The sequence below is a fragment of the Mirounga leonina genome, unplaced genomic scaffold (genome assembly GCF_011800145.1).
Source record: "Mirounga leonina isolate KUSES-001 unplaced genomic scaffold, KU_Mleo_1.0 Mir_174, whole genome shotgun sequence".
NCBI lineage: Eukaryota > Metazoa > Chordata > Mammalia > Carnivora > Phocidae > Mirounga > Mirounga leonina.
Genome location: NW_023270451.1, coordinates 25,426,482 through 25,714,839, shown reverse-complemented (window position 1 = coordinate 25,714,839; position 288,358 = coordinate 25,426,482). Strand labels below are relative to the sequence as shown.

The following is a 288,358-nucleotide window of genomic DNA, read 5'->3' as shown; positions in this document are numbered from 1 at the left end:
AGCCTGATGCGGGGCTTGATCCCAGGACCCTGGGATCATGACCTGAGCCGAAGGCAAATGCTTAACAACTGAGCCACCCAGGTGCCCCTGAATATATCATAATTTTTCATCCATTCTACTGTTGGTGACTATGTTGGGTATTTCCAGTTTTTGCTTTTACAAGTATGCTAGTATGAATATCTTTGTACCTATCTCTCAACACGGGTACTAGGGTTTCTATAGGCCAAACATCAGAAAGTAGAATTTCTGAGTCAAAGGCCATACACATTTCAACCTGATAGATGATGCTGAATTATCTTTCAGAATGGTTGGAATAAATTTACTCTCCCACCAGCAGTTGTATAAGAATTTATTGGTTCCACATCTCTAATTCTTGTTATTTCACATTTAAAAATTTTTGTCAAACTGCTGAGATTGAAATAACATACCACTGTGGTTTTAACTTGCATTTTCCTGGTTACAAATGAAGTTGAATATATTTTCATAAGTTCATTTACCATTTGTGTTCTCTCTTCATTAATGTGCCCATTCAAATCTTTTTCCCATTTAAAATAAATTAGGTTGTGTTTTTTAATGGCTTACAGTTTTTATGTAGTCTAGTTACTAACCTTTTGTCACATAGGTAAAGCAAATAGCCTCTCCCAGTTTAAGGATCATCTTTTTACTTGTTATGGTATCTCTTGATACACAGAAGTTCTTAATTTTAATGTGGCTGACTTTAATAATATTTTCCTTTACTCTTTGTGCTCTTCTATCTAGCTTCAGAAATTGTTCCCTTCCTTTAATTGTAAAGGGCATTCTCTTATTTTATCTTCAAGAGGTTTTAAAACTCTGCCTAATATTGAGTCTTTAATTTACCTAGAATTGATTTTTGGCATGTGGTGTGAGGTGGGGGTTCAGATTCATTTTCTTTTTTTCTGTATGAATAACCAGTTGTCTCAGCATCATGTACTTAAAACCCATACTTTCTCAGCTGATTTTCAATGTCAGCTCTAGTACACTTGAGAATCAACTCATCAAGTTCCATTATCTATTCCTCAATGCCCACCTGCCAAAATAAACACCTTATTGGGACTTTAAATGTAATAAAATAAACCTATGGGTCAATTTGAAAAGGAGTGACAACTTTATAATATTAAATCTTCCTATCCATGAACATAGTATCTTTTTCCATTTAGGTTCCCTTTAATTTCTCTCAACAGTTTTATGATTTTCTATATACAGGTCTTACTCATATTTTGTTAAACTTATTCTTAGGTATTTAATGTTTTGATAGTATTATAAATGACATCTTTTTTATTACATATTCTAACTGTTTGTTGCTGGTATATGAAAATGCCTTTTTTAAATACCTTGCAAGTCGCAATTTTACTAAAAGATTTGAATTCTGATTTATATATAGATTCTTTTTTTTTTAAGATTTATTTATTTATTTATTTGAAAGAGAGAGAATGAGAGAGAGAGAGAGCACTGAGAGGGGGGAGGGTCAGAGGGAGAAGCAGACTCCCCGCTGAGCAGGGAGCCCAATGCGGGACTCGATCCCGGGACTCCAGGATCATGACCTGAGCCGAAGGCAGTCGCTTAACCAACTGAGCCACCCAGGCGCCCCTATATATAGATTCTTTTGTTTTTTCTTGTAAAAAAAAAAAAAAAATCTTATCTCCTACAAATGACTCCCTAGTTTTTGCCTCTCTAATCATTACAAATTGTATGTAAATTTTGTACCATCTGATACTTCCAATACCTGATTACTGTGGGTGATAGTTGCTTGTTGTTTTTGTTGGGTCTCACTTATGTTGCTTTTCTTTTTAAATTGTGGATTCCTATTTCTACAGGTATTCTCTGAGGTGTAGATTGAAGGGAGTTAATTTAAAAAGGATTTGCATTTGTTTCACCAGGTGCCCATGGGTACTACCGAAGGAGGGCCCACTTTAAACTAAATTCTCAGCTTAACATTTTTCCAGACCACCTAAGTAGTGCAACTCAGGCATCAAAACTCACCTGTATAGGCTAGCTTTTACTAGTAAACTTTCAGGAAAGATTTTCCTTCCCCTTTACCCAGTGCCAAATTTTAAGATGAGCAAATGTCCTTGTTGTTTGGAATGGAGACAATTTTATTTCTAGTGTACCCTTTTGAGCTTTATGTAGGATGTTGTCTTTTAGATTGCCTTCTTTGGCCTGGACCTGGACTTTGTTACCTTGCATCCATATCTTGCAAGGCTGTGAATGCTGGAACTCAAGATCCCCTGATCTATCAAAAGCCGTCAATGCAAAAGCAAGCATCAGTGCCTGATCTTACTAGGCCCATCTTACTAGGGCCTTGCTTTGAATTCATGTTGGCCTTGCCTTATTACCATGTCATTAATGCATTTAAAAATATAGTTCTACATTTTATTAATCATTTTTAGTATTGTCAATAGGAAGGTTTTAAAGGGTATCTAGTTTGCCAGTAGTCTTCCATCCACTCCACTTCAGCTATATTTTCTCATACCATAGATCTTTTCACTTCTAATATCTTTTTTATGTCCCAAATCTCAGTTTTCAATATCTTCTTTATGGCCATCATCTCCTGTCTTTGAGTGATTCTAATTTATTACTCCCACTTGAACAACTATTCAACCCTATTAGGACTCCAATCCAGTCACTACCAAATGCTTACTGTCCATTTTCTCAGGTTCATCCTCATTCAGATTAGAATTTATGCAGGGTCCCTGTGTTGCAAAATACAGTGTAAATAGGGTCTTCCAGAGTTGTGCCATGTCATGGTCCATCACAATCATTCCCTTATCCACACCCTCTGTGTCCTTGATTCTTTCCCTTCTAACATCTGATCTGGCAATAGTTATTGATTAAACCCACATCTGTCTTCCTACTCTGTACCGAGTTCTGGAGGAAAACAAGAGACTGTGCCGACTGGTTTCCTTCTAAATTTGTGTGGTTTCAGTGTGTGCAGCAATCCTACTGTATTTCTCTAGTCTGTTCAACTCTACCATCCTTCAAAGCAACTTCTCTGCAAACCTCAGCCTTCCCTGATCCCACCTCCCTCTCTGTTGATGGCTTCCCTTTTTATTTCAAAGATTGATTGATTGATTGATTGATATGAGAGAGAGCTAATGAGCATGTGGGGTGGGCGGTGGGGAAGAGAGCAGAGGGAGAGGGAGAGGGGGAGAGAAACTCAAGCAGACTCTGAGCTGAGTGCAGAGCCAGAAGTGGGCTCAATTCCATGACCCTAAGACCATGACCTGAGCCAAAACTGAGAGTCAGACACTCAACTGACTGTGCCACCCAGACGCCCCCTTCTTATTTCATTGAGGCAATGGAACCTAACACTAGAGAGCTTCCTCATTCATGTACCACCCAACCCACCAAACTCCCTGCATTTGTAATATATTCTCAGCTTCCCCTCCTGTGATTGGATAAACTATCCATGTTCATATCTAAGGCCCTCTGTCCACATGTGTATAGGATCTCACTCCTTCTTCTTCTCTCCAGCCATCTTTATCAATGATTCTCTGTCATTTTGCTTTTCCTTCTGCTCTAAGAATGGGCACATGCCATCAATTTGGTTTTTCTTTCTTTCTTAATACAAAACGGGAGCTTTCCTCTTCTGGGAAGATGAAGTTGATATACTTTTCTATATTCCTCTAAGCTAAGTAAAACTAAAACCCTTGGATATTAACACACACACACACACACACACACAGAAAGGTGAGAAAGGAGAGGAAGGCAGACCAGCTAGGGATTTGGGGACACAGTGCTTAGTTTCCTACGTTTGTTTGTTTGCCTGCCTCATATATCCCAGACTTGCAGCTAAAGAAGCTGGCAGCCCACAAACACCAACAGGCAGACAGAAAAAGCCCCAACAAAAGCCTGCTCTGTTTAGCCAAAGGGCCAGGAAAGTGTCAGCCTAGCAAAATAGAAAACTTTTAAATTATCTAAAGTGCTCTACCCCAGCCAAAAACCACAGAAAAAACTGTGGCCCCACTCCCACTCATGCCAGCAAAGTCCTAGTGGGAAAGCCAGACTTCAGCCCTCAACAAAGCTGTACCAAGGCACCCCAACACCTGCCAAGGTGGCATCCGAGGAGGATAAGTAGGGAGCTGTGATTTTCATCCCCACCAGGCAGTAATAACACACACTTCCCCCTCTCCCTCCTCCCCCAGTGCCAGTGGGGACCACACAGGAAGCCTGGACTTCCATCCCTACCTGGCATTAGCAAAGCCTTCTTCCCCTCCCCGATGGGGTGCTGTCAGACAAGGCCTCATGAACTTCAGGGCTTTCACCCAGCAGTAATGGGGCACTTCTGCCCCTCTAGCCATGAAGGTATCAGTGGAGGCCCTGTGGGGAACCAGAACCCCCACTCCTGCCGAGCAGTATTGAGGACCTATAAGAGCGCATTGACTTTGCCTGTCTGCATCACTGTTGTAACTCCAATGCCTGGAACACTGCCTAGCATATGATAGGAACTGGTTGCATGATCTTGCTCAAATCACTGATCCCTTCTCTGCAAAACAATAGTACCTACCTATATGTTGTTGTGTGGATTAAATGGGTTGATACATGTAACACTCCTAGAACAGCGGCTCACAGGTGAAGGGCCAGCCATTGCTGCTGATGCCGGTGTTGTCATTATTCATTCCTTACAGGTTTAGATGCCTCTGAAACAGAACTGTAGCCTATCCCATGAGTTTTTATTCGTAATATTTTCATTATTCTTATTTTCTAAGTATTCTGTAATTGCAACCCCATTTCCCCCTTTTATGCCCAAGAGATCTATAGAAGAGTATTTTTAAATTTCCAAGTGGGTGGGAAATTTTTGTTTAAATGTTTGGTCCTAATTTGTAGTCTTATTGTTCTGTGGTCAGAGAATATGTCTGCACACGTTGTACTTTAGGAGATTTATTGATGTTTTCTTTATAGTCTAGCACATGATCTATTTTTAAAAAATAATTTCTTCAATTAAAACAATTTTTCCCCTTTTCCTCATTGTGAAGGCTTTTATGGTAGGGATACATCCTATAAACATACTTTCCAACACACCAAACTAGACAGTTAAATGAAATAAAAGCTTCAATCCTGTTGAGTTAAAATGCTTTATTCCTGTTCAATTTGCAGTAAGCACAGATTGCAAAGTTCCCCAGAGGGAGAGAAATGGGAACGGGCACACTCAGCCTTCAGGTGTGATTTGTTAGTTGTTCTTCTGCTGCCTCTTTTCTCCCTCCAGTTTTCTTCTGGTGAAAGAATGCTTTTAATTCTAATTGTAGCAGACTGTAATTTCCAAAAGTGGCCACAGCAATATTTCTGGCCCTACATGCTGTTCCAGGATTTTGCCACTTCCCATCAAGAGATAAAGTCTCTTTGTAGGACTTGCAAGCTGGGTTATAAAAGGCAATATGACCTCTATCTGGTTCTCTGTCTGTCTCTGTCTCTCTCTCTCCCTCTCTCTCCCTCTCTCTCTCTCAATGCCCACCCTTGGAGGCCAGTCACATGTCTTGAGGAAACTCAGGTTACATGGAGAGACTACTTGTTGGTGATCTGGCCCACAGCCCCAGTTAAGGGCCCAGGGATAGCCACCATCAATCAGCTAACATGTGAGTGAGTGAGTCTCCAGACGATCGCAGTCCCAAGCCATCCCCACAGTGCCCTGTCTGAATCTGTGATCCATAGACTCAATGAGAGCATCATAGATAGTTGTTCTACATCATTAAGTTATGGGGTAATTTGTTACTCAGCTATAGTAACCAGATCACTAAGGATGGAGTGACCTCAATTAATCAGAAAATTCCATTTAGAAGGAGGGTGTTATAATGAGAAAAACAATAGATTAGGACCTAGGAGACATGGGTTGTAGGCTGGATGAGCTCATAACTGGCCTTGGATCCTTGGACAAATCTTGTAACCTTTCTGAGTCTTAATATCCACATCTGTCATAAAGGCAGTTGGACCTTCTAGGCCTCTTCAAGTTCTATAATTAATTAATGTCTTGATATACAAAATTTAGCATTATAAAAGATTTCATGTTAGAGATAGTCTCTTTTCTTGAGATATTGCATATTTATATTTGATCAATGATATTCTTGATTTCACAGTTAACTCTCATTGGGCAATCTTATTTTCCTAATTTCTAAACTATTGGAAATACATTTCCAAAGTATTGATGGTAGAGAATAGGATCGTTTTTTCTCAGTCTAATTTTAGTATAAAATAAGTTATAAAGCTGGCTCAGCATTTGCTGCAGAACAGAGGGCTCCCCAATTTCCAATCACAGTAATATATTAAGCACTGCTTTGATTCCTTACTTTTATATTGTTCAGTGATCTCTGCCTACTATTTTGGGTGTTCTTTGTTAGTTACCAGGTGACATGCTGCCAGAATATGCTTACTGAGATTTTACCGTCTCTGTCTAGATTCAGCATATTGAGAATTTTAAATATGCCTTACAAAGCTCAATCTGCTGGGGGATATATAAGGCCCGTTTCTCATCAGTTGTAACTCTCTGGAAGCTGCCTTGTTGGGGAGGAGTCATCTATTATTCCACATACATTCCAGAAGAAGCTAAAGCAAGTGTTTAATGCGTGCTTTCCAACACACAATACTCCACGATCCCTAGAGTGTGATGACTTGGGACAGCTGCCCTGAGTCAATATTCAGGGGACCCAGCCATGCTGGCAGCGTGTCAGTGACTCAAGGAGCACCAGCTGGGGCCCCGTAACATGTTTGTAATACCCTCACAGAGAAACACTCTTAACTTTCCTCCCTTTCCTGGGCTCACCAGAATCCCTATTCCCTTTGTATCCCATCCCACACACAGAACAAAGCTAGTGGGTTACTCTGATATAAGTTGTATGTTTCCTACATCTGTTTATGACAGTTGCATTTTGTTATCATAATGATGTGATTTCATTAAATATTACATAAAGAGGTGAAATATGAAGACAAAAGAGCTGTTTCGATGAAAACAAGTTGAAAGCTTCATAAAGTGTAAGTGATAATGTATAGCTGCAAAAGATTGTGGAGAAAAAAATCGAGAAGGATTCTATACTCAGATTGCTTCTCATTGATCTATAAGTTTTCGCTCTCCTTTAGAGACACCCCGACTTTAAATCTCAGTGAATATGTATGTTCTAGGTGTGCTTTACTCAAGAATGATGTCCTGGGCTCAAAGTGAAGGCCTTTCCCCTCTGTCAAAAGATTGGTCAATTGAGAGATACTTATTTGTATTCAGTTGAACAAAATGTTTGTAGAAAATGCCATTTTTTGATTTGTTGCTTTGACCTATTTTTTTTTAACAGCCCAACTCCTGGTCCAACAGCCCGCTCCTGAGGGATAAGTTGGCTTGGACTGTACATAAATTCAGCTCATCGCCCCTGTTTCATCACAGGAAATAAGGAACTGTCAAGACTGCCCTTCCCTGCTGCCAAACTACAAACTGCCACTTTGTGATTTTGTTTTCACATCAAGGATACTCTTCAGCTTTAGCCCAGATCTCCCCAACCCGTACCCCCTCACTTCCCCAATTAATTCTAGAGGACTGTGATTTACCGCAGCCTCCAAGGACCTCACTAGGATGGTTCCATATAAGTGCATTTACCCAGGGACTCTTCTGCTAACTACCCAAATCTTTAAAAAAAAAAAAAAAAAAAAGGCCTCCACTTTTGCCCCAGGCGATCCTCCAGTACAGCACCTGGTTCCTTTCCTTCCTTGCTTCAATCAGTTATTTATTGAGTGCCCACCTCATATGGGCTCAGTACCAGGTACTAGGTATGTTGTAGTAAATTAAAATATGTGTATATAGTCAACAACAGATACATATTATCAGCAGAGGACAAAGCTAAGTCTCTTGGCTTTCTTGTTGATAAATTGGTAAACTAGGGAGAATTTTCATAGGACTTTTGTTTTTTTTAAATCCCATTATAATTAACATACAGTGTTAGATGAGTTTTGGGTGTCCAATACAGTGTTTCAACAATTCCATACATTACTCAGTTTCATAGCACTTTTGACTTGGGAATTTGTTGACTTATGTATTTATGTATGCAGTTATTTGGGTTCCTACAGAAATTAATTGGGCTAGAGCGTGTCATACTTAAACTGGGGGCTAGCAAACTTTTTCTATAAGGGGTCAGAGAATAAATATTTTGGGTTTTGTGGGCCATAGGGTCTCTGTTACAACTATTAAGCTGAGCTGTCATAGGAGAAAAACAGTCCTGGGCAATATATAAATGAATGGGAGCAGCTGTGTCCCAATACAATTTTATTTACAAACAGGCAGAAGTCCTAGTTTGATGACCCCTGGAATCTATCAAAATATCTTACTGGCTCGCCTACTAGCAATTAAATTTGCTCAAGTCAGGTGCCTGGGTGGCTCAGTTGGTTAAGCGACTGCCTTCGGCTCAGGTCATGATCCTGGAGTCCCGGGATTGAGTCCCGCATCGGGCTCCCTGCTCTGCAGGGAGTCTGCTTCTCCCTCTGACCCTCCCCCCTCTCATGTGCTCTCTCTCATTCTCTCTCTCTCTCAAATAAATAAATAAAATCTTTGAAAAAAAAAATAAACTTGCTCAAGTTTTTTTTTTTTTTGGGGGGGGGGGAAATAAAAGAATCTCCACATCACAGTAGGAAGTTGTCTTGTCCTCCACATATCCACTCCCCCACCTCTCATCTACCTTCAGTGCTAGGCAATCTGACCTCTGGGCTCACTACCCACTGAAATTGTCCTTATCAAGGTCACCAGCAGTCTCTGTGTTGCTAAATCCCATAGACACTCCAGTCTTGTCTTTCTTACTCAATCTCTCCATAGTTTTCAACACAGCCAACCACTCCCTCCTCTTGGAAACACTCTCAGCTCCTGAAACCGCACACAGTTATTTTGTTTGGGGTTTTGTTGTTGTTGTTGTTTCCCCTACAGCAGCAACTACTTCTCGGTAATCAAAGGCTCCTCCCCTCTTCACAAACTAAGTGCTGGAGTTGCTCAGGGCTCCATCCAGGCTTCTGTTGCCTCTCTCCCTACTCTTTCCTTGGATGGAGACCTCATCCATTCTGTAGGGTTAGATGACATCTTGATGCTGAATATCCCCAAATTTATTTCTTCAGCCCAAATCTTTCCCCCAGTTCCTTCCTCACATATCCAGTTGTTCACTTGACATTTCAAGTCTTCCAGGTGCTCTCAACGTACAGTGCTAAATAAGTACGATAGAATAAATAAATGAGTTTACCTGGTTGCCCAAGCAGAAACCAGAGCCTAATCCCTAACTCCTCCCTTTTGCTCACTTCATGCATTACCCAAATATAAGCCTTCTCTTTCCTAATCCTCTCCTGAATCTTTCCCTACCTCCCTATACCTAATTCTGTGGCGGCTACAGCTGCATTTGTTGCTAAAATATTGAAATCCTTCCATACTGGTTATAAAGGGCCGCCGGCCTTAACTCCAGTTGTGCTGGCCCCACCTCTGAGATCCACTTGCCCATCCAGCCTGGCCCTACAGAGATAGGCGCACAGACCCTGCTTAGTGCTGAGGCTAGCACCCATCCTGATGAGCAAATGCTCATGCGAAACTGATTGTTAAATATTTTAATATTATCCCTGCTTAATACCGCTGTTACTAAGATATTCTGGCAGTAGGAAATGATCTCTCCCCGAATTACTGGAAAAGCCACCCGACTGATCTCCCTACCTCCTGTCTCACTCATCTCCAGACTCTGTGTAGCAGCCAGAAGGATTTGTCTAAAATGCAAGTTGATTGCATCATCCCCCTTCTTAAAAATCTTTAAACATGGTAACTGTCAAGATAAAACCCCAACCCCCCTTCATGATCTGATCTCTTCTGTTTTTCTTCATTCTTCATATCTCACCTCCTCAGAGATGTTGCCCCAATTCCATCTAAAGTTGGTTCTTCCTGTTATGCTCTCATAGCACTCTTTGCTTCATTGTATTGCTCACAATTTGACATTCTTAGTTTCATTTAAAAAAATTTTTTTTAAAGATTTTATTTCTTTGAGAGAGAGAGAGAGTGCAAGCAGGGGGGTCGGCAGAGGGAGAGGGAGAAGCAGACTCTGCCAAGCAGGGAGCCCAACTCAGGGCTCGATCCCAGGACCTTGGGACCATAACCCAAGGCAAAGGCAGACACTTAACCGACTGAGCCACCCATGCTTAGTCATTATTATTTTTTATTAATCTGTTTTTTATTTTTTAAAAATCTGTTTCCTCCACTAAACTACATGCTCCCTGAAGGCAGATGCCATGACTATCTTGTGCACTGACAGATCCTTTACCCCTGAATGTTTGTTAAGTGAATAAATCTGTCCCTGAATCCCTTCTAGCTTCATCCTTTGGCACTTTCTCCCTTGTAATCTAGGGCTTAGCTGTATGCAGCCAACAAATAATCAATAATTCTTTGATAATGAACTATTCTCAGTTCCTTAAACATTCCCCATAAACAGCTCCCCTTTGCCTGGAATACTTTTGTCTGCACCCCTGTGTCCTTTCACCTGGTAAACTCTTGCTTCCAGCTGTGAACAGTCATTACACCCTCCAGGATGCCTTGCTATGAATTCCTCCATGAAACAACTCATGATACTATAATTTAGATGTCTGTTTCCTTTTCTGGTTTCCCCATCAGATGGTAAGCCCTATGGAGGCAAAGACTGTGTCATTTTTCATAGTTGTATTCAAAGCACCTTGCTCAGTGCCTGGCACTCAGTAGCTCATATTTAGCCGACCAATTCAGGCCTTAAAGCAGCCACCCCAAAGTACTGAGAAGGGAGTAAGTGGAATTTATATCCATTTATATTGCATGGTGATATACTACTTAGAAATGGGGTAGCTTCCCCAAAAGATGGGTTTATTTTTGTTTTTCCTAAGAATAAATTTCCCTTTGTACTGTGTGTCTGTGATGTGCAGTGACTTCACCTACAACTCATTGTCTGGCTTGATGGGCAGAAACTGGTTCGTAGTGGAAAGTACAAAGTGTGTATTACTAAAAAAGATCCACAGTGAGACTAGGTTTTGTAACATCCTAAGAGGACATAAGAGGATAGCCATTTCTCTTCCTTGAGAAATATATGTTTTTAATATATTCATCCAAATTCATGCAACTCAGTTAAAGAAAGAAACCTCTTCTCTCTACTCATTAATGGTGGTTTTATGGTTTCATTCTGCTGGGCACATAAATATGTTACAATATAAATAAGCCAATGGTGTAATGAATCATTGCAGTCTTATTGTGTGTAAGTTTTTACTACAAATCTTGCCGGGAGGGGGGAGCTATTCATGCTCTGCATTTTTAAATTATGGTAATGTGATTAGTCATTATGATCCTACTTACTTTTCATGATAGATGCAAGATATTTAAGCCTCCCATAGTATTGAGGGGCCTGATTAGGGCTCAAGACCCAATCAAGAAGCTGTTGATGAAGTTCAAATAGCACATTAAAAAGTTATGTATGACACAGGAGTTGATTGTTGCTCATATAAGATTGTATAAACTAATACAGTATAAAGGAAGTATAAATTGTATTAATTACATTTTTATTCTTCCATGAAAATTTTAGCTGCTACCATAATCTTTGAATGTATTTTGCCAAGATATGCACAGGCCACTGTTTCTGCAATGAAAGTGTAAAAATGACAGAGTAAGCTGCTATTATTGTTAAATATGAAAATTCACACACATCCACATCAGTAAACAGGTGTTTTCAAAACCCAGACTTCAACATAGCTCACCCATTCTTGCATTTTGATGTCGTAATCAAGCAAAATGAAAAACAGAAGAGACACATTTTGGTTGATTATTATCCTGCCAAATCAGATTGTTCCTGTCCTTGTCTTATATAAATACCAAACTCAGAGGGAGAAGTGGGGAGCAGGGAGAAAAATATGATGTGCGTCAAGAGAGTGAAAGGATGGTCTTAGAATTTTAAATGAGTCCAGTTAATTAAAGACTTCCTTAACAATCTCAGAAATAAAAATCAGTAGAAATATATGCAGTAGATACCCTGCTAAAGTACACTTGACATTGAGTTTTTAAAGAAACTTTCTTAGAGCTAGAACCCCTTTCCAAAACAAATCTTATGAAGAATCACAATATAGAATAGAATATAAGAAATAAGAATATTTTTAGTTGGTTAATGTTCATTGGTTGCAATTCATTGAAAAACAAGGCTCGGTGGGGAGTCTGCTTCTCCCTCTCACCCTGCTCCTTCTCTCACTCTCTCTCAAATAAATCAATAAAATCTTTAAAAAAAAGAAAAAGAAAAAGAAGGCTGTTTTGATGAATACCAGGAATTAAAATTAGGGGCTTAGATGACAATTATCATCCTAGATGAGCCTCGGCAGCCAATTTATTTTGGCAATTTCTTACTGGTTTCATAGTATTGAGATTTTCTTGATTACAAAGGTAAACTGTTGGAAATGATAAAAAATATAGCCTTTTTTTTTTTTTTAAGTTGCCTTGTAATCTCAGGATACAATTCCATTTACAAATAATGAGAACAAGCGTCATTCGTTCTGAGGGCCGAACCAAGAGTTTACCTGGTGAGACAAGTAAGCATTTTGTTGGCCTCTATTATAATAACATTTGGTATGTGACACACTTGAATGTGCCTGTTTTAAAAACTATAGTTTTGTAATAGTTAAAAATTAAGTAAAATTCCAGTGGAATGTTTTCTGCCCCCTTGAATCTGCTCAAGGACACAGTAGGGTGGGGGAGAGTGAGGATATTTTTCTGGCTGATAGTCTCTGAGTTGCAGTCTCCTCCACTACATATATTTGGATTTTAACAATAGATTTGCCAAACGCATCCCAGGCCCCCACCGTGTCACCCTGCTGCAGGCATAAATGGTGTATTCCTCTTGTAATATTTTCTCGATTAATAGCATCTAATCTTAGGAGCTCTTGTCCTCTTCAACTTTTCCCTCTTCTTCACCCCAACATTTAATAGCTTGTGAAGGTCTATTCCTACCATCTCCAAAATATCTATGGAATCCACCCTCTCCTCTCCCACCTGTCCACAGTGTAGTGGCCTCCTGACTCCTTCTTGCAGACTTGAGCCTTACCCTATCCAACCAGAGCTTCTACTCGGAGACACACATTTGATTAGGTCATCCTTCTGTTTTAAAAGCTGGTAATGTTCTCTTTCACTTACCTGGTTAAGGCCAAACCCCTCAGCACAGTACAGAAGACCCTTCACAGTTGGACCCCACCATCCTCCAACCTCTTTTGGCTCCTCCAACTCATGCACCCCAACCTGCCACACTGCATGGGCCTTATTCTTTCCGTTTTATTTGCTCCTGGAGACCTCTTACTCATCCTTCAAGATCCAATCCAAACATGACTCCTTTTCCAAAGCATTTCTTGATTTCTCCAGGCAGCTAACTCTCCAGCTTCCTCTGTACTACATATCATTGTTGTTATTGTTTGTTGTTCTGGGATCATCTGCTTGTGTGTCTGTCTTTTCTCCAAAGTACTATGAACTCTTAATGAGCAGGGATTGTATCTGTTTTTTGTTTGTTTGTTTGTTTGTTTTGTCCCAAGCACCTAGTCTCATACTTGATATGTGCCTGAAACATGGGAAACCCTTAGTGCATATTTTTGAACTTTTTATTACAGCTTTTCATGTGGAGTTTTTTCCTAATTCTTACGGTGATACACTAGCAGAAACCACAATGGTGTCCTGTAGACTTCCTGTTGCAATGATAGCACATAGCTAATTATCAGTTTCTTTTCTCCTCGCTTCAGTCTCTCCATGCCATTGGGCCCCTAGTTCCTTTATCTTCCTCCAAATGCATTAACATATGTTTCAGAATTGAATTTCAAAACAATTCTTCTCTATGGTGTTTTCTTCCCCAAATTTATTTATCCCATCCCCTCCCAGGTTATATGATACTTCCCTGATGTTTAGAATCTCAAACAGAACTGATTTCTCCTCTTGGTTTTAGGTCAGATTTTGGGGGGAAGTGTTCACTTATCCTGTTCCAAGTGCCCTCAGTGGAGAATCTCTTTCATTTTGTTTCCCCTCTATATTTTATAATCCTCCCCAAGAGAGCTCATATGCAAGCAAAGAGAAATTTGCAACTCTCAGATCCTCTGCCCCCCCCCATTCCTTGAGCCCCTGAAAATGCTGTAGTGAAGTTGGGATCTTAATTGTTTTTTGTGTATTCACATGTAAATGCTGTATCTATTGGATTCTTCTCCTTAACTCATCTTTATAATTCAATAAAAATCCATCCCATGATAATCATTACTTCTTACAAACTCAGCTGTTTATTCTTCTTGATCATTTGGATATTTTAGAGATTTTATCATCTTTTATTTGCTTCATGATTTTACTTGAAGAGAATTTAATAACACTTACCAGGATGGTTATTCTTCCTCATCCACTCAACTGCTCCCACCCCTTTTCAAGGCATAACATTTCCTATTTCCAATCCTCCCCGGGTTTGGAAAAAAAAAATAGCTTGGCAGTGGTTCACTGAGAATTGTAATTTAATCCTTTGGAATAACAGGCTTTTCATCTGTGCTCTCTGCAATGATCCTACGATCTGCCACACAATCAGTTCCTTAGAAAAGAACAATGCTACTAGAAAGAAAAGAAAGTACTGGCAACATGGTAAAGAATACGAGGCCTTTTATGAGATTTGTAAATATAAATTAATCTTGAGAATAAATGGCATCAAAATATGAATTATTGCTACTATTCAAAAGAAGAATCAGGACATTTTTGGCAGCAAATGCAAATGAACCTGCGTGTCTCTGCTTTTGATCTGGACTGTGTAAACACAGGCTCATAACTAGGTAGTTTTGTGTTTATGTTGGTGGAGTCTCTAAAGTTATGCTTACAGATCCAGGAACAATGCGACATTCAAGAAAGAGCAAACACAATCTTAATTCTTACCTCCTATGTCCCTTGACCCCAGGAGTATTTGTCCAAGTTGTTGGGTGTCCCTGGATTTTATGGAGCAGGTTATTGTAAAAATTGTACAGATGCAGTTCTATATGTCTATAATGCTACACATATATTTATTTAAAAGGGATTGGTCTGTTACGAAATGTCCTCCTTTTGAGACAATTATAGGCCATCAGCAATCTGCATAGTAATTTATCACCTCATTTTCAGTCATTATCACTGTTAGTCAACCATGTGTTCCACAGCCTTAACATCACAGAGAGTTCACCAGGATTAGTTAGGTGTTTTAAGATTCATTATCATCACCATTATTACTATAAATCACACCATTTATTTAGCACCAACAATCTGCTAAAGAAAGCAAGTTGGCACAGTCTAAAGTGGGTAAGAAACTGGCTCCAAGCATAAAAGGAGTATGGGACTTGAGCTCCAGGCAACCATCAGTAAGGGAAGATGACCAGCAGGCTCTTAGGAAAGGATATGGGAGTTACATATTTTCATACCCAGAACGCAGTCTCCTGAAAGGACAAATATTTTGCAAAACTCCTTTTATTTCTCCCAATGGCCTGACCAATAGAAAGTAAAGAGAGCTGACCAGAAGACACATTTAAGATGAAGGAACTTGGACAGAATGCCTATGTTTATGGCACAAAATTATTTTCTTTTTCTGGAAAGCCCTATAAGAGTAGAACCCTCTCAAGTCTGTCTGAGCCTGAAGTTGGTGTATGAGTTTACTTGTCTCAGGGTTCTTCACTCTATTAACACAGGCTACCTCTGTAACATACAGAGAAATGATCCATCCAGTTAGTGGAAGTGGGTAGCAAGAGGCTGGCTGTCTGGGTTTAGCCAACAGAGTACTATATGATATAAAAGGATGCATTTTCTTCTGATCTAATTATTGCAAGCAATTTAAGGCTCTACTATGACTTATTTGGAGTATAAAGGGCCCCCTACTATAATACTCTTTCTTTTTTTTTTTTTTTTAAGATTTTATTTATTTATTTGTCAGTGGGGGAGAGAGAGAGCATGTGCGCACAAGCAGGGGGAGTGGCAGGCAGAGGGAGAGGGAGAAGCAGACTCCCCACTGATCAAGGAGCCCCATGTGGGACTCGATCCCAGAACCCTGGGATCAGGACCTGAGCTGAAGGCAGATGCTTAACTGACTAAGCCACCCAGGCATCGCTCCTTATTTCTTTTTGTAAAATGTAAACATTTAAAAGTCCAGTGATTGTGATTATAAAATTTGAAATTTGACCTGGAAACTAAGTTAAACAAAAAGCAGAGAAAGGTTTTCTTTTTGTTTGTTGGGTTTTTGTTTTGTTTGTTTTTTGTCTTTCATAGTATTGGCCCAAGTTTTGAACAAAGCTTAAGAACTAAAGGAGTCGTTTGAGGGAAAATGTTTGTGTTCCTTCTCTGTATTTTTATTTAATGATTTTGGAAATTTGTAGTAAAGCAATATTTTATACTAATAAAAATTTAATTTATTTTATATTTATTGAGGAACAATAAGTTCAACATCATATTTAATAGTGAATAAAATCTGAGTTACTAGAGAAATTCTTAGTTGCATGAAAATAACACATTTTTCTTTATGTGGGATATACATTTTGACATTTTAAAAGAACTACAAGATAAAGTAGTATTATTGGGTTCTGATTTGCACATAGGATAAATATTTGATTTTTTATATATCCTTAGAACTTCTAGTTACAGTAATACTGAATTAAGGCTAAAGACACTCCATATTTTAATAAGCCCAGGTTTTCTATAATGATTAAACATTCATAGTCCCTTTATTTTACTCCAGTTAGCATCTGTGCACATAAATGTAATTGACGAAGAAGAAAACTTTTTTTTATTCTACCTGAGTATTTCAGTTTGGTGTTCTTGGTGTGAGATAAGTACATTATAAAGAACAAGACTGCAGAAGAAAAAAGTAGTGCTTAAGAAGATAGAGAGTCCACGAATTCTTAAGTATCTGGGAAGATGTTAGAAGTAAATATAAAAAAAAGAAATTTGGTGGGTTTTTTAGAAATCAGGTGAACAAATATATTTCATTACTTATTTACAGTCTAGGAAGAAAATTCTTTTTTACAAATCTACATAAGCTAAAAAAAAACCCTTCCTACAAGGATTGGTGCCATATGGGGGAGTTGCCGTGAACAGGAAGAAGACTCTCAGAGGACAAAAAAAAAATTAAGTACAAAATTGTGGTTTTTCATTGTCTTTATAAAAACTGAGTTTTTCAGACCTTGGACCTGGGGGCTAATTTACATGACCGAGTATGAGAGCTCTCACAGAATGATTGCACACCTGCATTTGGTGAAACAGAAAAACTCTCTTGTTGAGTAATGTACCATATGCAAATTGGGGGATCAAAGGAGCACTACAGCTGGCATACAGAGAATATTTTACAGATTCTTAGGGAGCATCAGTCTGGAGGCATTCAGAACCTCCACCAGGCTGGCAAAAGTGCACGGTGCAACTTGGGTGATCTTTAGTATGAATGAAAATGGCTTTTGGAGAAATAGATAAATGTCATGGCCAAAGTCCAGAACTCATTGGCGTTGATAGCTGGGCATCCAGCAAAGTGGAAAGAGTTATTAACAAATTAATTAAGTAGGATCCTCTTTATATTTCTACCATCAATTGAAAACCTGTTTAATCTGCACTCTCTTTATTTCAGTCTGTGTTGCTAGAAAGAGGTAGGCTACTTGAATTTCACAAAGACGTGTCAGTAGCACAGTTCTTGTTTCCAGAGCATGATGGACACATCTTCAGTCAACATTTATACTAAAGACAAGTTGTGCTTGAGGGCTCAGCCCTTAGGTGAGCAAAAAATTTGTTATTCATCACAAAGGGACTGCTAACAGGACCTCAGAGGCATTGTTGTCAATGGAAAGAGCTCTGGACCCTTTGCAGATTCAACTTGTTCATCTGTTTAATGGGGAAAGTAACATTTACCCTGACCATGTCACATTTGTCGTGAACATCAAACAAAATCGAATAGATGAAAGCAGTTTATGATGTGTAAGATGATACTGCAAGAGATTATTATTAATGAATTCACTAACAGTGATCTTAATTTATAGATATTAGAGAGGTCCCAAATCCCCAAAGAGATTAATATAATTATAATTATTTGACCTTGTATTTATTTTGATTAATAATCACATGTATTTCTTATTTGGCAAGAAAGCTGAATTTCCTTTATGAGCCACCCTTCTCCCTATATTCAAGTCTGCTTTTTCTGTGTTTGCAAAACTCCCTGAACTCAGCCAGTACATCAACAGGGAAGTGCTACTGTTGATTAAAATGGGCTATTTTGGCACTTATGTCCTCAATCTAATCACCAAAGATAAGACAAAATGAAACAAACAAAACTAGTGTCCTATTCTATGCATTCCCAGAACCCTGAGCTGCCCTTATTCTTGGTCTCCTGACCAAAAAAACTACCATTTTCCGCAAAAATTACACAGACCACTGCTATTCTATGTAAGCTTTATAATAGCCCATTCATAATATACTAGGAAGCATCATCAAAAAATAATCAAATTTTAATTGCCCTTTCACAAGTGGGCATGAAATTTCTAGAAGCCCTTGGCCATGCAAGTGAGCTTTGAGGTGTAGAGGTAGATACACCCTGGAATGGAACTTTCTTGACTCAAATTTTACATGCTTATCTTTTGTCCACTTTCTTGCTTTTCTATTTTCTACATACTTCATCATTTCCTTTAAAGAGGGAGAAGGCCTGGCAACTGAATGTACGTTTTGCAAAGAATTGGTGGCCTTTTTTATAATAAACCCAGGTTCTAATAATGACCATGTGCAATGCTCTCTTTCTCCACCACTCTTGAGCCACCCAGGTGCCCCTCTCCACCACTCTTGAAGTGGCCTCTGGACTTAAGTCCCGTGGCTTCCTTTCTCTGTTGCCTTCAGGTAACTGGGCTTTCTCACTTCAGAAGCTTGAGGCAAAAGGCTGGTTGGGCCACTTTGAGGCCATTTTTTTTTTCATTTGTAAAATAAGCACCCTTGACTTGAGGATTTCAAAGGCTCTTTCAGCTCTGACACACTTGTGACTCCTTGAGCAACACCTCCAAAAATAATCCGATTTATTCAATGCGTGAGCCTGATAAACAAACTCACAAAACTTGGGGGCAACTACCAATATCTATTATGAAAAACTTCCACCTCTTTTATTAGCTTGAGTTTTATAGCTGAGAACCATCTGGTGACAAAAAGCCATAACTAAAATGAACATTTTTGCAAAAGACCGTTCAACTCCATCTTATTGGAACCACTTGCCTACCCCATGGGGATAAATATGAAGTATTTCACTGTGAACAATTACATTTTGAATGACAAATATTTACTATGTTGATGGTCACTGGAATACCTATTGGTATCAGAGCAGTGTGCTAATTATTAGCTAACCACTTTAGCTGACTAATAGCTAATCTAAGCTCTGTCAGTAACTGGTCAAGTAGCCTAGAATAGAATTCAGTTTCCTTACCTGGGAATTGGGAATTGGGCCACTGACCCAGCTCTTGAAAAGCATTTGTAATTACTCCAAGTCTCAGAGGACAAATGACCACCTGGGACCATCTGAGACTCTTTGGGGGATGCATTTACTCTTTGGGGCCATTAGGGGAACCATTTAGGACTGTAGCAATGATTTACTAATGTTGCCCCAGTGGCCCCAAAGAGTTAATGCACTTTCCACATACCTCCTGCTTTCTCTGTGTAAATCAACTAATCTATCAGACGGTGCCTTTGACAAGTCAATTTGCTTGACACAGGTGGGCATTTTTCTTGCAGACTGTACTTGCCTCTTCTTGGCTCATAAAAGAACAAGAGCCAAACCCCCACAGACATCTACCCAGCACTCTACATCACGGTACTTTGGGATTATTTATGAAACACAGAGTTGTTAACCACTTTAAGCTTCCCACACCACTCCTATATTTGCTGATCTTTAGAAAAACAACACTGAATGGTAGTATTGGAGTTATTTGATAGTCTGGATTTATACATTTCATTATTAATAATAGCTATAGGCTGTGAATATCTATCCACCCTACTATCCTCCGTTCCTTCCATCTGGACTCAGAGAAAGAGGGATTTTTAAGAAAGTGAATCCTACTTATGTTCTGGATTGCTTCCTATCGGCCGTCTCTTGAAGTAGCATTTTGATCAGATATTCCTACTATCTCCTGCATTATTAACCTTTTTAAAAAAAATTTTTTGTTTTGTTACTTTTTTCTTCCAAACTGTGTAAAAAGCTCTAATCTTAAATAAATCATACTCTCCCTGGACTTTATGCTCTTCTTTGCTTCTTTCCCTCTCTTTCTTTTCTTTCCAGTTATTCTTGTGAAAGAGAAGTCCATACTTCTGGTCTTCGCTTCATCATTCACGCATCACCCACTATAGCCTACCCTGAATGGGATCATCATTGATAGGAGCCTAGGTCCTTTTGGTTTTCAAGAATCTGCAAAGTGCTTGAGATCTACAGGAAAAAATTGATTGGCTTAAATACAAAAAGAAAACTAGAAAATTTTAATCTGTGATAATTTTATAAGAAAAACACTGTATACCTAAATTTATTTATGATACATTTAATGTGGAATTTGGTACATTTTAATATTTGCCATAATATGGGGTAAGATCTCCAAAAATCAGCATATTCAGAGTTTAGGAGAGTTTGAGATGGTCCTGTTCAGAGATACCCTAATTGCCAAATCCAGTTGACCATTTTCAGTTCTTATTTAAAAAAAGGAAACATAATAATAAAATAAAATAAACTTAAAAAAATGAAGCAGCATTTGATAATGTTAACCATATCTGCCTTTTTCTTTTCTTCTTTTCTCTTAACTCAGTTTCCATGATATCAGTATCTCCTAGTTTTTACCAACCTCTTTGAGCACTCCTGCTCAGTCTCCTCTGGACTTTTCTCCCAGAGTTCCATCTTGATTGTCTTCTCACTTTATCTACTTTCCTACACAATCTCATCCATACCCAGATTCTTGTGCTCCCTTATATTCTGAGTTCCATCACCATCCATGCTAGCCCTCAACCTCAGCTGCTCTTCTCTTTGACCTTGAAAGTCTTCTCTTCCTCTCCTGTTCCTGTCTGAGATCTGGGGGACCTCTTACACCTTTCTTTCTTTTATATCTTATATCCAGTCGATCAGCAAATTAAGTCAATTCCCTTGTTCTTTTGAATATCTGTCCCTCTCCACCTTTTAAAAACAATTCTGGTTTTGTCACTCCCATGCTTAATCCCTTAACCCCCCTTAATACCCAAGTAGTTCCCACTAACTTGGGACAAAGCCCCAATCTTACTGTGATTCATAAAACCCTCCATAAACTGGCCTCTGCCTGCCTCTCCAGCATCAATTCCAGCCACTCTTCTCTCCCCACTCCTTCCAATCCATAAGCCGTAGCCAGACTGGCATTCTTCTTATTCCACTCTCACAGCAGTCTCTTCCCTTTTCACAAGGAGGTCCTCACCCCGGGACATCTTTCCATCCACTCTTTCCCTAGACAGGCCTTTCTTGAGTCTCCAGATCATGCCGGCTTCCCCCATACCCCATACCTCATACCATCCACCAGCATTACATTCTCATTGCACTGTGGGCCTCACCTACTGTAGCTCTCCAACACACTTTAAATTCGTTGTTCATTGTCTGGACAGTAATAAGAGTGCCTGATACTTACTGAGTAATTTCTGTGTGCCAGAAAGTTTTATATATATATATATATCCTTTTATTTATTTTTTTAAAGATTGTATTTATTTGAGAGAATGAGTGAGAGAGGGAAGAGGAGCAGGGGAGGAGCAGAGGGAGAGGGAGAAGTAGACTCCCCACTGAGCAGAAAGCCTGACCTGCGACTCCACCTCAGGACCCTGGGATCATGACCTGAGCAGAAGGCAGACATTTAACTCACTGAGCCACCCAGGTGTCCCTATATTATTTCATTTTAATTATCACAACAATTATGAAGTAGGTTCAATTATTACCCTAGTTTTACAGTGAAGGAAACTGAAGCACTGAGAAATTGAAGCCATAAATTAAAACTAGAACCGAGGTAGTCTGTATCCAGAGCCCATGGGTATCCATGATTAATACGGCTTCAATGAACCAGTAAGCTCCACAGGGGCAGGGACCGTATCTTGTGCCTCTAGAACCGAACAGAGTATTGGTACTTAATAGGTGCCAACAAGACACTGCTAAAATAATACAGTCCAAATTCCTAGGGTGGTATACAAGGTCTTCTGTTACCTTACCCTGACCTACCCCTCCAGCCTTTTTCCCAGTATGCTTGTCCCTTCTTCCCCAGGTCCTATGTTCTAGCACATAAGCAGTTCCATGAACAGCCCCGAGTGAGTCACACTTCTGCCTTTTGTATGTTCATTAACTCATTATTGATTTATTCACTCTTCTTCCATTCATTTACTAAATACCTAATGAAGGTCAGGCAGAGAGCAAAGTCCTAGGATAGATGTATACTATAAGAACACAGAAGAGGGATATATAAATAAGACCGAGGAGTTAGTCTCTCAAGAGAGGTAACAACACTAAAATTGAGTTTTCCGGGGCGTCTGGGTGGCTCAGATGGTTAAGCATCTGCCTTCAGCTCAGGTCATGATTCCAGGGTCCTGGGATCGAGTCCCACATCGGGCTACTGGCTTAGCAGGGAGCCTGCTTCTCCCTCTCCCTCTGCCTCTCCCCCTGATCATGCTCTCTCTTGCTCTGTATGTCTGTGTCTCAAATGAATAAATAAAATCGAGTTTTCATTTCCCTGGAATGTGCATTTCTTCATAACAAGCCCCTACTTATCCTTCAGGACTCTGCTCAAATGTCTCATGCAGTGGTCTCTCCATGTGGAACTTGCAGACACAGTGTGCTACGTGTCTCTAGATGATGACCTCCCCCATCAGACAGTCGGAGCCTCTACTCTGTGTATTAGACTCAGCACCCTGGGTTCCTGGCACAGAGGAGATACCTAGTAAAACACTGATGAATGAACAAATAAAAGAATCATCCTTTTGCTGAAAACACTTCAGTTCACGGTACAGCTCTGTGCACTTACCTGAAACCATAGAGTTTGGATTCATTTACAGAACAGATATATATATTTTCCTTAACATACAAATAAGAGAGATTGGAGAGCACAGACACCAAGCATCATCACATGATTTTATTTTAGACATAGATGTATAAATTATGTAAAAACACTTAAGAGGACACACACACACACACATCACATCACATACACTGACCCATATGCTTTTGCCAATTTGGTGAACCTAATTACTTGAGAAAATAATTCACATGATCAGGCACATTCTCCTGAAAGTTCTGGACACTGTGAAGAATATTACATGACAGAATGTTAGTGTATTTTCTGAAATGAAATGATTCTCCCATCAATGAAAAAGGACATTTCATTATTAGAAACAGGCCCCAAATGTTAGGCTGCTAATGTGTTTTGTACATGGGTGAAAAAAATCATGCCATTTATACATTTTGGACTAACATCAAAGCACACTTATGTCACACTGTTTTTTTTGGGTTTGTCATATGGAGGGCTCTTTGAAAGTTGTAATGAGATGCAAGCTTACCCCAGTGTCCCCTTCTCTACTCATCATGAAGGACATCTTTGACTCTTAGGGGAATCAAAGCTCTTACAGGAGCTGCTGAGGGTCATGCTTGGCATTCTGCAATCCTGTTTCTGTTTGAGTGTGTAACCCTGAGCTACTTTTCTCTCTCTCTCCTTCTCAGGATAAATTTTTTCTTTTTTTCTTTTTTTTTTAAGATTTTATTTATTTATTTGACAGAGAAAGACACAGTGAGAGAGGGAACACAAGCAGGGGGAGTGGGAGAAGCAGGCTTCCCGCGGAGCAGGGAGCCTGATGCGGGGCTCGATTCCAGGACCCTGGGATCATGACCTGAGCCGAAGGCAGATGCCTAACGACTGAGCCACCCAGGCGCCCCTCAGGATAAATTTTTCACCTGCCAAATGGGTAGGTTGGACTGGAGCAGGGTCAGCAAATGTTTTTGGTAAAGGGTGAGAAAGTAAATATTTTTGGTTTTGGACCACATGGTCTGTGTTGCAACTACTTAACTCTGTAATTGTAGTGTGAAAGCAGCCTTATAAAAGCATGTAGACAAACAGCCATGCCTATTCTCCAATAAATTTTTTATTTACAAAAACAGGCAGTGGGCCAGATTTGGCCAGTGGGTCATAGTTCCAGGCACCTGCGCTAGAGAATTCTAGCATCCCTTTTAGCTTTTTTTTTTTTTTTTTTTTTTTTTGCCATTTATTCAGTTTAAATCATCGTGTGAGAGTTCAGAATTGGGAGATAACCAGGGGAAAAAAGGAGCACACTTTAAAGAATCATTGGCTGGATGAGATTACTATATTTGACTTATCTTTTCACTTGGAATCTTTTAACTTTGTCGCATAATGCCCCTATTATATTTAGCAATTAGAGTGCCATCACAAAGTAAAATGTAAAACCATTATTCCTTGAAAAGAGAAAAGGCTTGCGGTATGAAATGATGCGTGCAAGGAGTGTGGGTGATAATTTACTCATATAATCATTTCTATTTCAGTTCTATGGCAAGTATTTCTGGAGATGGCTCATACGGCAAGGAGATCTTTAAGATGTGCACACCATAATTAACCTTTTTATATACCCTGATAGAAATATCAATAGTCTTCTCTCCATGTTAGCACTTTTAACTTTACTTATATAGTCTATGGAATGATTTGAATTAAAGGATGATGATTATAAGGAAAAAAAACACAAACCCTTTATACCTTGGGTTTAAAACAAAACATGCATATTCTTCCTGTTATTTTTATATCATGCTGAAGTTCTAGACAATGAATGCCTCTATCTCTTTTTTTCTCCCTGGCAGAGGGGATTAAACAACTAGCTAGTACTTCTGTCATATATAGACCAGTGATTCTCAAAATATGGTTTCTGGGCTAGCAGCAACAGTATCACCTAGGAACTTAGAAATGCAAATCCTCTAGTCCTACCCCAGATTTACTGAATGAGAACCTCTTGTCCTGCAGCCCTGCAGTCGTTTTAACAAGGCCTCCAAATGATTCTGATGTCTGATAAAGTTTGAAAACCACTGTATGGATTAATACTTTCTAGAAACATAAATTGAATGGAAGACATGGCCTCACACAAAGAGCAGATGACCTTAGAATTTGCATATGCAGAAGGTGTAGAATGAAGGCAATATGCCTCTAGCTATATTCCAAGAAGAAGGGAGCTGAGGAAGGAAAACAACAGGGAAGGAGAGAGACAGAATTTTGGTGAGTAGGTAGAGCCAGAAAACCTTAGAGCTTCCATTTGCTGAGGTGGCTACACTCATACAATTGCTACCACCTCCTGCCTCAAAGTCATTCTTTCAACAGCCCTCACCATGATCGATGAGTGAGGACGGTGCTTAGGTGATGCGGGCGTGGAAATGAGAATTCACGGTCTTGAAGTGAAAGAAGAAAAAGAAATGTCTCCCTTGAGAATCTACAGTGAGCACCTCATAGGCAAAATCAAAAGGGAGAGGCTGAATCACAGGAGAGAGACAGGATGAAGAGAACAAAAACAGGAGAAATAAGGGGATAGAGAGAGTAAGCATGAAAGTTTTATTTGTACGAGAACATTTAGAAATTTGCTTTTAATCCCTCCAATTACTCAATGGCAGCCTCTGCTTTGATTTGGAGATATGGCCCGATGGTTCTTTTTTTTTTTTTTTTAAGATTTTATTTATTCATTTGAGACACAGAGATACAGAGAGAGAGAGAGAGCATGAGCAGGGGGAGAGGGAGAAGCAGGCTCCTCAATGAGCCAGGAGCCCGATGTAGGGTCGATCCCAGAACCCTGGGATCACGACCTGAGCCGAAGGCAGATGCTTAACCATCTGAGCCACCCAGGCTCCCCACCCCAATGGTCTTTATTCTCACTGCTCCTTTGAACAGAACCACAGAACTGCAACCAAAAGTCCTTCCTTCCCTTAGGATGCTTAGAGTTGGCAAAAAGCAAAAGTAACTCAGAGACTTAACCATTAAGCAACGTATGGGTCAGAAACATATTCTTATATTAACATCCCCTGATCATCTTCCTAGTTCTGTGGCATAGTATTTCCTGGAACCTCATCTTAAAATTGTCTTTGCATCCACCAGGGGAGGGTTATAAATGAAACCATGTTATTAAAAACTAACACCAAATCAAATATTACAGTGCTTTTAGACATGGATGATTTCTAGAAGTCATCTTGTCAAACAGACTAAAACATTTTTAAAGAATGACTTTATCATTTTAGTCAAATAATATGTATGTCCATTATTGTTTTAAAAAAATTCAAGCAATTTACAGAAAGGTACAAAGAAAGAAGCAAAGAATTTCCCAAAGTACAGATGACTAACATTTGGTGAACAGAATGCATAAATACAAATAGAGGGTAGGTAATTAGAAATGGTTTCAGAAAGGGGGTTAATATGGTACATGCTATTTTTAGAAACAGTTTTATTTTGGAATAATTTTAGATTTATAGAAACATTGCAAAGACAGTACAGAGTATTCTCAAAAACCCCTCATCCAGTTTCCTCTACTGTTAAATCTTACATTATCATGGTACATTTAGCACAGCAAAGAAACCAACATTAGTATATTATTATTAACTAAATCCAAGACTTTATTTGAATTTCACCAATTTTTTCCACTAATGTCCTCTTCCTGTTCCAAGAGCCACACTGCATTTGGTTGTCAGGTATTAGTCAGGATTCTCCAGAGAGGCAGAACCAATAGGATGTGTGTATGTATATATATACTATGTATGTATAGAAAGAGAAAGAGACTTATTATAAGGAATTAACTCATGTGGTTATGGAAGCTGAGAATTCCCAAGATCTGCAGTCAACAAGCTAAGCCCCACGGGTGACAATGTAGAGTTTTAGTCTGAAAGCTGGCAGGCTGGAAACCCAAAAAGAGTTGATTCTTCAGTTCAAGTTTAAAGACTGGAAAAACTGAAGGCCCATCTCAACGCAGTCAGGCAAGAGGATTTTCCCTTTTCTCAGCTTTTTTGTTCTATTTACGTCTTCAATTGATTGGATGAGGCCCACCCACGTTAGGGAGGGCAATCTGCTTTATTCAGTCTACCCGTTCAAATACTAATTTCATCCAGAAATACCTTCACTTGGGACACACCCAGAAGAACTTGACCAAATATCTGGGCAGAACTGTGGCCCAGTCAAATTGACACACAAAATTAACCACCACAAGTATACATAATTCAAATTTAATATATCCAACTTGCCAGATCATTTCATAGGTGACACCCTTCATTTAAAGTGCTCACAGTAAGCAGCTTTCTAGAAGCCCCTACACTTCTGTCCCCATCAGTTTAGTTGAATACTTTCCACAAGTTTGTGTTTGAACTCGTAACTTTTAAAATCATGTAACTTCCAGCACCTGGCTGGCTCAGTCAGAGGAGCACGTAACTCTCAATCTCAGGGCGTGAGTTCAAGCCGCACGTTGGGTGTAAAGATTACTTAAATAAATAAAACTTTAAAAAATAACATTTAAAAAAACTGATACAATACCAATGCAAAAAAGAATGAATTGTTATTTCCATAAAGACTGGGTCAAGAGTGTTAGGAAGACTGAAGAGATGTAAAGTAATTCAAAATTTGCTTTTGGATTAGGTATGAGCATCACAATGGTAAAATATTGGGAGGCGGAGGGGAATCTAGGAGGATTCTGCACTCAGATTCTTTCCCAAGTGTCTTTCAGCTCTTGTTTCATTTTAAAGAAAATTGAGACCGGAAATCTTGGAGAGTACATTATTGGTATAGTTCATGCAAAAAAGATGGCCAGGGGGAATTCCAATCAGGGGACCACTTTCAAAGAAAAGATCTTGGCCCCAAATCAAAAGATTGGCAAATGACCGTATGTGGTTTATGTTAAAATATGCAGTTACTGAAGATGAAAAAGTTCTAGAGATGGAAAGTGGTGATAGCTGTACAACAATGTAAATATATTAATGTCACAAGACTGTACATTTAAAAATGTCTAAAATGGTAAATTTTGTTATCTGTATTTTACCACAGGACCAAAAATGAAATATGCAAAGTATGTATATTTTTTCAGATTCCTTGTTTTAACAAGTAATTTTTGTTAACTTACAAATGGTTGCATTGGATAAGAGGGCTTATTCTGTATTAAATTTATTTTTACTCTAATTTAGTAGAAGAAGGGGATACCAATATGAGATTGAATTATTAGGTAAACGATCCCTTTTCTAATTTTAAATCAAGAGATTTTAATTCTCTGACATAGCTCTAAATTTAAGAGAAAAAATTCTTTTGAAAAACTTTAAGAGGTTAGAATAGTGCTTCTTAATCCAAGGCATGGCCAAGTCCTAAGGTGCATTTAGAAATGCATGTTTTTAGTGATCATAATAGTTGAGGTGATTTAGGCATTCTGGTACCTGGGCTCCAGAGATGCCAAACATCTTACAATGCACAGGACAGTCCTGATATCAAAGACATGCTCACCCCAAATGTCCATAGTTCCCTCAGTGACAAAGATTGAGGTAGAGTCAATATAGAAACATGTTTCAATTTTGCATGGTATCTATTGACGTCCTTATGAAATTTGAGGAAACATATTTTACTTTCCTCTCCCCATCTAACTCCATTTTTTGGTTGTACTATTCTTTCTAATGCTTGGGTTTATAACATTTACATCCTGTTCTGAAACCATAATTCAAACAGTTGTTTAGTCTTGATTCTATTTTAAATGATTTAGTGCTCAACACCAGAACTTGTCATGCCATGGCTTCTCCATTTTGGTGCTCTTTACTTTGATTCATCTACTTGGTTGCCTGATTTTTGTCATATAGTAGTTTTTTTAAAAAAGATTTATTTATTTTAAAGAGGGGGTGGGGCAAAGGGAGAGGGAGAGAGTCTCAAGTAAACTCTGTGCTGGGCATGGAGCCTGATGTGCGGCTCAATCTCACAACCCTGAGATCGACCTGAGCAGAAACCAAGAGTCGATCGCTTAAGCGACTGCACCACCCAGGCACCCTGTCATACAATAGTTTTTAATTAACTTATTTTTGATTCCAAGAAAAGTTCGTGGATTTTGATTTCTTTACATTCTTTCATGCTTACTATCTATCTGTTGCATTTATCCTAGCAGCATAATTTAATCAGGTTTAAATTTTTCAAGTCACACGTTCTTTTCCTCAGAACTCTGTAGACATTGCTGCCCTGTCTTTGGTTTTGAGGGTGATGTGGGGAAGTCTGGGGTCAATCTAGTTTTCTCCTTTATAAGTGACTTACTTTTTGCTGGCATATGAATTTCTATTTTATTAGTTTTGTTTAGGAGAAATATTTTTAAACAAAAACAATTGGGTTAAAGTCCTAAAATTCATTTTAGATATTTTAAGGGTCAGGGGTAGAGAGAAACATTTCTTAAAGTTCCTTTGAGATGACTTGGCTATAAGAAAGAATTTAAAATACTTTTAAGGGCACTTTTCTATTATCTTGTAAATATAATATTTGGTACATTCAAAAGATCAAATATAAAATATGTACAACATAATCAAAATAAAAACTGTAAGATAATCACTCAACTCAAGAACTAAAAGGATCACCAATACTATTGCATCTACCATGGGCTCCTCCTCTGTTCTGTTTCCCTCACTTTCCCCCGACGGAGCGACTCTCGTGTATGTTTATCCTTCCTTTGCCATATTCCAAATAGTTTTATCATGTATGTATATATCCATAAGTAATATATCATTTTGCTCATTTTTGAGTTATATAAAAATGATATCATAGTATCTATAATCTTTTGAAATTCTCTTTCAGTCAAGCTAATCTTTTTAAAGATTCATCCCTGTGTTGTCTTACCATACTGCACTCACTTTTTAATAGCATTTTTGGTATATAATTTACATGCCATAAAGTTCACCTTTTAAAGTACATAGTTCAACAACTTTCAGTATATTTACAGAGTTGTGTGACCATCACTATCTTCTAATGTTAGATTATTCTTATCACCCCCCAAAAGAAACTTTATACCTATCAGCAGTTACTCCCAATCCCCTTCTCCCCTGACCTTTCATACCCTGTCTCACCACCAGGGATCTGTGATCCCACCTCTACTGTATATCAAGTGTCTGTAGACGTCTACGTCTATTCTCTGTCCCATTCTGTCGCTCTCCATTTGTCAATTTTTCTAGCAGTCTGCCAAAATTATAGTCTTAATTATTTTTTTAAGATTTTATTTATTTGAGAGAGAGAGAGGGAGAGGGAGAGACGGAGAGAGGCAGAGGGGAAAGGAGAGAATCCCAGGCAGATGCCCCACTGAGCCTGGAGGCAGAAATTAACATTGGATGCTAGGTAATTTTACCTATAAAATGACATGGGTGAAAAGACTATTGGTAGGGGGAGAAAGTGGGTATGACTAAATGGCCCTATGATCTATCCTTTCCTTGAAAGTTTCTGAAGAAAAAGTGGAAAGATCATTCTGTTGCGTTCCTCCATTCTTTTTTTTAAAAGAACAAGTCCCAAGCCCTACAAATGGCTTGTATTGAACTTTCACATTTGAATTAAAGATTGTTAAACATGAAAAAAAAAATTACATGAGCCTAGTCTTTCCTTATAGGGAGATTCTAAACTATGGATTCCATTGCTTTAGTAGCTTTAGGACTATTCAAGTTTTTTAATTCATCAGTCAGTCTTGGTAAGTTATATTTCCTAAGAATTATCTCATTTTATCTATGTTTTCAAATTTATTGACATAAAATTGCTCATGGTATTTTCTTCTTAATCTGTGCTGTATCTATATTTACATTCCCATTTTTAGTCTTTGTATTATTTCTACTCTCTTTTTTCCTCAGTCTTACCAAAAGATTGTTTTGTTTTGTTTTTTACGATTTTATTTATTATTTGAGAGAGAGAGAGCGAGACAGAGAGCATGAGTGGGGTGAAGGGCAGAGGGAGAAGCAGACTCCCACTGAGCAGAGAGCCCAACGTGGGGCTCGGTCCCAGGACCCCAGGATCATGACCTGAGCTGAAGGCAGATGCCCAACTGACTGAGCCACCTAGGTGCCCCAAGATTGTCTGTTTTTTAAGTCTTTTCAAAAAGCTGACTTTCATATATGTCTTTCTGTTGTAGTTTTCAATTTCATGGAATTCTCTTATTTTTATTGTTTCCTTTTTTTTTTTTACTTTGGGTTTCTTCTTTTGTTCTTTTCTAAATTCATAAGGTGGGGGCTTATTTCATTTTCAGACGTCTTTCTTTTCTAATTATGGCTGACAAATTTCCTTTAAAAATATTAGTTCTGACTGGTTATATTTTCATTATAATCTAGCTTTAAACATTTAAATTTCATTATGATTTCTTAATTGATAAATGAATAAGGAATCTCTTTTCAAAGATGTGAGAACTTTGAAGATACCTTTTTGCTATTGACTTCTGTATTAATTGAATTGTCATCAGAGAATACTATCTTTCTAAGGAGGTCAACTTTAGATTCAAAGTTCCTTTAGTATGAGTCTATTGATAAACTCTCAGTTTTTGTTTAATTGTGTCTTTATTTCAGTCTAAAACAGTGAATAGTTCATAATTCTTTCAGCAACAAATAATATTATTCCATTGCCTCCTGTTTTCTGTTATTACTGCTGAACATTCCACTGTCCATGAAATGATCCTCTTTTTGCCATGTCTTTCTTCTCTAGCTGCTTTAAGAACTTTTGTCCTTGTTGCTCTAGAGTCATTTCGTAAAATCTAGGCATTGATTTTCTTTTTATTTATCCCATTTGGGAATATTGTGCTTTTTATTTATCCTATTTGTTGTGTTAGGAGTTGGGAAGACTACCAATCTGGGGTCACATTAGCTCTCTTTGGGAGTCCTGGCTTAATGCAGAATCTCAGGTTCAGTTCCCCATCTTTGCTGTTGACTCTAGGTTCAGTATCTAAATTGCAATGTGAAATTGTAGATTAATAGTTTATAGCATTTCTGGAACTTTCTCACCCATTATTAGTCCTTGATTAGCTTTATTCTTGCCTTCTGCGGCTTTGATTTGACATATGTTAGACTTTCTCATTTCATCCTCAATAAATAAATTATTCTCATATTTCCCAGTCCTTTTTCTTTCTGGATTGTATTCTGGTTAATTTATTCATTTCTATGTTTGAGTTCATTAATGCTTTTTCAGCTGTGGCTAAGCTGCTTTTTAACATGTTTTGTTTTTTCTTTCAACATTTACATATTTTATATTTAGATGTTCCATTTAGTTATTTTTCAGAACTGCCTGATCACTCTTTTTTTTTTTTCTGCCTGATCACTCTTAAACGTTTTCTGTTGCTTGCTTATTCTTTTCTGTATTTCTTTAAGTACTTTGTAAGCAGCTAGTCTATATCTGACAGCTCTAATATAGATGGCTTACCTCCTTATGTGCCTAGTGGTCTTTGATTGTGAACTAATAGTTGCCTGATTATAAATTATGGGAATCTCGTGGGATATACTGTAGGATGATTTCCTATGGATATTTGGTTTGGTTTCTGTTAGGAGTTGGGAAGACTACCAATCTGGGGCCACATTAGCCCTCTTTGGGAGTCCTGGCTTACTGCAGAATCTCAGGTTCAGTTCCCCATCCTTGCTGTTGACTCTAGGTTCAGTATCTAAATTGCCATTTATAGTATCCTTCTGGCATTTTCCCTTAGTATAACACAGTTCTCTCCTCTGCTTCTTGTTCAGAACATTTGTCAGCTCACTGCTCCAAGCTCCAGTGTTGACTCAGCTTGTTCTTTTTATTTAGGGAGTGGGGGACAGGACGACTGGATTTGGAGATTATTTTACCCACTTCCAGGGAGTCTAGCAACAAACCAAAATGTTTTATTTAGGATCTAATTGGTTTCCAGCAGAGAGTGTCTTGTCTACCATTGCTGCTGGAAGTGCAAGTCCTATTCTTAATTTGTGAAGTTCAGTAAATAAAACACACATGCTAACCATTCTGCCTCCGTTTTCCCAGGACAAGGTGTCCTATTATGATTTAAAGGGTCAAGTATCTATAATTATTTTTGTATTTTCAGTTACAAATAAGGAAACTGGGGCTCAGAAACACTAAATGAATTAACCCAATTTGTGATAAGGTGGGGGTGGGGCACTAGAAATCATGTTTAATGTCTAATCCAGTAGTCTTTGTAATAAATTCTTCTAATATTCTTTAGGTCCAATTTTAAAAGACATATTACATTAAATTCTAGCTATAATTGTTTATATTATAACAAGATCTATAATTTTATTTTTATGTCTATGCATGCCCAAGTCTAGATACATATATCCATGTATAATCACATCTATACATCAGTAAATCCAAGCCTAATATAGAAACTATATAAATATACATAGTCATGACTATAAGGAAGATACTTTGGAGTTTTAAAGAGAACTATAGAATCTTAATCTTGTCTTTCTCCAATAAGCATGGTCTTCAAGATCAAAATAATTGTACACATAGAACATTTGTTTTTATTTATTCACAAGAGCCAATAATTTCTGGTAAAGATTATGATGATTTGGATTAGCTATGGTAATCCATATTACACTATGTCTCAAGTAGCCTTTTAAATAATCTCTCCATTGAGTTAACTCACAGGTTAAAATTATAAATAACATAAATACAGCAAGAGAAAAAAAATGTGGGATTCCTTTTTTTTTTTAAGATTTTATTTTTATTTATTTGACAGAGAGAGAGACAGTGAGAGAGGGAACACAAGCAGGGGGAGTGGGAGAGGGAGAAGCAGGCTTCCCGCTGAGCAGGGAGCCCGATGCGGGGCTGGATCCCAGGACCCTGGGATCATGACCTGAGCCGAAGGCAGATGCTTAACGACTGAGCCACCCAGGCGCCCCCAAAATGTGGGATTCCTTATGGGCAATGCTCGTAACAGTCCTCAGGAAATCTTTCAACATAAACAGTCCCTAGCATAGCATAGAATTAATAATATAGTCCAGGGAGAGCAAGGGGGAAAACTAGAGACAATCACTAAAGCAGTTAGTTCAATTCAAGGGAGCCTGTTACCAGAGAACCTGAGTGGAAAGGAGTAGAAGCACACTGTCTGATATACAGCACTCCAGCAAAGGTATGAATAGCTGCTAGAAGCTACCTTAGGATTTCTGCAATCCTATCTGATAGTTTCTATTTTATTAGTTTTGTTAGGAGAAGTATTTTTAAACAGAAAGCAATTAGGTTAATGTCCTAAAATTCATTTTAGATAATTTGAGGGGGTAAAGAGAGATGTTTCTTAAAGTTCTTTTGAGATGACTTGGCTATAAGAAATAATTATCTATCCCTTTTTTAAAGTTTTCATAGATCCCCCCCCCCAGGGGGGCATTTTAGTGTCTTTAATTTTTATTTCTATGTTAACACTGCAAGAGAAAATAATGTACTTAGAGGGGTTTTTCCCTCCTTTAACCTGCTCTCCCGTTTACATTTTGATTCTCCACCCTTAACTTGTGCCACCCCCAGAAAACCTCTGGCATGTAGCTCCACTTACCAATAGCAGGTATTATTATATTTTTTTAACTAGGCTCCACACCCAGAGCAGAGCCCAGCACGGGGCTTGAACTCACAACTATGAGATCAAGACCTGAGCTGAGATCAAGAGTCGGACGCTCAACCGACTCAGCCACCCAGGCGCCCCCAAAAGCAGGTATTATTTTAGTCAAATGGGACACTAGTTTGACTATGATTATGCGGAGGTATTTTTCTTTTGTGGGGGGACTGTGAGCCTTTTAAAAATCCGTATTATTAAGATTGTTCACAGCATGGTCCACATCTGCTACTACTCTTGAAAAACACGAACAGATGAAGATATCTGTGAATTTTGTGGGCAAGAGTTGAGGTGTGGAGCTTGGGGCGGCAGGGCCTGTATCTCCCCTTAAATGGTAGGAGCCACTAAGATAACTCAACTTGGAGGGAAAGGGCACACGGAAGTAGTTGGTTTCAACAAGCCAACTCTGTAACTGACTTTCCCAGAGCCAGTTTCTAATGTTTCACTAAATGATTATTCATCTGTGGATTGCTCAAGACCTTTGCTTCTCTTTTTCAACTTGTACCTTTTACATAATAGCATGAAATGTTATAGAAGATGACCTTAAATTATTTATGCTACACATACTTCATATCTGCTACAAAGCTTAAGAGGGAGATTACTGCCCTAAAATTTCCAACAAAGCCGTCCCCTAGGGGTTTGGTCTCTGCGTCTGGGTGTGCATGGGTACTCCGCCACATTTGCTGCTTCTAGAGAATGCCATCGATTCAAATCCCCTTTGCAGTCTGAATTGCCTGGTATTACTATCATTATTTTTCAATAGCAACGACAGTTTCACTTGTTAAAGAAACCAGCTAATTCTTAGAGACTTAACAATGGGAGAAGTTGGTATGTAATAACACAACCGAATGTTTCTAATTGCGGAAAGAGACGTCCTTCTTAAGTCTCCTGACACAGAGTCAGAAGTTCGGGCAGCGAGAGACGCTTGTTACACCCGGAGCCCAGTGGGAAGCCGCAGCCGTTGGCATCTTCTCAGGGGAGCCAGGCCACTCATTATTTTAGTGTTTGTGCTAGTGAACACCTTCGAAGCAAAAATTAATTTCCCTTTTGGATTACTTAGCATAGTATTTTGAATACTGAAGTTTTCCACATCAACCTTAGCCACAATTTTTTTTCCAGAATGATTGAGTTAAAAAAAAATGATTTCTAACAGCACATAAAAAGAGATTTTGAGGGATTTTGTTATTTCCCATGGTTTCCTTATAGACATTCCTTTTTTTTTTTTTTAAAGATTTTTTTATATTTATTTAACAGAGAGAGACACAGTGAGAGAGGGAACACAAGCAGGGGGAGTGGGAAAAGGAGAAGCAGGCCTCCCGCTGAGCAGGGAGCCCGATGTGGGGCTCAATCCCAGGACCCTGGGATCATGACCTGTGCCGAAGGCAGACACTTAACGACTGAGCCACCCAGGCGCCCATCCTTATAGACGTTCTTAATGATGATCTTTCCTTAAAAGAAAAAAATGAAATAAAAATGTTTAGTATTATATATTAAAATGAAAGTTAAGTGTTTTATTGTGAGGAGGGGATGAAGCTCTCCTCAAAACACCCATGGGATCAATGAAAAGCCACCTATTTCTTTCTTTAAAAATTGCAAACAATTAAAACCTCCAGTGTGCTAATCAAGAATAAGCTTCAGAATATTAAGATCCTTCCAAACCTGCCTGAAGTCCTGCCTATTTTGCGTCTGTCACCCCAAATCTGGTTGTTAGTGAATGGCAAGGACAAAGGCCTTTCTTAATCTATCCAGCTGCTCCCACTCCTACCAGAGCATCTCTGGAGACAAGAGGCAAGCCAGAGGAGCATGAAATCAACCAGTTTCCGCTTCCTCTTCTCACCGCTCCCCTACCCGTCAAGACCTCTAATTCTGAGTGGCTGGAGGAGCTTCTGATGCCTGTCCAGGTCCCCTTCTGCCAACTCTGCACATGGGCAGCCTCTCGACAGGAACACATTCCAAGCTGCCAAACACTCAGTGTCACTTCCTCAGCACTAAACTTTTAGATGGCTCTCCAAGCAGGCAACATTTGGGGGACTTTTGCTGTCATTTCCTTAGAAGGGGGCTACCAGGATAGGTTCTTAATGTCCTTATGAGGAGCTACATTTAGGATAAGTTTAATAAGTTATTAAATAACTCTGGTAGATGAAATGCACTACACACATGAGAGTAAAGGGTAGAAAACCATCTCCTATTTCTACTTTAATACTATATAATGTCGTGTATGAGCGAGTTCTTGTTGTTTTTGTTGTTTTTTAAGGGGTTCTGAGGAAAGAGATTCATCCTAAAAATAAGGCAGATGGAAGCCAGAGTAGATAGAGGGAAGCTATGGAGACTTGAGAAGTGGCAGTGAAATTTCTTTTTGATTAGGTTTAGTGGTATCATTTTTTTTTTTACTTTTTGTGTGAGGTTAGAGGAGAAAATAGACGTTTAGGAAAGCAAATAGACCTTTATTCTTGGAATGGCAAATAAAATTCTTCTCCCTTTTAAATTGAGAACCAGCAGGTGAGATCATTGTTTCCAGGGAGAGATGTAAGGCTTTCTAGAAACCTCCTCAAAGAACTTCAGATGGACAAGCCCTGGAAGACTTAAGTTGGGATCCACTGAAATCTAGGAAAATACTGAGTTTGTATCATAGTGACTGAACAGCTAATGTTCGTGAGGTACTTAACTGCACCAAGACGCATGTGCAATTGACTCTGGAACAACTGTGGGCATTAGGGGTGCCCAACCCCCACAGCTGAAAATCCATGTATAACTTCCGACTCCCCCAAAACTTAACGACTGATAGCCTGTTGACTGGAAGCCTTACTGATAAAATAAATGGTCAATTAACACATATTTTATATATTTTATATACTGTTATCCTTACAATAAGTAAGCTAAAGAAAATGTTACTAAGAAAATCATAAGGAAGAGAAAATACATTTATAGTACTGTACTGTATTTATAAAAAAAAAAAATCCATGTGTTAAGTGGATCTGTGCAGTTCAAATTTGTGCTGTTCAAGGGTCAACTGTGTTTCTTTAGCCTTAGCTCTACATGTGACATTTTTTCAAATGTGTGTTTAAAATGTAGAGTGTAGGTTTTATTATGTGATTTTTAATTAAATAGAATGTTCCTTTTTTTAAAGATTTATTTATTTATTTTAGAGAGAGAAAGTATGTGTGCATGTGTGAGGGGGGAGGGGCAGAGGGAGAGGGAGAGAGAACCTCAAGCAGACTCCCTGCTGAGCATGGAGCCCGACAAAGACCCTGGGATCATGACCTGAGCCAAAATCAAGAGTTGGCTGCTTAACTGACTGAGCCACCCAGGTGCCCCAATAAATAGAATGTTACTTTTAGGGGCACCAGGGTGGCTCAGTAGGTTAAGCATCTACCTTTGGATCAGGTCATGATCCTGGAGTCCCAGGATCGAGTCCCCGGATCGAGCCCCTCATTGGGCTGCCTGCTCAGTGGGGAGTCTGCTTCTGCCTCCCCTCCCCGCTGCTCTCTCTCTCTCAAGTAAATAAATAAAATCTTTTTTAAAAAAGAATGTTCCTTTTATATTTATACTTATGTGCTACAATGAAATTCTGTTTTATAGAAGAAAATAATAATTCCTCTTTGGCTAGGTTGATACCATGCCTATTGGAAGTCATAACCAGAATGATACAATGCCCAGGCACTGGCATTCACTTGATAGAACTCAAATTGTATGGTATGTCAAATGATGTAAAATATGGGGATAAAATACACACTTTAAGGAACATTTATTATTATATTCATTTAAGAGACATTTTCTGAGCGTCTGTGTTCATTCTACTGGATCACAATGGCCAGTAGCGGAGATATGGGAATTCCTTACCATATCCAAGAAATCAAAAGGGATGGATAAATTTAGATAAACAGCATCATCTTGGATCTAAAGAAACCTCAAATCCCATGGAATTTCAGTTTGGGGCTGTATATTTTTATTCTTCAGTATAAATTATCTCCAAACCCACCCTTCCTTAGAATAAAGGGGATAAAGTAGAAAGAAGAAAAATGAAGCAGAAATTCCAAAGTAAAAGAAATACTTGACCATAATCATGTATGTCAAAGCCAGGAAACCAAAAATTAATGTTTTCCTATAAAGGATGGAGGATGTCTAGTTGGGTTATTAAATGAGCACTGGAGTATGCAGAAAGGGCCATAAGGAGGATTTACTGGTGTTGGAAGAACTTTAGCCCTAGCATTTCATGACTTTTGTGCTTTCACCTTTATAGTTAGACAATTCCATTCCTATGGTTAAAAAAATAAAAGAGCTAATATATGATAAAATTAATACTATGAGGGGATGGGAAAAGAGGTGAATTAGGTTGATTTGAAGGAAAATGATGTTTCAGAAGATATATATATATATATATGTGTGTGTATATATATATATATTTAAAAGGTAGCAAGATTTCCAAACCAAATAGCTGGGACTAGCAACAATTTCAGGTCAAATGCCACTTCTACATGGGAAGGAATTGCTTAAGGAAGCTGGTAGTGTCAGAGAAGACAAAATCCAATGCTTAGCTGTGAACATTTTGTAAGATTATCCTGTGACTCTTCATATATTAGAATTAATAGCAGTTCCCTGGGCCAAAATTTAGTCTAGAATATGTGCCTTTCTGGCAAATAAAGTCATTGGTAGTACCTGTTATAGTGATTTTATTTTATTTTATTTTATTTTTTTAAAGATTTTATTTATTTATTTGACAGAGAGAGACACAGCGAGAGAGGGAACACCAGCAGGGGGAGGGGGAGAAGGAGAAGCAGGCTCCCCGCCGAGCAGGGAGCCCGATGTGGGACTCGATCCCAGGACCCTGGGATCATGACCTGAGCCGAAGGCAGTCGCTTAACTGACTGAGCCACTCAGGCACCCCTGTTATAGTGATTTTAAACCAGGACTCTCAGTATAAAAGTGACTGTTAAAATATTCTGTGAGCCATTTGCTTTACAGCCAGATAAAGTCATAAATATAAAATAAAGTTATGGAATATTTTCTTGTCTCTCCTTAATGTTAATATCTCACATATATTTTAACAGCTTGGAAAGGTGTCAAAAAAAAAAAGAGTTTGAAAAATAATTACACATCCCTTCTCCAAAATCCCATCTACAGCTTTAGTAACTCAAGGAAGAAGTTTCAACTAAATAGTAAAGTTATTTTCAGATAAGAGATTTAAAAAGTAGAAACAACTGTGACTTTCAAAAGTCATCTACTTTCTATCTCTACCTGATCCTTCATAAAAAGCAAGTATTTTCTGAACATGTTATTATCCCAAATCAATAGACAACTGAATTGTGTATCCGGGAGTATAGCTAGTTCATACAAACCACCCACTTCAGACACCCAAGCAACAATGAACACCCACTTCCCTAAGGTCAGAAGTCAGCATTACATTGTTATGGTGCATTTTTAAATTTATATATTTTGGAGAATAACAAAGCAATAAATTAACCATTGTTATTTTTTGAGTGTTTACTACGTATTAAGCACTAAGCAAAGGGTTTCAAATAAATGGCATTGGGTCAGATGTAAACTCTGTGTGGTAGGGACTGTACCTTCTTCTGCCTTGCATGGCATAGATATAAATGAAGGAATGGATTTGGTCTTCACAATCTCAGGAGGAGAGAGAGGCAGGTACCATCTTCCTAATTTGTTAAAGGAGGGTGTTGATAAATGGATGGTTACTAAGCATTGGACAGCATCAGCTCTAAGAAGGAATATCAGGGAAACAGAGCCCACAGTTGCCTTTCTCCTGGATGAACTTTAGGTATCTTGTCGTTATGCTAGACAAGAACCATGGTGCGGTTCAGAACATGTCCAGTCAATCCTGGCCTACTGTCCTGAGACAAACACTGACTGAAGAGGAACCTTTTAGATCACTTTGATTTGAGCCAGTCCTTTCTCGTACTGCTACCTTTTTTTTTTCTATCAGAAAAAACTGATTTATTAAGTATTATTTACAGATGTTATTCCAGTAGTTGCCACATACTGGCCACTTACTATATGCTGGGCACTCTGCCAAGCAGCTGATATGTAATACTTCTTTTAATTCTCATCTCAACACTATGAAGTAAACATTATGCCCATTTCACAGATAAGAAAATGAAGATTCAATGAGATTCTATAATTTGTCCAAAGTCAGGGGATCAAACCTAGATCTATTGAATTTTATGGCTTTTAAGCTTGTTTGCTTCCCTGTATTTACCTAATATTCTATGGTGTGAATAATTAGCTGATGATCCAAATAAATTTTGATACCATGAGTGTATTCCTAGACACTTTTATTCCTTAAAGAAAACATTAGAGAGATACCCCTTTGATTAATGAGGACATGAAGAAGAGGGGGGGAATTCACTTGTTGGAAAGGCACATCCCAATGAAACTAATGTGATGATAAAAAAGAGATAAATATAAAAGTTATTACATTCATGAATAGAGAGACATGAAAGTGAATTAACTGGGATGACTAGTGACTGGAACAATCGGTAAAGGGATGCATCTACTGAAAACACCCAACAGGATTCCTAAAATCCCCTCACCGTTCACATTCTAGATAACCCACACCATCTCATTTGAGGTAACAGCATTTCTCACCTTTTCTGAAATATACTCCTTGCTCCACCTCGTTCCTTATCCTAGAGCAGTGTTTCTCAACATGTTTTTCCATTATGCTCCCTCAAAGAGAAAAAAAAAATTAAATACTCCCTTATAGAGAAATTAAATACTGAGATAAGATCTGTTGGGTAGGGCAGAGTTTTAGAGGGCCACAAACCATTTAATTGCCTAAGACATTTTTGCTTTCCTAGGAACCAATTTGCTCTGTTGAGGATGTTTGGGATAGCTACTTGATCCCTGCTTCTCCATCATATACCCACTATTACCTTCTAAACTGTAAAGGGTTATGGCTAAATAACAAGTGCTCAGGAAAAGCATGTGGAGAGTCAGCACAGCAATTCATGGATGTCCCATTAACCTAGTCCGTGGCAAGTTAATTCATTTGATCCATTGCTCCTGTTAATTACAAGGCCATTTGCTCAACTGCATAGGCTGGTCAGAAGAATGGCCCAGAGGAAAGGTTCTAAATTCAGATGTCCCGGGTTCAAACCTCAGCCCCACCACCTCTCAGCAATGAGACTTTGGCCAGTCATCTAACCCGGAGGTTCTCAATTGGTTGCAATTTTGTGCTCTCTCCCCCAAGACATTTGACAATGTCTAGAGACATTTCTGATCATCACAACTGGGGGCGCCGGGGAGGTGGGGGGCGGAACTACTGGCATCTAGTAGATAGAAACCAGTGATGCGGCTAAATATCCTATAAGGCATAGGACAGCCCCTCACAACAAAGAATTATCCAGTCTAAAATGTCAACTGCCAGGCTGAGAAACTCTGATTTAACCTTTCTGCTCCTCATTTTTGTCATTGTGCCAGATAGCATTCATTCCTTAACAGATATTTCCAACCCATCCCCTTGCTGCCTCCCTGGTAGAGTCTGGAAAGCTAGATACTCATTTGGCAGCCTCCTGTGCCTTGTTGCTAGAGATAGCCCAAGGCACAGTTCTGCCCAGTAAGATATAGGTGGAAATTTACTGGGGGCATGAGAAAAGCTTTTGTTTTTTTTACTGATACAAGAAAAAGATGAGACTATTGACATCTCCTTCTTCATCTTTCTACCTTGAACATGAAAGCAATATGTAGAGTTCTAGAAGCCATGTTGCTATCATTAGGGAAAGTCAGGATTCAAAGGAAGGATGGCCTGGATATTGTTGAGACATGAATCAATGCCATATAACCCTCCTATACTTCTTATTATGTTAGAATATATAACTCCTATTTGTTTAAACATTCTTGATGTACTCAAATTTCAAATCAGGTTAATTTGAAATTTGAATTAATGAATAAAAAATTGTGGAATTTTTTTTGTGGAAAAATATATAAATAACATAAAATTTGCCATTTTAACCATTTTTAAGAATGCAATTCAGGGGTATCAATTAGATTCACAATGCTGTGCGACCATTACCATTATTTCCAAAGTTTTTTATCACCCCAAATGGAAATACTGTACTCATTAAGCAACTTCTCCTCCACCCCCAAAGTCCCTGGTAACTTCTAATCTACTTGCTGTCTCTATGAATTTGCCTGTTAGAGATATTTCATACAAGTAGAATAATACAGTATTTGTCCTTTTGTGTCTGGCTTATTTCACTTAGTATAATGTTTTCAAGGTTCATCTACATTGCAGCATGTATCAGAACTTGAGTCCTTTCTATGGTTGAATAATATTCCATTATATGTATATTTTGTTTATCCATTCCTCTGTTGATGGGCATTTGAATTGTTTCTACCTCTTGGCAATACTAGAGTTTTAAAAGGTAAAATAAATTAAAAAGTAAGGTACTCAGAACAGTACTTAGTATTTAGAAGAATTCAGCAAATGTAGGTTAAAATTATTACTGCTAACATTGAATAGCATCTCCTCACATTCACCCTGTCAACTGTCTTTCGTTCCGAGGAGGAATGTAGTAGTATGTGGGTGCACTGGCAAAAAACTATGATCAGGACCTACTGTACAATTCACAGCAAACAGTACTCTCATGTATGGTATGATGGACATTTTCACTTATCCATCCATCCTTCCATTATTCCATCCCTCTGTCTGTCCATTCAGAATGTATTAAGCACCTCAAGTAGGAGAAATACTATGCTTCAAATCTAAGCTGCAGTGACACATGATTAAATTGTTGCAAGTAACAAAGAAGAAAAGGAGGTGCTTAACACACATTTCTGATGATGATGAAACAGTTCTGCAATCAATCATGAGCTTCAAAAATTTCTCTAGGACTGGGGCGTGTCATTTGTCTAAATTATCAATGAACTGGACACATGCCTTACGAAGTCCCCCATCCTGCTAAGTACTTTTTTTTTTTAAGATTTTATTTATTTATTTGAGAGAGAGAGAATGAGAGAGAGCGAGTACATGAGAGGGGGGAGGGTCAGAGGGAGAAGCAGACTCCCTGCCGAGCAGGGAGCCCGATGCGGGACTCGATCCCGGGACTCCAGGATCATGACCTGAGCCGAAGGCAGTCGCTTAACCAACTGAGCCACCCAGGCGCCCCCTGCTAAGTACTTTTTAAACTGATTCATAAATATCGTTGACTTTCATCCTTTGTACCTAAGTTTTCATTCACAGAGGTACAAAACAAAAGCTCCATCTAGTAACTGTCATGGCTGGTACCAGGAAGAGTGCCATTTTCGAAGTAGGAAAAACAAATTTCTCCCTCCAAGGAACAGGGACAGGTAGAGTATAGAGCTAAACGGTCTGTCCACAGCAGAGGAGTACAGCAAGTCAACTTTTTAGCTGGTGGGAGATACATTTTGGGGAGAAGATCTGGTATGAGGAGGGTGTGTATCCTGAAGAACACATGAAAACAGCAAGTAGGAAAGAAGTGGAAGAAAGGGTAATAAATCTCTGATGACAGTGGTGACAGCATGTCTTAGTTTGGTGTTGAAGATCTTTGAGACAAGTGTGGATGGTCAATCATTTAAGATCAACAACTGGAATAATGTTTGGAAGTCAGGTATTTATGAAGCACCTGCTGTGGGAAATGTGTTTAATAATAAAAAATATAACTGGTAGCTTGCCCTGATGTATCTTACGATTTTAGAAAGTCAAGATTCACTCATCTACCCACAGTCCCTTCAGAAAACAAGTGGAAGTACCCATGAGAAAATCAGAATGCTACTGGGGCTCTGAGATGGTATGTGAACTCCCCATTTGGGGAACATTTGTGAGGGAGCCAGACATTGAGCTGTACTGAGCAGTGGATAGAATGTGTATAGGCAGAACAGAAGAGTGCAAGAAAGAGAAATAGCATCAGTAGAGGAGTGCCGTGGCGATAGAAAAGAGGCAGAGGGCTGAGTAGGCGGTAGAGACATTGGCCTGACTGGATACTCATGGGAAATGAGGTTTAATAGCGAGACTGGTGCAGGAGTGACTCAAGTACTAAGGACATTATCTCCAGGCTAGTCACAGGAGAATGTGGCTTCATTTCTAGGTGCTGTAGATTCTCTTTCTGATCCACCTCCCACCCCACCCAGTCTTTTAATATCATGTGTTTCATAGCACACACTCTAGGCAAGGTGAATACCTGTTAGTTTTTCAAAAAAATAAACCAGCTCTCAAAAAATGTTCTTGGTTTCCTCTGATGACCACCACCTGCCCTCCCAGTCCTCTCTGTACGTGATTTTCATTTAAATTGGCTCGCTTACCTGGCATTTCATGCTAATCAAACCTGCCTTTGGTGGTCAGCCTGATACTTTTACTGCTACCTGCTATTTTATATTCTGGAATGAAAGGTGGTAAGGATAGAGCTCTTGTCTTTTGTTATTTATGTTTTGTCAAGCTCTGGGTACATTTCTGGCATTTTGTACTTAACAAGCATCACAAAGCACACCCAGGCTGAAGGATATCTGCATCTGCTGTCCTCGGCACAACAAAAGCAGCAAGCCCAGTGGTCTCCGACCTGCAGGGTAGTGATAGATTGCACTGGGAAATGAGGCTCTTACCACAATCAACATGAAAAAAGGAATAAAGCTTCAAGTGTATCTCTACGAACACTAGAAAAGCCTGAATGGGAATAACCCACACCCAGGTGACAACTGCTTTGCTTACTGAGGGCTTTATTCCTACAGTCCCTTTCTGATAGGTGTACATTGCCAAGTGTAGAAACTTAGAGCCACTTAAAATTATAGGGTGGTAAACCTAAAGTGAGTAGAGAGCATTTCTGCAGATAGTTTTTCAGTTGGGGTGGGGAAAGAAACTATTGACCCTTAATACTCATTTAACAAGATGTTTCAACCAAGAATAGGAAGGTAATAAAGATTAAGAACTTCCTTTTGAGTTTAGTTCTGGAGACTGTTTTTGCTAAGAAGCTTATCTTGTGAAATATTTTATTACTTGATATTATAAAATATTTGTAAGTTGTTATTTAGACAACAGAAATGCAGAATTTTGTTAGCCAACATACCAGGGATTTATTTTTCTTTTTATAGACTGAATGAACATTTTAAGAGACTGGCTACTAATGCTTTCCTTGTTTTTTGAAAATGATGTAAATCTACATCTTTGTATCTATGGGGAAGTTTAGAGGTTGCAATTACTAATGTGACCACACTGGCTAGAAACTCAATTGACTAATATTGTACAAAATCATTATAATTCATAACAGTAATTAAAAAGTTGAAAACTGGCTACCAAACGAATGGACCAGTTAAAGAATATTTTAGAACCTGCTTTGGTTGCATGAAAAATCAACATGAGAGTCTTCTTTCCTCAGATAATTATTTGTTTTTCCTCAAAAGTAAAATGAGCTATTCTTCAAGAATGCAGACCACTATCAAAAGGGTTAATATTTCCACATCCTGCAGTAAGGTTAGGTTACGTGAAAACAAAATGCCACAGCCCATTAAAACATCAGGCATTCAATTTTTATGTTATATGTTTAATTCTACAAAAATCCATGATTTTAAAAAGAGCCATGTAATTTAATTAGGATTAATCAATGTCAATTTAATAGAAGGCAGAAGAAAGTTTCCTCTATGTGTACATTAAAGAAAACCAAAAAATAAAACCCAAGTTACAAGGGTTCGTAGTCACTTATATCTCCAAAATTTAAAGAGTTAATCAACACTGTCTAAAAGGTTATGATAAATACAAAATAGTTTTATTGTATGTTACTGATACAGCTAACCAAACAAAAGGTACATTTTTACTTTCAAAAAATTTAAGAAGCTAAATTATTTAGGATACAACTTTGGGAACAATAAGGAAATGGCATATTCCAGTATGAACATCTAAAAGGTTGCCTAAAGGCTTCCAACACAACACAAGGACAAATTCTAATGTAGATGGGATAAGAACCTTATACATTTCCTCAAATCAGTGGTAATTCAATGATTTGCCCATTCAACTGACTTATATCAAGCACAAACTATGTGTCAGGCATCATGTTAAGCATGGAAATATAGGTTAGGATTCATTCACAGAGTTACGACTTAGACAAACAATGCCAGTACCGTGGGTCAAGAACCTTGAAAGAGGAGAACAGGGGCACCTGGTGGCTCAGTTGGTTAACGGTCTGCCTTCGGCTCAGGTCATGATCCCGGAGTCCTGGGATTGAGTCCTACATCGGGTTCCCTGCTCAGTGGGGAGACTGCTTCTCCCTCTCCCTCTGCCCCTACCCCCCACTCATGTTCTCTCTCACTCACTCTGCTCTCTCTCGCTCTCTCTCAAATAAATAAATCTTTAAAAAAAGAGAGAAAGAACAAAGGATAGTAAAGGAATGTGGAAGGATATCCAATCCAGTTTAGGAGGAATAAGGAAAGGTTTCCCAGAGGAGGTGATGCTTGAATGAAACCTTGTAAAATAATTTAGCCATAGATTAGTTCACTGGAGATTGTTGGAATGCACACAACTGCTATAGTGTGCATAGTACTTTTTAAAAAATGTCTCTTCTTCCATTACAGTGTTTTGCAAGGACAGGTTCATTTTTAAGCATATTTTGTGAGCTCCATTGTGTGTTTTTTCTGGTGTTTTATGCGATTTGACTACTAATGACTAATGAGAACCATATGAAGGCATTGCTACTGCATAAGTGTAGTGTGGTTTTGCACTTAAAAGAGTTATTCAGATGCTCTAGTTGTAAATGTTCATGAAAAACCTCTTCTGGAGTTGTCAAACTGCTTTTAGTGAGTCTCACCAGTGGTTTTACATCTGCAGAGCATTGAGAGCTGGGTTGACTTTGAAAGGATTGAAATTAAATTACTGCATATCGTTATCCTGAATTTTATATTCACTATTATTCCCTAAAGTAAACCTTAATAAATATTTTATGACCAGGAAAACAAACAAACAACGATAAAAAAAATAGAAGGGAAGATCAGGGCATTCCAAGCACAAAGAACAGAATGTGAGGATGGTGAAGGAAGCATGGCATGTTCTGCTCGCTAGGGAAGAGCACACAAGACATGATTTGAGATGAGGCTAGAGAGGCAATTGAGGGCCCTTATTTGCCTTCAGGCACTTCAATTCTCTAGATACCAGAGAACTACTAAGGGTTTTAAATTTATTTTTTTAATAAGTTCTTTCTGGCTATAGTGTAGAGGATGCAGGGAGATCAGTTAGGAGAAATGATGAAGACAGAGACTGGAGTAGGAGCAGTAGGAATGGAGAAGACAGACACATTGGAGAGACAAGTCTTTACGATAGATAATTCCCAAAAGTTTATCAGCAGTTGAGTATGGAGCACAGTAAGAAGGAAGAATGGATAGACTCCTAGATTTCCTGCTTGGGTAATCCAGGGCGTCAGATGATACGTCAGGACTTGGAAACACAAAGGGAAAGATGGCTGTCAGTATCCAGCAAGAAGAGGTGCCACTTTCTGCTTACATTAGTATCAGTTGGTAAGAGGGATGCTGACTGAATCTGCCCCTTCGGGGTTCAGGATTGGGAACAAGTGTGCTATTTCCCATTAGGACCATATGGAGTGAAGAAGGAATTCCCCAAAGTAAATGGAAGCAGAAGAGGTGGGATATGAATGAGTGTAGAGCAGATGCAAACAACAGCTACCCCGGTCTTGCTCGAGAAGCTGAGAGGAAGTGTCAAGAGAGATGTCTTATAACAGACAGTGTATATAGATGCAGAACTTAAGAAGAGTTGTGGGCTAGAGATCAGTTTGGGTGTAAACAGTAGCAGACAGGCACGAATATGATTGTACAGAGAGAAGACAGGGAACAGAAGAGAGCCAACATTTTAGGGGTGGAATGGAGGAAAAGAAGTCCCCAATGGTATGAGGTGGAATGGTCACAGAGAGGGAAGGGAAACCAGAAAGGCAAGTGTCACAGCAATCAAGGGTGAAGACAATTTCAGGACACTGGAAGTAACCGATAGGGAGGACTGCCTCAAAGAACTAGACATAAGGCACTAGGCAGGTTGGAGGTGGTCCCATATAAAGCAGTTCAGTGGAGTTCTAACCAAGGATGGGAAATCAGGTTACAGGGGGTTAATGAATGAACAGAAAGTAAGGAAGTGCAGATACAAAAATAGACCACTCAAGAAACTTGACTCCAAATAGATGGAAAAAGAGTTTACAGCTGGACTTAGAGGGAAAGGATCTAAACGTGTTCATATGACGACGACGGAAGAGAACTGATTGGTAGGAAATGTAAGACAGAGATACAGAAGAGTTCTAAAGGAAAGTTGTACTACTGATCCTAGAAAAATGTCTTTATCTAAACCAAGTGCATTTGAAATATTCAAATGTGCTTAGGAAAGCATATGAAAGATGAAGACATTTTTCAAGGGTAGGTCATATAGGATTAATAAATTCCGGGGCAGAAATATATGCAAAAATAATCAAGAACACACAAGGGAAACTTGGCAGCTAGATAAAACCTCAAATGAGTTAATCCACAGCACCAAAATATACTGTATTGTCTAGAATCAGTTCTTACTCATCATGAGAACATACATAGTCATTATGGGCAGAGGAAAACACAACCTGAAAAACATGGAGAATACCCAAAACAGACAAAAGGCACAATTTGTAGAGGCTTGGTAAACTAAGCATTATTTTCAGCTGCATAAACACAGCATGATAATTTGGGGAACTTACTGGGGCCTGAAAAACTACAAAAGTTTCAAAATTCTATTCTTTTGCTTTTGGGAAGTCTCCTTTATAGATAATTTAATGATTTATTTCATTGGTTCACTCATTCATTCAACAAAGCCCAGTCGAGGATTTATGTCTCAAGCATAAGTCCGATGGAACATCAATCAGAGAGCATAGATTCTTAAGGGAAATGGGATTGTGGCTGTACTTTGAAAAAGTATATTCAATTTATCTATTGTCTTTGTAATAGAAAATATAAAGTAGAACCTGTCAAAAATGCTCCTAAACTGGTAAAATATGTAGGAGATACAGTGGAAAAAAAAATCATAGTGTACATTGGTTTTAACAGGTAGAGAAACACTGGTTTAAGGATTCAAGCATTTCTCCTTAGAAGAGATTCAGTGAGAAGATGAAATCTGAAGATTCCTTCTTCTTCCATTAAATTCAATTTCAGACTATGAAGTTAGGCAAAACAAGGAGGAAGTGTATATTTAATTGTGGAGGTATAGACAGATCTATATTTTTAAATGTTGACTATTGACTTACCAGTGTCATTCCCCTCTCCTCAATCATCTTCATTTCTACTACTGCCCATATCTTTAGGTTAGGAACCTCAAATACTTAACTGAGGTAGGAACTTCTAGATTTGCCCCCCAAATAGATAAGTCTCCTGTGTTACTTCTTTAAGCTGTGTTAACTGATGGTTACAGTATAGTGTGACATAGAAAAGTAGATACAGTGTGTCCCAGGCTGTATTTAATACGCATATTGGTAAACACAAATTCTCGTGAACATCCCAAACAAGGATGTTGCAGTGGGGGTGGCTACTGGGAGAGGATAAGTATTTAGGTTTTATCTTAGACCAACTGCCTGTTTGCTTTTTGGCATCCATTTCATTTCTTTTCAGTCCTGAGAAGGCCTGTTCAAATGACTAAGCTAACAATGCCACACATGGCATATTAGTGTATGGTGTACCCTGTAGGTCTAAGAACTTGGCTTTGTTTGGCCCTTGTTCTTGAACAAAAGCTGTTTCTTTGTTAGCCTCCCAAATGTTCCTTGCCATTATGCAGAAATACGTTAATTTTGAAACAAAATCAATGATGTACCTTTTGAAAAGCAAGATTAAAATTAAAACTGTACACAGACACACATACAGACAGTGAAACTGACATTGCCCTGTTCCTTCTTCCCCACGTGTCTCAGAATTATAGCCCAACACCTGTGGCCACACAAGGGGCAGACTTGGCAGCTGCAGAACCCAGATGTCAGACACTGGATTGTACGTCCCTGGCAGCAGTCCTACGTGGGAGGCTGTCTCCTTAACTGACCTCTGAAACAGTCTATTGTCTGAGTCTCTCTCTGGCCTGGGTAGTAACTAAAACGCTGTCTGTGGGGCTGGTTCAGAGTTAGCGTACTGATGGGTTGTTCTGGATGCAATTATCCTTTGCCTTACCTTTGATTGTAAGGAATTTATTTCCTTGGTAGGGGTTAAAATTGGGACTGGGCAAATTCTTGACAAAGAACTATATTCAGGTTTCTTCCAAGGACAAAATAAGATGCTTTTTGCTCTGATTGATTTTTTTCCCCCAAGTGAAATTGGAGGAGATCAACTTTATGTTTTAGCACACAGTTTGGGTTAATCAGAATTAAAAATTAGAGTTTCTTGAGCACCTCCCCCTCCGAAAGAAGACTGAGTTTCCTTATACAGCTTCTTAAAACTAATTCGTTGAGAATGAAACATTTCTTTCTTTAGAAACTTACGGAGCTACAACTTTGCTTTGTGATTACTAAAAAAGTCATCTATTGTAGAAAAGAGCTCTGTGTATCATGAGTTATCTTGGCTCTTTAGAGAGGAAAATGATTACACTATAATCTTGCCTCTACACCACTTGCTGAAGAATGACATTATGTGTAAGATGCAATCATTATGGGAATGAGAGGTAGGAAAAGGCCAAGTATGGAAGAAGGCTCCACTTACAATGCAGCGCTCGTAGCTCTCAGGGAAAGTCTATTGTGCATACAGTTCCAGTCATGGCAAGTTAAGGAGAAATATATCTAAAGGAAGATGACTTCTGAGGAAATTATAGACTATATTATAATATCCAGCAACAAATGATATTCATGTGCACCATGTAAAATGTGCCAAATTTTCCTTTATTAACTTTTATAAAGGTGTAAATATATTTCTTAGCTCCCACTGATTTAGATTTGGGGAAGAAAAGAGGGAATATTCATGAGTCCCAATATAAATAAGAAAATGATAAATAAATAAATTGGAGAGAAGGGGCATATCTCTTATGGGGAAGAATTCCAGATAATTGATGTAGCTACTTGCCTCTTAAGGAAGTGGAGCTTAATTTCCCACTGCTTGAGTGTGGGCTATGATTTATCACTTAATGCCAAAATTTTGAGTATAAAAGTGGGGGAAGGATTTACTTAACAGTGGAGAAATCTGGCAAACACTACCTTGGCGAGGTGATAAAGGTTAACATCAGTAGGAGTACCATGTTGATGCATGTACCCTTGGTATGATGTGATCTCACTGAAGGGCACCTCATCTTTGTAATTTACCTCTAAAAACCCATAATCTAACCATGTGAAAACATTAGATAAACCCCAATCGAAGGACATTCTACAAAATACCTGACCAGTACTCCACAAAAATGTTATGGTCATCAAAAACAAGAAACTATCATAGCCAAAAGTAGCCTAAGGAGACATGATGACTAAATGTAATGTGCTCTACTGGATGGGATGCTAGAAGCGAAGCAAGAACATGATGGATGGGAAAACCGTGAAATCAGAATAGTGTGTGGACTTGAGTTAATAGTAATGTACCAAAGTTGGTTCATTAGTTGTAGCAAATGCACTATAGTAATGTAAGATGTTCACAACAGTGGGAGGTATATCAGAATGCTGCACTATTTTTGTAACTTTTCTATAAATCTAAAGCTACGCTGACATAAAAAGTTGATTTAATGATGTTTAACATACTGCTGTATTGACTGTAACAGAGCTCCTACATATTAATCAACACATCTGTCTCTCACCCACACTGATGTACCAAACCATATGGCATAAAGGGTCATTTTCCTAACACATAATAAGACTACTTCATCTTTCAGGCCAATGTAATATCAGTGGACTCAGACTTATTTTGAGAATTTCAGATTTTTCAATAATATTTAGGTCATGCCCTTAGTAATATGACACAAATGCTCAAAAGATAATGTCCACAAACCCTTATTTCTCAATGGCTTTAAAAGATGTAACATCCTTCAGCCACCTATCCAATATACTTATATTTCATGTGAATGTTACTACTGACATATTAATAAGACAATGTATTATCTCTGAAAGTAACACTCTTTGCTAGATAACCGAGGGCAATGTTCATTTATTGATCATTTGTTAACATGATAGGTAAGGGAGTAAGGTCCGATGTACCACTGTTTTAGAACATGAATGAGATTATTTCCTTGCTACTCCATACCTGTCCTTTAGAATTATAAGACATCAGGATTCTGGGAAAATTAGAAAAGATTTCTTTCATACTGTTTCCAATTTATCATTTTATTTTGAAAAGGGGAAAAAAGTACTGGTGTCATCGAATGTTTACTTAACAAAACAAACTATTACAGATTTCCAAAACTGTTAAGAAATGTGCTTTTGTTAATACCTAATAGTACAATTTTAAAAGTTCAGTCAATCAAAAATTTAACCATAATAAGTTGGTCAAAATTACCTAATTCTGCTTTTAGGAAAAGATGCAAATGCCATTAAAGAAAGCTGGAAAAAGAAATACATGCAACTTCCTGAATATATTGCAGGGCTAAAAATAAGATTCAGTAAAAGCACTTGTACAATCTGTATCTACTGTACTTTTTCCAGTGATACCTTGTATTAAGGAAAATGGCCATGATGCTGGATAGTGAGAGAAAAGAAAGTGTTCTGTAGGGAATTCTTAACTAAGGAATTGCAGAGAGTCAACCAACATATTTTAGAAAATTTTTTTACAGTTAGGTATTTACTATGGAAAAATAAATAATGGGTCAGGAGAGACCGACAATAAACGCAGATTGCTGTTTTTTATATGCCTCTTTAATATGTTCAGTGAATATGTATTTTGCATTTTGTTAGACTAGTGTGCATGTGTGGTAAGTAATGAGAATTATAGCGTCTCCCTTTCTCAGAACACCTATGGTGTGTCAAGCTTTATGATGCCAAGCGTCTGACAAACACCATCTAAAACTTAACACAACTCTGCAAGGTGCATACTATTACTATTTAACAAGTGTGGGAACTAAGAACACTAGAAGTTAGGGAACTGAGCCAAGTCCCACAGCTTGAGAGTGAGCCTTTGCAAACTGTCTGGCTGCCTCAAATGCCCAAACTCTTTCCACCAGAGCAGACAGCTTTGTTATACTTTCTAATTCTGAACACTATTGAACTCAGTGGTTATCACTAACCAGGTGAGTTAGGTTATTGGACCTCTCTGGGCTTCAGGTTTCTCTTGGGTAATTGAAATTGGCTGGCTGATTTCTAAAAGAGTAACAATTGATTTATATACAGGATTAAGAAAACTAAAATGTTTTTGTTCAAAGAAGGTCATAAACACTAGTCCTTACTAAATTTTGTGATGATGGAGATCTATCTAGAACTAGATATTCATGTGATTTCTTTCAAATCTCTACAGTCCTGTTAAGCCAGGACTAGTGATCTTACCATTTTCAATGTTATTCCCTAAAGTTTACATATAAGTGGAAATTTCATATTTTTGTGGCACTGCATAAACTATATACTTAAATATGTGCCTCACAAAGAATTAATAACTTGCATTCAAATATGAAGGTAAAGAAAACTATTTTTTTCTGGATCTGAAAATAATCAAAATATCAGTTTATTTTAATTCACATTTATTTATATATAAGTTATTTTTGACAAATGAAAATACAAGCATATTTATAAGATGGTAGACATAAATATAAATGAAATGTATTTCAGACAAAATTTAACAAATATATTAGACAAACTGATGACATAACACTTAGCTTCAAGGTACATTAACATGGATGTTAAAAAGGATGTTTTCACAAAAACTGCTATAAAATGTTCACATTTGTGTTAGTAATAGGTCACATTTCCTAGACTGATGTTTTATGAAAACTGTAAAGATTTAATGTAATCATTCACCTCATGTGGTAACATTATTTGTAAATGAAGCATATTTTTGTCAATAGAAATATTCATTTAAATAATATGGCATTTTTATCAAGACAATGCTACCTTTATTAAACAAACATGCACAACACATTAAAACTCGAATGATTCACATACCTTTATGCACGGTGTTTAGTTTTGCTATGGCATGCTATCTTTGTGAAAAATATACTTACAATTTGGCACAGAATCAATAAATTGTATTGCTCCTAATCAAAACAAATGTGATCTAAATTTTCCATGCATGGAAAATACTCTATCACAATTTGCTTTTTCCCTTTACATTTTATTGACCAATGGCAGTTCTTTACTGCTTTAGTTGGCATAAATAATGGATAGCCAAGAACTAAAAGTCATGGTTAGGTGTTTTGCCTACACTCTAATTGGAAATGAGTCGATTTCAGCTTTTCTAGCAGCAAAACATTTCCATCTGTATTGTGGCCAACAAATTTCTAAATAAGGGTGTTATCAGCAATAATATGTATCATTATGAGATGCTTTTCTTTAGGAGGCAAAGAGGTTGAAAGGAAACGTGGATCTCTTCATAAACTGGGAACATATGTGGTAAGGGGAGCAAATGCCAACTGAAGCAGAAGCAGGGGAAGTTCTTTGGAAAGTGGTGACGGCCCACGCAAGCTCTGGAGTAGCAACGAGGCAGAAAACAAAGGCAGGCCCACGGGAACCATTCAGGGTGGAAAGGGCTGCCATGGCTTTGAGGAAACTGAAATGTGTCACGTGTATCCCTCAAAAGAAATAGCATCCAGAGCAGGGACAGCATTCCTGGAGCAGCAAACTACCACTGCTGTTTAGGAAAAGTTTTACATTTCCACCTCGGTGTCTAAATTGGGACTGAAGAAATTAAGCTAACTGGCAACATTTTTTTTTTTTTCTGAATTCATTCATAAACATTATGGAAGAAGAAAGGGAGTAACATTAATTCAAGCTTCCTCCAAACCAGAGAAGAGAAATCACACTCATTCTAAGCGTAGACTTCAGAGTTAGGTGACTAAGAAAAGTGCCATAGCTCTTTCTCACAGTTCTCCTAAGATACACTTGAGGGGTTGTATTTTGAGAGACTGGTTGAAGGAATCTGCTCCTTTCATAAAACCTTGACAGTCTAGTTTTTATATTTATTATCTGGGGGAAAGGAAGCAGAATTAAGTCCACCTTTTAAACAAATAGAGTAATGAACATAATGTCGTTTTCTTTGCTTTAAGATCCTTGCTTTTCTGAGGACCTTTAAGCAGTGAAATGGCAAAGAACATCAAACAGGTTAAATAAAATGGGCAAACTTTTGTTTAAAGCTGTTACAGTGCAAATAGACATAAAGATTACAAATCACAGAGCACCGAATTTTCAAGAGTGAAATCGTACCAAAACCGTGATAAATTTTCGCTGACATCATAGGAGAGTAAGTGGTCTGGAAGGTCACTGATGGTGCCCTGCACGGCCAGGACATGTGGGGCCAAGGTGAAGGGTACGTCGTTCAGGAGTTCGGCCATTAATGAGTTGTTTTCCAAAGTCTGGCCTGCCTTATTTTCCATTTCGGGGCTTGCTACAGTCACACTGGATGAGTTTTCTTTGCCAGTCTAAAAATACATATATATTTAAGTCATTTAGACCTCGTGGACTTTGAGGTTTAGTAGTGGTAAATGTGGCATTAATATAGCAAAAATGATTGAGAAATCTTGACTATAGAAATATTCCCAGATTAGAATGCTGTTATTTACTCTACTTGTGAAATACATCCATCTAGATCTCTATTAGGCTTTGAAATGAATTCTAATCCCTACTCTTACTCAGACTGACCACCCATGGCCCCCTCAAATACAAATTGGCATTCTTGCTATTTCCCTAGCCCAGATAATGTCTACAAAGTCTGGCTCACAAATCTGATGTATGCTTTCAGGCTCTACAGAATTCCCAGCTTCCCTGTGAAATCTTTTATCAACGTAGTCCAAAGTGACCTTGCCGGCTTCAGAGAGAATATGGGGCAAAATGCCTAGGATCTTATTTGGCATTTACTGTTTTTATCCTTGCTAGTGGTTGTTTCATTATACATATGTCTTATCCCCAACTAGAGTCTAGGGTACTTGAGGGCAAGAAATCTATTTGACATCTCTTTGTATTCTCCACCTTGCATAACTTACCTTGCATACTTTGCATGTATGCATGTATCCTCCACCTTGTATACCCTGATACATACTTGAACATTTACCTCGAATGCGAACCATAAGTATTGACTGACTGCCTGACTTCCGCTGGAACTAGCATGTTATATTACCCAAGGTATTCAGATAAGAATTGATATATCTTGTTCAATTTCTTTAAAACTGGCATACCTTGCATATGGTACTTTACCAAAAGATGTGCACCAGGGTGTTCACAGCACTCTACGCAAGCCCCAAACTGGAACCCAACTAAGTATCCATCACCAGGAGAACGGGTACAAAACTGAAGTGTATTTACAAAAATGAGAACCGATGACGGGCTGCTCCAAGCAGCTGAAACCTACCTCAAACCAGGTTAGGCAAAACTTGACCCCCCCACCCCCTCCACCCGGTCTCATGCAGAATAAAACTGCAGAGTCTTTACAGAGGCCAACGGGGCCCTTCCTGATCTGGCCCCGGGGCACCTCTCTGCCAGTATCCCCAGCTAGGCTGTCCTGGCTCCCTCCTCTCTAGTCCCACTGCCCCCTGCTGTTGCTCGTGCACACCCAGCCTGCTTCTGCCTTGGGCCTTTCCTCTCCAGTCCCTCCGCCCAGGAGGTTCTTCTCCCAGACATACCCGGCTTCCTTCTCTCACAGCCTTCTCAAGGAGGCCTTTCCTGACCACTTTATTTAAACTGTAGCCTGGCCCTCACCTCCCGCACTCCAGCACTCCGTCTGCCTCTCCTGCTTTTTCCTCTCCATAGCCCTCAGCACCTTGTTCTATGGTATATAAGTTATTCTGATATCACCCCTTGGAAGCTTAAGGAGTTTCACTTCCCATGTTCACTGCTGTATCCCCAGTGCCCAGATCAGTGCCCAGTGCTCAATAACTCTTTGTTGAATGGATGAAAGCAGACAAGATTTTTCCCTGCATGGGGCTCACATTGTAATAATTGTGAGTGCTGATAAATTCCTCCTAAGTCTAGAGGAGAATGGTTTTCTGTGTAGGAAACAGCAGTTTTGTTAAGCTTGTTATTGAAATGGAAAATGAATACAGAAAAGGGTACATCGTAAGTGTACAGCCTGCTAAGTTTTAACCAACCAAACACCTGTGAGCAACCAGCACCCAGATCAAGAAATATAAGTGACCAGCTCCCCAGAGGCCCAGCAGGTGCTCTTTTAGTCACAATCAACTCCTTGCCCCTCAGTCACCATTCTGATTTCTAACAGCACAGACTGGTTTTACCTGTATTTTAAATGAAGGCATAATACAGTATGAACTCTTGTTTCTGGCTTCTTTCACTTAACATTTTATATATGAGATTCATCCGTGTTGTTGCATGAGGGCTTTAAAAATTTTTTGAAGGACATATTGTTACAGAGGAGATAAATTCTTACTGATGACTACAGACAGTGTGTGTTTGGGGAGGGGGTACCTGTGTCCAGGGAAGGAAGCAGGGAAACCAGCCGGGAATGAGAAATAATTGTGGATTAGGTGGTGATACTAAAGGTGAGACAGAATGGTTGGATTGTGGATAGACCAAGAAGAAAGCTAATAGGATTTGCTGATGGAATGGATGTGGGGTGTGAGAGCAAGAGCGGAGCAAGGATGAAGCCAAAGTTTGTGGCTTGAGCAATAAGGATGGAATCTCCATTCTCCATTTACAGGGATGGGAAAAGAGTGTCAGCAGGGAGCGGGTGTAGCAGGAAGATGAGGAGCTGTTCGTAGATAGGGGGATCCGACAGGAGTCTGGAGCTGGGGGAGATCTCGAGGAGAAAGTCTGCTTGGTGCTGTGTTTAAAAGATGATGGGAGGTGGGCGCCTGGGTGGCTCAGTCAGTTGAGCATCCGACTCTGTTTGGGCTCAGGTCATGATCTCAGGGTCGTGGGATGGAGTCCCATGTTGGGCTCCACACTGAGTGGGGAGTCTGCTTCTCTCTCTTCCTCTCCCTTTGCCCCTCCCCCTGCTTGCACACACATTCTCTCTAAAATAAATAAATCTTAAAAAAAAATGATGGGAGGAAGGCAAGTAAAGAAAAATATGAGAACAGACAACATTTTGAGACATGGTGCTACAGATGGGAAAAAGATATATGGGCCAGTAGCTAGAAAAGGATGTGGGGTCAGGAGAGGTTTCTCTTGATTTTTCTTTTGCTGTAGGAGTTGAGAGAAATGACACTGTTGTTATGCTAATGAGAAGCTCTAGAAAGGAAAACTCCATGGAGATTCTGTAGGAGAGGAACTGGTCTCTTCACAAGGCATCCCCAGCACCTAGAACAGAGGCCCTCAAGAAATATTTGTTTGGTTAATTCAGAGTCATTTACTAAACACATCCCTAGCAAGAGTTATCCTTACTTCCGGTGAAAATAAAACACCAGAGTACTGTCTTAGGACTGTAACTAGAACAGTGTAACCACACCCTGCTACGACAAAGCTTATCAGAAAGGTCCATGGACGCAGTGGACAGAACCTGCCTTCTGAAACCTGAGTGAGACTTAAATACTAAGGATCCCTGGGTCAGATGAGAGCACAGGTATCAGTGAGCAAGGATGCCACAATTCCAGCCTCTTTAAAGGATCTCACCTAGCTATCGCTGCTTTCTTCAAGATGACCTATGCATGGAGGCTTTGGTTACCGTGGAGCGCACAACAGAGTGTTCAGAGCACAGATTCTAGAACCACACTGCTTCGGTGCAAATCCAAGGTCTCCTGCTTATTGTCTTGGGCAAGTTATTTAACTTCTCCATGCCTCAGTTTCCTTGGCTATATTATGAGATCAAGAACAGTACCTATTTCACAGGATTGCAATGAGGATTAATGAAATGATATTCATAAGTACATAGAATAATGCTTAGCACATGTTAAAATGAGTGAATAAATTAAAACTTTGGGAATGGGTAATGCCACTTGGCTTTAGATAAAATTTAGGATTCACCCATCTCTTTTTTTTTTTTTTTTAACATTTTATTTATTTATTTGAGAGAGAGTGAGAAAGTGTACAAGCGGGGCGGGGAGGGGAAAAGGGAGAGAGAGAATCCCAAGCAGACTCTGTGCCGAGTGTAGAGCCTGATGCAGGGCTCCATGCGGGGCTTCATCTCATGACCCTGAAATCATGACCCAAGCTGAAATCAAGAGTCAGATGCCTATGGGGCGCCTGGGTGGCTCAGTCATTAAGCGTCTGCCTTCAGCTCAGGTCATGATCCCAGGGTCCTGGGATCGAGCCCCACATCGGGCTCCCTGCTCCGCGGGAAGCCTGTTTCTCCCTCTCCCACTCCCCCTGCTTGTGTTCCCTCTCTAGCTGTGTCTGTCTCTGTCAAAAAAAAAAAAAAAAAAAAAAAAGAGTCGGATGCCTAACGGATTGAGCACCCAGGCGCCCCTCTTCAGTTTTTGACATCATCTTATCTTACCCTCCTCTCTATCTTGCCTTCTCTCTTAATCTCATGCACAAGTGTTCTCTAGATATATCTGTTAGTAGCATCCCATGCTTGAACTTTCTTCTCTTTATTGTGTACAGAAAGTTCTCCATTTCCTTAATCATCTCCTTTCTTAAACAAAAGCATTCTTGAAATCTCACCTTCTCCACTAACAAGGAGGTGTATTACCCGTACTGCTTTGCTTTCTCAACACCCAACTTCTAAGGTTTAACCCTCTGGCAGACCGCATCTTGGATAATAAAGGAATTGAGACATATGGTTCTTCGTTCAAGTTCTCCTGATAAAACTGCCGTACACTTCACCTGCCTGGGCCTCACTTCTCTAGTCTGTAAAATGAGTGATGAGGGAGGACATATAATCATGAGGAGGAGGAGGAGGAGGAGGAAGAGGAGGATGGCAGCAACCGGCATAAACTGGGCACTTTGTGCCAGTCTCCATCTGAGCTGTTTAAATGTACTCACCCATTTAAGTCCCACCACAGCGTTGTGGGGCGTGTACCATTATTAGTCCCCTGTTAAAAACAAGAGGGCACGGAAGCACACAAGGTGAAGGAAGTTGTCCCGGGTTATAGAGCTAGTCTGTGGTAACCCTGAGAATCAAGCCCGGTGACCTTTAAGGCTCCACATTCGAAGACCCCGCACACCTCAGCTTTGGATAGATTGGGCAACTGAATGAACAAAGCCCTGAAAATTGAGGGGATGGTATCACAAAATATGACAGGTGCCAACATAGCATATCCTGGCCTAATTCAGAAGGAAAAAAGACTCTAATATCTTTTACCATTAGGAAGAGAGGATTGAAAAATCATTAAGGTGACAGACCTTAGACTGCAGAAGGACAGAAAAGCAACTGTAATTTATAAAATATTTATCCCCAGAGATAAATCTACCAGTAGTCTGGATAAACCACAGGGAAACGCTGGGGTCAGTGAAACAAGATTGTCTATAAGTTGATCACAGTTGAAACGGAGAGGTAGAAGGTACGCGGGAATGTGCTACATGTATTCTTTCTACCTTTGTCTGAAAACTGTCCAAAATAAAAAGTTTCCAAAAATTAACGTAAAAATACCACAGACAAAGTGTTCCACCAAATGCCTCCTAGAAGGCTCTGAATTTCAGCTGTGCTGTATGTATTACTCCACCATCTATTTCTTAACAGTTGGCTCGAGTGCAACGTTACAGTCTCCAAGGAGGCTGCCTGCCCTCTTGGCAGCAGGGTGAGTGCCATGATGCAGCTGCTGTTGGCATGCTGAGAGCTGGAAGGGGAGAAACTATAAGGCAAAACACGAGTAAGTCACAAAGAAAATGTGAGTCAAAATTCAAGGACCCCACACCCTCTACTCTGCTCACGAAGTCGAGCTTGGCAGCCAGTGGAAGCAGAGGTGGGGGCTGAGGGCTGAAACAGGTGCATGAGTTCCCTGGCAAAAAGCAGCCCTCTCTCTTACACACACAGTCTTTCAGTTTTTTCATTTGCATAATAAAATGGGTCTTTAAAGAGAAGAATGAGTATGTTAACCACAATGGAGCAAGAAGAAAAGAATCAATTAACCTTATGGTTAATAGCCAAATTTTAAAAAATTACTTCAAATATTATGTTCATAAAACATATTCGTTATTTTTGTGATCAATCCCGTCTGCAGAAGGGCTGCTATGACAATGTTCTTGAGTCTAAGTTCCTTCGTATAATCTAGCTTTAAATACTTCTTTTTCAAATTAATGTTTGTCCTCCCATGGTTTAAGTAGGAGCAGGCCATGTCAGAATTTTTTTTTTTTTTAAATCTTGGGGAGAAGAGAAATTTCCTTATCTATATCATTACAACAAACAAAGTTTACAGTTAATCAGCTATTTTTGTGTTTGTATAAAAATTATTTCTTGTTCATCAGTTGAGCTGTTAAAAAATGGGCTGGCCAAGTTTCTCTTGTAATCCTCATTATCCTATTATCTTTGTTTCAAATAATTCAAAAAGGTTTATAGACACTATTCCTCCCTTTCTTGCAGAGGGGCTGCAAAGATTCATGAGGTTCAATCTGTAAAATCTTCTCAGAGCTTCCGAAAAAAACACAGTCCAAGAATACAAGGCACATAACACTTTTCAGTAAAGGCTTAGAAAAATGAAGTCACTTCCCTGGAGCAACAGAAGGTTAGTGGCATCCTGTGAACCTCGCTCCTGGGTATTTGAAAGCAAGGAAATGCAGGTTTGAGAACAGACTACATTTTTCCTGGCACAGAAGCCCCCCAAACCACCATGAAATCTATTAAGGGGTGCCAATTTTGCAAACCTGCTAACAATGTGGAGACTTCCCGACTAAAGTATGACTATTGTATTAATATGAACATCACCTATATTTGGCATCTTTTCAAACCTCCTGCTTTTTAAGGCAACCCGTGCCTCGGAGAAGTAGAGATAAAACAGTGTCCTATAAAAGCAAAATATTGAAGCCTTAAAATTTAGAAACCAACCTTAACCAAAACGGTCACAGAACCTATTAGAAGAATATGAAACCACGTATAAAACTCACATCTCACACCTTCAATTTACATGCAAAGAAGGTAGCTATACGCTAAAGCATATTTCTAGGAAACGAGTTACAGTAAGAAGAGGTGATGCCAAGCTCTGGCTGTCTATGCCTTTAAATTCTAACATCTATAAATAAAAGACATGTTCCTTTGAACAGTAGCCCGAACGGGCAACACTGTCACTTCATCTCCCCAGACAACTATCCATTCTCTTCTGGCTTCAGCTGGTATCTGCCTGCATGACGTCAGCGTCTTGACGGGGGTGGGCTGGGGGGCAAACGAGAGTCAGAAGCATCAGGGGACAAGAGGTCAGAAGGGGAGAGGAGCAATAGCACAGTTAGGAGAGTAAGGCAGCACTCAGCCTCCTTATTTATGTCTTTTTTTCTAAGAGGCTGGTAGCTAATAAATGGCCGGCTAGCTGATGAAAGCCAAGGGGCTGGTCTCTTCTACCTACATAAGTCCTAAGCAATAGTCTCCCTTCGCTAGGGAGAAGTTACTTGGCAAAGGTGGAGCCCGTTCGCTGCTTTTCTGCAAATCCTCCCTACGCAGAGCACAACACCTGCCCAGCACAAGCGTCCACTTGTGGCCCCTGAATCGGGTCCCCCTTTTTTCTGAGATATTCTAGGCACCCCACACTTGATTTTTTACATCGAGGGGCTAGGCCAAAGCAACAAACAAAAGCCCGGGACACCTGACCATGGATACAGCTAAATTAGGCAGGAGACAAAGCTGAATTCATGCCAACCTGTTTCCCATACAGCCTGGCCTCCCAGGTTGAGGATGCCATATATTAGAGTAGCAAACTAAGAGACCAGGTTAGAAAGTAGGTATTTTCTTTGCTCCCTTTCCTTTCTGATTTCTGACATCATTTCAATTTGCAACTTGGTTCATGATTTTTTTTTTCAGTATTTGTTCTCTTTTCTTCCGCCGCAACCCCCCCCCACCCCCAGTATTTCCACCTGCCTGTGCTTCCTGCTTCTTCCATCTTTCTTTAAAAAAAAAAAAAAAAAAAGTTCTCCTGACTTCCTCTTTTCAGAACTCCCGCTGAACCTATGCAAGTGAAGAGGGGGAAGGAAGCAGGCTGGCACTGGCTTCTGTAATCTGTTCCACGCATTCTTGGAAAAGTGGCTTCACTGAAGCCGGAAAATCCTCCGTACAGCCAACCAGAGTGGGGGAGCAGTGGAAAGAGGAAAGAGAAGCATTTTAGGAAAGGAACCAGCAAAAAACAGTATGTTCAGCATGGGATCCTCTTTAATACGGGTTTGGGACATAAAAAAGGCTATTCTAGTGATTTTTTTAAAAAATGTTTTTAAAAGGTAGTTTATAGAAGTTCATCATCTCTGACCTGAAGCTCTCCAGGAATCTTGTATTTGCCTGTAGGCCTTCCCCCTCATTCCTGCCAGCCCATATTTCACCCCTGCTCTCCTCTTGCCCTACATCACCACCTGGCCCCTCGCTGCTGGCCAGTGGGCCAGGACCCCACTCTGCAGAGGAAACACGAATCATCAGGCGAGGATCTCTTCTACTTACCGCATCTCTGCCCCTCCACGCTTCCCTCCTACCACCACAGGCAAGTTGCCCTCTTCCCACCCAAAGAGAAATCCCTCCCCAGGGCTCCACACCCATCCTGTCCCTACTCTTCAAGGACGCAGCTTCATCCCTTAGGAGGTGGCTCCCAATTGCCTATCTTTTATAAAGTCAATTCACCATTTACAGAAAATTCTGCTGAGGTCTTTCACACCCACTGGCATCTCACCCACTGAACGCCCACACTATCTTTCTCCCTTTTTTCACAGCCAGGCTGAGATGATTGCTGACACTCGCTGTCGGTCTCACTCCTCACCCACTGCGGTCTGCCTTCTCTCTCTGCCCCTGTGCTGACACTGCTTTGTCCAAGGTTACGAATAATCACACTGTGCTAAACTGAGAAGCCGTTCTGAAGTGCTAACCTTATGTGACTTCTTTGTAGCACTTGAGACTGGTGACCCTCTGCGTTTTTATTTTCTGGCTTCCGTGCCACTTCGTGGTGTTGCCTCTGTCTAGCTGATTATTCTTTTGTCTATTTCTGAAATGATATTCTCCAGGGTCTAATTTCTGTTCCTTTATTCTTCCTCGTCTCTACACACTTCCTTAGAGGAGCTTATCCATATCCGTGGTTCCTATTGCCCTATCCCTCCACTCCCTGAAAGTAGATGAGTATGTAGATGCATGCATGTGCATACACGCCCACACCCATCTCGAACCCAGACTTCTACTTGGGGCTTCTGACCCACATGTTCAACTCCTATTATACCTTTCTTTTCTTTTGGAATATTGAACTCAGCATGTTCTGAACCTGACAAGTCCTGCCCAGCTCTACTCCAACCTAATGCTCTTCTAATATTTTTTGAATAATGACTGCCAAACACAGAAGCCTGAATTATCTTTCTCTTTCCCTGTCACTTCTTCCATCCAGTAAATGACTGAGTCCTACTGATTTTGAGGTTTTTAATGTCTCCCCAAGTTTCATCATTTCTCATCAATCCCACCGTCAGTTCTCTAAATGCAAGCCTGTGGCCTTGTGTCATGAATACTGCACGAGTGTCCTGCACATGGCCTTACTCCCTCTGTACTACATTCTCCCTCTCGCTGGTCATATTGAACACACATGCTCTTCCTTGCTTAACGCTTCTCAATGCCTCTGGACAAAAGAGCAAACTCCATATTGTAGCACATAAGGTATGATCTGGTCTTGCTTACCCCTCTGATTTCTTTTATTACCATTCCCGAACGTCTCAATCCATACCAAGCTATTTACTATTATCCAAACATGCCAAGCTCTCCCTTTAGCTCTGGGCTTTGGCTCATTTGATTACTTCTGCCTTAATGAAGACATCTTTCTCTCTTCTTCTTCTCCCTTCATCTTGCCTATTTCAACTTGCCCTTCAGGATGCACACTAGGACTCTTTCAGAAAGATCTCCCCAAGTAACTCCTCCAACCTGGGCCAACTGCCTGCCTGTGTATTCCCACAACACCTTGTGCATACCTCTCTCACCACACAAATCATACTGGACTAGAATTCTCTGTCACCTCTCAAAAAACCATGGGCCACTCAAAGCCAGGGACAACGGCTTTCATCTCCATTTCCCTGGCAATCGGAGCAATGCCGCTCATAATAGGTGATCGATACATGTTTACTGAATGACTAAATAACTGCAGTTGCTTCATGAACTTTATATTCAGATTTGTTCAGAATAAGCCAGGAATTAATTATGTTAAGCTGGATTTCCACATCTGTTTTTTTTCTAACAAGATTTTGCTCACTGTATTATCACCCACATGGTGAACTATGGATGGTATTAAATACAGATAGAACTTAAAACTAGTTTAGTTTCCTGAAGAATGAGATGGATTGTTCTTGACTTGCCAAATGAACAACTTCACAAAAAGTGTCTCCCAATGGAAGTTCAGTAAGGTTCTGCTATAATGTATGTGAGACTGTGGCAACTACTTTTTATCATAGATCCACCAGAGATTCTTCCTCTCTCCATTCAGAGAGAGGAAGAAGCTAACCTTATCAACTTTTCTGGTTTCCATAAAGAGGAATTTTTCTCTAAGCTCCCTGGCTGTCTGCCATACCGCTTATTCCTCCCCGAGGAAGTAGACTGAACTACTCAGTTGGTGGATGACAGCCATAGGTCATGTTTCTAGATGAGGGACACTAAACCATCCAAGGTCCTAAGCCTGGAGAAAGTCTCTTTCTTCGCTCTCTACTTGGACCAAGGGAGACAAGTTACCAGAGTTAAGAGTGTCTGTTGTCCTGACTTAAACTTTCCCCACAGGTTTACACAGGGGTTACTGGGAACGTTGAAGTCCATTTCCCCTACTACATTAAGCTCCCTCCTTTAGCCTAGGCTGCATTAGTCGAAAGGGGGACATTTTGTTTTGCTGTCTGCTGGCTCTTTGGTCTTATTTCTCCATTGGCCCAGGATGCAGATGAGGAAAAGGAGTACCCTTTATTAGGACATTATGACCCCACCAATTTCTATTTCCCACACATCTCCATTTATACCAAAATGAGAGGCATATTAATCACACCAAACAAACAAAAACAGAGTCGTGCAGATCTTAAATGATCCCAGAATTAAAACTGTAACAAACTAATGATTTTTAAAACTTACATGTGCTATGATACTCTATGAAACAACTTACTGGTATGATTTAATCAATTTCATAATTCAGTTAAATCTGTGGGATAAGAAAAGTTTTAATCAGAATCTTGGGAAAATGTCGTTTGTTTAGTGCTTTATATAGTTTTTGAAGTAGTTTCACATACTTTGTTTCATTTGAGCCTCACGACCTGTTAAATTTGATAGGGAAGCTACTGTTTCAATTCTCATCTTCTGAGGCTCAAAGTTTAATGACTAAGGTCACGTCACTGCTAATTGGCAGAGATGTGTACTCTGTGTTTCCTGATTTACAACCCAATGCTCCCCCTTCAATGTAAAGACCATCATCACGGGAAATAATTTAACTTGTCTGGGTTTTGTTTGTTTGTTTTATGGACTTAGCAATTTCTCTATGGACAAGTGTCATCTGGAGTAGAGAATGAAGGTCCAAAAGTACAGATTGTGCCACTATAGAACTAGAGCTCAAAGGATCGGTGCAACTAAGCATCTTGTTACTTGGTTAAATATAGTAAGCTGGATACAATATGTAAAAGCTTAAAAACTATAGCATCTGATCACAGCCATGGCTACACAATGGTTTAGGCTTCTGTACATGAATTCTTTAAGCTTATTATGTATACCACAGGTCTGAAGAATTTGATATCCCTTATTAGTCACACTGGATTCTAGTTAACTTCCCATTTATATGGCTTATTTTAAATATCTATTCAACTCCTTTAGAACGCAAATGCAACAAGGTCACGTTTTTCAGATAATTTCAAAGGAAAACAATGAAAAATGATCTTGTACATCTCAGCACACTAAATATTAATTTCACTCAAATGAAGGATTTTCATTTTATAAAACAATAAAGCACTTCAACTGTCTGCATAGACCAATAAGAAAGGAAATGGAATACTTTCTAATTTTAAAGATGGTAAGAAAATAGAAATATTTTATTATACTTTTTATATAATTAGATAAATAGAACGTATATTGGTTGAATGCAAATAAATAGCATACTATAGTAGTAGGAAATACAAAATGAAAGTAAATCTAAAGATATTAAGTAATAGCTACATGCTGGGGTTTTTTGGGGCAAGTGCTTTGATGGAATGAACATTTAACAAATTCATAACCTAAGTATAATATGTATTTTTAAGAACAAACATTTATATGTCATTATAAACAATAAAAATGCAATTACGTCATGTTAAGGTTGTTTGAAGACAGGAAGCTAATCTGTTCTGCTCTTAATTTGCACTGAAAAGTTTGTATTTTGTCAGTTTATATTATTATTATGTGAAGACATAAATATATACTTTTTAGTATGTACATAGAATTGCCATGTCCATAGCCAGAATTCAAAGATGATTATCAGTAGGACCTCATGTTCACCTTGCATATAAACATCTTTCTAATCTCAGGAAACAAAAAAAATCTTTAAGAAATGGGAAAATATTGGATAGGAAAAACCTTATTTTCTTTGTAATTTCAATCTGATGTGTGGACTAGGCCACACACTTGGAAATACTATAGTAGTGAATACACAACTGTACATTTGAGATGAAAGTGAAGGGAAATGCATCATACCAAATGGAGTACAGAAATTATGAAGGGAGGCTAATTAAATTCCACTCAGAGGGCATATGAGTGGTAGCATTACCCACACTTGCTGTACCTAACCCAGCACTCTGCTAGAAAAAAACAATGCTTGGCAAGCTAAAATGGTGAGTAGTCACTTGACCTTGGCTCTCATTTGCAAAAAAAGGTTGTATTTCAAAATAGAAGATGTGGATGGAAAAGTAAATACAGCTGTGTTTTCTCCACCCCAGTGTGAGAATGAAGGGGCTAAAAATCAGAATGGCAAGAGGCATGGTCCCTTCATGGTATATACTTAGAGCCCAATGGAGAGTGCTATGATTTTATTTTATGGCTAACTCAGGAGAATATTTTTTTATTGTGGTAAAATATTTGCAATGTAAAATTTATCATCTTAACCATTTTTAAGTGTATAATTCAGTGCATGAAGTACATTCACAGTTGTGCAGATACTACCACTGTCTATCTCTAGAACTCTTCCATCATCTCAAGCAGAGACTGTACCGATTAAACAACTCTCCATTCCTCCCAGCCCCTGGTAACCTCTATCTATTATACTTTCTATCAGTTTGCCTGTCTAGGGACCTCATTTAAATGGACTCATACAATATTGATCCTGTAGTGACTGGCTTATTTCACTTAGCATAATGTTTTTGGAGACTATGTATGTTGTATCATGTATCAGAATTTCATTCCTTTCTGAAGCTAAATATATACCATAGGTTGTTTATCCATTCAGCTGTTAATAGACATTTGGGTTGTTTCTACCTTTTGGCTATTGTAGGACAGTATTTTTAAACTACAGTACAATCAAAGTAGGAAAGCAGGAAATAATTCTAAAAGGACTGTCAGGATTCAGTGAATATAGGAGTACAGAGTATTTATGTACATGGAGAAAAGTTAGCAAGAACTGAAGAGAGGGAAACATAAAATATGTTTCCTGCTTATTTTGAATTGTGATTTTTTAAGGTATAATAAATTTGTATGTACCTTTTTATAATACACACTTTGCTTAGCTTTAACAATCATAATTAAAGCAAGCTTTGCCAACTTAATAATTTAGGGATTAAAATTTGAGTATAAATAATTGATGGTATTTCAATGCTGTTTGAAGCAGCGGCATAATCTCTAAGACCTTCCACCCACTCTAGAACTCAGTGCTGTAATTCTTTTGTGTGTCATTTTAAGGGTATGAGATGCCATTACCTGCTCTGGGGGAAAGTCTACCCAACAAAGTACAGAGTGAATAATGCTAAGAATTAATTAAAAATGAGAAGCCACAATCATGCCCAAATTTACAGAAAAATTTAAAATATCTTAATTTTTTAATTTAAAATTGTAATTTAAAAAATTTTAAATGCCTCAACAGAGTAACCAAAAGGGAAAATACACATTGTGCTTGAAAAGTGCTTTCAGATGAACAGCAGAATACTTGCTTAGTATAGAATCAATTCTTAGGGACATCCTTTTTCAGGATTCCTAAGTTTTTAGGGAGAAAGAAGTTAATTATCAGAATATATGCTATTACTTTTACTTCAAGTTGAAAATTAATCCACAAGGCTTGGAAAGAGCACTAGGTCCAAGTCCCCATGACTACTGTCTCCATAAACCATGTGACCTTACACAAAACATTTAAGCTTTCTGTGTTTCAATTAACTCCTCTGAAAATATGAAATAGTTGGACCAGATGATCCAGTTGTAAAGTACCATAATTCCAAGTAGACTTAGACCCTAAATCTTCTGCACTAGTAAAAATTCTTAAGGAAATAGCACTTAAATTAATATAAATAATAACTATAGAAACAAAGTATCAACTGATAGTTATATTATCTTGAGAAGAAACTTATAACTCAGAACAATACTCCAAAGGTTATGAAAAGGACTCCTATTCCTATCATGGAAGAATACCTAACTTACACTGCTCTTCATTATGATAAAAAACAAACTTCGGAGTAAAAAAAAAAAAAATTACATATAAATATGTGTGTGTGTGTGTGTGTGTGTATACATATATATATATATGTAGGTTCCAATCTTCTATCAAGTTATGCCCTAAAAAAAACCACTGTTGTAATTATTAAGAACTCAGAATGTATTTTCTCAGGCCAGTGGGTCCACAATAGAGATGAAATCCTGTATATTTGCAATAAATACATGTAGGGAAATTATTAATATTAAAATCAGAAAAACAATAAGCCAGATTAAACATTTAAAAATTATCTTGACTGTCAGTGCTAAAAAAAAAAAAAAGCAAATATAGTTGTAGGAGCTGAACTTTGGTAGAGAATCTGGAAGGTACTTTGGAGTACTTTCAAGATTGCTGGCCTAGGGGGCGCCTGGGTGGCTCAGTTGGTTAAGCGACTGCCTTTGGCTCAGGTCATGATCCCAGGGTCCTGGGATCGAGTCCCGCATCAGGCTCCCTGCTCAGCAGGGAGTCTGCTTCTCCCTCTGACCCTCCCCCCTCTCATGCTCTCTCTCTATCTCATTCTCAAATAAATAAATAAAATCTTTAAAAAAAAAAAAAAGATTGCTGGCCTAGGTGCATTGTCAGGTATTTTCATTAGAAGTATCTCTAGGAAGTCTGGGGAGTTGTATTCAAGATTTTTTGTTTTAATCCCATCAGTAGCAAGGTGACAAAGTAGATTAAGTGGTAAAATCTGGTAAAAAGAAAGAGATTAAGAAAGATGCATGTGTAGGACAAGAAAGCAATTCACTGGAGGTGGGAATGACTGGTTATCAGAAGTCAAAGTGTGAACATAATAGACCTGCTGATAGAAATGGCAGACAGGATAGGAGAAGGAAGAGCCTCACCTAGTTCCCTTTTGGCCAACCCGTGACTGCACCATAGGTCAGTGTGGTGTTCATGATGGCTGAAGTAGGGAACAAAAGGCCTCATGGAAGGAAGCAGCAGCAGCAGTTAACTCCCTGTGACCCAGCCATTTACATGGTGGTCCTTGGTAACCTGAGCACTAGTTTTCAAAGGTCTGGCATTTCCAAGTTAGTTGATTTTCAGGACCTAGTACAGATCTTCTTTTAACCTTCTAGAAATAACTGCTATGGCTTCCACTGCCAAAGTGGCTTAAAAACCAACGCCTATAATTTCCAAAAGGGGTCTTAAATGTATGGAAGCTACACTCAGAGTCCAGCAGACCTTCTGTTTTCCCTCCCATGCCTACTTTATTGGTGAGTTGATGATGGGAATTCATTAAGGAAACTAATTTATGGCCTACCCGTGAGGGTGCAAGTAAGGATTTAGATGATGAGCTTTGATATATACTAGTAAGTAAATTATATTAGCATTACTAATTCTAATTTTATCAACTCCGAGTCAGTCTTAAGGTTGTAACAGTGTACCTATGTCTATTGCCACAGACATCGGTAAACAGGTAAATGGGCACTTACTTGCCAGTCACGGCTCTAAGCTCTTTACCTGTGTCCTCTCACTTAATTTTTTGTTTGTGATGTACATACCGCTTTCACCTCCATTTAACAGATGGGGAATACTGAAACCCAAAGAATTGAGTCTAACTCTGAGATTGTACTCTGACTCACTATTCCATGCTGCCCCGCAAACCTGACACCGTCTAAGGAAACTTCGCTTCATACCTTGTAAATGCACTGTTTCTAAAGACTTTGTCAAATTGTTTCAAAAGTATTTTCCCCTTCAGAAAGGGTTATAGAATACTTTTCCAATATTCCTACTTTCTTTTTCTCTCGAAACAAAGAGAAGCACATGTAATGTGGAAGATAACTTTTAAAAAAAAAAACAACAAAAACCAAAGACAAGGGAAAACATTGCATGTTGTCATTTTTATATCCAGCTGGATATGCTAATTTATGTGGATTGTAGACACCCTAAAATTACAGACTATTTAGACATTTTTAATCCCTAAAAAGCAGTGTTGTGATGCCTGAATAATATATTTTTAAAGTAACCTTTTCACCTTAACCAAATATATTCTAGTTAAATTTAAGAAAGTAAAGTGACCACACAGTGATGACACTTCCTGAGACAAGCCCTCTGTGACTCACTGTCCAGTGACAAGCATGGACTGGATTCAACTGCCCACATCCCCTAGCCTATGGCACTTGCTGAGTAAAGGCAAGAAGGCACCAGGTGTCGGGACCTGGGCTACAATCTGTTCTCAGGAAACAGAGAAGATACTTTGCCTTTAAAAGGCTCAAACACATGATCTGGGTCGACTTAACATGATTCTTGAACCAACTATGTTAAGAGATTATATCACAGACAAGAAAAGAGAATGAGAACATTTCCGGGACTCAATATAGTTGCAAATTTCTGGGTGGACCCTTAAATGTAGAAAAAAAGGGGAAGTACATCATCACTATTTATGCCCAGAGTAGCACAAATGAAAGTAGTGCTTTCATGCTCAAAGCATACAGTTAATTTCTAAAAGGCCTTGTGTGTTTTTTACTTCCTATTTGTTTAATTGCTTTGAACTAAAACCTAAACAAAAATTGATTAAAGTGATGCAGTTCAAAATACAAATTTCATGCTGATTGCTTGAAAAGCTATAAAAAATATCTGGATCACCAACTACAAAACGTAAAGCAAATCACAAGTTTGAAAACAATTTTAAAATTCCGAGCAGGTAATCACTGAGAGGAAAACAAGAATACTTTCACTTGCATAAAAATTTACTCAATTTATGTTATTCCTTCTTTCCTTTCTCATAGCCCCCCAAATTAGTTTTTGAAAAGAGACCTATACAGACAATATATGTAAAATATTATGCTCTTTTGGTAGCATGAGCTTTGTACTGTCCACTAGTATGATTTACATGAGTTTAGGAAAATCGATTAACATAATATACCATATCAATTGAATAACAAAACTATATGACCATCTCAATAGCCTCAGAAAAAATGAAAAAAAAAAAATCGGGTACACTTTCATGATAAAAACACTCACCCAACTAGGAATTTTTTTTTAATTTTTTTTTTTTTTAAGATTTTATTTATTTGCGAGAGAGAGAATGAGAGACAGAGAGCATGAGAGGGGGGAGGGTCAGAGGGAGAAGCAGACTCCCTGCTGAGCAGGGAGCCTGATGTGGGACTCGATCCTGGGACTCCAGGATCATGACCTGAGCCGAAGGCAGTCGCTTAACCAACTGAGCCACCCAGGAGCCCCCAACTAGGAATTGAAGGGAACTTTCTCAACCTGATTAAAGGACATCTTCAGAAAATCCAAGCAAGCATCATATTTCACAATGAAAGACCAGATGCTTTCCCCCTAAGATTAGGAACAAGACAAGCATGTCCACTTTTGCCACTTCTGTTGAACATATTATTAGATGTTCTAGCCAGAGCAATTAGGCAATTAATCAGTAATATATTTTAAAAATAAACAGGTAGTTTTATTTCCTTTCTAATCTGGATGCTATCTTTCTCTATATGTAAATGCCATGAACTTGCATGTAGAAAAATCTAAGGAATCCACCAAAATACTATTAGAACTAATAAGTTCAAGGTTGGAGGATACAAGATCAATATAAAAAACCAGTTGTATTTCTACACATGTGCAATAAATAATCCAAAAATGAAATTAAGAAAACAATTCATTTACAGTAGCATCAAACAATAAAATATTTAGAAATAAATTTAAAACTTATACTCTGAAAACTACAAAACATTGTTGAAATTAAAAAAAAATCTAAAGGAAAAACATCCCATGTTCATGAATCAGAATATGATATTAAGATGGCAATATTCTTCAAATTCATATATAGAATCAATGCAATTCCTATCAGAGTCCCAGCTGATTTCTTTGTAGAAATTGACAAGCTGGTCCTAAAATTCATATGGAATTCCCAAATACTCAGAACTGCCAAAATAATCTTTAACATTAAGGAACATTGGAGGGCTCACATTTTCTGATTTCAAAACTTACTACAAAGCAACAGTAATTAAGATAGTGTGGTAATGGGGTACCTGGCTGGCTCAGTTGTTTAGCGTCTGCCTTTGGCTTGGGGTTGTGATCCCGGGGTCCTGGGATCGAACCCCATATTGGGCTCCCTGCTTGGCGGGAAGCCTGCTTCTCCCTCTCCCACTCCCCCTGCTTGTTTTCCCTCTCTCACTGTGTCTCTCTGTCAAATAAATACATAAAATCTTTAAAAAAAGAAAGATAGTGTGGTAATGGCCTAAGGACAGACATATATCAATGGAATAGCATTAAAAGCCCAGAAATAAACATATGTGTCTATGCTGAACTACTTTTACAGGTGCCTAACTTTTATTTTTTATTAAAGTATAATTGACACACAATGTTATATTAGTTTCAGGTGTACAACAGTGATTCAACAATTCTCAACATTATTCCATGCTCACCACAATAAGTGTAGTCACCATCTGTCACACTGTTATTATTACATTATTGACTATATTCCCTTTGTTGTACTTTTCATCTCTGTGACTTATTTTATAACTGGAAATTTTCACCTCTTAATCTCTATTTGCCCACCCCCCCCAACTAACCTCCCCTCTGGCAACTACCAGTGTGTTTTCTGTACGTAAGAGTCTGTTTTTGAGCAAAGGGAAAGGGAGAGAGAGACAGAAACCAAGAGGCTCTTAACTACAGAAAACAAACTGATGGTTACCAAAGGAGGGGGTGGAGTGGGGGGATGGGTGAAATAGGTTGATGGGGATTAAGGAGTGAACTTGTCATGAAGAGCACAGGGTGATGTATGGAATTGTTGAATCACTATACTGTACACCTGAAACTAATATAACACTGTATGTTAACTAACCGGAATTAAAGTAAAAACTAAAACAACAAAAAAATAATTCTTAGCAATGGGATAAAGACATTTTAAATGTGAAAATCAGTTCAAGACAAAAAAAGGGTATTTTTGTTTATTTGTTTTGTTTTGTTTAGATTCCACATTATAAGGGAAATCATAGGGTATGTTTTTCTGTTATTTCACTTAGCATAATACTCTCTAGGTTCATCCACATTGTTGCAAATGGCAAGATTTCATACACACACACACACACACACACACAAACACCCTCCCCCCCCAACATCTTTATCCATTCATCTATTGATGGACACTTAGGTTGCCTCCATATCTTGGCTATTGTAAATAATGCTGCAATAAACATAGGGGTGCATATATCTTTTCAAATTAGTGTTTTTACTTTATTTGGGTAAAATACCCAATAGTGCAATTACTGGATCATATGATAACTCTATTATTAATTTTTTGAGAAAACGCCATACTGTTTTCCATAATGGCTGCACTAATTTACATTCCCACCAACAGTGCACAAAAGTTCCTTTTTCTCCACATCCTCGCCAACACTCGTTATTTCTGGTCTTTTTGATTCTAGCCATTCTGACAGGAGTCAGGTGATAGCTCACTGTGGTTTTGATTTGCATTCCCTGATGATTAGTGATGTTGTACATCTTTGCATGTGTTTGTGAGCTATCTGTATGTCTTCTGTGGAAAAAGTCTATTCAGGTCCTCTGCTGCCCACTTTTTTTTTTTTTTTTGAGAGAGAGAGTGAGCAAGCCCAAGAATGCACATGGCGTGGGGGGTGGAAGGGCAGAGGGAGAGGGAGAGAGAGAATCTTAAGCAGCCTCCATCACAGAGCCATCGCAGAGCTCGATCTCAGGACCATGAGAACAGGACCCTGAGATCATGACCTGAGCCTAAATCAAGAGTCTGATACTTAAACAACTGAGCTACCCAGACACCCTTCCTCTGCCCACTTTTTAATCAGGGTGCTTGTTTTTTTTTTGCTGTTGAGTTATATAAGTTATATAAGTTCTTTATATATTTTGGTTTTAGCCCTTTTCAGATTTATTTTTTATTTTATTATTATGTTCAGTTAGCCAACATATAGTACATCATTAGTTTTTGATGTGTTCAGTGATTCATTAGCTGCATATAAGACCCAGTACTCATCACAACAATTGTGTATGGTGTGAGAAAGTGGTCCAGTTTCATTCCTTTGCATGTAGCTGTATAGTTTTCCCAGCGCCATTTGTTGAAGAGACTGTATTTTCCCCATTGTATATTCTTACCTCCTTTGTTATAGAATAATTGACCATATATGCATTGGTTTATTTCTGGGCTCTATTCTGGTCCATTGATCTATGTGTATATTGTTGTGTCAGTATCATACTGTTTTGATTACTATAGCTTTGTAGTAGATCTTGAAATCTGGAATATGATATCTCCAGCTTTATTCTTCTTTCTCAAGACTGCTTTGGCTAGGGGCGCCTGGGTGGCTCAGTTGGTTAAGCGACTGCCTTCAGCTCAGGTCATGATCCTGGAGTCCCTGGATCGAGTCCCGCATCAGGCTCCCTGCTCGGCAGGGAGTCTGCTTCTCCCTCTGACCCTCCCCCCTCTCATGTGCTCTCTCTCATTCTCTCTGTCTCAAATAAATAAATAAAATCTTTAAAAAAAAAAAAGACTGCTTTGGCTATTGGGGGCCTTTTGTGGTTCCCTACACATTTTAGGATTATTTGTTCTAGATCTGTGAAAAATGCTACTGGTATTTTAATAGTGATTGCACTGAATCTGTAGATCGCTTTGGATAGTATGGACATTTTAACAATAATAATTCTTCCAATCCATGATCATGGTATACCTTTCCATTTGTGTGTGTCATTTTCAATCAATGTCATCAATGTCTTACAGTTTTCAGAGTATAGGTCTTTCACTTCCTCGGTTCAACTTATTCCTAGGTATTTTATTCTTTTTGGTGCAATTGTACATAGGATTGTTTTCCTAATTTCTCTTTCTGCTACTTCATTATTAGTGTATAGCAATGCAACTGATTTTGTATATTAATTTTGTATCCTGCAACTTTACTGAATTCAACTATCAGTTCTAGTGGTGTTTTGGTGGAGTCTTTAGGGTTTTCTATATATGGTATGTCATCTGCAAATAGCGAACATTTCACTTCTTCCTTACCAATTCGGATGCCTTTTTCCCCTTTTTCTTGGCTGACTGCTGTGACTAGGACTTCCAGTGCTATGTTGAATAAAAGTGATGAGTGGACATTCTTGCTTTGTTCCTGATCTTAGAGGAAAAGCTCTCAGTTTTCACCACTGAGTATGATGTTATCTGTGGGTCTGTCATAAATAATCTTTCTTATGTTGAAGTATGTTTAGTATAAACTCATTTTGTTGAGAGTTTTTAATCAACAGTGGATGTTGTATTTTATCAAATGCTTTTTCTGCATCTATTGAAATGATCATATGGTTTTTATCCTTCCCCTTGTTTATGTGATGTATCATAATGATTGATTTGCAAATACTGAACCACCTTTGCATCCTTGGAATAAATTCCATGTGATTGTGGTGAATGATCCTTTTAATATATTGTTGAATTTAATTTGTTAATATTTTGTTGAGGATTTTCACATTTATTTTCATCAGAGATACTGGCGTCTATTTTCTTTTTTGTGTCTTTGTCTTGTTTGGTATCAGGGTAATGCTGGCCTCACAGAAATGAATTTGGAAGCTTTCCTTGCTTTTCTGTTTTTGGAATAGAGAAGAATAGGTATTAACTCTTTAAATATTTGGTAGAATTCCCCTGTGAAGCTATCTGGTCTTGGATTTTTGTTGGGAGTTGTTTTGATTACTGATTCAATTTCATTACTAGTAATCAGTCTGTTCAGATTTTCTATTTCTTCCCGATTCAGTTTTGGAAGACTGAATGTTCCTTGGAATTTCTCCATTTCTTCTAGGGTGTCCAATTTGTTGGCATATAATTTTCATAACATTCTCTCATAATCCGTTGTATTTCTGTGGTGTCAGTTATTTTCCCTCCTTCATTTCCAGTTTTATTTGAGTCCTCTCTCTTTTTTCTTGATGAGACTAGCTAAAGGTTTATCAATTTCGTGCATCTATTCAAAGAACCATCTCTTGGTTTCACTGATCTTTTCCTATTGTTTAAGTCTCTATTTCATTCATTTCCATGCTTATCTTTATTATTTCCTTTCTTCTACTAGCTTTGGGCTTTGTTTTTCATTTTCTAGCTCCTTTAGTTGTAAGGTTAGATTGTTCACTTGAGATTTTTCTTATTTCTTGAGATAGACCTGTATTGTAATAAACTTCCCTCTTAGACCTGCTTTTCCTGCATCCCAAAGATTTTGGATCTTTGTGTTTTCATTCTCATTTGTCTCCATGTATTTTTTGGTTTTCTCTTTGATTTCTTCATTGATCCACTGGTTGTATAGCAGTATGTTATTTAGCCTGCATGTGTTTGTATTTTTTTCCAGTTTTCATATAATTGGTTTCTAGTTTCAACTGTTACGGGTGGAAGAGATGCTTGATAAGATTTCAGTCTTTTTAAATTTATTGAGACTTGTTTTGTGGGCTGACATGTGATCTATCCTAAATAATATACCATGTGCACTTGAACATGTATTCTGCTGTGTTTGGAGGGAACGTTCTGTTAGGTCCATCTGATTTAATGTGTCATTCAAAGCTACTGTTCCCTTATTTTCTCTCTGGATGGTGTACCCCTTGATGTAAATGGGGTGTTATAGTCCCCTACTATTACTGAATATCAATTTCTCCCAACTATGTCTCTGCCCCTCCTACCCTTGTTGATGCAGTCTTTTCTCTATGACTAGCTGGGCAAAGTCTGTACCACCAATCTTCAGGTCATTTTCAGAGTTAGTTGTACAGGTGTAGCTGTTGTTTCGGTGTGTCTATGGGATGAAGTGAGCTCAGGATCCTCCTATTCCACCATCTCCCTACTTCTCTATGATCAACTGATTTTTGACAAAGTGCCAAGACCATTCAATAGAGGAAAGAAGAGTCTTTTCAACAAATGGTGCTAGGACAACTGGACAGTCACATACAAAAGGAAATTGGACCTTTGTATGACACTATATATAAAATGAATTTAAAATGGATCAAAGTCTGAAATGAGCTAAACTATTTAATTCTTAGAAGAAAATATAGAGATAAATCTTCATGACCTCAAATTTGGCAATAGTTTCTTAGATATGACACCAAAGCACAAGTAATAAAAGAAAAAAAAAAGTAGATCAATTAGACCTTATCAGAATTACAAACTTCTATGCTTCAATAGATATTATGCTGAACATGAAAACACTATCAGCAGAATGGGAGAAGATATTTGTAAGTCAAATATCTAATAAGGGACTTGCATCTAGAATATATTAAAAAAACTCTTATAACTCAACAATAAAAGGACAACCCATTTGAAGAAGAGGCAAAAGATGTGAATAGACATTTCTCCAAAGTAGATATATGAATGCTCAGCTGGCATCTGAAAAGGTGCTTGACATCATTAGTCATGAAGAAAATGCAAATCAAAACCCACAAGATACCCACAGTGAGATTCTCTGTACCCATGAGGATGGGTATAATAAAAAATCAGATAATAACAAATACAGGCTTTGACGTGGAGAAACTGGATCCATTACATACTGCTAGTGGGAATGTAAGATGTGGCACCACTAAGATGATGCAGAAAATGGCCGGTTTCTCCAACAGTTCAACGGAGAGTTATTATGAGACCTAGCAATACCACTCATAGGCATATACTAAGAAAAATTAAAAACAGGTATTAAAAAAAAATAATGGTACGTGAATGTTTATGGCAGCATTATTCACAATAGCCAAAAGGTAGAACTAATCCAAATGTCCATCAACTGATGAACAGATAAACAAAATGTGATATATTCACATAATGGACTATTTTCCCACAATTAAAGGAGTAAAAAGGAATGAAGTACTGATATATGCCTCAATACAGATGACCCTTGAAAATATTATGCTGAGTGAAAGAAACCACAAAAGAACACATATTATTCTATTTATATAAAATACTCAGAGTAGGCAAATCCGTTGAAACAAAAAGTGGATGAGTGGTGAAAAGTTCAACGTTATTTCCAACAGACTGAAGCTACATCTTCAAGTAAAAGGAATATGTATCGGTCATAGTGTTTTTTATTTTCTCAATCACGTAATTAGACTAAAATATTTTCAGTCTTTTGCCCGCATATTTTTAAATATCATTAATTCATTTTAAATTTCATTTAACCTATCTATACTATTTAGATGAATTTGAAAGGAATATTACACCGATTCTACTTGATATAGTGCACTTAAAAAACACTAATACACCTTTGTAAGTCCCCAACCAGCCCTATCTTCTCTTCATTTTACTGTTAGCTTCATTCTAGTAACAGTCATCTTCAGATGCATGAAATAATTAAAGAAAACAAGCTGTTCCACCAAGAGATGCCCTTGTAAAAAAAATCAACTTTTAAAGTCTATTTATAAAAATTTATAATATATATAGTTTTGATTATATACTAATAAAATAATTCCAAAGATATTTTCTAACACTTGGCCTTAGGGTCACAGTAAATATATTTTTAAAAATAATACATACCAATATTTTTTGTTGCCAGGAAATAACAGAGTGATCAATAAAAGACTTTCAAGATAAAGGATAAAATTCTTTGGGGTAAGTGGATGGAAATCTGAGTTCAGGTAGAAAAAGGAATGATGTGAAATCTCTGATTATTAAAGGGCTTGTTCATGTATTTTTTAAATGGGTGATGTCATGTACCAAATTGCTATGGGATCTCAATTTCACTGGATATATTTGAAAGAATGATGTAATCATTTTATGTTTAAATGTCAATATTTGCAGTATGTGGAAAATTCCATCTTTGTAAGAAAGTCATGATAGAAAGTTTTTATGACATTTAAAAAAATGTGTAAGGGGGTACATTGTTTTTAAGACTTCTTTTAAGAATAACTGCTGTAGAGTATATGTACAAAATTGTTTTCACATTTACTAGATATTGCCAAATTGCTCTCTAGAGTAGTTGTTTAGACTTACACAGGGTGTGAAGACTCTCTTTCCTCACAGCACCGCCAAAACTTGGGGTTTGTCAGGCTTTTTAATCTTTTCCAATCCAAATGTGAAAAGGTACCATATTCTAATCTGCCTTTGCTCCCCAGTTCTCTCCTTGCTTCGCTCTCAGCACATCTTGCTAATTCTTTAAGTCTCATCTTAAAGATCATTTCCACGCAGAAGCCTGCTCTATCCACCCTGTTTTAGTAGATCCCCACCCCCACTTGTTCTCTGTCTCACTCCATAGGTTATACCCTTCACTATACTTACCAAGGCCTGACGCAGTAATCTCTTTGCCTATTTTTATTTTAGATGATTAGTTTTTGGTCAGTCGCTCCTACTAAAATGTAAGTTCCACGAGGCAAAGTCCCTGTCCAGTTACTTGTGTGTAGTAGCAGAGTATCTGGGCACAATAGACAATAAATACTGCTGAATGAATGAATGTTGTGGGCCTGAGTAATGAAATTGTATTAACTCTACCCTTCCTTCACAAGACCTCCAATAATCCATTGGGAACGTAGTCCTTGGCTTGTTTTCTTCCTCTTGGCCATGCTCCTTAATTTTATTCTGGATGAACTTCTCTGTGTTTACCCCCACAAATGCTTTTGCAGTGAACCGTGCTGAACATGCAGAAATGACAATATGAAAATACAGGTTAAGGGCTCCCCAACTATGCTGTCTTGGAAAAGTTACCTTACTTTCTGTACCTTGGTGGCTTAATCCTCCTGTGCCCCCATTTTCTCATCTGTAAAATGGGAGTAAGTGAACCTACTCAGTAAGATGTTGTGCTGAATGAATGAAGTAACACTGGTAGGATCTCCTTAATACAGTTCCTGAAACACAGTAAGTACTCACTAAATGTTAGTTAAGTCTACCATATTCAGTATTATCCTAAGAAATTCAAGTGTTATAACATCTAATCATAACTTAAATAACAGGTAGACTGATAGCATTGTAAGAATTTCACATATATATTGGCTAACTGAACAAAATAATAATAAAAAAAGAACTTCACATACAGAGTTTTTCAAATAACAAGAGAAATCATTATCTTTGCAAACTGAGAAAGCAGTTTTAATAAAGCTGGCAGTAAAATATGACAGAATTGCCAGAGTATATATAGCTTTTAAAAAAATCTTTCCTTCAGAGATACTGATAATTGACCTAAAAATTCTAAAAGTAGACTTGACTTTCTAGTTGTCTTTTCTGTTAAGTTTGATGACTGGATAAAAAAAGAGCCGGTTACAATTTTTATAATGATTTCCTGGCTTCCAAACCCAAGTGCTATGGATCCAGGCACTATTCCAGTCAAGATTTTATAAATTTCTCCCTTTCTCTTCTTTTAACAATGCTCAGAGAAATAACTTCTAACAAGCATTTCAGTAACAGTAAGCTTGATTCAGCATATCTCCTATCATCATTTTGAGACCACCAGACGTGTCATTTGACTCCACCTTCCTCGGTGGAAGTCGTACATTTGGTACTGACCATAATATTAACCAAACTGTGAACATTTTGGACACCAGACCAACTGTTGGTGTTAGGAACTGGAGACTTCCTGCAGTGAAACCACACATTCGTGTAACTTCAACCCCATTACCAAAGGCCCTGGAATGCATTAAAAATTGCTAAAATGTCCCTTTTTGAAAACATTAATTGAATGTCATTTTATATTGAGATGGCAAACAAAATGCAGATTGACCATAAGGTGTATTTTGATACATTTAGTAACATAACAGAGTCTGTTAAATTTAGTTAAAGTTACTGTGGAAAAATAAATGGCTAGTCGGAAAGAGGCTTCAAGAATGTAGTCAATTAATATTAACAAATGTTAAAAATTATCATTTAAAAAATGATATGCCAGCTAATATATCATTGGCTCAAAAGAGCTTCCAGTGGTATCTGAAACTTTCAAGAATTCCTTTTCTCATTTAGAAATAAGTTAAAAAATTCCTCATGGGCTTAATTCATATTGGCTCAAATACATCAAAAGATGATTGTCTACTAAAAATATTTTAAGAATTTTGTAAGTACATGTAAAGAAACCGAATGGCTTTAAGAAATTCAGCCATATGAGTATAAGTAGTGACCTTCATTTTTGCAGTTAAAAAATGTGCATCCTAATTGTAAAAATGGCTAAAGCAGTATAATACAGAGGAAAGAAATGAATTAGGAATCAGAAGGTCAACTGCATTCATCTATTCAAAAAATATTTGAGTCTCTATAGTGTGTCTGGCACAACGCATGGCAGTAGACAGAGTGGAGAATAGGGCTGCTTTGGTCAGGATTATAGTACAGGGGGCAAATTTGACAAAACCCTAGGAGAACAACTGGGAAGTGTTACAAGGAAGGAACAGCAGGCAATGAGAAGAAATGGGACAGGTGGTGGGCAAGAAGGGGAGGAAGAAGTGAATTCTGACTGCACATATGATCAAATATTTTTTTTAAGTGAAAACCCTTTAAACTTACGTGACTCAACTGCCGTACTTATAAGTTAAAATATTTGAAATCTGGGAATAATTATTATTGAAAACTTTTTGTTTCAATAATCTAACTCCGAAAAGACTTCAAGTTTTAAAATCCAATTCAATGGTACAGTATCTGGTACAGTTACTAAAGCATAACCAAAGATCATCAAAATTCCATCATGATTTAGAAAAGCCAATTGAAAGAGCCTTTTTTTCTTTTTTAGAATCCACATATAAGTGAGATCATATGATATTTGTCTTTCTCTGACTTATTTCACTTAGCATAATGTCCTCAGGTCCATTTACAAATGGCAAGATTTCATTCTTTTTTATGGCTGAATTATACACACACACACACACCACATTTTCTTTATGCATTCATCCACTGATGGACACTTAGGTTGCATCCATGTCTTGGTTACTGCAAATAATGATGCAATGAACATGGGGGTGCATATACCTTTTCAAGCTAGTGTTTCCTTTTCTTTCAGATAAATACCTGTAGAAGTAGAATTGCTGGATCATAGGGTGGTTCTATTTTTAATTTTTTGAGAAGCCTCCATATTGTTTTCCATTAGTGGCTCTGCCACTTTACATTCCTGCCAACAGTGCACAAGAGATCTCTTTTCTCCACATCCTTGCCAACACTTGCTATTTCTTATCTTTTTGATAATAGCCATTCTGACTGGTATGAAGGGATAGCTCATTGTGGCTTTAATGTGCATTTTCTTGATGATGTAGAGCACCTTTTCATGTATCTGTTGGCAATCTGTAGGTCTTCTTGGAAAAATGTCTATTCAGATCTTCTGCCTATTTTTAATTAAAACTTTTTTTCCTGCCTATTTTTTTAATGGGATTGGGGGGGTTCATTATTGAGTTGGAGGAGTTCTGTATATATTTTAGTTATTAACCTCTGACCAGATATATGTTTTGTAAGTATTTTCTCCCATGCCATAAGTTGCCTTTTCATTTTGTTGATTGTTTTCTTTGCTGTGCAGAAGCCTGTTTGATATAGTCCCACTTGTTTATTTTTGCTTTTGTTGCTTGTGCTTTTGGTGTCATATCCCAAAAATCATTGCCAAGACCAATGTCAAGGAGTTTCCCACCTGCGTTTTCTTTTAGACGTTTTATGGTTTCAGGTCTTACGTTCAAGTCGTTATCCATTTTGAGTTGATTTTTTGCATTTAGTTTAAGACAGTGGTCAAATAAGTAAATAAAATCTTTAAAAAAAAAAACAGTGGTTGAACTTCATTCTTTTGCATGTGGCTGTCCAATTTTCCCAGCGCCATTTATTGAGGAGCCTGTCCTTTCCCCATTGTTTATCTTGGTTCTTTTGTCATAAATTAACTGACCATATATGCGTGGGTTTATTTCTGGGCTGTCTATTCTGTTCCACTGAGCTATGTGTCTGTTTTTATGTCAATAACAAACTATTTTGACTACTGTAGCTTTGTAGGATAGTTTGAAAACAGGGAACATGATGCTTCCTTGGTTAAATTTATTCCTGGGTATTTTATTCTTTTTGATGCAATTGGAAAAATAATACTAGTATTTAGATGAGCTTTTCAACACCGTCTCATCTTTTTACATTTTATTTCACAAATGTGATATTTTAATGGCTATTATGTTTGTAATGAGAGTATATCCAGCTACAAGTATTGTTAAGGATTGTGATAGCTCTCAGATAATGGTTAAGAATTTTTATATGGAAAACAAGATGTTCTCATAACCAGATTTGACCAAGAACTTTTACTTCAATAGTAGAGGGTTTCTGGGAAGGAGAGGGAGGAAAGAGGCTAAAAATATTTTAAAGATAAGAGCAAATACTTGCTCTTTTATTTTTTCTTGGTACTAAGACAAAACTGATACTATGAGATTTTATGGACTTTTAAGCCATCTATATATGCTTTACATATATGTCATTCAAATCTGTACAACCACCCTACAGATAAGTGGTATTATCCCTAATTTACAGACAAGGAAAATGAGACACAGAGATATTAAATAGCTGGTCTAAGGTCACAGTTTGTAAACCACAGAACAGTATACTGCTCTTAAAAACTGAACTCCAGGGGCGCCTGGGTGGCTCAATCATTAAGTGTCTGCCTTCAGCTCAGGTCATTATCCCAGGGTCCTGGGACTGAGCCCCACATCGGGCTCCCTGCTCAGCGGGAAGTCTGCTTCTCCCTCTCCCACTCCCCCTGCTTGTGTTCCCTCTCTGTGTTTCTTTCAAATAAATAAATAAAATCTAAAAAAAAAGAAAAAACTGAACTCTGAATGACTTTTCTACACATGGGCAATTCTTTAGCTCAAATAAAGGCTGTTCTCACAATACCAACACTGACAGTATTAAAGCTAAGCGAGAGAAAATAACTAGTTGCCTAGCAATTTACCAAGGAAATATATAGCCAGGAGGCCTTACTTTTACTAGCATCATTTCCATGTTATATGCTATCATGATAGTGTGACTTCAGAATACCCAATAAAGATTTGAAATTTATGACATACTGTATTATAAGAGTACCATCAGATCGAAAACTTTAGTACGGTATTTACTGGATCTATTTTTAAAATATTTCCAATGCCGGGCGCCTGGGTGGCTCAGTCATCAAGTGTCTGCCTTCGGCTCAGGTCATGATCCTAGGGTCCTGGGATCGAGCCCCGCATCGGGCTCCCTGCTCGGCGGGAAGCCTGCTTCTCCCTCTCCCACTCCCCCTGCTTGCGTTCCTTCTCTCGCTGTATCTCTCTCCGTCAAATAAATAAATAAAATCTTTAAAAATAAAAAAATAAAATAAAATAAAATAAAATATTTCCAATGCCGTGTCTGTTTGTAAGGTTTTCATAGGGAAAACTACCACCATTTTAAGAAAAGCTAATAACTAAAATTTCAAACTTATAAAACAAACTAAAATTTTTACTTTCACTTATAGGAAGAATCTTTGGTCTAATTAAAGGACTGAAGTTTAGACATTTCCTCTTACGATGAAAGTATCAGAGTCGTGAAAAACTGGTGTTACTGAGAAGGGCACTGGTCTTAAGATTTGAGAGGAATTTCTGGTCTCATACTTTACCACTCTACTAACATACTATGTGACATAAAGCAAGTCACTTAATTTTTCTGAATTCTGTTTGGTTTATTTATCTCTAAAATGACGGGGCTGGGTGAGAAAATCTTTAACCCTATAGATCAGTCCTATTAAACAGAAATCAGTAATAGCCACATACGTAGTTTAAAATTTTCCACTAGCCACAGTTAAAAAAAAAAAAAAAGGAGGAAACAGCTGGAATTAATTTTTAACAATATATTTTATCTAACCCAATATATCTAAAATGTCTGTTCAACTGATAATATAAAAAATTATTGAGATATTTTAGGTTTCTTTATCATTTTAAGTCTTTGAGATCCAGTGTGTATTTTATACTTAGAGCACACTTCAATTTAGACTACCCACATGAATTGCTCAGTAGCCACATGTGTATAGTTTTAGACGTCTACGGGCAATACAGTCTATTCTCTAATAATTGATGTGAAGTATTTCAGGATCATCCCATCATAAAAGTAAGGCACACCTGCAGAAATTAGGCTTAATAAAAGCAGTTGTCCACACAGTGTGGTTTAATGGCAGCACTGTGAAGGTTCCCATCTACAGAAGCCTGAAAATTCATCTTTGGTGGATAGTTTCCTTTTCAATGTTTTACAATATAAATTATAGAAGATAACACATTGACAGAGTAAGCTCTTAGTGCAAAGTGAAAATCTTTTTAGAAGCATATGGGCTGTAAATAGTAAATTAAAGGGTCCTTAACACATGATGTGTATGTGTTTGGGTTTATTCTATTGCTTGGATCACCAGCATCTTACATGACGTAGGGGGAGTAGGGATGAAACCTATGAATGGTAGATAGCTAAGAAAAAAATTTACCCACTTATGATTCAGGCTTGTATTGTTATAGTCTAAGTAAAATGGGAAAAAAAGGAAAAAAATCCAGATAATCACATGCTAGGTGAAGTCACACTAAAAGAAGGGCCGTCCCTTTGACCTGTACGTCCCTTAATGGCAGCCATGACCACGCTGATGTCGGGAAGGAACTAACACCAGCAGTCGCTGTTGGACTCTGCACCTCGGCTCCTCTAAGAAGTCTTAACGAACACAGTAAGAGTTACTAAAGGAAACACAGTTAGGCAAGCCACTTTAAAACAACCAGGTCCTAAGTGGCAAATGAAATTCAAACCTTGAGCAGCAGCTTGAGAGGAAAATGGTGAGATTGGGGCATGAATCTTGCTGGAGGCAAAAATCTGGACTGTGTGTAATTTGTGCTCTCTTACCAGCCGGTTCCCACTTTGATATTCAGAGGAAGGTTCTGCAGTAATCTGCATGATGGATATGTGGGAAAGCTGTGCCAGCCTCTTATTAAGAGGAAGGAGGAAAGGGAACCAGAGTGTCACCAAAGCGACATTAGCCGTGCCTTTTTACTGTCAGGTGGATGGAGGCTATGAATTTAGGAAGTGTTCATTCCTTCCCACTGGTGAGCCAGAAAGGACTGCTTTGTCATAAACCAAGAATTAGTATCTCACTCAGTTTATTCTTATAAGCAAACCTCAATTTTAGACTTATAAAATCTTACATGTGTATGTGCTGAGGGAGACTCCCTGATAGTTTTTGAGTTGAGGGGGGTGGGAAGAAGGGCTTTGGGGGGTTATAGAATTGACATTATTGGGCCTGGGACAAGTAATGTCAATTCAGGAAATCGTAGAAGTGGAATCGTAACCTAAGTCAGTCTGGCTCCAGAGCCAGAATTTTTTTTCTAGGTGAAAAGGATTTTATCTGCGAATCATAACGTGGTAAGGAATCCCCATTACAGAAAAGACAGCAACCTTTTTATTAAGTCTTCCTTTCTATAGGCTCATAAGGTTATCTCCAGCCTACTAGTTGCATATTCATAAATAGGTTTGAATTCAAATATAGAGCTCAATAAAATGTTAGATGATATTAAACACCATAACTATAGGCAGTGCACTTGATCTTCTTTCATTTACTTTCTGTGTGTAAAAACAAGAATCATCTCCATTGCCAGTCTCTGCAGAGGCTGATTAAAAGAAATAGGGATTTACATAAAGCTCTAGAAGCAATCAGAAGAAAAGTATGCTAAGTTAAAGATCTTTCATTTTAAAATAACGTTTACCATTCCTCACAGAAGGATCTGCCAGTCTTTAATAATCATTTTAGTACTAGAACCACCCAAGGAGCAATTGATTGGGCCAAGAAAGAGGTTCATCTTGGCAGTGAATCTTGAGAACAGACAAGTGTGGGCCCTGAGAGAGACATCTGCATGCCAAAGCAATTGGCCTTTCACAAACTTTGTAGTCAAGTGCTCAACTTTAAAAACAGGGGACTTAAAATGGCATTCTGTGTTTTTCTTAAAGTGGCAAGAAGACTTTAGTTTCTGCAAAGTAGATTCACATAATCGATTTTTAAATATGTGCATCCAGACTGCTGTTTGAAGGGCTGGCTGCATGTCATGGACCATCTTAAACAGAATCATATATAAGAAATGTGAGAGTCTCCACCTGGCAGATTATGGCCCATGGTATCTCTCTTAGCTGTCACAGGACAGAGTGTTTGAGGTTTTTTGCCTTTTTTTTTTTTTTTTTTTAAGATTTTATTTATTTGACAGCACAAGCAGGGGGAGCGGCAAGCCGAAGGAAAGGAAGAAGCAGGATCCCTGCTGAGAAGAGAGCCCAGACATGGGGCTTGATCCAGGACCCTGGGGTCATAACCTGAGCCTAAGGCAGATGCCTAACCGACTGAGCCACCAAGGGGCCCCTAAGGTATTTGTAACTATTTCCCACAGACTAAAAGCTCTGGGAGGCCATGCACCATGTCTATCTTGTTCATGATTATACTCTATCTCCATTCCTGAGAAGCATGCCTGGCATACAACAGGTGCTTAGGAAATACTTGTTGAATGATGGAAAAAAGAATTTTCTCAGGAGGGGCAAAAATAAAATGGACCTCCAGCAACCAGATTTCTAAAGGATATGTACTGAGGAAGCGATGCACTCTTAATTTTTTTCCCTAGGGTATTAATAGCTCTCTTCAGATTGTGAGCTTTTTTCTCAGTGAAACAGCCACACAACAGCAGTCCAAAAAATAAAAAGGTAACTTCATTTACCTTGCTATACTCTACTCAACACCATCAGGGAAACACCGACAGGTTATCAGAAAATATAATACTATTTTTCTTTTAGACCTGAATAAATTTTTCATCACAGTAAAAAGTTTTAAATGTCCTAAGTTCCAGTGCTCAGACTGGCAGTACCAAATCCAATTTTAAAGCAACTTTAAACTAGGTCTTGGTGACGCTTACCGAAATGAGTGAAGGTCCACCTTTTAGATTGGAAAGAGTGCAAAAACAACAACAAAATGAATGACAATGGCAACAAAAAAAATCACATGTAGCAATTTCTAGTTTACAGGGTTTCTCCACATCCACAACCCCATGTGCTTTTAATAACACTCCTGTGAGAAAGGCAGAGAGAAGGGGGGGGTGGGAGAAGAGAAAGAAGGGGAAAATGAGAAAGAGAAAGAGTGTGTTACCCTCATTTTACAGAGGCAGAACTGGAGCACACAGAGCGAAGTCACTCAGTGTCATGCAAGTAGGAAGGGAATGGTTGGGAATTTCAAGTGTGAAATAAGGGCAGAAACACAGCTGAAGGTATTTAAAAGACGACGGGTTTATAAAACATAAACTTGTGTTTAGTTTACTGTCTTCTCTTACCTAACAGAGACACTGTACAGAAATTATATTCTTTACTGTAAAGTATCATTACCCAGACTTGTCATCATTATTTTTATACAGGGCAGTGGAGAAAAGTGTATGCCTTCCTGTATCAGATGATAGGTTTTTAAATTAGCTCTTTTATTCATTTATAATACAAGCTGACAGGAACTATTATGGAGGACCGACAGGACTGGGAATAAAGCATAGGAGGATAGGTCTCTTTATAGCAGACTAAAATTTGGTTGGATATAAAGAGAGAGATGTATCTCATTCTTCTTCGAACTAGAATAGAACGAAGCTGGAATGTTCCAAATGGGAATATTTCCCAATTCTTTCTTTGACATTAGCTTTTCTAAGATTCGCCTAGCCAGCTTTCCCAGTGATTCAGTGAATCTATGTGAAAACATGCTTTTGTATGCAATAACACAAAAATAAGATTAGGTTACATTGCAGTTTGCACCTAGTAGAATTTCTTACATTCTTTAGTGAGACCGCATCTTGAGGAGTCACTTTAGTGCCTCTAAGTACCCATTAGCTTTAAATAGTACTATTTATTCTGATTAATCCACTTCCTTTTGTGGGGGAGGAGGCAAGAATGTAAAAGATAGAAAGTAATTTGAAAACATAAAGTGTTAGAGTGTTGTATGTTTAATGTCTGCCTCTGCTCCCCATTCCCAGCCCTGCCACAGGAATGCTGAAACACAACTAAAGGCTTTTAAGTTATCATCAGTTGCCTAGCCTTCAGGTTTGACAAGAGAAAATGGGTCTATAATGTTACCCTTGGGCTCCTAAGGGCAGGGAGTTGCATCCAGCTCCTGACCAGCTGGCCGTTGAGGCCTGCAGACTGCCACCTCAGGCAGTGATGGGCTGGAGCTCCTCCATGTTTTAAGTATTACTCTGGAAGGTCAGTGAAGAACGCTGCCAATTTCTAAGGGTTTTTGTCCATACCCCATTAGGAACCCTCCTTGATGATCATCTAAAATTAGTGGGTTTTAACCCTTGTAAGGACCCTTTGAGAAATTAGTAAAAGAACTGGACGCTTTCCCCAGGATAATGCTCCTGATGTTGCCACTGTCAGTAATAACGATGGTAACAACAATAAAAGCTACTATTGATAGAGGGCACACACTATATGCAATGACTTGAGCTAAGTGTCTTTCAAGGAGACACTGATCCTCTGAATCATCCCTCCTACCTTCCATACTCCCCCAGCTCACCATACTTTTCTCCACCATGTCTCTTATGATCATCCTCAGCAATGCCAACCCAGAATGCACATTTTAATCACAAGGGGAGCTTTTAAAAATAGCAATTCCCCAGAAACCACACCCAAAGATCCAGATTTAATTGGTCTGGGGGAGGGTCAGCATCGATATTCTTTGAAAACTCCTCAGAATATGTGCAGCCAGGGTTGAAAACCATGAATATACAATGCACCCAACACTCCATCCTTTCAGCTCCATGTACCCCCAAAATCCCTTCTGTTCGACCCTTCACTATGCCGGACATTGTTATAAGCCCTGAGAAGGACATATAATAAAATTAGGTGAAATATATTGCATAATAGTAGGTGGTGACAGGTACTATGGAGAAAAGTAAAGCCGGAAGGAGGTACGGAGCACGGGGAGTTACAATTTGATCAGAAGATAACTCAACAAACCCTGCAAAGGCTCAGGCAGGAGTATGGACAACCCAGAGGCAGTGAGGCTGGAAGGAAATGGTAGTAGGAGAAGCAGCTATGAGGAGATCAGACTGTGCGGGGTCCTGAGGTACGGTCAAAGACTTTGGCTTGTCCTTGAAAATCATCTGCCTTACGTTTGAAAAGAATCACTATGTCCTTTTTGTAGTTGAGAACAGACTGCCAAGCAACAAGGATGAAAGGAGGGAGTTAAAAGAAGCTACTACAATAATTCAGATGGGAGATAATGTTTGCTTGAACCAAGGTCGCAGTGAAGGGGGCAAGAAGTGATGGATTCTGGATGTAGCTGAAGATAGAGCTGATAGAATTTGCCGGTAGATTGGTATAGGGATGAGAGAGATAGGAGGAGTCAGCAGAGCTCCAGAGATTCAGCCTGAGCAACCAGAAGGATAATGTTTCTTTATTTTCATTTTATACAGAAGGTAACTAGCTATTATTCCAAAGCTCAGAGCCTTTCCACAATGTCCCATGACTTGAGGAAAAAGGCAACTGAAATTATGTGCATAGAGCATCTACCATATGGATTACAGACTTTTCATTTTACTAGTGAAGGTTGAGAAGACTTTTTTTCCCTCAATAATTGGTAATATCTCCCTGAATCATGAGATTTATTGTTCAATGACATGGGGAAGCCTGAAAATGTAAAAAGGCTGGAAAGAGGATAGGAAATTTATGGATGACAGAATTATATGAGGTTATCTAGGGGTTTTAGGGATACCTGGCTAGATCTCCACATTCTTGAGGCTGATGGCATGATAAATTACCCATAGAACCTCCTTAGGAACCAGTGTTTGACAGAATGAGATGGGGAACAGACTTTCCTGAGATTAGATATGAGAATACTATTTTGCCCTGGCTTCTTTATTTCAAATGTTTTAAATAGAAATTTGAAAAAGTAACCACCAATATTCTAGCTACTTTTCAGTGACTAAAAATATTTTTAAAGCAGATACACAGAGTTGTGTTTTGGACATGTTCCATATATATAAGCTCTCCAATTAGTTCTTCATAGTATAAAGGTTAATAGGCTCCAAGAAATGTATTTGTTTAATTCCTTCAAGCTTTCTGTTTATATATTCTCATTTGGCATGTTAAGAAGGTGCCCCAGCAATACAAGCTAATTTTGCTGTTGTTGAGATAAAATGTAATTTTTTTTTTTAAATATAATTCTTGTCTGCTGTTCTTATTGGAAACATTACACGGGGCATCTAAAATTAATCTTCTTCTATCCTGTTATCTTTGTCTGTTCATATCAATATGCCACAGGGTGGCAAGTCCCAAGAGTTAGTGCTCTTAAATCTGCCCCCCTCCTGATATCTCTATTTCGGTGGAAGGTACTTCCCCTCTTTCTTCCCAGGCGTCTTGACACAGCTCCTTCCTGTCCTTCACCTCTACGTCAGGGTAGTTGCCAACATCAAGAAATACTAACTCTGCAGTATGCCTTGTGTATCTAACAACTCCCCTTTTCACTCCCAATGCTAACAGCGCAGAGAGGACTCTGGTCTTAATTCTGGCAACATCTCTGAATGCATCTCCTGGCCTCTAGTCCGGCCCACTGCACTTCCTCTGACATGTGGGTCCTGCTTCATTTGAAAGCTCAGCACTGGCCATATCACTCTATCAAAACCAGAGTTGCTTCAGTTGGACAGCTGAACTATGTATCAGTGTTTCTTCCTCCCTTTAAGGCCCTCATCAGTGTTTCTTCCTCCCTTCAAGGCCCTCCGCAGTGTGGCCCCAAGCTACCTTTCCAGTCTTAACTCCTACCACTTCCTTCACATCACTGCAACTCTAGCAAAACCAATCGCTCTTCCCTGAACCTGCCTGTTTTAGCAGCTTGGTGCTATTGCTCACACAAAAACGTTCCCTCTTGTCTATCAAACTTTCCCTTCTGTCTACCAAAATGTTGACCTGTCCTTCAGGTCCTATCTCAAATGCAGCTTCAAAGAAGCTTCTGATGCCCCGGGTCAGGGTGATCCCCACCTCCACTGAATACCCGACCCCAGCGCTTTGTTTGTACAACACTAACTGCAGTCTGCAGACCTGAGCACCTTTCTTATCATCAACACTTTATATTAAGCTCCTAGAAGGTGGCAAGTGGGGTTTGCCCATCTCTGAATCCCCACGGTGGTAGGACAGTGCAAAGTCAAGTTCAAGGATTATCAGTGACAAGAAGTGTTAAAAAGCAGACATCTTAAAAGCAGCTGTTTTAAACTCCTCATTAAAGGCCATGAACATCTCCCTTTTATTTAATAACAGGATAGCCACGGATAGAGCAGTATCTTCCTGGTCTCTTCAGTATTCTTTCTCCTCTTCTGTATAATTTACATTACACTGAATAAAAGTCCCTTGTAAAATGGTGTCACAGAGCCATATCTGGAAAGAGAGGATCAGTACTAATCTGTTCCTTACTGGCTATTTAGTGAGTAAGGGGAATATGAGATGATATGTTTGGATTAGAGACAGAAAGAAAATGGAGTTTTCAAGAGAGAAAAAAAGTTATAAAAGAGAAACTTGTTTCACAAAATGCAGTCTGTGGAAAATCTTTCAGCTGAATATCAAGATTAAGAAAAATCAATAAAACCTTTGAAACTAGAACTACGTGAAAGGGTTTTTAGGCTTGATGGCAAAATACAATGCTATGCTTCAAGAAAATAAAATCTTTCTCCAGTAACCGCAAAAGCAATTCTTCAGTATTCAAGGAGACTTCATGGCCTCCAAATACATGTAGCACGAATTGCTTATTACACAGATAGGAACAGTCAAGATTCAAAGGGCCAGCATTTTCAAAAGGACTTTTTACCAAGGCTGTAATTAGTTGTTCTGGCAAAAACTGCATACACGTCTAATTGCACACACAATTGGCTAATTGTATCTTCAAAATAAAGGGTAAAGGGTTAATTGTATCCACATCTGGCCACAAAGAAAGAGGTTGTCCTTTGAAAATATGACACTACACTTAGATGAAAATTTGCATTAAATAACCATCCCTATTACTACTAATAATTATAATAATACCACATGCTTACAAATTAATACCTTTCATCATGATCCTGAAAACACTTTACAAACATTAATTAATCTCACAATACTCCTATGAGGTATGAAAAGGCGATTATCCCAATGGTGTCAATGAGGAAATACAGGAAAGTCAGGTAATTGTCAAAAAGCCACAAAAGGAATTGGAGCTCCTAGTCCCTGGCACTGAACACAGGCCCAGGGCACCAGGGAGGTTCAGTGGGGAGTCTGGTTCAGATAATCAGTAAAAATGAGGCTAAAACCAAGCAAGATTAAGTAATCAAGTTTCAGAATAGTGAAAACTGACCGTGATTTAGAGACTACTTTGATTTCTTTTACTGAAAAGAACATAGCATCAAGAATGGAGCTAACAAAAGGCATCCATATCAGTAAGGTGAAGTTAAACTTTCACCACTTCCAGATGACATGATACTGTACATAGAAAACCCTAAAGATTCCACCAAAAAAACTTAGAAATAATGAATGATTTCAGTAAAGTTGCAGGATACAAAATTAATGCACAGAAATCAGCTGCATTTTACATGCTAATAAAGTAGCAGCAGAAAAAGAAATTAAAAAAACCATTCCATTTACAGTTGCACCAAAACAATAAACTACCTAGGAGTAACTTAACCGAGGAGGTGAAAGACCTGTACTCTGAAAACTATAAAACACTGATGAAAGAAATTGAAGATGACACCAACAAATGGAAAAATATCCCATGCCCATGGATTGGAAGAATTAATATTGTTAAAATGTTAATATTACCCAAAGCAATCTACAGATTCAACGCAATCCCTATCAAAACAAATGGCATTTTTCACACAACTAGAACAAAGAATCCTAAAATTCATATGGAACCACAGAAGACTTCAAATAGCCAAAGCAATCTTGAGAAAGAAGAACGAGGCTGGAGGCATCACCATCTCAGATTTCAAGTAATACTACAAAGCTGTAGTAATCAAAGCAGTATGATACTGGCAAAAAAACAGACACACATATCAATAGAACAGAACAGAGAACCCAGAAATAAACCCATACTTACATGACCAATTAATCTAGGACAAAGAAGGCAAGAATATACAATGGGGAAAAGACAGTCTCTTCAATAAATGGTGCTGCGGGAACTGGCCCACTTTCTTACACCATACACAAAAATAAACTCAGAATGGATTAAAGAACTATATGTGACACCTGAAACCATAAAACTCCCTGAAGAAAACATAGGCAGTAATTTCTTTGACATTGACTATAGCAATATTTTTCTAGCCATGTATCCTTAGGCAAGGGAAACAAAAGCAAAAATAAACTATTGGGACTGCGTCAAAAAAAATATTTTGCACAGTGAAGGAAATCATCAATAAAACAAAAAGATAACCTACTGAAGGGGAGAAGATATTTGCAAAAGATATATCCAATAAGGGATTAATAACCAAAATATATAAAGAACTTCTACAACTCAACACCAAAAAAATACTCTGATTTAAAAAATGGGTAGAGGGGGCACCTGGCTGAGTCAGTTGAGCACGTTACTCTTGATCTCAGGGTCGTGAGTTCAAGACCCATGTTGGGCTTAGGGAGTACTTTAAAAAAATGGGTGGAGGACCTGAATAGACATTTTTCCAAAGAAGACATACAGATGGCCCAGAGACACATGAAAAGATGTACGACATTACTAATCATCAGGGAAATGCAAATCAAAACCACAATGAGATTATCACCTTATACCTGTCAGAATGGCTAGAATCAAAAAGATAAGAAATAGGGATTCCCTGGGTGGCTCAGTCGGTTAAGCATCCAACTCTTGATTTTAGCTCAGGTCATGATCTCAGGGTCGTGGGGAGTATGATTCTCTCCCTCTGATCCTTTCCGCACTTGGGTTCTTTCTCCCTCTTCCTCTCTCACTCTCTCAAATAAATATTAAAAAAAGAAAAAAAAAAGAAATAACAAGTGTTGGCAAGGATGTGGAGAAAGATGAACTCCTGAGCACTGTTGGCGGGAAGGTAAATTGGTGCAGCCATTATGGAAAACAGCATGGGGGTTCCTCAAAAAATTAAAAATGGAAATACCATATAATCCAGTAATTCCACTATTGGGTATGTACCCAAAGAAAACACTCACTTGCAAAGATATATGCACCTCTATGTGTATTTCAGCATTATTTACAACAGCCAAGATAGGGAAGCAGCCCAAGCATCCACTGTTAGAAGAATGGATAAAGATGTGGTATCTATGTACAATGGAATATTACTCAGCTAAAAAAAAGAATGAGATCTTGCCGTTTACAACAACACAGATGGACCTGGAGGGTGTTAATGCTACGTGAAAGAAGTCAGACAAAGACAAATACTGTATAATTGCACTTACATGTGGAATGTAAAAAATAAAACAAACAAAAAGCAGAAACAGGTCCAAAAACACAGAGAACAAAGTGATGGTAGTCAGAGGGTGGGGAAAATGCAGGCTTCTAGTTGTGAAATGAGTAAGTCACAAGAATAAAAGGTGGAGCATAGGGAAAGTAGTGAATTGTCTGCAGTAATGCTGTCTGGTGACAGATGGTGGCCACGCTGGTGACAACACACAAACTTGTCTAATCACTATGCTGTCCCCCTGAAACTAAGGTAACGTGTGTCAACTATACTTCAATTAAAGAAAATAAAAGGAACAAGGAGAACTTTTTATTCCTTGGTTTGATTTTATGACCAAACAGGACAGATAATAAAAGGGTATATAGAGGGGCGCCTGGGTGGCTCAGTCGTTAAGCGTCTGCCTTTGGCTCACGTCATGATCCCGGGGTCCTGGGATTGAGCCCTACATCGGGCTCCCTGCTCGGCGGGGAAGCCTGCTTCTCCCTCTCCCACTCCCCCTGCCTGTGTTCCCTCTCTCTCAAATAAATAAAATCTTAAAAAAAAAAAAAGGGTATATAGAATCATGGAATGCATCCCCAATGAATGGTACCTTCAAAAATATGTAAGAGGAGTAAATTTCTGCAAGAGATGGTCTCCTGGCTATAGCAGCTATAAGATGAGGACATGCTGGACATAAAGACATGAGGTGAGGGACTAAAACAGTAAAAGTAATGTTACCTGACTTCTAACTGGTAATTTACACCAGATTACTAGTCGGGAGCACCCAATTTACACTAGCCTGGAATATCTAACTTAATACAAATATAAACTTAATGCAAATAAATTTCCTTATAAATGCATATCATTAGTATTTCTGTAACCTTAATATTTTCTTTAAGAAATGAGAGAGACAGGAGGGTTCATTTTTAACAACATAATATACATTTTTAAGAACTGGTTTACTTTTTACAATTAAAAAAATCTTCTTGTAGCCACCTCAGAAAATTGATGAGAAATTCTCTCTGCAGATACTTATAAAGATGTAGAGATATAAATATGCTCCAATTCATTTCACCTATCTGGTGAATTCATTTCACCTATCTGTGCTGGAGGATACAAAGATGAGCAAGACACAATTCCTGCTTTCACCAACATAGGGTCTATGGACTTATTTATATTTACTCAAGTCCTATCAAGTATATCTCTACCTACAAAGGTTTTAAGGCAATATCCCATAGAGGAAGAAAGAAAACACTGAAATAGAGACAAGGAAAGAGAAACAAAACATGGTAAAAGGAAGAATCAGTATGACTTATTTTTCTACATTTCAAAATTGGTCCAAAGTTACTGGGCATCCAGAGCAAAGGAAAAAAAAAAAAGATACGTGGATTAGAAAGAAAGAAAGGAAGGGCGAGAGATAGAGAGAGAGAGAGAGAGAGAGAGAGGTAGGAAAAAAGGGAGAAAAGGACACTAGGACATATAACTAAATACTTAAAAATGCCTTGTAGAGGTAAAGATCAATATAGCGTGGGAGTGCCTAAAACAGAGACCTGACTTCCGATGGGGGAAGCAGGCAAACAGTTACATTCTGGGCTGGGCTTGAAGGTCAGAGCTGAGCTCCATAGTGGCTGCTGCAGAAAGGGCATTCCACCCAAAGCCCAGCAAGCAAAGAAGAGAGCCATGCAAGCAGGAGGCATGTTTGGGAACTGGAATTAAGAGTCTAGCTTCGAAGGCGAGGTAGAACACAGTCCTGGAGGGGCCTGGCAAGAGCCGCAGGGCCCGCTGGCAAATGCTGTGCTGAGCTTTGTTTCTGTTAAGTAACAGGGGACGCTAGATTTTTGACAGGGGGCAGGGGGAGGCGGGAATCCAACTTTTTTCTTTTCTTTTTCCTTTCTTCCCTCAAGTACAAAATTCTGACACCATGTCAAGAATAGACTAGAGAGGCAAAAGTCAAGAGGAAGAAAGATCTGTCAGGAGGCTCTGTAATAAATCAGATGAGGGATGATAAGGGTCTGCTCTCTGGTCCTGGCATGGGAGAGGTAAAGGAGAGGACAAACAAGAGACTCTCTGACAGGACTTAGTGAATAATTAAATGCGAGGAAAAGGATGAGTTGTCCATGACTCAAGCCCTTAAATCCTGCCTGACCAAGGTCATCCACAAGACTGAGACTGCATCTTTTTCTTATGTTTTATTAGGACTAGTGTCAACCAAATTAATATATCCCTTTATGTCACACATATTTTTCATCACTGAAAAGTATACAGAAATGTTTCAAAATGGTAACAGATTACTAAATGTATCTTTCTTCAAAATAAAAATGAAATGTGCTATTTCAGCCAGCCCCATGATGTGACACCTCAAGCACCATAGTTAAGATTCCTAGTTCAGACTTCAGCATTTGTCCTTTTCTGTTCATTTACATTTATAAAAAGTAAAATGAGCTTTAATTTTTTTCCGGAGATTTAAATGACTTGGCCCTCACTGAGCCTATTTGTATACCTCTCCCATGTTGCCAGGGATAACGCAAAACTGATCAATGTAGAGGTTTAAAAATTACTTGAATGAATACATTTAAAATTTGCAGTCAAATAGAAATCACCTGTTCCCCAAACCTGCAGCCAGTTTTTACGGCTAACATTCGGCTACCTGGTAAATGCAAGTATGTAAAATGTGGCCGCTGTTCATTATATGACTATTTACAAATTTCATCTGCAAAAATCTATTTCCAAAATAATTTACCCTTATCACCAAGTTTGTTATGAAAAATTGCTAGCTGCTATATCCAAAGCCAAGTCCTCATTAGTGCTAGTGCTAAGAATTGCTATAGATAGAACAAGATGTTTGGTAGATACTGCAATGCACTTACAATATTTCCTTTGAAAGTGACATGACTATATGGTCACTAGATAATTAGAAATTTTACCCCTTATAATAATGTTCTATCTTTGTGTTTTGAAGGAAAACCACTGATTTTTTATCTATTTATTATTATTAGCCAGTGACCTCCTAATCCCATACAAAATAGAGGTCAAACTTTGAGTTTTGGCCTTTAGAGGCCTAGATGATCTGGGTCAACTGATTTCGAGCCACAATTCCTTTTAACCTGGTGGGTGATTCCTGAAGAATGAGGGTTTGTATCACTGGTTATGCGGGTGTTGAGGACAGGGGTCACTGGGAAGCTGGTTTCAGAAAGGCTTCATGGGCAAGAAGGCAGGCAGGGTAGAGGGCAAGACAGGTCAGGGGCTATCTCCTTTCTTTTCTGGATCAAAGGCTTTAGTGGCAGCCCTGAGCCCTGGCACGTGCAGGCATGTGAGTGTACGCACAGGGGTCAGCTGGGATGGGGTCCCTGGGGATTGACCTAGTTGCAGTCAGCTCCGAACGAGGGGCTCTGGAAGCCTGAGGCACAGCTGTAGCTCCCAACTCTGATTCACTGACTTGGCAGCTAAGTGTTTGGATTGAGTCTAATACATCTGAATCCCAGTTTGAGCCACATATTGGCTAAGTGACCTGGGGCACCTGGCTGGCCCAGTAGGTAGGACATGTGACTCTCCATCTCAGGGTGGTGAGTTCAAGCCCCACACTGGGCATAGAGCCCACTTAAAAAAAATTGTAAAATCAATTTTTAGGTAAAAACAAATTTAAAAATAAAAAATAATTGCATATTAAAGGAAATTCTATTATAATATTAGATAAAATAAGCTTGTAGTTCTAAGTATTTTTTAATTGAGTGATCCCATGAAGACAAAAGATAACAGATTATTTGCCTTAATTTGGCTGTTAGATTACTAGTTCTGTATCAGTGGGCTGTTTCCCTTCTTTCTTTCTGTCATTTTTTTTTTTTTGAGATTTTCTTTATTTGGGCAAGAAAGCGCAAGTGAGAGAGCACAAGCAGGAGGAGTTTCAGACGGAAACGGAGAAGCAGGCTCCCCACTGAGCAGGACCATCCCAGGACCCTGAGATCATGACAGGAGCTGAAGGCAGACCCTTAACCGACTGAGCCACCCAGGCGCCCCATCCCTTTCTTAATTACAGGTATGTATCGTGGCAATGTACCTAGCTAACAACATTTCCCAGCCATCCTTAACGGGTAAAGGTAGTCAAGTGAAAGCTATTGAATTGGGTTTTTGGAAAAGCTATTTAAGTGGAGCTTACTTTTGCCTCAATCCCCTCCTTCTATGCTTGGAGATGCAGCAGCCACCTTGTGATCAAGAGGCAACCTGGAAGTTACACATTAAAGGTGGTGGAGCAGAAAGACAGAAGTCTAAGACATTGATGGTCTCATGGAACCATTATACTAACCCTTGATTACCAAACTCAGGACACTTTTAGATGAAAAAACAAAACAAAACAAACCCTGATTTGTCTAAGCCACCAGGTTATGACTGTCCATTATTGGCAATCAAATGCAATTCCTGACTCATTCGTGTATATACACATTACAGGCAGCACCTAGCTACTTCTATTTGAGGGGAGATTAAAAGATCCCCAGTTTTTTCAAACACACTTTCCCCCTTAGTATTATAAAGTATATATTTGCTATAAAGTGTATCATGCCAGTATTATTCATTCTTTGGAAATAGGGATTAGAAGCATCTGTTAAAGTGCAACTGTTGTCTGAGAAGAGTTATACTTTATCAATATAATTGAATATCTCCTTGTGAATTAATTTATTAAATTCCATGACTGGGTAGGTCCTGAGGGGATAGAACATAAAGACAGGTAAGTTTTCCTAAAGGAAGACTGGTCAAGAAAAGGAGCAGTGTCAGGCTACTATTGTAAACAATCGCTTCTTCCTTGTCCAGCACCCCCACCGTCCATCCCCGGACTCCATTCCCTCCAAAGACACTGACGGGCAGCTTTAGAGAGCACAAGAAACAAAAGGAGGTGCAGAATCTGAAGACAAACTTCTAATGCTTTATTATATAAAGGCTCCCCACAACCACCTCTCTATATGGGAGTACTTTGTTTACCCTACGAAAAAATTCCATAGTTAACTAATAAACAGCACTGGTAGATTAGTCATTCAGGTAACTGAGTCACTTTTCTATCCACCAACTGCTGTGAAAGAAAGGACAAAATGGTGGCAGGGAGCAGCTCAGTTCAGGCCCAGTTCAGTGGGACTGGATTTACCTACAGTTTGATCTAGTGGATGACTGGTCATTTCAGGCACTCAAACATGTCTCCAAGTGCTTATTATTTTCTAGGCTCTGTGCTAGAAACCAGAGATTTGGAAATGATGATGATGATGGCTTGTCCTCAGAAAACTGAGCAATGTAAATAAACTGCCGCAATACACTGTGGCGTACGTGATACCACAAGTGTATACGGAAGTTGAAGTAGGAGAGCAGAATTCACTGTAAGGATAGTGAAGGGTGATCAGGGAAAGCCTCCCCAGGCAAATGATGCCTACAGAGGATTTTCAAAGATGAACAGGATTTTACTAGGGAGATAAAAAGGGAGATGTACATTCCGGTCAGAGGGAACAATGCACAAAAAGCTGGAGATAGGGAGAAGCATGGCATGTTTGAGGCATTCCAAATATTTGTTATTTCTGTAGCATCAAGTGCTAAGGAAGAAGTAAAAGAAAGGGAATTAAGGGGAGCCCAGATCAGGAAGGGCATTGAATGCCATGCTAATCAGCATGGACTTTTCTCCGATAACCAGTCACAGAAAGTGAGCCAGTGCTACGGTAAGATTTAGAAGTTTTAGAAAAATCACTGCTGGCTGTCAGTTTGGAAGGGAGCAAGGCTGGAGGAAGAAATATCACCTCGGAAACCTCAGTAATAATGCAGATGACAAGGGATGAGGGCATGCATGCTGAGTGGCTCTTCTTGGCATCTGTTATATGGAGGGCAAGGTGGGAGGAGAAGGGAGAGGGAAGGGAAGTTAAAATCTTTCACCGGGATGGCAGTGTTCACTTTGGAAGAGTCTCTTTTCACCTGCCCTCCGCATTTATAAAGCACGCAGGAAATGTATGTTCTCTCTGAATTCACTTCTTTAAAGTTTTTTTTAAGTCTGTAATTAAACTGCTAGAGAGTTCGCTAAGTGAACCAAAACTAGAGGTGAGTAAGGAGACTCAAGAATTCTGCTCTAGGTGGCCTCTGAGCTTTCAGAAGCAGTAGTATCACTTTGCAAGGGAGAACCGTCTCCTTTTTTAAAATGAAAACTAGGCAAGATGAGAACAGAGTGGGCCCCAGGTATGTGGATACGTGAGAAAACATACTGGAAGCACTCTGAGCTTCAAAGAACTGTACGTGTACCGGGAGATGCCTAAGTACGGGGTTGTGGCAGGATGATCAGCAATCAGCACTGTGCAGAAGAGCCAAGCATAGAATTAACCCAACGCTGGAATTCTTTAAGAAGAGCGCTGAGTTATGGTGATGGCGGCCAGGAAAAATATAGATGACTTTTTTAGTCTAAGGATGACCCAATATGGGATACACTTACACTAAAAAATTCTGTTGTTTATTTGAAGTTCAAATTTAACCGGGCATCCAGTATTTTATTTGCTACAGCTGGCCCTCCTAATTATGGTAGTTCCTTAAGAGAGAACAGTTCCTCAATTGATAACCGATTTACCTTATTCATGGCATTTTGACTTCTCACGCAATAGGAAATGCTGTAGCTACATATGAGGGAATTATGAAGCACGACAAAATAAACATGTGAACAAAAACGACCAGTTATAAAAACTTTCTCAGCAATGCTGGGAATCTCTTAAAAACTGTGCCGTTTAAAACAGCAAGGACAGGAGCATCCACTCCTAACTAATGAAACAGTATATTAACACTTTTTAAAGAAAGAAAAATGTCCATTAACATATTATAAGTACTGCGACTTCAAAGACAAGTATTTCTAAAGAGCAAACAGCTCACAAGAATATAGAGGCATAAAAACTTTTCTAAAGAGGTAACACTTGGAAGAAAAAATTTAACAAAGAATGCTTTCGTGATAAATGACAGAAAAGACAACCCCCACCACCACCAAAAAAAAGTTTTTCATGCTCACGGAGGTCTTACTAATATGTCCTCAATTGACTGCCAAAAAAAAAAAAAAAATAGGATGACAGGGCCATCTTTGGAATCCAGGGCAAGGTGGAAAGCCCAACTGTCCAAATCTGGGAATCTTGCAGCATTTACTCTAAAGCATTGTGTTATTTTAATGCACTTTAAGCTCACTTTTATTACTTCCAGACCTCTTTCCTCATTAAGGCACAGATATAACCTGGGAGCCACTTATAGGATAGATACCAAATAGTCTGTCTGCTGGCGAGATACAGACCTCCACCTTGCATGCATATCAGCTGGAGAAAAAAGAGCCCTTATTCATCAAATTTAAAAAGCACTCTCTCATTTCATGCTAATTGTATGGTCCTTTGCACGATATACAAAAGATTGCCTAAGATGAAAGGCATTAAAAAGAAAACTACCAGTCTTGGAGGGTTTTTTTTTTTTTTTTTGGAACAAGATTAACTTATTACTTTTTTAGAGAAAGTAAATGACTGACTAATTCAAGTATTACATTTATCTGCACAGAATGACCTTTACAGGTTTTATTATTATCAATGCCTATTCAGCCGCTTCTCTGCCTAATATAATGTGACCTCATTCAACTAATCTTGGTGCCCCAAAACCTTTTAGGGTGGTGTCAAACAGTTCATAAATTAAAGAACTTAAAATAAAGTACACACGGGTCTTAAATGATTTTTTCCCCCCAAAAGGAAATAGTTAAACCACCCTGGAAAAGAGAGGCTGATTATTAATAAATGCTTGTTTCCCAGCTCCTACTACATACACATTCTGCTTCGGCTGGTTTCTTATGGAAGCACAAGATGAAAAATTCATTTTTGTTTATAGATATTATCACCAGTAATAATATGTAATAACATGAAAAGTGATAGAATATTAGTCAAGGGTTGTAAATAAGATGATAAGCCATGATAATTTGTGCCATACCATAATTTATGGCATATGGTGATATAGGAATTGGGTCTTTGAAAACCTGCGTTAATTTAGATTGATGTTACTATAAATATCAACCAAGTATTAACAACTACGTCAAAGCCATCAGGGGCAGAGAGGTACAGAACAGAGAAACAGGGCGCCTGGGTGGCTCAGTTGGTTAAGCAACTGCCTTCGACTCAGGTCATGATCCTGGGGTCCTGGGATCGAGTCCTGCATCGGGCTCCCTGCTCGGCGGGGAGTCTGCTTCTCCCTCTGACCCTCCCCCTTCTCATGCTCTCTCTCATTCTGTCTCAAATAAATAAATAAAATCTTTAAAAAAAAAACAAACAGGGAAACACTAGGTGCAGTTCATTCATGTAGGCTGCGCAACAAAGAGACACTTACTCCTTCCGGAACTATCTATCGATTGCTATCAGTCAACTGAACGGGGTTGGTAAGTCCGAACAACAGCTGCTTCAACCTGCGGTCCTTGCCCGGAGCAGAAGAATAATTGGGCTTCTCCAACTGCCCCCAAAATGGATTCTTCAAGAGGTTAAAATCTGAATCAAACATGCTGCTATAACTAATATTTACTATACATATTGAGGATCTTTTTAACCCATGAGACTAGCATTGTCCAGTAAAATTTAAGGCGAGCCACATACGCGATTTTCAGCCACAGTAGAAAAGGTAAAAGAAAAAGGTGAAATTAACTTTAATACTTTTTTAACCCAGTATCTCCAGAATATTATCATAACATGTATTCAACATAAATTATTATTGAGATATTTCTGATCTTTTTTTTCATACCAAGTCTTTGGAACCCAGTACGGTTTTTATAGTTTTTTACACTTTAGCACATCTGAATTCAGACTAGTCACATTTCAAGTGCTAAAGCTACACGTGGCAAGTAGTGACCACATTTGGCAGTAGAGTTAAAATTTCACAAACTAAAAAAAGGAAGGAAGGAAAGAAGGAAAGAAAAGAAAGAGAACCTTGTTCTTAATTACTACTTAATGTTTTCCTGTGAGTCAAATCTCAAGCCACCTGTGTAGTCACTTGTTATTTGTGTTAATGCACACACTGAAAACATAAACTATACCGCTAAAAACAGGGACTGAATCCTAAGAAGGCCATGCTTAATTTTCACTAATAACAAGTATTTATATATTAAACTACTTGTTTTCCCTGGCCCCATTTCTGATCTTGCCATAAATTTCAGGAGTTTTTTTTCTCAGGATCTAATTATCAGCCACATCGCCCAACATTCAGTGAAATATTCACATCTTTATCATTTGGTCTTTGAATACTATAGTGTTCCAAAGTAGTAAATTATGTAATTCCTAAACCTAAATTGGTTTATGACTAATTGGTAAGAATCGTGGACTTTCCTCATGAAAAGAGTTCCAAAAAATCAAGAAAAGGATAACTAAAAACAGATGACTATCAAAATACACTAAATTCCAGGCTAACAAGCTCTTGGCCCTTATGAAATGACAAAAGACAGCTTAAGGGCTTGCATGCTAAACCAAAACCCAACAAACCATTTTAAAGAGCCGAAGCAGGGATGATCATTAGTAGAAAAATAAATGACAGAAAGGTGCCAGTATTTAATCCTCAAATCTGAACATTTGAAATTTAAAAGGCATAATTAAAAAAAAAAATGAATGCCAATTCATTTTTTTCTTCTCTCTCATGAGATGTTAGAAAATTTTAATTTCAAGTTTGGGTTTTGATTTGACTGACAATTCCAGGCAATATATTAGGAACCAAAACCAAAATGTTAATAGAATTATAAATGTTATAATCAACACCTAAAAAGATCTTGAGATACAAACAGAATAGTCCCCTAAATCACTTATGAGATGACTATATCAGAAAAAGTAAACATTCCCATATTATGCTTTTACCCATAATTTATATATAATTTAACCTTAAACTTCTCCTAATATATCATTTTCAGATCTCATACTCTCCTGTGGCACCACCTTTCTGCATCAGTAAAACTCCTTGACACTTAACTTGGTTAAGGCAGTGGTTAACTGAGTCATTTGGTTAATTGACGGTTAACTTTGTGATGCCCTAAAATTTGCCTGAGTGATGATTACCTCTGAAAGACAGTTACAGCCTCCAAGCCTGGGCTTCAGTTATGGTCAACTGTCTTGCACGATCTTGCAATGATGAGCTTTTAGAAGTGCAACACAATTTTTTCTTAACTACAAATCTTCAACAGGGTAATAGCCCAGAAATTTTCAGACGTGGAGAACAACATTTAACAGAGCCTTGGCCAAAATAGGTGTTCAAGAAATATTTATTGAAATAAATGAAATGGTCTGACAGTTCAAAAATCTCTTTGATAAGAAGCTAGGAATTGTAGTTTTATTAAGCAGGCTAATCAGGTTTTAGTTAGGCAATGATAAAGATGCCAATGCAAAGTTACTCAGAGGATCTTCTGGTGACTAACCTTATGCTAGAATCTGGATCCATTCTTCTTTCAGAGCAAAACTACAACTAAGTTGAAAGCACAGAATACTGGTTTTGGTTCTCATTGTCAATAGGCATGAAGTAGAGGTTAAAAAAAAACAAAAACATGTACACCCATGGAGATTTATCCAACTGAAAATGGTACATACCTCTTTTTGATCTGCCTCAGTGGCCCTTTTGCACAAGTGTGATTCCTGCAGGCTCTCTGTAGGTATGATGTACGAGTGTATATCGGTACATTGACTTGGACTTGCGAGTTCACTGGGGCACTGGCCGCCCGGGCCCTGGGGAGCTAAAATGCTACTATGTTGCTTCCTTATTTCCTTCCTTCAACAGCTGTTTATGTGACACGGATTTCATATAGGTGTTGTTTTTAGGCTCTGGGGTTTCAGCAATAAATAAGACAGTGAAAGTCGCAGGTTTCAAGAATCTTCTATTCTTCTAGTAATTACCTATACCTTGTCATATACAGCACAGTCTACACAACTGTTGAATGTAAACGTTTGACATATTAAAAATTGGGAATGAAAAGTTTAAGAAGTATTAAAAATATTTTGGTTTGAAGAAAATCTTCAGATGCTTATCATGTACTTACTTTGTCAACTTAATTTTTGCGCAAGAAAGTCTTGTACTAAATAGCTAAAAGGGACAAAACACATACAGAAAGATATTTAGGAATCACATGAGAATAAAAGGTACAACATAGGGAATACAGACAGTGGTGCTGTAAGAGTGTTGTGTGGTGACAGATGGAGGCTACACCTAGGGTGAGCACAGCATAATCACTCGGAAACGAATGTAACGTTGAGTTTGTCAACTAGACTCAAATTGAAAAATTTAAATAAAAGATACTTAGGAATCACTAAAAAGTAAGAGGAAACACGTTTTGATGCATTTAAAAATATTATTTAAAATGTGTCTTCCACCAGGAATGGATGCCCACAACAGTCAACATAGAGGAAAAACACCGAATACACAACTGAGTTTTGAGGAAAGGCCTAATACATGATAGAGCTAAGAGCTCCTTTAGGATTTGGGGATTAGAATCATCACTGAGCTGGCCTAATCGGATTGATTAAAGATAACCTGATGGGGCACCCGGCTGGCTCAGTTGGTAGAGTGTGCAACTCTTGATCTCGGGGTTGTGAGTTTGAGCCCCGTGTTGGGTGTAGAGATTACTTAAAAAAAAAATCTTTAAAAAATAATAATAAATAAAGATAGCCTGAAAAACTAACAGAAGCCATGGAAGAACTTGGTGAGAACAGTTCAACGCAGGGAGATGGAGTGATTTTGCATATATGCTCCCGTTAATCCAGCATTAAAAGAATAAGGAACTTGCCCAAAGTTATGGTGTTTCAGGGCTAGAATAATGAACTGGACAAGTTATTCTGTCTTAGGTCTAACCTAAATGTTCACTCCTGCACACAACTAGCATTAAACATTTATAGAGTGGCTGGCCTATGCCAGGCACAGGGAACACAATGCTGGGTCAACCAGGATTCACTACTTCATGATGGTTTTGGGCATGATACAAGGAGCTAGAACACAGGCATGTAAAGGCATTGAGGAGGCAGAGGAGAGGACTTGGCCTAAGGGAGACAAAGATGGCATCAAAAATGAAAGATACTTGAGCAGAGGCCTGAAGATAAATAGGGATTTTCCAGGTGAACATGAGGGGTAAAAGATAAAGAAGGCTCTCCAGGAAAAGGAGCGAATTGCACATATAAACTCCAAGGAAGGGAACAGGTTCATGGCATGGTAAATAAACTCTGTATGGTGACACAGAATGACCTGGATATTTATACGGGGCAAGGCCAGATCATGAAGGGACATGTGCCTCAGACAAAGTTACTGGATTTTATACTGGAAACAGCTGAAGAGCGCCTAACGTCATCAGGTAAGGCAGCTCCATGGTCATATCTGTGGGCAAATGGACCGAATGATGGTAAGACTGAGGACCAGGAGGCCATCTCAGAAACTCTTCACAATAGTCAACGTGAGAGATAATTGGGCCTGAACTACTGCGGCTGCGGTGGGGAGGGAGTGGAAAGGGCAGCTAAGTGAGGTGGAAGCAAAGTCACTGGGTGACCAACTGGGTTGAGAGTGGAGGAAGAGGAAGAAGTCAAGGGTAATTCCCTGGGTTCTGACTTGAGAAGATACCTGTCTCATCACGTCATTCTATCAGCTTTCAATTTTGGATTCTGGCTTCCTGAGTCACTGCTGCTGTGCCACATTCCTTCTGTCCTAAAGAACGTCCCCAGGCGCCACTGACTCTAGAGGCAGAAATACAGAGGCCGCCGCCCCCACCCCTGAGTGGTGGTGATGAGAGGGAAGCGCCACCTGTGCTCCTCCCGGGCTTCTCCGTCCAACCTTCAGCAGCCAACAGCAGCAATCCTTTATGTGATGCTCAGTTTTTTTTTTTTTTTAAGATTTTATTTATTTATTTGACAGAGAGAGAGATAGCGAGAGGGGGAACACAAGCAGGGGGAGTGGGAGAGGGAGAAGCAGACTCCACGCGGAGCATGGAGCCCGATGCGGGGCTCGATCCCAGGAACCTGGGATCATGACCTGAGCCGAAGGCAGACGCTTAATGACTGAGCCACCCAGGCACCCCCTCAGTTTAGTTCTGTACACAAATAGTGAGGCCAAAATATAGTTATTACGGACCCCAGGAGTACAAGGCATTATGGAAAAATAAAAGCCAAGTACAATAGCAGGTTTCTCGAGAGTGCTATAGGAACGCCATATGGTGCAAAGCAAAGATCCTGTGGTTCGTCGGGTGCGAGTCTGACTTCTGGCTCCATTATCGTTACTGGCTGTGTGACCTTGGGAAATCGATATTCTTGAGACTTGGTTGCCTCCGCAATAAAACAGATAATAGAGCCTACCTCATCTGTAAAAATTAATGATAATACAGTAAAATTCCTATCAGCCTAACTTGTCATAGATTCAAAAGATAATAATAAAGTAAATATCCTTCTTTATTTCCCATCCCTTTTGACCACTCAAAGAGCTCTTGCCTCCAAACAGAGTCTAGTTATCTCCAATGGGTATTTCTCTCTACTGCCCTCACTCGCATCCACACTGATGTCTATTGTTAGAAAAATGAAGCTTCTAAAAGCAAAATAGGATCATATCTATGTCAGAGACTTTTGCAGTCCATCCAATATTCATCTTTCCTTTTCTCTTCATTAATGAACTCTGATTTTGCTGGGGGTAGCAAAATACTAGGTTAAAAACATTTCCCAGGCTACATTGCTGCTAAGGGTAGCCATGTGACACATTAAGGCCAATAAATCTCTGCTAGAGAGGTTTTGGAACGTTTCTGGTCACAGGTACTTTCATTCTCCCTTCACTATCCTTCCTTTTTCCAACTTCCTGGAAACTGGATATGATGGCTGGAGCTACAGTAGCCATCTTGCAAACTATGAGGAAAAGATCAAGACTCATAGGACATCAGTCTTGACAAACCTGAATTCCTGAAGCAGTGCTTCCACCACCTTCCAAGAGATTTTTCATCACATGGGACAAATAAAGCCCTAATTTAAGCTGGTGCCTTTCAGGCGTTTATAACTTTCATCTGAGCACAATTCCTGATTTAATCCCTTCAACCCTACTTTAGTATGATTTTCAAGGCATTAACCATAATTTCCTTCCAACTGAAAAAGAAACATTTACTGAGTGTCCAGCGTATGTCAGACACTGAGTATGTAAACATATAAACAAAAATTACATATTGACTCATTTAAGTCTTACAGTAACCCTGCAAGGTAAGTACTTCCATTCACATTTTACAGAAAGGGGACCCGAAGATCTAAGACGCTAAGTATTATCAAAGGCACCATGCTGATATATGGGGAAGCCAAGATCTGAGCTCCAAGTCTATCTGGTGATAGCATTCACCCTCTGGCCGCACTCCGTGCTCCTGTAGGGGTCCTGTAGATTCACCACTGTGAGAAATCATGACTCCCAAGACAGTGTCTCTAAATGAGGCAGTCACTTTTCCTAGATCTTCCATACTTATATCTAAAATCCAACTAGTAAACCATCTAAAAAGTATGTCTAGAGCATGAAAAAAAGTGTGTAGAAGGAGGCTACAAAGTGGCTGATGGAGCAAGTAGTGCGAGCTGCAGAAGCTGAAGGGACACTCTGCCTGAAAGCAACTGGACAAAGTTGATGATCTGGAAAGGAGGCTCCTTCTACCCCTGTCCTCCAGTCAACAACCACCCTGAAGAAATCACACTGACTGGAGAGCAGGGTGTGAGCCTGAGGCATGGGAGGGACATTAAGTAAGGTGCCCCATGTCCATAAATTCTCACAGGAAAAAACACATGTATAATTTTATCACATTTAAAAAAAAAAGAGGAATGCAAGAAAATTAAAATTGTGTATGTGTGTGTGTATATATATAATATCTTAGAACCTAGTATGTATCTCTTATAACCTAGTAAAATAAAATGCACACATGAAATAGACTTATTTTATATAAGTATTACATACATTACTTACATGTGTGCAAATTTTGACCCTTTCCTCTCCACACTGAATCTGAAGCAGCTAACAAGAGTCATAGTAAATTTAAAATTCATGTACAGGAAAAACAGCGGAGCAGAGAAAAGAGGAAAATAAAGTATGCAAATCCATATTCTACAGGATGCTAAATAATTACTAAAATGGAGCTGTACATTTAGATCTGAGCTTCCTCCTGCCAAAGGAAAACAGAAAAAGTGACGAGGTGCAGAATTCACGATGGCCCTGAGATAAAGGGAATATTACCACCTCAGGAGAAACAAAATATTTTCAATTCATACAAAAGCAATAAGAAGCCAGAAGACCTGAGTGGGACTTGACACGGGGGAAACTGTGTCATGTAGTAGACAATGTCTTAGTAACTCCCTCAGAATAAATGTCAGACTGTATTCCACATAACAATTTCTCACAGAGTTACTCAGTCAAGCTGAAAAACCGTTCAGGGCAGGCAATCTGGGCAGGACTAAGGCAATGAGATAGAAATGCACTCTGATGGACTGGCTTGATCTAGTTCGAATCCCCGAACATCTAGGTAAACAAATAGCATGTTCTGGCAATTACTCTCCAACCAAAACCAGCTTAAGAAGTAGGATTATGCAACAGTTCACACACTTTTCAGTTCAGAAGTTCTAAGAAAGTTTTTATGGGCTTTTTATTACTGTGTAAACGATACTTCAGTCCACTATCACTGTGCTCTCAGGTAGAGTATATGCCAGTCTCTTCTTCTCCAAGTGGCATAAAAAGGTAGAATCTCAGGAAACAAACTGAGGGTTGCTGGAGTGGTGGGGGGTGGGAGGGATGGGGTGGCTGGGTGATGGACACTGGGGAGGGTATGTGCTACGGTGAGCGCTGTGAATTGTGTAAGACTGATGAATCACAGACCTGTACCTCTGAAACAAATAATACATTATATGTTAAAAAAAGAAGATAGTAGGAAGGGAAAAATGAAGGAGGGGGGGAATCGGAGGGGAAGATGAACCATGAGAGACTATGGACTCTGAGAGACAAACTAAGGGTTCTAGAGGGGAGGGGGTGGGGGGGATGGGTTAGCCTGGTGATGGGTATTAAAGAGGGCACGTATTGAATGGAGCACTGGGTGTTATAAGCAAACAATGAATCATGGAACACTATATCAAAAACTAATGATGTAATGTATGGTGATTAGCATAACATAATAAAATAAAATTTTTAAAAAAGAGCAATAAAAATAAGTAAAAAAAAGGCAGAGAAAATGTGGGTTGCTATTACTTTAAAAAAAATTATGGCTTTTGGCTTTTACATTAGGAGGTTCTAGTATATATACTCTCTATTATATAACGGGTGGTAGAGAAGATTTATGAATTCACACCTATAATGATGTCTTAACTAATTTAAAAGGCAATGCGTGAAAGCCATGTTCCTAAGGATATGACATCCCAAAAGTGGACATTAAATGGTCCTTGAATAGGTGGAAATTAATGTTAATTATTGAGCAGGGCAGAAGAGCACAGAAGTTCATTTTTAAAAAGGGACACATGTAAGGAACAGTGCCTGCCAGGTCTGGAAAGCAATGTAAAAATCGATGTAAATTTAGCTGAGCTTCACTACAGTGTAACTGTTTTGTATGTATTCATATATGTGCATCCTCATAAGCGTATTCACACCAAGAGTCCTCAGTAAGGTACAAAGTGGAATATTCAGAAAATGCCAATTAGACCAAGGACATATCTGCATGCTACTTTTCCATTGCTAAATAGTCAGTTGAAATGTCTCTCAAAAAAAGAATCTCTAGTTGTGTGAAGACAACATGAATACGGCTGTGCTTTAATTTAAACTCTCTATGAAGTCACAAGAAGTTACGACTGTAACATGAACCGAAGGAGGAAAAAATAAGGACCATTTGTTACTAATTAAAAAACAGGGGATTAGAAAAAAGATGGCTATGGGAAATAGAGAACAGTTGTTCTCCCAACATGGACCTCTCACCCTGCTGATTTCGTGGTTTTTAAAACTATAAAAGTGGGAAAACTGGAAAAATGACAACAAAATGGCTACCAAAATATAAACGGAATAGCCTATATACTTTTTAAAATAATATTTTCTCACTTGGAGATAGAAGACTAGATCTGCGAAGCAAAAAGCTAGTATTTCCACATATGGGTTCCTCCTCCTCCACATATATAATAAACACATATTGGATCTAATGCAGCTCCGTGCAATGCAGTAACAAGGTTCCAGTTCTTTGATTCTAATGGCAATCAGCTGCAATAAATCAGCAGATGAGACAGGTGGTTAAAGTTACACAACTTTAACAAACTAAGATTGCTGAAGTTAAATAAATATCATCGTGGTCACTTTAAGCTGCCGAGCTTCATCAAGCAGAGCTACAAAAGCAGCAGGTTAGCGGGTTTCTGGCAGGGAATAATTGGTGCTGGGCAACAGACTGTGTACACGAGCAGAAACACTGCGTAAAACTCACATCACTGGCTCACCCACACCATATGTGCATTTTGGATAGAAACAGGGGCAGCTCTCATATACCTCACGTAGTTTGGCCTTACTGACTAGGATGAATGAACGTTATGTTTCAGTGTACTAGTTAACCCCAATGGAAACCAGCAAACACCAGAATTATGACCTTTCGATTATAATTTTTTCCAGTGAAAATGAAATTAGGACCAAGATGGAGTGGTAACAAAAATATACAAATTTGAAGTTACAGAAAAGATCTTTACAAACTCTGATAAGCATGCCTCAAGTTAATTCATCTTGCCAGTGTTTTGGGCAATCAACAACCTATGCTAATCTGATTGTCAAATACAAAAGTCAAATGTTTATAGATCTACAGAAATAATAAAGTGTTTTAATTGTTCTTTACCAGTGGCCCAAGACAGATCTTAGAAGAGCAAGGACCTTGGAAGTAGTTTCTGCAGTCTGACAATTTACCAGCAACGACTGCTGGACCATTCCTAACAAGCATAAAATCTTGATTAATCAATGCCTAAAATCTTCATTATGCAGCAGATCCCCACCTTCCCGTCCATCACCACCTCCTCACCACCATCACAGTAGTAATATAAAGGTTGGCATTTGGTGGCACAATCCCAATTCACTTTCCAAAGTGGTGAAGAGCCAGGACTTCTGGGCAAGAAAAAAATCTCAGATGCCGCATCTAACCCACCTACACCTATTTCATTGACTGAGAATTGAACTTGAAGAGAACCTTGGCAACTGCTCCCAGATGATACATTCGATGAGCAGGGGAGTCCCCCAAAATGTACTTTTTACTATATTATATGGTGCAATCATTCAAATGAAAATAAAGATGAGAGAAATGCACTCTACAAAATCTTCTTCCCAAAGGATATCTTGTATAAGGAGGATAAACACATTAAAGAATTAAATTTACCATTTAAATGACATAATCCAACTGTGCTTCATTTCTCAGTAAATCAGAAATTTGAAAAGGTTTTGTATTAGGGGAAACAAAAAACAAAGATCCTTAAACTCATCTGATAAAATTATATTCTCATAAACTAATTATTATAAAGGGAGAAATTAATTATGTTCAACTAAGTGTCTCAACATCATAGATATAAAAAAAAAAAGCAAGGTTTTTAGACAAATATATGTTTAAACTGATAGCCCACAACATATTTTGGGGGGAAATATGACTTTATAGCTGATACAATGACACTGACAGGTTGATCAACGAGAAAAGTTTGGGCTGTGTGATTTCCAATGAGATGTGAAGAATAACCTCCAGGTCACCTCACTCTTCTCCCTGCTGGAGAGGACCCTGGGTGAGAGGACAGAGGTTTTGATAAATCGTGATCAGATGTGGTGCTCTGTGATCAACTAATTAAGGGATCTTAAACCTAAATGAGCCAAGGCAGAAACATCCCAACATGTCTCCTAAGGATCATCCTCAATAGCCTACTCCACTGTTTTTACTGCCATATAAAATAGTTCTTCTATTAAGCAAAATCTGCCCTTGAGTGAATACATCATTTCCTCATCACCAACCTCACTAACATTTAAAATAAAAAATACACTCATTACAGACAAATTGGAAAACAAGAACACCGGAAAGAATGATTTAACTCATAGAGCTATCATCCCAAAGGCAACTACCCTTAATGCTTTTATGGACAACATCATCTTTTTCTGCAGTTTTTACATAGCAACAATACTGTATATACAATTTTGTACCTCATATTTTTAACTGAAATTATGAAACCAAGAGTTTTTATATTTTATTGAAAACTAATCATAAATTGCATTTAAGAAAACTGAAAAATATTCCATTGAATGAACTGCCTTTTTTTTTTTTTGCACGTAGAACTTCTTGGGGATTGAAAAGATTATTTTCTTAGAATAGAATCCTAGAAGTGGAATTACTGTCAAAATATATTAACATCTTTATGGCTCTTGATACTTATTACCAAAATGCTTACCAAAAATGGTTGTACCAATTTAAACAGCTTTTAATATCAATACCCATTATACCTGTATTTGGACTATGAATATCTTGTGAGAATAAACAAGTTTCATTATCATCTTAATAACCCCAATACTTTAAATTAATAAACTCAGATGCTGTGTTATACTAGAAAATTCTTAAAGCTGAAATCCTGACACCTGGTAGAGGAATGTTTGCTATTCTTAAAACTCTTCTTGAAAATCACTCCCTCCTGTCCCCTTTTTCCTGCACCACAGGACCCCGATTCTTTTCTACACAGAACCCAGTCTTTAATGAGATCATCTTACTCCCCTTTTAAGAAATGGCAACCAAAGTCTTTTTCATATGGAATTCACAAAGCTCAAGGATATTTTCATTCATTTTAATGACTATCTGAAATAAAAACAAGGAAATTAATCCCTACAGAGTCTGAACGCTCCTCCACTCTGTTAAAAGACTTAAGGGAAGTGCAAAAACACATTAAAAGAAAAGTGGACATGTTTCATTAATATGTGCATTCCATGCCTTTCTAAACAAACAAAAAATCTTTTGTTTCCTAAATTACTGAACTGTGAATTCCACAGGTAACTCAACTATTTTCAAATACATAAGTTAAAAAGACACACACACAGATTCAGCATACTACATTGAGAAGTATGCTTGAAATGAGCTCAACAAAGTCCCCCAAATATTTACTTTACTTTTCAGGGATTCTAGTATTCTGCACTTAACAATTTTAGCAAGCATTTTGTTGTGGTTACCTCAATTACTGTTTTGCAATTGCTGTCTATTAAATTTCCTAGCACAAATTGGCTGTAAGATTGTTTTAGGTCGTCATTAAGAAATTTATATTAAATATGCAATAAGCTACTTTGGTTAACAGAAGTTGGGGGGGATATTAGTGTCACAGTTTATTATTATAAATAATTTTTGTGTCTTCTGTCAGCATAACCACAGTAGTATCTCAATACCACCAGCTGATAATAATCTTTATAAATCCTACTTTGCAGCTATACCATCTGTTAGTTATTATTTTATATGTGTCTCCATATGCATATGTGAATTAGTTGTCACTCAAGACAAATATATAAATAGAATTGTGGTTTTGTGGGGAGATTTTTATTGGCTTGTTTTTGTGTTTTGTTATCTTTAGGCCAGTAAACTAAATAAATAAACATATTCCTCAGGCTTGGAAACTGAAACTAAATGCACATATAAAAATAATTTTTGTAGTACAAATAAAAGAAATTTAAGTTCAATACACACTAAAAGTATCTACTAAAAGAGGTTGAAATTAATAGTCACCAAAAGTGGATATAATTAAAGAACCTGAAATTTACATAGTCATAGCTTTTGAAATATACCTACAAAACCAAAAAAGAATAGGCCCACTAGTAAATTAGTAGCTAATATGGTTCCAGTTTTCACAATACAAAACACTTGCCATGACTGATGATTTGAAAATAATGACTAATTACTTGCTTACTTGTAATGTTTATTTCCCTGAAAAGAGGAGTCATAAAGGCAAAAACTCAAAACGAGGCCCCCCGTGAATCTGTGGGTTTATCCCCGAGCTCTAAGTAACCGGCCCCTAGACTGGCAGAAACAGTAAGTAGTGGCAACATCATTACAGCTCAGGACCAAAATTCACCCAGAAAGGCAACAAGAAAAAAAAAAGAAGGAACAGAAGGAGATGGATAATCCTCCAGTTGCAATTTGTTCCAAATTATAACGCTTTCCCCAAGTGCTAGAGTCTAATGACTTTCATTTCAATAAGCCCAAACATGGGCTTATAGGGGCTCACGCTCTACGCACCGAAAACAGGATGAACTCTCTTAAAAGCTACCAGTGGCTCTTAAAACACGGATTAAAGCGCAGCGTGAGAGTAACCACATTGGATGACTAGATGGTTCAATATTTCCTTAAGTTATCCTATTTTAGGTGATGATGCTCTGGGATCATATAGAGGAACACCAAGGTAGAAACAGTAGTCACTACTTAAAGTCATCATTGAGAGACACCCTAAAATATTTAGGGAAGGGGACTGAAGAAGACAAGTACGCTGAGAAATTATGTTTTTCTGAAATGAATGCCACATTACTTTCAGTTCACAAAGTAAAAAGTCCCACTAATTACTTAATACAAATAAATATGCTGTCTTTCAGAGTCATTTGTGTAAACACAGGAAGATATCTCATAATCCACCTCTGTAAAAATGAACTTATTTGATGTCCAAACTAGATCTCTTTTTTTGCACATTATATTCTAGATGCTAGATGCTAGAATTTCCACGATGTTGGGAGAGACTCTATTTGGAGAGGAACACATGTTTTAAGTATACTTGGGCTATGAAGTGTAAGGAAAAAATATCACAGACTACTTAAAATATTTTAACTGCCATCAAAACTACAGTGTGGCACACGACGAGTTCCATTCATTTCTTAACCCTTTATCATCCATCACTGAGATTCCTGTGTGGAAAGTCATTTCATACCATGATTTGCCCCTGTATTTCTAAGTTTTTATTAAAAATGTTCTTATTGAAGGATTTCATTAAGGAATTTCACAGGAATTTATCATACAGGAATTAATTGTGTAAATAGTAAGACAAATTCTTTCATGGTCCAAAGCTCACCTACTGCCTGAGGTCTCTCTTCACTCTCCCTCCCTAATGATACCTATTCCTTCCCTGAAATCTCACTTATCTTTGAAGTTATGGAGTTTAAGGAAATTTTTTATTCCATCTTTTATTATAGTGATTTATAGCGCTTTCTAATTTTTCCATGAATCAATTGAGAATTTCTGCTTCTATAGCTAAGAATCAGAGTCGTATGTATATTTACATCCTCTCCACCCCAGGTCCAACAATTCCTTGAGAATAGCAGGCAATCTTGATGTTTATCTGAACTCACCAAAAAACCTATTTCAATATACTAAAAGCCACCTTCTCCAAAGGGTCCTTAGAAAAGGGAGTTATATTTGGGCAATTAAAGCGTTATTTTTAGGCATTATGGAACCCACACTAATTTACCAAACATATTCTCATTATAAATAATATTTCAACATTTCTTGTATAGCCACTAAAAATGAAAATAGCAAGAATCTTTTCTGCTCGGTACAATAGTTATGGTTTCTTAATCAGATGTGTATCTTTTTAAAAATTTTTATTTATTTATTTGACAGAGAGAGAGAGAACAGCGAGGGAGAAGGAGAAGCAGACTTCCCGCTGAGCAGGGTGCCCGACATGGGACTCGATCCCAGGACCCCGGGATCATGACCTGAACCAAAGGCAGACACTTAACCGACTGAGCCACCCAGGTGCCCCTATCTTTTTTTTTTTTTTAACTAACTGAAATCATTACACCCTTGCTTACTAATGTAGTAAGAGTGCCAAAAATAATGTAAATTAATAGATTTTTATGGGTAACTCCTAAGAAATAAGAAAATTTTTTCTTTTTATAGTGGTAAAGAGAAAAAAACCAACTATGTGTTTATAGTGTAAGAGGAAAAAGAGGATTTAATGAAGAGACTCCCAAGACAGCATTTGCAGAAGACTGCTGCTTTGTTCCTTTATCCATCCCAGAATCATTGACAGGACATGTCTGTCACACCACATGGGTCTGACAGTCTGTTAGTGGCTGAAGCTAGTTCGCTAAGCTGTAGACTGCACCTTCCAGGAACTGACACTTCGGTGAAGTCATAAGGACAACACACGTGGTACGAGGACACGGAGGTTCTCTCTGGCTGGGAGCGCAGGGAGAAGAGTTCAAAAAGGAGGTGTCGTTTGGATAGCATTTTGGTTTTAAGCTTTATTCTGCTGGTTTCAAGCCATTGGGTGGGGGGAGGGGGTCTGATGTGACAAAACCTGCTCATCTAGTAACAGTCTAGTGAGCAGATGAAGACCTCGTTGGAGAATGAGAAAACAGACTTGGAAGATATTTGTTAGGCAGAATCAATAAGATTTGATAGACTTGATAAAGAGATTGAGGAGAGTGAGTCAAAATGAAACGCTGAGGCCTTTAACTTGGCAGGCAGATGATGACGTTACAGGAAATCTCGATTATCACTGACACGTATTTACTGAGCACCTTCCACGTACCAGACACTTTTCTAGGCCCACAGAGTCTGTTTTTGTACTAGTCAGGGGAGGCAGATAGTAAACAAATGAATAATCTGAGAAGTAATAAACTTGATGGAAGAAATAAAACAGGGTTATGTGACAGTGACCGGGGGAAAGAGACACTTTAGCTGAGGTAGTCATGAAAAGTGACATTTGAACTAAGACCTGAATGACCGTTGGTAACAAAGGGAGAGCAAACGCAAAGGTTGTGGTGGGAAGGAGCTTCACATGACCAAGGGACAGAAGAGTAGCTGGGAGGTGGGTGTGGGGAGAAAGGAGATAGGAGAGCATTTATTCTAGTTAACAGTGTGCCGCAGGCAGGGTTTCAGCCAAGGAGTGATGTGACCTGATTCGTATTTCCATCTCCTGTGTAGGAGAATGGACTTAAGGGAGAAGAACACGAGGGTGAGGGTGGTGACTCAGCCTAGGGTTCTGTCAGTGCTGGTGCTGAGAGGGGGTCAGATTCCCGTTGTAAAGGGACAGGTGACAGGGCTTAGGGACGGGCTGCATGCGGAGTGTGAGGAAGAGAGGAGCCGGGACACCTCAGGGGTTTGGATTCTAAACAACTGTGTAGAGGGTGTGGTGCTGTTACACAGAGATGGTGAAAACCTGAGCAGAGAGAACCTGCAGGGTATTGGGGCTGGGAATCAACCAGTCCTCTCTGGTTGCGTAAAGGCTGAGCTGCCTAGAAACTTGTCAGTGAAATGGCATGTGGACAGCTGGGTACAGTCTGGAGCTCAGGGGAGAGGTCTCACGGAGATATACTTGGGGAGTCATCAGCCTCTTTGTAGAATTTAAAACCACGAGACTGGATAAGATTCATCTTGACTGACTGTGAGTGTATTCATCCATACATTTAACAAATCTTTTCAACTGCCTATTCTGTGCTAGGCTTTAGGGCTACAGAGATGAACCAAACAGGCCAGGTCCCTGACCTCTCTCTAGCTGTACGCAGCAATACCTTCCTGTGCTGTAAGAAGAATATAAATAGGGGTGTGTCACCATGTACAAAGTTCCAAAATTCATGGATGTCTCTTGTACCCTAATAATTAACCTTCCCCCTAAATCTTAAAAATGATTATTTTAGTGATTAAATAATGTTGGTATGTTTCTACGTAGTATGTGGAAGTATCTGAATTACATTTTGAAGTACCCACAAGGAAGAAATCATTTTCTCCTGTGGAAAAGAACAAATGCCCTAATCTTGCCACTGAACGCCAAGGAGTACACTTTGATACCAGAAATGGTAATGTAATGCAGTTCTCTTTTTTTTAAAGATTTTTTTATTTATTTGACAGAGAAAGACACAGCGAGAGAGGGAACACAAGCAGGGGGAGTGGGAGAGGGAGAAGCAGGCCTCGGCGGAGCAGGGAGCCCGACGTGGGGTTCGATCCCAGGACCTGGAATCATGACCTGAGCCGAAGGCAGACGCTTAACGACTGAGCCACCCAGGCGCCCCTGTAATGCAGTTCTGAATAGGTTATTTGCAAACCATTCTCGACAGCTTCATATATTATCTATTTATCTCAATGTATTAGAAAATAGTCACTCAATTAAAAATAGTTCAAATGTTTTAACTTAGGTGCTCTTTTCCTCTTTTTTCAATTGGGAGTTTCCAGTTCCAGCATTAGGAAAAGCTTAGCCCTGGCGAAACCACTCCCTGTGCTGCCATATCTGACTTTTGAGCAGATCACCTGCTTTTTCTGTCCGAGGCACCTGTCTACATGAGCAAGAGTAGAAGTTACCATTTATCCTCAGAGGACTATCTAATCATACTGACTGGTTAGCTTCACCCCAAAAGGACTTACCAAGTTTCACTTACCTCCAAAGGCGGGCTGCTTTCGGCTTCTGAAGTTTTACCTTTTGCTGCCTTTCTTTGCTCATGTTCTGTATCTCCTATGAAGAGAAGAACAAAAACAAACCTTTACCATACCCTGGAGGCCAAATTGTCTTCTATTTATTTAAAATATCTTTCGTTACTATACGTTTCACATTATGGAAGTAACTACTATTTCCTTTGTTACAAAGTAAGGTAATTTCTAAGAATGATAATTTTATACAGGTTCCAGAAATCATACATACATCTACATACATACAACCTAAACCAGAGATGTATCCTGCTTCTATAGACGTTTACTCTGGAAAAATTCGTATTTTGAAAATCAAGTCATATTTCAAATAAACTAGGAGAGCTTATGACTTAAGGAAGATACAGCAAATTATTTTCAAATTAAAAGTCTTTGTAATATGAATAACTGTCCTCCAAGTTAGTTTTTTAAATAAGGTTTACTCATTATAGTGTTTACTTGTGTGTCTGTAGATTTGCCTCAGAGTAGATATGTATATTTGCATGTAATAGTTAACCAAACATCAAACAATCTTTACAGAAGGCAAGAACAGGGCGCCTGGGTGGCTCAGTTGGTTAAGCGACTGCCTTCGGCTCAGGTCATGATCCCAGGGTTCTGGGATCAAGTCCCGCATCGGGCTCCCTGCTCGGCAGGGAATCTGCTTCTCCCTCTCCCACTCCCCGTTTGTGTTCCCTCTCTCGCTGTGTCTTTCTCTGTCAAATAAATAAAAAAAATCTTAAAAAAAAAAAAAAAAAGAAGGCAAGAACAATGAACAGGTTCATAAATTAGCCTTTGGTTAATACTTTGATTCCTAAGGCTGATGCCCGGGTGGGTTATATTACTAAGTGAAGTTGGTAACTAGGCTGGCTCGAAGGACATAGGACAGACACAAACATAGGTAAGTATAAGCATAATTTAATCTCTTAATGGCCTACTTTAATTTATTAACTATCACTAATGACCTGTGATTAACACATGGTAGGTAAAGAAACAATTAATGAGAGCTTGATTTAGTAGTTTGTAAACTGCACTTCCCGTAAAATTAAGCCAGCTCAGGAATGTCTACAACAGGGAAGATTACAAAATTCATAGATGATGACTTGGCCAACACTAAAGGTTAAGAATTTGTTAATAAGGAAGGTCATAAGTCCTGATTGGAGATAACAAAGTATGCAAGTCCTGGCTGAGCTTAACTTTTTTTATGAAACACAAAAGTTCAGCATACCATTGCCGATAATCAAGGAAGAGCCTCATTGAAATTTTAAGGAATTAAATAAACCTGTTAAATTCTAAAATCATGAAGAATTACGGGGCTCCTGGGTGGCTCAGTTGGTTAAGGGTCCGACTCTTGCTTTCGGCTTAGGTCATGATCTCAGGGTCATGAGATTGAGCCCTGCGTCAGGCTCCCGGCTGGGTGTGGCGCCTGCTTAAGATTCTCTCTCTCTCTCTCCCTCTTCCTCTGTCCCTCCCCTACTCTCTCTAAAATTAATAAATAAATCTTTAAAAAATAAAATAAAATGCAAGCACATCAATCAATGCATATTCTAGCTTATAAGCTCTGTTCTCAGCTATGTGCAACATTATTATCTTTGGCAAGACCTACCACATAATGGGTGTTCAGTAAATACTAGCTGAATAAATCAGTGAACTTTTCTTTATACTTCCTAGTTCATAAAACTGAGATAAAATATTAAATGGTATGTAATAAAAGCTATATTTGAGCATACAGTTAATGTCCTTCTAAAACATACTTGCTAAACTTAAAAGGCAGCTGTATTAAGTACCACTAGGGTGTACTGCTTCTAGGGATCCATAATTGTGGCATAACTTATTAGATTTTAAGAACAGTTAATGATTATTTATAAGAAAAAAACCCATCATACTAAAACAAAAACATCAGGAACTTTTGGGTTATGTCTATAGGATAATAAAGTTAATAACTGTTAAGTGAAACATTTACATCAAACTACTTTTGTGACCTAACATGTCAAACTATTTTGATTGATTTTGCAAATGCTTGTTTAAACTGACCAGTTATTTGCAGATCGAGGAGAACCTGCTTTTCAGAAATCTCTCTTCTCTCTGAAAGTTAGGGACAAGGTCATCAACCCCCAGTTTACAGGTGGCAAAACAGATGCCAGAGGAGTTTAGTTGGCGTGGCTAACAACGTGAGGGCACAGCAGCCCAAGGAGCCGAGGTAATGCAAGGCCCTACACAATGAGGTCAGAGTGTGTTTAATGACTCAAAGCCTGATTCTTACAATATATATTGTCCAATACAAAAGGTCATTTACTCAAGAGTTTCTACCTTTTTGAATGATTATTGCTCTATCCCATAGGCACACAAACACTGTATTTAGCTAAAGTCATTCAACACGAAGTCCGCGCTTACTTGGCCATTTTCTGACTTCAAGCTCTGTGTCTGTGTGACGCTTTCTCCATTTCTCCCTACTGCTTGAATAACCAGAAAGGTTATCAGCCAGTGTTCCTGACATCACACAACACATCTGCCTGGAAGGGACTGTAGAATCACTATTTACTGAAATGCCACGTCTGGCGATGACTCAGATAGGACAATAACTGATTACAAGGAAAAATGCCATCTGCGAGATTATTCTCTATAAACAAAGGCACAAAATGAAAACTGCTCAAACCACAAACAGAAAAGAACAGGTCACAATGAAATATAATTTTTGAAGGTTTTTCCTTCCCACTGAAGAATTATTTTATCATGAGAAACATTCAGTTATTTTCTCTAATTTTTTATAACCCACACAAAAGTTAGATACTTCAACAATAAACAAAGACGCATGTGACAAATGTGAAATAAGGTACTTTAGTTTTCAAATTGTCCATTAACTCTGATTTATACACTGGATAGATTAAAATTTTTCATTTGCGAGTCAGCTGTTTATAAAGAAGACTAGAACCCCTAGAGGCAGAGGCACTCAGGGACTTGCCCCAAGTCTCCCAGGTAGAAGGCAGTCACAGTGGGGGCAGAACCTAGTCTTCTGACATTTCTAGGGACTCTCCGGTCTGGTAGAAGTTTCCAACGGATGTGGGCAAAGGTGGAGGAATCAAGTCTGAGTTAGAGAGTGGTGAAGAGAAGGGCCCACGGATGCGAAAGGGAGCTCTGAATGCAGGATCTTGTGCTGGTCCAACCCTCTGGGCCCCTAGACACTTCTCTTGACTCCTTTTTTCTTCCATAAGCCCCTGTTCTCTTCCCTTTCCACCGATGATGCCAAACACTTCTGACCAGAGCAAGCCTCTGTCCTTTCTTCCCATCTTTCAAAGCAAATACAGTCCCCTTGATACTTTCCAGAAGTTTGCAAGGCCAGAAACAATTTCACAAAAGGCAACAACCCCTCTTATTATTTACAATCATCAATTTTCTTGGCTTAAAATGTAGTTTTTATTTAGAACAAATAATAAAGGCTACATATACATACTAAGGAAGCTCTTTCAGAACTTAAAGAGCTGAAGTAAAAGTTCTCTATATTTTAGATTAGGGATTGGCAAATTTTTCCAGTAAAGTGCTAGATAATAAACATTTTAGACTTCATGGGTCCTATGGTTTCTGTCACAAAATTCTCAACTCTACCTTTGTGGCTGAAAACAGTCATAAACAATATATAAACCAATGAATGTGGCTGTGTTCTGATAAAATTTATTTATAAAAACAAGTTTCAGGCTGTAGTTTCCTGATCCGTTTTTTTTTTTTTAATTAAATTATCACTATGCTCAATGTGGGGCTCAAACTCATGACCCTGAGATCAGAGTTGCATGCTTTACTGACAGCCAGCTGGGTGCCCTTCCTGATCCCATTCTAGAGACTATATGTATTCCACCTTTTCTAGGATAAAAGGCTGAATTATGTTTGAGTTATATGAGGAAACAAGCAAGGGATGGTCATTAGAGTATCATTATGATCCTAATCTACTGGGTGAATTGGGTCAAGGGTGGGGAGAAATGGTGGTAAAGAGTGAGAAAGGGAGAGGAACCCTATTGCCTACTTGGGTTACCCAAAGGAGACTTGTCTTGGCAAGAGAGGGGGTGAGGGAGTTCCTTCACTCCTTAGGTCTCCTTCAATGTGGAGGAAGCTCCACTAACATTAAGCCAAGGCCTCCCTCTACTCTCTAATCCATGGCTTGGTAACTTTGGGGGCTTTGCACATGTGGTTCTGCCCTAATTCTTCCCCTTCTCTTGAGAATGGGAGGACAACAGACAGCACGTTGCTGTCTGCTCTGTCGCTCCACGGGGACCTCCTCCCACCTGGGAAAGCCTGCCCCAGCCCAGCATTTTCTGTAACTGGATGGAGCTCAATATAAGCCTGGTGTTCAGAAATCCATTTGGTCCTTGATGGAAGAAGCCACATTCTTCAACACCAGTTTACTAGGCAATAAAGATGAGAATTTGGTCTCTATTTGGTGGGGTTTTTTTTCCCCCTAAATTGATTAGATCTTATCTGGAGAAGATGGGTGTTACTATTGGAAGGCCCTAGGGTCTAAAAGGACGGGGAATGGGCTGATATGGACAGGGCTGGAGCCTACCTAAATATGAAAAGCTGTGAATACAGAAAACTGTTTTCTTTCTTTTAACTAGAGAAGAATTATATAGAACTGCATTTCTCAGAATACAGTCCACAAAATACTACTTTTGAGGGGTTCACATGGAAAAAAGGTTTCTATGGTCAAAAGTATAAGGAAAATCTGCAGAGCGCATTCCCTTCCTGTTGATTTCCAATGCACTTAAACATATTAGAGGCTCGGAGAAATTCTTCTAGTAAAGAATCTTTAAGGGTGCCTGGGTGGCTCAGTTGGTTAAGTGTCTGACTCTTGATTTCAGCTCAGGTCATGATCTCAGGGTCCTAAGATCGAGCCCCACATTGGGCTCCATGCTGGGCATGGAGTCTGCTTGGGATTCTCGCTCTCCCTTTGCCCCTCCCTGCACTCTCTCCCTCTTAAAAAAAAAAAAAAAAAGGAAAGAAACTTTAAAACTTTTTCCACAATATATTTGACTATGGAGCATTTTATTCACCCGATACCCATTAAGAGGGTATCTTACAGAGGTCTATGAATACACTATGCAAAATGCTGATAGATGTTTCTGAAGTTAAAATGGATTATGAAATGTATTATTCTTACCCGATTCTTCAGAAGACCCTCAAAATTGTCAAATTTGTTATTCAGCTTTTGACATTCATCTTCCTCAGTGCTAACCTACACCTATTTTCCTTTAGCTATCTTTTCACAGCCATCTTTTCCCATCAATTCATTCGATGGCATTTGGGGTGGACTAGCAGTATGTGACTGCATTCTACTACATCATTCTGATTCTAGAACAGCTGAGGATCCATGGAGGAGAACAGGCGAACCAGGCACCTTGAAGACACAGGAGAAGCCCAAGTGAGCAGAAATATCTCCCCCGCATATTCCACCAATTAGAGATTCATTAGGGTTAATGAGCTCCTCTTTTAAAATGCAAATACCCTCTGGGAGTGTTTGCTTATTAGTCATTCACCAAGTGAAGTAGTGGAAAGAACAGTGGAATGGGCATTCCATTAACTCCTTTTCATTCGTCAGTCACACACTCATTATACAAGGCAGCCTGGCACTGTGGCGAGGGAATGGCTCTGGAAGCTGACGGAACTCGACCTCAATCCTTTACCAAATCCATGACCTTGGGCAAGGTACTTAACTTCTCAGAGCCTCAATTTCCTCATCAGAAAAATGGGAATAATGATACATAATAAGGCTGCTATGAAGACTAGACTGAGAAAACACGTTCAATGCTAAGGGCAGGGAAGAAGGGGGCGGAGTTGGGGCAAGATAAAGGTTTCGTCTTCAGTGCTGGTGTCCTCCTGCCCTTGTCACGGGGCTGTTGCCGGTACCCCTGCAAAGGAGAGAGGACAGGAGAGGCCCTCGCGTGTTATCTCATTTAGTGCTCTTGGCAGCGCCGTGAGGTAGGCTTTATTCTATCCACGCAAGAATGGCAGGCCTGCTGTTGGAGTCCAAGTCCGCCGACAATGCCAAATCATTACATAATCTCATGCTGCTTCCCATTACTTATCAAAACCTGAGTTATCCAACTCAGCTTAATACACTTTACATTGGAGTCTCCTCCAGTTTAGTTTAGTTTTCCCTTCCACAGTTTCCCATACTATCCATTTTACTCCCCGTTTTCCACTATAATGAAGAAAGGAAGAAGAGACAGAAAGCAAAAATACTAATTGCTGAAGACATGTCCTGCCCAGGAGCCCGCTGCTGTCAGGTCAGGATTCTGATGGCAATTGTTGTAATCCCATGAGGAAAAGAGCCAAGAGGAACAGCTAAGCCAGGGAGGGAGGAACGAAGTTAGCAAACAAAAATGGGAAAAGGTTCAAGCTGACTAGGGATGAAAGAAAAGCAAATTAAAATGACACCGAGAATATATTAAATTAGCACACCAAAATTATTACACCCCAGATTCGCTAAGGATGGACTACAACTAACTCAATGGCATCATTCTGACAATGAAGTGAATACCTGATAAACATCTGTTGATTTGACTGTGGCGGGTGTGGTGAGGGGGGTGGAGAAGACGGTTCTATATACATACTTACCAAGGGCTTATAAAAAGAAGGAATTATAAATGAATGTTAAAACATGAAAAAAAAAATCTAAGGGTTCAACAGAACCGGCAATCTACTTTTTATATTAGTGTGGATCTTACTTTTAATACATATTGATATACAACCTTTAGGTAGGCATCATGTTCGATTTTAATTTTCTGACTGCTGTTAAAATCACAGTTAAAACCTTGCTTACTCCTTAAAAGCCTGGGGGCACATGAACAGTGAAACACGTTTACTCAGGAAAGTAGGAATATCAGCAAATCCAACTGAGGTCAGACCCACTGATCAGTCCTACTGCCTGCTCTTAATTAACTTGTCCTAGGATTCCAAGGATGTCTTTAGGTCTGAGTCTTGTTGCTTTGTAGCTATGGGTAGTAATTTTTCTGGAAGATCTTAAAGCAACCAAAAACATCCATTCAGCCTTAACACTATGAGCTTTAACACTTTAAACCCAGGCATTCTTACTTTTGGACTGGAAGACTAGAAACACAAAAGACCCCCCCCCCAAATTAATTTTGTACAATATTGCATCATGCCGTACAAATCTTCTGCAAAGGATTTCTGTTACTATCTTTCCAAAATCAGAGTAAACTTACATACTGTGAGAGTAAGTTCGGCTGACCATTCCTGACTCTGGATCCCAGAATGCTGCTGAAAGAAAGCTCCATAAAGGGCCGCTCTGAGCCCTCCACGGACAACAGGTTCTACAGGCTCTGTGAAAACAAACAGCACTGACACAAAAAGGATTTTCAGTGTGTATGGCTTGAAGCCAAACTTTGTAAAGAGAAAAGAGTAGGCTCACTCTCCTAGGTTATCTGGTATCCTGAGACACAGACTCAAATGTGCTGCCTGTTGTGGGTAAAATGATGGCACTGATCTATCACTAATAATGCAACTTAGGTTGGAGATGTATGGACATCACGTCACTCACTGTCAGGAGTGTTGTCTCCTTTCCAACCAAAAGAATAAACTTGTGAAATTACTGGTTGGTGTAAGGAGTTCTGCTCAGTCAATTCTCAACATAGAAAAATAAGTGATCCCATGAGATCAAATGTGTTTTTCAAACACAGCATCAGTTGGTCCAATCAGAGATATTAGGTAGGTAATCTTCTCAATCTCTTGAAATTTGAGTTCTTAGACTGATTAAAAAAAAAGGGGGGGGGTTAGTGTGGTAGAAAACCACAAAGAAAATCTCTAGCAGAAACGGGAGCAGTATATGAAATATATTATAATCAGCTTCAAGTTAAGTTTCATTCATTCAAGAAATATTTGTTAAACACCTGCCATGTACCATATATCATGCTGGGCACCGTGTGAACTAGTGCAATCCTATCCCCGCCCTCACATCATTTACATTTTCCTAGAAGGGATTTCAACGGAGCAAATGCAAGTCACAAAAACTGGCTGTAGAAATGAGCCAAAAACTAAAAATTATGGGAGTACCCAATCAGTTAAGGAATAGAAATTCTGTGAAAAAGGTGGCTAGCTATTACAAAACCAAAATTCCTAACCATGGCTTTGCCCCTACTCCCTCCACAGCTCCTTTCATTTAAAAAAAAAAATGTCATTAGTATCATTACTTTTAACTGAAAGTCAAACATTAAACATGCTCTTGCGTCACCCAAAAGTTTGAAGAGAATATTTCTCTTCATTATTTGAAGAAAAGTTGATATTTAAAACAGTGAATCACCTGCAAATCACAGATCACAATGAGAAGCAAAGCCACTCACAGCAGATATGATGAGGGGGCATGATGTGATAACTGGATGAAGACAAAGAGTTTGATTTCAAAATGCGGAAGAACCTGGTTGGTTTTATTGAAGAGGTCACACTTGTCGTTTGGTCATATGACATAAATGTGTAAAATTACTGTCCCAAGGGTTGCAATACACTGGGTCATATTTAAAATGTTCACTTAAGAAAAAGAGAAGTGGTTCCTTTAAGAATTCAGGTAAACCTAGACACCACAAGGCCCAGGGAGGAAGGAAGTCCTAACCTGTTCACTGGCCCCTGACTGAAGCAGGCAGAAGGCAACAGTGAATCACCACTTAGCATCCTGAGGAAGAAGAAAGGGCTTGAATAAAAAAGGGCCCAGATCAAAGTTTAGGGTTGCAAACTCAGGTCTGGCCATCCTTTGTTACATTTATAAAACTTTTAGTCGGGCTACAATATACAGACAGAGTGGGAAAGAAAGTGTGTCATGGGATAGCCTGGGATGAACGTGCCCCAAAGTAAGGCAGGGGCTGAAAGTGGCAGGGAGCAGAGCCTTCATATGCAGAAACAGAGGAAAACTCTGAGACCTCTCCCTGCCACTGGGGCAGTACATCTCACATTTCAGTGGGTGTAAGAATTACCAGGAGTGCAAATTCCTGAGTCTCACAAGACATTCAGACTTGTGAACTCTGGTGAAGCACCTCAGAATCAAAACTTTTAGCAGGCATTCCACGAGATTCTCCTGCAGCTGGTTCCCGAACAACACTTTGAGAAACACCAAAGCAGACTTAGATAACATCACATGGCAGACAGATTGCCATCTGCCTAATTTTTGGAATGACTGCCCCCCCTCCCTCCTTCACTCCTTCCCTCCCACATTGTTTAAATAGCTAGAGTCTGTATCTCTGTGCGAAGGTTGGGGCTCAAGAAGATAAGTTCTCCAAAGAACTGAAAACAGGATCTTGAAGAAATATCTGTACGTCCATGTTTAGAATGACAGCATTCACACACAAGAGCCAAAAGGTGGAAGCAATCCAAGTGTCCATCAACAGATGAACGGACCAACAAAATGTGACACATGCCAACAATGGAACATTACTGAGCCTTAAAAGGAAGGAAATTCTGATGCATGCTACAATATGAATGAACCTTGAAGACATTATGCTAAGTGAAGTAAGTCAGTCCTAAAAAGACGAATACTTTTTGAGTCCATTTATATGAGGTGCCTAGAATAGCCAAATTCATAGAGACAGAAAGTAGAATGGTGGCTGCCAGGGCAGGAGGCAGTGGGGAATGGAAAGATGTTCAACAGGTACTAGAGTTTGAGTTTTGCAAGGCAGAGCTTATGCATCTTTTACCACAATTAAATAGAAAACATTTTTTAAAGATTTATTTATTTTAGACAGTGAGAGAAAGAGCATGAGCCGGGGGAAGGGGCAGAGAGAGAAAGAGCGAGAATCTCAAGCAGACTCCCTGCTGAGTAAGGAGACCGATGTGGGGCTCGATCGCACAACCCTGAGATCATGACCTGAGCTGAAATCAAGAGTCGGACGCTCAACTGACTAAGCCACCCAGGCTCCCCAGATATAAACCATTTTTAAAATAAGATGGGTTATATATAGCCTTTCCTTTTGTAAGAGCTTTTATGTAGTGATAAGCTCAGTATTTCAAGATGAGCGAATTTAAACAACTTGCAAGTATTTTGTAATTTTCTAACTAGTGAAAAATATGTTCTTCAAATAACACTTTAAAATAAAATTTGCAATGATTTAAAGCAAAAAAAAAAAATAAGATGGGTTATCCTCTATTTAGAACAATAAAATGGTGGAAGCTACTGGCTGATACTGTATTTTACAATTTATTTTAGTTTCATTATAAGTGTTTTCGTATACATTAGTCTTTATTTCATATTCTTGTTCTTCTAATACATACATATATTTAAAGAAAAAAGGAAAAATCAAGTGAAGGAAATTGTGTGTTTTCTGTCTCTCTGCCCCAAAATTGGTTATGGTTCAATAAAGAGCCTGGCTGTAAGAAATAGTCTGACCAGCCGCCCATTACAATGCATTGCACTAAAATAAATAAATAAATAAATAAGAACCAATGTCAGGGGAGCACACTTTGGCCACTCTGTATGAGTACAATAATGTCATTTCTGTTGATGTGTATCTGCAAGCTTATTTGTACTTACATTACCAGGTAACAATATGGTGTTAGTGATAGGAAGTATCAATATACTAATAAATCTCAACTGCTGGTTATAAAAAATTGAAATTTTTGAATAACTTGAATCAAGAAATCTAAAATCTAAAGTACTGGATAAACAGATGAAACACAATGATAGAGTATGCAACTTCACAGTTAATATGCATTTCCTTTAATGATGTAAAGCAAAATACCTCAACTTCCTTTAGGGAAGAGACATTTTGCAATCACCTTAAACTCCGATTCACTAGGATGAGGAGGGGAGGTTGCAGACAATGAAATCCAGGTGTTTAGAGGAAGGTATTCAATATCAACAAATCACTTCTAAGGTGCCCACTGCTGACTTGTAATTCCCCAAAGAAATCCCACCTACAGGAGTAATGGAGTTAATGGAAGGGAAAAAAAAAAAGAGAGTATCAGGGTAGGAGGCAGAGGACAAATCAGACTTTAAGAGCCTGCTACTGGTAGATCCTAATCTAATAACTGGGGTACACTGACCTCAGGAGTTCCAAAATAGGTTGACAGCACAAAACCAGAATGGTGAAAAGGCAAAAGCCCATTAAGAAGGAAGAAGCATCCATGATGGTGAGCAGGTGGCTCAGCTAAACAGTATGAGAATCTGCTTCATTACAGGGTGAAAAGTGATGATGAGAAGAGCAAAAACCATTCTTTGCCTGAAATGTTCCTCAACCCAGACCTCAACCAGCTAATATGTATTCAATCTTCACATCTCAGCTTCAACCTCCCAAACCCATGCCCCTTTCCCTGCTCCCATGTGTTCTTCTTCTCCAAAGCGCTTCACGTAGTTGCAGTCATTTAATTGTAGGCACTCACTTGTTTAATTAGCTGTTGTTCCCACTAGACTGTCAGTTCCACCAAGGCAGTGATATGTTTATTTTATTTGCCACATGTTTGCAGCATTTAGTATGGTGGCTGGTACCAAGTATGTGCATGGTAGGCCCTTAGGTAATGGTGATTTTCTGACTGACGCATTACTGACAACATGGCCTTGTCAAAAGGAGGGTGGCAGATAGTCTGAGCCAAATACATTTCTGATGAAACTATGGGATAAATAAAAGAAGCTGAAGAGGATGCACCATGATTGGTAAAAGGAAATAAGTTTATTCACAGCACTGAGAACTGGGCGAAAGGTAGAGGCTGAACAAAAGGCTTAAGCAGAGATCAGTACGCACAGCCCTAATGTAAAGTTTGGACAGAATTTCAGCAATAAGGAAGGACGAGGTAGACCAGCTGTGAAATAGTTGGAAACACTTCCCAGCAGTTTGTTGAGGGTAGAACAAAAAGGACAAAGAGTCAATAGCGGCTTTGAAACCAGAGAAGAGATTTTACTCGGTTCTATGCAGTTACAGTGAATCTGAGATAATGGCATGAAATAGAAGTGGTAGCTGGGATTCCAAAGGAATTCTGATAAAATATTTTTATTTATCTTACTGTATTTAATGCTGTATTTTTAAGTTTTTGCCACTGATGTGTATTTATTTTTAAAATACCTTCTTCAAAAAAAGTTCCCTCCAAATAAGTTAAAAAACCCAAAAACATAGTATCCCATTAGAATACATAACAACGTATTTGTGATAAAAAAAAAAAGTCTCAAAATAGTTGTAATGTTCAAAAAAAATCTTATAGTTCTTTCAGTTTGTAAAGAAGAAATCACTCATTTCAAGACCGGTTAAACAGTAAAACCATAAGCCATTTTAAAGTTACGAAAATTGCATGTGGTTTATGTGCTTTAAACTTATATTTCTAATTTATTACTACCTAATGCCACAGTATTCATACATTTGATATTCTTGAAATCAGAGTTCGTTTATTAAGTCCTCACTATATATTTATATCTTCATGACTCAGTGATTTCAAATAAAATCAATAGTCTTCTAAGGGTGGGTTTAGTGAAATTAGGATTCATCTGGACATGTGCCTAATTGCAATACATTAAAAAAAAAAGGTCCAATCTCAAACCACTTCTTTTTTTTTTTTTTTTAAGGCTTAAAGGACTAGGACGGAAAGACAAACATATTAACCCAACAAGCTCTGTTATTCAAAGTCCCGGAGTAGTTGCTTCATTCCAATCAACCTGTCTCAATCAAATTCCTTCTCTTCTCCCACTCACCTACCTTACCCACCTCCAGACTTTAATAAAGCAAACCTCCCTCCTGTGGCTATCAGATTCTCTCTCTTCACAATACTAGGAGGCACATCAACCCTTGCCGGAGAAGGGTCCTGGAAACCGGAGCACGTGGCAATTCCAATCGAAGAGGAAGAGGGAAAAGTAGCTCTCCCACCAAGGCTTCCTGAGGAGGAAAATACTGTATGCTTACTTCTCTGTACAGTGCCAATTGGTCTGTAGACCACGCATCTACTTATGCATGACAGGGCAAAAGACATCAGAAAGAAAAGCATAAAGAATATGGTTTCTTGTTAAGCCTGATTCCAAGATAATAGCAAACAGTGGACTTGGTAAGAAGTTTCTCAGACAGGGAGGCCGTATACAGAAGTAGTAGGATAAAGAGCTGGAGAACGGGTTGGTTTAGGCCCTGAGTTCTCAAAACAGTAAATGGACGCATATTCAAACATGAGTAGACAACAGAAATATTCTATGGTCTGAATGTGTTCCCTCAAAATTCATATGTTGAAATCCTAACCCTCAAAGATGATGGTATTAGGAGGTGGGGACTTCGGGAGGTGCTTAGGTCACGATGGTAGAGCCTTCAGGAATGGGATTAGTGCCTTATACAAGAGACCCCTCCCTAGCCCCTTTCACCATGTGAGCACATGGGGGCCAGACACCTGCTCTGAACCAGGAAGAGGGCCCTCACCAGAAAGCGACCATGCTGGTGCCTCGATCTTGAACTCTCTAGCCTACAGTATTGTGACAAATTTCTGTTGTTTATAAACTACCCAGTCTCTGGTATTTTGTTATAGCAGCCCAAAGGGTTGTGCTACAACACATTCCAAAGTTAAAATAAATAATTTGGGGCATATCCATCATTTCTGACTATCCAAATATCTGTTTCCCTATCAGATTGATGAGCTAGTGCTGTTATTTCCTAGTATTTATGGGTAGAACTTTTTTTTTTTTTTAAGTCAGTCAGCCTGCCTACCTATCCATCTACCTATCCATCTGTCCATCCATCCATGTCTTTCTTCCTCCTCCTCTCCCCTCCTGAAGAGTTGAGTCCCAACAAGTAGGCAGTGGCAGGATTTCAGAAGCCAGCTGAGGAGAGAAGAATGTGGGGGAGGCGATGGCAGTAATGGCCTAATTCAAGCTACTGGAATACAAGCAGGGTGAAAATGGGCCTGGCTCATCTCATTATGCCAGAGAATGCTCCAAGAGTGAGGAGGACGGTTTGAAGGGGCTCCCTGGGGGCACCTGGGTGGCTTAGTCAGTTAAGCATCTACCTTTGGCTCAGGTCATGATCCCAGGGTCCTGGGACCGAGCCCCGCATCGGGGTCCTTGCTCCGCGGGGAGCCTGCTTCTCTCTCTGCCTGCCATTCCCCTTGCTTGTGCGCTCTCTCTCTCGCTCTCAATCTCTCTGTCAAATAAGTAAATAAAATCTTTGAAAAAACATAAATAAAATTGAAAGGGCTCCCTCTGGCAAAGTCTGGGGCATTTTAAACATCAAAATAAATAATGATAACAGATTATAATCCATCAAAACTATCCATAAATGATTAAATAATTTTTAAAATCCATGCACCCATGCTGATATAAATAAAAGAATGAATAAATAAATAAAAAAAAAAAGAAGGAAGCTTTTCCTTGCAGTGGAATGCCAACTGAGGAATGCAGAAGGAATGAGAGAATTAGAAAATCACCATTTGGCAACTATCAGAGTAATAATTAATTCAACCAAGAAGCATAGATAGATGCTAAAACTAGTGGGTTGGAGATGGATACGAAACAGGGTATCACATAGTCTGAAACCACCATCCCCCACATAGTGATCATAAAGAGAGAATGAGTAATTTTACAGTAGAGAAATCTGGTAGACATGATTTTAAGTAAGTGATCACGGTTAACAATCTCCAGTAATGTGACAAATAGGAACTGTGCACTCTCGTATAAGGATGCAATGAGAAGAACGTGTAGCTTCTGTGATATTCCTAACAAACATACATCACCTAAATCTAATTTCAGGAACGTATATCAGACAAACCCAAAGTGAGGGATATTTGACAAAAATAACTGGTCTGTAACCTTCAAAAGTATCTAGATATTGAAAAGTCAAGGAAAGACTAAGGTACTATTCCAAACTGAAGGAGACTAAACAGACAGGACAAGATGCGATTCTGAACAGGATCCTTTCGCTATGAAATACATCATTTGAACAAAATATAAGGAGGGGTCTTTGGCTCCGATGGTTAATTTCTTGATTTTGATGACTGATGTAGGAGATATCCCTGCTTTTAGCAACTACATGCTAAAGTATTTGGAAGTGACGACACATCATATTGCTAATTTACTCTCAAATGATAAGACAAAAAACTCTGTTTTGCAACTTTTCTGTAAGTTCAAAATTATTTCAAAAGAAACAGAAAATAAATGAGGAGAATAATTAGGATGGTTAGAATACACAGATAGGATATAAAGATAGGCAAGAGACAGAGATATAGGTCGAGGTAGAGATAGGGATCTCAGTGGCTCCATTAACTCACCAGCCGAAACAGAAGTAATCCTTTACCTTTTTACCTTTTTCCATTTTCACTCATAAATGACTACACAGACAAGTGGTATACACAGTCACCCAGGGATATTTCATACACAAGAAAAACTCTAACATAGTTCAGACCATTGAGCAACCTCTTTCTAAGGAGGAGAGGCAGAAACTAACTGAAAAATAGAATCAGATGGTATGATAATGTGTAACCAGGCTGGTCTTGTTTATTTTCTTATATGGCACTCTTTAAAAGATTTTAAGCATTTTTTTTTCTACCTTCCATGGAAATTGTGACAACATCGTGAAAGAGGATAATGTCTTTACAACAACTTTCTGAAGAAGGAATACTTTTTGCTTATTTAGCAGGTGAAGAAAATTATGAAAAAGAGAGGTAAAGTTCCCAGCATTATGAAATGCCTAAGTGGTAGAACCAGTATTCAAACTAACCTCTGTCTGGGTTTAAGACCCATGTTCTTCCTAACATAATTATAAGAGGAAACCGTTTACTCTGAATTCTCTCCATGAACAATATCCACCTTCAGAATGGCATACCATCATAGGCAAACTGGATCCATTTATCGTCTTAAATCTCTTCTTTATGTGAATGTATTGGATTAGAGTAGACAGAGCACAGCATCTACTTCTGGTTTCACTTCGCTTAACCGGAAGTACATTTGACCGTGTACTTTTATGACATTGTGCAAAACAAACCAAATGCCACATGGAACAAGGTGCCTGTTGAAGCAGTTTTGTTGTTGGTTTTTAACTACGTGGTTGGTGTAATTATTTCTGGCTCTTACGTTTCATTTCCATTTTCTCTTGAGGACCTGGAACCAGTTTTACATCTCTCTAATGAAAGTACATCACTTTACCTCTACAGTTTCCAACAGTTCATTTCTTAAACTAAACCTCCTGGTAGCTAAGCCACAGAGGTGGCCTTTGAGCTAATCTTGACTGCTGCCCTCCATCCCTGCCTGTGAGCCCATTTTATAAATGAGATGGGGAACACGGCGTCCTTGTTGCCCATACTCTCCTCCCAACCGCCAAGCTTAACAAACACCCACAGAAACACACCCTACAGCATCTGCCTTTTTAAAAATACAATTTCTATTCTACAAAAGACAGGATTCTCAAGTTCTCATACTCCAATTCTACCGCCATTATAGAGATTGTGAATTCTTTTTATTTTGACAAAGGAAATATGTATTTTAGTAACCCCAGCTGTGGCTTACCGACCACTTAGAGCATGTTACAACTATCTGTAGTTGATCTGACCTAGTTTCACTTTACAAATGAGATAAGACAGTACAGCCATCCTGTCTCTTATGAGGATTAAATGAGATCCTAGATGGTATTTTCCTAAAAATCAGCAAAACTACCATCTCAAATGAGGATCTCATTTCTAGATCAGACTTGGCCAGGCATATGGGTGTCCACACAAGAGATTATGTACCAGACATTCTGCTATTGTTGCTGATGTAGGCAGAGAAGGTCAATAATGTGGATTAACTAGGATTAAAGTATTATTTTCTGATTACATTTGTGGTTCAAGTTTCTGTGTTCTTTTTTTCTAAAGATTTTATTTATTCATTTGAGGCACAGAGATACAGAGAGAGAGAATCAGTAGGCAGGGAGGCAGAGGGAGAGGGAGAAGCAGGCCTCCCGTGGAGCAGGGAGCCCGATGTGGGGCTCGATGTGGGGCTCGATCCCAGGACCCTAGAATCATGACCTGAGCCGAAGGCAGATGCCCAACCATCTGAGCCACCCAGGCGCCCCAAGTTTCTGCGTTCTTAAAACTATTTTTAAGATTAAGCGAAAAAAAAAAACAAAAAAAAACCCAAAAACCAAAATACCAAAAAACCCTACAATTTAAAATGAGGAAAAAAGTAATAAGACAACAAACTTACAAGTTAAAAAAATTAGAAATGTTTAAACTAGGAAAAAATTATTTTTATTATATATGCAATAACATGTATATACATGACCTAGACATATTTTCTTACCTCTGAGAAAGTGATACAAAAGGCAAATGACACAAATATGTTTATCTCACATGTACATATGTGTAAAGCATACAGGCAAATATAAGGAGACAGAATCATGAGAAATATCCAGAAGAACAGAAAAGTATAGGATAATACGGGAGAAAAATTAGAGAAACTGAAAGATTTTCATTTTTTCCCTTACTTACTCTGAAGTTTTTTTTCTGATAGTATTAAAAAAATTTCTTCCCAAACTACTATATTCCTAAAAAGAAACAGAGAAGCAAAATAGAGAACAGATAAGAAAAGGGAAGTTTAAAAAATGTGAGAGGGTGCCTAGTGGCTCAGTTGGTTAAGCATCTGACTCTTGATTTCAGCTCAGGTCATGATCTCAGGGTGGTGAGATGCAGCCCCGTGTTGGGCTCTGTGCTCAGCAGGGAATCTGCTTGAGAGTCTCTCCTTCTGCTTATGCCCCTCCCCCCACTCGTACTCTCTCTCTAATAAATAAGTTTTTTTTAAATAAGAGAATGGAAAAAAGTAAATTTAGAGTAACACAAACAGTAAATGATGTGGTTTTCATTATAGGAGTAATTTACCTAATGTAATGATAGATATGTTCACATTTAAAAATTTCATTAATTTTATGTTTAACTGTGTGACTTCTTATTCAAAATATAAGACTAGAGAGAATGGTTTGGATTTGGCAGAGAGAGTACCTCAATGCATGAAAAAAATGAGGTTTTTCAAATGATCAGAATTCTACAATTTATTTTTAACAGTTTTTGAGGTTACTTTTTTTCTCTTTATCCTGATATCAATTTCTCCCTCTCTGAATTTAGAAACTAAATGGTCACAAACCCCAAAGCATAAATGGTACCAAACCCAAACAAAAAACTGTTAGCATTAATAAGAGCTCAGTCAGGAGGATAAATACAAAATAAATATAAAAAACTCCATAGCTTTCAAATAGTTATAAAATATACTGAATTATCCAATTCCCAATAGCCACAAAACATAAAATATGTGGAAATAAAATTTTTTTGAAACCAGGTCCTAGGTGAATAAACCTATAAAACTTTACCGAGGAGCATTTAATGAAAATACTTGAATAAATGGAGAATCATCCTTGAGTAGGATTATATACATATGTCCATCCTTGCCATGTAAATTTAGAGAAAACCAGTAAGGTAATTCGAATGACATCCTCATTTTTTTCCCCTGAAGTTGGCAATGTATTTTAAAGCTATACTAGTAAAAAATTAAAACACAAGAACAATCAGGTAATTTTTAAAAAAGAATTAGGGAGAAAACTTGTGCCCTATATACTACTACATTTTCAAAAATCTAAATTAAAATGAGACAGTAACGAACTGGAAAGATCAGTGACACATAAAATTCAGAAATGGATTCTAGGATATTAAAGACCTTTTAGTACATTCAGTTCACATCAATGACATTTTACGGAATACCTACGTGTCAGGTAATGTGTTGACAGAAAAGTAAACTGGTGTAATTTTTCCAGAAAGCAATCTGGCAAATTCTGTTAAGAACTTCTGAAGAGTTTATATTCTCTTAGTCAGTAAATGCACTTCTAGAATATATCCTAAGGGGTGGTCAGACATTAGTTTAAGTATTTATACAAAGATGTTCATTATAGGGTTATTTATCATAGTAAAAACCTGGCAAGAATAGGAGAATAAATTAATTACGGTATATCTGTACAATGGAATAATACATACCTATTAACATTATGTTTGAAAACATTAGGTGTTCACACAACAGAATATTATATAACACAGAATAATCAACTACACCTGCATATAATGTGGGTGAATCTCACAATCACTTTTAGTGAAAGAGTAAGACACAAAAAGTACACAATGTAGGATTGCATGTACATGCATTTCATACACATAAAACAATCTATGCTTTAAGAAGTCAGGATACCTTTGGGGAATCGGGTAAAATGACAGAAAGCGGCGGTGGGTTGGGGGGAGATTCTAGGATTCTGTAATTTCTATTTCTTGATCTAGATGGTAATGACATACAAAAAATCATTGAAATTACAATTTGTATGCTTCTGTATGTATGCTATTCATCAAAATATTCAAAATTAATGACATGAAAAAATGTCCACAATATTAAAGTAGGAAGAAAATCACGCTACAGAACTGTGCATGAAATATAGTCTCAGTTTTATGAATTAAAGAAGAGCACAGAAAAATTGCTAGAAGGAAATCGGCAGTTAGGGGTATAAGCCAGGGGTTGGGGGGATTAGAGGAGCTGGTGGAAAACAGGGAAAGACCCCAATGGTATTGTTTGTTAGGAAAGTTTGGTTTGGAGAAGAGATGGTGGTAGCCAGAGGTTGTGTGGAGTAAAGGGGGAACCTGTTTAAATTCTGATGGAAGGGGCGCCTGGGTGGCTCAGTCAGTTAAGTGTCTGCCTTCAGCTCAGGTCATGATCTCGGGGTACTGGGATCGAACCCCGCATCGGGCTCCCTGCTCAGTGGAGAGTCTGCTTCTCCCTCTCTCTGCCCTTCCCCCCTCTCATGCTCTCTCTCTCTCTCTCAAATAAATAAAATCTTTAAAAAAAATAAAAATAAAAATAAATAAATAAATTCTGATGGAAAAGAGTCAATAGAGTGGGAAAGGTACAGGAAATATACCAAAGAAGAGCCCATAATGCCTCTTAGCAGACTGGTGAGTATGTACAAAAGCAGCAAACTCAAAAAAAGGGGTAGAAAGGGTTTGACTACTATATGCACACAAAACAGTTCCTTTTTCACAGAGCTTTGCAAATTAACATGTCAAGAAACTTGTCAATTTTCCACTCCAGGTATATCTACTTGTATTCTTCATGAAGCCTTTAGATGATCACATTATCTGGATCAGGAAATTGTTTTAAGAGTTTAGCCAGATGATAGTCTATCTCTCACTTCAAAATACTTCAAGTCAAAATAAAGACCAGGTCAAGCATAATGTCAGTAGGTCGGGCAGCAAGTAGCATTTCTACCACATGTTAGCTGTGTGACTTGAGGCAAAGTATTTAACCTCTCTGTGTCTGAGTGGCCTCATCTGAAAAAATGATAAAGACAATAATAGGTTGATAAGAGGCTTAAATGAGATCATCCACATAAAATGCCTGACATGGGGCACAGATGAAACCCTCAATAATTAGAAATTGCTATTATCACTTATTTATTTATTTTTTAATCTGGGAGCAGAGTTCCTAAGATGTCTTCAGATCTAGAAATAGCAAAACAAAAACCCAAGAACATAATAGGTAATGAAGCAGACCAACAACTAACTCGAGGTAAATAATTTCAGTGAAGAATATGCTTTCTCTCAACTTTTTATTTTGAAACATGTTAAATGTATAGAAAATTTAATCCTTTGCCCGCAGGGTGGCATCCAGCCCAAGCCCCAAGGCCCTGGGGCCTCAGTAAAGTTTCCCTTTCACGGACTGGGAAAAAAAAATGTGAAAGAATAGTACAATGTACATCCTAGATGTTCCCCTTCACCTATATTAACCAATTGTTAAATGTTACCATATTTACTTTCTCTCTCTCTCTCTCCAACAAACCCATATACATAACCAGGGTTGGAGAAGCCAAAACTCCCATTGGTTGGCTCATTATGTAGAAGGGTACACTCCATCTACTTGTCCTGTGTACAAACAGTCAGCCTTTTTCCGAGAATCTGATTTTAACACTTAACAACTAAAGCTGCATTAACTGGGAGAACCAATGCAGGATAACGCACTGATAGCAGATAAGAAGATATTTTGGGCAATGCTCCCTTGCGAAAGACAAAGGGCTTAGAGCTCTAGTCTTAGGTCTCTGAATAAGAATAAAGCAAAGGCTTTCCTAAACAGGCAAGGAAGTCTGACAGAGCTGGATCAGGGTGAGAGTGAGTGAGACATGTCGCTGAATGAAGTCACTGGCAAAGGACTTTGAGAAATATCCCTGTGTGTGCATGGGCATCTTGCCCTCAGCTATACCAAACAGAACAATGACACAGTGGGTTTCCACTCCCTTTTTAGGGATCCAAGTTATCATACACATCAGGTAGTGAAGCAGAAAATCCAAAGGACACTAAACACTTTGTCTCCAATAATTACACATTTGGAAACATATTTGGCAAATATTAGGTTGAACCACGTAAAATTTTTTCTAGATTCAAAAAGTCAGTATGGGCAATTTCATGTATTCACATATATTTATTCAAGTAGGAAATGACATATGTATAAGGATATTCCCTGCAGGGGCACCTGGGTGGCTCAGTCATTAAGCATCTGCCTTCAGCTCAGGTCATGATCCCGGGGTCCTGGGATCAAGCCCTACATCGGGCTCCCTGCTCAGCGGGAAGCCTGCTTCTCCCTCTCCCACTCCCCCTGCTTGTGTTCCTTATCTCACTGTGTCTCTCTCTGTCAAATAAATAAATAAATCTTTAAAAAAAAAAAAAAAGCATATTCCCTGCAGTACTGTTTACAAAAGTGGAAGTCTGGAAATAACTTAGAATATTTGTATTATGTATGTGTGTGTGTGTGTATGAATATTATGCAACTGGTCTCTCTCTAAATGTATGTATGGAAGATATATATTTAAATACTTAATGGAATATTATGCAACTGTCAAAAGAAAAAGAATTTAGAGGCTCTCTGTGTACCACCTTGGAAACTGAAGGTACACTGTTAAGTGAAGTATGTAAAATACTCAATACAATAAACTATCTTTTGGATAAAATCAGGGAGGAGAATATAAAATATATTTGCACTTGCTTATATATACATGAAGAAATTCTGGAAGATTACACAAGAAATTAGTAGTTTACTTTTGGGGAAGTGTGAACTGTGTAGTGGAGGACAGATCTGGGAGAAGACTTTTCATTGCCTCCCCCGTTATGTATTTTCATCCATTTGTATGTATTATCTAGTCAGAAAAATTTAAGTAAGAATCTCTTAGAAAAATATTAAGGTATTTGATGTTTAGGTGGGGAACCAGAAATTGGAAAATGACTCTTGATAGGTTTTCTAGCTACAACAATGCAACATTAAGTTGTAATTATCTCAATGAAATTAGTTTCTCGTATTTGTGTGGTAAACATTAGGATAGACTTAACATATAAAAAAATCGATGGTTTCCCATCAGAGAACACAAAAATAGCTAATGGGCTTTTTTTAAAAAAGAAGTTTTTTATTTTGAGATAATTATAGATTTATTAGTTATATATTATACAGTTGCATAAATAGTAGTGAAAATTCCCATGTAGCCTTCACCTCATTTTCCCCCATGGTTACCATCCCTAACCTCTGGCAACCAACCACTAAGCTGTTCTCCATCTCTATAACTTTGTCATTGGAGAATATTACATAAATGGAATCCTACGGCCTGTCATTTTTTCAGATTGGCTTTTAATTATTTTTGCAACCTCAATCCCCATATTTCGTTTTCCCATATGCTTTTTTTTTAAGTCAGGGTTATTGAGGGATAATTTACATGTTGTAATATTCATCCTTTTCAGTGTGTGAGTTCTATGAATTTTTTATAGTTTTATTGTGGTATAATTAATGTATAACAGACTGCACATTTTCAAGTGTCAAATTTGATCAGTTTTGACATATGTATACATTTGTGAAAGCATCATCACAATCAACATAATGAATATATCCATCACTCCCCAAAATTTCCTCGTGCTTCTTTGCAATCCATTCCTCCTACACCACACTCCCATCCCCAAGCAACTACTCTGCTTCCCATCACTAGGTTTTCCAGATTTTTATATAAAGGGAGTCCTACAGCATTTTCTTTCATTTCTCTTCAGTAAAAACCTAGGAGTGGAATGGCTGAGTCATACGGTAGGTCTATGTTTAACTTTTTAAAAACGTGTCACACATCCGAAATGGCTACACCATTTCACATTCCTACCAGCAATACCATGTGCAAGTTCCAATTCCTCCACATCCTCCCAACATTTGGTATGGTCAGTGGTTGTGATGTTAGCCATTGCAGTGGGTGTAGTGGTATCTCACTGTGGTTTTAATTTACATTTCCCTAATAACTAATGATGCTAGGCATCTTTTCATGTGCTTATATACATCCATATATCCTCTCTGATGAAGTATCTATTCACATCTTTTGCCTTTTTTTTTTTTAATGAGTTTTCAAAGTTCTTTGTATTCTGCATACAAGTCTTTTGTCAGATAAGTGTTTTGTAAATATTTTCTCCCAGTCTGAATTTTTCATCTTTTTTTTTTTTTCAGAATGTTTATTTTGATGAGGTCCAATTCATCAACTTTTTTTCTTTTATGGATCATGCTTTTTGTGCCATCTCTAAAAAATCTTTGTCCAAGGTCACAAAGATTTTTCCCCTATGTTGTTACCAGTTTGTAGAGTTAAATTTTATATTTAGGTCTGCTACCCAATTTGAATGAATGTTTCTATATTGTGTGAGCTTTGCACAGCATTCTAGGGAACATCTACCTTAGAGGCTAAGGAAAAGAGAAGGCAGTCAGTGAGAACAGGAATGTACTGACACGGAGAAGCCAGAGAGGGAGAAGTCTGTAATTAGGAGCAGGGAGGCCGTAGAAGTCCACCTGGAACTCTGCATGTAGACCCATGGAAGCAAACAGAGTAATGGTCACTGGATTTGACTATGAGATCACTGGTGGCTTCTGAGACACGAGTTTCAATATGAAACATACAGAAAGCAGATTGAAATGGATCAAAAGAAACCATGGATGATGAAGAAAGGAAGTACTCAAATCACTCTTAAAATTTTCATTAGTGAAAATGAAAACAAAACAAAACAAAACAAACCACATATGACACTGAATTCAGAGTCTCTTGACCGTGGAGAAGAACCAGGTAGGGAGAGATGAAAAGAACAAGAAGAAGATATAAGATATGTAGTGAAGCAAAGTTTGAGATGAGGTAGGATGAGAAGGTGGCAAGAACAATTTACCTTTTGTGAGGGCAAGATAGAAAGTGAGAAGGAAATGGATAAAGAGAGATACTTCCAGATGGTGGTGGGGGGAAAGCTCAAGGGTTGCCCTTGCAAAGAAGGGGAGGAGTCTGTGTACCAAGACTAAGAAAGGAGGAGCTGGGCTGGGAGTTGAGGAAGGTGAAAGGGTTTGGACTTGGTGTTGTGCGGGAAGTGGTGGCTGGGGGAGCAAAAAGAGATAAATAATGGGATTCCCAAAGAGCTCTAAGAACACTCAGAAAGAATCAATGTTTGTCAGATTTAATATTTGCTGCATTCTCTTTCCTTGCTGTGAAGAATTCTTCCCCACTCCCAGCCCTCCAAAAAGATACAGAGGGTCAACTGATCCTATAACTACACTACTGGACTTTACTGCCCCACAACTGTCTCTCTCTCCCCCTCTTTCTTTCCTAAGACTCACAACCTGTTTGGTGTGTAGAACAAGTAATACAGTTCCACCAGATACATGAAGAAACAGAACCTGAGAGAATGACTTCCCCCCAAGCTCAGCTAGATGGGACTTGAATCTAAATCTTTTGATTCTAATTCCAGTGATTAGAATTTCCAGTAATTTCTTCATTGCATCACACTGCTATCTTCAATGCTCTTTATTGCCATTCTTACTTGAAAACTTGGCCTCAGGTTTTGTTTTTGTTTTGTTTTTTTTAAGATTTTATTTATTTGACAGAGACACAGCGAGAGAGGGAACACAAGCAGGGGGAGTGGGAGAGGGAGAAGCAGGCTTCCCGCTGAGCAGGGAGCACGATGCGGGGCTCGATCCCAGGGTCTGGGACCATGACCTGAGCTGAAGGCAGATGCTTAATGACTGAGCCACCCAGGTGCCCGGCCTCAGACAGTTTCTTAACTGCTATTCTACCTTTCCAATCCACCCCACCCTCTCCTTCGTTCACCTTCCTGAACTCAACTTTGCCGGGGCTCTGCAGATACAGGGGTCTGAAGAAGAGTTTGTTGCACGTGAGGGCTCAGTTTGGAAACAGAAAAACCAACTGTCAAGCTGCAGCCGTGGTTTGCCATTTAGAATAAACTCAGGCTTGATTGTCAGAGTCTTCTTTGGGCTTCTGGTGAGGAAAGATACAAGGAATCGGGAGAGAACAGGCCACCGGAGAGTGGGGAAGTGACGGTTGGGATTCTTCTAGAAAACACCCAGTGTAGAGTCCTCCTCCTATAGCTCCCAGATAAGGGCTTCGAGACTGGAAACAGCTAGGGCTTTGGGGCTGTAACTCCCTGCCCCCTCCCTCCCTTCCTCTAGCTTTTCAGATTCCCCTAACTGAAATAAAGCCAAGAGTCTTCCCTACAAAATCATTAGTATGGGATAAACTCTTAGAGCAACCTGAACCTTTTATTTTGCCTAGGGTGAATATTTAGTTTTTCAACGTGTTAGGCAATCAGTATAAAAACTTATAATCAATAAATGTCTAGTATGAATCTTGGTTATTTCTGAGCACAACAGTAATTTTTTTTTTAATTCAGCTTCCTCTGACCTTGTAACAGTTATTTTCCTACTGTAGACTATGATGCAAATTAAGGCATTTCTATTCTTATTTCAAAGTCTGCTGCATAAAATAAATGTATGCTTTTCAAAGCCAATTGACAGCCTAATGTTCCACATTTAACTACAACAAATCAACACTTCACTAGATTACTTCATTGTTATTTGACTAATTCATTTAAAAATTTATCAAGAAAAACGTGATTTTCATCTCTCATAGTTTCTCGTCATCAAAAACAGATAATTCTCCTAATGTTCAACTTGTAGCCAAAGTGAATCTAAAAAGCAGCCTCAAAAAACCTCTTCTATACAAAAGAAATCACTAACTTTTATAATGCACTAAAGTCAACATAAGTGTGCAGTTCCTTATTTTAAACATTATTTAGAAAGCAGATCTCATACAAACTAACTCATTTTAAAACTCCTACTTTGTAGTTGGCATTTGTCACAAAAGCAAACAATTCTTCTGCAGTAGTGTATCTTCTATTTCCTAGAGCTAAATGAAACTCTGAAATAGTAAAATCTCGTAGGCCAGAATTATAGTGATATTTCTGCTTCTTAAGCATTAAAGAAAAATGAATAAATTGAAGGTGAAACCCCCCCTTTTTTTAAAAAAAAAAAAAGGCTTTTTCTGTTATATTTAATCCACTTTCACACAGTTTTTCTTAATTACACTACAGCTGTCTGGTAAGGCACCACTGACCACTTCCATCATGAAAACAAACTGTACCCCACCATCCAAAGTTCTCGATTAAAAAGCAAATGTTTTTGTGAGCCCAGAGAAAAGGGGTGCAGCTGCTCCATTTCACGAGGCAGGCACCTCTACTCCATTCAGCTGTGAAGAATGGCAATGACTGTAAATTGTTCTTCCTGATCGGTTCCACAATAAAAACAAACCACACTACTTTCAATTTTTCAAAGCCAATTTTTTTAAGCCTCCAGTACACTGGAAACAAGAGTTGTGTTCTTCTGATTCATGGCCTTTGATTTCTGCATAAACGTCCCTGTATGCATGTAAAAACAGGTCCCTGCAGGATACTCGCAGAGACTGTATATATTAACTTACCAGATGTACCAGAAGATAGAAACGCCATCAGCCTACCTTTTAAAGCGAGATACTATTTAACAGCTTAAACTGTCTGTGACTAAAGGAGGGCTGTAAAGAGCACACCGTGTGTGCAGAGGCACTAGGTAGTTTGTGAGAGACCGTGGAGCGCTCCCAGAAAAGGCAACAAATGCGCTTGAACTTGCGTTGGAATGCTCTCCGTTAAAATCCACACTGTGGAATTAAGGTCAAGTCACACATCTGCATTTGCAAGTGAAACATTCTGAACTCGATAAAAGCTAAAATTATGGACAGAATTTCATTAAGAAACTTCTAAATGTTCCCAATTGACTCATGGCGCTCAAACGGTACCTAGGACTTAGACTTGAGGTCTCCAGAGGGTATTCCCAATCAAACACACACAATTTTAAGGACGTTGCAGCATGCCTCCTCTATATTTATATCAATATATAATTTACTTATTTATAAACATGGAGCAATGTACTGAGCTCTAAGGAACATTCGAAAACAGACACAAAAATAGATCATTGTTTCTTAAGGGGGAGAAAGAAATATTTTATAAATATAAGTTTTAAGACTTTCTTTGCACACCTCCAGTGGGCCCTCTGGCACCGCTCCTGCGGCACTGCCCACCACCTCCCCCACCTCCCGTGGAGACCCAGAGTGGGCCCTGGCTAATACGAGGCCAATCTAAATTGTTAGTGGCTTTGGATGGATTCTTGGGTTGCTGTCAATTTCTACCCCCAATCCCAAGATTTTTTGTAGAAACATAAGGATATAATCTAGTTTCAAACAGCTTTTCATTCTGACTCATGACTAGAGTGTTGCAATGGAATGTAAATGTGATCGAACATCATGGAGATAAAAACAAGAAAATGTTCAGATTTGAGAACCTCCACTTGGGTGGCAAAACTGTTGGCACGAAGTTACCAATGATTTCTCTCTAACACAAGACAGCCTTCAATATCACCTACATCTACAAATAAGTTGCTATTGAAAATAACACCCTGTGGCTGCCTCAGTGATTGCCACCCCCTAAGCACACTAGTCACCCAACTTTTCCGAGTGTCTCCTGTTGAATGTCACCTTTCCAAACAATCAGATTTACTAATTTGTTCCTTCCAGAAACCCCAGCAATATGTGACTTCAGGCAAAGGAAGTTCTCACCAAGTGCTGATGCTATTTTCAATGGGCACTATCAATAATGGCATGTATTAGATATTGATTGAGTCTACACAATTTTGACATATTTTGCGAGAAGTGGGAAACAATTATCATTGTCTTCACAGAGCTAAAAAGAAAAAAACTAACAAAAATTACATACCTCACACACACATATGCTTCTAGCTATTTATTCTCTTGTTCTCAGTCTCCTTCATAGGTTCCTCTTATTCTACCGCCTCTATTCCCAAGGTTATTTTCTTCTTACTCCATCTCTAAGGGATCTCATCCAACACCGTAACTCAAGATATACCCATATGCTTTTGACTACCAAAGTTGTTTCTAAAGAACAACATTTTTCTTGAGCTATAGACCATACTTCTCATATTTCCAACTGCCTACTCAATTTCTCCAAATGGATGCCCCAAGAGCAGTTCACCTTAGCACTTCCAAAAGGGAATATATTATCTTCTCCATTAAACTTGCTCCTTCTTCTGTACTCACTCCCTCAATTCATGGGAGTCATCAGGGATTTCTCCCTCTCCCTCGAATCTCATATCCATTCAAAGTCTGGTCAATTCTACCTCCTCCATACCTCTCAAACTTGTCTGCTCCTCCCCATGGTCACCATTGTAATTCAACACCCTCCTAACTGAACTTTTCCTCAAATTTCTGCCTTCCTTGACTTCCTCCTCCATCTCACAGCCAAGCAATCTTTCTAAATACTCAGACCACCTTCTTTGTTTAAATAAGGAGAAACACAGGACATCTGAAAAGAAAATTCAAAGAATGGAGTTTCAAGGGTAGGAGAGATTTGAGAATGTTTACGAACTGAAAGGAAAGAGCCTGAAATAAGGAAGAAATAAGAGCAGGTGATCAACAGAGGAAGGTCCCAGAGCATGAGGCAAGCTCAAGAGCCCTGGAGGAGGAGTCGGAGCTGAAAATGGTGAACACACACTCCCCTCTGAGGCAGAAAGAAAGACTATAAGGATGGCTGGAGGTGAAGAGAAGTCTGGATGCGCATATCCCAGATATTATCTATTTCCTCAGAAAAATGACAAGGGCAATTAGTCATTCCTTTAAAATGAGGGGGTCATGAGAGCTGAGGTTCCTGAGAAAAGTTGTTCCAGTTTAGAATACTCACTATGGATAATAAAAAATGCAGCTCATAGAAATTGGTTGGAGAAAGATTTTAAAAAGGAGAGGAAAGTCATCCTGAGCGCTGAGCTAAAGGTAGAAATCATAAATCTGTACCAGAGTCAGTCTGTACTGTAAGAGGAATGCTGGTTGCAAAGGTGGTGGGCAGTAGACTGGGGAAGAGTAGGATTATGGTGCTGATGGGTTTTAAGTCCCCAACAGCTCTCGATGCCCACCTTCATCCAGTTAGCTCTGTTTCCCCAAGGCCAGTGGCCATTTCTTTCCTCTTCATCTCCTGGACCCTATGTTCTGACCATCATAAACATGCTGTACCATTGCCAGAACATGCCGTGCTGTCAGAACTCTCTCTTAGGACATGCTGCTTCCTCTATATAAATGTTCTTCCCTCTACCCCTCTCCACCTCCCTCCGTTCTTAAAGGAAACAAAAAGGAACACTGCAAAATAAGTTTCATTGGCCAAGGTCAGCGGGCCACCAAGCCAATTAGCTGGACACAGACTGAGCACTCTACAAGCATTTGATTGGTGAAAGCATCATACAGTCTGTAGGGAATCCTCAAGTCCCCCAGCTTCCCACAGTATGTAATAAACTTTTTTTTTTTTTTAAAGATTTTATTTATTTATTTGGCAGAGAGAGAGAGAGCACAAGCCAGGGGGAGCAGCAGGCAGAGGGAGAGGGAGAAGCAGACTCCCCACTGAGCAGGGAGCCCAATGCAGGACTTGATCTCAGGACCCCAGGATCACAACCTGAGCCAAAGGCAGACCTTAACTGACTGAGCCACCCAGGTGCCCCTGTAATAAACCTGTATATTATTCCTGAGGTCCTAATTTCTGTGACTCAATTTAAAACTTAAAATATGAAAAAAAACTTAAAATATGATAAAGTTCTCTATGTCTTAAAAAACAGACAACAGGGGGCACGCATTTTTTTTTGAGATTTTTGTGTAAGTTAATGCCTCTTAAGTCTCCATAATTGACAGAAGCGGATTTAAGGAGTTTTCACTGAGGTCCCTATCTCTAGAACTACTTCCCTTGCCATGTTACCCTGAAAGACAAAGGAGTATCTGGGACTCATTTTGACTGGTATGCCCAATGTGCACACTACAGACATGCAAAAGCTAAACTTCTGGACAGATGAATGAAAGGGGACATCTGGTTTTGGTGCTTCTGCTCTTCCTTTCTTGTTTCAGAGTTCTAAAATTTCTACTGCGCTGGGCCTTTTAGTACTATCCATTATTGCCCCTCCTTTTAGTCCTCTCTATCCGGTGCCACAGAGATGTACAAGTATTATTTAGCTGCTCATTCATTAATTCAGTAAACACTTACCGACTACCTAATATGTTCTAGACACTGGGGAAATTACAAAGGTGAATAAAAGGGGAAGGAGAAGAACATGCACAAACTATTAAATACAATAAAGTAAGTGCTATAATATAGATATGCATTCATTCAACAAATATCAAACCCCTAATATACATCTGGCACTGGGGTAGGTGCTGAGGATTTAGTAGTGTAAGAAACAAGAAAACAAACTCTTATCCGCAAGGAGTATAATTCGTTAACACAACAGCAAAGAAAATGAAACACACAAACCGAAGGCAGCAAGTCCTCCAGATTAGGAGGAGAGCAGAGCCTCTTCCCTGAAGCCGCCATCAGCTGACCTTGGAGGAGGAGCAGAAGGAACACGGAGCAGGAGAGGAGGGTGGTCCAGGAACCAAACAGCACTGACAAGTTAGGGAACAGGTGTGGAGTCAGAACAGCAGAAATACTTGCTCCAGCAGGAAACCCAAAGGGAGAAAGGTAACCCAAAATACTGCAGGGAGAAAAGAGGAAATCCCTCTCTGAACGAGGTTGGCAAAACCATGCTCCTTCTCTTTATAGGGAAACAAAGACTGCTTTTCTGTTTTCACTGTTCTCCAGAGGTACAGAAAAATAAAATTTCGTATGCAATGAATTTGACTGACTTTTCATTTTAAATGTGATCAATCATACCCTGCCAGGGTAATAGGTATAAAAAACCCAAATATATTAATAAACAAATGAGCCAGCAAATTCAATAAAGAACCAAAACAAATGAACTTCCAGGTTACTATCTGAGGGACTTAGAATTAAAAAAAAAAAAAAGCCTTTGTCAGATAGGATAGTTTTGAACATGGAAAAAAGCCCTAATAAAAAAGCCAGTATGTTCACCTTCCGAGTACAATGTGTATGCTACACAAATCAATATTTACATATCTGAGAAAGCAAATTACTAAACACAGAAAAGCGAGAAGGGTAATGAGAAGGCATCTATTTCAGTATGAGAAGCTCCAGAGCACAGAGGCTGACACAGGGGATCTCATCTGGGCCTTCTTGCTAGCTTTGTAACCTTGGGCAAGTTACTTAGTCTGAGCTTCTTCATATGTAATACAGAAGTATAATAATAGTATCTACCTCAAAGCATTATTTTGAGGATTAAACTAGTAAATTTATGTAAAGCTCTTAAAACAGTACTTGGCACCTAAGTGAAACTGTTATTACGGAGGGGGGGCAGTAATTGTTATTATGATCTGGAGCTGAGTACCTTACTGCAGAATTCATATTAGCCACTGACGATCTCCTGGAAAATTGTTTATCCTCTTATGAAACTCTGGGAAAATGCTCCTTTATTGATGAAATAATTCTAGCTACTAATACCCTAGAGCTGAAACCTAAAATAAACGTGCTTAACAATGCAAACTGTTTAATCCTACTTTTGGATGGCAGCTTAATTTCTGGGAATGTTCACTATTCACAATAAATAGTAACAGTCATCTCTGAAGCAACACAGTCATGCCATCACTTTAAGGTGAAAGGACTTGAAAAGACAGGACTTGAAATCATTGCCTAGATTTCATTAGACCAGAGGTTCTGTGAATGCAGAAGAGGCAAGAATGCTTATAGAATCCACCAAAATATAAATTGCACCAGACTAAGTTTCCACGAGGGCAGGGACTTTTGTTGTATTCATCAATTCACCAACATCTAGACCTGTGCAGAACATGGCAAGATCACAGTATGTTTTAATAAATGAACAATATGGTTTAAAATGAACTGGCCAAATCTGAAATGATCAATTACACATCTGCAGGAAATGACATATATATAAATGATAAAAAAGGGAGTATTAGGTAAGTTTTCAAACAATCAAACCTTTGAGCTTTAAATGAGTGCTGAGTTTATCCTTAACACTAACCAGCTCACAATGTAAGAAGGGAAAAAAAATTAAGCACCTCGGAGTTCTTCTAGATTGCCTAAAGAGGGCTGTATGTTTTAAACCGAAGTAGCACCTGCACCATTTAGAAGAATAAATTCAACAAGGAATGGTTATGAATCTATAAATTATAAGGCTTTGGGGGTTCTTTTATTTTGTGAGTAACAGCAAGTGTTTTCTGGACTTGCAGCTGGTGCGCTACTTCGCAACCGCATGAGGACTTAGTTTATTCACGACAAAGTCTGAAACCTGAGGCGGTATCAGTTTATTAATCAGATGCACTTTAATGCTGAACAGTAAAAGTTTTACTTCCTAATATAAATTGTTGGCCTGCAGATAGAAGTAACAAATAGTAGGTCACTGGGTTTGCCTGCGATAAGCAATAACTTGTAGTAAAAAAGGTTTTTAAAAATTGGTTGAGTTTAACTACATATGTACCCTAGGAGAAAAAAAAAAAACAGACAAGTAAATTTTGCTGCTTATTGGCAAGGTTGCTGTATTATCATCTGAGGCTGTGGCATAATCACGGTTTTATTAAAATGAGAAAATTGCTCCATTTAGGTTCTAACTGCCATCTTCGGATGGTAACATAAAAGTCTATGCCAAACAAGTGACCAGAAGGGTAATTCTGATTGAAATTATTATTTCTTTTTTTTTTTAAAGATTTTATTTATTTATTTGAGAGAGAGAGAGAGAATGAGAGAGAGCACATGAGAGGGGGGAGGGTCAGAGGGAGAAGCAGACTCCCTGCCGAGCAGAGAGCCCGATGCGGGACTCGATCCCGGGACTCCAGGATCATGACCTGAGCCGAAGGCAGTCGCTTAACCAACTGAGCCACCCAGGCGCCCGAAACTATTATTTCATTATTAAAATAATCTGTGACTGAGAACGGTTCTACCACATTTATATATTACATATGTATATTATACACACTATATAACTTATACATATACATATATACACACACCATACTTTCCTGGCTACACATTCAATTAGTATTCAGAAAAATATCCTGAAGATACTAAATAGGGGGATGATAGTTATTTCTAAAATCTTGGGTAGGACGTTTGATTTCTAAAACTTCAGATAGGTATGTGTCCTTATTAAATGAGTCTGTAAGAACCCCAGCTCTCTCTCCAACTACCAGCTCTCTTCTCTCCTCTCTTAAACAGCCAAACTCACCATTCCCCAACTGAATTGAAAGTAAATTCACATCAACCTTCTTTCAGTTCTACAAATGCGCTGGGCTCTGCAGCCCCAATGTCACCCCCATCTTCCATCGTCCTACAGTTCCTGCTTGCTCATCTATTAGCTTAAGTGCCCCTGAGTACACAGCACCTCTTGACTTCCCACTTTATTAACTGTTTAATGATCTGTCTCCCCAGCTGACTGAAATCAGGTGGCCCGTGGCCTGTGATCTTACACGTCTTGCTTATTGCCTGGCACAGTGCCTGGCATAGAGTCGGAAGCTCAATAAATATTTATTGAACATAGGAATGATTTCTCAGGCGCTCAACCAAAATTACTGCCCATAACAAGAATGTGAACTTTTTAAGGCCAAAGTCCACATAATCCTCAGTCAGCACAGGCCTAGTTCGAGCCCTGACAGAGGTGGAACTCAAACAAGAACAGATAACAATTCAATGACCTAAGCAACTTTTGATTTTTTTTTTTTTAAGATTTTATTTATTTATTTCTGGAGAGAGAGAGACAGTGTGTATGTGAGCAGGGGGAGGAGCAGAGGGAGAGGGACTAGCAGACTCTGTGCTAAGCATGGAGCCTGATGTGGGGCTCAATCTCAAGACCCTGAGACCATGACCTGAGCCAAAACTGAGAGTTGGATGCTTAATTGACAGAGTCACCCAGTGCCCCAGCAACTTTCAATTTTAAAAGATAACTTTTAGGGCTTTAATATTAAGCTACATATATTATTAAATTTGCTTAATGTAACTAGTTTCCTTTTCATTGGAGTTTAATAAGGAAATATCAAAACAAATTTAATTTAAATTAGAAGTTTTTGTAAGTCACCAACAGTTTCTGAGACAATGCTATCTCATTTTATTAAATATTATTACTTATTATTATTATTAAGCACTGGAGTATTGTTGCAAGAAACAAAAGGAATATTTTGAGAGAAAGTTCTCAAGACCAGAGTAAGAATTTGGCTACCAGAAGTAAAAGGGACAGAAAGAGTAAAATGGTGAGAGACAGGAGGTAAAGTTAGAAGGAATCTAGCCTTTTGATCAGTGAGATGCGGTCCTCACCAGCGTAAGTGAAAAGCTGTGGATTTGCTGGATTTGGGACGGGAAAACTAGGAACAGGGCTTCAGTAATTTAAGGATAAGAAGCCAATACATCTGATTTGATGCATCCCTAAAAAAATTAATGATAGTAGGAAGAATAAGAGCAAAGATGGGTCACCTGTAGTAGACAGTGACAGGTGAAGACAAGTATGATCAGTGCCGAGACAGAGTAGCAGATACATACAGGGAAGGAAGTGCTTTCAAAGGAAACAGAAAGCCAGTTGCAGAGATAAGAGGTTAAACCAGTCAAAGAAATTCTAGAAGCCAAGATCAAAAAGGGTGCTAAGAGAAAGGGCAGGGTACCCTGGCAAAGACATCTAAACGGTCCTAGAGTATAAACACTGAATCACAGATTGTAAACAATGAGGCAGAGTAATCTGACCAGTACAGACAACAATAGAAATACTACCTCATTGTTAAAACATGCTTGTTTCTAATCAATTCTGGCACTGTTACTTAACGAAGTTCTTCGTGAACTCCAAACCTACTTCAAGTGATCCAACTCCCATCACTGCTCTAGGATGCTCTTTTGTAATCTGCACAATTGGCCCAGATGCTGAGACTTGCCTATGAAAGTATTCACACTACTCCCAGCTTCCAGGGTCTCAATTTAATCTAAACAATTTTGTCTTTCAACAAGTTGTTTATATCTATAACTTCATATTGTCTTATTACTTAAAGATAAGACTTTTTTTTTTTAAAGATTTATTTATTTATTTTTTTAGAGAGACAGAGTGAGAGTGCACACACATGGGGTGAGAGGCAGAGGGAGAAAGAGAATCTCAAACAGACTCCACACCCAGTGTGGAGCCCGACGTGGGGCTCGATCCCACGACCCTGAGATCATGACCTGAGCTGAAATCAAGAGTCAGATCCTTAACCAACTGAGCCACCCAGGCACTCCAAGATATTCTATTTTTACAATCTTTTTTATTAGGTCAATTCTTCCCTACTCTCAACACTGTAATTTCTGCTTTCCAAATTACTCAAAATATCAATGGCTACTGGTTTGGAAGTTCCTGGGTTGGTATAAGACAAATGTGTTGATACTGTCAATTTGTAAGAGATTTCAGCTTCCTTTCTTTTTACTGTAATGAGTTTGCAAGATGACTCCCCAAATGGCAATAGCTCTTCGTGCCTGCCATATCCCATTGTAACCTCATACCTACTTTGCTGTCTGATATCACCCTGGCACCCTTTCAACATTGCTAAGCATTTTCTCCCATTGAATAGCCTTTCAGCTTACTTGCTCTCCGATGTATCATCTTACTATTTCCTCTGGTACTTTTAAACCTTTTTGGTATCTTTGTGATACTTCTCTTATTTCGCTATTTGAGATACTTCCCAATTTCCTGTCAGCTATAAAATTGGTTGACACACTGTTCATTTCTGATTTTAGATTTTTTTTTTAAAGATTTTATTTATTTATTTGAGACAGAGAGAATGAGAGACAGAGAGCATGAGAGGGAGGAGGGTCAGAGGGAGAAGCAGACTCCCTGCTGAGCAGGGAGCCCAATGCGGGACTCAATCCTGGGACTCCAGGATCATGACCTGAGCCGAAGGCAGTTGCTTAACCAACTGAGCCACCCAGGCGCCCCTCTGATTTTAGATTTTTAAGGAAAGTGCACTAGGTAATAATATGCCTTCGTGAAACTGCATTTCATCTTAAGAGTGAATTTCTTAAGTTGCAAGTCATCATGTTAAGTCAGCAAACCTGAACTGTTTACTTACACAAATCATACACTCTTAATTTTGTCATTAGCTGTAAACAAAAGTGAAAATGAGTTTTCAAGGGCGGGCCGCCTGGGTGGCTCAGATGGTTAAGCATCTGCCTTCCGCTCAGGTCATGATCCCAGGGTCTTGAGATCGAGCCCCACTTCGGGCTCCCTGCCCAGTGGGGAGCCTGCTTTTTCCTTCTCCCTCTGCTGCTCCCACTGTTTGTGCTCTCTCGTTCTGTCAAATAAATAAAATCTTAAAAAAAAAAAAAGAAAATGAGTTTTCAGTGGCATTTATTTTTGTATAATGTATATATTTGGTTCAATTCCACTCATTCATTTCTTTGGGATTGAGTTAATGTAGAAGAATTTAGATTATTTTTTAAAAAACAAAAGTAACATTTTGTTTAAATTTCACATCTTAAATACATTTAAATTTTAAAAATTCAAATAAATGTCTTCGGTTCTCCAGTAACCGTAAAAATGTCATTGGTTTTACTTAAGTAAAAGGCACCTTAATTAAACAGCAATGATCCATTCAGTATTTATGTTCTACCTCATTGTATTTATGAGGGTTATATTTATTTTTTCCTACTGTACTGTTTATAATTTTCTTTTTCCTATACTCAAGACATATTTTAAAATAAAATTTGGCTAGGGAATTTATTTCCTAAATACTGGGCTCACATAAACATAAAACTCCTGGTTTATATCCTTGTTTACTTATTATCACTCGAGTTTTCTCTAATTTCTTCAGAGAGTACCAACTTAAAAGCATTTAAAAAAATCAAATCAAATTTAAAAGAACCAAATCAATGCAATTCAATGTATTTTTAGTTCAATTCTGCTAATTCTTTGAAGAAAACACAGTCTAATCCAACTCAGGTAAGTTATGAGTTAAGCGTGGACAATTTAGAAAAGAAATATGGCAAGTCCATGTATGGTGGCTCAGTGTTGGAGTGATGTTTACACAGGGAGTCCTGGCTCTGTCTGCACTATATTATGACCCTTGTCATCGCCTGCCCTGGAGCAGTTACATATGTGTCTACTTCTCCCATTAAGCCAGTCTCTCCTAAAGGGCAGAAGCAATCTGAAACCTTTGTATCTTCCGTGAAGCCTCCCACAGCACTTTGCACAAAGCAGCCACAAAATAAATGTTTGCAAAGTTGTGTCAGAAGAGCAAAGTTCTTGGGTTTGCCTTGATATACAAGCCCCATGAAAAATGAAAGCAAAAGTAACTGACGAGGATGGGTTGGGGGGCAGGAGGAGGTGGTGGTGGTAAGAATATTAGCAAGTAACCTCAAATGAAAATACTTAAATGGGATCTTATTTAACTCATCACTAATCTACTTGTACAAAAGTCAAGATTAAAAAAAAAAAAAGGAACTTTTCATTCTTCCCAAATTAGAAGACGGGGAAGCTTCATTATTTTGTTTGAAAGTATTCTCTGAATTAGGCACGCCCGTATGACACAGCCAATATAAATAATTTGTTCTCCTGGTGTTGCCACCGCTGAACAGTGATGAACAGATCAACAGCACAGGAATTCTCCAATAAAGAGTGACCCATTGTGTAGAACATAGATCCTAAAACAAGGGACGGTATTTAGGATAGGTTTCTACTTTCTGAATTCTGGCACACCCTTAGTCCCTAGCACCCATGAGTCAGTCTCCTGGTAAACCTGAAATTGATCTTTCAAAGGCAATATCATTCAACAAACATTTATCGTGCACCCACTGTATGCAAAGTCATACAAATGAAAACCTGAGAAAAAAAGGGCCTGCAAAGGAGACTGAGAAGCAATGATCAGGAAAGAACGTAAAGATATGGGGGGGGGGGGGAAGGATATGGAATCCAAGAGAGAAGAGAGATTGGTCACCATTCTCCAATGTCACAAAAAGTGGAAACCTGAGACTCCAGAAGAAAAGAAAAAATTCTAACTGTGTAAGTGCAAAGTACTAGGATCAATGAACAAAATGAGGAACTTCTTGAATTTTCCATGTTTAGAATAATTCTGTTTTGTGAACCTATTCCCTAAGAATAAGTTCCAGTTCTAGTAGGGAAGTTATTATCAACTTCCCTACCATCCAGAGTTGAAGTTTCTTCCTTTTCCCTGTGATAACTAATGCAATCAGTTACCAAGTCCTATCAGTCATACCCACATGATTATGGTCACAGACATGGTAGTAGAGGTTGCATACTGCACAAGAGTGCCCCATCTGCAGGGAGGAGCATTCACATTATAGTTGTGTATGTTTAATTTTCCAGTAGATGGCAGTCAAGTGTCTTATTCTAATTAAATACATATATTACAACAATTTTCTAACAAATGGAAGTAAGATGTCTTAAAGACAGGGCATCTTTTTATTTTATTTTATTTTTTTTTTTAAGATTTTTTTTTTATTTATTTATTTGAGACAGAGAGAATGAGAGACAGAGAGCATGAGAGGGAGGAGGGTCAGAGGGAGAAACAGACTCCTCGCCGAGCAGGGAGCCCGATGCGGGACTCGATCCCGGGACTCCAGGATCATGACCTGAGCCAAAGGCAGTCGCTTAACCAACTGAGCCACCCAGGCGCCCCCAGGGCATCTTTTTAATTCCCAGAATTCACTGAATGGGTTAGTGGTAGCCCTGCCTAAAATGTTTCTCACCTATTTTCTTTCTTTCTTTTTTTTTTTTTTTAAGATTTGTGAGAGAATTGCGGGGGGCAGTGGGGGGGGGGAAGGCAGAGGGAAAACCAAGCAGACACTGCGCTGAGCATGGAGCCCCATGAAGGGCTTGATTTAATGACCCTGAGATCATGATGGGAGCAGAAACCAAGAGCTGAACATTTAACCGCTTAACCGACTGAGCCACCCAGGCGCCCCATTGCCATCTATTCTCTAGTTAGTCTTCATTTAGGCCCCAGCCACCACAAATTAGACTCAGATGACATCTTGCCATAGCTTCCAACCTGATCCCAATTTCTCCACATTGAGTCCATCCCACAAATATGTGAGAAGTTTCCCAAAAGACAAGTCCCACTAGCATAACTTCTCTTTCCAAAAAGCCTTCAGTGGCTCTATGTCATGTAATCTCTTCAAGCTCACACTCGAGGCCCTCCATACCATGTCCGTAATCTTCTAGTCTAGTCAGTCACTAATCACTGAGAGATATCCTCCTCCCAGTCACATCTGATTCAGTCTACCTTCCATGTATCCTGTCCTTTCCTACTTCGCCATCTTTGTTCATGCCATTTCCTCTGTCTGGAATTCTCTCCAAATTCAGTCTTCCTGCTACAAGCTCTACATTACATGCAGTAGTGTATTTGGGGGAGAGGTTTTGGAGGATTAGATACCATCTTCAGCAAGAAGCAAAACCAACCAAACAAAAGCCAAAAAAAAAGAGTATTCCCCTCCTTGGTGTTTGCTGCCGTTCCTGTTAACTACTGGTGATAACAAACTACTCCAAACTTACGATTTAAAACAAGGACGATTTTTATTATACCTCACAAATCCGTGGGCCAGAAATCTGGACCGCACCAAGCACTTCTGTTCTGTGTAGTACTACGGTAAGCGGGCTCTCTGGTACTGGGATTCAGCTAGCGGATGGGCTCTCTGGAGGCTCCCCACGCCTCCTACTTGTCACAGACGTTTGAGGTCTTCATTCTTTAAGGCCCAGGTTAAATTACCCTTCCCCCAAGAATCCTTTCCCAGGCCCTTCAGTCAGGTTTAATCTCTCCTTGCTTCAGATTCTCTAGTACTTTTTTTTTCATTATAGTATTTTGCCTGTTCATAATCTTACATTAGGTTTTCATTTAGGTCAGAAGCAAGAGAGAGAGAAAGGCAAAGGGAACAGTAGAATGCTTTGACTGTGTGAAATTTCATTCAAGGTTAAAGAGGACATAAAATACTCAATGTGACCGGAACTCTTGTGGAATCAAGTACAGGGACTGATCTTCATGGAGACAAGGTTTTTTTTTTGTTGTTTTGTTTTGTTTTTTTAATTTTATTTGACAGAGAGAGAGAGAGAGACAGCGAGAGAGGGAACACAAGCAGGGGGAGTGGGAGAGGGAGAAGCAGGCTTCCCACTGAGCAGGGAGCCGGATGTAGGGCTCCATCCCAGGAGCCACCCAGGCGCCCCTCCCTTTTTTTTTTTTAACATATGGATATAGTCATGTTTATCCTAAATTATTAGCATTTGTAATTCCTCTAGATTCCAGGAAAGAAACAAATCTGGGTGGAAAAATTTAGGGTCGTGTCGTCATGCTTAAAGATAATTTCTTGCATTTAATTTTGTCCTCAAAAATGTTCAAAATGGAACCTTCCCTTAAGTAAAATCCACATCCTAAAGAATGTAATGAAGAGACACCCTAATGGGACTGTGAAATTATACTAATTAAAATCCAATAATTCAAACTATCCAGTTTAAAAAAACCTATATAAAGTATAATTTTGAGCTAGAAAAGACATAAAAGATATAGTGCAATCTTATAATAATGATGCAAACAATGAGGACCACAAAATGTGACCAGACTAAAAAGAATTCATTTCCTGTGTAAAAACAAACAAAACAAAACTGAAGCTACAAAGATCTGTGAGGTAAAACATGTATAGAAACGTTGATGGTTGGGATGCCTGGGTGGCTCAGCGGGTTAAGCACCTGCCTTTGGCTCAGGTCATGAACCCAGGGTCCTGCGATAGAGTCCCACATCGGGCTCCTTGCTCGGCGGGGAGCCTGCTTGTCCCTCTCCCGTTCCCCCTGCTTGTGCTCTCTCTCTCTGAGTCAAATAAATAAATAAAATATATATAAAAAAAGAAACATTGATGGCAGCATGGTCCAAGAGAGAGAGAGAGCGTAAGTGTCTACTACCATGAGAAGGGATAAATAAATTATGGTATCTTCATGCAAAGAAATACCATACAACAGTTCAAATGAATGAATGAGAGTTACCATCAACATGATGAATCTGACCAATACAATACTGCATAAAAAAAAGCAATTTGCAGCAGAATGTAAAGAAAATGGCAGCACTTAGGTAAGCTTTTAAAATGAGCAAAACAAAACCATATATAGTTTGGAATTACACATCATATGTGGTATAAGAAAATGGCATGGGGATGAGTGGCTACCTCTCTGGGGGTCGAAGGTATACACAGGCAGCTTCCATGGTATCCATCCATACTGTTCTGTTTCTGAAGCTAGTGGTAGGCACATGGATGCATGATGTATTATGCTTTATAACTTGAAAGCTTTATTATTTTATAACAATATTTCAAGGTTAAAAAAAAAAAGAGACCCTAGGACACCTGGGTGGCTCAGTTGGTTAAGTGTGTGCCATCGGCTCAGGTCATGATCCCACAGTCTTGGGATCGAGCCCTGTGTCAGGCTCCCTGCTCAGCAGGGAGTCTGCTTCTCCGTCTCCCTCTGCTGTCCGCCCCCCACACAACTTGTATTCTCCTCCCCCCTTCCTCTTTCCCTCGCGCTCGCTCTCAAATAAATAAAATCTTAAAAAAATAAAAAAAAGAGATCCATAAAAACTTCTCTTCCACTTTTGTTTTTTGAGGTATTCACTATAAAAATTCTGCATAAACACTTAGAAGGGTTCAAAAACATTGGGATAGGCTATGATGTGAGGGAAAGGAAGCAAAGAAGTCTCTGGTTCTCAAAATAAGATAACAAAAACAACCCAGTAAGCAGACACTTTAAAAAATTATTTTAGGGCTCCTGGGTGGCTCAGTTGGTTAAGCAACTGCCTTCGGCTCAGGTCATGATCCTGGAGTCCCGGGATCAAGTCCCACATTGGGCTCCCTGCTCAGCAGGGAGTCTGCTTCTCCCTCTGACCCTCCCCCCTCTCATGCTCTCTATCTCATTCTCTCTCTCAAATAAATAAAATCTTTAAAAAAAAATAAATTAAATAAAATAAAAAATTATTTTAAATCAATCACACTCCAGCTCCCTCCCTAAGTTTTTGCATGTTGTTTTTTTTTTTTTTTTTTATTTGACAGAGACACAGCGAGAGAGGGAACACAAGCAGGGGGAGTGGGAGAGGGAGAAGCAGGCTTCCCGCAGAGCAGGGAGCCCGATGGCGGAGTTTGATCCCAGGACCCTGGGACCATGACCTGAGCCGAGGGCAGACGCTTAATGACTGAGCCACCCAGGCACCCCTTGTGTGTTGATTTTTAAGAGTGCCTCCCAAACCCCGGAAACTTCACTCTGGATGGACCAAAAGGAGATAGGATTGAACACAACAGAGACCCCGCTGTGGCCTCTGCAAAGCTGGCGGCAGCAGAACCAATGAGCACACCTGTGTATGTATCAGGCATCGAGAGCCTGAAGCTTTATCCACATGCTCTACTCAATCCACACAACGCCTCTACAGGGTGGGAATTACTATCACGTTCATTCAGAGAGGCTACAGGACTTGCCAAGGCCACACAGCCAGCAAGAGGGGGGGCCAGGAGTCTAGCCAGCCCCCGACATGGAATCAGTGTTACTCTGCGTTTCTGGTCTAGCCCAAATTATAATGATCAGATACCTGAAAATTAACTCATCTTCAAAAAAAGTTACTTCATTTACATCTGGCTCCCGAACATGTTTAATGACTTGAGAGCAGCTTTGCTTTGGCAATCGAAGTATTTCCCCCTTCTGCAGCCCAGCACCAAGAACTTAGAGAGAGATCACTCTCCCACAAAACCACCCTTACTACAGCCACAGGGTTGTCAAGGTTTCAAAAGGAATACAAATAACAACAGAAGCAATTCCAAGGGGAATTTTTCTTTTGCGGGAGAGGATTAGATGGAAACATTGTAAAAAAGGAAAAGGGAGCACCATCTGGAATACTTTTATTTTCTCACAACTTGGACACCTCAGAGTGTACAAAAGTGTCAAAAATAAGGGATCCAGAGTCCTGAGGCTGAGGAGTCTCAAGGTCTTAGAATCCAAGAAGACACCTTGACTACACAATATAATTGATCGTTGCTTATGAAGACATACCCTCTCTAGATCTTTTTTTTTTTACTAACCACGGACACATTCACATCATTCATCTCTTAATACAAGTACCAAATCCTCTCTCAAAAAAGGGGAAAGTCCTATGTACCTAAAACAAAAAACCTTAATGCGTATTAGTTGGCCACAGAAGAGGTCAACGTGCAGGTGTTCAGTCGAGCTTGTCATTTCTTCTGGGGTGAGTGGTCACCCTGCACTGTGGTGGTCCCCAGGAATCCTGGGAAGACTCTCAGCACCATCTAGGCGAGTGGTCCCCAACTCTGGCTACACAGTAGGATCAACCAGAAACCTACAAGTTCTGAGCAGAATATGACTGGTAAAACAGTAGGACCTAAAAGATAAATAAGGGAATGTTTCTTGATCTTCGGTTGGCAAATATGACTTGCACAGGACCCAGAAAGTGCTAACCAAAAGGTTAAAATTCAACATTATATGTAAATGTAAAATTCCACATTAAAATTAAAAACTTGTTTATCAAGACACTCCCACAGTGTGGGAGACAATAGTGACCAGCACATACACCAAAGAGCAGGGTAACAACCATGCTGTCCTGCCACCAGAGGAAGATCAGCCCTCCACAGCAAGGGAGACCATCCTGGACCATCATCAGAAGCTGGATCAGGGCATGCGTGAAGTCAGCCCAAAGCACGTGCTGTTTGGTAGGAGCCAACAAATGCCCCTTTTCAGTTAAGCCAGGGTAAGCTGGGGTTTCTGTTACTTTCTTCATAAACAGTCTTAAAGATACTCTGACCAGACCCTCTTATGCCTTAATTCTCATCTTCTCTGAATGCATTGAGAAGCTCGCTTTTGGTCAGTCCACCACATACCCTCATTCCTGATGTCATTAAAACCTTAAGTCTAAAAAGTTCTGATAATTTCAAAGTGGAGTTGCCTCTCACCTGGACTCACACATAAATGGCTATCTTTTCATTTCTCAACAACTATCCCCACCCCCCCTAGGGTCCTATTTCATTCCAGCCACAGTTTTAGAGCTTACCGCTTCTCTGCAATCACTTCATATTCCTTTCTCTCTGCTTCACTCATCCTGGATTTCTTCAGTCCTCGGCTCCCAGGGCACAAGGCTCTAATGAACGCTACTTACTGAAAGCAACATGGTGTCCTTGTTTATTCACTTGTTCATCCAACACATTTACTCAGTGATAAATGCGCGCCAGTCCATGTGTTTCTAACTATCACTATACCTTGCGCCATAATCCCCTTAGCTGTCAATAATCATAAATCCCCCACAATTGTACGTTCCTAAATTTTAAGTTTAAATAGATCACAGGAGTCTGCCTTATACTGATGGTGCCGGAACACCAACATTACATACACTTGGAGCCAACACATTTTTACTTTTCATTAATTTTAAAAGTTGCTTATTTTGTACCACTCCAATTAAAAAAAAATTCTTAAATTTTTCTGCAAAACTCTCCCTTTACTTTTAATAGGCTTGGAAACCATTCTGGAGTTTCCCTGCCAACACGAAAGGCTTTTCCTTAAGCCTGGCATAGGCTGGACTGCAGTGAGAGGCATGGAGAGAAGGCAGACAGATTTTTCTCCTTTTGCACACTGATTAAAAAAAGTGTCACCAGATGTGAAAGGGAAAATTTAGACTCTAAATTCTGAAATTTAATCTAGCAATAAAGAAGCACCAAATCCTTAAGACACAGTGCACTTCAGCTATCTGCCATAACACCATTTCCTCCTTCAAATGTGCTCTTGATTAGAGAGTGCCTGCAACATTTTTGACTCTGGTTAACAAGGTTTATTTTACTTCAGTGAGTGCTACTGGTGAGGAAAAATCAGATTTCTTTGCTTTAAGAGGAGCTGCCAGTGGTCAGATAAGTGAGACACTAAATAAGACTATACATTTGATAAATGAAGACACTTTGCTTTGCTGGTAACCTTTCTGACAGAGTTTTTAAAAAGCATAAAGTACCTATGTTTAATCCCCACATTACAGATGAATAGAGGCACATGCTATCCTGAACTGAGCAGAAGGACAGTGAAGGGACAGAACAAGACAGGCCTTAGAGGCATATTAACGACTTGGGATTTTGAGAGAGATCTGAAGCCATGGGAGGGTTTTAAACATAGAAGGGACGTGATCTCACTCATATTTTAAAAAAAATCACTCCAGCATCTATGTGAAGATCATACAAATAGAAAAGAATATTATGAAGCTAATAAATGAGATAAATCTGTAAGTTATTGTGCAAAACATATAGTTAAGCTAAAAAGATGTAGAATAGTAGATGCAGAGTATGATCCTTTGTGGAAAAAAGTGTATACATATCACACACACACACACACACACACACGTGCGTGTGCACGCGCACGAAGGTGTAGACCTGTGCTATATTATAGATATCATAAAATTCACGGCTGAAGTAAATTAACATACCCAGTCGTCCTAAACATACTTAGTAGTATGTTTAATTAATGAATTGGTATTAGTTTCAAATTTCAATTTAAATCCATTAAATTAAGTTTTAATGAAATTAAATGCAATCTAAATTAAGTTAAATATTCAGTACCTTAGTCACATTTCAAGTGCTCCACGGCCACGTGTGGCTAGTGTCTGCTTTATTGGACAAAACAGATCTAAACATTGTAGAAAATACAGAGGAAAGGTTAAACCTTTCTTCGAGGTTTTCTTCTGGGCTTTGAAATGGGAATGGGACAGGGATCTTCTACTTCTCACCTCAGGTACTGTGGAATATGTATGCCACATAATATTTTTTCACATTACAAACTATTAACTACAGACAGGTAGTGTGCAGTCTGAACACTTGTGGAGCCCTTTTATTTTTTAAAGATTTTATTTATTTGTCAGAGAGAGAGAGAGAGGGAAGGAAAGAGAAAATGCAGGGGGAGCAGCAGGCAGAGGGAGAAGCAGGCTCCCTGCGGAGCAGAAAGCTCGATGCAGGACCCCCAAGATCATGACCTGAGCCAAAGGCAGACACTTAACGAATGAGCCACCCAGGCATCCCTGGAGCCCTTTTAAAGATGAAGAATACAAACTTATCAATACACCATTTAGAAAGTGAAAAAGCATGTAGAAATAAGAAAAATGACCAAAAGTTAAATTTTAAGCAATGGAAAATACCATAAACATCACCAAATCCAGAGAAATACCGTCCTCTTTTTATTAATCAATCATCTGGCACATTTCGATAATGCTTTCTTCCTAAAATGTTTGACTATGCACATTTTGACAAGTGACAATTTTGTAATATAATGTTCCACACATAAAATTGAACAATTTGGTGTTTCTTCTAATGAAGATATAGAAACTAATCGTTTAGAAATATATGTTTAAGAAAGCTAACCTTCACAACTGAGGTCAATTTTTAGGACCATTGTCAAATCTGGAGAAACTTCCATGAAGTTTCTTTCATATACAAGGTGCAAAATTTCAGGGCATTTCAAAGTTTCACATGCTGTGAGTATCCCTAAATATTCTTTGAATTGAAGACACTCGTTCACTAAAAAAGCTCATTGTAGACACACATTATGATAAAGTTTTATGTTATCTTTTTCCATGTTAGTATTTTGTGGTCAAATCAGCAAGAAACATAACTCTTTTCCCGAGGGATTCATAGGATTCATTCCTCATTAACTAGACTTTCAAACAATCCATTTTACTACTTCTATTCAAAAGTTATCTCTTCTTCTCAATGAATTACTGCTTTGGGGATAATCTGATTTTCTTTTGAACAATACAGTTTTTGGAGAATAATTTCTATTTATCATTCACCTTGATGGTTTTAAATTTATGTTCTATTATCTGAGTTTTCTCAGTTCTTTAATAAATAAAGGTAAAGGTGAAAAAAGAAATAACTCTTCATCTTTGTTGAAATTAGGAATCTGTGATTTCTCAGTTGTCTGACTGAAACATTCCAAAGCATCTTTCGACTGAAGTTAAAGTTGTCTATTCCCAGCTCAACTTCCCTCTAGCCAGATCCAAAAACAATGCCTGTGATCACTCCAAAGCAATTCAGCATGTAAGGAAATGTGATGGAAGGAGGGTCAGAGTAGAAAAGAGACAGCAGTCTGAACTAATTGTGGTTTAAGTATCTCAAAATTCTTAAAATTTTGCAAAACAATATGGCCATGTGAACATATATAGCCAGAGGCCCTCCCAAATCCTTGGAAGGGGCTGGTGTAAGGAAGGGGCCCTGAAACCTAAATCCAGTAAATTAGCTCCTGCTAAACTTGCCTCTGATTACAGGTAAACAGAGTAGTTAGAAGATCCAGTTTAAACCAAAGGTCCTTAATCTACCCCCAGAGAAGCTGGGTGTTTCTCCCCACCTGTCACTCCACCCCCCTCCCCCACATAAATATTCAATTTTAGGCTCACTATACTTCTAGAAAGTCTCATAGCAAACTCTCATTTACATTCCCTGACTTTCTCACATTGCACAGCTAGAATCGCTTAAGCTTTGTTTTTGCCAAAATTGAAATGCATACAAGTTGAAATCTTAATTAATCAAAAACTTCTAACTCTTTTTCAGAAACTTCTTCAGTTTCAGTTTACCAATCCATTGTTTTGATGGATGCATCCAGCCTCTCTCTCTCTCTAAAGCTCTGGAAACATCAGCCCTATTTTAACATAACAATTCTGAAAGCCTCATTTGTCCCATATGTCCATAAGAAATCACTCTCGTTTATAACATATGGGCTAAAGCCATGATACACAGAAGTGGGGCGGGAAGTAGTCATCACGGAGCTCAATACTTCTTCATTAGTGGAAGTAATGTAACTCGCGGTACAACGTAGGAAACAATATCCTGCTCAGTTATATCCATAAAGAAGAGCCTGCACAACATCAAACGAGTCTACAAAGTAGGAGTCTCAACTGGCTTTTAACACAATTAAAGCTGTTTTCCAAATTCATCTTCTATTTTTAATGTAGAGAATTCCAAGGTCTTACTGGGCGTCATTACTTCTTACTAAATATCTTATTGACATTATTTATTATTTCCATTTACCCTCACTCACTTGTAAGTCCAGCAATAAGTTTCAAACAATTATTGCTTTCACCAAGTTCTGTAAAATCTGAAAAATACAGACATTTAAATGCCCTAACTCTGGAACCAAACAGGGTTCAAATCCCGGCTTAGCCACTTTCTACCTGTAATTTTGAGCAAGTCACGTAACTTCTTTGTGCCTCAGTTATCTTATCTGTAAAACAGGGATAAAAATAATCCCTACCCTAGAGAGATGCTGTGAGCATTAAATGAATTCATTTTCATGAATACTGAAAGCAGCATTTGATGCATACCAGGGCTATGCACATGTTTGCTAATTTTAAGAAAAATAGGCATCTGTATGTAATATGAAATGGGCAGTAATCAGAGAAGCTTAAGTCAAAATATTCATACTAATTTGAGTGGAGTTTTACTATCTTCCATCATGTTACAAATTCCAAACTGCCAAAGACAGGTAATTCAAATTTAAAAGCACAAACATTTCTGAGCCAAATAACTAATTTATACATTATTAATACCTTCTCTGTCCCTGATCACAAGGTAGCCAAACATGGACAAGCAGCTTGGCCCAGTGGGTTCAAATGTATGCAAAATGGCCTCTAGCTGGGAAGCTTTAGACACGTCATTTAATTTCTTGGAACTTCACTTTCCATGTTTGGGCAAATGGGTATAATACGGTCTGAATTTAAGATGTTTGCTAAAATTACATTATATTAAACATAAAGAGCTGTTGCGGGGCCTGGCACCTAGCAGATGCTCAATAAATAGTAACTGTCACAGCAGCACTTGATCATTATCATTCTATTGTGTTAATATTCCTCTTCATATATTATACTATATATTAGAGGTCATTGCCCCTTACCATTCTAGCAGTAAAATACAAGAAAAATCTATCTTTCCTATTCACTTTTGTTAAGACTGTCAAACATAATCAATGTCTGACCTTGTCCTGGACTAAGATTGAATAACACTGGTGAAAGAGATCCTTCATGGATATTTATGAATGCAAATGTGACACATAAGGTCCTTTCATTAGTACGTAATGTTATTAAGGTTTTAACAGAACTTAAACTATCATAGAAAAGAATAATTAAATCTTAGATGTTTTCTGCATCACAGTTTCAATTTATAGGACCTTTTGTGAGAACTTTCAAAAATCTTTATACTACTTTATGAATCTTTTCATTATATCTGCATATTGGATCACAGCAAATATCAGCGCCCAGTTTCATTTTAGAAAAATATGAGACTGAAGATTTATGACTTGTCCTCCTAAACATACCAAGAAGGGAATTCACATAATTTCTCACTATTTCTGGAGGAAGTCTTTGACACCAGTACCGAGAAGGCTATAAAATTAAATATTAGAGGCTCAAATTGCTAAATATTCTATAAGCCATGAAAAAAATACTTACCCACTCCCATTCCTGGAAAATGCATTAACTAATGTCCCTCAAATATTTTTCCTTGGATTAGGTGGAAACAGTTCAAACCCCAAGAAGACACATAGCTTTAACTTGGAATGTTGGCTGTTAGAGCGTGTGCTGCTGGAGAGTAATTAAACCACCTTGGATCCTCACTTAAGTGAGATTATAAAAACCCAGAAAAGAGTCCTTCAAGGAAAAAATGTCAAAACTGTTTAAATTAATTTAGCACATTAAGTCTCATGGTATTTATTGGGAATTGTTACAGCATTCATTTTAACTTCAAAAAAAAATAACTGATAATTATTTGCCTTGGAACCTCATACAATTTTTCTTCAAATCTATTGTAAAAGAACAACACCAAATATAGAAAGGCTACAGGTTAGAACTTCTAAAAGTACTAGCAAGGGAAATTTCTGAAAAAAGGGGGAAAAAAACCCAAACAGCAAATACAGAAATCAAGGCAATCACATGGATCTAAGCGAAGAGAAGTCCAGAGTAGAGGAAAATCTTGTGTGATGGCATGTCCATAGGATAGCAATAAAAGGGGACAAAAAGAGGCATTAGGAATGTGGGAATCTTCATGGTTCCTAGACTTATTGATGACCATCCCTGACTTAGAATGACAGAGCTAAATCCCAAAGTACTATTGTGAAAAATATATATCGCTCCATTTTTTCTAAAAATAGAAAAAAATTAAATTTATATATTAAAATGTAGTACTATTCTCAAGAGAAAACAGGATCTACAGCATTAGACAGGTACAAAAAGGCAACAGCTATTATATAAAATTTGGTAAATGGGTGAATCAGCATTATGATTGTATTATCAACGTACCACCACAGCACAATGTTGGATAATTTGCTGTAAATAGAAATCCAAGGCAAAGATAAAGCTCACCTTACCGGCTCCAATCCAAAAAAAAAAAAAAAAAATTCTGAGAGCTCTAACAAGATTGATTGACTAATTTATATTCCAATTCCAGGACTGGTCATCTAGTTTTGTAGCAGCAATTTCAAAATGTCATTGCTGGGGGCGCCCAGGTGGCTCAGTCGTTACGCGTCTGCCTTCGGCTCAGGTCATGATCCCAAGGTCCTGGGATCGAGACCCGCATCGGGCTCCCTGCTCCACGGGAAGCCTGCTTCTCCCTCTACTAGTCCCCCTGCTTGTGTTCCCTCTCTTGCGGTCTCTCTGTCAAACAAATAAATAAAACCTTAAAAAAAAAAGTCATTGCTGGTTCCATAAAGTTTCTCTAAATATTTATGGATAGGTACTGAATTTACAATATGTTCTAATCCATGGAAAAGACTTTGGTTTAAGGAATTATCATATAACTTTATTACATAAGTATATAACAAAATATTTAATTTATATATAGAAGAAAACATAATGCATACAATAAAACATATACTCTGTTAGGTGATTACACCTTATTTTCCTATTTTTTGGTCCAGAGACAGCATTTCTCATGTTCTCTAATATTTTAATGGTTTAGATTTAATTACTATACTTTCTTCCAAGAACACAAGCAAATCTCCTCTTCCTTTAAGGAAAACTATCTGTTAAATTGAAAATAATGAAGGCCGAATTTTCAGTTATATAGAGAAACGGTAATTCAGCAAACAACAATGAAGACTTCCCATTTCCCAAAACCTTGACCAAGTGGGCTCAGTGACAGAGAAGAAAGGACCCAAAACTTCCATCTCTGCTTTGAGTTACTCCTACGGCAGCCTTCCTGGCAGTTTTGATGAAAAGGTTTATTATTTCTTGGCAAAAATTTATTTCATAACTGTGAAGTATCACAATAACCTAATTTGAAGTGTTCTTTGTTTTAGTTTTTTTTTTAAGATTTTATTTTTAAGTAATCTCTGCACCCAACGTGAGGCTTGAACTCACACCCCCAAGGTCAAGAGCATGGTCTACCAACTGAGCCAGCCAGGTGCCCCTAAGATCTGAAGCTTTCTGAGTGGCACTGCAGAGGAGTAGAGAGAAAATTATCTTCTGTTACCTGTGACCTCTACCAAGTCACTTGGTATGTCTGAAACTCAGCTTCCCTCATCCCTAAACCAATGTGAAAGCGTTTGCCCTGCCTTACTCTGGGGATTTCTGAAGAAATCAAAATAAAGTAGCATCTAGGAAATGTTCTGTAGGACAGTATTCAACAAATGGAGTGATAATAATAGTAGGAAAAATAATAGTGATTATTCAGGAAATAAAGCACTTAACTATAATTGGGTTTTCTAGGACTAAGACTCTCTGGGTTTAAGAATTTAAAGAATTATAAAGCAAAAGTTCAGCGAACTTTGTAAAAAAGTAACTTCAAAAAAAAAAAAAATACCAATACTTCTGAGCAAAACAAGGCTAGAGCTGCCCCAGGACAGACATGGAAATATCTCTATATAACATGATCTATTCTTCCATGGCAACTCCAAAACAACAGCAGGATTTATCAACCCGTTCCATCTCTATTAATTAAAAGAAAAAAAAGAGTCCTCATCCTGATAGCTAATGAAGGTTTCTCGTTACTATTTCTCACCACACCCTCGAAGGCCAGTTGGCCTACTTAACAATCAACATCAGTTCTAATTAGATATACTGAAGTATCTGAAATAAACATGGCAATAGCTTTCAGTAACAATTTACACACACACACACCATTTTTAAAAAGAAATAGAAACATTTAAAAAAATTTTTTTAACTCTTAGGGCTTTAATACCTGAAGATAGCAATAAAAAGGGGGATTGTTTGTGTAAATTGTACCAAAATAATGAGACATTTCCAAGTTTGTGTTTGAAGTTCTTTAAACAAGGTGGCCTTTTTAGTGAGTTGAGATAGAAGTTTAGAACATTTTAGGGGCAGAGCATTTGGTTGGCATTCTGCCACTTTCTACACCAGATAATTTCAGTCGCTGCTGTTTGTCTCAGATGTTTTTTATTCTCCCTCTAGGGAAGTCAAAGCCTTTTCACTTGCAGGCAAATTTTACTGTAGCTCTGGTAACTACTTTACAAGGTGATAAGCATTCACAAGAGGCTTTTATTAGGCCGGTAGCTAAAGCAAAAACTACGGGCACATATTTAGACAACATGTGTGAAATGGAAAACTTTAAACATATGAGAGTTCCAAGTCAGCCTACTAAAAGTGCGGATCCCATGAAAAATATGGGGGTGGGAAGGAGAAACATGCTAAATAGCCTAAACTAGATCTGAATTTGTATATTTTCGTTACCATTAACTCAACATAACAGCTTGTTTAATTAAGTGTATCAACTCAGCATCTGCTAACCCACCGCTATTTGATTTTTCCCCCAGACTTTGTTTCCCTCCATCACTTTTCCAAGTGATTTTGCAGACTTAGAGCAGAAACTCTTGTTTTTATCATGTTTCTTCCATTTGGCCCCATGGGGAGTGTCCCAAAGAAGGAAATGGTACATGTAAGCTAGGACAAGGAAGCAAATATGGGACTACTGGTTAAGACACAATGATGGTTCAAAAGCACCACACTAATTGGGGGAAGAAAAGATCATCAGTGATCAGCAAGACACCATCATGAGGTACCTTCAGATAGGCCTTGGAAATCAGATAAGACTTGGGTAAACGGAGAGAAGAAACCACTGAGGCAATGACAAAAATAATGGCCCAACATGATAAGCTTCCAGAGCCCAGAGAGACGGAGCAGAGAGCTCTGATGAGGGATAGTGGACAGTGTGGGAGACAGACCATTTGTCGGAAGCACTACACTAGTTTTTACACACCATGAAGTAAAATATACTCAGTGATATTCAAGTCTCCTTCCACTACTTGCAAGTTTACACCATAAATCTAATACAATAAACTCTCCCTGGTTTGTAACAATGCAGTGCTTTTCCTGACAACATAACTTTTTCAGACCTGCCCACTAGACTGCAAGCTTATCGAGAAAAGAGTTCCAACGCCTACTCTCTGAAGCTGGTCCCAGGGTCCAGCATGTTAGCAAGGACCAAAATAAATGTCTCCTGAATGAACACTACAGTTCAGATTGCAGGGTTAGGAAATGGACTTCGTGGGCACAGAGAACTGGAAGTAACCTTTCTCAAACTGGTCACTGATATGCCATCCCATAAAGAGTTCAGAATTTCTCCCAATAAAGTCACAGTGTAATTAGAAACCCAAGAGAAGATTCAACAGTCTTGCACAATTCACAGCGCTTACCAGAGCACATACCCTCCCCAGTGTCTATCACCCAGTCACCCCATCCCTCCCCCCACTCCCGCAACCCTCAGTTTGTTTCCTGCAATTAAGAATTCCTCATATCAGTGAGATCATATGATACATGTCTCTGTTTGACTTATTTCACTCAACATAATACTCTCCAGTTCCATCCACGTCATTGCAAATGGCAAGATCTCATTCCTTTTGATGGCTGCATAATATTCCATTGTATATATATACCACATCGGGGGAAATCGGAGGGTTAGATGAACCATGAGAGACGATGGACTCTGAAAAACAAACAGGGTTCTAGAGGGGAGGGGGGTGGGAGGATGGGTTAGCCTGGTGGTGGGTATTGAGGAGGGCACATTCTGCATGGAGCACTGGGTGTTGTGCACAAACAATGAATCATGGAACACTTCATCTAAAACTAATGATGTAATGTATGGGGATTAACATAAGAATAAAAATGAAAAGAAAAGGAAGGAAAGAAAGAAAGAAAGAAAAAGAGAGAGGGAGGAAGAGAGAGGGAGGAAGAGGGGAGAGGGAGGAAGAGGGGAGAGGGAGGAAGAGGGGAGAGGGAGGAAGAGGGGAGAGGGAGGAAGAGGGGGGAGGGAGGAAGAGGGGAGAGGGAGGAAGAGGGGAGAGGGAGGAAGAGGGGAGAGGGAGGAAGAGAGAGGGAGGAAGAGAGAGGGAGGAAGAGAGAGGGAGGAAGAGAGAGGGAGGAAGGAAGGAACCCAAGAGAAGAAACAGTCAAATCTCAAAAGAGACAATTCCTATGGGATAGGAAAAAAAAACTGTAAATCATATATTTGATAAGAAGCTTGTATCTAGAATATATAAAGAACTTCTACAACTCAATAATTAAAAAAGCAAATACCTAACTTAAAAATGAGCAAAAGATCTGAGTAGACATTTGTCCAATGAAAACATATCAATGACCAATAAGCACCTGAAAAGATGTTCCCCATCATTAGCCATCAAGTAAATGGAAATCAAAATCACAGTGGATGCCACTTCACATCCACTAGGAGGACAAGAAGAATAAAAAAGACAGACAGTAACAATTAGAATTCACCAGGATGTGGAGAAATTGGAACCCCCCCTACACTGTTACGGTAAAATGGGCCAGTTCCTTTGCAAAAACATTCCAGCAATTCCTCAAATGGTTAAACAGAGAATTACCATCTGATTCTGCAATTCCACTCCTAGGCATATACCCAAAAGGAATGAAAACATGTCTACAGAAAACCTGTATGCAAATTTCATAGCAACATTATTCATAATAGCCAAAAAGTAGAAACAAACCAAATCTTGATCAACTAATGAAGAGATAAACAAAATACAGTATAACCATAGAATGGAACAGTATTCAGCAATAAAAAGGAATGGCATAATGACAAATGTTCCAATGTGGATGAGCCTTGAAAAGACAAAAGGAAAAGAAGCCAGTTACAAAAAATCAGATGTTATATCATTTCATTGATATGAAATGTCCAGATTAGGCAAATCTATAGAGGCAGAAAATTGGGGAGAAATGGAGCCTGACTGCTGAAGGGTACAGAGTTTCTTTTGGGGGTGATGAAAATGTTCTAGAAGTGACTGTAGTGATGGTTGCACACCTCTGTGATTATATTAAAAGCCACTGAATTGTACACTTGAAGTTAATGATATGGCAGGTGGCAGGTGAATTATATCTCAATAAAGATTTTAAAAATATATCTGTTTGGGGTGATGAAGAAGTTTGGGAAACAGACAGTGGTGATGATATCACATCACTGTCAATGTAATTAATGCCACTAAATTCTACACTTAGAATAGTTATGTATATTTTGCCCCAATAAAAAAATTTTTTTAAACCAGTGCAGAATGGAAAAAAGTCGACTTACCTTCCCAGCTTTAATTATTAGTATATCCTTTCTCTAGTAGATTCACTTTGTCCAAAGTAGGAAAATCCCAAATCTAAAAGATTTATATGCCCATATATATAGGGGGAAAGTATTAACATGATTTTGAAAAATTTATTGAAATAAACCAATCAGTATAACAAAAAATCTGTAAGATTTCTCAAGATCAAATACTACTGAACATTCTGTTTCCAATTTTTTAATTTATATACTTTATATTTGTGGTTCTTTAACCTGCCTTGATACTCTTTTTGACTGATGATGTTTAACTGCTTTTCTATTTCCTGTTGTGAGGAAAATTAACTGACTGTTACAATTCAAGTTTTAACAAATGGCATTTCTACTATCCTTTGCTAATTATGCTGTGGCTGGATTTTGTGTACCATTTCACACTACATTTACTCTCCTGCTTTGATTTTAGAGCAACTTATTTCTAAGAATGTGCATTTGTATACACTTCATTTTGACTTGCCAAACCAAATCTGATTATGTTGCTTCTGAACCAATTCTAGACAGATACTTAACCAGAAATGCACACTGATGTGAATGAACTAAAAATATTTAAATATATAGTACCTCTTTCAGGTTTCAGCAGGAATGTAAATGCACATATACACACACAGACCAAGCAAAAACAACCTAATGCATAAGTATAAAACCTATGTGTTTTAAAGTAAATATTTCTCTACAAGTCTTCCCTAATACACGGAGAATCATTACCTTAACATGATTATATTTGAATGTATAGCACTTCGATGGGCTTAGTTTTCAGCAAGTCTATTAGGACAGAAAGAGGAGTCAATATTCCACCATAGTGCCATTTTAGACAAAGTAAAGCATTAATATCAGAAGCCAAAAAAATGTAAATGTCAAATAGTAACTTTCTCATCAATCAAGCTTCCTTTAGATAAGTGAACACAGAATTTCACATCTGTGATGATTCATATATATATTTGCTTTTCAATTGACAATCTTGAAAATCACTTTATCTGAAAATTTTGGTTATAAGTTTTAAGTTCATGAATTAACAGAATTAATCCTTCTAAGATGCTGTGACTTGGAAAAGGTACCTTGAGACACAGAGCAATGAACACGGACATAAATTATGCCTTAATGGAAAATAAACTTGTAAACAATATCATGTGTAGTGAAATCTCAGCTTCTGTGACAAAAAAGAAATGTAATCTTCTTAAACGACAAAAATAATTACTGATAGACATTAAATGCAAGGGCTGAGAGATACCAGAAACTATATTTTTTATGAAATCTTTTAAAAAGCAATACATTTGGGGCACCTGGGTGGCTCAATCCTTAAGCGTCTACCTTCAGTTCAGGTCATGATCCTGGGGTTCTGGGATCGAGCCCCGCATTGGGCTCCTTGCTCGGCGGGGAAGCCTGCTTCTCCCTCTCCTACTCCCCCTGCCTGTGTTCCTTCTCTGGCTATGTCTCTCGCTGTCAAATAAATAAATAAAATCCTTAAAAAAAAAAGCAATGCATTTATTAAGGGTACGCTTTGTTAAAGATATTTTCTTAAGCATTTTACATACTTAGCTTTATTAAATAAATCCTCACAAAAATTTTGTGAGGTAGGTATTCATTATGAATAGGCATTTCACACAGGCGGATGAAGAGATTAAGTAGTTTGTGCAAATTTGCAGGAGTAAGAATTAGAGCTGGGACTGGATCCAAGTCCATGCTCTCTCCATTAGACCAGTCTTCCTTCCAGTAGCAAACAAGCCTATCATTTAGCAAGATAATTCAGTAGCATCAGCTATTACAACTACAAAAGGGCTCAGGGAATACCACATTCCTGCAGTCTGATTGGTTCAGCTATATTACGCAGATAAGAAGGAGAAATAAAGCACTTAGGCATGGCAATCCTTACTTTGCCAAGTTTTGGCACAGGAGAACAAACATGGAAAGAATCAAAACGAAATTAAATTCAACCTTCACATTTATGTGTCTTAAAAGTTCTATGAATCTAGACAGCAGAGACAACTTAATGAGAATACATGGAAAATAGGATGCAGGTTTTGTGAAAAGTCCTTCTGCTTGGATTCTGCATGTTGTATATTCCCCACTCTGTGTGTATTTTGTACAGGTGTTTGAACATGTCTTTTATAATTGTACATTAAGAAAAAGTCTAAAAGACAGTCCGCCCAAGATCATCTCATCGATTAACTTCATTTTTAGTTATACTGTGGTTTGTTTTTTGATTAGCAATAAATAAAAGGTATTTTCTAGGAAAAAAATATATGTATGTATACACACACAAGTTATGTAAGTAATACAAACAGGTGGGCCTAATTCTTATTGAAACACTTCTGATCTCAGCTTTCCTAACCGCCATTCTCCTCAATATTCCTCTTGACTCCCGCTGTTCTTTCTCAGTCTCTCATGAGCTTCTCCCACACTACTCAAGCTCTGTTTTAGAGTTCCCCAGGGCTGGGTCCCTGGCTCTTTCTCAACATGCCCTCTCTATGTAATCACATCCATTCACAAAGATGTAAATACCATGTGCATTCTAGTAATCCCCAAATTTACACTATAAGCCCAAACCTCTGCTATAAAACTCCACTACTATGTAAAAGTTACTTTGTCCAAAAACTGAACTCGATCTTCCTCCTAAACCTGCTCCTTCTCTAGACTTCTGTATCCTCCACCCTGTGGCTCATACCAGCAGACACAGAGATTCATTCCAGGGTACCTCTTTGTCCCCATATTTAATCCATCACCAAGTCCCCCAAAACATACTAAACCTGGTCACTATCCTAGCCCAAGGCACCACCATCTCTCACCTGGACTATTAATTATTGCTTTAGACCACTTCCTATCCATTCTCCCCTCCAATAGCCAGTGAAGTCTTTAAAACAAAGAAACCAGATACTATTATTCCTCCGCTTAAAAAACTTCCAATGATTTCCTCTTGTACTTTAGAACAAAACTCAAACTCCCAAGTCTTGTATGCTCTGACCTGTTCTCCATCTTCACTCCAGCTCTTTGCTTCCCTCCCTGTACTTCAGCGTTACTCGTCTTCTTTCATTCAGTTCTTCCAGGAAGCCAAAATCCTCACTGTCTCTGGGCTTTTGCACATGCTGGTCCCTCTACCTGGAATTCTTTCTTTTACCTCTTGCCTAGCTCATTCTGATTCATTCTTCCAGTTCAACTCAAATATCATTTCTCTGAAGAGGCCTCCCTAAACAACACCCCCCACACACACTTAAATGAGTTTCCTCTTGCAAATTCTGTCTCATAGCATCCTTTTCTTTCTTTCATATCTCTCATTACTGTTTGTAAGTAAATAAATATATATGTGTGTATATATATATGTGTGTGTGTGAATGCCTGGTTCTTCTACTAGGTTCTAAAATTCATAAACACAGGGACTATGTCTTGGTCCCCCCAACATAGTCAACACTTTGCATAGCATCTGGCATCTAATGGGTGCTTTATAAATATCTGCCGAGGGGCTCCTGGGTGGCTCAGTCGTTAAGCGTCTGCCTCAGGTCATGATCTCAGGGTCCTGGGATCAAGCTCCACATCAGGCTCTCTGCTCTGTGAGAAGCCTGCTTCTCCCACTCCCCCTGCTTGTGTTCCCACTCTCACGGTCTCTCTCTGTCAAATAAATAAAATCTTAAAAAAAAAAATATCTGCCGAATTAATTGGTGACGAGTCCCCTTCTCCACCAAACCCCACTCCCAGGCCCTGAAAGCAACCATTGTAACAATTTCCTTTTTATCTTTCCAGATATAAAAACATATGTTTAAAAGGGAAAGCATTCACAATAGCCAAGATATGGAAGCAAGCCAAGTGTCCATCGATAAGATGAATGGATAAAGAAGATGTGGTATATATACACCATGGAATATTACTCAGCCATAAAAAAGAATGAAATCTTGCCATTTGTAACAACATGGATGGGCCCAGGTGGTATTATGCTAAGTGAAATAAGTCAAAGAAAGACCAATGTCATATGATTTCACTTATACGTGGAATCTAAAAAACAAAACGAACAAACAAAACAGATGCTTAAAAGAGAGAACTGGTGGTTACCAAAGGGGTGGTGAGCAGGGAGGATGGGTGAAATAGGTGTGGGGGATTAAGAGGTATAAATTTCCAGTTATAAAATAAATAAACCATGGAGATGAAAAGTACAGCACAGGGAATATAGTCAGTAACATTGTAATAATGTTGTACCATGACAGACGGGGACTACAGTTATTGTGGTGAGCACTGAGTAATCCACAGAATTGCCAAATCACTGTTGTACATCTGAAACTAATATAACATTGTACGTCAACTATATTTCAATAACTTAAAAAGGCGAAAGAGTTCAAACATGAGTATATTTTAGTACGTTTTCCTAGTACAAATGTTTACATTTAAATTAAATCTAATAAAAAAATTTTAGAAAGATAATTAAATAGAAGTAGAACCTAGATAATAATTACAATGTAGTAAAAAACTGTTGATTTTTATAAAAAGTAAATGTTAGGGGCACCTGGATGGTGTAGTTCAGTTAAGCGTCCAACTCTTAGCTTCGGCTCAGGTCGTGATCTCAGGGTACTTGGATTGAGCCCTGTGTCAGTCTCTGTGCTCAGTGCAGAGTCTGCTTGGGATTCTCTTTCCCTCTCCCGCTCGTGCACACACACACACTCTCACGCTCTCAAATAAATCAATCTTAAAAAAAAGTAAATGTTACACAGAAAGAGCCCATTCCATGTAAATCTTCAACATGTCAACAAACGTTTGCTGAGCACCTATTATGTACCAGGTCCTGTGCTATACAATGGAGGTGACTCAGTAACTATTCAACAACAATTTTATCACTATGGTAAGTTTTTTTTTTTTTTTTAAAGATTTTATTTATTTATTTGAGAGCACATGAGAGGGGGGAGGGTCTGAGGGAGAAGCAGACTCCCTGCCAAGCAGGGAGCCTGACGTGGGACTTGATCCCGGGACTCCAGGATCATGACCTGAGCCGAAGGCAGTCACTTAACCAACTGAGCCACCCAGGCGCCCACTATGGTAAGTTTTAAGAGGCAGTCAGTAAGAAAAATTTCTTCAATAAAATTCTAATTATAAACCGATTAGTTTTACTACATCAAAAAACTAAAATATTTTATTTAGGAGCAGAAAAATGACTTTATTTTGTCATTTTACAAATGTACTGAATTTTTAGTAAGTTGATTTAAAGGCTTATACTTAATAGTCCCATTTTTAGAGGAAGAAGAAATGCAGGTTTTGCTCCGTCCTTATCATATTAATTGTAGTTAATGGAAAAGTTCACAAATGCTTTTCAGCAAGCCAATGGTGTCAGGTTTATTCAATTTAACCTTGGCTTAATAAGCGTAGAGAACCTCAACTATCATTCTAATTGTTTTAATTCACTGTATTAAAATTCTTGTTTAAAAAAACTACTTCTTTATTTTTTTTCCTTGCACTTAGAGGAATTCAAAGTTCTCGTAATAAGTTAAACACCTGGGGAAACTTCATTAAGCACTATTCCCTGAAATTACTGCTTTGCCGTGCAAAATGGGGGCTTTATAACCTGAAGAAGTTAATGTAATGTGCACTACTGCTCAGGGACTCACAGTGGCAGTGAGAGACGCTGCCATGCTATTAACTTAATTAATGTTTCCATCAAATGAATGGAGTGCAGGAAAAAAAAAAGTCATGCCTAAAAGTCAGGGTTTAACAAGGACTCAGAGAAACAGTGAATTCCTGATTTTGGTACTGGCTGAGGAAGACTTAAAACTTATTTCTGCTCTCAAACGGTCTTTAATTCTCATAGCTACATGTCAAGACATAAATGGGCACTGGATAGAGTCCAAAGAAATGAAAATGGTTACAGAATCTATTGATTGCTATAGGTAATAAACTATAAAAAGGGCTATGAATCTTCAGGATGGAAAGGGTAATGCCAAAGGCAAATTATAAGAGCAGATAGTGTTATGAACAGTTATGAAAGGTATGTCCTACTTGAACTTGTTCTCCAAGTTTCAAAATTCTAGAACTTCAGCTTTCTACAGCAAAGGCAATACCAACTTAAAATTTGAAACAACTGAGGATGAACCAAGTATTATTTTAAGCTGTGGGTAGAAAACATCAATCTTATAAGAAGTGGTGGAAAGCTAAATGTACAACAGTTTACAGGAGGATTTAGGTGATACTTGTAGGCGACAGGTGACACAAAGGGTAGTCACGGATTCTCACAAGACATTCTTTGAGGTGGATGAAAAAATATATATATATATGTAGGTTTTGACCAAATGATGGAATTCTTTTGCTTCATTTTAAAATTTGCGACTGACCAGTTTTCAATTGAAAGTTTTAGCCTGCTGTTCCGAATTTCAAATTTGACTCATGCCTTGAAAGTAGTGGTAATTCCAGGATTTCAGGAACTTTTAACAGTTATGCTCCTATTATGGGAAACAAAGGTGCTCACCACATAGTAATTAAATGCTTAACAGTCTTAACTTATTTAAGCTGCGTTCCTATTTTCTCCATTGACACAGGAACTGCAAAGCTTACTCAGATTTCTCTTCAGCCAAATCCTGGCTAACCTTCCTATGCTTCCCCTTTGTACGGACAAATACATAGAAGCTGAACAACTTTATAAGTTTCTCTAACCAATCAATTGGCAAGCTGGGTCAGTTCTTCTACTCTTCATGAATTTATCATCATCCCCAAGTGGCCATTTGAAAATTCTCTAATTTTGCAGATGATCATGAAATACCTTGAGTCGTACAAACTCAGGTTCCATTTTTTACACATATATATCAAGAAATACTAACTGCTTTTGACGCTGATATAAATATCCAGCGTTTCTAAAGCTTTTTGCTCAACTTGCAGTGTCATTAGAAACACCTGTCAGCTTCCTTGAGAAAAAATGGGCCTTGAAGAACCTAAGTTTTGCAAGTATTTCTGACCGTTTTTAGACAGCACAAGTACTGAAGTTAAACCATACTGCACAAGAGTAAATAATCACTTCAAAGAAACACTGGTGGAGTTATCATGCCTGCTACAAAGGACTGTTTTATTTTGTTGAGCACGACGTGAAAAGGGCAGGTGTGAGGAATGGGGGAAAATGCCAAATCTCCCCAGAAGTTACAGCAACTGACCAATACGGGGGGCATTTCACAGAGGCCCAGCAAAATGATGAGAGTGAGGCAGAGACTAACTGCATGGTCAGACCTCCAATGCCTGCTATTGCAGGTCATAACTAAGTATGTATATGGCCTCATCTGCGGTCTGTCCAAGGAAAAGTCTGATATTTCAGCAAACTAGGCTAATTTCCTAGTTTAAAAGTACATAACCTAAGCCACTTAGGGTGTACTTATGTAATAATTAAGCAACATCTGAAATACTTTAAAAGTTTATAACTCATATAACTTCCGATCTTACGCCCAAATAGTGGTGCTGAAAAGTAAAAATAGTTTCTTACCCTTTCTCCTAAAATTTCTGCCAGCTCCTCTAGGAATCCAAACAACAGGATTTCATTCCCTAGCCCCTCCTTTTTATTTCCCTTGCCCATTCTCTGTCTCACCTGGGAACTCTCTCTCACCTGGGAACACTGACCCTGAAGCCAACGGCTCCACATTCTCAAGCTACCAGCTAATTCCAAATGCAGCCATGTCAAGGCAACTGAACATGGCAGATGTAAAAGAAACCCAACAACAATAAAACAACAAAGAACACTGGCACTTTACTGTCCCGGGTAAAGATAGTGCCTCTTTTGAGCGTCAGCAGCCTTCCAGAGAGGATACAGGCTAGGGGTTCTGGCCGATAGAAAATACGAAAGCAGGAGAAGCACATAAAGAAATGCCTACATGTGTTGTTGCTAGGTAGCCACAGCCCCAAGAGCTCAGAAAAAGAGCAAATTATTGGTAAAGCTAAAGCAAGAAAATTTTCTTAATGCACAGCATGAAGCATAAACACAAGCATAAACCATAATACATCTGGTTAGAAGAACAAATAAAGTTCATTTATAGCCATTGCTTAATGAGTTTTCTTTACATCCATATCATTTTGCAATACTTTAATACTGAGGCAACAACCTAGTGTCAATTGACCTTGAACAACAGTTCATTAAATATCACCAGATCCTGCTTGAGCCAGTGGTTAGCGTCAAATACTACCCTGAGCTATCCAACTCAAATAGAGATGATTTAAATTTTATGACTTGATGAATACAGCAGTGATTTATTTTTTGGCACCATGGGCACAGGGAGAACAAGCTTCTGTTTTGTTTGTTTCATTTTCAAGTTCAGTGAGTCAGATCCCATACTGGAAAAATTTCATGAAGTATACTACATCCTTCCAATGCCTACTCTAGGCCTTGGTCATATGTTGAACATCTTTAAGAAAATGGATTAATTCTTTCAATAGCTACCTACTGTTTAATAGTCTACAGACCCTCTTATTAATTCAGAATAAGTATCCTATATATATGAAAATGACTTTTTTCTATTAGCTTGGCTTTAGAATACATTTTTGCAATTGATAACATGAAAAACTGGGTTATGTTGTGGCTTGGTTTAAGGTGCTTAGTAAGACAATGTCTTAATAACACTGTATCTTCCATTACATAATAATGGCTAATGTTTATTGAAGACTCAGTGTATACATGTGCTGGGCTAAGCCTCTGATAAGTACCATCTCATTTAACCTTTACAACAATCTGATAAATTAAGCATTATTATTCCATTTTACAGATGGGGAACCTGAGGCATATAGTAAGTGACCTGCCCAAAGACCAACAGCTAATTAATGTTATATACACCAGATCTGAACTCCGGTCTAATGAGCTTTGAGCTTCAGAGGCCAAGCCCCTGGCCACTAGGGTGGACTGTGTCTCACTGGGATCTTTTACTGTAATTCACCACAGATAATATGCAGGAAATGATTTGGTCCAATTAACCATGAGAAGTATTCAGGGGATTTAGCCTCCTACCAAGCATGAAGCACCACTCAGTAAAGAAAACCTAAATTAAACCTCAAGATAAGTTCTGTAAGTCAAATCTATAGATGCTTATTGAGACCACGCAGAAAAGATGAGGGGCAAAACCAAGGAAACAGATTTCAAGAAAAAGAAAGGGGAGCCTGGGTGGCTCAGTCAGTTAAGCATCCGACTCTTCATTTCAGCTCAGGTCATGACCTCAGGGTCATGAGATCGAGAGATTCTCTCCCTCTCCCTCTGCCCCTCTGTACCTGCACACACATGCACGCACATGCTCTCTCTCTCTCTCTCTCTCTAAAAATAGCGAGCTATTCGCTTCTTTTGAACTAATCCTGAATATTTTCCTTTTCTTTTTCTTTTTTTTATTTTGAGAGAGCACGTGTGTCACCAAATCTGTTAAAAAACCCAAACTGAATAAATTTGAAGATCTAAAAAAAAAAAAAAATACAAAAAACCCAAAAGAAGCGAATATACCAACGTTATATTATGGTGCTTCTGCATTTTATTATTAAATTTGGCTACTCTAAAATTATGCGACCTGACCACATTCCGCACTCTTCCTTATATTACTACACATAAAAAGATAATATGCTAAGCTTCAAGGAGACCAATTTAGCAAAAACTTGCAGATAAACAAAGCAAAAACAATCATCTTCTGTTAGATGAAAATATAAGGGTAACTAAAACTGTATAAATCTCAGTGCACACATTAAAATAATAGTACAACCACTGGTACGTCATCAAAAAAAAAAAAGGAAATTGTCATAGGTTAAATAAATCAAATAATACTGAGTATTTCCTACTGGTTTTGTCTTTCACATGGTGGTAGTTTTCCTCCAGGCTTTTGATCCTCCAACATGACTAAGATTATTTGCTCCAGAGATTAAGTCACGGACAAAACAAAAGGCAAATTTAAGAATGGTGGTGAGCATGGGCAGAAACCTCAGCAGAAATTGCTGTTGAGGGAGCACCCATCCTGGGCCCAGGGCTGGGCTGCATATTTTACATAAATTCTCAGATATAAACATCATGGCAGCCCTACTGAGACCATGTCATCATCTTCCTTTCAGAGCTGAGGAAAACTGAAGCCCAGAGAGGTTAATTAACTCACCAAAGTCCCAGCTGGGAAGTCACAGAGCTGAGATTCAGATCCATATGTCTGATTCACTAGACAATAAGGGTTTCCCCTAAATTAACATATAAAATTTATACATTTTTGGAAGCTTAACTCCTTTTTCTCCAGAAGATGTCAGGACTCTCAAAATGTAGTTGTACAGAACCTGGCTGTCAGGGGTGCAGACCAAGCCAAGAAAAGGATCACCCTCGTCGAGCAAGGCAGCTATCACGCCAGGAGAAGCAGCGCGGGCTGTGGGGAAACCGGACGTCCAATGATCTCTGGCCACCCCCGTTGTTTTTGGTTCATTTCCTAAGGCGAGGAGAGCGGAAGTGACCATCTCTTTAGGCGGCCACCAGAAGCCAGGCTCCAGGCATGTTGGAGGCATCGGTAGGGGATGACACCGGCCTTCTGAACTGCGGCAAAGCTCAGACAGACACAGTTACCCTCACCTCAACACACTGAGGACCAAGTCTGTCACTTATTTTGCCCTGTCACTCTATATGAAGACATTAAGAAACAGTCTCAGGATTCAAAGAGAGAGAACTCTTTCCTAAAGAAAAGAATAGGATGTTTGGAAGAAACATTTATGGCAACTTGATTAGAGGAAGAAAAATAGGTTCTCTGAAACAAAAACAAATAGGGGCTATCATGCACATCAGAAGGTCTGCATCGATAAGATAATTTGAAGAGCACACTGGACTAAAATGAATAAAGACAACTAAATCTGAAAAGTACTGAGTGAACAGATACGATCTGAATAAACAGAATTCTTCCAGATAAAAAGACAGAAGTAGAAACTCAGCAGGTAAGGAGGCACAGAAATCCACCTTCATCAAACTGGAAAGTGGAAAAATGGACCTGTGACCTAAAGCCAATCACTTAGCACAAGAGCTGGGATGTAGGAAGAAGACATGTAGAGATCTCAAAACTGAACTACAAAAATCCAAAGGGATCATTCTCAGGAGGACGATCTGACCAGCAGACATCTCCAAAGACCACGCTTCTCAAGTCAGAATGTGTAATATTCACACTGGGAACCGAGGAGAGAAAGGACTAATTTATATCAGTGACTTAAGTGCAGCCTGAACTAATAGCACTGAAAACCTCAACTGCAATCTGGAAAGCCCAAAAGAATGCAGTGAAGTCATTGGGAAGGACAGCACAAAAATCCAGCTGGCATATTTTACTAGAATATTCAAAAGATAACCCTTTCTCTCTCACCAAATGGCAAAGCTCTTTGTAATAAATACCACCACTTCTCCTTTACCAGGAGATAGATTTTATCGGAGAAAGCAATTCTCTAATCATGGACACACAATGAGAGATCCATTCCTGACATTGGCACAAAATTTCAGGAACACAACTACTATGGCAAACTGTATGGGAGGGAATTCATGGGTGTTCCCAGGTCCTTCCAAACTGAAGGAAGCAGGCTTTGGGGAAGTTAAGAGTAAAACTTCAGGATCAAGATAATCAAAACCGCCTTTATAGGAATTAATTCTGAAGATGAAGATGTGGCATCTTAGCCAGTGGTTCTCCAAGAAATGTGTATAACAAACTAAAAGTGGACTTGGATGAAAAGTTTGCAGAAGCCTTCAGTATGTGCACATGCATGTGTGTGTATACCCACACACCTCATTGTACCTTAAAAAAATAACCTTTAAATCACACTATTTTTCCTTCAAACCTGATATCACAATGGGTTATCTCTAGCTATAATATCTGTGCCCTCAAGAGTGTTATGCTATCAATCACCCAAGGTCAACTTTTCTCTTTGACCTTGCAACAATATTCATTTAAGGCATAATCACTCTTCACAAATCACTGTCTATTAAACAGTAATTTATATGATGTGTTCCTGAAAATTTTTTTACACCACTGGTTTTATGAAACCCAAGTGTTCCATGGCTGAAGCCACTAAAATAACACCACCCTGTTCACAACAGATCAGTAAGTACACTTTTAGGAGTATAAATAAAACACTTTATAATCTTATATATACTATGTAATACAATTCCAATTGAATGAAAATGCTTTTTAATATCAGAGTCTTAGGTCTTAGATATTTCCTGAGCATTGTGGGAGATTGCAAAGCATTTTTAATTAATGCATTTGGGATTAAAAATGCTTTTTGAATGAAAAAATAAAATTATCTGGCATACCATTTTGCTTCAAAAACAAAAAGATGTATCATAAGGTGATACTGCAAATTAATGGAAATGATAGGTAACTATTTCATTCCGAGGGGATGAATGGAAAATGAAAGATCACAAAAGCTTTTTAGGCTAGGCATTTACTCTCACGTATGGTGTGGTGAATGGTTTCCTTTTAACCATATTCCTCATGATCTTAAGTATTTATGACAAAACTTCAAATGTATGGTAATGATTCCATACTTCTCCATATAATAAAGAATAACAAATCTTTCTATTTTACTTAAGCGAAAGCCAAATAAGAAGAGAGGTTTACCTCTGAAAAGTAAAAGCACCAAAATATTGCTTAATTAAACAGAGAAGATAATTTCAAAAGCATAAGCTTCCTACATTCATGAACTTAAGGGTTCAAATCTAAAGGCCTTAGTTAAAATGAAAAATCTTAATAAGTAAAAGTTACCTGCATCACCACTCCAGGAACCAGAGAATTTCTGGCAACTGACGGGAGATTCACATTCACACTAGGATAAATCTAATGGCTTAATTTCACCTAGCATTCCCAATTCACACTGTAGTAGACTAACTGCTGAGACTCCATGAGTGAACAGCAGTCTTCCCAGGATTACAGAACTAAGGACAATATCTCAAAAGGAATGCTCTAATTAAGCCTATAATTCTACACTAACTTTATAATAACTTTGATCAGAATAATGTGGATCAAAAGCTTTTTTTTATAAGGTGGGGAAGAACAAAACTATATAATTAAAGCATACACTGCTAATTCTTGACTATAATCAAAAAAGAAAAGACAAAGGTGATCACAATCCTTTGAAGGTGCAAGGAAATTACAAGTTCAGAATTATCTAAAACAGCCAGAAATTGCACTCATATTTTCTTCTCTAAAGAGAGATATTTGTACCATGTATGACAGAAACATAATTTTATCAGTAAGTGCAAAATCTGTCTTGGTGTGTGGTAGCTGGATTCAAGAGAGTTCCACGCTACTAATACAAATAGAGTATGTTAAGCACATAAAATAGGTAAGTATGAACAATTCACATGTTTTCATAAACATTTAAAGAAAGGTTCAGTGACAAGTTGAAAATTAATAAGGTATTTTAGCAGAATACCTAACTTCAACTGACATGACTGGCCAGTAGTAAACACTGCCCTGTAGTAATTTTGCACAACATCCAGCCAACATACCAGCCTTTGTAGACATAATTACCACCAATTGCTATGTTTTCTGTGTACCATCCATTTCATATAATCATATTAATTTCAAAACATGAGCAATGTCTATTCTAACGAGAGGACCACAATTCTAATTTAGGAATATGAAATTTATATTGGTTTGCTTTGTTCTCTAGGATAACAATGTCACGGCTGGGTGAAAGATATTCCCTCTAAACCAATAAATATAATCAACAAAGGAAATGTACCAGTGAAACACCCAAAAATGTCAGCCTTCAGTGCGCACTTATAGCCTAGGAGTATCTTCAGAACTATACGCCAAGACCACTGATGTCTTTCTGGGGTTTAACTTGGCATTCACCCAACTACCCAGAGATTCTGGAGTTTGCTGCCAGATAAAGGACAAATATACCAACTGGGTATGGTGTGTTACTTGCTGCAGTTAAAAAAACCCCAAAAAACCAAAAAAACAATGCCAGAGGGCAACACTCTTAGTCCACAAAAATGCCTGACATTTCTGGCTTAAGACCTTTTGGGTCTAATAAATAGCTCCATTTCTTAGGACAGAGGTTTCTTTCACTGATGGATTTATTAAATAAATAAGTAGTTCATCAGTTTACAGAATGTGTCATTTCACACAATTTACTATGAAAGAACTAGCAGGTGGCACTATTAAGATCCATCAGTAGTAGGAATTGTTTCATAGATGACCAACTCAATCTACGTTTGGAACACTGCCATCCTTTATAAGGTTTTTCCATGTAACACATTCAAAGTTTTAGTGCACATCTACTCAGGGTGTTTATGAAATCCTTGTGCAACTTTAAACTTGACCTATCCCACTGAACTATATTTTATGGGACTGTGTTAAAACTGCTGTGTATTCATCCAGACCACATTCTTTAAAGGAACTTCAAGCCAGGATCATGAATGCAATTTATGAAATCACTCGGCAGCAGCTGGAGAATGTTTTCAATGAGGTGGAAAATCGGACTGAATGTTGGATCACCAAAAAATGGTGGCTATGTTGAAGTCTATAAATTTAAACTGCAATGTTAAAGTCTTATTCACACTGATTTAAGTCATTTTTAATTTTTTTTTCTGTCACAAATACAACAAAGATCAAGGTTTAAAGTTAACATGGAAATTTTTAAAAATACCCAAAATGGCTATGATGTTATATATTTCTATTAGAAATTTTACTGTTTTTCCCATGTTAGAAGACTAATAGCAACTCATTAGAAAATGTTTTACAGCATCCAAAAAAGGCTAACATATATTTTAGAGATCACTGATTCTCCAACTGACTTAAACCACATTTTTAAAATTCTACTATTCATAAAGACACATATTTGTAAATAAGCCATTTCCTAATGGGTTGTGAAAGAGAAAAATCAGTATGAGAGAGACTGGTTAACATGTTAAAAGAGAACGTGGTTAGATGCAAGGCAGTATCCTGGATTTGATCCCAGAACAACAAAAAAGACATTTATAGAGAAACTGGTAAAACCCATATAAAGTCTGTGGTTTCGTTAATACTATTGTACTAATGTTAATTTCTTAGTTCTGACAAATCTACCATGGCTGTGTAAGATGTAGATGAAAAATATTTCGAAAATGCTCTGTGATATCTTTGCGACTTTTCTGTACACCTAAAATTATTCCAAAATAAGGAAGTTTATTAAGTTTTTAATAACAATATTTTAATAACTTTAAAAACTTATTAAGTTGTTTTTAAATGTGATTGGAATATTCACAGTACCTTCTGTAATTACCTTTTTCTCTACCTTATCTATAATCACTGACTGGGACACATTTTATTTTCCAGAGTTGGCCAAAACATCTCCCATCACATGTGTTCCTTAGCAACATTTCCCCAACAAGAGCTAGTATTTATTTCTCTATGCTCTGAATCTGGGAACACCCTGAGGCTCCTTGACCAACAGAACATGGTGGAAGTGATGCAGTACCTGTTCCAGGTCTTAGCTGGCTTGGTAGCTTCTACTTCCTGTGTCTCTGACCACTGATTCTTAGAAGCCAGCCACCATTCTATGAGAACCCAAGGGATATGGAGAGGCTATGTATAGATAATCTTTTTCACAGCCCTAACTTGACCTAGCATCTACTGATGGTTATGTGAATAAGCCACTCTGGACATCAAGCCCAGTCCAGCTTGGTAATGACAGAGACCCCAGCCAACACCTGATTACAACCACACGAAAGAGCCCAACCAAGAACAGTCCAGCTATGCCCAGTCAACCCACAGAACTATGAGAGATGATCACAAATTGTCATCTGATGCCACTAAATCTGGGTAGTTTGTTACACAGCAAAAGATAATGAGGACACTGGCAATTAACAAAAAGGAAGCTAATACCCAGATGTATATTCATGGAAGTGTTAGAAACAGAAGGTCTAGAACACAGAAGATCTGAAAAAATAATAATTTTTTCACTTTACTATTTTGCCTACTTCTTTCTCCTCACAGAATTTACTGATTATAGCAGTTAAGGATGATAAGTAAATTTCAGAAAAAAATACTCAACTGGAACTTCATAGGACACTCAACTTTTTTACGTTTACCAAAAGTCAGACATATCAGTTCACTAATGCCAATAAATGTTTTCTTAAAAGGGACAAGAACTGGGGCACCTGGGGGCTCGGTCGGTTAAGCATCCAACTCTTGATCATGATCTCAGAGTCCTGGGATGGAGTCCCAGGTCCAGCTCCCTGCTCAGTAGGGAGTCAGCTTCTCCCTCTGCCCCTCCCCCCTCCATGCTCTCCCTCTCTCTAATAAATAAAATCTTTAAAAAATAAAATAAAATTACATTCCAAAAAAGAGATAAATTATTTCAAAATTTTTTTTCTAAGAAGTCTCTTTTTTTTTGGGCAGTGCTACAGAATAAATGTTTGTGCCCTCCCTGACCCCCACCAAATTCGTATGTTAAAACCCTAACCCCCAAGGTGATGGTTTTGGAGGTGAGGCGTTTGGGAGGCGATTGGGTCATGAGAGTGGAGTTTTATGAATGGGATTAGTGCCTTTATGAAAGAGACTCCAGAGAGGTCCTATACCGCTTCCACCATGTGAGGACATGGCTAAAAGACAACCACCTATGAACTAGGAAGTGGTCCCTCACCAGACACCAAATTTACCAGTGCATCGATCATGGACTTCCAATCTCCAAAACTATAAGAAATAAATTTGTTGTTTATGAGCTACGCAGTTTATGGTAATTTTCGTATAGCACCCAAATGGACTAAGACAGGTAACTTTGAAACAAATAGGCAATTTAGCAAAAAGTCTTTTGGGTTATTTAATTGCCCTGAGCAAATTAAACACCCAGGAGTCTTTAACATAATACTCTAAAATGAAATATGACCCAATCCTTTTGATTCTTACCTCTAAAAATATCTCTAGAAGGTATTTTCCCCCTTTCATCTCCACTGCTGCTAGTTCAGACTTCATCTTACCTCGACCATTACAAATAGCTCCCAAATATCCTCCATGTCTCAAACCTGTTTCCTCTACAGACCATGTCCCATACTGCTACCACAGCTCTGTTTTTTAAACATCTATTGGATTATTTTACTCCTTCCACTCAGAAGGAAAAGAAAAAAAACTTTCAAAGTTTGATTTGAAAATCAAAGTTCACCAGTTTTATTGGATCTGCAAAGCCCCCACTCCTGCTCCCACGGCTGCCCTCTCCAGTCCCAACCCACTTTCAGGTATTACTTCTCGCTACATCTCATCAGGTTTTATTTGCTTTAAAAATCACCATTTTTCGGGCGCCTGGGTGGCTCAGTTGGTTAAACGACTGCCTTCGGCTCAGGTCATGATCCTGGAGTCCCGGGATCGAGTCCCACATCGGGCTCCCTGCTCAGCGGGGGGTCTGCTTCCCCTCTGCCCTCTTCCCTCTCGTGCTGTCTCTCATTCTCTCTCTCAAATAAATAAATAAAATCTTTAAAAAAAAATAAAAATCACCATTTTTCAATATTCTGCTTACGATTACATAAACTTGAATTTGATTGCTCCCAAGTTCTGTTTCTATGGTAAAATGCATGCTGATCATCACATGCCTGCTTCTGAAACCTAACCATTCAGATCACCTGGCTCAGATCAGGAGTGGAGGAGAAAGGGATACCCAGTGTGCCTTTGAAGGGGTCAAACATGAGGATGTGGGCATATTTTTTTTCCTCTAAAAAAGGAATGAACCAGGCAAGTATGGATGCAATTAAAAATAAGGAGGTCTAAAGCTAGAAAAAGAGATGTTGGATGAGACACAATCATCTGCTTAACGTGAGGGCTAGCGGAAAGCTCAAAAGGAAGTTAACATGTCTGTGGGCCTCCGTGGGCAGGTCAGCACAGTGGTTCTCAATCTTGGCTGCACATTAGAATCACCTGGGGATGTCTAATCCTGTGACATATACTCCAGGCCTACTACATCAGAATCTCTAGGGGTGGAACCAAGCCATTGGTAGGTTTTAGAACACCCCCAGGTGATTCCAATGGGCAGTCAAGGTTGACATCTACTCTGTGAAGACACAGCTGACGAACAAGGAGCAAAGAAGAGTGCTCACAGTTCAGGTAACTAGGAATCGACCATACATTCTAGTGCCTATAGCACAATTATTATTTTCTGTGGGAATGCTTTGTAGCCTGGGGGGAGGGGCAGATAAAGGGAAAGGTTGGATTTATCCAGACTTGAAAACTGGCAGGGATCAAAATAATTGAGAGACCCGATCTCACAGCATTGCAATGACTGACCACAGGCTCCAGACTGGATAAGAAAAGAAGTCCAGAAGTGGTGAGAGTCTGAGCAAATAACAACTGTCAATTACACAAGCAGAAATGGTGGCATGCAAGACGGGCCATTTGACTTCAGAGAATAGGATTTCTGGGTTTAAGATTTAAGATTCCAGGAGAAGCCCATTCTGAGTGATTATATAATGTTGAGCAAGGCCATAGCGGAGAACCGCTAAAGTAGAAAAGGTAAAAATCATTGGCAGGCAAAGTCTTTGGAGAATAAGGGATTGAAGTTGGGGTGTTAGCTGGGGCATCACCACGGATAACAGAGTCACCCAGACTGACTACAGGATCTGGGAAGGGGAGAGAGCCAAGTCCAGGGGCCAGGGAAAGTCTGGGGCACAATCTAGAGCGAGTAGAAGATGGCAGGTGGAATGAAGTTTGGAAGATGGCGTCCTTATTAATAATGTAGATGAGAAATGGACTGGAGTGGCAGTGTGGCAGCAGCAGAATGACAACCCTGATCCCAGAAGCCAAGTCCTAAGTGTGTGAGAATGAGCAGCTTCCATCTGAAAGGGCTGAATCTTCTCAATTAAGGGGAAAAAAGGGAGGAGCATCTTTTCAAACCATATTTGTTCATGTCACGCTCACCCACAGCTCAGTGATCATCCATGGTTTCCATTGCTCTTTTGATAAAGACATTAGCAGGGCCCACGAGGTCTAGTGTGAAGGTCTGCCTGACTCCCTCGCCTCGTCAAGTTCCACATTCCCTCCTGGCTCTCTGCACATCAGCTTACAGGCCTTTTTTCCAATTCCTCCAAGTGCTATTTGCCCTCCCACCAAAGAGCCATTATGATTTGTTGTTCCCTCCATCTCCCCTCCTCTCTCCCTTCAGTTAACTCTTACACACGTTTCCATTCCAGCTCAAATGTTACTTAGGGAAGGCTTCCTCAAACTTCCACACACGGTCATCTGCTCTCACAGCACTTATTGATGCTGTAGTTTTACACTTATTCAGGTGATCACATAATTAAAGTCTGTCTCTCCAACTGGACTGTCAGTTCCAGGAGGGCACAGACTGCATTATCATATTCATTGCTTATTCCCAATACCTAGAGAAGTAACTGGCATACGGTAGACCCACTAGAAATGCTGTTGAATGAATGGATATGCAAACGAACAGTGAAAAGGCACTAGATGGAATCTTGATATTATTCTTCTAGCAGCCAAAGATAACACTCCTCGAGTGCTTCCCAAGTGGGAGATATGGCCACTCATTTAATCAATTCATCAACCTCTAAAATAGGCTTATCATCCCAATTTTACAAATGAGGAAAATGGCACTCAGTGAAATGAAATTACTTACCGGTCATCCCCCACCAGAGAAGTTCCAGAGCCAGGATTTCCCTAGGGAGAGTACTCTACCTCTATGTAAAGGTATGTAAAGCCAGCGACAGGGGTATCTAGAGTGAAGGCCAAGGTATTGCTCAAAACAGCAACTCTAGATGTGTACACATCTCTGAACTCATATCAGTGTGACTGGCTTCAAGCTGGTGCTTTTCACCATGATATTTTACAATAGAATGGAGGTCCCAAGGGTTGCAAACTGGGTCAGTGGAAGAGAATACATTTGGATGGAGAGCTCAATCAAATCACTGAGAGGACAGGTAGCCAAAATCCTCATGCACAGGCACAAAAGATCAGAGAAGGAGGCAGCACAAGAAGTTGATTCATTGACTCGCAGAGATCTTCCCTGAGATGGGAGTTCTCATTCCAGTGAAAGTTCAGGAAAGGTAACCAGTTTGTGCTGATGACAAAGTCTCTTCCGTATTTTATGGGACAAAACTCTGAAATCACCATTTAGTTCTTACTCAAATACATGAGCTTCTTTTAAGGAAAAACTGGGTTGTAATGGCAGGAGCCCCCTGCATGGCTCGAGGTCATGCTGAAGTAGAGTGCTTTTCGGTGAGGAACAGTAGTGAACTGGCTCCCCGACATCGCAAACCGATTTCCAACTTGCCCACAACGCCAGGTCCAAAGCACATGAACCTCTAGACACACAGAGTATGTGGGAAAAGAAACTTCAATGTTTTCCTTCTAATCTAGTTTTGGTCAAAATCCAAATAAGAGACATTCGCATGCCTTATTAGTTTCCTAGGACTGCCACAAAAAGTACTACAAACTTGGCGGACTAAAATGATAGAAATTTATTCTCTCACAATTCCGGAGCCTGAAGTCTGAAATCAGGGGTCAGCAGGGTCATGTTCTCTCTGAACTCTCTAGGGGAGAACACTTCTTTGCTTCTTTCTAGCTTCTTCCAAGGACTGCCTAGGTTGCTGGCAATCCCTCGTGTTCTTTGGCTTGTAACTTCCTCACTCCAGTCTCTGCCTGCATCACCACATGGCCTTGTGTGTGCGTGTGTGTGTGTGTGTGCGCGCGCGCACATGTATCTCTGTTTCCAAATTTCCCTCTTCTTATGAGGACACCGTCATTAGATGGAGTTTCACTCTAATGAATATGACCTCATCTGAATCTGATTACATCTGCAAAGACTCTATTTCTATATAAGGTTATATTCATAGGTACTAGAGGTTGGTAGGTCTTTTTTTTTTTTGTAAATAAATTCCCTTATTTGTTTTTTACATTAGTTAATATTCAATTAATGTTGCTTAGAAGCACATGAATCCTAATTAGTACAGGAAGACCTAAAGAAAGTATTCCAATATTCTCACTTTTAAAAATAAACATGTTGGGATGCCTGGGTGGCTCAGTCGTTAAGTGTCCACCTTCGGCTCAGGTCATGATCTCAGGGTCCTGGGATCGAGCCCCGCATCGGGCTCCCTGCTCGGCGGAGAGCCTGCTTCTCCCTCTCCCACTCCCCCTGCTTGTGTTCCCTCTCTCACTGTCTCTCTCTCTGTCAAATAAATAAAATCTTAAAAAATAAATAAATAAATAAAAATAAACATGTTAACTCTAATGGAATAAAATAAAATAAAAATAAAAATAAACACCTGTATCTCTAAGGAAAATCACCATAATCAATTGGAAATTTAGCCAGCTACTAGATAGGAGGAAAAAAAATCCCTAAAAAAATAAGGCATATAAAAATCTGTACCCCCACACCTTTCCCTTAACCCCTGAAAGTCTTTTTTTTCTTGCTCTTTTCCCCTAGTTTTGTTGAGATATAACTGACCAACAAAATTGTATTGGTTTAAGGTATATGACATAATGATTTGATATATGTGTATATTACAGAATGATTACCACAATACGTTCAGTTAACATCTATTACAGGAGACACAAGTCAAGCTTCAACACACACTAACCACTCATTCCTCCGGGTAGTCCAAAGTCCAGCTTCCTACAAATTCAGATTACCAGAACGCGGCATACCTGCATTCAATTCACTTCACTGAAGGCTTTAGTTCATCAGTAAAATGCCCTTTATATTAAAAGTTTAAATAAAAATATATGAACTAATATATTGGCTTCTTCTATAAAACCACAACTGAACACAATAAACATTGTTTTTTCAAAAAGTCTTTATAATTACCATGAGAAAAGTTTATTTGTCCTGATGATAATGAAAAGTTTTTGCATTGGGAAGCTTAGTAGTTTATACTATAGTAGTATATTTAATAGTCTTATACTATCATACCATAGTAATCTGGCTCAACAATTCTCAAATTTTGGTTGTATCAAAATTACCGTGTGGGAGGGATGCAGAGGGAGATGATTAAAATAGGTACCAAGACTCACACCTAACCTACAAAATCAGAATTAACGGGGATGAAGCCCAGGCATATGCATTTCTGACAAGCATCCAAAGTGATTCTGATGTACACAAAATGTGAGTACCACCAGGTGAGGGTTTTTTCACTTCCTTTCTTCCCTTTATTCTCAGGGGTGTATAGATTGCAAGTTCTATTTCAATGGTCTTAGGGAGTTCATGTTCTTTATTGCAAAGCTATATATTTTTATATTTAAATTTAATATTAATAAGCAGTTTCTAAGCATTCTACCTCTGAACTATTCATTTGAAATAATACTTGTGACTATATTTTAGGTCCAATTGCATTTTTCCCCCATACATTCTCAAACAGATGGCTTTATTCATCCTCACCATGTCCCTCAGTAGTACACTGCAAGAAACTATTATTCTCTTGAAAGATGAAAAATAAAGGCTCAAGTCCAAGTCAAACTGAGTATTTATTAAACACCTTTAATGTTCAAGACACTGTTAAATATCATCTCATCAGGACAGGTTATACAGCTAAGGAGGTACATCTCTGAGTATGGAAAGATTAGTGTTTCACTGAAACGCTCCCCAGCCCACCGACTCACCATCTCCTGCATGCAAAGAATTCAACAGTCTGAACAGTTTAATTATATTAATTGATCAGTATAAGTAGTTGTGAACAATTTGGAATAAGAGCTCCAAGTTCAAGTACTTTCTTCTTTTCACATTATTTTTCTCATCTTCGTTTCACATGTAAAAACTAATTAAAATCTCTCAAATTTAAGACTATAAAGTACCACAAAGAACTACGGTCACTAAGGTGGAAAAAAAAAAGATACTGGTTTCCATGGCCTTCTACAGTTGAAACTATGTGAAAAATTATTTCGTTGGTTTGAAGTCTTTTGTGAAATCCCTTGCGAGACTCAACTGTTGACTGTGGTTAGAATACATTCAAAAGTATAATCAGATTGCATCATCGCCATCACCTGCTCAGAGGCAAGTTGAAGAAACATGTGCTCATGAGGCTGAGGCTGCCTTATTGTCCTACACTCTCATGTGGGCTTGCCAGAGAGATTAGTCACCAGTTTGCAGCTGGTTTCAAATTCAGTTGCTGTGATCCAAGTGCAGATGCCGTGGCTTACCCTAATTATACTGCTCCAGTTTAATCTTTCCACTTGTAGCATACTATATACTGGATCGAATTCAAGACTCTGAAAATTGGTTTCAAACAGAAGACACTTCCAAAATCCACATTCGTGACCCTCCCCTACAGCCTGCTGATCATATTTCATCACTGTATCTTTGGGATCTTCTGAGTCCGTCCCAAAGGTGTCTATAGCTACCTCACCCATCACTGACTCTCGTTAACAAAAAGGCAGGAAAAGCTGTTCTTAAAAAAAAAAAAAACAACATTTTTTTAAAGAAAATAAAAGTTCTGTCAGCTCCAGAGGTACTTTTTTATTTAAAAAAATTTCCAGTTTCTCCCTGCTTGGAATTAAACATACTAGCAAATACTACAGAAATTAATCTTAGTCACTGGTTTCTAAATTTGACTGATGATCAAAATCACCCTAGAGGCTTTAAAAAACACCCATAGATTTCCCCCTCTATATATTGGACCTACTGAGTCATAATTTAAAGAGGTTTCTTTTAAACTTAATCCATAAATAAAGCTTATGCTGGTGCTGCTTCTAAGAGAAAGAAAGAACAGGTTTCTGCCTATCTCAGGCAGGTCTTTTTGCTGCCTGTTACTGTCTACATTTCATAAATGCCCTTGTGTCAAGAATGATGTCTATACAAGGAAATGGGGTAAGACAGAACTCTTAAAAAAAGAAAGAAAATCCTAGCATCACAAATCCATAGAAGATAATTAGACAAGGAGCTCCAAGAAAGTATTTGTGGATGCGAAGAAAAATGACGAGTGGTAAAACACATATTTCCAAATAGTCATAATTTATTAGCCATCTGTTTTAATTTGTTGGATACATGTAGTTTTTTTCTCCAAGATAACTTAAAAGTATAGTTTTGAAGGTATACATTTTAAACTTTAGATTATGTATTTCTACTCTGTTTCTTAATGCATTCCTATAAAATATATGAACTAATATATTGGCTTCTTCTATAAAACCACAATTGAACACAATAATCATTGTTTTTTCAAAAAGTCTTTATAATTACCATGAGAAAAGTTTATTTGTCCTGATGATAATGAAACGTTTTCTTTTCTTTGCATTAGGAAGCTAAGTAGTTTATATTATAGTAGTATATTTAATAGTCTTATACTATCATAAGTATGTTTGTGGTAAACAAAAGACAACTTATGACTTCACCACACACACCATATCATGTACGATATTATAAATAAAATACTAAAATAGTTGTATGAGTAAAATAAAGCATCTTACAAGAAATTCACATCAGTATATTTCAAAGTACCACTGGGGATACAAATAACACATTCAAGTTATACTGAACACATTATCTGAAAAAAAAAAAATCACTCTTAAATTCTGCAATATTTTTCCTTCCCAAATGAATGTCAGTTTTACTTTAGTATCTGTTCTAAAATTTAGAATTTGTTTATTATATAGAAATACGAAGTTAAACATTCTGCTGGAACAGGTTATTCAACACGGTGCTAAAACAATCAATCACTGTGTCAATTCTAAAAGCTGGATTTCGCTAAGGTCAAAAAGCTACACAACTATGATAAATAGAATCTACTGTACTTTCAGTTACTCTGTTTAATGTTTTAAAATAACCAGTAAACATCAAGTTTAGTTAATAGCCAACTTTCCTTTATTTATTTATTTATTTATTTATTTGATAGAGAGCGTGAGAGGGAACACAAGCAGGGGACGTGGGAGAGGAAAAAGCAGGCTTCCCACGGAGCAGGAAGCCTGATGGACCCCGGGATCACAACCTGGGCCGAAGGCAGATGCTTAACGACTGAGCCACCCAGGCGCCCCAGTAGCCAACTTTCCTAAACAGACCTTCCCATGACAGAATATGTTAATCTGACAATTACTTATAGCCAGTTATAAACTTAAGCATACACAGCAGTGATGAGATTTAAACAAAATCTTAAGGTCAAATTTCAAATTTATTCTCTCATCCTGACCCCAGTTCCTGACCCAAACTATTACAAATTAATTTCTTTGTTATTTAATATTTATTTTATTTGTTCAAAATATAACACAAGTTGTCCTAAAATACTCCATATTGCCGATCCCCTAGAGTGGGAAAAATAGATGGATTAAATGAAGTGGAGGTCATCTTACCCAATGTGATTGGAACTATTTATTTCATAAACATTCAGTTAAATGGGAAATCTTTTAAAAATGCATACCTTCAACATTACCTTTTAATTCAAAACAAATAAATCATATCCATTTAGGAAAGTACATAATTTGAAGTTACTTAGAAGAACTACAATTTTTCCTGGCATTGTCTCTTTCCGTCATATGGGTATTACTGACTGCTGATTCAGGCTGTTATTCAGTACAACATACAACTATTTCTAGGGCATCTGTAACTATGACATAGTAATTTTTGGCACTGGATTGCTCTTACCTCCTCCCCCTCTTCATATTTAGATCCAGCCTTTTCTGTCACAACCTGTATGGTTTCTGCATCATCCATGATTTCAATCAGAGAAAGACATGCATCATATGATTTCACGGATATGAGGAATTCTTACTCTCAGGAAACAAACTGAGTGTTGCTGGAGTGGTGGGGGGTGGGAGGGATGGGGTGGCTGGGTGATAGACACTGGGGAGGGTACGTGCTATGGTGAGCACTGTGAATTGTGCAAGACTGTTGAATCACAGATCTGTACCTCTGAAATAAATAATACATTATATGTTAAAAAAAAAAAAGCAGGAAGGGAAAAATGAAGGTGGGGAAATTGGAGGGGGAACCGAACCATGAGAGACGATGGACTCTGAAAAACAAACTGAGGGTTCTAGAGGCAAGAGGGGTGGGGGATGGGTTAGCCTGGTGATGGGTATTAAAGGGGACACATACTGAATGGAGCACTGGGTGTTATACGGAAACAATGAATCATGGAACTCTACATCAAAAACTAATGATGTAATGGATGATGATTAACATAACATAATAAAACAAAAACAACAAAAAAACTGTGACTATTACTTTACCATACGTTAGTCTCCTACTAATTGACAAAAGCCTACAATTTGTCTGAGATAACTAAAAACACATAAACAACAACAACAAACTATGTTCTTCGGTATCTCATAATTCAGAAGATTCTCAAGTCATAGTTTTCACCAAAGTTTAGTAAGTGCTTAAGTGGAGATTTTGCTCTGTGCCCTCACTATACCTACTATTTTTTAAATGTTTGATGTTATCTATTATATGACTGCTAGCTCTGTCTTACACTTGTTTTCCAAATTAAAATTCAAACCTCATTTTTTCCTATCTCTGAACACTCCAAAATCTTCTGATTCAAAGTTTACAGCAAAGACATTACATTTCATGGCAAACTAGGGCTTTTAGGTCACTTTCTCAAAGATCCCAAGCATAGGGATAGGAAGAGACCTAAAGTCAGGGAGAACACTCATTTCAGGTAAATTTATTTTTGAGTGCTTCTATGCTGAAGGTACATATTAATGGGGGAAGATTTTATAAATAATTTAGAGAGTCCATTAGGTAAAACACTAAAAGATATATAATGTATATTATTCTAAAGTTTTAGGATTTGTGAATTTGCCTATAACACAAACTATAGCTTGTTAGTTCTAGTTGCATTGCTGTCTGTGGCTACTATAACTCTTTGAATTTTTGTACTTTACTGCCCCATGCTTTGCTTTTCTATGTCATCATTTTGGAGAACTGTTTCAACTACATGGCATAACTGATCGGCAATAAAACTGTCATTACCAATAAAAAGACAAATCATTTGTAAGTTTTTGAGCAACAAGTTGATCAGAAGACAATCTCTCCCTACAAGCGCCCAACACCCAACAGCTGACTTTTCCCCAACTTTCCACCCATCTGTTCTTGCTTTAACATTCCCACACAGGGAAGATTTGGGGCCAAGGCCCATATTTGCAGAAAAGCCACCTGATTAGAGTTCTGAGCCTTTCTTAGTAAGCCCAACACATAATTCATTGTACACAACCTATGATTTGTTTTGTAGCAGATGAGAACTTAAAGATATTTGCAAATCAGACTGATGCAGAATCCTAGATTCTTTTTATAAGTTATCTCAGCCATATCTAAATTGATAGCTCTTTTTTTTTTCCTTTTTAGCAATTAAGCTATGGATTATTTTCAAAGCATTTAACTATGTTTTTGTAGAAATAATTACCTCTTCGATACTCGTATATTTTTGAAATTAAATTGTGCAGTTACGGGAACAAACACCCATGTCTGGGAGCAAAAAGTGTGACACATGGACAGGACACCACTCTGCCAGAGGCGCATAAGCATGTCTGCTCACCATGGAAGGGCCTATACAATGCCAATGTTTACGGCTTCACGGAAAAGTAGAATATTGATCAATTTGCAAACTCACGTGAGTGGAGGTCAATTAAGACTTCCCTTCTATACTATCCTTTGAGGAAAACATGGGCCCCCTGTTTTCCAAAGTAATGGACAAAAGAGGCACTGAAATGGAAGCAAAGGTATTTTGGAGGAAATTAAAGAAAAATAAAATTTGACTTTCCAAGTCTTTGTCAAGGACCAATCCTATACTTCCAATTCTTATTTCAAAGATACTCTTGTATCATTATATTTTTAAATAAAGGTTTTGGGGAAAAAATGGTGCATATGTAATTAAATAATAAAAGTCTATCACAAGATTTTTAATGTTTAATCTAATTTTTTAAATTTTTATTTATTTGAGAGAGAGAGAAAGAGAGCAGATGAGAGCAGGGAGAGGAGCAGAGGGGAGGGAGAGAAAAAGCAGACTTGGCATTGAGAGTGTAATAGCCCTACACTGGGCTGGATCCCAGGACCCCGAGATCATGACCTGAGCAGAAACCAAAAATCAGACACTTAACCAACTTAGCCACCCAGGCGCCCCACAGAATTTTTAAATAGAAATTTTTACTTAGTGAAACAAAACTCATTTTTCCAATAAGATATACAATAAATGCAGTATTTCCATCTTGATATAGATAATATTGTATTTTCATTAATAATGAAATCTGACAATCAGAACTCTACCAGTCAAACTAAAATAGCTACTGTTAACTATCCACAGAGCTGTAAGCAGCGCAGAAGAACCTACAAATGCTAACATAAACCGGTAAAAACCTCTCCATTTTAATTTAATTGGGTTACTATTCTATAACAACAACAAAAGCTTCATCTAATGTATTACTTCGATGAATCAAAAATGAAGATGTAAAGAATTTTAGCAACAAAAATTAAGAATTCCTGAATGGAATTTCTAACAGTATTCACAGAATAGACACATTTAACTTGAGGCTTTAATGATTCCAGAAAAACTCAAAAAGCCCAGCTCACAAGAGTACACAGCTGTTTGGAAGACTGAATGAAATCAGATACGTCATTGTGCTCTGAAATGTTTAAAGCACTGGGAAATATTAGGCTTTCTTACTAATTAATATATATTAGTTAATTTCATGATGTAGGACTTCTTCAATAAAGATCTTAAAATTTGTATTTTAGGATTTTTTGAAATTTTCAACAATGACAGCTTTCTGAAAGGTATCCTAAGTAGTCTTAATAAATGTGGGTTCAGTAGAATGTTCAGTTTTACAAAATCCTCCATGAAAAAAAAGGAGTTTTATGCCAGTATGGAAAATGCTGAATAGTATAAACTCAGGTAGGTATTATCAAGATAGTAATAGGTTTAAGACCAAGAACTTCTTGCAAACATCTTTAGCCATTTTAAGCCAAGCATTTCCCAAACTTAATTTAAACACAAGTCTCCTTTTTTACCAACTATTAACATCCCCCCAAAGTAGTAAATGTAAATGTTTCCAATTTAACTCAAATATTACTGTCTTCTCTTATTCTGTCCCAATATGAAACATCTTAGATCAATTTTACATTTTTTGACCTATTTACCTTTTGTCCTCTATGTTATATACAACATGCTTTCACCACTAATTCTAGGTAAAATACATATCTATATTAAACTACATGTTAAAAACCAGCAATGGAGTCATCTAAAATCCAATTAAATAAATCAAGAAGGTAATAATCAAGTGCATAAAAGAAATAAAAATCAAATTCAAAATAGCATTCATAACAACAGAACAATGGTTTTCTTAGAAAAACAATAAATATTTGAGATTTATGAGATAGGAGACAATAAACAGACCATACCCAGGACTTAAAAGCTTGAGTTGTAAAAACAGCTTTTGTAACAGCAGTTCTTCCAAGCTGTCCATACTCTAAAGTACTAAAAAGGTAAGTGGAATATAAAAAATCCACCAAAATAGAATTTATCTTCATAGAATTTAAAAATTATCCCTTTCCCCCCAAAATATTCTATAAATGTCAGGTGGTGGGCTGTGAATCAAATCTCAACACATTTAAAGATAATCATTTGGGCCACATTCTCTGACCACAATGCATTAAATTAAAAATCTTCACCAAAAAGATAACCAAAACAAAATATCTCATATACTTGGAAATCTTAAAATATCTTTTTTGAAGATTTCATTATTTATTTGAGAGAGAGAGAGTGAGAGAGAGAGAGAGCACGAGCTAGGAAAGGCACAGAGTGAGAGGGGCAGAGAACAGAGAGAACCAGACTCCCCACAGGGCAGGGAAGCCTGATGCGGGGCTGTATCCCAGGACCCTGGGATCATGACTTGAGCTGAAGGCAGACACTTAACCGACTGAGCCACCCAGAAGCCCCCAGAAATCTTAAAATATTTTTAAATAACTCAGCAATGAACTATAGAAATTGAAAAACATACAAAACTGAAAACTAGTGGAAATAATACAAATTAAAGTTGGAAGCTGCTAATTAGCATTTGAAGGGAAATACAGAGCATTTCAATGACTATATTAGAATATTAAAAAGCTAAAAATTGATGAACCAAAAGTAAGCCAACCAGCCTAAGAAGTCAGAATGAGACTAACAAAATAAATCCCAAAGAAAATGGGAAAAAAACTGAGGTAGAAACAAAAAAGAATGAAATAGGATATAAAAATGCAACAGAGAGGAATAATAAATTCTAAAGTCCATCTTCAAAAAGACTAAACAAAAAAAAGAAAGAAAAGACTAAGCAAAAAATAACAAAGAAATAAGCAAACAATATTAGTGAGAGAAATACAACATAACAACAAAAATCCTAGAGATCAAAAAAGAAAGAAGATGTTATTCTAAAAAACTCTCTGGCAATAAATTATGAAGTTTTTTTTTTTTTATATGAGCAATCTCTTATGAAACTATAACTTACATATTGACTCCACAGACCAGTCAGTAATTATTAATAAATGCATTCAATAGTTTAAAAGCTACCTACTAAAGAAACACCAGGCCCAGATAATTTTATAAGTGAATTCTATTAAAATCAAGTCTTATACAAATTTTTCCAACAAATTGTTTTAAAAATAAAGAATACTTCCCACTTCATTTAATGAATCTAATATAACCCTGAACCAAACTTTTCAGATAGCACAAGAATGGAAAATTACAAATTTCACTCATAAAAATGTGTTACAAAATCTCTAGCCAAATATAAGCTAAATGAATCCAGTAATTTATTTTTAAAATATCAAAAACAAAATATACTTTGACTTTACTTCAGGAATGCAAAGTTGTTTATACATTAAGGATTAAATGCAAAAAATTACTTGATGAAGAGATCTAAAAAAGGCATTTAATTCAGAGGGGGAGACGAACCATGAGAGGCTATGGACTCTGAAAAACAAACTGAGGGTTCTAGAGGGGAGGGGGATGGGAGGATGGGATAGCCTGGTGATGGGTATTAAGGAGGGCACGTTCTGCATGGAGCACTGGGGTGTTATACGCAAACAATGAATCATGGAACACTACATCAAAAACTAATGATGTAATGTATGGTGATTAACATAATAATAATTTAAAAAGGCATTTAATAACACTCACTGCCAATTTATATTTAAAAAACCCTTATAACAAATCAGAGTAACCTGGTAAACAGTATATATTGTATTTACTAGCTAAACTAATTGCAAACATTATAAGCATTCTCTTCACAATCAAAAATGGAAAAAAGATGCTTGTTTTCACATTTCAACATACTAGACAAGACCCTAGATAACACAATGAGAATAAAAAACAAAAGCCATAACGACTGCAAAGAAAGAAACAAACCTCATTATTCAGTGTTCATGATTACCTACTTAGAAAATCCAGAAGAATCTAAAGATGAATTACTAGAAATAAAAACTTTATCAAGATGGTTGCTACAAAAATCAACTACACATTTTTATACTAACAACAAACACATAATGTAATCTTCAAAAAGAAAACATTTTCAGAATGACAACATAGGAAAATCCATGGACCCACCATTCAAGAAAAAGAATTTACTTAACCTTGAAGTTGCCCATCTCACTCTCTCCTCACCCCCACTTCAGAGGTAAATTCTCTCCAAATTCTGTGTTTCTCATTCTCTTTTTTAATACTGCTACCATATTTGTTTATATCCCTAGTTTAGCTTTAGATGTTTTAGAACCATATATTAGTGGAATCACAATGACGATGTATATACAATATTCTTGAGCAATTTGCCTTTCTCATTCAACGTCGTATATCTGGGATTCATCCATATCGCTGCATGTACCTTGAGTTGTTTCATTTTTATAGGACATTGCATTATATGAATATACCATAGATTATGTATCTATTCTGATGATGGACATCTGGGGCATTTTCTATGTTTTGTTTTACCATTAAAGGCAACACTGTTATTGGACATTTGTAGGAAAGAAGAAGAAGGAAAAGGAGGCAAAGGAGGTGGAGAAGAAGAAGAAAGAAGAAAGAAGAGGAGGAGTAGGAGGAAGAGGAAGAAGAACACCACCACACCTGATTTGTGGTATTTCTGTGATAGCAGCCCAAAGGGACTAAGACAGCATAAGCAAGAGGTAAAAATAATATCTGGTAAGATCTATCACTTAAATGACCTTACCCCCAGCTAGTCATAAGACAACATTACAAAGTGTAATACAGGGACACATCAATAGACCCCTGTTTGGACAGATGATTTCTAAGCAAACCCTAGTCAACCCATAAGCCTCACTTTGTCCTTGCAGGCTCAGTGCCTGACTCCCAATGGTCCACCTTCTCTCCAGAGTTCCTTCTTTTTTGTTTTACAGCATTCTACCCTCCTTGGTTGGTGCTTTTTGAAATGAATACCAACATCTGGCCTCTCCATCTTATCCTCGGGGCTTATCTTCACAAAAGATGGTGAGATGACAAAGGATGAGTCTTCCTGACTCTCACAGGTGAAGATCCACAACTGAACAACTTTCTACTGTTCACATCTACAAAAATTAACCTCACTTAAATCTACATGGGAAGCGTTATATAATTATTCACACAAACATAATTCTGATACATTTGAGAATATGGCTAGAGAAACAAAAAAAATGGAATTTCATTTCAGACAAACAAGAAAGAAAATTCCTTAGCCATGACAAGAAATTTGTAAATATGTGAGAAATTATGCAAGGTGCCAAAAGACTGGGTATTGTAGAGTTAATTAGCATTTTTGAGGTTAGGACTCTCTTTCTCTTCCCCTCTCTTGCCTTTACCTCCCTCCCTCCTATTCTCTCTCTCTGTCTCTCTTGGCTGGTTAAGAAATTCTTAAAAGAAATCTATACAATATAACTGCCTATATTTGTATTACACAATATACACATGTGTATTTGATATTTTGCACTAACCTTCCTTTGACCACATTTAACAGCAAAAAAAGTCCTAATATTTATGCCCACTGTATCTGTTGAAACACTTTGCCTCCATAGTTGCTCATTTCAGTCAAATTAGCTTACTGTGTACTGATTGTAAAATATAATTTTAAGATGACCAAAACATAGAAAAGTTTTTCATTATATAATTAGAATTTGCATCTACTTTTGAGTTCTACAAAGGACAAATACATTGACTCACTTTAAAAGGTTTCCTTTAAATGTTTCAAGTTATAAAGCCTGCAGGTTTATAAAAGATAACAATTTCTTAATATAGTGTTAAACCTGGTCCCATTATATCCCAAATGGTAAATGCTGTCTAACAAATATGTGGGTGATTAAATCAGGGTCACTGTCACTTGGGTAACTGCTCGGGACAGAAACAATTTATGATATATATATACCTCAACAAACTAAAGCTGAGCAATCAATAATTTTGTCTTCCTTCGTCGACAAGTAGCTTATTCAACATTAACTAGTAAATCAAGGGTGAAAGGGAGGGTTGTAAATCACAAAGAAAAGATTCATTTTACCCTTAATTCCCAATTGAATCTATGTAAAATGTTAAGTTACAGACAGTTAAGGAGAAGCTGTTGTTTTTGAATATGTAATTGCTATTTAGATGATAATGGCATGGATGTCTCAGTAGAACCATGATCCAAATTTGAATAAGGTCTTAATGAAGGAGGCGAAGAGAAGAATGAGGAATGAAATACAACAGTGTCAGCAACAGACCTTAATGAAGCAAATCACTTTCAGTACCTTTGTAATTCAGGAGGAGCTGCATAAAAAAAGTGGCAACTGAAGGATCAAAAGCAGGACCTTTGCAAACCAAACATGCTTAAAACATGACATCACTGTCTGGGCAACAAGGCATTGTGGAGAGCAGCCTCAATGTTTGGGTTTTACAGCTCAGATCGCAAAATAACTACATTAAAAGATCTGGCTAGGCAAACCAGTTTCCTTAGAAAGCATCTTTATATTTCAAGTTAATGACATTTCTGAACAGAAAAAGAATTTAAATGTCCAAAGATACTTGGCTGATTTTTAAAAAGCACTAGATGTTAATGTTTTAAGGCAAAATTAAGCTGAATTCTGGATCCTATAAAACTAAAGAGGTCTTTTTTTTTAAGTTCCACACTATCATCTGTTCTTTTATTATGTTAGATTTATGAAGCATACAATACATTCTACTTAATAAGCGATAGAATCATTTTACATATTCCTTTTCAAAACTCAATTTCACTTTTGCAAAATTGCACTGAGGCAGCATGAGAGCATATGGCATCCCCACTGCCAAACAGAACATACGTTTAGCGTGTTTAAATGGTTTACCAAAGGTAACATTGATGATGGTGCTAGAAACGGAACACAAGGCTTCTGATTTCCAGGGAAGTCATTCAAGGAAAGTAAAAAGTGCTATAGTTAACAAACTTAATTTGATTCCCATATGGGTATTTTCTAAGTAACAATAATTTGATGACCAAATCCATTCCATATGAATATTGTAGGCAGGTCAATCACCATGCTGGATTCACTTTTTGCTGTACAGACCAATACTCACAATGGACCACAGGAATTGATTTTTGCCCGTTTATCCCAACTCCTCAAATACGCGCAGAAACGTACTAGCCAAATCCTGCTATCCAAAGAATGCTAGAGCAATCTTTACCGTTATTATGTGCTTCTAATGAGAAAACAACCCCTCAATACTAATTAATAAGTGCCCTGACGGGTGCCTGGGTGGCTCAGTTGGTTAAGCGACTGCCTTCGGCTCAGGTCATGATCCTGGAGTCCCGGGATCGAGTCCCGCATCGGGCTACCTGCTCAGCAGGGAGTCTGCTTCTCCTTCTCCCGCTCCCCCCTCTTGTGCTCTTTCTCTCTCTCACTCTCTCTCTCAAATAAATAAAATCTTAAAAAAAAAAAAAATAAGTGCCCTGACACAGTCAGGTTACTGTTTCTAGGGACTGACTAAAAATGATTTGACTTCGAAGATAGGAATGGAACAAACACAAAAGCCTAGCATTAAGGAAGATTCGCTGTCACCTTCCTGGGCCACTGCTAGGATCTTAGGCACCACTGCAAATGTTTGCACACTATTGGATTATTTTTAAAATCTAAGTTAAGATGGTCCATCCGAAAATAACAGAAACAACACACAGGATGGAGAACATACTGGTTAAGAGCACAGACTCAGACAATCTAGTTTAAAATCCCAGCTCTGGCACTTATTATCTGTGCAGTCTTGGACAAGTTACTCAACTTCTCCCACAATTAGCTTCCCCATCTGTGAGTTGGGGATAACTGTACTAAGTTCTTAGAGCAGCTATGAAGACGAAATGAGTTAAGACCATGTATCATCAGGGTTATTTGCATCACTCACTAGTGTGGGGCTTTATATGAGTTCCTTAAGCTTTGCGTACTTCATTTTCCCCAACTCTAAAAACTAACAATACATAATGATTTTAGGCATAATTCAACTGAAGCTTTGGAACGTCTTTTAAAAGACCAAAATTCTGGACTGCCTGGGTGGCTCAGTCGGTTTAGCAGCTACCTTACCCTCAGGTCGGGATCCCGGGGTCCTGGGATAGAGCCCCCTGTCAGGCTCCCCACTCAGCCCCTCCCCCCACTTGTGCTCTCGCACTCGCACGCTCTCTCTCTCAAATGAATAAATTTTAAAAATCTTAAAAAAAAGAACCTTTCTTTAAAAAATAATAAAAGACCAAAAATCTTACACATAATGTTAGCATTCTTATATTATGTTTCAATTTTTCTTACTAGAATCACTAACCCTCATGTACTTCCGAGGGCATTTCCTCAACTTGTCCTTCTACCTCCCATCATAGGGCCCCTAACCGGCAAAGCTAGACCGCTGTGCTGACAGGACAGGCCTCACCGTTTCTACCTCTTCTAGACTTTCCTCAACCCTACATCAGTAATTCATTTTGTAAACTTTTTTGATGATTTTTTTCATCTGACTCTGGTTCTGTTTCAACATGGATTTAACATATTTTCATTAATCTCTCCTCTTTTTTCCCCCCAAATCAAACACACCACACAGAAACATGACTGAGCATCATCTACTTTCTTTTCGATGCCCAGACTCGATGAGGACTTTGGTGACTTTCATAGCTTATTCTAGGGAATGGTGATTTCATCTAGGTTTTTTCCATGCCAAACAGCACCAAAGATTTCCAATAATTGGTTACAGAGCACAGATACTTTCTGGTTTTGAATATGCGCAACAGCCTCAGTCTGAATGAAGCTGAATGAATGAAGCTGAATGAATGATAATTCATTGCCTTATAATGGAAACACTCAAATGTTTACCAAAGTAACGGATTAGGTAAGTATTGTACTTGGAGCTAGATGGTTGTATAAAATACGTATCAAGCATTTTGTGATGACACACTGAACATGAACACTGCACAAAACATGTGACCTGATCCAATTATATTCACTTTATCCTACAGAGTCACTTTATTAGGTTCACAACATGACTTGAGTGAGTACCTTCTCAGAACACTCAAAGTTACTTTTCATTCATTTCATCCACTGGAGTACTTCAAAGCACTCTAATAACGTTAAGTGGTTATTATGATTAAAAACTGCAAAGATTTTATTTTTCATCAGCCAGTTATGTTTCCAAAGCACAATCTTAATAATGACAACAACGAAACTGTAGTGCATCCTTTATACAGACTTCATTACAATCATCTTGGAAGTTCACGCGCTCATTTCCTATCCCATGCAGTTCAGTGGGAGCTGGTCAAAGCGGAGATTTCTTCACACCACTGCATAGAAGGTTTTAAAAAACAAAGACTGGCTTACAAGATGGGGGAAGAGGCGTTCCCTTCAATTTAGAATAATAACAAGGTTGGAGAGACTGTCAGCAGTCCTGTGTTACGTGGTTCCTGTGGCATCATTCCCGACCTGGACGTGTACCTACGTGCTGAGTGAGTCCGCATCTCTTGCCTTTCAGGTAACGAACACCATTCAGGATGGGCCCCATCTTCCCTGCCTATTTTACTTCTACCCAAATAAGACACAGCACTATTCTTTTCCATTGATGACCCTTTTGTAATTAAAAACTGTAAGTTAAACTGATATTCTGGTACAGAAGCCATTCTCTAAGGCAGCAGTCCTTAAACTTTGTGATCTCAAGACCTTTACACTCTTGAAAATACTGAGGACCTCAAAGGGCTTTTATTTATGTCAATTATACCTACTGGTGTTTTATCATATTAGAAATCAAAACTGAGAAATTTAAAATATATTTATTAATTCATCTAAAATCATGTTTTGGGGCGCCTGGGTGGCTCAGTCAGTTAAACGGCTGCCTTCCGCTCATGTCATGATCCCAGGGTCCCAGGATCGAGCCCCCATGTTGGGCTCCCTGCTCAGGGGTTAGTCTGCTTCTCCCTTTCCCTCTGATCCTCCCCACTGCTTGGGCTCTCTCTCTCAAATAAATAAAAGCTTTTTAAAAATAAATAAATAAAATTATGTTTTGCATGTTAACATAAATAGCATGCTTTTGTTAAAAAACAGCTATATTAAAAAACAAAAAAATATAGTGAAAAGAGAGGCATTATCTCATGTTTTTGAAAATCTCTTTTAATTTTTGAATTAAGAGTGGACAGCTGGGTTCTCCTATCTGCTTCTGCATTCAGGCTGTTGTGATCCACTGTTTGGCTGGAGTATATTAAAACCCAGGGTCACACAGATATGCACTTGGAAAGAAAGAAGACTTCCTGGACCCCATGAAAGTATTTCTTTGAGAACTACCATTCTAAGGAAGGTTTGTGTAATTATATTAAAACATCTTACTGGCCAAACAAGAAATAAGTAAGACAAACAAAAAACAAACAAACAAACAAACAGACCTCTCAGGGGCCCACCCTGGGCCTCTGCATTGGTTAAGACAAATTCTTGGCATCATCTGCACTGTAAGCACCTGTATCTGCAGACAGTTTAAAACCTGAGTGAGGACCTCTGGAATTCAATACAGATTAGAAAAGATGTCTTTTAAATTAATGGGCTATTTCTTTTTTGTTTGTTTTTTGCCGTGTATATGGTTACAACCATACAACGGACAAAGTTTCTTTTTCTTTTTATTTAATAAGTGAAAAATTAGAGTCCTAACAAGTTGGTACTTCACATTAAAAAGTTAAAAATTCTATAGGTGAAATACATTGGAATCATAATTGATTCTTCATTCTATATTTTGATGGAAGACCGGTTTAAATAGCAGCCTTTCATAAGAACAGGGATCTGTAATTCAGTAATTCAAGGAACTGACATGACTCTTACTGGAGAAGCCTCACTTTAGGCACATTTTCAAAACCTTAGCAAAAAAGAGTCACAAACATCGAGTGGATCTTAATCGACATTTTAGTGGGTGGTGGTAATTATTTTTGGCAAATAAAATAAACTACAGCTGTGCCCAATTACATGAAGAGTCATTCACTGAAAGTTTGGCAAGGAAGAATTTTAAAAGCAGGCAGTAAATTCAGGGTAGCGCTACCAGAAGGCCAGCTGATGGCATTCTCCTGAAATTCTGCTGTGGCTGGCCTTACGGCTTCAAAGAACACATAATAAATTTATATTCCAATGGGACTGAAGAAGGAATATAAGTAATGGGACTGAAGAAGGAATGTAAGTAAAGACTGGGTGCTTTTCTCCTGCAGCTAGGACAGGGAAATTGTACAGGTGGGCACAGCAACTGTTCATCAACACAAACTATTTGGCTCGTCTGTCAGCACTTTTTACAGAGAAGAAAACAAGGTACTCCTGGTCAGGTGGGGAGGATAGTCTAGCAGCTCGAATTAGGATCAAATTTTACTCACGGGAATACATTTCAGAGACTGTAATAGAGGTCAGTGGAAAAAGAAGATCCAATTTAAAGAAAATCGCTTCAAAAACTATTTTAAAATATTTGTCTTAATACATTAAGAAATACATGCCTTTCATTTTCATCCTTGAGGGCTGTTCATTTGGAAACTTTAAGAAACGTTTAAAGGGCACCAGGAAAAATGCACAGAATAAAAATTTAAATGAAAGTAGCTATTTCAAGTATTAGAGGAAAAGGATACATGAATTTTATATAAGAGCCACTTGAGTGTGACTGAAACCCATCTTTCCTGCCTCCCAGACCAGAATTCGATCTTACTTCACAAAATAGCGTATGTAAAAAATAAGACCTAATAAAATACACAACATTAACACTGTACTAAAACTATTTCTATCTTTCTTTGAAAGTCCGTTTGGGAAGCACAGGACCACCAGGCCCTGAACAAGAATATCAATTATATTACCAACTTTGAAAGAGTGAGTTAATGGAGATTCAGGGTTTTAAAATGTGAAATGGTCGGGGCGCCTGGGTGGCTCAGTTGGTTAAGCGACTGCCTTCGGCTCAGGTCATGATCCTGGAGTCCCGGGATCGAGTCCCGCATCGGGCTCCCTGCTCGGCGGGGAGCCTGCTTCTCCCTCTGACCCTCCCCCATCTCATGTGCTCTCTCTCTCTCTGTCATTCTCTCTCTCAAATAAATAAATAAATAATCTTTAAAAAAATAAATAAAAAAAATAAAATGTGAAATGGCCTGTCATTTCTGTACCGATATTATCAAATACCGTCTTTTTAAAGCCAAGCTATGATTAATTCTTCATCCCATAAAATCTAGCTTTCAATCACAGTAAAGGGAAGAATGGAAAAACGAGATGATGAGACATCTATACAGGGATCGCTCCTCTACCTTGGGATCCCTTGCCTCAAATTCAACTGTATGTGAATTATTTCCATATACCTTTTCTGCCTGAATTTCAATACGAATTTCAGCTTTACAAATCATGACCTCCTCTTATTGAGAAAATTCATTAAAGAAGAGAGGTCAGAGATAGAAAAGGGAAGTAGAGTCGAGAGCAAAGAAATAGCAAAAATGGTCACAGTGAAATCTCAGAAAAGAGAAAGAGAAATGGCAGAAAGTAAACACAGCCTGGTGTCCTCAGAAGGCAAGGGATCGGAGACACAGGTAAGAGCATCTGTTGTGAAGGAAGCACAGTGAGACCCACCGCTGCAAATCCGTGGAGAGGCGGACGAAGCAGAGCTGATACACAGGTCAGAAGGGGAGCACCTACCCATGTTCTAGTCATCATCCTAATCATGCTTCTCTAAGGCCAGGATCAGGCAGGACCTGCAAGGCAGGAGACTAAGGTCCACTCTGAATCAGAAAAGCAGAAGGACACAGAACATTTAAATGAAGGAGGGGAGGGGCTCTGAAAAAAATGTTACTTTATAAATACTTTATCCTCACAAATCAGTCAGAGAAAGACAAATATCGTATGATTTCACTCATGTGAAATTTAAGAAACAAAACAGATGAACATATGGGAAGGGAGAGAAAAATAAAATAAGACGAGTCAGAGAGGGAAGACAAACCATAAGAGACTCCCAACTCTAGAAAACAAACTGAGGATTGCTGGAGGGGAGGTGGCAGGGGGAATGGGGTAATTGGGGGATGGGCACGTGATGTGATGAGCACTGGGTGTTATATGCAACTGATGAATCACTAAACTCTACCTCTGAAACTAATAATACACTATATGTTAATTGATTTTAAATAAAATTTGAAAAAAGAAAATAAATCAATAAATACTTTATCCTCAACAAAGCAACACAAATTTATAATTGTGAGAGACAGAAATCTGGGAAAGTTCCTAACAAACAAGGCATAGTAAATGGAAGGGAGTAGGGCAGTTTCCATTATCACTTACTGAAGATGTGTAAAATGTCATGTAGATTGTCTTTAGTGCGCTTTCCTGCTTTCGTTCAGCAAATGCAGAAACTTGTCACACACAGCTCCAACTGAAGGCCCGCAACCTTAGTCTCCCCTCAAGGTTTTAAGTTATTGGCCACAATTTCATCCCTATGAGAATTTTCGGGGCCCTAAGCTCAATACAGTTCATTCCTTTAAAGCTCTATTACATATTTAAAAGGTAAGATAGGTTCCATTCTACCTCACAGTTTTCTCCATGAAAAACAAAACATGCTAATTAAATGCCTGACACACAAGTGAAATATTAACGAAATCTCTGCATAGATCCAAGTGTGAATTATAGGACTTTTTCTTACCATAAATTTTGGGGTTTGGGGGTTCCCCCCAAGGAATTACTTGCATCAGTGAGCATCTCTAAATATTTGAAAGGCTTATAAATGAGTGGGTAAAATATCACCACCCTTCATGAGAAGAAAATACTTCATTTTTACTTTCACTTTACTTCAGAACTTTCCCTATCTTTAAACAGTTTTCTGGATATAATCTGACTAGAAGTAAGCAAAAGATTTATTTCCACTTATGTAAATAGTATTATTTATTACCCAGGGCCTAATTTAGAGGATTTACTGTACAAATTCATCCACTCTCTCTCACTCAACTCCAATATTTATTGAACGCCTAATATCTGTAAGGCATTACATGAGCACTAACATTGTAAAGCCTCACAAAGGTTGTACATCCCCCACAGTTATGGAACTGAAAAATATATCTGCCCTCACTCAACGAAGCCTTAGGGCAAAATGTGAGAAGCCTGGAGGAAGGAAGTAGTCTTTCTGGTCCTAAACTTAGAACTAAATCTACTTCTAAGATGACCTTCCAGATTGGGACATCATATCCACAGACCACCGTAGGGATTCAGAGAGTTTCTGAAGTGAAAATTTCCAGTGCTCCTATTTAGGTCAGTCTGGTGCCACTATTTTTAAACAATTCAAGATTTTCCTATTTTAATGTAAAAATAAAACAAATCTGTACTTTGAATTCATAAATTCTTATAAAATTCTAAGGAAATTAAAATCTTCACTTGAGGCCCAAGTTTATGAATTGGTTGGTGGAAGCATAAACATATTTAACTTTTAAATCATCAGAAAAAGAATCTAAGAGACCTAAAAACTCTTTCTATTCCCTTAAAAAAAATTACACCAATAAGAAGAAAAAGCACAAAACTATACCCTAAGAAAGGTCTGACATTTCCATGATCAGTGAAGTCAGTGCCCCACTGAGTTGGGGGAAACCAACATCCACAAAACTCATCACTTACATGCTGCAGAAAAATTCAGGGTCTACTTTGGGGGATGCATACCACGAGGTGTTCAGTTTAAGACAAGATTCTCATTCACCTCACCATTAAATAGTTGCTCAGGAAGAGAGGTGCTTAATAATAATGAGGGCCAGAGAAGGGGTGGGGGGAGGAGAAGAGGTCACTACCAACAGAAGCTGAGAAGCTAAAGCTACAGCCCCTACAGGTAAAACCTGGCTACCTGATAGTTCCAAAGCTTGGACCGAACTGCCCAAACAGGATCTCCAGCTATATGATCTATCACAAAAAGGAAAAATAGACAGGTTAAATCCCACAAAGATTCAATCTCAAACACTGTGTGAAGTCATGTGGATTTGGTTCAGGAAGTGACTTCTAAGGAAAAGGCTAAGTTCTAAAACATGGAAAGTCGACTTAACAATCATTTCTTGTTTAAAATTTCTACCAAACTGGTTGAAACTGATGGCAGAGAGGGAGGCGGAAATGCAGTCACAGATATTTATGAAAAACACTAAAGAAATAAGTCTCCATAGTTACTTTACAAATATGAATTGTTATATATTGCAACCTTCTCATAGAAATTTGACCTATCTATATCTTACTTCATTAATTTCACCAAAAAGGAAAAAAAAAGATTTGATGGAAGTTTACAGCAATTCACAATAAATAAAAATCCCTTCACCACTATGGTGTCTAGCCCATGGGCACTCAGTAAGTATTTGAGTAGGTACTCGATAAATATTTATTGAATAAGTGATTAACTTACTGGAAATTCATGAATGGTTTAAAGGATTCTGAGTCTCCTGAACTTGTAGGTGAAATATTGGGCCCATGGGTATATGGGCATTTTTTCAACAGATCCTCATATAGCCCATATCCAAAAAAGGATATGGCTTATTTTGAGTAATGGATGAATTATTTATCTTTCAGGCAGCCCACTATTAATATTGCTTGTTACTGAGATTTTGATAAGAACTTGACAACTGAAAGATCCAGATAACACATTTTCTGGATAGAACCTGAAACACAGAAATTCTCTATTTCTAATTAAAAGCAGAACTGCATGCTCTGACAGTCAAATGAGCAGAAGGCAAGACTGATAAGTAACAGCTACTCCCCAAGAAAAAGGCCATGTAACAGTGCTTACGAAGTGGGTTGAAAGAATACCAAAATTTTCCTACAAAACACTTCCGGTCTCATTAAACAGAGTCATTTAAGCAACCAATGAACTCTGATTTATACTTCTCAAACTGGTGGATGAATACCCCCAGGAGTTATATGCAGCATGTAAGAAGATACATAATGACAAAGGACAAACACTGCAAATCTTTTAGCATCTATTTTACTGTTTGATGTTACACAATTTAAAGCATTTTATGTTAAAACAATCACAGCTATATTCTGCACGGAGTGTAAAATTCACATGAGTTTAAGGTATCCCCAGCTGGGGTTGGTGGGGGAGATCCTTGATGTCAAGTGCCTACCTGGAAGGCTTTAGGGGGTGCATATTCATGCTCCTTCATCATTGGGGTACTTTGGAAGAAAAGTTCAAGCAGACCTGCCACAGAGAGGCCACAATAATTGTTCAAATTGGATTTTACATTAGCCATTTTCTAAAGTCTCTGAAGGATACCCATAAGGTATCTGTTTTAAGCAGACAACTTTAAGGAAACCCTTCAAGATGAAATAGATAAGTTATCTGATTCATAAGTCTTTTAAAGATAAGCAAATTGAATATTGCTCCTTGTCTGGCAAACATGATTATTCTGATGTTAAAGCAATAAATATTAAGCAGTTCTTTCAGATAAAAATTAGAGAGCGGAAGTACCAGATAGTGAGGGAACCTGTCAAAAAAAAAAAAAAATCCATACAATCAGCACTGTTATAGAAGATTTTAATCTTTCCCTTCAGTTCAGCAAAGGGTCAGGTAACAGTTGATTGAGAAGAGGCATATGCTCATCAAGATTTTAATGGGTGAAAAAATAAGAATTTTTAAAAATAAAAAGAAGTGCAAAACAGTCTGATTTACCCTTGCTGAAAATTACCTGATTTACTACAAGAACATTCCTAGAGTCAGCTTGGAACACATACTAAGACTTAAGTTCTTACAGAACTTGGAGCAAGGAAAGGGTGTTTACTGAGCATGCTAAGTTTAGGTCATTGCTGGTTCCGTTTCCCATAGTCAAATGCCCAGGAAAAAGCAGTAAATCTGTGACCGGTCTTATGCTGTTCTTAACAGATTTCAGATGGAATGTCTGAAAAGGGCAGTCTTCAAAACAAAACAAAACAAAAAAACAGGAGAGTCTACATCTGAGTCTGGTTTGACAGGCCCTACCCATGGAGTTATTAAGGGTGAACCAGTTGGCAAGAATCAGCACCCACTAATCAAAGCTGACTTTGAGCAGTCCTAGAGGCAGAAAATCTTTACAGAGTACTTTATTTAGCTTGAGCTTGTGAGTCATTTGTTCTGTAGGAGGGAGAGTTACTGGCAACAAATGAGGAAGAGCCTTGAAATTGATAAATTTCAGGCAGTTGACATTGGTTAATAGCTGGGGAAAAATATGCTTCTCCATGATCAAATGGGATCTGAATTTCCACAACTTTACTTACCAAATTCATACCACAAATTACTCTACTCTCGAATCTGGCCTCATGGTCTATTCCAGTGGCTAAACTCAGGTCTTCTAAGAAGTATTTTTTTCTAGAAAATTACAATTGTTATACTAAGGCACATCTAACAATTTACCGTGTAATTTTTCCAAATTATTTTTATTGTGATAATTCACAAATCAGATCATATTTGGTTGTTTGGCTTTTTAAGCTAATTATTCCTATCAATTTCAGCTCTAAAAGAGTTTCATATGAGCTCCAACAGAAAATAAATCACACTGACAATAGTTTTATGAGGAATACATGAAGATACAGTAGGTTAAAAGAACCTCATATGAAGAAAGGTTGATGATCCATCTCTCTTCCACACTCTTGGCCTTACTAAATCCAACTATGAGCCCATAAAATGTAACGTGAATAATGCTGCTTAATTTATAATCAACATTTATGATTATGTGGGAAGACAGATGTAGAAAATAAAGAACCTACAGGTGATATCTGACTGATAATTCCCAACATACATAGATATAAAAGATGCTGGGTCTACAAAGAACAAGAGTTGAAGGTCCTTGTTGAGATGCACATGCTCAGAAGCAAAGCTTCTTTATTCAGGGATGTGGTGCAAGGGGTCAAATTCTGTCTGTAGAATTCCACTGCCAGAAATTCAATGTCTTACAGCCACTAATACCAAAGAACATGAAAAGCCTGTGTGTTCTTGCTGAGGCTAAATATTTAGGAAGTTCTATGCCTAAAAGTAACGAGGAAAGAGCATAGTTGAGAAGCATGTAACAAAAATTAAATGGACAGAATCAGAATAAAAATCAATTTATTAGGTCTAGAAAAAGATGGAAGGACAAAGTTAGCAGATTCTTCTCTCTCCACATCCTTTCTTAACTATCAGAACATAACCATTCTTTGCTATAAATCAATCCTAAAGTTGGCTGGGCTTGAAAATTCTGTCCAAGATAGACTGTGGTGGGGGAAATGTTGATGACAAGTAAACAAACTATTGTATGTTTACTTGCTTGGGAGCAATGGTGCTTTCTTCTACCTGGAAAATATGCTCAATTCCTTCTTCAGAATGTTCACATGTCATTCAGAGATAAACTTCCAACTACTTAATAGTGCTCTTCTGTAGGTGTGGAAAAAAGCCAAAGGTTTGGTTTCTTTTAAAATTAAAGTTTCTGGGGCCCCTGGGTGGCTCAGCCGGTTAAGCTCCAACTCTGGTTTCCACTCAGGTCATGATCTCAGGGTCACGGGATCCAGCCCCCATTCGGCCTCCATGCTCAGTGGGGAGTTGGAAACCCTCGCCCCTCTGCTCGTCCCCTTGCTCCCTCTTTCTAAAATAGATAAAATAAAATTTCTGATATATTTGCTATAAGTGCTTAATGACTCAACTGAAATAAAAACTCAGCCTTCAGCCAACATGTCATCAACAGACATTCCAGATCAACTGACCATAAGGGCAATAAAAAAAGAGATCATATCTTCTTTCTGAGAGAGACCTTTTTTAATAACTGACATGTGGGGCACCTGGGTGGCTCAGTCGGTTAAGCTTCTGCCTTGGGCTCTGGTCATGATCTCAGGGTTCTGGGATCGAGCCCCGCATCTGGTTCCCCACTCAGCGGGAATCTGCTTCTCCCTCCCCCTCTGCCTTCCCCCTGCTTGTGCGCGCTCTCTCTCTCAAATAAATAAATAACTGACATGTAAAAATAACATGTGATTTTAACTTTACTAACTAAATCAATACAAAAAACAACTGCAGAGGAAAAATTATTATATATCTTCACAGTATGAGTAGAGTTTAAACATTTGAACTTAAAATTCCAGAGAAACAATCATGCAAAAATAACTGAAGAAGAGGAACATAAATCTCCACATTCATGTTACTAAAGTTGTTGAGGAGACTATCACAAAATAGACAGGGTACAAGTTTATGCAATCCATTAAAAATGATACAGTTAACATAAACAATTTTTTAAGTACAATGAAATTTCACCTTAAAATTGACCTTAATGTTTAAAGGATGCCTTCTAATATACTAGAAGTTCCTGATACACATGAAGGACTTTAGGGAATAAAAGGAAGGTATTTAGGGAATGAAAGTCAACATCCAGGAAAACATGAGAGAGAAAATCAAATAAAAAGTTGATTAATTTCTTTCCCCAAGATATATTTTCCTCTTAAAATGTTGTAAATTATTAGGTTATTGCAAAATGAGTGAGAAGTTTAAGATGAGATTTTCTTATATTATTATACCCTGGACTTAAATCTACCAAAATAATAAACTTATTAATAGAGACATTTTAAGAGAAGCTAACAGTACTTATATTCACTCAATAAACATTCAATGAACTGAATTGTATCATGGAAACAGGAAGCACAATGCAATTTCAGTAGCAGAGTAAAATGGACTTATGCTTTTGGGAGAACTACATACGCTATGAGAGAACTGGGATTCAGAGATCTCTTTGAGGCTCCTGTTGACTCTGGATTTATAAATAAGTACTACATGTTCATTACAGTAAATGTAATCAAATTGGGTAAATGTAAGTAATAAAAAGGAGAAAAAATTAAATCACCTCAATTCATAAAGTCTATTGGTACATAAACATTCTTCCTTCCAGAAATTTTTAGTCATATAAAATATATATAAGAAAGAGGTTCATGTTATACAATGGAATATTATTCAGTCATAAAAAAGAATGAAATCTTGCCATTTGCAATGACATGGATGGAGCTAGAGTATAATGCTAAGCAAAATAAGTCAGTCAGAGAAAAACAAATACCATATGATTTCACTCATATGCAGAATTTAAGAAACCAAACAAATGAACAAAGGCAAAAAAGGAGAGAGAGAGGCAAACCAAGAAACAGACTCTGAACTCTAGAGAGCAAACTGATGATTACCAGAGAGGAGGAGGGGTGGGGGGATGGGTTACATAGGTGAAGGGGATGAAGAGTCCACTTGACACAATGAGCACTGAGCAATGTATAGAATTGTTGAATCACTATCTTGCACACCTGAAACTAATATACACTGTATGTTAATTACAATGGAATGAATAAAAATTTAAAGGTTCATGCTAAACATACCGTCTTTTAAGCTGCATCTGTTTATGGTCTCATGATAAATTCCTAAAAGTAGAATTTCTAAGGCAAAGGATCTACTTCTTTAAAGCTTCTGATACACACTACCAATTTTTCTTCCAGAAAGATTGTGTAAATAAAAATTCCCACCACCTGGAGGCAGGCTGGTACACACAGGGCTCAATTCATTTGAATGTTTCTCTTAACGCTTTCACCCAGTGTAACTCTTCTCTCTTGGGATGTCTTTTTACTTCTATTGCTACCACCTTAGGATGACATTTAAAAAATTTCAATTTCCAAAATCACTGCTACCAGCACCAATGTTATCTCTCTGGCTGCCTACGTTGTTTGACTGGCAGAAACTCTGCCTCTCTATTCGGCCTCCATCCCTCCTCTACCTGCAGACCAGCTGTTTTCCAGAATGAAGAAAGACGGTGACGTGTATAGGAATAGGGAACAGAGTACTCTGCTTCCCTCACAGAACGGAACCCCAAGGGTAGAGAGGGATAGCCGCCAAGTTCTAGGTGTTTAAAATGTAGGTCTCAACATACTCTACCATGAGCAGAAGATTAGTTGGTTCTTTCCTAGTCTGACTGCATCCCAGATTCTGCCATTAAGCTGCCCATCACCCTTAAGTTTTGGTAATGATTATAAAGTTTTCCCCTCTGTTTTCATAAGTATTTTAATAAAAGATTCGCCAGGGATAAATTGGGTCTACCAGCTAGAAAAAATTTTAACTAAAAAAAAAAAAAAAGCTTCACACTGAATTTGTCTCACAGCCGGTGCACTGATTTCTTGGCCTCTTGAAGAAGAGTTCAATGTATCAGAACATACTTTAGTACCATCAATTTATTCCAACAGAGATTAGAATAAATTGAGGGATTTGTCAGTCTCTTTAAATATATAGTACAAAAAAAAAAAAGTATCACTGAAATGTTAAGCTATTAAAAACAAACAAAAACTTCGAAGATAAAAATCTAATTTCCTCTCTCATTCACCAGATGAGGAATCTGTGTCCCAGTAAAGTGATCTGAACTGTGTAAGATGAGAAAAGAAATAAGTAAGCAGCAGAGCTCCCATCTTCCTCTTCGAAATGTAATCTCTTCCCATACTGAAGGTCAAGTAGTGTCTCAAAGTCAAAATGCTCTCAGCAGAACATTATGAAATACTGATATTTTCAATTTTATCATATAAACTATAATTTCAGACAAAATTTTATGTTTAGTTATTCTAAGTTTAAATTGCGGTTAATGTTCAATTTATTTTATTTCGTAGGTTATCAAATAAAATATAAAACCATGACTAGGACTTCAAATGGTCAAAGAACAAAGCAGCCAAAGAAGTCAAATGACTGTGTGTTTGCAAGTTATTCCTTTATTCCTATTCATACATGTTATCTGCCTAATACCTGCTTATAAAATTAATGGTGCTCTCTCTAGAATTTAAGGAAAATTTCAGAACAAAAACGTGAAATTCCATCAGCTTGTTTTTTCCTAGAGAAAGACCACTATTATTCCATTTGGTCAGTGTAACACCTCCACCCTGTTCCAGGAAGGTGCGCACGCAACTCAACCTGAGAAATACAGGTTTGTACCACACTGAGCTCTACACGCTTCAAGGTCCTGTAACCTTGGAGACCTACAGGAGCTGAAAGAAAATGCATTCTTTTAGATAATGGAAAACACTTAAGCATATCTGAATTGGGAATATTAAAATATATTTGGATTCATTAGCATATTTTCATAATAGGTAGAAATCATAAGTGATTTTTTGTGGTGTTAAATTTAAACCACCTTTGGCAATAAAAAGATGCCCACAGGCTAGAAAGGCATTTATATCTCACGAGGAAGGGAATGCTTTTACTATAATTGGTTCATATGGTAATGCGTATGAATCCATTCCTGAAGTACCTTCATACGAAGTACCTTCTATACTATATTTACCTTCCTTTCTCTCCTTAGCAAACAAAAGAATTTATATAAAGTATTTTGAACATATAACTCTCAATTGGAAATATTTACATATGAGGCTGTTTAGAATTATCCCTAAAATCTCCTTCAACATCTAGTAATTATGTTGCAGCATTCCCACCCTTTAATAGCAGAATGTAATAAATTGTAGCTTGATTTTATAATAAAAAATGCAAACATTGAAAAATAAGACTGGGGGCGCCTGGTGGCTCAGTCGTTAAGCGTCTGCCTTCAGCTCAGGTCATGATCCCAGGGTCCAGGGATCGAGCCCTACATCCCACTCCCCCTGCTTGTGTTCCGTCTCTCACTGTGTGTGTCAAAATAAATAAATAAAATCTTTAAAAAAAAAAAGAAAGAAAAATAAGACTAATGAACTTTTTATCATTGCCCTTAAAAACTCTTTAAAATGTGACACACTGAGCATGATTGACATGCAGTTCAAGTAAAAACATAATATCCGATTGGTTTTAAACTTTAAATAGTGACTTCAGAGCTATAAATTTGGGAAGATAAAAAGAAACTACACATTTCAATTTTCCTCCCAAATTCCCATGTTTAAAAAAAGGATTACTATTTCATTTATTGACTTCAGCATTTTTGGAAATGGTACATTTCTAAATATATAACACATAAAGATATGTGAGTCATATGCTTTAAGACTGTATTAAGTTTAAGACTGTATCATTAGCAGGATTGCTGACTTTATAAAATAGCTGGTCCAGATTCACAAAGGAATCTCCTGCTTAACATCAGTAATCCATTCCTGAAAATTGGACTTGTAAGAAAATGCATCAGGGATCCTGTTTCCCTCTAATTTGGATGGGAAAAATTATAATGTGTTGCATATCAATCTCAACCTACCAACCAATTTCTTAAATAGCACTAAAATACAGAAAAATGCCCACATATAAGTAGTAAACTATTATGTTCATATGTTAAACATGTTTCCTGATCACCAAACTGTTAATACGATTGTTTACCGATCAGCTGCTTTGTAGCAGTGTTATATAGCCCCCCCAGGGACCAGCTACATCCAGGACGCATCCTTTCTGATGCCAGGAGCCATATCTTTCCAAATATTTACATGTGACTGTGATAACCTATTCATTTCATTTGCAATGTAACTCAAGACTATTTCCATACACTGTTTTGTTAAAAATTAAGTTTTGGAGGATATAAATATAAACTTTTCCTATATACAAATCAAATGAAGAAATATATATATCCCATGAAGTCTGGACACTACAAGCATACTTGTCAAACATCAGTCCAGACATTTTCAGCCGCAAGGAACAGAAGCCTATCTAAAAGCGGCTTAAACTTTAATGAGGGAATTTACTATCTCACCTAGCAAGAAGTCCAGAGGTTGGCAGATGCCAGGCTTGTAAGTATATCAGTTCAACAATGCCATCATGGACCAAATTGCTTTCTCATTTTATTCTGCCATCTTCAACATGTTATCTCTGTGTTGAGCTACCTCCCCTCAGCAAAGGTGGCAGCGACGTATGAAACGTCATCAGGCATTTCATCCAGATAAAATAGCTGCCAGGGGAAAAGGGGGCTCTCTCTCCAGTATCTGCCTCTGAGCCCCTCGGCCGACCTTCCTTCACATCCAGTCAGGCATTTGAAACTAACTGCCGGCAAGGTGGATTGGGCCACCCTTACTGGCTTAGACAAATTAGAACTGAGCTCCCAGGGCCGGGAATAAAGCCAGTCTCTCCTGAAACACATGGTCATGGAGACGAAGTGAATACTCTGAAGTGTGGAAGAAGCGGGAATGAATTTGGAAGAGGCAAACCTGCTCCGAATGCTTATTTCAGTTTGCGTTAATAACTAAAATTAGTATAATTTAAAAGCCCAGGTGATCGGTAACGTAGGTCAACAAAGATCCATTTCCACTGGAAAAACACCTTAATAGAAGACATTACCAAGTTTTCTAATCAAATACTAAATAATCTAGAAGTCATTCTAAAGCCTGTTGACAACATGTAGATTGAGGATGTTCTTTATGGAACTCATTGTGCTATTAGATGAGACTCACAGCAGACAAGATGTCTGGAAGGAGGTTACAATCCAAGTGGTAAAACATATAAAAATAGAAGTTTAAATAACATTACAGAACAATGATAGAGGAGCTACTACAAGAACGGTGACAGACCCATATAAAAGCAAACCAAGAGTAAACGATCATTACTAATTATATGTTTAATATAACAAGTAAAAGAGTTCTCCAGTAACAGTTTGGGGATCTGTACATCTCTATTATCATCTGCCTGCTTTTAGTTTTTCTGACAACACAACTAATTACAGTATCATGTCCTGACTGCATCACTGGAAAAGTATGCATGTATACTCATACCAGATGGACAAGACAGGGAAATGGCGACACACGACTGAGCTGTCCCTAATGGTACACGCCATCCTATCTTACACCTGATGTTTGATAGTGCTGTCTTGCGATGTTATTTAATTTTTATTTTTGGAGGTCTTGCCACTTAGGTTGCAACCTCCTTACAGATACTGCATTGGCTGTGTATCTGACAGTAGAGTAATTATTCCCTAATTTTCTTTTAGCTCCTCAAAAGTCATTCTATTTTCTGAAGCCAGACTAGTACAAGTGACCAATGAGATGTGACGCACCCCTGACAATGACTGTGCTGCCTCTGACGTTAAAATAAAAATACCCTAAGATCACAGAGCCCAAGGGGCTAGTAAACATCTGTATACATAGCAACATCTAGAAAAGTGATTCTCTAACCTCTTCAGGGACACAGACCTTTGAGAATCTGATGAAATGCAAAGACCCTTCTGCTCAGAAAAATGCAAATACAAAATTTTGCGTATAATTTCAGGAGGTTTACAGAACACTCCACTCAGCGCCCCCAAAATCATCATGGCTAAGAACCCCTAACACAGGGAGACCAACAGGGACAATGGCTGGTTATCATAGTTATCAACTCTTTCAACCAATCCATCAACAAACTATTTTAAGGGTTCATTTTCCTTTGGTGTCACCAAGCATATTTTCACCTTGTGCATCAGGAAATAATAGATGCCAGAAATAAAAATGAAACCATTCCATAAGTTTAGCACTGAGCTACTTGACTTAGAATACTGAAAAATTTCAGACCGATGGCTCCTTTAAGTCATTTATACTATAATGTAAGGCTTTAGTATACGTAATACTTCTCATTAAAAATATGACTAATTGTATCTATGTGTGTGTATGTATATATAAAATATAGGTACAGAAAATCATAAAAGTATGACTTTTTAATGAAAATACCAATTGTAGGGTATCAGTTTATAATGTAACTGATAACCACAGTGTACCAGAAATTCTTTTTTTTTTTAATTCCAGTATAGTTGACATACAGTGTTATATTAGTTTCAGGTGTGTAATATAGTGATTCAACAATTCCATATATTACTCAGTGCTCATCAAGATCAATGTACTCTTAATCCCCCTCACCTATTTCACCCATCCCCCCCACCCACCTCCCCTCTGGTAACCATCAGTTTGTTCTCTATAGTTAAGAGTCTGATTTTTGTTTGGCTTCTTTTTCCACTGTAGTTGAGCCATAAACAAACAAACAAAAAGCAAATAAAACCACAACATTTCTAGGTTAAACACATTTCCTTTCATTAAATAGGCAAAGAAGCAGAAAGCTTCAAGTTTCTTAAAGTAATATATTTGGAACCTTAAGTATTTTTTTAATCAGAAAACAAATGCTTTGTTTTCTTTGTTTCTTCATTTCACGAGTGAGATTATACAGTATTTGTCTTTCTCTGACTGACTTATTTCACTTGGTATTATACTCCCTCGATCCATTCATGTGTTGCAAATGGCAAGATTTCATTTTTATGGCTGAGTAATATTCCAGAGTGTGTGTGTGTGTGTGTGTGTGCGTGGGTGGGTGGGTATACCCCACATCTTCCTTATCAATGAACACAGGCTGCTTCTATAATTTGGCTATTGTAAATAATGCTGCAATAAACATTGGGGTGAATGTATCCCTTTGAATTAATGTTTTCCTATTCTTTGGATAAATACCCAGTAGTGGAATTATTGGATCATATGGTATTTCTATTTTTAATTTTTTGAGGAACCTCCATACTGTTTCCCACAGTGGCTGCACCAGTTTGCATTCCCACCAGCAGTGCACAAGTGTTCCCTTTTCCTCTACATCTTCGCCAACACTTGTTATTTCTTGTCTTTTTGATCTTAGCCATTATGACAGGTGTAATGTGGTATCTCATTGTGGATTTGATTTGCACTTCCCTTATTAGGAGGAGCATCTTTTCATGTGTCTGTTGGCCATCTGTATGTCTTCTTTGAAAAAATGTCTATTCAGGACCTCTGCCTGTTTTTTAATTGGATTATTTTATTTTTTGGTTTTCGGTTATATAAGTTCTTTGTATATTTTGAATATTAACCCCTTATCAGATATGTCATTTGGAAACATCTTCTCCCATTCAGTAGGTTGCCTTTTTGTTTTGTCGATGGTTTCCTTTGCTGTCCAAAATCTTTTTATTTTGGCATGGTCCTAACAGTTTATTTTTGCTTTTGTGTCCCTTGCCTCAGGAAGACATATCTAGATAGATGTTGCTATAGTTGGTGTCAGACAAATTACTTCCTATGTTCTCTTCTAGGAGTTTTGTAGTTTCAGGTCTCATATCCAGGTCTTTAATCCACTCTGAGTTTATTTTTGTGTATGGTGTTCGAAAGTGGTCCACTTTTGTTCTTTTGCATGTAGTGTCCAGTTTCCCCAGCACCATTTGTTGAAGAGACTCTGTCTTTTCCCCACTGTATATTCGTCTCTTTTGTCATAGAAAAGTCACATGCATTGCTTTTTTTAAAATGCTGATTCTTAGGCTATAGTTCCAAAGATTCTGTTTCACTAGGTATGGGTCAGGCCCAGGAATCTGTAGCATTAACAAGGAGCAGAGCACCTGTTACAGAGGAGGTGCTCAAGAGTATTCAATTAGTGATCACTACAATAAAAAAAAAGACTCCATTACACAAATTTAAGATGTTTTTCTTCTGGCTTAGTTTATTAGATAATGCTATTCTGAGGTAACACCCTAATTCTATCGTGATAAAAGAAGAAGATACATTTTCCAGAAATTCACATTTATGAAGATTAATGTGTTACCCTTAGTAAGAATCTTTCCCTTCATAATAAGCTTTGGTTGCATTCAAAGGGAAAAAATAGATGCTGAGTAAGACAACCGCTAAAATATGAAAGAATACTGTCATATTATTAAGATTACCAGAAAGCCAACACTTAGGTCTTCCAACACTACCTGAATTACCAGTACAAAGTACCATGTTTATAGCGTACATTTTACTTTGATTGTCATCCTCATTCTTTATTTCCTCAACAGAATGAAAGAAAAAATAAACTTGTAAGCTCAAATATAAAAGCTACTCATCGGGCGCCTGGGTGGCTCAGTCGGTTAAGCGACTGCCTTCGGCTCAGGTCATGATCCTGGAGTCCTGGGATGGAGTCCCGCATCGGGCTCCCAGCTCAGCAGGGAGTCTGCTTCTCCCTCTGACCCTCCTCCCTCTCATGCTGTCTCTCATTCTCTCTGTCTCAAATAAATAAATAAAATCTTTAAAAATAAATAAATAAATAAATAAAAGCTACTCATCATAACTTTTCAGTTAGATAGTCTCAAATGTGGAAGATATAGCATTATGAAAGCCTCCAACGAAAAACTAAAGGAAACTCATTTATGGAATATGGTGTGTGTGCTTAAATTGTTTTCCTACTGATGTTGTATGAAGTAAGTGCCCCCTGGAAACAGCAGCAGAGTAAACCAGTCAATGACCCCCAAATAGCTACACCAAAAATATGGTGGCCGGAAGGTTTTAGCTCAAAAGAAAGTCTCTTGGAGTGGTTCTGCAGAATTTACAGGTGTTAATCTGTCAAATACATGTACTATGGTTAAAGACGAAAAGAGTTACAGGCCACTTGGAATTCACATTTGTATAATTAGGTTAATAAAATGCTTCTCAATTGCTCCACTGATTAAAAAAAATACTTAAGGTTCCAAATATATTACTTTAAGAAACTTGAAGCTTTCTGCTTCTTTGCCTATTTAATATTTGAAAGGAAATGTGTTTAACCTAGAAATGTTGTGGTTTTATTTGCTTTTTGTTTATTTGTTTATGGCTCAACTACAGTGGAAGAGAAACCATAAGTCTATATTTTTATGAGGTCCTTTTCAAAGTGTATGATCACTAAATTACAGAGAATGAATAGCAGTGGTTCTCAGCCCTGCACGCACACTAGAACTGTCTGGAGAACATTGAAAAAAAAAAAATACTCCTGTCTGGGCCAAACCCCAGGCCTGTCTAACCAGAATGTAGGGATTCTGGAGGCCCCAGCACCAGTCTCTTCTCAAAGTGCTCCCTAATGCACAGGAGGGTTAGAACCAGGGAGGCAGAGACAGATCATCCGACTGACATCACGGAGCCCCAGTGTGAATGAATGACTTGCTCACAATTAATTGTATAAAACAGAGGGCTCAGTTCTGTTTCTCAGTACGGTCCACACCTCTCCTTTGCCCCATGATGTTCCTTCTTATCTGCACAGCCAAGGAGATAAGGCAGGGGGTACCCCACACAGGACACCCTTGCCTGAACACTTCCAACTCTAAAGTGTCGCTAGGTGAACAGGTCAACCAGAATTAGGAGCCAACAGATGTCAAAGTTCTATTAATTCTATCCATAATGGGAAAATAAACAAGTGCAAAATGAAGTAAGTTTAACAATCCTGGCATGCTTGCTTTAGAATTGAAAGGTCGAGTAAAAATACAAAGATTGGCAAGTAAAGTAATTGTAATTTGAGTTTTTCTGGATACCACAATACATGGGTAAAGAGCTATTAATAGGGTCAGTTGCTTTTTTAATCCATCAACACTCTACTTTTTTTTTTTTTTAATTTGGTATATTTCTGTTGTAAGAACAGGGAGTAAAAATAGGAAGCGCATGCTAAAAATCTGTTTAGTCTTTATCTTTGTTGTTTTAATTAAAGCCTTCAGTCCTAGAGAGAATCAAAATGACTTACTGTCCCTCATCTCCTGGAATGTAAATTTGTCTTGCACACAGCTAAATTTCCACTTTTAAATAAAGGAAGGAGCACAGAGACGAGCAAGATTACCCAAAAATTCCATATAAAAATGGAATAGTTTAACTTGAGTGTGTATACATGGTTTGAATGATTCCGAGGATGAGGAATTCAGTAGGAGTCAACCTTAAAAATAACCCATTACATTTCAAAATCTGATCTATCATTTCAACTGGAAAATGCAATGTGAGAGTGAGTTACATATTTCAGTATCAATACTTCAAAGATGAAATCCAAGCTACGGAATTACTAACCTCTGATTCTCGATTCAGTTTTACAAAATAATTAGCTTAATGGAAACCACAGGTCCTCGTGCCCTACTTTAAGAAGCACCTGCAAAGGGGCACCTGGGTGGCTCAGTCGGTTAAGCGTCTGCCTTCGGCTCAGGTCATGATCCCAGGGTCCTGGGATCGAGCTCCACATCGGGCTCCCTGCTCAGCAGGGAGTCTGCTTCTCCCTCTGCCTGCCACTCCCCCTGCTTGTGCTCTCTGTCAAATAAATAAATAAGATCTTAAAAAAAAAAAAAAAAAGAAGAAGAAACACCTGCAAATTCTGAAAGCCGTGATGAACGTCGGTTAGACCGTAACCCAAGCTCTTCCATCTCTGGGGCAGGCCTTGCTCGATTTCATTCCGCCTGCTCCAAAGTTCTATTCAATATCTGGTCAACAATGTCAGCAAACATAACAACAGCAATGTAAATTATTCCTTTTCATCTTATATTCTCTGGGGTTTTCTTGTTGCTGTTATTTTTCCTTCTTTTTGCCATAACATAATAAGCTAATTCATGCCTTTGTCTTAGTTTTGGAAGGAATTATATGCCAACATCTAGGCAACAGATACCCTTTTCCTTAATTTAAAATAACTATGAGGTTGCACACTACAGTAGTAAATTTGTAATCAACTTAAAGATAATGTCTTAAAAGTACAATTAAACATGTCATAACACAAGAAAACCCTGGTAATTACAAATAGTACCATGTTCGCTGGGGTTTTAAACAATAGTATAAAACTAAGAAAAATCGCCACCCAGTGATGCAAATGAAAACTGCAATTTGTTTTTGTGTAAAATGAGTACCCTGGAGGATTACTTCAACTTCATTACTGAATGAAAGAATAGCTAGTACCTTCTTATGTGAATAGGAACTGGTTACAAGGGAAAGGATGTTTTTCTATGAGGCTTTTTTCCCCCTTATCCTTATTCAGCACACTCGACATTTCACAAAGGCTAAAAGCTTTGGAAACCTTAACAGGGAAAAAGCTTTCTGTCCAAAAGTGAGCTAATTATATACCAACAGCCCAGATATTCCTATTATGAACACAGTGCCTAGGCTCTGCCTGAACCCTGAATTTCAAGTCGCGGGGTGTTGACTTCAGCAACACCATCTAATGCCATCAAATCTTTGTGACCTAAAACCTATTTGTGTTAAGCAGGAAGGCTTGCCTAGGGTAAAAGGTACTCACGAGTGGGAAAAAAGAGATAATTTATACTTTTCACAACATAATTTACTCTGACCATTTTAGAAACAGGTTATGAAGACCACATACAATGATAATCTAACAAATTCTGTAGAAACTGTATCGAGAGGAAGTTGTTGTCATAAATATAATTGTGTTTCTAAATCTTCACTTGGTTGTATCACTTCCAAAACACAGCAAAACCCACCATATATGTTTATTTTCCTGCAATGTATCTACTGCACGTGAGGGCAAAGAAAGTTATGTGGATATATGATAACGAAAATATACGTGCGCAAGTATGGGGCATGTTAATAAGAGCATTTCATATCTACCATTTGACCTATTTGGCATTTTCCAAAATATTTTACACAGTATGCCTGAGACTAAAGTACGTATTACATTTGTCAGTATGTTATCACATGATAAGAAAAGAACAACTTAGCGGAACAAGTCAGCTTTAAAAAAAGACGTTACCACATTAAAAACCATTTTTTAAGACAGCCTACCATATTCCTAATATCTGTCCTGACTTTTACCAGTCAAATCAATTAAGTCCCTAACTGTCTATGCATTTTTTACTAACTAAATAATGCATACCATCTTCCAACCTCAACCTCATTAAGGAGATTACAGTTGTCTGCAATATTTAAAAATATTTAGAATATTATACATTACATATTACATACTGAAAAGTTTGAGGTAGCCAAAATTAGAGCCCGACTTTATGAACAACAACACTCTTTCATTTAAAAAATGAAAACAAACACAACACTTTCTCTTTGGAACAGTAAGGAACACAATATAAAAAATGTTTAAAGAGCTTAAAACGTCACTAATGTCTTAAAATTTAAAATATTATGATGTTAAAAAAAAAATGGGTAGCTTAGTGGTTAAGAGGATTAGGCTCCAAAGTCAGATTGCCTGGACTACTTCTAGATCTGCTATATGTTAGCTGGAACAACTCAGAAAAGTTAAGTCCTCACCTATATGTGGACATAATACTATCACTGTTCTAAGCATCTTACGCATGGTAACCCACTTAATTCTCTCCATAACCCTACGGGGTTGGTCCTATTTCTAAATGCCCTCCCACCCCGGAGGTTATATAACTTGCCCAAAATGGTGAGGAGTGGCAAATATACCACCCCAAAATATGCCACTTTTTTTTAAAATTTATTCATGAGAGTCAGAGAGAGAGATAGAGAGAGGCAGCGGCAGAGGGAGAAGCAGGCTCCCCACCTAGCAGGGAGCCCGATGCGGGACTCGATCCCAGGACCCTGGGATCGTGACCTAAGCCGAAGGCAGACGCTTAACCATCTAAGCCACCCAGGCGCCCCCAAAATATGCCACTTTGGCATAAGGATTATTCTGAGCTAAAGGCTCTTGAAAAACAGCAGGTGCAAAAAAGGGTTCTCTGACCTCCCCTTTCCTTCCTGAAAGCAGGAGATAAAGCCCCCTATAGAAGATGCCAGGAGGAAAGAAACATTCTTATCAGCAGAGGTGGAGAACTGAGGCCAAGAGAACTCTGTACAAACAGACCCTGCTAAAATAACTCTTATCTTCCTTTAGTCTCCCCACATTCTTTACTCTTCCACAGTGGCCTCTTTGTTCAACCTGGTATATGAGCACGTAAGTTTTGCCACTTCTTTGGTCTTCATTTTCCTACGGGGGCTCCCGTGTACAATTGAAAACCTGCACGCTTCTCTCCCGTCAACGCGTCCTATGTGTATGCACTTCTCAGGCCCAGGCAGAGACCCTAAGCGGAGCGAGGAGAAGTTCTGCCTCCCCTCAAACAGAGGCTCTGGCGAGTTGGAGCGCCGGGATACAGAGCCGACGGGTCTGGCTCGAGTCAGGATTCTTACCCACGCTTCACCGTAGCGCCTCTGAGGTGTGCCTGAGGAAGAAGGGAGGCGGTGTGGTCGAGGAAGGAGGGAAGACACAGGAAGAGAGAGCCGACGCTGATGCTGGCTGGTAGCATCACAACTTCAGGAGAGTAACTAAGCTCACAGGACAGTAGGAAGATGCGAGGATTTTTCATGGAAAGTGGTGAAGGGGTAGAGCTTTGCACCTGGAGGGCAACAGGGCTAAAAGGAGATAAGCTTCAACACTCATAGAAGCTGAAGGACCAAGGAGCCTCAGCAGACATCTAGGGGACTTGTCTGGCTTGGATCATCTGAAACAGGGAGGGCCACCAGCTGCATTTCAAATTACATCGCTGCAGTGGAACGACGACAGAAGTGTCACCATGACTGCCGGGGACACCACTGCTGCAGGGGAGGTACCGTGCAGGGACAGCACCCACCCGACTCCGTCCGAGATGGTCCTGGGAAAATGCCCTTACGGCACAGCATGTCGGCTTTGGGGGAAGTGTACCCTTAGGGCTTAGGTACAGCACATGGCACAGCTGGAACATGAGAGCAGATGAGAGTACTGAAGTGCTGGAAGTTTCCTCAGGAATTAGGAAATCTGAAAGTCTCTGTGTCTCCTGAGGCTCAGCTAAAGACCACTTCTTTTTCTTCTTCTTTTTTTTTTTTTTTCTTAGATTTTATTTATTTATTTGCGAGAGAGAATGAGAGACAGAGAGCACGAGAGGGAGGAGGGTCAGAGGGAGAAGCAGACTCCCGCTGAGCAGGGAGGCCGATGCGGGACTCGATCCCGGGACTCCAGGATCGTGACCTGAGCCGAAGGCAGTCGCTTAACTGACTGAGCCACCCAGGCGCCCTCTTCTTTTTTTTAAGATTTTATTTATTTATTTGATAGAGAGAGAGAGAGACAGCAAGAGAGGGAACACAAGCAGGGGGAGTGAGAGAGGGAGAAGCAGGCTTCCCGCAGAGCAGGGAGCCCGATGCGGGGCTCGATCCCAGAACCCTGGGATCATGACCTGAGCCAAAGGCAGACGCCCAACGACTGAGCCACCCAGGCGCCCCTAAACACCATTTCTTAAACCAGAGTCTTTTCTAGAAGGGGAAAGGTCCACAGTAAATAAGCTTCACCTGCTGAGGTAGAATAGCCTGGAAACCGGGCCCCTATTGGTCTAGCTAGCTAGAGTAAAGCATCTACATGTTTCGAGCCACCAGATACTGGAGGAGATTTCTGAAAGAGTAGCAGCTTGAGTGTTTTCAGCTGTGGTTAAAACTTACCCCTGAAGTGCTGCCAAGTGGCAGGCCAGAGAGCCAGAGAGGTGAAGAAGACGCACAAAGAGGTTCTGAGGCCCAGCATTAGAAGTTGCATGTGCTCTCAAAGATGTCTATGCATGAATCTCACATCCTTTAGATGGCTATTTGAGTGCAAAAACAGTAATGTTGATTTCGAATCACGAAACAAAAAGCAGCAAAGTTCTCTACATATGTGTTGAGACCACAGAGAAACACAGAACAGAGTTTGGAACACCAGGCTTGGTTGAAGCAAATTTTGAGAGATGAATTTCTTGCAAAAGGCCTAAAGAAGAGACCAGAGGCATCCCTGAGGTTCAGTTAGTGAGGCTAATTCAGGAGGTAAGAGGGAAGCAACACTGGCAACTTTCAAGGAACAGAAGTTGGGACTGAGGAAGCCAGTTCTGACCTGGAAGCCACAGCACAAATTCCTGAGTGGTAAGAAGGGCCAGAAAAGCAGGCATGTGCATGGCACCCCAGTTTATACCCGTCAGAAAGTTCCCCAGGAAAAACCACTGCCCCTGGTCAAACAACGCCTCACAATTTTTGCCTCAGGTGTAGAGTATCTGGGCAGAGAGAAAACAACTGTGACCACCCGAGTTATTGCCCCTGTCCCAGGACAAATGAGGCAGATCCACAGAAAGTGCCAGAAGGGAAAGGGCATCTGCCAGCACTGCATATTCTGGCCTGCCAGAACTCGACTGTGGAAAAGATGGGATATTCTAAGGTAACATTTAGCCACAAGAAAAACTCTAATCTGTCTCCCAGAGGTTAAGGCCTAGCAATGGAAGAGGGCCAGATGGGTGAAACCTTTGTGTCCTTTCTGTGAGAGACCAGATCCTAAAGAGAAGGGCTGAAGAGGCAGAGACCCAGCCACCTACACTTCTAAAAGTGTGGGGAAAGAGGACTGGCAGGAACCCTGGCTCTGAGAGGGCCTAAACTGAAAATTCAGGATCACCCTTAAATCCAAGGAGCCATCCTCCACTTTTCAAGACATATAGAGCATTTGCCAATACAAGGGGACCCCAGTCTGGCTGGGCCAAGATAAAGACTGTAAGAGGTAGGAAACTAGAATCTGGAAAGGGAGACACCTGAGAAACATCCCAGGGAGCAAATACCCTATGAATTTATGCACATCCTCTCAGGGAAGGAGCTGAATTTGGCAGGAGGAAGTCCACAGTGGAAGAGGATGTGTGCTACGTGGGAACATTAGGCTTTGGCTCACCACCCTCTGGGGAGAGAATTTCTGGGAAGAACTATTCAAAGACTGCAAATCTCTTCCTCGGGGGGAAGACACAGTGACATGAAGGAAATGTTATTTTTCAGAATTCCCCTTGGAAAGAGCATAGTATTTGTTTGAAAGAAATTTTTTTAAAGCCACCAAAATCGTAATAACTGCAGGTATCAATTTTATAATAGAAAATAAACCAGTCTTAACAAACATGTAGGAGACACAATTTAACATATTTAAAAAGTATACTTAATTCAGCAAATTATTTATTGGATGCCTAATTTAATTTCAGATGCTAATTTAAGAAGCAAGGTTTGGTGCTATTTATAAAACAGAACTTGGTCTACCAAGGATCCTTCAAGACTTCTGGTTTTTCACAATTAAAAAGGTTCACCAGCTTATCATATAGAAAAAAAATAAGGGATGATTTTACACATTTAATTTGAAGGATATAGCCAAGATAATATATAAGAAGTGTATGACTTTGTGACAATAATCTAAGTGATTGATGACCTTTATTTTTATAGATTCCATATACATAAATGAATTCTGGAATTAGGAAATAATTAAAAAAATCAATCACATAATTTTCAAGTAATCTTTTAAAGGAAAAATTATTCAACCAATTATGATTTTGTTTAAAAAGACTCACCTGGGCGCCTGGGTGGCTCAGTTGGTTAAGCGACTGCCTTCGGCTCAGGTCATGATCCTGGAGTCCTGGGATCGAGTCCCACATTGGGCTCCCTGCTCAGCAGGGAGTCTGCTTCTCCCTCTGACCCTCCCCCCTCTCATGCTCTCTCTATCTCATTCTCTCTCGCAAATAAATAAATAAATAAATAAATAAAATTAAAAAAAAAAAAAGACTCACCTAAAAGGACAAATCCATCTGCTTCTGTATCTGGTGCAGAGGGCTTTTTAGATTCCGGAGATTTTCTGAAGAAGGGAAACATTGCTGCTGTCTGAAACAGAAACACTATATAATGTCAAGTTCAGATGAAAATGTAAAAAAGTCTTACCCTTTTTAGTAAAAAGCCAAACACAGAAATATCACAATAATTACTTTTAAGAATTCTATTACCAGACTTAAGAACATAAGCCCCCTCCAGGTGTCAGAAGACAAACCCAGAAATTAAGGGGCACAGACTTTCAGTTCAAAATCATGTGTGTCTTGAACCATGCAATCTTTATCAATTACTGAACAGGCAGGAAATTATACATATAAGGCTAAAATCAATAGAAAACGCCAGAATCTGGAAGGATCTCGCTAACTATAAATTGGACACTGGACTGGTGAGAGGAAAAACAAAACAAAACAAAAACTTGTCCAGGTTTCTTGTCATACCGTAACCAGCTTAAGCATCGTAAAACTGAGGCCACCTGAAAAAAAGAAAGGAAGGCACTTCTAACTTCCTCCACGGTCGGTTAAACCTGATTCAGACACTCGAGGGCCGACTGTATCCATTGCAACCAACTTTAAATTCCCATCAATGCAGATCTTTGTGTTGGTAAGACTGTGTGCCCCAACACACACACACACCCCACTTTTCTCTTTCTCCTCCCATCTTTGTATGTTCAAGGAGGACAACAACTAGAAAACAACGGGGAAGGAAGCTGGGGGGAACTGTAGAGGACACGTCACATTCTGAGGACAGTCCCTAAAAGCAAAGCAATGTAAGTCTTGGTGGCAGCAAGTGCTCCACATTCTAGTTTCATATATTCCACCCACACCAGAAAATGAAGCAGGGAGGGTAAATAAAGATTTTATCTGAGCAAAAGCCTTCTGGAAACGGAGAACTGTACTGGGGTTTGTGGAGGTCGACTTGCCCTGAGCTGTGGATCCCCGAATGGACAGTAACGGAGCTTATTTCTTGATAGAAAACATACAACTGGAGAAGAATAACACAAGGCATGTGATCAAGAAACTAGTTCAGTAAAGGAAAAGGAGCAGCCTCTGAAATCCTCAAAGAAAACACAAGATACAGTGACCGGTCTAAAAGAAAGGTCTGGAAATAGTTTGGCATCCTCAGCAGAGGACAAGAAGACATGGCCCATACGGAACTGGTGAAAAATGAGATTAAATGCAAAAGCAAATGCAAAAGATGAAAAGACAGAGTGAGATGGGAAGAATAACTGAGTAAGATGAAGAGAAGCATGTGCGAGAAGGAAATGGTATCAGAAGAGAACTGGTTGGCTTACAGGCAGGAATGTACAAAAATAGAGCTCAGATTCAAAGACTTGAAAGACTGGAAAAGGCAACTGACTTCTCAACCCCAAGCAGTTGAAAATAAGACAGAGAAAGCCTTTGAAGGAACAACAGCTGATTAAAACTTAACCTTGGGTAAGCATCAAATCAAGAATACAACCATTACACTTGGTATTAAAACCTCAGCCTGGTTCAATGTAGCATGTAGTCAATCCCCTCACTTGGGATAAAATGGTTCAGGAAAAACAGACTAAGAGGTTAGGTCTTCAGCTGAAGCCTAACAGAGAAAAGTTACCCTCATATAAGGAAGGAGGGAGAGAGGACCTGTGGGGTGAAAGCAGTGAGGAATGTAGGAAATCTGAGAGATGTCTAGAAAAAATTGTAGGTCTGGCTATGGACACATGAAGCCGACTGGAATCAAATAGCTAAGAAGCCAACAAAATGTTTGAGAGCTGTATGGACAAAATGACCACTACCAGTCTGGATTAAAAGAAGATCAGGGCGCTTGGGTGGCTGAGTCTGTTAAGCAGTCGGCTTGGGCCATGATCTCAGGGTCATCGGATCGAGCCCCGCATCGGGCTCTCACTCAGTGTGGAGTCTGCTTGAGATTCTTTCTCTTTCCCTCTCCCCCTGTTCTGAAATAAATAAATCTTTTTTTTTTTCTTAAAGGAGGACTATGACTAGTGGATATTTAGAACAACCCTAGAGACAGAAAGTTGTCAGAGAAACTGCTCAGACCCCAAAGAGGGCCTATTCTCCAGGGCCCGCTTCAGTGAAGCCAAGGAAGTTACTAGAAAAGGAGGAAACTCCAAGAGGGTGGAGCCAATGGGCATGGAGAACAAGGACTGGGGGCCTCTCCCAGGAAGCAGAATCTGGGCATAATTAATAAACATCCTCCAACCCAAGGTGGGGGCCCCCCCAAAAGCCTGCTCAGTTCCATTTCAGAATTGCTACCATTCCATGACTTTTGTATATCTCCCATTCCTCCCCTTTCTGAATGAGAGTGGTTCGGGCAGTATGTTTCCCAGTTCCACCAGAGTGGGAGGGGACGGGGGGGTGGGTCATTTTAATTCACGAAGTCTCCAGACCAAGAGATGGCAAACCTGGGCCTGATGGAGAGATACTGGACTTCGAGTGTGATGCTGTGACCGAATGGCGCAGTTCAGATTACTGCCCTTAGGGAGGGGTGAGTTATCTTGCCTGCAGTGAAGAGAAGTGTGTCTGTGGTGACCACAAATGAGAACCATGGAATCATTAGGGTTGTTCACTGGCTCTCTGCCTTATGGAGACATAGGACTGCAGTTTTCTTTCCTCCTTGGAGGTAGAGGTGGCCATGTGGCTTGCTCAGTTCACTGTGTCACGTACCATTAGGGTGCTACATCAAGGAGCTTTGTGAACACAGAGAAAGAGAAGCCCTTTAAAAAGCAGTTCCCATTCTAGCATATAAAGAAAAGCATTCCAACAGAAGTATTCAAATTTCCAATATTTTTTTAAGGTTTTATTTATTTATTTGTCAGAGAGAGCACAAGCATGGGGAGTGGGAGAGGGAGAAGGAGGCTCCCCGCTGAGCAGGGAGCCCGATGCAGGGCTCGATCCCAGGACCCTGGGATCATGACCTGAGCTGAAGGCAGACGCTTAACCGACTGAGCCACCCAGGCGCCCCTCCAGTACTTCTTCATGTCTGGCCACAAAACAGGAACGGAATGAACATCAAAATTATAAAAGTGGTTCTGTTAAGTCAGTCTCAAGCCCCAAAAGTTTAAATATATTGTTATAAAAGCCACACCAAGGGGAACCTGGATGACTCAATCAGTTAAGTGTCTGACTCTTGGTTTCTCTTTTTAATGCAAGTGTTTTGTACAGAATTTGTAACTTAAGTAATTAAGTGAAGCATTTAAATTGTTCATGACCTAAAACATCAAATTTAAACTATACACAGGCTGCATCAGTTTGTGTTTCTTAAAACTCAATAATGAGAAAACAACTCAAAAAAAAACTGGGCAAAAGATAGGAACAGACACTTCACCAAAGAAGATATGTGGATGGCAAACAACCACATGAAAAGATGTTCAACATCCTTAATCAATAGGCAAATGCAAATTAAAATCTCAGCAAGATACCACTATATACCGATTAAAATATTTAAAATTTAAAAGGCTTGCCATGCCAAGTGTTGGCAAAAACGTGGAACAACTGTAAGTCTTATATGCTGCAGGAGGTGTGTAACACCTTACAACCACTATGAGTAAGAGTTTGGCAGCTTCCTGAAAATATAAACATACATCTACCACATGACCCAGACCGTCTCCTTCAGGTATTTACCTAAGAGAACTGAGAGCGTATGTCCACACTTGTACACAAATGTCATCCAGCTTTTTTAGTAATAGCCCAAACTGGAAACGACCCAAATGTCCCAAACCAGGTAAATGGATACACTCTGGCATATCCATAATACTATTTAGCAGTAAAATGGAATGAAGTCCTAAGATCTGCTACAACATGCATGAATCTCAATAGAATTAAGCTAAGTGAAAGAAGCCAGACAAAAAAGAGTTCATACTGCATGATTCCATTTATATGAACTTCTAGAAAATGCAAACTAATGTATAATGACAGAAAGCAGATCAGTGGTTGTCTGGGGAATGGGGAAGGGGGGGTGGAGGAAGGAGGGATTACAAAGAAGCACAAGGAAACTTTGGGGCTGATGAATATGTTTATTATAGTGATTGTGGGGATGGTTTCAGGGGCATAAATATATCTCAAAACTCATCAAACGATACACTTTCAATATGTGCAATTTATTGTATGTTGATAATAACTCAATAGAGCTATTTTAAAAATTCATTATTAGCACAATATCCTAGATGTCATATAAATATTTAGTTCACAATGATTCGGAAAACTGTCTCAAATCTCTTAAACCCCTGTGTGTGTGTTACAGATACAGTCTTTGTATAAAAGACAAAATGCTTCTTTTCTCTGTGTATCCACACAAAACTGAAAAATAAAAGGACAGTGTCTTCACTTTTAATGGTATGCACAGAAGGCATATAAAAGGGCTAGCTTGATCGCTAGACAGGGCAGATCCTATTGCTCTGAAAGGGCAGAGAGTAGGGCAAGTAATATATTTATTTTTCCTTATTATTCTAAGGCTTACTTATTAAGTAATATTACCCATGACAAAAGGATTAAGGCAACCTGGTTTTCTCAATTTATCTTCTTTCAATTTCAATAGACTACTAGGTAATGTAAAATGCACATACACCGCAATTCCTATCTGTGATTGATCAACAGCGGCCACTTAACTGTAATAACATACAAGTTTCCCCTGCTATCCGAATGTAGAGCACTTCTATAAAAGCTTTTTCTAAGCCCAAATGGCATAAAATGAAAAAGCAATTACCATTAATTTGTATGGAAAAATTTTTGAACATTCCCAGACCCCCAAAATAACTTCTCTTTAGCTTTTCAGGTACCTTAGGACACACCTTGCTAAGGGAAACACAAAATAAATCCAGATAAAGCACAGATGCTCGGGGACCCAGTGGAGACCTATGGCAGTTTGATGCGGAGATGCTGAGTGCAGTTCCCAGGCAAGGTGCTTGGCAGGGTCCCTCGGGTTGCTTAGGATGCACACTGCCTCTATGCTAGCTTGCTGCAAACATTGAGCCCTACTTTTACTTTTCGCCGTTTTTTCATAAAAGTGGAAAATCCTCTCCAGACTTGTTTCAGTTAGCGACAACAGGTACTAAGGTAAGTCTTTCGTAAGAGCAAAGCAGTGTAATGTGAACTTTCAAAAAGCAGGAGATATCTGTATGTATACACACAAACACATTTTTTTCCCTTCATATTTGCTCCAGAAGGATTCCAGAAGGATCAGTGAGAATTAGAAGAGTCCTGTTGGACTTCACAGATAGGTAGCCTTGAGTTCAACGTCATCTGCTGGGTAGGGTACAGACAAAAGCAAGGAGAAGTAAGGCCTTTCCTGTAAGAAGGGTCACTATGAACAGAGAGTACAGTGCGTTTAGAGGACAGCAAAGGGATTAATCTCAACAGAGGCATGCACATAAGCAGCAGAAATAAAGACTGCAAAAGAAAGGCGGAGACAAATTATTGAAAGGGCTGAAGAGTCAAGAATATGTTAGAATATCCACAGTAGCAGATCAGGATCTGTTTAATGTTACTGCAGGATCTTGAGGAAAGTTGTGTTTCAGAAAGATTAAGTTTAAAATAATATGCTGAAGAGGCTGACTGAGAGCATGGAATCAAGAAGTTAGAGAGTTGTAGCAAAAAGGGAATGGATGAAGATGGGAGATGTTTGAATGAAAAAAGAAGAGATGTGCAGAAATACGGAGTAGGACCCAGTGACTCTCAGCTCTACAAAATGCAGATGGAAAGGAATTACTACAAGGCAACTGAGAGTTCAAGCCTGAAAGAAGAAAGTGATATTATGAATAAGAAAAGTCTGAGAGGAATTATAATGAATTCTGTTTCAAACAAGCTAGATGTAAAGGAAACGTGGCTTGTCCAAATGTAAATATGTAAAATGCAGTTAGAAAAATAGGACCTAGTGCCCCAGAGAAAAGGAGTTGTTAGCACCTAAGTGGTAGCTGGAATCATGAACATCAGTGGTATTTCAAATGGAAAATGTAAAAGTTCAAGCATTGAGGTCATGATCTCTAAGATCTCAAATTATACTATGAAAATACATCCCCTTAATTACCACCAAAGTGATGTGTACACTCCCTTTTCTTCAATATTTTCAAAAACATACTTGGCTGTCTTATCAGGACTTAAATGTTAACTCGACTATATTGTTTCAAAACTGCAGAAACAACTGACCTCTTCAGCATAACCCAGGGGTGGTAAATTCAAATGCCAAGCAGCTAAGTATGCGTGAAGCCAGCCTCCCGTGAGACAGAAGGAGTGAAGGGGAGTCCCGTCTCCCACAGGCACCTCCAGAAAGGAAGGGAGGGACGGAGGGAGACACATACCCAGGGAGCCGCGAGGAGGAGCCCTTCACCAAAACGAGGCCTGTGAGGGCTTGATTCAGGAACCAGTGAAAGAGAGCTTTTGATGGTTTTGAGCTAGGAAAGCCTGGACTCAGATTTGCACTCGCTGTTATGGCCAAGCTAAAACCAACAATAAAAACAGTAACAACAACAAACACAAACAGGACCAGGCTAAAGCTGTGGTTAGCTGATCTCTCCCCCATGAAGATGATCCCAAAGCATCTAGAAAGCTCGGTGGAACGCGGCCTGACCATCCAAAGCTGCCTCAGACTGAAGGGCCCATTTTAAGGCCTATGAGTGGGCCTAGGAGTCCGGGGCCCTCTACTGCTGCTCCTGCTGGCTCAGCCCCTCAGAGAACCTTCCAGCTAAAGTGATTTATTTTTCCTCAAACATTTTTTTAAATAAATCATTTTAGCTGATATGATTTACTTATAATTCTTTAATCATCTGTTTTTAACATCTTTTTTGTATATTCTTTACAGTATGTCTTTTTACTGTATTTGTTTTATACTATTTTATTCTTTCTGTAGTTTTCCTAATTTATTTGTTTCTTTAAAAAAAACTAGCAGCCTTTCTAATTATAAAAGTAATTTCTATTTTTTGTGTGTGAAGGGGTGGGGGGGATAAGCATGTTTATACTTAGAAAACAAAAATATGGAAAAATATACACCAAACCTAATAGCTGTCATTACCAGGACGCATGTCCAGTTTATATTCACTGTACAGTTCTTTTGTAGTATTCCCATTTTCCTATTTAAAAAACAAAACAAAACAGAAGGCACCTTTGGTGTGTCTGATCATAGTTTCATGAAGGAATGTGGGCCCAGTGTCACCAACTCTGATTTTTCAAGACAAAGTGGAAATCGAATTATTTTGGAAAAAAGCTAGTTTTTTGATGATAGTAACAAACTGAAAATATTTAAAAGATACTTCACAGACTGAATAAACTCTCCATAAACTGGATGTGGCCTTCAGGTGCAGAATGTTAAACCTAGGCCAGGAATGTGTGTAACAGCTTAAATCTAGTCAGCATAAAGAAAAATTGTGAAAGGCTTTGAAATTTAGTGCTTCTGGCTAGCTTATCCATCTGGGTTATGGCAACTTTTGTTTATCTTTGACTAGGTTATATCACCACTCTGTAGGAGGTAACTTGTAGAAAATGGATATCATGCCAATAATTCCTATCCACAGAAATGTATCTGGTAAAATGCATTAATTACTGCTCTGTGGGATAGTGACCAGTTTTGCCTCCATTTATAAATTCAACATTTCCTTCTTTGACTATAAATGTGTGGTGATACTCGGAGTTCTCTTCTGAACCAGTTATATCTTACAAGTTCCCTCCTTAGAGTTCAGTAGTCTTTGACAGATTTTTACATTTGTATGACAGAGATGATTTTAACCCCTTTTAAAATTTATCCATTAACTTTGGACTACCAATTAGGATTACCCAAAGGTTTTCCTCTGTTTTGCCATCCCAGATAGGTTTTTTATTTTTGAAGGTGATACTGGTGTGGGGTGAAAGGTACGGGTATCTGAGAGGATAAGCAAGTGGGGGACAAGGAAAGACCTTTTAACTGATGTCACAGACAAGCTCCCAGGAAGTCTGAAAGCCAATTAATTGAACTGAAGGATTAACATAAATTTTATTTCCGGGGCGCCTGGGTGGCTCAGTCGTTAAGCGTCTGCCTTCGGCTCAGGTCATGATCCCAGGGTACGGGGATCGAGCCCCACATCAGGATCCCTGCTCGGTGGGAAGCCTGCTTCTCCCTCTCCCACTCCCCCTGCTTCTGTTCCCTCTCTCGCTGTGTCTCTCTCTCAAATAATAAAATATTTTTTAAAAAATTATAAAAAATAAATTTTATTTCCACCTCTCTGATTTTATGCTCAGACCAGTACCTCTGCCCCAAAACACTCAAGAAACAAACAAACAAACAAAAACAAAGAACTGAATCTTGGATCTATAGCTGTTTTTCAAACTGCAGGTCCCAACCGTTTAGCAGACGTAAACTCAATTTAGTGGGTCATGACCACATTTTTAAATAGAATGAAATAAGAGAAAAAAAAAAAAAGAAGAAAGGGAAAGGAAGGAAAAAGATTATCAGAGAGTATCATGTATGGTAAATAATGGTTTATGAACTTTTGCTTTGGGTGCTAAGGTCATGATATGAAACGTATCTCTTAGTTTGGGTTGCAGGCAAAAAGTTTCAAAGCCACTAATCATACTCTAGTGCTCACATAACCCGTAAAAGGATTGTGAGACATTATGCACCCCCTTGCATTTTTAAGGTAACATCTAAAACTTTCCACTAAAAATTATAAAGGATGTAGTTTCCAGCATATTATAAATATTCAAATGTTGAAATAAAACTGTTTTAACATTCTTTTAAACTACTCCAATGGAATCTAAACACAAGAGCATTTTAATATCCACCATCAACCATTTTAAAAATACATGAACAAGTTCTTTTCTAACAGTAGGAAATTTTACATTGCTCTTTTTTTCCCTTGAACTAGTATTTCCATTCCATTTCCGCTGGTCTGGAGCAGCTCAGAGATGTCCTCAGAACACACCAGGACAGTTTTTACAACACACCCAGATGAATACAAAGTGGTGACGGCAACCTCACTTTGAAGACAGCCTGTCCTTTAATGTAACACTTTTAACCTTTTCACTTGTCACCTAACTGCAAAGTGACATCATGCACATATATAACAGCCATTATAAATTGAAGTGATAAAGGGGCGCTTGGGTGGTTCAGTCGGTTAAGCGTCTGCCTTCAACTCAGGTCATGATCCCAGGTCCTGGGATCGAGCCCCGCATCGGGCTCCCTGCTCAGCAGGAAGCCTGCTTCTCCCTCTCCTTCTGCTCCCTCTGCTTGTGCTCTCTCTGTAAAATAAATAAATAAAATCCTTAAAAAAAAATTGAAGTGATATGATTTAATGAAACTCACTTCCCTAACGTGATGAATATAGTTGCTTTTAGCAAACTGGTAAGTTAAACAGGTATGATTTTTATCCTAAACAGAGTATCTAAAATACTTAGAAAGTTGGAAGATCTTGAGCTACAAATTCATAATTACATAGCACCAGGCTAGACAGGATTCTGGAAGAGTGCAAAGAGCTCCAGAGAACTTCACAGTGAAGATTTCACACAGGGGCCATGTTGGAATTTTTTTTCTTCATTTTGTACGTTTTTTTTGTTTTTCTTGATCTGGGTCGGGGTGGGGGGTGTTTCTAGTTTATCACCACAACTTGGTGACTTTTAACAGTTGGCTTTACTTGCCATGGGGAGCAGCACAAAGGCTTCATCTGATAATCTCAACTGCCAGCTACTCATTAGTGTGTAAGATGCATACCAGCAGGAGCTGTTTGCAATCATTAGCTGTCGCTATAATAATAGAATCCTGCTATCTTGGAAGCATTACATAATCTGACATTACTAATTTTCTGGAATTTTCTCTAGCAGAATTGCTTTTCAAGCATATGACAAAGTCATCTTGAAAAGTCACAAGCTGGTCCAAGAAAGTTTTAGAACAGAACATTCCTTCTTCTCGTATCCTTTTTACATGATTGTATACAGACAACCTCGCTAAGAGTAAAATGGACCTCATGCAATTTTACTCTCCTCCATTACTTTGTAAATAAATATGACCCCCAATTATCAGGGAGGTTTTATGTAGTTTTATTGTTATTGTTGGATTTTGGGATTTTTGTTGGTTTGTTTTCCTTTTAATTAGCTATCCTATTATTTTCAGATTCAAGGCTGGTATCCTGGCAGTGATAAGAACTGGCTGCTTTTCCCTCTCCTGTCCCTTATTCATAAAAAAAAAAAAAAAAAGAACAGCATAATAATAATGTCTCCCCTGACTCTACTAATTTAGGAAGGCAAAATCTCAGAGGACTTAAGATGGCAGAGGAGTAGGGAGACCTTAGGCTTACCTCCTCCCTCAAACACAGCTAGATAAATATCAAATCATTCTGAACATCCAAGCAATCGATCGGAGGACTGAGAGAGTGAAAATGCACAACTAGAGCTAAAAAACAAATAAAAAACTGCCACATCGTGAAAGGTAGGAACTGCAGAGAGTTGATTTGGGGGAGAGAAGAGATGCGGGTGCTTCAATGGGGAGGGAGTCCTGATGGCAGAGGGAGGAGTAAGAGAGAAAGAAAGAGTGGGAATGGGCGCACAGAGAACTGCACAAGAAAAACTTTTCCCTAAAACCACTAACCAGGAAAAGGAGAAGAGTGGAGCATCAAGTTTTTACAAATAGGGAAGTGCAGGGTGTGAAGTTTCAGAGATCACAAAGTGTGAAGTTTCAGAGGTTGGCAACATCACCAGGGTCATGCCTGGGTCTTAGTTAGCAGTGCTACAGGGGGGAAGGAGGGCAGAGACCCAGGAGTGGGTAGTGAGGTCTGAGGATCCCCTGGGTCTCATGTGGAAAGGCAGTTCCCCTACTTGGAGTACATTTGGGAGAGGGGTTGCTGTGACCTCTCCAGGGGCAAAGGACCCAGAGGGCGCCACTGAGTTGCCCCATTAGCTAGCATAGGAACACAGGCGCTGGCTAAAGCAATGAGTCTTGGCAAGCTTTCTGCTATGCCTTGCCACAAACTCCAAGCCACCGTGTGGTCGCACCTCTGATTTCTGGGACTAGCCTCTGGACAGCTGCAGCTCAGCCAGACCCTCCACCAGGAGATCAGTGTGGATCCCACCCATGGGGATCTCTAAAATTTGGAGTTTTGGAACCCAGCCTGTGCCCGAGATAAAACACGGGAGTGCCATACCAGCTGGCAGGCAGACAGCTCAGAGGCAGGCAGGGTGAAGACAGGGATCTAACAGAGGCCAGGGACACAGGAGAGGTGATTGCGTGCTCTTTTGTGAGGGTTTCCTAAAGGGTGGCAGGTGCCAGCTCCCCATCCCAGGAGGAGAGAGCAGGGCAACGCCATTTCCACCCCGCCCATCAGTGCTGAAAAACTTCAGGGAGCAAAACAGCACCACCTAGTGGAGACCAAAGCTGCTTATATCAAGCCCCGCCCCCTTGTGCCCTGCAGGTGCATCTCCACCAGGGCAAGTCCGCCTGAGTATCAGAGCAACAGGCCCCTCCTTCAGAACACCAGCACAAACCCCTTGCAGGCACCAAGTCTATAGATCAGAATATGCAAAGCTTCAGCTCTAGGGTAAATAGGATCTATCTTCCTTTTTATTTTTAATTATTATTTTTAATTAAAAATTTTAATTTATGTATTTTTACTTTTTAATTAATTTTTAAAATTTATTTAAATTTATTATTTTTATTATTTTTTGGATCTAGCTGCTTTTAACAAGCAGACCAAAACATACCTAGGATCTAGATTCCTTTTTTTACCCCCCAGACAAAATGACAAGATGGAGGAACTCACCCCAAAAGAAAGAACAGGAAAAAAGTCACAGTGAGGGATTTAATCAATACAGATACAAATAAGATGCCTGAGCTAGGATTTAAAACAACAATTATAAGGACACTAGCTGGGCATGAAGAGAGCATAGAAGACACTAGAGAATCTCTTACTGCAGAGATTAAAAGAACTAAAATCTAGTCAGGCCAAAATTAAAAATGCTATCAGATGCAAATCCAAACAGATGCCATGACAATGGACATGGATGAAGCAGAGGAAAGAATTAGTGATACAGAAGCTAAAATTATGGGAAAAAATGAAGCTGAAAAGAAGAAGGAAAGAAAAGTATTGGATCATGAATACAGACTTAAGGAACTCAGTGACTCCTTAAAGCATAATAACATTGGTATCATAGGACTCCCAGAAGATGAAGAAAGAGAAAAAGGGGCAGGGGGTTTAAGCAAATTATAGCTGAAAACTTCTCTAATCTGGGGAAGGAAACAGAAATTGAAATCTAAGAAGCAAAGAGAACTCCCATTAAATTCAACAAAAGCCGGCAGTCAGCAAGACATATCATAGTCAAATTAAAAAAATACACAGACAAGAATCCTGAAAGCAACAAGGAGAAAGAGTCCTTAAAGTACAAGGTAAGACAGATCAGGTTTATAGCAGATCTGTCCATAGAAACTTGACAGACCTGAAGACAGTGGCAGAATATATTCAACATGCTGAATGGGAAAAAATATCCAGCCAAGAATACTTTATCTAGCAAAGCTGTCATTCAGAATAGGAGAGAGAGTTTCCCAAACAAAAACTAAAGGCGTTTGTGACCACTAAACCAGCCCTGCAAGAAATATTAAAGGAGACTCTCTGAGTGGAGAAAAGAAGACCAAAAGCAACGAAGACTAGAAAGGAACAGAGAACACCAGCAGAAAAACCAACCTTCCAGGTAACAAAACAGCACTAAATTCATACCTTTCAATAATCACTCTGAGTATAAATGGACTAAATGCTCCAATCAAAAGACACAGGGTATCAGGGGTGCCTGGGTGGCTCAGTCGTTAAGTGTCTGCCTTCAGCTCAGGTCATGATCCCGGGGTCCTGGAATTGAACTCCGCATTGGGCCCCCTCCTCTGCGGGAAGCCTGCTTCTCCCTCTCCCACTCCCCCGCTTGTGTTCCCTCTCTCACTGTGTCTCTCTCTGTCAAATAAATAAATAAAATCTTAAAAAAAAAAAAAGAAAAAAACAAAAGACATAGGGTATCAGAATGGATTAAAAAAAAAAAAAACAAGACCCATCTATATGCTGCCTATGAGAGACTCATTTTAGACCTAAAGGCACCTCCGGATTGAAAGTGAGGAGATGGAAAACCATCTATCATGCTAATGGACATCAAAAGAAAGCCAGAGTAGCCATACTTATATCAGACAAACTAGATTTTTATTTATTTATTTATTTATTTATTTATTTATTTATTTATTTAGAGAAACACACACATACACACCGGGGGGGGGGGGTGGCAAACAAAAGGGAGAGAATCTTAAGCAGACGGTGCTGAGTGCAGAGCCTGATGTATGGCTGGATCTCACAACCTTGAGATCAAAACATGAGCCAAAATCAAGTGTCAGATGCTTAACCAAGTGAGCCACCCAGACGCCGCCAGACAAACTAAATATCAAACCAAAGACAAGAGATGAAGGAGGGCATTATATCATCCAAAAGATCTAACAATTATAAATACTTATGCCCCCAACTTGGGAGCACCCAAATATATGCAACAATTAATGACAAACATAAAGAAACACATCGATAATAATACAGTAATAGTAGGGGACTTTAGCACCCCACTTACAGCCATGGACAGATCATCTAAGCAGAAAATCAACAAGGAAACAATGGCTTTGAATAACACACTGGACCAGATGGACTTGACAGATACATTCAGGAGAATTCATCCTAAAGCAGTAGAATACACATTCTTTTTGAGTGCACATAGAACACTCTTCAGAACAGATCACACACTGGGTCACAAATCAGCCCTCAAAAAGTACAGAAAGACTGAGATCATACCACACATATTTTCGGACCACAACACTATGAAACTTGAAGTCAGCTAGAAGAAATAATTTGCAAAGACCACAAATACATGGAAGTTAAAACACATCCTACTAAAGAATGAATGGGTTAACCAGGAAATTAAAGAAGAAATTAAAAAGTACATGGGAGCAAATGAAAATGAAACATGACAGTCAAAAACCTTTGGGATGCAGCAAAGATAGTCCTAATATGAAAGTATATTGCAACGCAGGCTTTCCTCAAAAAGCAAGAAAAGTCTCAAATACACAAACATAGCCTTACACCTAACATAGGTAGGAAAGTAACAGCAAATAAAGCCTAAAGCCAGCAGAAGAAGGGAAATAAGATTAGAGCAGAAATAAATGATACAGAAACAAACAAATAAAAAACTCACTAGAACAGATCAACAAAACTAAAAGCTGGTTCTTTGAAAGAATCAATAGACTTGATAAACCCCTAGCCAGACTTAACAAAAAGAAAAGAGAAAGGACTCAAATAAATAAAATCACAAATGAAAGAGGAGAGATCACAACCAACACCACAGAAATACCAACAATTATAAGAGAATATTATGAAAAATTATATGCCAACAAACTGGGCAATTTGGAAGAAATGGACAAATTCCTAGAGACATACAAATCATCAAAGCTGAAACAGGAAGAATAGAAAATTTAACCAGACTCATAACCAGCAAAGAAATTGAATCAGTAATCAAAAATCTCCCAATAAACAAAAGTCTAGGGCCAGATGGCTTCCCAGGGGAATTCTACCAGACATTTAAAGAAGAGTTAATACCTATTCTTCTCAAATTGTTCCAAAAAATAGAAATGGAAGGAAAACTTCCAAACTCCTTCTACAAGGCCAGCATTACCTTGATTCCAAAACCAGACAAAGACCCCACTAAAAATGAGAATTACAGGCCAATATCCCTGACGAAAATGGATGCAAAAATTCTTAACAAGATACTAGCAAATCGAATCCAACACTATGTTAAAGAATTATTCACCACGATCAAGTGGGAAGTATTCCTGGGCTGCAAGCGTGGTTCAATATTTACAAATCAATCAGTGTGATACACCACATTAATAAAAGAAAGGATAAGAACCATATGATCCTCTCAATAGATGCAGAAAAACATTTGACAAAATAGCATCCATGCTTGATAAAAACCCTCACCAAAGTAGGGATAGAGGGAACACACCTCAACATCATAAAGGCCATATACAAAAGACCCACAGCTAATATCATCCTCAATGGGGAAAAACTGAGAGCTTTTCCTCTACAGTTGGGAACAAGACAGGGATGTGCACTCTCACCATTACTATTTAACATAGTACTGGATGTCTTAGCCTCAGCAATCAGACAACAAAAAGAAATAAAAGCATTCAAATCGGCAAGGAAGAAGTCAAACTTTCACTATTTCCAGACAACATGATACTATGTAGAAAACCTGAAAGACTCCACCAAAAAATTGCTAGAACTAATACACGAATTCAGCAAAGTTGCAGGATATAAAATCAATGTACAAGAACCTGTTGCATTTCTATACACCAATAATGAAGCAAAAGAAAATTAAATCAAGGTACTCATCCCACTTACAATTGCACCACGAATCAACCTAACCAAACAAGTAGAAGAACTGTATGCTGAAAACTATAGAACACTTATGAAAGAAATTGAAGAAGGCACAGAAACGGAAAAACGTTCCATGCTCATGGATTAGAAGAACAAACATTATTAAAATGTGTATACTACCCAAAGCAATCCAAACATTTAATGCAATCCCTATCAAAATACTATAGCATTTTTCTCAGAGCTAGAACAAATCCTAAAATTTGCATGGAACCACAAAAGACCCTGAATAGCCAAAGCAACCCTGAAAAAGAAAGAGAAAGATGGATGTATCACGATTCTGGGCTTTAAGCTGTATTACAAAGCTGTAGTCATCAAGACATTATGGAATGGGCACAAAAATAGACACATAGATGGGGTGCCTGGGTGGGCTCAGTCAGTTAAATGTCTGCCTTCAGCTCTGGTCATGATCCCAGGGTCCTGGGATTGAGTCCTGCATCGGGCTCCCTGCTCAGTGGGGAGCCTGCTTCTCCTCTCCCTCTGCCGTTACCCCTGCTTGTGCTCTCTCACTCTCTCTCAAATAAAGAAATAAGTAAAATCTTAAAAAAAAAAAAAAGGTATATAAAAAATAGACACATAGATCAATGGAACAGAATAGAAAACCCAGAAATGGACCCACAACTATATGGTCAACTAATCTTCAGCAAAGCAGGAAAGAATATTAAATGGAAAAAAGACAGTCTCTTCAAAAAATGGTACTGGGAAAACTGGACAGCAACATGCAAAAGAATGAAACTGGACCACCTTCTTATACCATACACAAAAATAGACTCAAAATGGATGAAAGACCTAAATGTGAGACAGGAAACCATCAAAATCCTAGAGAAGAACACGGCCAGAAACCTCTGACCTCAGCCGCAGCAACTTCTTACCAGACATGTCACCAGAGGCAAGGGAAACAAAAGCAAAAATTAACTATGGGGGCTTCATCAAGATAAAAGGCTTCTGCACAGGGAAGGAAACAATCAACAAAACTAAAAGGCAGCCTATGGAATGGGAGAATATATGTGCAAAAGACATATGTGATAAAGGGTTGGTATCCAAAATCTACAAAGAACTTAACAAACTCAACTCCCAAAAAACAAATAATCTAGTTAAGAAATAGGCAGAAAACATGAATAGACACTTTTCCAAAAAGACATCCAGATGGCTAAAAGACTCATGAAAAGATGCTCAACATCAATCAGCATCAGGGAAATACAAATCAAAACCACAATGAGATACCATCTCATACCTGTCAGGATGGCTAAAATTAACAACACAAGAAACAAGAGGTGTTGGCGAGGGTGTGGAGAAAGGGGAATCCTCTTGCACTGCTGGTAGGAATGCCAACTGCAGCCATTCTGGAAAACAGTATGGAGGTTCCTCAAAAAATAGAACTACCCTATGATCCAGCAATTGCACTACTAGGTATTTACCCAAAGAATACAAAAATACTGATTCAAAGGGGTACATGCACCCTGATGTTCATAGCAATAGCCGAACTATGGAAAGGGCCCAAATGTCCATTGACTGATGAATGGATAAAGAAGATGTGGCGTGTATATATATATTTATTTATTTATTTATATGTGTGTGTGTATATGTATACACAATCGAATATTACTCAGCCATCAAAAAGAATGAAATCTTGCCATTTGCAATGATGTGGATGGAGTTAGTGTGTATTACACTAAGAGAAATAAGTCAGTCTGAGAAAGACAAATACCATATGATCTCACTTATATGGGGAATTTAAGAAACAAAACAGATGAACATATGGGAGGAAGGGGAAAAAAAGGAGAAAGGGAAACAAACCATAAGAGACTCTTAACTATAGAGAACAAACTGAGGGTTGATGGAGGGAGGTGGGTGGGGGATGGGCTAGATGGGCGATGGGTATCATCATGGGTAGGTTATGCTCATTATAACAAGAATGGCACTTGTTATGGTGAGCACTGGGTGTTGTATGTAAGTGACGAACCACTGAATTCTACTCCTGAAACCAATATTGCATTGTATGTTAACTAACTAGAATTGATATAAAAATATGAAAAAAAAAAAGGAACGTAAAACCTTCCATCATGTTAAACCAGGGTTTCTCAAGCTCTTCACTCTTAACATGTGGGGCCAGATAATTCCTCATTGTAACCTACTCCGCTACAGATGGGTGTGATCACCTAATATGTGATGCATTCCACTCAGCAGACATCTTAATTTCAAGAGGTTTTATTTTTTTTTAATTCCTTCTTTTTAATGGAGTAACACATGAAAACTATAGATTTTTTTTTTCTAAAAAAAGATACTAAATAGTGTGGGGAGATACAGAAATTTAGAAGATAAAGCTGCTGCCTTTTGAGAGCTTGCAAATAAATTCCACTTATAATTTACATCATTTGGATCTCCTTCGTTGACCAAGAATGTAATTTAGAGTCAAGTTTTAGTGTTACCCTGACTCATAAAGTAATGATACAATGCTATATTTTTATGTTTGAGAAAAGCCACAAGCATAATTCTACATAACTGCCGCCAAAAAACCATTTAAGGTTTTTCTTTTAATGATTTTTTTTAAAGTAAACTCTACCCCCCAACGTGGGGCTTGAATTCACAACCCCAAGGTCAAGAGTCACCAACTTGAGCCAGCCAGGTGCCCCAAAACCATTTAAGTTTTGCTTTAAATAGCACAGATTCCTACTAATACAATACTAATTTCTACCAACTGCATTCAACGTTGCTACTCTGAAATGAAAAAACATCCTGAAAAAGACTCCAGACAACTTTATCAAAAAGCTCTCTTCACATAAAACAAATATCTTGGGGCATATTTAAAAAATGCCCGGGGCACCTGGGTGGCTCAGTCATTAAGCGTCTGCCTTCCGCTCAGGTCATGATCCCGGGGTCCTGGGATCAAGCCCCGCATCAGGCTCTCTGCTCAGCGAGAAGCCTGCTTCTCCCTCTCCCACTCCCCCTGCTTGTGTTCCCTCTCTAGCTGTCTCTCTCTCTGTCAAATAAATAAATAAAATCTCAATAAATAAATAAATAAATAAATAAACAAACAAACAAACAAATAAATGAATAAATAATGTCCTATGGGAGAAAGCTGTTGTAAGGGAGAATGGTGTAAGGTCACACCTCTTTACAACTGTCTACAGCACAGGGAAACCTGAAATGAACAACAACAAATAATAAAACATTCAGTGCAGCTCTTCAAATTGCTCTATCTGCTCACTTGAACACACAACAGAAGCCACCACATTCAGCTTCCAAAAGGAATCACTCCCCAAATTGCCTATAAAAGTATGTATCATATGACTTTCTTTTCTTTTTTTTTAACTTACAAACAACAGATTTATATTTCATAATTCTGGAGGCTGGGTAGTTCATGATCAAGGTGGCAGCAGATTCACTGTCTGGTGAGAACTCGCTGCCTGGTGCATACAGGGCTGTCCTCTCCCTGCCCCCTTACAAAAAGGAAGGGGTCCTTTGACTCTCCAAGCAACCTACAAGTATTATCACAAGTCTGTACTTCCTCTCTAAATAAAAGCAAACTGCCATGGGGCGCCTGGCTGGCTCAGTCCATAGAGCATGTGACTCTTGATCTCAGGGTCATGAGGTCAAGCCCCATGATGGGCCTGGAGCCTACTAAAAAAACTAAATAAATAAATAAACTGCTAAAATTCAGTCATTTGTTCAACTGCTCTCTTTTTAATTCATTCAGCCGAGATGTTGTGAAGGCCAAATACCGGCTAGGCATGGTGCTGGGCCCTAGAGAAACAAAACCAGACAAGGCACTTTCTCCAAATTCAATGAAGTACCTAGTCTTGTTGCTGCCTCTCTGTCTGCTCGTCTACTACCTCTCCCATGCTAGTGGGTACAAAGCCTGGTGCAGAGTCCTGTGTAAAACCAGCACTAGCACTGGCAAGTGGCTAACAAGTTGCTACATCTAGTCAAGAAGTATTGCTATCTGTCTGAAGACGATTCAGATGCCTGAGGAAACAAGAAAGCTGGCTGTTTTACCTCCTTCCCAATTTGTCATCAAAACGCACGTAAAGAAACATAAGACAAAAACTGGCAATAGCTCTGTCAACCATATGTCAAAGTCTGACTCCAATTTCCATAAATTGCACAAAGGGGACTGACCAACAAGTACAACTGACCCAGGGTTCATTACTATGCTCTCTGCCACATTTTATATCTTCTGAAATTCCATCCAATGAATGCCCACTTTAAACCAGCTTATATTTGTTTTTGATTGATTGTGTGAAAGGATGAAGAGTATTTGTGGTAATGTCTTAAATATAAATATGCCTTTTTTTAATGTATGCCCAAGCCAACAAAAGAATAAAGAAATCCTATACAAGCCATAAAGGACAGGAATCGACAAATCCACAGGAGTATATGCAAGTACTAAAGCTAATGTTTTCCCTGTGACCATTGCTGAGTTCTAATGGCTAAAAGCCTGGGCTTTAATGATCCATGCTCCACAGGGACAAGCATAAAGTCTGGGGCTCAAACACCTAGGGAAGTAGGAAACACAAATCTTCTGTGAAGAAACACACCCTCAAACTAAGTCTCAAAGAAATCACCAAAAACTTCCAAGAAACATGAATTCATAACCAAAAATTACAATACAAATGAAGAAACAAGTCACAGCAAAGAAAAGTCAACAGAATTAAAAAAAACCCTATAGAATGAGACCCATAAAGACTGTGGGTATCAAAACTAGATTATAAACAAATTTATTTTATATTCTGTAATATTTGAAAAAATAAAGGGAAACCTGAAACTGTGACAAAAGAATATCAATAACAATTACTAAGATTTGTAAAAAGAACCAATCAAGACTTCTAGAAACAAATAAATAAAAAATAGTATTGAAATTAGAGCAAATGAGTCACAACTGCATAAAGAATTAGTAAACTGGACGATATGAAAGAAATTATCCAGAATTCAACACAAAGAACCAAAACCAATGAATTACCAAACAGAGGTCAACAGCACATGAGAACAGCCTTCTTACTTTTAATTGGAGTTCCAGAAGGAGTTATATTATAGGAGAGAGGCAGTGTTCAAAGGGATGATGGTTGAAAATGTCCCGGTGTCAATGAACAAGAATTATCAGATTCACGAAGCACAACGTATCAGCCAGCAAACTAAATGAGAGAAAAACACATCAGGATACATTACACAGGAAAACTGCAAGATCCAAGACAAACTGAGGATCAAGCAAATAAAAAGACATAACAGCTTACAACATAATCACAGTTTCAACAAAAATAGAGTAAAATAATATCAAAGTAGTTTCGAAAGAAAGTAACTGTCCGTTAGCACTCTATTCCACAAAGAGGTAAAACTATCTTTTGAGACCAAGGATGAAATAAACATATTCAGAAAAACATGTATCAATGGAGTTTATTACCAAAGATTCTCTCTTAAAAAAAACTCAAAAAGAGGGGAAAAAGTACCAGAAAAAAAGGTTGACATGTAAAAATAAATTATAAGAAAATGATAAATATGTGAATAATTCCAAGCAAATAGTAACTGCATAAAGCAATAATAATGCCAAATTTGTGGAGTTACAAGAAATCAAGATAGAACTAAAACTCTAGACAGCTAAAAATAGGAGGGGCACCTGGGTGGCTCAGGTCCCTTAAAAGCGTCCAACTCTTGATTTCGGCTCAGATCATCGTGATCTCTGGGTCCTGAAGTTGAGCCCCAAGAGGGGTTCCATGCTCAGCACGGAGGCTGCTTGGGTTTCTCTCTCCATCTCCCTCTGCCCCTCCCCCCACCCCCGCTCTTGTCCTCTCTCTAAAAATAAATAAATAAATGTTTTTTAAAAAATTGGGAAAAAGGTGGGGGCGCATGGGTGGCTCAGTTGGTTAAGCATCTGCCTCTGGCTTAGGTCACGATCCTGGGGACCTGGGATCAAGCCCCACATCCGGCTCTCTGCTCAGTGGAAGCCTGCTTCTCCCTCTCCCTGCCACTTCCCCTGCTTGTACTCTCTCTCTCTGTCAAATAAATAAATAAAATCTTAAAAAAAAAATGGGAAAAAGGTAAATAGAGATATAGGTTCTTGTCTTGACACAGAGTAAAGTAACTTTAGACTTTAAGACACATATTAAAATACACACAAAAATTGTAAAAACAACACACAACATTTAAACTAATACAAAGGAATAAAATGGAATTAAGGAAAAAAAATTAAAAATCAATTCAAAAGAAGGCAAGGAAGGAGAAAAAAAACAGACAACAAAAAAAGCAGAACAAAATGACTATAGAAACAAATCCAAAAATATCAGCAGCCACAACCAATGTAAATGGACAAAAGGAAAACTAAACCTCCAGCTATATGCACTGTTTACAAGGGATGCGCCTAAAACAGGAGGACACAGAAAAGTTGAAAGTTATCAGGCCAACACAGACCCAAATATAAGCACCACACAGTATGAATATCAAATAAGGTTTACTGGAGAAAATATAACAAACAGAGAAGTGGCAACGCACTCTGCCAAACACCAGTGTCCCGTAGAGAGGAATCCAGCCCCACACCTTTGGGCACTCCTGTCGCAATGAGCGCCTCCTGGTTAAGGCAGTGCCTTGTGAAGAAGGGAACCCCTGGAGCCCACAGGCTGCTATCAGCCTGTTCTGCCCTAAAGCTGAGACCTGCCAAGTCAGCTCTCTGATAAGGCCACCAGAGAGAGTGAGAAAGGAATGAGCATCCACGCCCCTGTGTCTTGTCTCCCCTCCGTGAAGCACAGGATAGAAAAAAGATACAACAAACAAATTCTAACCAAAAGCCATGTCTACAGCAGTAGCTGACAAAATACACATCAAGCTGAAAAGCATGATTTGAGATACTCACTACTTCATGTCATCATTTTACTTCACAATTCTTATCTTCTATATATTGAGTAACAAATCTTTAAAAATAGGGGCACCTGGGTGGCTCAGTCGTTAAGCGTCTGCCTTTGGCTCAGGTCATGATCCCAGGGTCCTGGGATGGAGCCCCATATCGGGCTCCCTGCTCGGCGGGAAGCCTGCTTCTCCCTCTCCCACTCCCCCTGCTTGTGTTCCCTCTCTCGCTGTGTCTCTGTCTGTCAAATAAATAAATAAAATTAAAAAAAAAATCTTTAAAAATACATAGCACGAGTCATTAGAATCAAGGAGAAACTGCCAATGCTACCATCTGTAAGATACCTGACACAATTATCTCAGTTACTGAAACATTAACCAGACGAAAGGTAGACGAAATAGTTGAATACTGCAAGTAACAAGCTTGATCCAACAACTGGAAAATACAATTTTTTTTCCGAAGCACACATGAAACATTTACAAAACATATCCTTGATAAGCCTTAAAGCAAATCTCAAATACGTTCAAAGAATTAGTACCAGACAGAACACACCATCTGATTATAATGCAATTATGTTAGAAATTAATAACACAATAAAATTTAATAAATAAAACCTCTACAGTTGGAAACAAAAGCAACCCATGAGTCAAAAAAGAAATATGTTGGAAACTAGAAAATATTTAGAACTTGATGACGACCATCTACTTACAAAAACTTGTGGGATATGCCTAAAGCAGTAAGTACAGACCCAGAGTGTTTTACACATGAATTCCGTCAATGAACAGATAATTCCAGCTTCACACAAAACCCTGGAGAATAGAGGAAACTCCGCAACTCATTTCATGAGACCAGTATATTCCTAATAATACCAGAATCTGACAAGGACTATATAAGAAAGAAAAATTACAAGCTAATCTCACTCATGAACATGGATGCAAAAATCCTAAACAAAACAACAGCAAGCCAAATCCAGGAATACATAATAAAAGATGATATAACCAATTTGTGTTTCTTCCAGGAATGCAAGTGTGGGTCAACACTAGAAAATATATTCATTTCAATCATATCAATTATGGCAAAAACATGCCTTTGATCAAATATCCATAACCACTCAATTAAAACTCTTATCAAAGTAGGAACAGTAGGGAAAGTCTTTAACCTAATAAGCAGGATTTCAAGTTATGAGGGACTTCCAGGAAGGCTCCTTAAAGGAAAATGAGTCCCTTTTGCTGTCCACTTCTCAGATGCCTGGAATGGAGATTAGATGGCCAGTGCTCAGCCCCTATCCTATGAGGTGACCTTAAGGATGCAGCCAGATACTGAGAAGCAAAGAAGAGAAAGACAGAAGGAACCTGGGTCCCTGATGTCTTAGAGACACTACACAGCTGCATGCCAAGTTGCATGCCTCTGGACTTCTTTAACATGTGAAACTAAGACTTTGTGTATTTAAGATACTTTTACTTATGCAGTCAAATGCCATCTTAACTGAAACACTATTGCTATTCAAATGGTACTAAAAGTTCTAAACCGGGCAAAAGACAAAATAATAATAATAATGATAATGATAATAATAAATATGTAAGAATGGTTAAGAAACAAATCTATAATTATTCACATATGACTAGAAAACCTAAAAGAATCCTATAGAAAATGACTAGAAATAAGTTTAGCAGGATGGTCAGAAAAAAAGGTCAAAGGCACTCCTGTGTACCAGTAACAATCAGTTAAAAATCTTTAACTTAAAAAAGATACCGTTTATACTAGCAACAAAACAAGGTAGCTAGGAATAAATCTAATCTAAAAGTCAAAACTTTTGACTTTTGTATAGAAAATTATGAAACTTTTCAGAAGGATGTTAATAAGAGAAAATAGGTCAAGAAGAGTAAGTGTAGCTGTTCAGATGTTACTGCTGAAATCAATCCAAAGGTTCAATGCAGTTGTGATCAAGTCTCAACAAGGTTTTTCATGGAACTCATCAAGCTAAATTTATAGACCGTCACAAAGGGGCAAGAATAACAAAGTCATTCCTGAGGAACACAGCAAGAGAGAAAAACTTGCCCCCCAGACATCAAAAATTATCATAAGGCCACAGTACCGGAGAGTGGTCCTTGTGCAGGGACAGACAAATAGACCAATGGAACAGACCTGGAGCCCAGGAACAGACTCACACATATACGAAAACCTACGTAATGAGGACAGTTGCTTGTAAATGGTGATGCAGTCAATAAATGAAGCTGGGACAACTAAAATGAAAACAAAACAAAAGAAATTGGATACCTACCTGACAACATGCATATAAACTAAATTCTAAATGATGGAGTATTTTTAAATATGAAAGGCAAAACTATTATTTTAAATATATAATGTTTTTAAGAGCTTATTTTAAGAAAAGATTCTTTTTTTTAAATTAAAAAAAAATTTTTTTATTAACATATAATGTATTATTTGTTTCAGGGGTACAGGTCTGTGATTCACCAGTCTTACAAAATTCACAGTGCTCACCATAGCACATACCCTCCCCAATGTCCATCACCCAGCCACCCCAGCTGTCCCACCCCTGTCCACTTCAGCAACCCTCAGTTTGTTTCCTGAGATTAAGAGTCTCTTATGGTTTGTCTCCCTCTCTGGTTTCGTCTTGTTTCATTTTTCCCTCCCTTCCCCTATGATCCTGTCTTGTTTCTCAAAATCCTCATATTAGTGAGATCGTATGATAATTATATTTCTCTGATTGACTTATTTCACTTAGCATAATACCCTCTAGTTCCATCCACGTCGTTGCAAACGGCAAGATTTCATTTTTTGATGGCTGCATAATATTCCATTGTATATCTATACCACATCTTCTTTATCCATTCATCTGTTGATGGACATCTTGGCTCTTTCCATAGTTTGGCTATTGTGGACATTGCTGTTATAAACACTGGGGTGCATGTGCCCCTTCGGATCACTACATTTGTATCTTTGGGGAAAATACCCAGTAGTGCAATTGCTGGGTTATAGGGTAGCTCTATTTTCAACTTTTTGAGGAAGCTCCATACTGTTTTCCAGAGTGGCTGCACCAGCTTGCATTCCCACCAACAGTGTAGAAGGTTCCCCTTAAGAAAAGATTCTTATGGGAGATTTTTTAAGTGACCTTTTCAACTATATTACACAAAAGGGAAAAACATTTTAAACATATTAAAAGAGCTCCTTCCAATGAAAGAAAGGAAAAAAGACAGAAAACAAAACAAAACAAAACAAAAAATGACAAACACAACCAGGCAATAAATATTTGAAAAGTTGTTCTATCTTTCAGTAATCAGGGAAAGCAAATTAGGACACATGAAACCATTTTACATCCATCAGATTAGGGATAAAAAAAACTTTAATAAGTTGCCAAAAATGTGGATCAACTGAAATTCTCCTATACCTCTGAAAAGAAGTAGTACAACTACTTCGAGTACAGTACTGTTGACCTTTGAAGAACGTGGGAGTTGGGGTGTGCACCCTGCCCACCTCCCATGGTCGAAAATCCAAATATAATTCTTCACTCCCCCCAAAACTTAACTACTAATATTCTACTATTAACAGGAAGTCTTACCAGAAGCCATAAACAATCGATTGACCCATATTTTGTATGTTATACATACTATATGCTGTATTCTTACAATATATAAGCCAGAAAAAAGACAATATGAAGAAAGTCATGAGAAAATACATTTACAGTACTGTACTATATTTTTAAAAAAAATCTGCATAGAAGTGGACCCATGCAGTCCAAACCTGCTGTTCAAAGGTCAACTGTATTGGTTTCACTAGTAAAGCAGAAGATGCACACCCTATGTTCCAGCAATTCTACTGATATACCTTTGCACAAGCGTGCCAACTAACAGGTACAAGAACATTCACAGCAGCCCTGTATGCAATAGAAAAGAACTGTAAACAGTCAAAATGTCAGTCAATAACACAGCAAAACAGCTGAGTGAAAAGAATGAACTCCACCCACGGATGCCAACACGGATTAATTTCAAAAACAAGCAAAAGAAACAAGTCAGAGGATATATATATGGTATGATTCCGTTTATATAAAGGTCAAAAACTAGCAAAATTAAACATACCATTTAAGAATACCTATATGTGTGGTAAAACTATATAGAAAAGCTTAGAGTGCTTAACAAAAATTTCAAGATAGTGTTTATTTGTGGCTCCTCCAGCGAGGAGGATTTAACTGAGGAAGTACAAACTACTAACTGGCTAAATTCCATTTCTTAAACTGAATGTGAGGCCCACGTGAGTTCATTTAATTTCTCTGGAAATGATACATATTAGCTATATATACTTTTCTCTGTTGATTATGTATTACATAATACATTTTAAATGACTCAAAAAATATCCAAAAAGCTGTTTTAAATTATCTTGTTCGTTTTTTTTAAAGGCCACTGGTATGTAAAAGTGGTCTTTTAAGTATAAAACAATGACATTAGCATCTGATACGTTAAGGGCTGCTGTTAAAGGTATTCATGCGCCCTACCCTTGATAATGCACACCAACTTGTTTTCCAAAGCAACCCTGAAGTGCAAAAGACGTCAAGGCTTTGCGCAAAAATACAGACTTTATTGACTTGCACCAGTACAACCATTCTTGTATACAACAAACGACATGCATGCACCCTGCATCTGCTAATGAAACTCCTTTAAATTTGTTTTCGTGACAACGAAATTAAAAGACAAATATATTCAGCTAAATAAACACTGAGGGAGGCAATCATTTAATTATGGTACCTCAGATTTCTATCTTAAATTGCAGCCTGAAGTCTCATAAAGGATCTTCTTTGCTTAAGGCAACTAGGAGATAAAACTGGGAGACTCTGGCTAGTACCCGAATTTGAATAGTGACAACTCCGCGGCTTTAGGCAAATTCACGGATTCCGTTTCCAAATAAAAAGTTATTTTTCCAATTTCCGCAGCAGTTGGCAGGTATTTTTATGAGAGCTCATTCTATAATATCCCTGGCAAGGTAGTACCAATCCCAGCAGATAAAGTCCCCAAATCAACAACCACATGAGCCAGCGACTTTTTTCAAGAATCCACCCCCCCCCCCCCCCCCCCCCCCCGCCAATCTCCTTGAAACAGGTGATCTTCTATGCCTCCGTTGTCGTGGGGTGTGGGGAGCAATAGGGTAAAGTTACCAGGAAGTTAAGACGAGTCCGTGAATCACATGGGTAAAACTTTGCTGGAATCTTACGAAACATTCGTGTCATCTAACCCCTTCGTTTTTTGATAGGGAAAGTATGTCTCAGGGAGAAGCGCACCTGCTCAGCACCTAACAGCTATTTAAATTCGTCTGCTCACCTAGCTCAGTGATCCTCCCCGTCCTCCCCTCCCCATTCCCAAAAGCTTCAATTCGTTGCTAACACGGAGGAGGTGAAAAAATTCCCATATCCTTAGTGTGGCCAGGTTGTGAGGGCTAGAAAGGGTCGTAGATAATCGGTTCAACCCTTCTTCCAACAGGTGTCAAACAGAATGGTAAGTGACGCAGCTTGAGCGGTTAAATCACCGACCCTCTGCCACCGAGCAGCAGGAGCCTGGCAAAGGTAATGAAAGATCACTGGCGATCCCACGTCCCATCTCCAGGAGGGTGGGTGTCAAAAACACCCGATCCCTCCACTGCAGCAAGAATCCCGCGCTTCCCACGCGGAACCGGGAAGCGGGGAGGTGGGGAAACTTGAACAGCTGGTGCGCAGCACCGAAAACGCGGCAGGGCAAGAACCGAGTCCCGCCTCTTTCTTCCGCATCCGTCGATGGGGATAAAGGGAAACAGTAAGATTGAGGCGCCTCCCGCGAGAAGAGGTACCTGAGGCTAGCGCCGCAGTCCCTCGCCGCTACCGCACAGCAGCCCAACACCCTGCTTCCGGGATCAAGTCGGGCGGGGAGGCCCAAGACCGCGGGAGGCAGCCGCCTGCCCGCCCCACCCAAGCCCCGCCTCCACTTCCCACTCTGCGGAGGACACGGGCGACTTCCGCGACGCCGCGCGTCACTAAGCAGCCGATCCCCACTTCCGGAAGCAGTCCTCCCTGCGCTGTCCGTTTCGGGGACTGCGCGATTTCGATCGCGATTTCCGCGCGTTTTATTGGTGGAGTGAGAGAGCTGGTCTCCGCTGATTGGTGCCGGCATCTTCTGCCCCATAGACGCCGCGGGGCGCAGAATTTCAGTAGTGTGTTTCCTGCCGGCCGCAGGTCTCGCACCGCAGCCATGGTGGATGTCATGGAGTTGCCCAGGTCGCGCGTCAATGCCAGCATGCTAGCTCAGTTCATCGACCGGCCGGTCTGCTTCGTAGGGAGGCTGGAAAAGGTGCGCGCCGTCGCCGCCCTGGACTCCCTGCTTTGTAGCCGGCGAGGCGGGGGGGAGGGGCCCCGTGACCGCCGGGGTGGCAGCCTCAGGGTGGTAAGGGACGGTGGAGGAGGACAGGCCTTAGAGCATCACTGCGCTCCCAGTTGCTTCGTTTTACACAAGGGGACGTTCTGCACACTTTTTAGCCGCTGCAGCCCCATTTTGGCGCCACTTTTATGGCGCGGAATCGTGACGTTTTCGAATGCGCTCCGTTCTAAATTCTAGCGTCCTCCACTCTGGCTCCTCTTTGTATTTACAAAAAGAGAATTATAGACCTGATTCACACATCTACCTCCTGATTTTTTAGTTTAGCCAGACTTGGCAACTGCTGTTTTTCTAGTTTCCTTCTCATGCAATTTTGGCTCTCAAACTTCGTATTCTCGTTAGAGTCACTTCGCCATAAACATTCTTCGATTGTCCCTTTCAGACCCTATAGCAGTCTGTGTTCTCATGCCAGTGTCAGAGTGCAGCATCTTCACTCCACTGATGAGAAGCAGGCCCAAAGTTTCGGAGTCAGTGAGCCGGGAAAGCTGAGGGGAGAAAAAAACAAAAACAAACAACTATAAAGCCTTAGTAGTTCATTTCAGCCACACATCCTCTTCCTTAAATAGGTGTTATTTGACTTCGGGGTAGGGAAACTGGGTAGGAGTGGTGTACGTTTAACTGCTCAAGGCGACAGCAAATAGCAAAGCTGGCCTTCAAACCAGATCTGAGTGCACTCTTTACAGCTAACAGTAGTAGAACCCAAATCTTCTGACAACCAGTTCTCTTTACTTCATCATGCTTAATTTTTTTTTTTTTTAAAGTAATCTCTACCCCCAAGGTAGGGCTCAAACTCACAACCCTGAGGTCAAGAGTGGCACGCGCCAGGACTGAGCCAACCAGGTGTCCCCATCAAGCTTAATTTTTAAAACATACCCTCTGGTGGAATATGTACTATTTAAATCATGAGTGCTAGTAGATCTCACTTTTAGACAGTATGGACCCCCTTTAATTTGTTGTTAGGGCAGGGTTGCCAGATTTAGCAAATGAAAATATAGGACATATTTGTACCAAAAAGTACTGTTTATCTGAAATTCACATTTAACTGTCACTTGACCAGATACGGTAACAAGATTATAATTTAAACAAAATTGTTCAAAAACAATTGCTTTGTGTGCATTGACTAAGTATGTTTGGGTCAATCTGCTCATCTTCAGTCAAACTTACAGTATTTTTATTTTAATGAGATTTTAAAGTTTGTTTTGTTTATGTGGGTTTTTTTAATCTTGTGTTTCTTTTTTAGATTCATCCCACTGGAAAAATGTTTATTCTTTCAGATGGAGAAGGCAAAAATGGAACCATTGAGTTGATGGAGCCCGTATGTTTAAGTATTAATTCTGTGTCTCTTGTAATTAATTCATCTTGCTGATGTTTCTGATTCTTGGAGTGGATGTATAAAGGACCAGCTTACAAAACTTCCCTGCTCTAAAATTAAACTTTTGTCCTCTTTCTTACATTATATATCCCTTTACATTTCTACATTCTTTGGGCTCCATGATTTTGTAATACATCCCTTAACTGGGTAACAATTTCTATTCCTATGAAAGACCATAAAATCACATAAAAAAAAAATCTTTCTTTTTAAGATTTTATTTATTTATTTGACAGAGAGAGACACAGCGAGAGAAGGAACACAAGCAGAGGGAGTGGGAAAGGGAGAAGCAGGCTTCCCGCGGAGCAGGGAGCCCAATGCAGGGCTCGATCCCAGGACCCTGGGATCATGACCTGAGCCGAAGGCAGACGCTTGACGACTGAGCCACCCAGGCGCCCCCCCCAAAAAATCTTTTAAGTCACTTTTTCTTTCCTCAAGAGTTTTACATTTTTAAAATTCTATTTTCTGTTTTTATTTACATGTACTTTTAGTTATCACTTGTTTTTATATTTTACATTTATTGTACTCAAAAAAATTTTCTTGGTTTTTTTTTGAAGACAAATCCATGTGCTGTTTGGTTAATATATACAGAATATACTGCACAAGATGCATAGAAGGCTCTTTTCAGTGGGTCCTTATAGAAATGCTGGACATTCTCATTATCTTTAAGTGATTTTGTTTTCAACTTAAACATTTTCCAAGTTATCAACTAGAAATATGACAACACCAAGTTGACAATTTGTTCTTTGTGTTAGCTTGATGAAGAAATCTCTGGAATCGTGGAAGTAGTTGGAAGAGTAACGGCCAAGGCAACCATTATGTGTGCATCATATGTCCAGTTTAAAGAAGATAACCATCCTTTTGGTAAATAAAACATTCTAGTATTAAGTAGTTTCATGTAATTAGGAGGAAAATTATTTTCTTCTTCTTGAGATGTCTTGGTCTTGAGTCTCAGTCCTGCCATCTTTCAATTTCTATAAAATTTTCTGATCCCAAAGGAAAATGGGAGAACATTTTGGCCCGCTTTTAAGTAATGCTTGTATATGTAGGAAACTCAGTAAAGGTTAGTATTTGTGGGAAGAGAAACTTAAAACATATGGCAAACAAAAATATTAGTAGTTTTTTAAACTTATGCATCAAAAGCATCAAATAATGCATAACACCTAAAACCAAGCGAGAACCGCCTGTACAATGGATATCAAAATGAATAGTTGCCTATACCCCATGTCTTTTATTTTTTAGAGCCACAGGTAAATAGCTATGATGATCCCTGTTTTAGAAGACAGGTTGTGAAAATAAGTTGATCTCTAAAAGGGAAAGAAAAGAGAAAGAGGTGGAAATCTTTTAGATCATAAATGATGTTACATCTTTCCATTGTAGATTAAATGTTTGCTAAAATGTTTTTTTTCCTCAGATCTTGGACTATACAATGAAGCTATGAAAATTACCCATGAGTTCCCTCAGTTTTTTCCTTTGGGGGTTGTGCAATATGATTGATCTTGATGAACACATTGAAGACTGTCATAGGAAGCCCCTGATATTTGAGGGGGAGACTTCTGTGATTTTTCATATTTAATTTGTTCTCCTTTTAATTTCATTTACCTAACCTTATTAGATACTGCAATATCCCACTTTTGATGGAACCTGTCTGTATACTGAAAGTTAAGTGCTTATAAAGAACACTTCTGTATATGGTCAGATCAGAAGCAAGAACAAAGCAGTTGCCTTGAGTTTAGTTTTCTGTTTTATTAATAAAGGCTGAAATGGGACATACTGTTGATCATTTCATTCTTATTCTTTTAGTCATGTATTCAAACTCAAACTTGGAATCTTCAGAGCTGTAAGGTCAGAACTTAGACCTACCAAATGAAATCCAGGGCCACATGTGTAAAGAATTTACTTGCTACCTCATAAGCTACATTATGTTAATTATTTCCTTGACACTCTGAAAAAAATGATTAAAAAAGCAAACAGAATCCTTTATCTTTTATAATTTGTGAGTACCTATATTAGAATTCTCCAGAGAATCAGAACCAAAAGAACCATATATAGCAGAACTATATGTAAGATTTTGTTACAGGAATTGGCTTATGTGGTTATGGAAGCCAAGGAGTCCCCAGGATCACTCATCTCTAAGCCAGAGAACCAGGAAAATCGGTGCGATAATACAGTTCGAGTCTCAAGGTCTGAGAATCAGGGGAGCTGATGTAACTTGTAGTCCAAGGTTGAAGACCTGAAGACTGGGAGGCCACTGGTGTAAATCCCAGAGTCTGAAGGCCCAAGAACCAGGAGCTCCAATGTCTGACAACTGGAGGAGGTGGACCTCCCAGATCTGGAAGAGAGCAAATTCCTCCACCTTTTTGTTCTGTTTGGGCTTTCAACATATTGGATGATACCCACCTCTTTGGTAGGGGCCTACTGATTCAGACACGAATCTCTTCTGGAAATTCCCTCACAGACACACCCAGAAATAATGTTTTACTGGATATCTGGGCTTCCTTCCCTTAGCTCAGTCAAGTTGACATATAAAATAATCATCACAGGACCTCTTTCTCAGGATTTTGAAACCACATTTACTAATGCTAAATAAGGGATATCTAATCATTAGAACAGTTGATGAAATCATTGGATTTTTTTTCTTTTTTAAAGATTTCATTTATTTATTTGAGAGAGAGAGAATGAGAAAAAGAGCATGAGAGGGGTGAGGGGCAGAGGGAGAAGCAGACTCCCTGCCGAGCAGGGAGCCCGATGCGGGACTCGACCCCGGGACTCCAGGATCATGACCTGAGCTGAAGGCAGTCGCTTAACCAACTGAGCCACCCAGGCACCCTTTTTTTCTTCCTTTTAACTGTCATTCTTAGTATGAAATTCCTGTACTTGTACTTCATACCACTAAGTAACGCTGGGGATGGGCAGGTAGGGATTTGACAAGTGTAGGATAGAGAGTAAAGCAGAATAACTGGTGACTTAATGGCCAGTCGAGTTTTATGACTTAACTCATTCTCTTCAGTTAGGAAATAAACTAATTCCAAATCCATTTAGATTATAAATTATAACAAAAATATTTATTTTATGGACACCTGGCTGGTTCAGTTGATAGAGCATGTGATTCTTGATCTTGGGGTTGTAAGTTCAAGCCCCATGTTGGGTGTACAAAATTTGAAATAGATAATATCCTCAATTTCAACTTTTATCCCAAAACATTCTACAAATTACTTAAGGAACATTGCCATAGCCACTTACGGTAAAACATACAAAGTAAAGACCATTATAGTTGAGATTTAGGTTTAGGAGGAACATCAGCCAGTCTCAACAGTGTTGTCTTGAAGCCAGAGAAGGAGTCCGTCCTCAGTTGTGTTAACCTCCGACAATTCTGTGCTATTAAAATGTTAAAGATGTCCTGCTTAAAACATTCCCTTGAACTACGATGTTTAATAAATTGGACTAAATGAATAGGATATCTTGCTTTCCATCAAGTGAATCCTTTCTACTAATTATTTATGGTGCCATATCTCCAGTCCCAACCTCACTTCTGAGCTGCTCAACGTCTGCACCTGGATATCCCACCAACACTTTAGCTTCAACGAGTGTAGCTTGAATGTGTGCAGCCCCCCATGTGTTCCCTGATTTGGTAATAATTTTATCAGGATATAATTCACATATATGATTCACCTATTTCAACTGTACAATTCAGTTGCTATTAGGTATATTCAGGGTTGTATACTATCATTATAATCAATTTTAGAACACATTCATCACCCCAAAGAAACCCTGTACCTTTTACCTATCATGGCCCAATCCCTCCACCACCACAACCACCCCCTAACCCCAAGAAACCGCTGATCTACCTTCTGTCTACAGATTTGCCTATTCTGGACATTTCAAAGAAATGGAATTATATGTGATCTTTTGTGACTGACTTCTTTCACTTAGCATGTTTTCAAGATTCATCTGTTTGTAACATATATCAGTGCTTCATCAACCTTTTTATGGCCAAATATTCCACTGTACAGATATACCACTTTTTATCCATTCATCATTTGGAAATTTGGGTGGTTTCCACCATTTGGATATAATGAATAATGCTATTATGAGCATTCGTGTGTTAAGTTTTTGTGTGTACATATTTTTTATTTCTCTTGGATATATACCTATAAGTGGAACTGCTGGACCAAATGGTAAATGTGCTTAAGTTTTTGAAGAACTGCCAAACGTTTCCTAAGTGGCTGTACCATTTTACATTCCTAGCAGCAGTGTTTAAGGATTCTAATTTCTCCACATCCTCACCAACACTTATAATCTGACTTTTTGATTCTGCCAGCCCACTGGGTGTGAAGTGGTATCTCATTGTGGTTCTGATTTGGTCTTTTTCCTCTAAAGCTACCATAAGCCACCCCATTGCCCAGAAAAGCTTGAGTATCTCCAGTCCTTTTCACTGCCACTGGCCCTGCAAATTCAGACAGCTGACACACCCACTTGAACTATTACAACAGCCCTAACTGTAAATGGCCTTCCAGTTTCCCGGCTCTCTGGTCTTCCCAGCCAATACAGCTGCATTTAACATCAGTTCTAACCATCATACTATAAAGTTCACAGAAAAGAGAAGGCTGGAAAGGGGAAAACTTCCTGGGAAGCTTACAGTTGGGAAACTTGGCCACTGCTACCTTAATGAAGTGATCAAGGTTAGTATGAGCAGTGATGACAGGCAGAGATCATGAGCCCTCTAATGTGGTAAGAAAGGTTCTTCGCCACTCTGGTATTTTTTCAAAAACCCTTAACACCAGCTAATCATGAGAAAATATCAGACCCAAATTGAAGGATATTCTACAAACTGTCTGATCACCCGTCAAAACTGTCAAGGTCATGAGAAACAAGAAAAGAGAAACTCACAGAGAAGACTAAGCCTGGATTGGCTCCTGGAACAGAAAAAGACAAAGGAAAAACTGGTGAAATCTGAATAAAGGCTGGAGTTTACAGTAATATACCAGGGTTGGTTTCTTAGTTTTGACAAATGTACCATGATAAGGAAAGAGAGCATAAAGGGAGACAAACTCTGGGGGAGGGGTTACACAAGAACTTTACTATCTCACAACTTTTCTGTAAATCTAAAATTCCCCCACAATAAAAAGTGCATTTAAAAAAAATGAACCTCCTCAGGTTCCCCAATAAAAAGTGCACTTGAAAAATAATGAACCTCCTCAGGTTCCCCACTGACTACATGAGGTAATTTCCAATTAGTAGTTGCCCTTCACAATCTGACTACATCTCACCTCAGACCAAATCTTTCTCCCCCTTGAAACTACCATCCATCCAGTACTGATCTGCTGTTCCTGGAACACACTAGACCCTCTAAGATCTGGGTGCCATTGAACTTGCTCTTTGCTCTGACTGGAATGTCCAGAAAGAAAAACATTCTCTAAGCTTCCCTAACAGGCAAGCAGAGTTAAGTTACTTTACGTTATATTCCTTTCTTTATACCTCTTATCACACTTAACTTGCTCATAGTCTTTTTAATTTTCAGATAAATTTATATAACATTACATTAATTATATTTATACAGTATAAATACATATTTTGTATGTACACACACAAACACACACAGAGTAGTCCCCCACTCTTATCCATGGGGACTATGTTCCAAGACCTCCAGTGAAGATGCCTCACATAGTACCAAACCCTAACTATACTGTTTTTTCCTATACATACATACACACATACCTATGAAAATGTTTAATTTATAAAGTAGGCTTTGTAAGAGTTTAACAACAATAACTAATAATAAATTAGAACAATTATAACAATATACCGTAATAAAAGTTACATGAATGTGGTCTCTTTCAAAATATCTTATTGTACTGTACTCACCCTTCTTGTGATGATGTGGTGAGATGAAATGAGGTGAATAACATAGGCACTGTGATATAGCCTTCAGCTACTATTGACCTGAGGATATATCAAAAGGAGAATCATTTGCTTCTGGACTGCAGGTGACTGAAAGTACAGAAAACGAAGTGGATAAGGGCGGGGGGGACTACTGCATATATATTTAAACACTTCAAGAATCAGAAAGTAAAGTTCCATTGTCTCTCCAAAGACACTGCTATGGATTGGTAGATAACTTTCCAGAACTTTGACTACATAAATGTCTATAGGACCTCAGTATACTGTTCTGCAACATGCATTTCTCCTTTAATATATCTTGGCAATTGACACATAGAATTATCTCATCCTTTTTAATGATTGCAAAATGTCCACTGTGCCAAGTGTTTATTTAACCAGTCCTCTAGTTAGTCTTCCCCACTAAGGAGAGGTTTATAGTGAAAAACCTGTAGCTAAAAAACCTGTCTTACTGGTATCTCTCAATGCCTAACATAGCGTATGAATAAATTAGTCCATCCAGCCTGGTTTGAGAAGTAACGAGGCCAGGAGAGAGCTAACGAAGACCTAAATCCTAATAGGTGAGGTGACAAAGAACAGAAGACAAGAAGTTCAGAACATATTATAATAGATTCCACAGGACTTCAGTGCTAGGAACTGAACAGAATAAGAGGCAAGGATAAGGTCAGTTGGCAAGGAGGCAAAAAGTTCACTTCAATACAAATTTAAGTAGTTGACAGGCCCTTTTAGTGAAGATGTCAAGAAGGTATTTGGAAATGTAGGATCAGACAGAGATTTAAGAGACAACCTGCCTAAAATACTTAGAGTTTAAGAGATCTTCCCATCCCTCATCTGCGATTTCAAAATCTAAAATGGTTTGAAACACAGCTTTTCCCTAAATTTAGGACAAAATTCATTTGACACCCAAACCAGTAAGAATTGTAGTAAGGCTCCTTGTAGTCTTTAACTCACTTACTGTAAATACAAGCTTCACTGCAGAAATATTAGTATGTTTGATTAGAGGGTGCTGTCCTCTGGGGAGGGTGTTACATAACATCAAATGGCAGATGCATCCTATGACTTTTTCTAAAATCCAAAAATTCTGAATTCTGAAGCACATCTGGCCCCAAGAATTCCAGGTAAGGGACTGTTCCTAAATCAAAGGACAGCATACAAAGTGAGAAAACCACATAACTAATGACACAAGGGAACTGTTCACTTATGGAACAGCAGCATGAGAATGATTGAGTCAGGAGAAGGACCCCAATGATGCCTGATGCTCAGTATGCACTCTAATATTTACTCCCTGAAAGAGTATCATGAAAGGCAAGGTAGAAACGTTTCAAAGAGTAATCAAGAATGTTCAAAGCTCAATGAACAAGTGAAGATAAGGATTAAGGATAAAATACTGAGGGGTCCCTGGGTGGCTCAGTCGATTGAGTGCCCCACTCTTGGTTTCTGCTGGGGTCCTGATCTCTGGGTCGTGGGGTCGAGCCCCACCTTCCACCCTCGGCACTCAGTGTGGAGTCTGCTTCCCCTCTCTCAATACCCCTCCCCCAGCTCCCATGTGAGCTCTCTCTCTCAAATCTTTTTTTAAAAGATAAAACACTGATATTACAAACATATATCACACTTATTTCTATAAAGATTTAGGATACAAAAATAAAAAGGGAAACATATCAAAAAAGGACATAACAACTACAAACGCACTCAACAGGAAATACTAGTAGGTGTTAAATTTAGCTCCAGGTGTTCAGGGAACCTAGGAAAAGGAAGGAACAATAGGCCATACAATTTTCATAGCCTTAAATTCTTTATGATAATCAAACTTTTCCTTAATATTAAGTTCTAAAAGGAATATCACACAGAATCTAATGTGAAGGATGACAAACTACAAAATGGCTTTCTTCATAGTCATTTTACAGATATTCTCCAAATGATCTTTTTTCCCTTATCTGACAAAGGCAAAATTAAAACAACTCTAAAAGTATCTCTTCATAGGGTGAGTTAAATGGTTTGAGTGATAAACTAGTATAATTACTAAATTCACAGAATTCTGAAGTTGTCTTTTAAGGTATTCCTTTAACCTGTATTAATACTCAATAAACATTTTGTGTCAAGTCCTGGGCTAAAGATACATATAAATAATGTCCCTACCCTCTGAAATTTCAGTCTGTAGCAGTTTAGCATAATCTCTAAAGGTGTCTGGCTCAGAGCTGTTTAATATTTAACTGGCCTAAGGATTCAAAGAAATCCATGATTATGAACAACCAAATTCTGTACGTTCTATTTGGTGAAACTACAATTTGGTTTCCTCCCTTATATAATTCACGTGGAATTTGATTCTGATCTGTTGCTGAAAGAAAATTAATAACCTGATACCACAGGTTATCCTTAAGAAGATGATGCTAAATCCAGAGTAATAATAAAGCATATGTTTTAAGTTACTTTTTAATTGTGATGTTGGTTTGAGGTAAGCCACTTACGTTCTTTATGACCCCATTTGACCTAGAGCATAGGATCTGAGATGGCTAATTAAGACCAGAGGTGTACACTATGAACAATTTATAGTGTAATACATTCATTTTGACTGCCAAGATTAAATTTGTCATTAGCATGCCATTGTTTCTTCTTTACATAACATAAAAGGCTAGAAGCAGAGCACTATGTTCTGTAGCATTTCCTCATCTTTTTTTTTTTTTTTGAAGATCTGGACTGAAATATAGTGGCTTTCACATATGAAAAAAATTTTTCAACATGATTATATCTGTAGGTGGGGAGTTCAAGAACAACAATCTCTGTGGATTTCATATGATGCATTATTTAAGATGCAAAGTTGAGAAAATTTGAGACAGTTCTCAGTGAGTGCCATAAGTTGAAAGAAAGGAAAATATATGAGCAGTAAGTGTAACAGTTTTGGCAAGACCACACATGACATTGTGACTTAATTAGCCTCTGTTTTAAAGAGACTATTCATTTTTCACAGGAGTTTGAAATACTACCCAGGAAAATAAGCCAATTATTTTGGCGAAGAATCTCTCACCATAAAATATTATGATAATGTATCTGTTCATGTCTTCTGCCAATAGTTTATTTAATAATAATAGGTTTAAATGAATGGTTTCATTGAAAGATCTTGGTATCTTGTCACTCTAAATCTTGAAAGATAACAGCAAGGAGAAATTCTTCTATTGAATAATTACTGATTTAAATGCTAGGCCCTTTAATATTTTTAGCTTAGATATTTATTTAAGAACTAAATATTATTTATGCCTTAATATTTGCTTTCATTAACTCAACTCCACTTAATACATAATGACCATTTAAAGTCAAATTGTATCAAATTTAGCATAACCATAAGAAAATCAAAATCAGTGTCACATTTCACTTAAACATCTTAATATTTTTCTGTAGCTTTTGAGAAGCTCTAAGTATTGGGCAGACATTGGGCTTGATGAGAGAATACATCTTTAAGAGATAAGTTATTCTTTAAAAGTGATCAGGGTCCCACTGAGTCAGTTATTTCTTTCATATGGCTCAGAAATGTTATGCCTTAGTTAGTTATGTATTTGACCTTTTATGAGAGGCAGACAGTGGACCAGGGGCCGCCTCATTTTGGAATCTCCTCAGAAATGACTAAATGTTTTCCAGATGAACATACTGTGGACCAAGGGAGGAGCTAGGCATTAGAAATCATTGCTTCCAAACCAGGGGAATTTGTAGACTTCTTTTTCTTTTGGAACCTGGTGACCTAAAGGAATTGACCCACTGAGCAATTTCCTTCACTCTCAGCAGTATGATTAAGTCACGAAAACAACTCAGGATGAGATACGATATTTATTTCTATCTCACTTGTTTCTAAAAAAAGAATTTAAGACAGCTGCAAAGGCTTCTATCCTCTCCCTGTTTTCTCATCATAAATTTATACAATGTGACTTTTCCAAATGTGAACTTGAGTTACTAGTGGAGGTAGCATGGGACAGACAATTGATTACTGTCATATGTCACAGGAACATTAATCTGCTAAAACTGGCACTAATATCCTGCTTTAGCCCTACTTAAGGAAAACTTAAAAATAACAGTCCAAGATGAATAAAATATCCTATGTTGCTTTTCTTCCTTTAGCTTTTAACTTAGAACTTAAAATTATTTGAGATACAAATTTAATAACATTTTAAGCAATACAGAGAATATACATTATCAGTACATATGACTCAAAACCTATACCTAAGAAAGCTTAAACAAAAATAATGCTTCCTGTTTAATCTGATTCGCAGTTAATTCTTTCAGTACTTAAAGGAAGAACAGGCCAAAAAGAAAAAGAAGGAAAAAAAAGGGGCCAAAGAAACACTTGTAAATTTCATCTACAACTGGTAAAAGACACGAGCTACATATACATTGACGATTTCTTGATCAAAAGACTGGAAAGGATTATATGGCACCATATGCACTAGGTATGACTCCCTAAACCGCCTGGAATACATGACATTTGGCTTCTGTAGTTTTAAAAATAGGATCTAGACATAAGTCATCTGATAAATTATCTCACTGGAAATGAAGTTAGGAAACTGCAGGGATTTGGGGAAATAAAATAATAAAGTCAGCCATTTGCAATGAACACTGAGGGATTTATCTGAAGTACATTTCAGAAATGAATGATTTGGATTGACGCATTTGAACTTTAAAAATATTTGAGTTAAAATCATGAAGTCAATGACATTTAGAAACAGTCATACTGCCTTCCCTGTTTTCAACAGATTCTAAATCTAGCTACATGTGTCCTGTGATCACTATATCTGGTTACGAATAGCAATAATTGTTGCAAAGCAAATTACATGGTGGCACAAGAAAACATTCCCCCTTCCAGCAGAGGGGAGAGTGGATTACCTCACTCATATAGCCTGCAGGTTATATAATGAAGATTACAGACTTTAAAATGAAAAAGGAATGTATGCTAAAATAGAAAAATGATTTCATGAAAAATAAAAAGGTTGCTTTGTTTAGGGAAAATCTTCAAAAGTGCTGATGAGAAACTTTAGATACACATATTTAAGTGTTTATGAGCTATGGAAACTTGTTACTAAGAAATGAACTTACTCATTTCCATAATATAAGAATGTAGACATGCAAATGAGTTTTACTCATATAGGGCTTGGATATGTCACAACATATTACAATATACATTGCATAACGATATTTATAACAGTATATAAGTAATTACATTTATATATTATACATGTAATTGCAATAATATGTTACCATTATAGACAATATGTTACAATCTGAAAATGGGTAGTTACTAGATTCAGTACAGATGAAAGTATTACTGTTAGTTTTCACCCATGCATTTTGGTAAGAAGTTGCCAAGGTACCAAATTTAAACTACTTCAGGATATACTTTCATATAAGTAACCTCTAAGAGGTGGCCACACACAAGGGTGATTACTGCAATAGAGATTCCAAGATATAAGACCAGGAACCATTTTATTCCATCTATGGCAGTTTATTCCTTTAACTGTTTCTCAATCTTTTTAAATCTTCCTTTGATAAATATTAAAATTTCACAGCTGAAGCTTCTCAGGCAAGATTCTGAAATGCCCTCCCTTCCAGAACCCTACAACCCTACCAAGAATCACTGATAATGAGAAGAGAAGACCTTGAGTGTGCTGTCAGACTTCATTAGAATTTGTCTACCTCTCTGACATATTTCTAACTCCACAAGGGTAGGAATAGTGTGGGGGAAACTCAAAGATAGTGGATGAGGGTGAAATAAACCATCTGAACCATGTGAATAAACTCCTTATTCAAAAGTTAAATGAAAGAGTCTTCGCAATAGAGATCTGCTCCTGAATAGTTAGCCCTCAAGTAAACAGGCGGTAAAATTTCCAGTAGGTTTCATTCTAAACAAATCAGCCAAGTTCAGTCACTTTGGCCTAACAGTATATAAAGGTATCTTCAAAACAGGGAACGAGACATTCTGCTCTCCCTAAACACATAATTTCACCTACAGAGGAAACCACTGAGACAGAAGATGAATACTAAGAACCCACACTAGGTGGGAACAAGATGATGGAGTACAATATGCTAAGCAACATTATGACAAAAATCATCTCTGAAATGAGACAATCAGAGACTTCTGGCAGTACTGTCAGTCCTCCTCATCCTAACGGCAAACAAACACTTAAACCAGGAAAAACACTGAATATATTGCTTCTTATTTTGAATGAAGTAAATTACGCAAAATATATTACATCCTACAAAATTCTTCACAGTAATGACGATACCACTTTTGAAGGTTTCTTATGAGCTATGTTTCACCTTTATTTTATTTAATATATAAGCTCCCACCCCCTCTCAGAAAATTAAAGCTGAGAGGTATTTCCTAATTTGGCTAATGTTGCATAGCTACTGGATGACAGTCAAAATCACCACCTCTATTTGACTTCAAAATATGATCTCTACCATTACATAATGCATCCCTTGACAAAGGTTGAAACAATTGTTTTAATGTGATCAATGCTGGAACCATTCCAACTGAAAGAAGATAAAAGGAAAGAGGAGGTTTTTATTTTTCTCTTTTGGGTGAGAGGGCATAAGGGGCTGATCAATGTGGAAGAAAAACATTAAAATCCTGTAAATGGAGAAATGCATCAGAGGTAATTTTGAAGTTTTATAAGATGAGTAAGGGTAGAACTGTATCCAATTCAGGGCTTTCCAACATTTCTTTCTCAAAAGTAAACATAATTAAGCTTGAGCATGGAAATGAACAGGCAGTGCACCATAAATAAATACTGGATAGTCAAACGAATTCTATGCTTAACCCCACTCAAACTAATATACATAAATTAAAGTATTTTTAAGATTTCCACCTTCCAGATGGTCATAATTAGAAATTTTATAATGCCTGCAATTGAAGATGTTGGGGAAAATAAGCAGTTTTCTATACTGATGATTTCTAGGAAAATAGTTTATATGAGGGCTATTTGGCAATAACTATCAAAATGTAAAATACAAACAGCTTTTGGCTCAACAATTCCCCTTCTATACTTTATCTGACAGATAGGCTTACTCAGAAATACCCAAAGACATACTGGCAAGGATGTTCACTGTGACATTGTTTGTAAAAACAACAAATGGAAATACCCTAAACTTCCATCAAAGGGAGGATATAAGCATTTAATTGCCTACCATTCAGCTAAAGAAAAAAAAGTAGTGTATATGGGCTAATGAAAGTCTGCAAGATATATTTTTAGGTTAAAAAAGGCAATTTGAGAGAATTTATATAGATTTTATCCATGCGGAGACAGAGAGGCAAAGACTGACAGACTGACACAAAGAGATGCAGTCTATGTAAAGCACATTTCTACATGTGTATACAAACTTTAAAAGCAGTTTCCCCTGGAAAGTAAAAGTTGGAATTTTGGAAGATAGCATATAGATAATGGGGATAATGGAGCAAAGGGCTGAGATAAATACTTTTACATTATGCTTGCTCTACCTTTTTTTTTCTTTTTTTACCATTAGCCTGCATTATTTTTATAACAATAATTAGCTTTAAAAAAAATCACTGAAAGTTCATATAATATACATTGTACTAACAAGGAAGAATTAATCTGGTCCATTTCATCTGTCTGTGAAACAGGAAAACACGAGACTTCACTCAAGAGATCTGAGATCTAGTTCCAACTTTACTACAGTTAGAGCACCTCCCTGAATGACCCTGTAGTTTTCTTCCAGTCTACCATTCATGATTTTAATTCATTTTATTTTAAGAAAGAGTAATTTTTTTTAAAAATAATTTTTTTTTTTAAATACACTCCATGCCCAGCATGGAGCTTGACGAGGGGCTTGAACTCATTACCCTGAGATCAAGACCTGAGCTGAGATCAAGACCTGAGCTGAGATCAAGAGTTGGACACTTAACTAACTGAGCCACCCAGGTATCCCTTAGGTTTTTTTTTTTAAAGATTTATGATTTTAAATAGTTTATGAGTAACTTTCCAAATCAGTGGTGAAGTGAAAAATGGCCAACAGATGAATGTTGACCAGTTGGTAGCTAATGCCTTGAATACTAGGCTGAAAAGGGTTTGGAGGGAAAGCAGGTGATTGATAAGCAATTTGTGTCAAGGGTCTTAAAGAAAGGTGGGGCCCTTCACTCACACCAGATCAGACACAACTTGGCCTAACCTGTTCACCTCATTGTCACTTGAGAGTTATTTGTCAATGCAGAACTTTAACATATTAAAGGAAGTTTGTTAACGGTCCACTTGTGGAACTCTTGTTTCCATGTGTTTTTTCATATTACTGCAGTGCTTCCTCTTACTTTAACCATATTCTGCCCACTTTCAAAAATACAGGTCTCAGCCCATCTATGTGCTGCCTACGAGAGAGACTCACTTCAGATTTAAAGACACATGCAGATTGAAAATGAAGGGGAAGGAACACATTTACCATGTAGATGGAAGTGGAAAGAAAGCTGGGGTAGGAATTCATATTGGACAAAATAGACTTTAAAACAAAGACTGTAACAAGAGACAAAGAAGGACACTACATAAAGATAAGTAGAACAATCCAACAAAAGGATGTAACAATTGTAAATATTTATGCATTCAACATGGGAGCACCCAAACACATAAAGCAACTATCAACAGACACAAAGGAAGAAATTAATAGTAATACAATAATAGTAGGGGACTTTAAAGCCTCGTTTACATCAATAGATAAACCATCCAAACAGAAAATCAACAAAGAAACAAGGGCTTTGAATGACACATAGGACCAGATGGGCCTAACAGATAAATTCAGAACACTGATGAAAGACATTGAAGATGACACAAACAAATGGAAAGATAATCCATGCTCATGGATTGGAAGAACCAATATTGTTAAAATGTCCACACTACCCAAAGTAATCCACAGATTTAATGTAATCCCTATCAAAATATCCCTATCAAAACCAACATTTTTCACAGAACTAGAACAAATAATCCTAAAATGTGTATGAGAGCACAAAAGACCCCAAATAGCCAAAGCATTCTTGAAAAAGAAGAACAAAGCTGGAGGTATCACAATCCCAGAGTTCAAAATTTACTTCAAAGCTATAGTAATCAAAATAGTATGGTACTGGCACAAAAATAGACACATAGATCAATGGAACAAAATAGAGAATCCAGAAATAAACCCATGCTTTTATGGTCAATTAATCTATAGCAAAGGAGGCAAGAATATACAATAGGGACACCTGGGTGGCTCAGTTCGATAAGCATCTAACTTCGGCTCAGGTCATGATTCCAGGGTCCTGGGATCAAGTCCCACATTGGGCTCCTTGCTCACCGGGGAGCCTACTTCTCCCTTTCCCTCTGCATGCAGCTCCCTCCACTTGTGCTCTCTCTCTCTCTGTGTCAAATAAATAAAATCTTAAAAAACAAAAGAATATACAATAGAAAAAAGACAGTTTCTTCAACAAATGGTGCTGGGAAAATTGGACAGCTACATGCAAAATAATAACTGAACCACTTTCTTACACCATACACAAAAATATACTCAAAGTGGATTAAAGACCTAAATGTGAGACCTGAAACCATAAAATTCTTAGAAGAAAACATAAGCAGTAATTTCTTTGACATCAGTCATAGAAACATTTTTCTAGATAGGTCTCCTCTGGCAAGGGAAACAAAAGCAAAATTAAACTACTATGACTACACCAAAATAAAAAGCAAAGAAAACCATCAACAAAACGAAAATGCAACCTACTGAATGGGAGATGTTGGCAAATGATATATCTGATAAGGAGTTAATATTTAAAATCATAAAGAACTTATACAACCCAACACCAAAGAACCAAATAAACCAATTAAAATTGGGCAGAAGACTTGAATAGACATTTTCCAAAGAAGACACACAGATGGCCAACAGACACATGAAAAGATGCTCAATCACATCACTAATCATCAGATGCAAATTAAAATAACAATATCACTTTATACCTGTCAGAATGGCTAAAATAAAAAAAAAAAAAACAAGAAATAACAAGTGGTAGCAAGGATGTGGAGAAAAAGGAATCGTTGTACACTGTTTGTGGGAATGCAAATTGGTGCAGCTATTGTGGAAAAGTTTCCTCAAAAAATTTAAACAGAATTATGGTATGATCTAGTAATTCTACCACTGGGCATTTACCCAAAGAAAATGAAAACTTTAATTTGAAAAGATACATGTGCACCTATGTTTACTGCAGCATTATTTACAATAGCCAAGACACGGAAACAACCCAAGTGTTTACTGATAAATGACTGGATGAATAAGAGGTGGTATACACACACACACACACACTGGATTATCACTCAATCAT

General features: G+C 38.5%; 2 protein-coding genes and 1 pseudogene across 5 annotated transcripts; 2 read left to right on the top strand and 1 right to left on the bottom strand.

Annotated features, from left to right (window-relative positions):
• Window positions 1-54,728: 54,728 nt before the first annotated feature.
• On the bottom strand, window positions 54,729-270,266 carry UMAD1 (UBAP1-MVB12-associated (UMA) domain containing 1). 4 transcript variants are annotated; one of them, XM_035020632.1, is made up of 5 exons: window positions 270,184-270,261; window positions 262,519-262,651; window positions 242,089-242,179; window positions 122,827-122,900; window positions 54,729-56,034 (listed from the first exon to the last, which is right to left on the bottom strand). In XM_035020632.1, exons 3-5 carry the CDS (start codon window positions 242,168-242,170, stop codon window positions 55,777-55,779), a joined length of 414 nt encoding a protein of 137 aa, XP_034876523.1. In that variant the 5' UTR covers window positions 242,171-242,179; window positions 262,519-262,651; window positions 270,184-270,261; the 3' UTR covers window positions 54,729-55,776. The 4 variants fall into 4 exon arrangements, with proteins under 4 accessions (XP_034876523.1, XP_034876522.1, XP_034876521.1 ...); XM_035020631.1 differs by lacking the exon at window positions 262,519-262,651 and having other exon boundaries at window positions 270,184-270,266; XM_035020630.1 differs by lacking the exon at window positions 270,184-270,261 and having other exon boundaries at window positions 262,519-263,183.
• On the top strand, window positions 189,453-190,556 carry LOC118020803 (annotated as a pseudogene).
• Window positions 270,267-270,403: 137 nt separating the features above from the next.
• RPA3 (replication protein A3) lies at window positions 270,404-273,906 on the top strand. The gene is made up of 4 exons (XM_035020634.1): window positions 270,404-270,680; window positions 272,005-272,079; window positions 272,889-272,997; window positions 273,548-273,906. The coding sequence occupies exons 1-4, from the start codon at window positions 270,582-270,584 to the stop codon at window positions 273,628-273,630; spliced, it is 366 nt and encodes a 121-aa protein (XP_034876525.1). The 5' UTR covers window positions 270,404-270,581; the 3' UTR covers window positions 273,631-273,906.
• Window positions 273,907-288,358: the final 14,452 nt, after the last annotated feature.

What these genes read in the sequence shown, in the direction of transcription:
- UMAD1 (XM_035020631.1), bottom strand. Translation starts at nt 242,170, where the DNA reads ATGTTTCCCTTCTTCAGAAAATCTCCGGAATCTAAAAAGCCCTCTGCA. An exon ending in AGATGGATTTGTCCTTTTAG is followed by an intron (nt 122,901 to 242,088) that starts GTGAGTCTTTTT and finishes TTCTCTTCATAG; the next exon opens with GAGATACAGAACATGAGCAA. An exon ending in AAAGCAGCCCGCCTTTGGAG is followed by an intron (nt 56,035 to 122,826) that starts GTAAGTGAAACT and finishes ATGTATTTTTAG; the next exon opens with ACTGGCAAAGAAAACTCATC.
- RPA3 (XM_035020634.1), top strand. Translation starts at nt 270,582, where the DNA reads ATGGTGGATGTCATGGAGTTGCCCAGGTCGCGCGTCAATGCCAGCATG. An exon ending in TCGTAGGGAGGCTGGAAAAG is followed by an intron (nt 270,681 to 272,004) that starts GTGCGCGCCGTC and finishes TTTCTTTTTTAG; the next exon opens with ATTCATCCCACTGGAAAAAT. An exon ending in CCATTGAGTTGATGGAGCCC is followed by an intron (nt 272,080 to 272,888) that starts GTATGTTTAAGT and finishes TCTTTGTGTTAG; the next exon opens with CTTGATGAAGAAATCTCTGG.